Consider the following 210,034-nt stretch of genomic DNA (forward strand, 5'->3'; position numbering starts at 1 on the left):
CTCCAGGGCAGGCTGCTTCTCACAGAAACAGGATTATCTGCAGAGACAACTGATTTCATCAAAAGAGTGAAGGTAAAGCAAAGATTTCCAGATGAAGGTGTGGAAAATTTCAGTGCCTCCTTCACAAGACCCTCTGCAATCTAGTCCTGCCCCCACCTCTCTCAGGTCACCTCCCCCAGCTACTGGCTTCCCAGGCAAACTCCTGCCTTCGCGCTTCCTCTACCAGATGCTCTTTCCCCAGATTTCCACTTGGCTCCCTCCCTCTTTGCTCCAGCTCCAGCTTCTTGGTGTAGGTCATCCTGGGCCAGCCTACTGAGGAAAGTACCTGATCCCCTACCCTAGCTCTTCTCACCCTGCTCCACATACACTCTCACTCCTTATTCCTTGGTTATTGTCTGCAGTCTTCTCCAGAGCACTAGGGCAGGAGTTTTTACCCACTATTCTCCAGGGCCTCGAAGAGAGCCCGGCCCATAGTAAATGTTCAATAAAAGTATGTGAATCAATGGAGGGTTGGTGGTAGAGATGTGGCAGGTTTGTGTCAAACACCCCTCCCAGTGGTCACTGTGAGGTCAGTGACAAAGTGACAATACCACCAATAGACCTTCTGCCCAGGCCCAGTCCTCCTGGGACTTAGACTGTGCTCAACAGCTATCCACTCAGCCACATCTTTCCCTTGGCTCAGGTTTAATCCCTGAGGCCACACCTCTGCCCACCTGTCCCCACCAGGCTGCCATTGTTCTCTCATGCATTTACCTACTATGTGCCTCCTGGGTTGGGTCCTAGAGGATGCTCTGTGACACAAAGATGAGGGGGTCACAGCCTCCGGCCCCTCTCCCTGGTCTGGCTTACCCCTGAGGTCAGAGCCAGCACTCAGACTCGGGGCAGCTATATACTTTTTGTTTGCGAAATCAAAGAGTCCGAGGTTTTAGGTCAGGCCAGCCACTGCAAGCAATGTGTGGTCACACAGCCAGTCTCCTCCTTTGATAAAGTAGGATGCAGCTGACGCTTCCCAAGGCCACACAGCGGGATGGGGACAAAGCAGGACTCAAAGCAAGATGCATGGCCCAAAGCCACTGCCCTTTTTGCTATCTGACATAAACTCCATAAACTCACTCTCAAAGGAGGGTCATTTATGTGTAGTTTACCTCCCTGGGGTGTTGAGAAGTTGAAAAAAAAAAACATGTACAAAAGTGTCTGTAAACTGATAAATGCACCTTGTAAATCTGGACTTTTCCCAGAACCCTGCACAGGGACTTGTACTGTGAATGCTCAGAAACGCTTTTGGACTAGGTTGCTCTTGGCCCACGGGCCTCACCCACAGGGTGCTTTCTCCCCACCTTCATGCCCTTGTTCCATAATCCCACAGACCACCTGCCCACGCCCCAGTAACTGAACACCTCCACCAGGCCAGGTGCCCAGGGTGCAGGAAAGAAGACCTGCGCTGCCTGTAAGATATTCACAGCCCAGTTGGGAGAGACAGACAAGGAACCAGACAAAATGCAGTGTGAAAAGTGCACAGCAGAGTGTGCCAGGCTGCCATGGGAACAGAGGGGAGGGCTTGTAACCACAAGAATGAACACAGCTCCTTACATCTGTGCATTGCTTTGGGCTTTTCAAAGAGATGAGTGTGAGAGGCAGGGGGAGGGACAGAAAATGAAATGGACTTTCCCCACACCCATCTTGTTCACATTCCAAGGCTGTCACCTTCGTTGATCTTAGGCTCATTCAATGGAAAAAAAAGGAAGAAAGACACAAAGCCACTCTTGCCCACCCCAAACGAAGCATTTTTAGCAGCTCTGTGTCACACAATCGTTTTTGATTGTTTGCGTTTCAGAAAAGCTTTGCAGCATCAGCTGATCCTGGGCTGTCATGGCCTGAGCAGTATGAATTTGTAGGAGCAGAATTCTTACCTCCTAGTAATGAGCCGCTCCATTGCCCACTTCTAATTTATACCCAGATTGCATGAATTGTCTAATTAGAGCAAATTTAACCCTCGGGCTGGTTTGGCTCTTAAGCATGGTATAGCTGCAGGGTGGGGTAGGTTATGCTATGGTAACACCCCCCAAATCTGGGCCTGAAAAGCACAAGGTTTATTTTTTGTTCCCACCATAGCTCTACCATGTGTGGGCTCCATTTCACACCATCCTCACCTGGGCACTCAGCATGTGGACCCCCGCAGGGCACAGAAGATGGAGAATGACGCCTTGGCTCTCGAATGCGTTCATGGGGAGGTGGTCCCTGAGCAGGTCACAAGGCCACATCTACCGGAAAGGCGAGAAAGTGGATGGGAAAGTGCTTGAGCTGCCTCTGAGAGTCCCTAGGTTCTGCAGACCCCACTCAGAACTGGCCCACTCTCTCTGCACCTCTGCTTCAACTGCGAGGATCCAACGGGGCCAGTAACTTAATACCTCGATTAGGGTGGACTTCCAAATCTGTGGGGGGATGTCTGCATGTGATGTAGGTAGATGGGTGTGTGTGCAGTGTGAGTGTGTCATGTGTCTATGTACTGTATATGTGATATGTGTGTGGTTTATGTGTAGTGCCTATATGACACTAGTGTGTGGTATGCAGGGTGTGTGGGTTGTGTGATGTGTGCATGATGTATGGTACATATGTGTGACATGTGTGCATAGTGTATGTACTGTGTGTATGGTGTAAGTGTGGTGATCCACGTATATGTGCATGGCATACGGTACGTGTGGTGTGTCTGTGTATAGCGTTTATGTGTGTGGGGTATGTACGTGTGTGTCTTCTGTGACTTTAGCTGATGGGCAGAGGTGACATGGGTGGGTCACATGGTGGAGACCTCTGTGGCCAAGGTCTCTTCCTGCCAAAGGGGTGCATGAATTTGAGGGGCTCTATTCCTCTGGCATTTAAAGAAGATCAACTTCAGTGTGGCTTACCCAGGAGTAAACTTCAAACATTAGGGTACACAGATTCCCCCTTGTGCAAGTGAATCAGCTCAGGGAGAAACTTGTGAAAACAGCAGCTTTCTGGGTCTTGCTCATGGAAGTAAGTAGTTCTCAGGCAAGCCCCAGATGACTCAGAAGCTTCCTTTTCTGAAAGCTGATCTAATTTCACTCTCCATCTTCCTCTCCTTGGAGAAAGTTTTTTTAAGAGCTGAAGTTTTAGAAGCAAGACCTTCTGGGCCACATCACATGGGGACAGAAACACCTCACAAGGATCCTGGGTGCCCCATGAGCTACAGCTTCAAATCATTTCCCAAGAGCATCCTAGCAGGGGAGCTACCCACAGTCTCTGTGAGGTTTGGGTGCTCTGTAAAAGGCTGCTGCTGTGATCCCTACTTCCCCAGAGAGGCCATGGCCTTGGCAGAGAAAACTGCACAAGCTTCGAATGAGGGTGCCATGAGTCCCTACCCTGGCCCCATCATCAACAGCTTTGTGTCTTCAGACTTAACTTGCCCAACATGCTGCTTCCCAGATGGACCCAGAGACTGATCCTGTCTTTCTTTAAAGGGCCTGTAGTGATTCAAAGGGATCTGCTGGACCTCCCCTGTCTGTAGGCTTTTTTCTCCTGCCCTTCCCTGGACTGTCAGTTCAGCCTTCCTCAGGTGAAAGTTACTTCTGCAAAATTTAGCAAATCTCTGCTTGCTCAACTGAAGATCTTATCATGAGGCAAAGCAAAAATTGATTCATATGTATGCAAGCATTTCCCCAGCAGCTGCCATTGATTTAGGCGACAGATGGCTCCTGACATTCACTTGGCTGACAGAGGGAGCCTTAGGGGCTGGATTCGAAATGGATCCAACAGGAGTTAGAAGATGGAGGAAGCTAAGCTACTCCAGGCTTAGGAGGTGGCCTCCGGCTGATGCACCATGTCAGCAGGTAACAGGGACCCTTCAGAGGAGCCTAATCCAGGGAAGGCAAAACCGAGGTCTGAAGGCCCTGCCACAGCAGCTTCTCCCGTGTGCCCCCTGAGAAATGTGCACTGAGTTGACCCTGACAGTCCTGCACCTCTGGAGTCTGGCCACTTGTCACGGTTCCTTCCCTTCTTTCCTGTCACACTGGGTCCTGCATTCAGCAAACACTTCCTGAACAGGCACTGGGAATAAGAGGTGGGTGTACCCAATTGCTGCCCTTCTAGATGTCCCAGGCCAGCAGGGCAGTCAGGCACATTAATAAAACTGCTGGGGGCTTGAGAAGGCTGTGTAAGGCAGTGCTGCCAACCCTGACTCACCTCACAGTCACCTAAGATGTTTCTAAAAGTGCCACAGCGGCCAGCTTTGATTTAGTCACTTCCTGACAACTGCACTTTGTACAATGACTGGTGAATAAAAATCATGTCCAACTTCCTCAAGCTTTAACTCTGTGCCAGGGACTATTCAAGGTGCTTTACAAACATTAACTCATTTTATCCTCAAAACAACCCTAGGAGGTAGGCATCGTCACTTTTCCACTTTATATATAGGAAAAACTTAGGCTCAGAGGGGGTAAGTAGCGTGCCCAGAGGAGTAAGCTACAGAGCTACGATCTTAACATGGGTGGTCTGGCTCCAAGGGCAAAAGACTGCCCACCAGTCTTTCAGGACCTGGATTCCAGTTCTTTCCTGCATTGGCAAATGGACAAAATACATATGTGACTCAGGCCTACAAGGCTGCTCCCAAGCTTTGGAACCACAAGGTTCCTCCCAATCTGTGCCCTCAGCTCTGAAGTGGACCAGCTCAGGGAAGGTAAGCTCAGGGATCTGAGAAAGTAAGAAAGTCCCTGCCAGCAGGGCAAAGGACCAGGACTTTGGTGGATGAAGTTAGGGAAAATTCAACACTGGAAAAACTGAGCTAGTGAGCAAGTCATACCCACCTGATGAGGCATAATTACAGCCATACTGTGAAATGTCCGTACCTGTTTAGCTGGCCAGTGTCAAGGAGTCAGACTCTGGCAGGTCTCATTTGATGATGACAGTAAAGTCTATAAATACAGAGGGTCTGATGAAGGAGCAATGACACTGCTGTCCCCGTGGCATGTGGTGCTACTTCCTTCCCTCTCTCTGCATGGGCTCTGTTCCTTAGGCACAAACTCCAGTTTAAGCCCCGAGCCTTCCGAACACCTGCAGTGCCTGGCATCAGACCAACAGCCTATCCTCACAGCCGCCCTGAAGAGTAGACTGGGAAAAGGGCAGGAAAGAGGTAGGTCTTAACATGAGTCTGCAGCCAGTGATATAATTTATCCTTGACCTCCAATAAGGAGGAAGGCCCTCCGGAGGCTGGGATTAGAAGAAATTGGAAGACAGGGTGGCTCTGAGCCCAGATAGCTCCTGACAAGCCAGTCTTCATCACTCCAACCCCACATTATTAGTAATTCCTTGTAGAATAGCTCTTTGTACTGAAACTTTCCTGTTTAAATTACTGTATCTCGACTGATAAAACCACCCACAAACTTCTCATTGCTGCTTACGTACAGGCCGTTCCTGCAGCCTATTCCTCCTAAAGGAAGTTGAGTGGCTAAGAGCACAAATGCTTGAGACGGACTGCTTGGGTTGGATCCCAAGTCCAACAGTGGCTGGTGGTAAGCCATTCAACTTTCCTGTGCCATGGCCTCTCCATCTTTAACGTGAAGATAACAGGATTTTAGAAATTGCATGAATGTATGTCCAGTGTTTGGTATTTAAGTTATATTAAGTATTTGATGTGTACTGTCATTATTGACTTCCTTCAACTCACCTCTTGGGGGTTTCAGCAACAAGGTCACCTCTACTGGGAAGTTCTTCCTGACTGCTTCCCATCTTGGACTGAGTTAGGGGCCTTCCCCCACTGCTCCCTCATCTGCCTTCACACATGTTGTCACTGCTGGTGTATTTGCAGGACTCTGAGCTCCTTGAGAGGAGGGATGTGTCCCCAAGACCACACACTGCCCCTGACTGAGGGAGTCATCTGAGAACCAGACCCCCAGACAGGGTTGTATGAGTAAGAGCTGTATTGGGGGAAATGCCTGTGAAAGACAAAGAAGGGGGCAGGAAAAGGTGGGGAGATTCTTCACACTAGGGTACAGTCTTACACTGTGGAGAAAAGGGGAAGGAAAGACCTCACAATTCAGTGTAGTTCTAACAATGGCTTGCCCAGGGCACAGTCACCCACTGGAGGAATCTCATAATTCACCTGCAGCAGTACTGTGGTCATGCTCTGTCCCTGGCTGAAAGCAGCCCTTGGAGGCTTTGGCACCTGGTGGGTCGAGAGAAACAGTAGCTGGGGCTATCTGTCAAGTCTGCTCCTACAGCAGATCTGAGTGGTGCATTTTCATGGTCACCACAGTAATCAACAGATGAAAGGTTGGCCATGCCCCAAGAATGCAGGGCCAGAAGCAGGGATGCCAGAATCTGTCACCTTGATGCCAGCAGAGGATGGAGGTCCAGAGGCCCTCTGTGTAGGCCTTTACACACACACACACGTATATAGTCTTATGCTGCATAACGACATTTGGTCAATGAGTAGCCACATATATGATGGTGGTCCCATGAGACTGTAATAGTGTATTTTTACTGGGTCTTTTCTATGTTTAGATACACAAATACTTACTTTGTGTTATTGTTGTCTACAGTATTCAGTACGGCACATGCAGTGCAGGTTTGTAGCTTAGGAGCAATAGGCTATACCACATAGCCTAGGTGTGTAGTGGGCTGTACTATCTAGGTTTGTGTAAGGACGCTCTAGGATGTTCATACAACGACAAAATCATCTAACATCACATTTCTCAGAACATATCCCCATTGTTAAATAATGCATGACTGTAAAGGTATATAGTGATAAATCCTTATGGCTTGGATGGTCATTCAGAATTCCATCATTTAACAGAATTACTTTCAGTTTTATGAATTCCCTCCCAAGTCTTATCACATTTACATTATTGCCTTCCCCATGCAGACAGTATCTCATATAATTTTTAAAAATTTGACATTTATAACTAATATTTCCTCATGCTTCTACCATAATCTTCATAATGATTTTTTTATGGCTCAACAATATTCAACAAGTGGATGTACCACAATTTCTTAAGTCACTGCTATTCAACATTTCCTTAATTCAAATTAGTATTTCTTAAATTTATACCTCATGTTCTTATGTACCTCTTTGGGCATAAAGTATTTCTGTTGGATTATAGCCATAGGAAAAATCTAGATTTGAAGTTAATCAAAAGGTAGCTTTGTGATTAGATCAAGTTTTGTCAACTGCTTGCTAAAAACATTATGTCAATTAAATATTAGTTATCTACTGCTACCTAACAAGTTACAATACCTGGTGGCTTACTACAACATACATTTATTGCCTCACTGTTTCTGTGGGTCTGGAATCTAGGCATGGTTTAGCTGATAGTCTGCAATCAAGGTGTTGGCTGAGGCTAGGACCTCAGAAAGCTTGACCCAGGAAAGATTCTCTTTCAAGCTCACAGAGGTGTTGGCAGAATTCAGTTGCTCATAGCCTGTTGGACACAGGGCCTCAGCTCTTAACTACTTGTTGGTCAGAGGCTACTCTTAGTTCCTTGCCAAGTGGGCCTCTTCGACAAGGCAACATGTTTCAAGATAAGACATGTAAAACCAAGAAGAGAAGACAACAGTCCACTAAGATGAAGTCAACGTCTTTTGTAACTTAATCACAGAACTGACTTCCCCTCAATGTTGCTGTATTCTAGTGCTCAGAACCGAGAGGAGCAAGTGAAGTGGATTATTACCCAAAACCAAGAACACAAGGACCAGGGATTACTGCGGGCCATCTTAGAGGTTGCCCACCAAAGATACCACCAAGAGCATGTTTTACCAGTATTACCACAACTTTATCAACACAATATTTTAGCATTTAAAAATTACTAGTATAGAAAGTGTAAAAGACCATCTCCCACTTCAATGCCCAGCATCTCCCCTAAAGCCATCCTGGGTCCTCTGTTCTCAGTTGCCATAAAGTATTAAGTCATTTCGTAAAGATGCCAACTGATATTAACCTGGAAAACTGCCCCAATTGGAGCTTTGAAAGGCTTTAAAATAAAGCTGTATTAGGGCACCAGTGAATTCTCTGGGATAGTTCCAGTCCTAAGCAAATACTGGCATTTGAGTGCCAAATGAACAATTTATGCCATTTAAAAGCACTAAAATTTAGGACATCAATCTTCCTTTAAAGTCCACTATATACCCTCACCAGGCTCCATATTTTGCAAACTTTCTCTTTCTTCGTCAAAACAATCCTACAAAATACATACAAATATCCCCACTTCATAGATAGGAAACTCAGGACCAGAAGTATGAAATCACATATTTGAGGTCACTCTGCCAGAATGGTAGTGCCAAGATTTGAAGCCATGGCTGGCTGCCCCCCTACTCCCTGCCTCCTAAGGCCCCTTTGTCCTCATTAGTGCCTCTTAGAGCTTCGTGACACCCTGCCCTCTGCCCCATTCCCACTTCAGCACTAGATAGGCTAGGTGTCCCCTCCTCTTCAGTAAGCTGGAAGGGTCTCCTTGGAATTTCCGCTCAGTGACCATTTCTTCCTAATGAAACGAGCCTGAAACGTTACCTCTAAAGCAGCATGAGAAGGCCTGTAGAATTCATGGTATAGTATGAAACTTTAGGGTAAACGGGCCAGTATAAATTTAGTATTTTGTGAATGGTATATGGAGCCAGACTGCCAGCTTAAAATCCTTATACTGCCACTTATAAAGCTTTATGATTTAGGGCAAATTTCTTCACTTTTCTGTGCTCTTTTCCTTGCCTATAAAATTGAACTATCACCAACTACATGCCCCAATTGGGGATAAGTGAAAAAATGTCTCTAAGAGCGCAGTGTAGAGTCAGGTGCATAATAAAGGCACCTGGTAGGTGGTAGGCCCTCTGGGTGGGGACCTGCACATCCATCTGGAACTCAGTCTGTGACCTATGCACACATGGGGATCAGGTTCCACGTGTGTGTCTAGCTCCAAGTGGGGTCCTGCATGGTGGCCAAGGGTGAAGACAGAGTCAGGGATGTGCACGCTGGAGCCATGACTCTGGGACTCCCTTCCCTGTATCCTGTGTCTGGATGTGCATGCGCATACGTGCAGCGTGAAGGGGTGGTCTTTCAGTGTTGCTATAGCTCTCTGTAGGTCAGCCTGGTCTGGGTCTGTGCATGATTATTCTGGGATGCTGGGCATTGTTGTACATTTTTACCCAGAGAACCACAAACTCAGGATGAGGGGAAGCAGGACCTAAGCCAGTAGAAAAATGTTCTCTAGGGATTCAGGACAGAGAGCTGATGATTGTGGCACACAGTGGGCATCTGAAAAGGAAAGACGCAGGGTGACATTTACATAGTAACTTCCTGCCACCTGGCTCACCTGCACAGCCCTTGAACATGTTTTTTTGTAGAGACAGAGTGTCACTGTACCGCCCTCGGGTAGAATGCCATGATGTCACATGGCTCACAGCAACCTCTAACTCTCAACTCTTGGGCTTAAGTGATTCTCCTGCCTCAGCCTTCCAAGCAGCTGGAACTACAGGCGCCCGCCAGAACGCCCGGCTATTTTTTTGTTGCAGTTTGGCGGGGTCTGGGTTTGAACCCAAACACCCTACTCACTGAGCCACAGGCGCCACCCTTGAGCACGTTTTTTAACCTTTCTGGTATCAAGCCCCCAATCTGTGTGTAGGGGCACAAGATGTCACAAAGCCCTCCTAAAGCCTTGCAAGTCCCTGGCACCCTGTGCAGTAATCTGTGCCCTACAGGAAGTGACCCAGAGAGTCCTGATTTCCCCACTGAAGGCAATCAGATTTGGGATGATCCCTGACTTTGGCAAGTTAAGACAGGACAGGGTCAGACATACTTCACAATGGCTTCATCCAGGGCATCTAGCCAGCCTTACTGTAATTTGAGATTTTAGGGAGCTGGGGCTGTCTGTATGTGATGTAGATTAGAGCCCTGTTCATTTATTAAAAAATACCATGGAGAGCCTCGGTCCAGAGCTGTAAACAAGACACATAATCCTGACACTGTAGATACTTTACAGCAGAGAAGATGCTAAACCTTTAACTCCACTGTGACTTAACCAGTTAGGAGGGCTAGGAAGAGGTCTAGGGTACATGACAGGTCATAAACTGGGATCTGACAAGGGATAGAGGAGGGGCCCCAGGTGGAACAATGCTGAAGGAATTAGGTCCCTGGGTATTCCTGCAGCAGGAGCACTAAATAACTCAGTATAGGGCAGGTCAGAAGACAGCATCACAGAACAAGGACACAGCAAACACAAGGCCTACGTGCGGAAGGAAGGGAGAGTAGTTAAGGCTAGGATCTGCAGAGCTGGAGGAAGTGGGATACCACATGGGTGGAAGATGGGAGCTTTAGCCAGAAAGCAAGGCGATGTCCCTAAAGGGTTTTAAGCAGGAAGAAAGCCGCCCAATCAGACCTACACTTCCAAGAGCTGTGAGAAGAGCCAGGAAGCCCAGGGGAGAGGAAGAAAGGGGGACTGAGCTAAGAGCCACTGCAAGGGAAAGCACCATAGCTGGGTGCTGATCAGCCACAGTGGCTAATAATTTTTCTATTTTTATAGAAAATGGAGATGGGAGTCTTGCTTTGCTCAAGGTGGTCTCAAACTCTTGAGGTAGAGGGACTGCTGGGCCACAGCAGGGCCCCAGAAAGGCTGCTGGTCTACAGGCCAAGCTGTCAAGAGGGGTCTCAGAGGGAGGATCTGAGATGCCTGAGTCAGGCTTTGCACAGAACAGTGCAATGAGGAGAGGCTTCCTGCAGGTGTGCACACACATGGTTGGGGGTGGTGGTATGTAACAGCCCATTAGCAGAGACAAAGTCTGTGACTTGAAGTAGAGAGACACACCACTACACTGGAGCAGCCCAACAGGAATGCCTTGTGCCACCACCTCAGCTCCTTGCAGTACTGAGAAGATAAAGGGGGGGGGGGGTGAGAAGGTGTAGCCCATCAAATTCAGGCCCCACGCCCTGCTGCTCAGGAATGAGAGGAGCTCACATGGTCTTGCGGCCCCTGACGTATAGCAGCTGGGTGAATACCCAAGGAGCCCTTGAAGTAGTATTTCTTAGAGCCCATGCAGTCACTACCTCATCCCCACACCTGTAATTCTCATCAAGCACATCCCCAAAACTATCTAGGCAGCAGAGACCTCCAAGAGAAGAGAATCAGCCACTCTCAGGAACCAGCCTGTCCATGGTGGGGATCCACAGGCTGGCATACACAACTGAGCTCTAGCCCACGGTGAGCAACCCAGCAGGAAGGCGTGCCACCCGTTGCATCCTGTGGTCCCTTCCCTAGTTTGCTTTCCTCTCTAGGTCTCCTGCCAGGAGCTGCCTGCCACCATTGAGCACCCTTCCCTGTATGTGGCCTAATCCCTTTGCCCTGAGTTACACTGGTGCCAGGCCTGAATTCTTCAACTCTCCCAGAGAAAAAAATCTGCAATGAAAAGATGCCCATGAAGCTCAGCTTGCCTGGCTCCCTGGCCAAGCATCACTCACTACCACCAGAGAGCTCAAGGGAAACAAGCCTCCCATGGGTCTCCAGGGGAATACCAGGCCCAGTACACTGCTCACCTCCACTGCCCCCTAAGAGCCAAGCCCACCCCCACCTCACCACCTCTGCTTTCCAAGTCCTGGCCATGTCAAATGCCCAGGGAGGCTGATCACTCTAAGGCTGTGCCAGGAGGCTCCCTCCCTGCAGGACTGTTTTGCAGTGGTGTGTGCCTTCCCCTACCTTCAGGCAAAACTCGAGCCAACTCTGCCAAACCACAAGTTTTCTTTACAGATTCTGGAAATACTTCCCTGCCCCTCAGGTCCACGCGGCTCCTGATGCCCCTCCACCCAGTGTTAGTTTCTGCTGAGTGGCATCTACATTTGCTAGACCTCAAATGACACAACGCCTTTATGGCCTCACCTCTTTTTTTTAAGACAGAGTCCTTGCTCTGTTGCCCAGGCTAGAGCGCAATGGTTTCAGCCTAGCTCACAGTAACCTCAAGGTCCAGGGTTCAAGAGATCCTCCTGCCTCAGCTCCCTCACCCCAGTACCTGAGACTACAGGTACCTGCCACAACACTCGGTTAATTTTTCTAGTTTTATTAGAGATGGGAGTCTTGCTTTGCTCAAGGTGGTCTCAAACTCTTGACCTCAAGTGATCCTCCCAACTCTGCCTCCCAGAGTGCTAGGATTAGAGGTATGGGCCACCATGCCTGGCAGAGGCCTCACCTTAAACTAGCCTCTCAGGCCATTAACTTCTCATAGTGCTCTCTTAAACCTTTTAACCTTTACCACAGGGGAGGAAAATTGGGATTGGTCCATCAGGCAATTGAGGGGTGGTTCTCTGCTGCATGAAAAGTGTTCACATACTGAAAGAACCTCTGGTAGCAAGGTGTAGCCTGACTCCCACGGCCCAGTGGCAATCAAAGGCCAAGAAGGAGGAACATCCTATTTATTCATGGCAGCCCTCTCTGCCTGGCCCTCAAATTCTTGATTTCACCTAACCCTACAATCCTTGGAGGTAGTTTATATCATCTTCTCACTTTACAGTTCAGGAAACCAAGGCTCAGATTCATTAAGAGACTTGTCCAAAGTCAATGAGCTAATGTGTGGTGAATTCGTCAAGTAGAATCTGGGGTACTTAATTCTCAAGTCTGTGATTTTTCTGACCTTGGGTTGTGGGTGCAGAGGCACCAAGAGAGTCCCTCAGAGTCAATGGCAGCATGGTGCTTGCACAAGCTGGAGCTGTCCTCATGGTGAGCGTATCAGGAGCGACCTGGGTTCAGTGTCAGCCTCCACATCTGCAGCACAGAGTCCCGGCGGGTGGTGTAGGGTAAATGTTTGATCCGGAACCAGTGTCTGGGGATGACGTTCCCACTGGGTGCATACAGCTTCTCCCCTTCCCTGCCCAAAAGACTGCGCAGGGCCAGGTTGCCTGACAGAATCTTCTCATAGAACTCTACTCCGCCCTGGGCGTAGGCTGCAGAGAGGGAGGCTGTACGACGGTCCTGCCATGCTTCCAGGAAATGAGTGAGAGAGTCCATGGAGAAGGCATAGACCACAAAGCCTACCACTGCTGCCACCAAGTTGAAGGCAGCCCGTAAACTCATAGGGCCTCCATAGAGACCCAAGGCATGCTTGGCACCCACGCCCAGTGCCCAGGTCCCTGCCAGGCAAGCTGGGGCCAGCAGGGCCTGCAAGGCAGCTGCACTGCTTTCCAGGTATACCACCTCCCTGGCCAAAGCAAACTTCTGGGCATCATGGGACAGGGTCAGCGCATCTCTCAGCCGGGCACCTGCTGGGCTCTGCCAGTTTACTCTCTGCCCGTGTACAACTACAAGATGATCAGTGTTGGTCACTAGGCCCCCTAGGAAGCTGGCAGGGATGCCCACCACAGCCCCAGCAGGAAGTCTTGGGAAGCCTGCAACTACAGGCTGGAAGGTGAAGGTGGTGAAGGGCTTATAGCGATGGCTCGAGGGCACGCCTATGTCCTGTAGCACCTCCTGGAAGAGGTGTTGCAGCTTTGGAGAGAGTGGCGCTGGCTGGCCATAAGGCCAGTATTGGTACAGCCATTGGATCATGGGATCTGGGAAGAGGTAGTATGAAATCTGAACCCCAAATAGGCCTGTGCAGGAACCTACCAAGAGGCTTTTTCTGTGTCTTTGCACAAATGCTGCAGCACGCCACACGGGACCAGCCATGAGTGCTGCCACAGCTGACAACCTGGGCCAAGGAAAAAGAGAAGTTAGCCAACAGTTCCCCAGGCCTGCCTGCAGTCTGAACATCCTCCAAGGGCCACATCCTTTTTAATGGAAACCATCAGCACAATGGTTAAGAGAATTCCTTGTGCACAGATCCTACCACATATTCAACTCATAAAGTACTTACTATACACTACATACAGTTTGAAAGCTTTACATTTATTATCCAACAACTGAATCCTCACAATCCATGACCTAATTACTACTATTGCCCAAGGTTTAATGCAATGAAAACTGAAGCACAGGCAGGTTAAATAAACTGGCCAAAACCATGTGCTAGTAAAGTTGGCAGTGTCATGAGCTGAATTGTGGACCCCAAATTCTTGTATTTAAGTCCTAACCTTAGGACCCCAGACTGTGACTGTATTTGGAGACAGTCTTTAAAGAGGTAAAGCCTACTCCTTAATCCAGTGATTTTTCAACCACTGTGCACAAAACTGTTTAAAGATCATGAATTATTTTCAAAAGAAGTTCAAAGCCCACTAAGCACATTTTTTTTAATTCTCTATTTTTGATCAACATAATTTAAATGTGCCATGTAAATTTAACTAAAGGTTTAAGCGTGCTGTGAGGTTAAAAAAGGTTGAAAAACATTGTTCTAATCCAATCTCACTGGTGTCTTTATAAGCAGAATTAGGATACAAACACAGATCATTTGGGATCCAAGGAGAAGACAAACATTTACAAGCTAAGAAGGGAAGGCTCAGAAGAAACACCTTGGTCTTGGACTTCTAGCCTCCAGAACAGGGAGAAAATAAATTTTTGCCAGTTAGGCCACCCAGTCTGTGGTGCTTTGTTATGATAGCCCTAGGAGACCATAACAAGCACAGTATTCGAATTCAGGCTGGTAGGTATTCACGGCAAACTTCACTTTAGAAAATATGTTATGCTAAATTACAAATATATACAAAAGCAGACAAAATAGTACATCAACTTCAATCATACCAACTCATACCTTATTGTGTTTCATTACTTTTCCCACCCACACCCCACTCGTTTTTTTGTTGTTGTTTTTTGAGACAAGAGTGTCACTCTGTTGCCTGGTGACTATGGCATCAGCCTAGCTTGTAGCAACCTCAAACTCCTGGGGGTCAAGCAATCTTCCCGCCTCAAGCTCCCAAGTAGCTGGGACTCCAGGAATGAGCCACCATGCCAGGCTAATTTTTTCCACTGGTATATTTTAAAATATCCCAAGCAACCTATCTTTTCATCTGTAACGATGTCAGCAAACATTCACAATTATTTAACTTTGACGCTTTCCGTATCCCTGTGACTACTTAGCAATGTTTTACTTAGCAACAAAGTTGCTGCAAACAAAACAGGGTACTGGTTGGTGTATTAAATCAAGAACTCCTGTAAGAATCATATTCTTTGGGCTTTTTTCCCCAAAACGCATAAACTGAGGATAGGAAAGTAAGCATCGGTCCTGCCGGGCCAACGTCCTAAAGCGCCAGCACCAGCACCCAGACCACGCTCTGGGGTGGGCCTCGGAGGCGGTGCCGAGCAGCACGCAGGGGGCTGGGTAACAGGAGTCCCCGGCAACCTCCTACCCCAGGCTCCCTAGGTTACTCCGCAGTCTGAACGCGCGGGAAGTCAGAAAGCGGTCCAGCCCGGTGGGCCCGCGCTTTCGTCCGCCAGGCCCCGCACGCTCACCTCCTACGCCGCCACCGCCCAGGACGCCGCGACACGTGCGTGTTGCGAACGGCCGCAAAGCATGCCGGTCCAGGCTCAGTGGGCGGAGACCTTAGGGGGCGGGGCGGGATCAAAGCGCCCATCGCGCGCGCGGGGCGGGGCCGATAAGAAATGGAGGACGCTGCGGGCTGCTCAGGCTGGTGGCGGAGACTCCTCCCCTAACCTATGCATGTAGGGTGGGGTCTGTGACCGCGACGGCCCAGAGAAGAGATGAACAGCCCTGGCTGGTGCTGGGTGCACCTGAAAGTCGCTGTTGATCATCTTGTTTAATTCTCAGTGGTCCCGCGGCCCGCGTGGGTCACAGGGAGGCCCACGGCAAAGCCCTGTCGGAGCCCAGGCACGTGGACCTGCAAGGCGCGCCTCCTTTCCTGTTTGGAAGGGCCCCTGGGGAGTGGTGGCCCAGAGCTTGTGTTTGTAATTACATCCACTGTCCCTCAGACTCCTCCCAAGTGCTCCACACTGTACAGTCCACAGAGCAGAGTCACATGTCAGTTCTTCCCAACAGCTCAGTGAAGTAGATCAAAGATCTGCTGGCCTGTGTACCAAATCTAGCTCTACCATAAGTCTGGTCTGGCCCAGAAAGCCTAACATATTTACTCTGTGGTCCTTTACAGTTAAAGCAAGCAGCCTCCTGAAGTAGATTATCCTAATTTTACAGATGAGGTAACTGAAGACATGGAGCTTGAGCACAGTGCCCAGCTAGTATGCACCACAACAGGATAGGACCTCCATCTCTGTGTATTTTCCCATTACTGCTCCTGCCTGAGTTCAGATTGTCTCCAGTGGGTCTTGCCAATCTCCCAGCGGGTCTGGGCTCTGTTTGGGCTTTCTTCTCCATTAATCAGCTCCAAGGGAAGGGGTAAAGAGGCCTTATTTCTTGAGTGGAAAGGCGAGGATGAAGGAAAGGTGAGGATATAAAGTGACCTGGAAGTATGTGGGTGTTGGGGTTGGACTTTAGAAGGTTAGTAGGTTGTGTACCACAGGTGCCTCCAGGAAATCACCAGTGTAGCCCTCTCTGCAGGGCTCCCTATCACAGAAGGACCACAGGCAGTGAGTCAGTCAGGGGCTGACCAGCCAGACCACACCTGACTCCCAGTAAATTCCCTTTGTCCCTGAGCTTCCTGTAGGGGCACCTTGGGATCACCATTCCCTGCCTCAGGCTTGGCTCAGCCATTCCTTGTGGAGTCATGGGCTGGTGAGGCAGAGAGAAACCCTGCTGACTCTAGGGGAGAACCTGGACTCTGTGTGGTTGTCCTTTAGACCTTAGTCAGTCCCTCAGTCCAGAATGAGTGCTTAGAAAGACTGCAGCCCAGGGAAAGAGTCCTTGCTTAGGAGGCAGAGAGACCTGGGTAAAGGATGTCACCTCCCTGGACCTCAGTTTCCTCATCTCTAAAGTGAAGATAATATGTGTCTCAAAAGGCCCTGTTACTCCTAGGAAAATAGCTGCCTGGACACTTATTTGTATAACTAAGGGGAGGGAAGCACTTCAAATCACTTGCCTCTGAAAAGGAAAATCTGACCTAGAGTCTTTCCCTCAATCTCAGCATTGAAAAGCTCCTTGGAATAAAGGGTTTCTATGACTAGATGGAAATCTTGAAACAGAGAAGAATACAGTAGCTAGCACCTGACCGGTTGGATTAAATTCTGGCTCCACCCCTTACTAGCTGTGTGCCTTGAGCAAATTAACCTCTCTGAGTTTAGTGTATTGGGGATTATAATACTACCTACCCCCAGGGTTGTTGTGGGGGACAAAATGACATCGTGTATGTATGGCCCAGATTGTGCCACCTAGGTATTAGCTATTATTTTTAAGGTTTACTCCATTTCTGAGATCCCCAACTTTGGCAGCTCAGTTGTTTGTATGTAAATGGTACAGTGAGATCTCAACCAAATCCAGAATGTGGGGCATTCTGCAAGGCAAAAGACATGGTATCCAACATATCAATGACATAAAAAAAAAAAGGGAAGGGAGCGGAAGGAGTCTCATAAAATAAAAGAGATTCAAGAGACATAGCAGTTAAATGCAATATGTGCCTTTTGCTGGGATCCTGGATCAAATAACCAAAAAAGACACCTGTCAAGCTAAAATAATCAAAAAGATCAAAATCTAGTTTAAAGAGAGTTTATTTAAGTGCAAAGGTTGAGGACTTCAGCCTGAGACAGACTTCAGAATTGCTGTGAGGAATGCTCTGGAGAGCAAGAGAGGCTCAAGGTTTTTTTTTTTTTGTTGTTGTTGTTGTTATTGTTTGTTTTGTTTTTTAAACTTAAATATAAGAGTCTCCCTCAGTCGCCCTGGGTAGAGTGGAGTCATCATACCTCACAGCAACCTCAAACTCATGGGCTCAAGCAATCCTCCTCCCTTAACCTCCCAAGCAGCTGGGACCACTGGCACACACCAAGATGCTTGGCTAATTTTTCTATTTTTAGTAGTGATGGTGGAGGGAGGGGTGTTGGGGAACGGGGGATTTGAGGGGAGGAAGTATGGGGGTGCTAGTGGGGAGGGAGTATGTGTCTCTCTTGCTCAGGCTAGTCTGGAACATCCCAGCTTAAGCAATCCACCGGCTCTCCCACTTTGACCTCCTGGAGTGCTAAGATTACAGATGTGAGCCACTGCACCAGCCAGAGGCTCAAGTTTTTAAAGACAAATAGGAATCAGGACAGGAGTGATTACAAAAGTTGTTCATCAGGAATTCGTATTGGTTTATAGAAATAGCATTGGTTAGTGACAGGCTGTATATATTGTTGAACTATAGGGTGTATGGCACTTTTCAAAAGTTTTTGAAAGTCAGCTGGCTGGTTGGACTTCATAAAAGAAAAGGGAAAACTTTTGTGAATCAAACAGCAGTGTCAAGAAACAGAAAGTCCACAGAATTGGAGAAAATATTTGCAAATGATGGATTTGATAAGGACATAGTATCCAGAGTACATAAAAACTCTTTAGGACCTCACAACAAAAAACAGCCCAATTAAAAATGGGCAAATGATTTGAGTAGACATTTTCCAGAAAAGATACACAAATAGCTAAAATGTCCATTAAAATGTGCTCACAATTTTGGTCACTGGGGAAATACAAATCTAAACTACAAAGATATACTACTTCACAGCCACTAACATTGCTATACTAAAAAATAGAAAATAATAAATGTTGACAAGGAGGAGAAACTGGAACCCTCCTACATGGCTGAAGGAAATGTGCATGGTATGGCCACTATAGAAAAGAGTTTGGCAATTCCTCAAAAAGTTAAATTTAAGCTGTGTGCAGGTACCTGAGTCTGGAGTCCTAGCTTCATTGGAAATTGAGGGAGGATTACATGAGCCCAAGAGTTTGAGGCCAGCCTAAACAACACAGAGAGTCCCATCTTTAAAAATAATAACAATAATAATAATTTAACTTAGAATTACGATATGGTCCAGAAATTTTACTCCTTGGGAATATACTCCAAAGAACTGAAAACAGGTACAAATATTTGTACATCAGTATGCATGGAAACACTATTCATAATACACAAAAGGTTAGAAACAACCCAAATGTCCACTGGCTGATAAATGAGTAAACAAATTATGGCAAGGCATACATATTTCACACAATATCAAATATTACTGCCAATGGGAAGAGAAGCCATTTAAAAATAATTTAAAGAGGTTTATTCTGAGCCAAGTTTGAGGACTATGGCTGAGAGTCACGCTGAGATGCCTTCAGTGAGTGGACTCTCCATGGTTGGGTTACAGTTTGGTTTTATACATTTCAGGGAGATGGGAATTACACATAAAAGATAAATCGATGCATGGAAGGTGTATATTGGTTTGGCCCCCCAAAGCAGGAGATCCGGAAGTTGGGGGCTTACAGGTTATAGGTGGGTTTAAAGATTCTTTGATTTGTACTTGGTTAAAGAAATGAAGCTTTGTTTAAACACTTGGAATTTTTTTTTTTGCAGTTTTTGGCCAGGGCCAGGTTTGAACCTGCCACCCTCGTCCCATATATTGGGGCCAGTGCCCTACTCCTTTGAGCCACAGGTGTCACCCAACACTTGGAATGTTTTAAGATAAGATGTGAACTAAAATAAAATCTTAAGGACCCCAGGTGACTGAATTGGCCCCCCTCTTGGTCAAGGGGATGCCAGAAATACTCTAAAGCTGAGTTGCTGGCCATGAGAGGAGAGGTCTCCTTCTTGGAAATATTCTTTGTAATTCATTAACAGACCTATGTCTATACAAAACAAAGCTCAAATCACACCTACAAGTCACCAGTGTTCTTAACAGATCACTAGAGTCTTTATATATATCTGGTGGCTTTCGCTGTTTAACAGACTTCCTTATTTTAACTTAAAACATAGCAGTCCACTTGCTTGAGACTTCTTGAGTATAGCTCCTGGCCAGGGTCCTCAAACTTGAGTCAGAATAAATCTCTTTAAATTATTTTACAGAGTTTGGCTTCTTTTCCATCAGCAAAGATAGGGAAGTCTGCTAATCAGACACAAGCCACCAGACACATACTGGACATATACCCAGACTCAAGTGATCTGTTAAGTAAATTGAGGGCCTGCAGTTGTGTTTCTGTTATGTAGATAGCTAGAAATCTGGCTCTCCTGGAAAAGAACAAGGCCAGTGTCCTTAGGTCCCCATCTCAGTAGGGTCCACCTTAATTCTGTCCCAAGTGATTGCTCACATGTGGGGAAGAGGGAGTGTCCTACCAATCTACCAATCAGAATTTAGCATGTCAACCGCTAAAAGGATGTAAAGGACCCTCTAGCCCACAGGCAGAGACCTATAGGTACACTAGAGTCTTGAAGGTGACTTAGAACAGCCTTGATGCTAATTATCTTGTCATTAACATAGGCTTTTAGAGAGGCTCATGGGAGGTCCACATGTGAAATAAGAATCTGGTTCCAAGGTGATCTCTGAACCAGGACGTAGACCTGATCCAGACAGTGTAAAACAGAACCACCGGCTGTAACCCATACCTCTTTGCCCTTTTGTCATGACAATGGGGGCCCATACACTATCTATGGCTAATGTATCTTGCTCTGTAAATCTTCTTACTCTGCAAACCTATCTTTCTTTTCCTCAATAAATTTTGTTTTATCCTTGCCTTAATTTAGGGGTGTCTAGTCATTCTTTGGCCAAGAGCACCCTAAGAACAGGGGATGCAGATGAAGGGGTATGGGGCCACCAGGTGAGGGGGGCTTGGTGCAAGGAATGAAGAGGCTTGACACAAGTCTGTGTCGGGGGACTGAGGAACTCTAGCAGGAGCTGTCTTGAGTAGACCTCAGGTCCGCATTTATTATCATAAAATGGAAAGAAGTAGACAAAATCTGCTTGCCCAACATTAGCACTGACTGGGAAGGACGTGGAGAAGATCAGATAGAAGGCCTCCACCTTTGTTTTTGCAAAACCACAGACCTTGAGCACAACTTCTGCCTCCAGCAAGAGGAGACCTCTGCAATCTAGAGAATCTTTCCATGACCATTAGGCCTGATATTGCCACACTTCACATATACATGCTCCCATGGAGGCCAGTCTGATCCCCTGCACGTACACAACTCACATGTCATTCTCATGATTCTCCAGGTCTCTCACGCAGAGTGAGTCTTATGCTAAAGATCAGGGCTTAGTTTCCCCTGCATGCAGACAGCTACCAAAAACCCTGACATTATAGGATGCAAGCAATTGCCTTGAAACCCAACGGTTCAAGCTTTGTCCTGCATAGCCTTAGGCCTGTTAATGAGTTATAAAGAATACCTTCAAGAAGGGAGAGGGGAATGCTGAGGCATAGCTGACCTTCCTTCTCATGGCAGGCACCTGAGTTATAGGGTATTTTTCTGGAGTATCCTTGGCTTAGCAGGGATCTATTCAGTCAGTTGGGGGGCTTAAGATTGCATTTCACATTACTCAGCTATAAAAACGAATCAAGTACTAATACATGCTGTCACATAATTAAGCTTGAAAACATTATCCTAAGTGAAAGAAGCCAGACACAAAAGGACAAAGATTGCATAATTCCATTTATATAAAACGTCCAGAACAGGCAAATTGATTGAGGCAGAAAGCAGATTAGAGGTTGCTAAGGGACATGGGGAGGAGTAATGGGGAGAGGTTGCTAACAGAACTAAGGCTCTTTTTTGTAGTGATGAAATGTCTGAGTGTTAGAGATTAGTGATGATTGTATAACTGAGAAGGGACAAAAAGAAGGGGGCTTCCAGGGGAATGGGAGGAAAGGCTGGTGAACAATTCCTGGTGAACAAGGAATTCTGGAGGGCTCATGGGAACATTCACTACTCGGCAACTCTTGCCAAAAAGGGGAAAAGAATGTAGGTATGAGCCAACCTGGGTAACCAATGACCAACAAAAAAGGATAATAATTAATGACCCATAGAAAAGCGCAATAATGCCTGAAGGCACAGGGAAGCCAATGAAAGAGTTACAAACAATTTCAAACTGAGAGGAAAAGGATTCACGTGCCTTGGTTGAACTTTCTAGTTCTGCTGAATAATTGAACCAGGTCAACTGGAGTCAGGGAACTGGGACTCCCAACCTCTAACATGACATTGTAAATAAATTTTACACTTTGAAATGGCTAAAACGGTAAACTTTACGTTGCATGAATTTTATCTTGACAACCGAAAACAAGTGACAGCAAAGAGCTCAATCAATGCAGGTTTATTAAAACCAAAGTTTGAGTATGCACGTGGGAAAATGCAAGCCACTGTTTTTTGTGATGATGTTCTTAAATACTTTAAGTAAAATCACCTTTCTGTTGTTTACACATTTTACCTTGTTAAAATAGAGACTACTTGGATGTTACTTCCTAGCAGATAAAGTTAAAACTTTCTAGGTTGGTTTCCTTATATTTCATTATAAAAGTTATTAAAATTAAAATAGGGCAGAACAGAATTGAGAGACTACTCTCACTAATCTCCAGAATTGCTGGCCTTCTGACAAAGTTTGGTGGTGACAGGTGGCCAGGCCCGCTTTGTCCGGTATCACCAAGACCTCCCTGTTTGCAAATGGTAGTGGTATATGAACCCCTGGACAAAAGACTCACGTGGGAAATCGCATTGGTCTCCCCCTTCCACTGCCAGAGACTGTGTTGTCCTTCATTCCCTTTGTATTCCTTTTTCTGTCTAATAAATTCTGTCTTGTCACTGATCCTTGTGGTCCATGTGTTCATTCTTCAAATTTCTGAGAGCACATGAGAGGTCAAAGACTGAAAATAAAAGATTATTCCAAAATATGAAATGAAGGGCACCTGCCCCATACACCGGAGGTGGCGGGTTCAAACCCAGCCTGGCCCCCCAAAATACCAAAACATGAAACAAAAGGAAATGGAGTTCAGGTTCTATGTGGGCAACGTTGGCCTTTACTCCACCTGGGTGTGGGCGAGCTGAGCTGGAGAAGGCAGTCAGCACAGGGGTTAAGGTGGATGGGATTTTAAAGGGTTGGAAGGGTAGGGGTTGGCATATTCCCCTTTTCCTGGATGGGACATTCTATGCATTAATTTCTTCCTGGGTGGGTCGGTTCTATTTGGGCAGGTCACTACATTTGATTCCATCACCAAGGATGCACTGCAGAAAGAAATTCAGGCAACATGGAGACAGGCAAGGCCCCATAGGGACTGTGGGCTCAGGAGACTGCTCTCAGAGCTGTGGCTTATACAATCCCCAAACCTCCTTATAACCCCCTTGGGTGAGGTCAGAGTGCTGCTGAAGTCCAGCTGTGCCAGCAGGTGGCTGTCTGTCTGAGAGGCTACTCAGAGGTAGTGCTTTGTCGCTGCTCTTTGACAAGGTTCAGGAATGGCTGTGACAGGTCTCTTGTGCCTGCTCCTCTTCCTTCCTCCCCCACTGGGATTCTCCTTTTTCTCAGGAATGTCCTACTCCAGGTCCGAGAGGGGCTGGCCTGAGCCGGGGTGGCCCAGGGTTGGGGCCTGCTCCTGGTGCCAGGCCGCTGTGACCCTGTTAGTCTTTCTCTACCTCCAGGAGGTCATAAACACTCATTAAGTCTCTATCTCAGAGGGGTTTAAATAATCATTAAATAAAGAATAGAACTTGTTAGTTTTTCTCTTCTCTATGCGAGTGGACTGTGGCCGGCAGGGCCTCCACAGCCTGGGAAATGCTCAGTGAGCGACCCCCACCACTTTCCCTCCCTTAACATTATTTTCACCTGTCAGAAGTCACATAGCCCATGCATACTTTGTTGTTGACAAGCACACAGTTTTTTCTCTTTAAGGTTGATCTCTACCCCATGTGTTAAGATTTATGTGATCTTGTTAAGATACTGTATAAATAAAGCTGTTTCCATGGTTCAGGGGCTGGCTACAGTCATCAGCTGCGTCAGCCCTCCCGGCATCATCCTAACTGGCGCCTCTTGTCTTTCATGGCTTTGTATTTCTCAATTTCCCACCATTTCCACTCAGGTCAATGCTCCCTCCTCGTGCAGAGTCGTGAGAGGTCCCTCTCTTATGCCAATACACAACACCTAACCATTCTTAAGTAAATGCAACTTGTTAGTCTTTCTTTGGGTCTGGACATTGATTAAGCAAAGAAAAGAGCTCTCCTTGCTCTTCTGGTTCTGTTAGACTTTCTTCCACATTGTGGAAGATTCACAGCACATAACCCTGCCACCTTCAGGACCTCCAGCAGATGACTTTTAATCTGTGTCTTAGCAAGCCGGCCACCTCCTGAGCTGTGCACATGAATGTACCACACCCTGAATTGTTTTAAAGGAGGCCCCTTACCCTAACTGTGCCGTCACCATTTTCCATCTTCGGTGTCAGCCTATCTGCTTGCAGATGCTCTTAATACATCTCTGCTATTCTACTCAGCCTGGTTCTTTGTGGTACCTTTCTACCTTTCGACACCTAACAGACAGCACCTGCTGGGGAGCTGTGAACCAGGCCCACAGCTGTGCCTGGGAAGGTGCTCCTGGACTGCCAGCCAGGCATCTCAGCGGCTGGACTGACAGGCCCTGGCCCTGAGAGCTGGGGTCCAACCCCTCCTTTCTTCTATTTGGGGGTTAGGTAAAGCTTTTAGTAAGGGTTTGCTTATTTGTTTATTTCATATTTGTATTTATTTAGAACCTACAGGCCTAAGAAAATGAGATAATTCTGGCAGGGATAAAGCTGTTAAGGAACCAATAGCCTTAACTGGGTTTTTTAAAGGTAGGTAGGGGATGCTTACGATGGTTAGGGAAGGCTTCTCTGAAGAGGGCGTGTCTAGGCTGAGATCTGAATGAGGGGAAGAAGAATGGACTGAAGTGGGCTTCTGTATTAGGTCCAAGGCTCAAGGGCAGGGATGAGATGGAGTTCTGGGCAGCAGAAAGTCCAGTGTGGCTGCACCAGAGGGGGCCCCAGGAGGGGAAGGAGAAGTGGGGGAGGAGGGCAAGAGGGCAGGACTGGACACCTGTCAGCTTCAGAGAAGTCCCTGCACTTTATTCTGATGGCAATGGTGACCTAGCTAAGAGCTGTTTAATGGAGAAGAGAGCAGGAGTGTTTGGTTGAAGGGAGAATGGGAGGTGAGGAATATGGGAAACTCTTCTGGCTGTGAGGGGAGCAGACATGGGGTGGTGACTCCAGTTGCACATGGGGTCCAAGAAGGGCTTAGTTTTCTTTTGTAAGGTGTGTTTATGATGATGATCTCCTTGAGAGATGATGCCAGACAGAGGGACTGCTGTGGGAAGGCATTCCTTAGGTAGGTGAGCGGGGAGGGGAACCTGGGTGGCAGTGAAAGGAGGGGCTCACAAACAAGGGGCCCAGCCAGGCTGGTGAATTCATGCTGGGAAGGTGCACTTGTCCTTATCCATGGCCTCTTTTCTTTCTTACCGATATATGGAGTAACAGCATCAGCTGAGAATGTAGTGGGGAGGTTTAGCAGAAAGCAGAAAAGATGTAGAGTTTTCTGTTAAAAGAGGGAGAAAGACCTTTCCATTAGGAAAATGGAATGACTTTTATATAGCATTGATTGCCCATTTGAGATCTGAGTCAAAAACTCAAGACGAGACGAGTTAATATGGTCGTGGCATTTGTCAGAGGTGAGAGTTCACCTGTGAGCTGTTCAGTGGACGTGGTTTGGTTCACCCAGCAGAGCTAGCAAGTTCCTCGGAGTCAAAGAGAGAGCAAGAAACTGCGAGTGGAAAATGAAATAGCTGGGACTCCAATGGAGCAGAATAGAACAAAGTTTTTATTTAAAGTGAAGAAGAAGAGTAAAGGAAAGCAACATAAGCTTTTACAGAGGGTGGAAAAGAGTCACTCTTGCAAGTGAGAGGAGAAACCACACAAAGGCAGTGCACAAATGTAAGTATTTCATTCTAATCCCTCCTATGTTTGTCTGGAATTCCCACTGGGTCCCCTTAAGCCTCCAGGCGTGCTGTCCTGATTTCGTTGGTTGTGGATTACCTCAGTTGTCACATAAATCCAATTTTCTTTACTCTGTACCAATGATTATTATTATTTGATTTTGGGTTTTTTTTTTTTTTTTTTTGAGACAGAGCCTCAAGCTGTTGCCCTGGGTAGAGTGCTGTGGCGTCACAACTCACAGCAACCTCCAACTCCTGGGCTGAAGCAATTCTCTTGCCTTGGCCTCCCAAGTAGCTGGGACGACAGGCGCCGGCCACTTTTTGGTTGTAGCTGTCATTGTTGTTTGGCAGGCCCCAGCTGGATTCGAACCTGCCAGCTCTGGTGTATGTGGCTGTGCCTTCCACTTGAGCTGTACCAATGATTATCAATGGTTATTTTACTAGTGATGTATGACATCTATTAGCCTCATGATTTTTGTGGCAACCATGGTGTGCGTTGTTCTGTGACAGGACTCCTTCTCATTGTTTTTTGTGGAGGGGAATCACTCACCGGCTAGAGGTCAGGTGTCACCGGCTAGACATTACATTTTTCAGGAACAGCGCATACTTGGTTAATTAGGTCACACCCAAGCAAAATTTCTTGTTTTGCTTCAGGGCTTTTCCTAACTTTCTTTTCCAACAGGCTATAATTCTCTCCCAACTCTCGCAGGCATCCTCAAACTTTTTAAACGGGGGGCCAATTCACTGTCCCTCAGACCGTTGGAGCACGGGACTATAGTTTAAAAAAAAAACTATGAACAAATTCCTATGCACACTGCACACTTGAAGTAAAAAACAAAACAGGAACAAATACAATTCACATCGCTTCGTGTGGCCCGCGGGCCGCAGTTTGAAGACGCCTGCTCTATAGTCTCTTTAACCAGGTGCCTTCTGTCTCTAGTTAGTATTTTCTTTTCTTTTTTGGCCGGGGCTGGGTTTGAACCTGCCATCTGCGGCATAAGGGGCTGGCGCCCTATTCCTTTGAGCCACAGGCGCTGCCCCTCTAGTCAGTATTTTCTCCAACAATGTTCAGGTGCTCAGGTTGCAGGGCTGGGGAGAGACAGTTGGGTTTAATTAGAGCTGGGGTTTGCCAGTCAAGTACAAAGTAGAAAGAAAGGGACAAGGCTCGTGAGAGTGTTTGTACATAAGTGATGGACCATGAACTCTAAGCTAGCCAGGAGGATAGTGCCCTACACTGAAGGAAGAAGTGGCAAGATCATTGGTCCAGTGGAACATATGAATTGTTGAAATGGGGTCAACAAGAAAGCCAAGCAGGAGGAGGAGGAGGTGGTGATTAGAGGGTGGAAATTTTGAAATAGACCTTCCAGAGGTGACGGCAGTACTGATGATGTCAAGGTCAAGGGAGCAGAGAAGACAAAGAGTTGAGGAGGTGTATTAACCCTTTCCAATCCAATTTTTCTGTCACCTGATGGGGGTTGGGCGTCCCTGTTCCCGGAATACAGTTGACCTGTTTTGGTTACTCAGCCGAGCTAGAAAGTTCAACGCAGGCACAGCGGTAACCAAAAGTTGAGTGGAAACCGAAAATAAAACTGGAGCGCACAGGCAGTGTGGATAGAAAGCAAAAGTAACCTATACAAGTTTCAGGGTAATGAAGAGACTTTATTTAGGAAGAATAAAGAGAAGTTTAGAGCGCTTCCAAAAACAGTTGGAAGTGGGTTCCTTTCATGAAGGAGAAAAGGTGAGAGAGCGGGAGACCCAAAGGTCCGCAGCAGTATCTGTTTGAAATTGGTTGCAAGTCTTTCATTGGCTTCTCTGTATCTGAGGCAGGATTGCCCTTTTCTATTGGTCATTGACTGTGTCTTTCTATTGGTCATTGGTTACCTAGGTTACTTCTTGCCCCTATTCCAAGGGCTGGGCCGAGTTTTCCTGCTACACCACTGGAAGCTGATTTCTTAGTGTCTCTTACCACCAGCATAGCCCCCAGCTCTTATTTATTTGGGGCTGGAAAGAGGTTGGTGTATTACTTATAATTATCCTACAGTTTTAAAAGAGAAAAACAAAAAGGAACTCACCTGATGATTTTTAAAAATGTATTTTAGGTTACATAATTCAAGTCTTGGCTAGTGCGTTGGTGACGCCCGTAATCCTAACACTCTGGGATACCGAGGTGGGTGGATTGCCTGAGCTCACAGGTTGGAGACCAGCCTGTGCAAGAGTGAGACCCCTGTCTCTAAAAAAATAGCCAAGCTGTGACGCCACGACACTACTGAGGACGACAAAGTGAGACTCTGTCTCAAAAAAATTGAAGTGTTTTTGCTTATTTTTGCTTATGATTTTTTTGAGAGTGATACTTCTTGAAGCAATCTCCAGAATGAAGTGCAGGCTTCCTCTTGCATGTCTCACAGTAGAAAATGTTTTCTCTCCTTCCACCCTTCTTTTCTGCTGCTGCAAACCATGCAACCCTATATTGAATTTTTTTTTTATTTTTCATTATGCACCTTCCCATTTAGCCTCTCCTCAGCGTCAGAGCCAGTGGTCTTTCCCACTTTTTGGGGGGGTATGGGGGGAAACAGCGTCTCACTTTATCACCCTCAGTAGAGTGCTATGGCGTCATAGCTCACAGCAACCTCCAGCTCTTGGGCTTAGGCGATTCTCTTGCCTCAACCTCCTGAGTACTTGGGACTACAGACACCCACCACAATGCCCTCCTATTTTTTTGTTGCAGTTTGGCCAGGGCCGGGTTTGAACCCGCCACCCTCGGTATATGGGGCCGACGCCCTACTCACTGAGCCACAGATGCCACCCTTTTCCCACTTTCTTGAATTTCTGTTCCTCACCTTGTTCACAAGCTAAGTGATGAGATTTCCCCTGTAAGAAAGGTGCGGCTGCACTTTTTACCAGGGGAGTGGGTGAACAAAAGGAAAAAAAAAAAACCTTGTCAGATGTCTTCTGACATAGGATTGGAAGTCACTCCTGTTTTTTATTTTCTATATTTTATGATGTTTTGACATCTGGGGGGCCTTGCTAATCCTGGAGAGAAAGCCCCTCGCAGAGCTAGTTAATTCCTAGAGATAGCAAATGACTTCCCCAGAGCTTACCTTTCATTTGTGTGTGTGTGTTTTAGCTTATCAATTTCATTTGTAAACCAACCAATCCAGAGTCCACATCCCAACCACCTCCTTTATCTAACTCACAAACGGTCAACCTTCCCCTGCTCTATGTTACCCCAGGATTAGAGACTGGACAACTAGAGAAAACCCTTATGTTCCCCAGCCGACTGAAATGATCCAACTTTCCAATTCTAAACTTGCTTCAGTTTGCCACCTGCCGGATTCCTGTGGCCATGTTTTCCCCTTGTCCTGGTATTTGCCCATGTGACCCTGCATGACAAAATGTGCCTCTCTCCTTTCCAGAACCATAGGTAATAGACTAATCTTTCCATGGCACTGACCTCTCTGTACTGTCACTCTGCCACCTCCACAAGTTAAATTCCAGGTACTGTCAAAACAGGAGGCTTGGCTGTGGAAGGCCAGGACGTTGAGCAGATTGTTGCAGATGTTGAGCTTGGCAAGAATGGTGAAAGGGGGGAATGTAAAGAATCAGGTATCCAGGTGCTAAAATAATTGAAGAATGAGAGGAAGTGAGCAGGAGGGAGGTGGATGACAGCAGTAAGGATGAGGGTGTACTGGAATGGTCTGATGGCATTTCAAAGGAGCAGGTTACTGTGAGAGCAAAGACTCCTATTCTTTCCCAATTCCCGTGGAGCATGGGGAAGAAGGTGACGTCACTTGAGAGGGTTGTGGTGTCTTCTGGGAAGAGAGTCAACTTTGGTGAGAGCAAGCAAGCGAAGGGTGGGGATTTGCTGAGGATGGAGAAAGCTCTCTAAAGGCTGAAGTGAAGTGACTCTGGGGGTGCTGTAAGAGGTGAGTGATTGGGACCAGGTTAGGGGGTAAACAGGAAATGAATACTGAGATAAACACCCAGGAAATGACGGTTGACATCTTATAGTTTTAAAAATATTTCCAAGGGAGATTTGAGGCAGGAAAGGAATGGTTAAATTGAGTTTAACCTAAAGCTGCCTTCTGATAAGTTCAGCCTAAAGGTTTCTCCATAGGAAGTGGACTATAAACTAACTAGATATGTAGGCCGACTGTAACTTTGTACTAGTGACTGGGTTTCAGCCAATCAGTGGCAGCCAACAGTTCAAACTGTGTTCAAATAAGGAGAATATTGAGCTGTAACCAATCCAGCTGTTTACCTCGTTCCCCTTTTATGTATGTCACTTCCCTTTTTCTGTCCATAAATCCTATCCAACTCTGTGGCAGTGTGTGGTTGCTCTGAATCTGTTCTGGTTTGGGGGGGAGCTCACCCGATTCTAAATTGTTGTTTTAAACCATATTAAATTTAATTTGTCTAAAGTTTTTCTTTTAACAGAGTAGTACTTGAGTTACTAATGTTTTATTATTCAGTTGACTAATAAATTTAAATATTACATACACTTAAGCCTAAAAATCTCAATTTATAAAAATTATCTTCATAAGTTCAGTAATTTTTATATAAAAATAAGAATTTTTTCTACTGGTTCTTTGATTAATTTTCAATTAACTCAGACTTCACAGATGAAATCTTTCTTAATTGTATCACACCATTTCTGTACTTAATTGATCAAATTTCCTTAGACATTTCAAACCACACTTTCAAATTTAATTTAGCTGATTTTCTTAAATACATTAATGCCTTGTAGTAGTCAGGGTTCTCCAGAGAAGGAAAACCAATAGAGAGAGAGAGAGTGTGTGTGTGTATTCAAAGAGATTTATTAGAAGGAATTGGCTCATGAAATTATGGAGGCTGAGAAGTCCCAAGATCTGAAATCAGTAAGCTGAAGACCCAGGAGAACTGATGGAGTTATTCTAGTCCTAAAGTCCTAAAAACGTAGAAAAGCTGAGGCTGAATCTGAACCCAAAGGCAGGAGAAGATTGATGTCCAAGCACTAAAACAGTCAGCAGAGACAGAGAATTCTTTCTTATTCCATCTCTTGTTTTATTCAGGCCTTCAGTGGACTGGATGAGGCCCACCCAGATTAGGGAGAACAGTGTATCAATTCAAATGTTAGTCTCACCTAGAAACACCCTCATGGACATACTCAGAATAATGTTTAACCAAATATTTGGGTATCCCCTGGTCCAGTCAAGTTGACACATAAAATTAACCATCAAGTCCCCTCCTCCGAAAAGTAGTCTTTTAAATCTCATAAGAAAAATCTTCCTACACCTTTAATTCTTATAAATCCAAAATCATAGAAAGAATGTAACAGATTCACCTGTTTCCGGCATCTTTATATGGAACTAAGTATATATCAAACAGTGGAATGATTAAAGACCTTCTTATTATAGGTAACCTAATAAGCACCAAAGTACCTATTGGTAATACGAATAGATTCTTTTATTCATCCTGGAGTTACAGATATACTCTCCTAATCCAGGGGCACAGGACTATCATCTTGGGCAGCTTCACACAGAGGCATTTTGAGTTGAGCAATTGAGGGGATATTCAGCTCAAGATAGGGGTCCAGAAAGGCTTCCTGGATGAGTTATCTTAAATTGGTGTCTATTAGGCTGAGTATCTGTGGGGATGATTAGATTTTCCAACACTCTTTATTTTTTTCTGTTATGGCAAAATTTTCCACATTTTTTCATTGCCCAAGTAGAGCTGCTAAGGTTCTTCACCCGCTACTGGGATAAAAATGAATCTTTTAATGGCTAGATTTGCAATGATGAAATTGTGATACTGACAAAAACTTGAATACAGTATGCACAGAGTTTGGTTTGGTCAGCATACTGTAAATAAGCATCATTTAAAACTTATACATGAGGCGGGGTGCAGTGGCTCACACCTGTAATCCTAGCACTGTGGGAGGCCAAGGCAGGCGGATCCCTTGAGCACAGGAGTTTGAGACAAGCCTGAGCAAGAGTGAGACACCATCTCTAAAAATAGCTGGGCATTATGGTGGGCACCTGCAATCCCAGCTATGCAGGAGGTTGAGGCATGAGGGTCACTTGAGCCTAAGAGTATACGTTTGCTGCAAGCTACAGTGCCCTGGCACTCTACAAACCAAGACTCTATCTCAAAAATAAATATAAATTTAAAACTTACACATGCCTTTTTTCTTTTTTCCTTTAAAATGTTTTTTAAAGCATGCTCTATATATGGCTCTACAGAAAACTATTGCTCTCATTCTAATCCCCAAATTATCATAATTTGCTCCGTGGGAGCCCCTTTAAAGTGGTTCCTATATCCTTTAAAACCACATGGGCAGTTTTGGAAGCATACTTTTTTTCTGGCAACAAATTGATGCTCCAGGCCCATCTTAATTATCCTTGCTCTGAAGATATAAAATCAGATACTTCCTAAGGATCCATGCTTCTATTTGCTGGGAAACTGCAATCAAGACCAAAATCCAGGTGCTTTGGGTGTATCTTAGATCTCTCTACTTGACATTGGCAGTGGGTAATAGCACAATAGGCTACTTTACAGACCCAGAAAAGATGCATTTTTAAAATGTCATAGGATTATATCATTTTAAATTCAACTGAGTACTCAAACTTGTTTTAATATATAATAAAGGATTCATTTTTCCTCATCTTTTCAGAGACACCAGTTTCTGTTTGGCATAATACACAACATCCTTTTGCTAATTTTATCATGCTGTGCTCTGTTATGATCCTCAGAGACCAAATCCAGTTCTAGATCCCTTGCTTGGGCCATACCACACCTCCCTGTCACTTTCATGATCCTAATTTTTCCATCAACTAGGAATTTTTAGTGCCTTTTTGATATCAGAAGCTGACGTTTCTGATAATGACTGTCACGTGTATCATTTGATTGAATAATATCAGTTCATTGAGGGATAAATGAAATGACTTTATTTTCCCAGTAATTGCTACTAACTGCACTTTTTATTTTTTTATTTTTTTTGTACAGACAGAGTCTCACATACCGCCCTGGGGTAGAGTGCCATGGCGTCACGCAGCTCACAGCAACCTCTAACTCTTGGGCTTACGCGATTCTCTTGCCTCAGCCTCCCGAGTAGCTGGGACTACAGGCGTCCACCACAACGCCCGGCTATTTTTTTTTGTTGCATTTTGGCCGGGGCTAGGTTTGAACCCGCCACCCTCGGCATATGGGGCTGGCCGCCCTGCTCACTGAGCCACAGGCTCCGCCCACTAACTGCACTTTTTAAATTGCTGTATTTCCTTATTAGCACCCTTCCTTAATAATGCACAGTCCAAATCTGTAATTTGTCAGTACCAGTCTCACTTTAGACTCATTATTTGCTTTAAAATTTCAATTCCATGTTCCACACAGAGCCCTTTCTACACCAGTACCCCACTTCCAAGGCAGACTAAATTTGCTGCTCCAGTAGCTTGGAGTGGGAGGTGGTGTGCTCTCTCATCCATAGCTCTTTTCCTAGAGATTAGTGTCCTGGTAGGAAGCCTGGAAAGAGAAACAGATGTTTCCCACACAACTGCTCAGCGGCTGTCCTCCTACCTACACATCTGGACCATAATGTGAACAGCCATGTTAGTGGTGACCAAATTCTTGTCCCCTTCTGTTAATCTCTCTGCTAATCTAGTTTGATTTCTGGTGGTGCTGGAGGTAAAAAGGACTGAGAGACAAGATGAGATAGTCTGGGTAAGTACTCTAGGATTAGAACCCAGGGAAAGGTGCAAAGTAATTATCTGGAACTTACAGAATAGGCTCTGGGTGTTTGATCAGGCTTGTGGTTGGAGGTGGGTACCCCAGCCTGAAGCAGAAGTGAGCATTTCTAAAAGGTGTGGGGGTCTTAGGGGTACAGCAGAACTGTTGGTGCCCCAAAGGTGGCCAGCTTGGAGCTCTAGGCAATGGGGACCTTGTAAGTAGCTTATCCTTAGATTCAACCTTGAGCCACATCAACTTCCAATACCAGGGAGAGTAAGCACATAAAAAAAGAGTTCCTTGGCCAGGTATGGTGGCTTACACCTGTAATTCTAGCTTTCTGGGAGGCTGAGGTGAGTGGATTGCTGAGTTCAGGAGTTCAAGACCAGCCTGAACAAGAGTGAGACCCCTGTCTCTACTAAAAATAGAAAAACTAGCTGGGGGCATTGTGGCAGGTGCCTGTAGTTCCAGCTACTGGGGAGGCTGAGGCAAGAGGATCTCCTGAGCCGAAGAGTTTGAGGTTACTGTGAGCTATGAGGCCATAGAACTCTACCCAGAGCAACAGAGTGAAACTCTGTTTCAAAAAACAAATAAAAAAACCCCCACATTTGTGGGCTTCTGGTTCTTGAGACATTGACAGCCGGCCCTGAGTCGGGACATGTGCGTGCATATGTGTGTGTCAGGGCTTGCACTGTTGGTTACTGGAAGTGGAGGGAAGCTTTCTCTGACTACCTTCTGTATACATCCCAAGGTCTTGCTTTTGCATTGCTTCTTCATGGCCAAAGTATCAGAAATGAAACATTTTTTTCCAAAAATACACTACTTTGGTAGAAGGTGTCACCAGTCTCCTGGGTCCATGCCTTGGCCAAGTCTCAAGATCTGATCAGGTTCTTTGGTAATGAGGAATGGACTCAGGCTTCTTCAAGAAAAAGAGAGGTTGTCCTAATGCTGGCTGGGAATGGGAAGGCACGTCAGGGATGGTGGCCTGGGGCTCTATCCTGGCTGTCTCTTGGTGCCTCTGCTTTTGTTCTGTGCTGTTCAACCTCCACAAACCCACTTCCTTGTTGCTCTCAGCCCGTGGTGGCTGCCGACCCAATTTCTGTACTTCATGACAATTGTCTAGCTTCTCTCTCTCTGCTAACTTGCTTAGTCTCTTTTCACTCCTTGGTCCAGATTCCTAAGTGAAGGGATTGGACTAGCTCAGCCTACCTTTTAATATCAGACTACAAATCCCTGGCCTTCCTGGCTTGCACTGATGGGATTCAAATGAGGAGGAAAGGAAGGGTGCTGTGGGCTCTCTACCTTATAGGCAAGTGGCCACCCCTTTCCTTAGAGCTCCTGGATGTCCTGCCAGATGTCACCTCCAGGAGAGCTAGGTGCTCTTGCCTTCAAGGTGAAACCCTTCTCTATGATGCCATTAGTGAGGGATGGCCTGTGACAGACTTGGAAGGGGAAGGCTGTGAGGTCTGGACAGAGACCCAAGATGGACTCCTTCACATCTTTGGAAAAGACATGAGAGCACTGAGCCAGTCAGTCCATTCCCTGCCTTTGGGGGTCCATACTCCAAACTTTTCCACTCCTTAAACTTTTACATGAGCCCACCCCTGAAGCTCTGCTTAACCATTGTCCTAAAACCAAAAATTTTAACAGCAAATTATACACTTGCTCCCATTGAATAAAGACAGGTTTTTATTCAATGATTAAGGGAATACTTAAACTTCAATAAGGTTATTTAATTTATTTTTTTGAGACAGAGTCTCACTTTGTCACCCTTGGTAGAGTGCTATGACATCATAGCTCACAGCAACCTCAAACTCTTGGGCTCGAGTGATCCTCCATTGCATTTGTCCTTTCCATAGCCTCCTTTGAATCATCTATTCTCTCAAAATACACAAAAGCAAATCCTCAAGATCACTCAGTTCACTGATCATAAACCACATTGACATCAGTCAGTGGTCCATATAGAGAAAACACTGCATAAAGATCTCTCTGTTGTATACAAATCGAGACAAAATACTCCAAGATGAGTCCTGGGATCTGGAGTCGGTCTGCTGCCCGTATGTCTTCTCCAGTTAGACCTTGGAGAATGACTTTGGCTCTTTCCCCACTGGTGTTCTGGTGGACCTGACCTAACTCAAGATTGTCTCCTATGAGAGTGACAGTGGGATCTGGATCAAGCTTAATGTCTATTAGAATCCCTCCTTGACCTTCATCTGGATTTTCATCTTGATAGAGAGTGGAATTCAGAGTGGTTTGAAACCCTTGATGGACTACAAGATCCTGACCTTGTAGTGAGACTCTGTCTTAAAAAAAGACTCTGATTTTACATGAGCAGGAGTTCTGGTTGGAGATTTTGACTGACAGTGAGACTCTTAGGACCCATTCGTTCTTCCAGATTCTTTTAAGTCTACTGCACTCTTTCTATTTATCTTCATTTTTCATTGAGTTTTTCATTTTTCATACTCTGTATATTCTTCCCCAAATCAAACAACTCAAAATAGCCTTAAAAATAAATATTCAGGTGGGCTCAGCGCCTGTAGCACAGTGGTATGGCACCAGCCACGTACTCCGAGGCTGATGGGTTTGAATGTGGCCTGGGCCAGCTAAACAACAAAGACAACTGCAACAACAAATAGCCGGGCATTGTGGCGAGGGACCTGTAGTCCCAGCTACTTGGGAGGCTCAGGCAAGAGAATTGCTTAAGCCCAAGCGTTTGAGGTTGCTGTTGAACTGTGACGCCACAGCACTCTACTGAGGGCAATATAATGAGAGTCTGTCTCAAAAAAAAAAAAAATTCAAGTGCTTTTATTTGAGCAATGTTCTGTTCATTTTTAACCCCCCACCCCCATTCATTTTTAGTTTTCTGATCCTTAATACTTTTCATTAGCCTTCTTTTTTATTTTTTATGTTTTTTTTTTGAAACAGAGTCTTACTTTGTCACCCTTGATAGAGTGCCATGGTGTCATAGCTCACAGAAACCTCAGACGCCCGGGCTCAAGCAATTCTCTTACCTCAGCCTCCCAAGTAGCTGGGACTACAGGTGCCCACTACAATGCCTGGCTACTTTTTTTTTTTCTTTAGAGGTGAGGTCTTGCTCTAGCTCAGGCTGGTCTCCAACTCCGTGAGCTCAGGTGATCCTCCTGCCTTGGCCTCCCAGAGTGCTGGGATTACAGGCATGAGCCGCCATGCCTGGCTCATTAGCCTTCTTTTATCTTGATTTATTTTCCACATTCTTGGGGGAAAAAAACTCTTCAATTTCTACATGAACACTAACCACTTCATTAGGCTTGTCCCACCTTCAACCTCAAGGCTTTCACCTTTATAGAAATAGCACTGCCAGTTCCAACAGAGATGTGGCCACTCACTGCAAGAGAGAGCCAAGGAAGCAGCCCCAGTTAGTCCCATGCCAGCTTTTCTCTGTGGGAAAAAGAACACTGTGCACTTTCAAACCAGAGACCCTCTGTGATGCTCAGGGTGGCCAGAATCCATATAACATATCTTGAACAAATAAGTAAAATATAAATATTATAATGTAATAGCTTTATTCTCAGAGACTTTAAAGCTGAGTGTTTAAATAAAAAATAAAGAAATTTAGATCTATAAAATTTAAATGGATCACTATGTAGTAGAGACAAGAGTGGACTGGATACTAGGAAACCTGCATTCTGTCCACAGCTGGCTTTTCTGTTAATTAGGAAAGTCTGTGAAATTTTCTCAGCCTCAGTTTTCCCATATGTAAGTCATGATATTAATAAAATAGCAACTCGGTGTATGTCAGAATGTTGTGAGGATCATTGAGCAAATATAAACTAAAAATGCTAGAAAGGGAAGCAATTATCCTTACGTTGAAAATAAAGACACTGTAGTGAATTATCCGGAGGTTCTTTGCTTATGTACCCCTTTGGCCTCAGAAAGGGAATGATGTGATGATCTCAGTCGATGCAAGAGAAAGGGAGCTGGCAGGTCTTCAGAGGCAACTGTTTAGCCCTGTTATCCTCTGTTCACTCAGCCAGCCCTTGATTATTTCCAGGGTCCCTAAGAAATCTGGGCAACTAATCCTACAGGGAGTCTTCAAACCTCACATAGTCAATGAAGGAATTTATTGCAGAAAAAAATACATATAATACGCCTTTTCCACCTAAAAGTGTTCTGAAAAAAGGAAGAAAAGCTCAGATGACAATATTTGGAAGTTGATTTGATTCATGTTAGAATGGAGGTTACAACTTGCGAGTCCAGAGAGGTCTTTTTCTTGGCATCCACCAGGTGGCACCAGATCCCCAACACAATCAATACAACCTTTCCAAGGGGCCACAGCCTTCTGACTGCCCTTGCAAGGCAGGGAGAGAAATAAAGGAAATTGGCTTTTGTTTCTAAGTAGGGAAACTGACATGGACATAAATACATGCACTGATGTGAGGACAGGCTCAAAGTCAAGTAACCAGCCTTGAGCCAGAAAGTTTATACAAATAATGCAATGCTCGGTGCCCAGGAAGAAAGGAGAATGGGTTAGGTGGACTTAACCAGGGGCTCAGTAACTTCTGGATGGGTGCTGCTGACTGAAGCAATGTGGACAGTGATGCTGAATGTTATGTTGAGGGAAGCAATTCCCTCTACAAGCATTCTTGGGCCCCTCCTCTGTGGTGGCAGGGACTGAACGGGTAGTCCCTGCTCAGAGTTAAGTACAGGACCTGGGGGTGGGGGAGGTCAGAGGCCCAGGGAAGCCTGAGCTGAGAGGGTGCTGAGGTGTGAAGGTGGTGGAATCTTTGGGAGCAGCATGTGCAAAGGCTCAGGGGTGAGAATGAGTGGGTGGTGCCTGGGAAACTCCTGCTAGGTGATGCCAGAGACTGGTGCACATGGAGGAGGAATACTGAGGAGAGAGCATGGAAGCCCTGGGGAGTCTTAACAATTATTGTTGAGAAGGATAAACCAGAAACTGAAGAGACTGTTTACCTATAGAAGTTGGGTTGCCAATGGATGAAGATGGGGGAATGGGACAGCAGGATGACACTTTCCATGGTCATGGTCCACATGCCACCCCAAAATCAAATAATTAAAACCAACTGGGATGTGGGGGAACTCAATATGAAATTCAAACAGTAACAAATGAACCTACCTGTATCTCAAATGACTAACACAACCACACTTAACAGACCAGGGAAGTAAAAAAGAACTAGCCCAGGTAACTTTGAAAAACTGTATTTTAACTGGACCCTATAAAGCTAAAGTCAAAAAGAACAGAAATACTGTAATTGAGTTAGTAAACGTGTTTCTCACAGGGATGTGGGTTAATAATTCTGACGTTACTTTATGGATATGCTAAGATTGAACAAGTAAATGTTGTAGATGTTGAGAGCAGGGCTTCTCACCACAGGGGAAAGGAATTACAAGTAAGGAAAGGGGGGAGGCCAAAAGAAACCCCACAAGGCTGGACTGGAGTTGGAAGTATCGGCGCCAATTCATGTTTTTATATGTATGCAGATGTATAGATACAAAGATATAGATGTGTTTGTGTGTGTGGCTCAGTGTAAATTCTTGTGCTTTCTAGCTCTGTCCACTGAGAGGGGCAGAGGCAATCAGACCTCAGTAGCAATAAGTACCTGGATCTTTGCTTCTAAGCACCATTCTCCAATAAAAGGAACTAGGATCCTTGGAAAAATGGTTGATTCTTAAACTCAAGCAGGGAAAATTCAGATGAACCTGTGATATCTTGTGGTGCAGGAAAGTAAGGACGTGTTTCAGAAAGGCTGAGGCAAGTTGAAAGGTCAGTGGGGTAACCTGAGGATCTCCCCACCGCTGGGGAAGTTTAAACAAGAGAAATAAAGAACGATAGTGTTAGATTACAACCTGTATAACATAAATGCCTTTGATTCCATACTGAAATGAAGAAATACTGAATAAGGAAATAAATAACTCAGGGAGGGGTGTCCCTAGGAAATGATCGTTGAACAAACAACGTGGTAATCACTGTTGCAGACAAGACCCACCAATGGATGCTGAAGTGGAGAATTCACATACAGATCGGTAGATACAGAGTGGGGAAAAAGTTGAGGAGAAACAGGATGTTTGCATAATTTTGAAGCCTTTCCCCGAAGGTGTTTATTAGTTGTAAAGGGAACCGCAGTCATGTTGCAGTGGAGAAACTCAGCGGACCACGCTTTAATCAAATAATTGAGGTAAACATCACAGTAATAAGACGCACTGACTGCACGCGGCCCTGATAGGATCAACCAAAAAGGACACATCACTTCCGTGAAATTCTTACAAAAACGCATAACCTCATCCTAGTCCTAGGAAAACATTAGGGGAAGCTGGGTAGAATGTATGTGGATGCTCTCTATCCTAGTTTTGCAAGTTTTCCTTAAGTCTAAATTATTTCAAAGTCAAAAGTTTTAAAAAATGACTGAAGCTTGGAGATGTTGTTTTTTTTTAATTAAATCATAGCTATGTACAATAGTGCAATCACGAGGTACAATGTTTTGGTTCCATATACAGTCTGAAATATTTTCACCGAACTGGTTAACATAGCCTTCAGGGCATTTTTTTAATTATTGTGTTCAAATCCTTATACTCTACACTTAGTAAACTTCACCTGCACCCTTCCAAGATGCACCCTAGGTGTGGACCCACCAGACACATGAAAAAATGCTCATCATCCTTAACCATCAGAGAAATGCAAATCAAAACTACTTTGAGATATCATCTAACTCCAGTAAGATTAGCCCACATCACAAAATCCCAAAACCAGAGATGTTGGCGCAGATGTGGAGAAAAGGGAGCACTTCTGCACTGCTGGTGGGAATGCAAACTAATACGGTCCTTTTGGAAAGATGTTTGGAGATGTTTGTTTTTTGAGACAGGATCTCACTATGTTGCCCTCAGTAGAGTGCTGTGGTGTCACAGCTCACAGCAACCTCAAACTCTTGGGCTCAGACTCCTAAGTAGCTGGGACTACAGGTGCCCGCCACAACGCCCAGCTATTTTTATTGTTGTTGTTGTAGTTGTTTTTGGCAGGCCCGGGGCCGGGTTCCAACCCGCCAGCTCTGCTGTATGTGGGTGGCGCCCTAGCCGCTGAGCTAGAGGAGAGGAGCCTGGAGCTTGGCGATGTTAAGAAGGCCATATAGTGAGTAAGGGCAGGACTGGGATATAAAGGCAGCTGGTCAAGCTCCATAGGCAGGCTCTCCCTACTTCCCCACAGGGAGAGAAGAGGTTGCAGGAGGAAAGTAGAGGCAAAACACTGAGAAGCAAGGGCCTCGGGGCTGTGGGAGAAAATCTGGACTTCATCATAGAGGCCAGGGCTCAAGCCTGCTGCGTGTCGGACCCCCCTGTGGAGCTCTGCGTGCTGTGATTGCCTGGCCCTTCCCCAGAAAGTCTGATTCACTTGGTCTGAGGAGGGCCTTGGCACTGTAAGTTCGTAAAGCTCTCCATGGGGGTCTAATGTGCCACTGAGTTGAGGTCTCTCCTATCTAAGCCGGCCTGAAGCACCCACTTTGTTTTAAAAAATGAGCCTGACTGGTCTGTCTTCAGCAAAGACCCTGGTGTCAGACAGCAAGAATTCTGACTGGAACGTTCTAGACATCTGGCATGGTCTCCTAGCTGGTTTCCTTTATTGCACCCCTGCTCCCTATAGTCAATTGTCCTTACAAACCTGAAAAGTCTGCTTAAACCAGAAAGTGGCTCATATTACTCCCCTGCTCTCAAAACCCTCGAAGGGCTCCCCCTTGCACTTAGTGCAAAATCCCCAATCCAAAGTCCATTTCCTAGTTGCAAGGTGCCAGGTGGCCCTACCTACCTCTGTGTTCGTGCCCTGCCCCTCTCCCCTCAGCTCACTCTGCTGTGGCTCCCCGGCCTCACCCTGATCCTTCAGCGTGCCAAACACACTTCCTTGGAGGGTCTTTGCACATGTGTCCCCTGTGCCTGGAAAGCTCTGTCACCACACAACTGCATGGCTTGCTCCTTCACTTCAGTCATATCTCTGCTCAATGACACCGCCTCTGAGGGCTCTTCAGGGGCCGCTCCCTATCCCCTTCCCATACTTTAGTATTCCTCTGTAGCGGTTCTCACAGCCCGCCGTTATACTACACGTGTATACAATCTCGTTTTTGTTGATAGTGTGTTTTGCCACAGGGCAGAACTGGGTAGTAGCTCATTTGTGCCTGGCTCCTGGATGGCACTAAGTGCTTTTCTGAATTTTTTTGTGTATGTGTGCACATCTCAGTGTGTGTGCATATGTGTGTGTGTGCAATGCATGGGTGCCATCTCCTAGGCCCTCAGCTTCACTGCCCAGCCAGCGATGGTGGTGTGAGCCTCAGTCCGGCAGCAGATGCCTGCAGACCCCTGAGGGGCCTTAGGGTGGACCATTCAGTAGGTGCTCTGTGGGTTGAGAAAAGATTTCTCCAGATCAAAATTAGGATATAAAAGTATAAAATTTATTGGCTCTTCTTAGGAGAAAGAGAATGAGAGAATGAAAGAGAGAAGAAAAGGGAACAGGGAGACAGCATGACATCTCAAAGAAGGAAAAGACCAAGGAGCTCACAGCTGTTATGGGGACAAAGAGAAAGAAGAATAGTGATTGTAGCCAAATTCCCAGGGTACTGTGACACTGCCACACCTACTCCTATCCTTTTAGCAGCTGGGATGACAGGCAGCTGTCTTGCTGTCGGAAGCAGACTTAGTATGGCTGTTTTTGATCCTGTTGTTGACTCTGCCCGTGCTATAAGATGTTGGCCAGGGTCTGAGGCCTGACACTGGCACCCTACTGTTCATCCGGGGACAGCTCAGGAACTCTTGAGGCTATAAAACAGATTCAAAAAGACAGTGAGCTGGTGCATATCAAGGGAAAAGTTCACATTTAGAGGCGGGGCATGGTGGCTCTTGGCTATAAACCTAGCACTCTGGGAGGCTGAGGCAGGTGGATTACTTGAGCTCAGGAGTTTGAGACCAGCCTGAGCAAAAGTGAGACCCTATTTCTAAAACTAGCTGGGGGTTGTGGTAGGCACCTGTAGTCACAGCTACTTGGGAGGCTAAGGCAAGAGGATTGCTTGAGCCCAAGAATCTGAGGTTGCTGTGAGCAATGATGCCGTGGTACTCTCCTGAGGGCAACAAACAGAGACTGTTTACATTTCTTTTTTGTCTACTGGGCTCCTTTTAGATGTTGTAAAAACAGAGCTCCATTGGTTTTGGGCCAGCTAGAGAGAAAGAGCAGAGAGGGCGGTGCCTGTGGCTCAAAGGAGTAGGGCACTGGCCCCATATACTGGAGGTGGCAGGTTCAAACCCAGCCCCAGCCAAAAACTGCAAAAAAAAAAAAGAAAGAAAGAAAGAACAGAGAGAGATCAAGATTGATTTTTAGCACTTACTGAAAAACTATGAATTAATTTTTCTGTTGTTTTGCTATCAAGGCTTACTGTCCTTTCAATGGGGTGCTTGGACTTGATCTGAAAGGAAAAGGAACCTCTGGAAGGTAAATCCTTTTTGTTAAAAGAGGAATGGAAGCTGGGTGTGGTAGTTCATGCCAGATACTCAGGAGGCTGAGGCAGGAGGATTATTTGAGACCAGGAGTTCAAGATCAACCTCGGTAACACAGTTAGACCCTGTTTCTAAAAAAAAAAAAGTGGACAATATAAGTTGTGACCTTCACGTAGTAAAAATGATGCAACCTCTCATTTTATCTCCAAGGCTGATGAGGTAGGGAAAATTGGTAGTTTAAAAAAAGAAAGACAAGGAAGTGGCCAGAAAGCAGAGAAAGAAAACTCCAGGTGGCTCTGGAGTGAGAACTCTGTGACCTCAAGCAGTAGCAGGTACCGACTCTGGTTCATTTGCCAGCATAGCCAACCAGCTGTGTCCTGGGTGCCCAAAAAGGCCCTCTCTGTTTCTGCTCAGGCATCGAAGTCACACAGGCTTGGGTGTTCACCACCTTGGGGACTCATGTAACTTCTTTATCCTTGGGGTTTCCACTGTGGAGCAGAGTACCCGCCTCCTGAAGGGCGGCCCCCCACAGGCGGTAGAGGGTCTGGCTCAGGGTGGACCACACACACAGTCAGAAAGCCCGTGTGCCTTACAATCTTGTGTCAATCGGCCGCCCCTCATCCCCGCATTCCAACATTCATTCACACATTGTCTCCCGGGAGACCACACATAGAGTCGCCAGATTCAGAACATAAAAATGTAGGACACCCAGTCCAATTTGAATTTCAGATAAATAATGAATTTTTCAGTGTAATAAGTTCCAAATACATGGGCTGCATCTCTTAAAAAAAAGGCGGGCAATATAAATTGTGACCTTTGAGTAGTGAAAGTGATGCAACCTCATTTTATCCCTAAAGTGGATGAGGGCAAATTGGTAGTTTAAAAAAAAAAGTAAGAGGAGAGGGGAGTTAGAAAGCAGAGAGAGACGGATGTCTATGAACACTGTTTCTTGTAAGCCTGACATTCCCTATTGTTGGGCAACCCTAGATTTGAGGAGCAACCACTGGCCTGTCCTATCGGCATGTTCCCTACCCCCTGCCACATGGGGGGCATTTCCCTCAGGGACTGGGTGTGCAACTGAATGCTGGAAACTTCTGTTTTGCACCTAGACTGGGATGTTCGTCAGGACAAACACTGAGGAAATGGGCTTCACAGACTCAAGCACTCCTCTTTCCCTATATTGAGTGACAACCAGGAAATGACCCTTAGCAACATTTAATTATCTATACGTATGTGAAGAGCTGCCTCAAACTTACCACGGCTAAGGAGCCTGTCCTTACAGACTTTAGGTTTCATGAGGGGCAAAAAAATTCCAAATAGTGTCAGAATCAACGAGTTTGTCAAGAGTACACACGTGCAGTCTGATACCAGCTATTTAAATGTGTGCACAAAGGGTGACAGCGGTGGCGAGAGGATGAACAACAAGTTCAACGCTTTGAAAGATGATGACAGTGGCGACCATGATCAGAATGAAGAAAACAGCTCACAGGAAGATGGTGAGAAGGACAAAACGAAATGAGACAACAATCAGAAGAGCAGCGAAAGGCAGGCTGTTGTCCCTTGACCAGCAGAGCACCCTGCAGCACAACCACACCTCCTAGTACTCCAGGAGAAGCCCCAGCCCCGCTACCAGCTCACAAACCACAAACAGAATATCAAACAGATTGGCATCTTTGCCTCTGCGGAGCAGTTCTGGAGGTTTTATAGCCACATGGGACGTCCCAGGGACCTGACAGGCCACAGTGACTTCCATCTCTTCAAAGAAGGAATTAAACCCATGTGGGAGGATGATGCAAATAAAAACGGTGGCAAGTGGATTATTGGGTTACGAAAGGGCTTGGCTTCCTGTTGTTGGGAGAATCTCATCCTGGCCATGTTGGGGGAACAGTTCATGGTGGGAGAAGAGATCTGTGGGGCTGTGGCCTCTGCTTTCAGGAGGACATTGTTACAATAGGGAATAAGACTGCCAGGAACCAAGCAACCACAGCCCGAATCCGGGATATACTTCAGCAAGTGCTTAACCTACCTCCCAACCGTTATGGAATATAAAACTCACAGTGAGAGCATCAAGGCCTGGGAGGAGTTTCATGGTCTGGTGAACTACAGTGGCCACTGTTCGGACACTCCCCCTCTGTCTCTCACACTCAAGGGACAATTTAAGCTTTCCAAATACAAAAATCACATTGTGAAGTACACAAGCTGGCAATAATCCTTTTCTCTGTGTGTGTGTTTGTCGGAAATTGCTGGGAGGCCTCCAGCCAGTCCTTCCATCTGCTCGCTGAGGGACATCCCTGAGCCGTGTGCTCCCCTTTTGCGCTCATTCCTGGAGGACAGATTCCACTAGATACCCTCCAGCGTCGCTGACTTTATAAAGCAGAAAAACAGAAAACATGACTTTGTAATAGATAAACATTGTTTTTTGATGGGGTTCTATGGGGGGAGTTCAGCCTTTTGTTTTGCTGTGTGCTGTCCAGATGCCTCCTGGGCATCCCCGTGTGCTCTTCTCATGCTGTGTGAAGGGCATCGTGACCCTGTACATGTACGTGCCAGAGCTGGCGATGAGAGATACCAGTATTATGAATGTCTGTGCATCCAGGAAAAGCTTTTGTTGGAGAGTCCCAGAATAGCTGTAAATAATCTCTTCTAGCTCTGCCACTAAATTATTGGGACGTTTGTTTCTTTCTCTTCCCACTTCCCCAAGCCTACCACTTTGTGAAGCTGTGTTATTGATGTGATGACAGTCCAGGATTTTGTATCCTCTCCCGCCTTATGCCCTCCAGTCTTCCCTCCTACGGGACTCTCTCCTCTTTAGGCACTGCTGCACTTAGGATTGGAGTCCAGTGGGTCATGCTGGTTTCACTGAGGCGGCTTAGAGGGAAGGCCTTGGTAAGAAACTAGAGAAGAATCCAGTTTGACTAGATTGTAGGGCATGCAGGGGCCCTACAAGGGAACTAAAAGGGAAGTGAAGCTGGTTATTGCCAGGCCTGTTAGTAATTAATACATAAATTCTATGATCCTGAAACTGAGATGGCTGAAGGAAGGGTGACTTTGCTGGATGGCTTTATTTGCATGACTGTGCCTGTCTGCAGTGGTTGGAAAACCTCTACATTCAGCCTTCATCACTTGGGATGTATGTTAGCAAATGTGTGCTGGTCCATGATGCCCAGACAGAAACCTTGAGGGCTACCTCGGGCATGCTTTGAAAACGACCCAGTCACTTATCAGAGAGGCTGGGCAGTCTGACTCCAGAAGGACTGAAGTCAGAGATGTCAAAAGAGCACCTAGGATTCAAATAAATAATAAATAAGAGTTTTACAGCAAATAAATAAATGTGTGCACAGAAAAATGAGTGGAGGGAGCACAACTAAATATATTTGGACAATTATGGGTTGTTATAAGCCAAATGTCATCGTCTTATTGGCCTATGCATATGAGTATAGTTGTATTAACAACCTAGAGGCCTGGGTTTTACTGACACATGTTTGCTGCAACTTCTGCCCTCTCAGCAATGACCTCCTGTCTTGGGTGCATCTGTGAGTTCCCAGAGGGGTGCTTTTCAGTTTTTCCCAAACCAGTTTGTAAGCTCTAGTTGTCCTCTCTAGGTCCAGTCTCTCCTCACCAGGGCCAGCTACTTGGGAAGCCAGTATCCATGCCGACCCTGCTCTTCCTGGGAGTGGGTGCCAAAGGGCTGGTCCTGGGCAGAGATGGGAAAGCAGCCCCTCCTTAAACCCACTGTCCTCTGCATCTGGCATTACACCTCCAGCCACTCTCAGTGACCATCGTGGGCACCTGGCTTCATCCCATCACGCCTTGCTCAGAAGCGTTCCAGCAATAAATTTGGTATAAAAAAGCTACCAACGTTGCCATTATACTAATGACATTTTATTTTTAAAAATAAAATTTATAATTTAAAAGTATATACATCATCTACATTTCAATTTTTTTCCTCTGAAAATTTTAATTCCAAAAATGGTTGGAATGCAAATGGACACAAAGGATTATAGTGACCTGTCAGAAGCAAATGGAAGAAACTGACCTACTGGTGATTTTTATTCTAGAATCAGGTTTGTGTTGACAGCTTTGCTCCGCAGATTCTTCATCTCTTCGAGGATCTTTTCTCCTGCCTTCTCTGGTGATGGTGCTTGGTCTTTCACTTCTCTGAAAGACACAGGAAATGTGTGAGTCACCCACCAACACCCAGCTGGTGAAGGTTGGAGAGTTATTTTTTTAAAATATAAAGAAAGTTTTAATTATACTTGGTCATAATTTAGTTACCAGCAAAAATACTCAGCTTAGGCGGCGCCTGTGGCTCAAGGAGTAGGGCGCCAGTCCCATATGCCGGAGGTGGCGGGTTCAAACCCAGCCCCGGCCAAAAGAAAAAAAAAAAAATACTCAGCTTATAAGTGATTCAAACTCATCTTCTAGTCTCAACGGCACCAGTCTCTCAGCCCGGGTAAGTCACCTAATTGTGCAGAGTGTCTGTTTCCTGGTGTACAAATGGCAGTAATTCCTACCTCCCAGCATCATTTTGAGGGGGAGATGAAATGATTCATAGAGGTCCCAGCATGATGTCTTCTACACGCTCAGTCAGTGTTAGTAGGTTTTTCATCCTCCTGAGTGAAGTAGACACATGATAGTTCTGACTCTGACACTGGCTCTAGATGAGTGGGAATGGAGAGGGAAAGCCCTGCAGCTGGGCGAGTAGTGGCTGATGTGGAGCCGAGACTGATGCTGGGATGGTCAAGGCTTGCTGGGTGCAACTTCAATGGGATGTGGTGTGAAATGAGGCTGTCAACTGAGGGGCACAAGGGGGGGCTGTACAAAGGGTGAGAGATGAGGAGCAGCTGGGCTTCTCAGGGGCCAGCCTTTTGGTGAGCAGCGGCCAAGGGTAAAGGTGCAGAGGGAGACTCAGCTCTGTCATGTGCTGATCGGTGTTCATGTATCTGGGAGGCAACGACAGGTGTGTTGGTTGAAAGAACAGATGTTTTGGGTAAAGACTGTGAACTCAGCTACATGAGCAGCCTGAGAGATGGGAGAATACAACATAAAATTAAGTGCTTCTGAGGCATTTTCTAAAGAAGGTAACATGTAAAGTTCTGGCAAATGCCTGACAGTTTTGGAAAAACAGAAATGGCTGAAAATGGACAATTAAAATGTTCCCTAATGCACTTAACCAAAGAAATTAATTGGAAACATGTCTAAAGATACATAGAACATGCATCCCTTCAAAGATACTCGTGCTTGAGTATTATTGTGTTAATTTGAGGAATGTTAACTGATGTGTCACCAACTAACGTCACTCTCACAGTTTCTTGGACATTTTACAGCATGATTCCCTTTTGTGGGTCTTGAGAGGGCTGAGGCCACTGTCTAGGCAACAAAGAATCTCTCAGTTAATTTCAGTCATTGAGGGAGAGCAGATATACTTTGCATCCCCCAAAATAAATGGTTGATCGAAACTAAATAAATAGCAGTGCTCATGGGGGAAATTAAACCCCAGTTAACGTGTTCTTTCCCTGTACGTCCAAACTCCGGCTATATGTGCATCTGACAGGGGGTCTCTGTCAGTTTCTGGCTGAGGGTAAGAAAAGGAACAACTAAAGAACAGAGGGGGAAATCCTGAGCATAAGATGACGCTTGAAATGAGCTAGAGAGAATTTCAGAATCAAGTAACTTTTGAAAATGCTCTATGGGATATTAACCCATTAGAATACTATACAGTCCATAAAATGGTAATTACAGTGATAATTTTGACACATGAAAAGTGTATATAAAATAATTTTAACTGCAAAAGAGGTAAATTCAAAATGCCATGGAAATGTTTGTTGCAAATGTGTGAATGTATATATACGTGTGTGTGTATATATTTAAATTAGAAGCTAATTGGTGTGTGAGGAAATGTTTAGATTTTATTGTTAATTTTTTTTTTTGGTCAAAACACATATGTAGCCAAAATACATAAGAAAGAGAAAAAAGCTATACCAATTTGGGTGAATATATAAAGTAACTTCAATTTCATATAATAATTTGAGAGGCCAGGTGCAATGGCTCAAGCCTGTCGTCCTAGCACTCTGGGAGACAGAAGCAGGAGAATTGCTTGAGGTCAGGAGTTTAAGACTAGCCTGAGCAAGAGTCAGACTCTGTCTCTACTAAAAATATGAAAATTAGCGGGGTGTTGCGGTGGACACTTGTGGTCTCAACAGCGTGGGAGATTGAAGCAGTTGGATGGCTTGAGCCCTAGAGTTTGAGGTGGCTGTGAGCTCTGATGTCACTGCACTCTCCCCATGGTGAAAGAGCAAGACTCAGTCTCCAAAAAAGAAGGGCTTTAAAACATAATAATTTACTATTCAAACGTCATTCTATGTAGTAGATGTAGCTATGTAGCTATGTAGTAATACAGGGTGAAAACCCAAGTGAAAAAGGAAGTGAGTGGAGAATTGGATATTTCTCTGCCCAGGGGGCCAGCCATTCTGATTCCAGGGATCATTTTTGAAATAGGGAGCAAAAAAAAAAAAAAAAAAAGGTTTTTGTTTAAAACTTTTAGCCAACTATTTGAAACTTGAAACAAAATATGAAGTGTATCTATTTAGGGTGCAAAAAATTTTACGTGCTTTGTAGTGTGATACTTTACTGAATTAATTAACTGATCAAAACACATGCTCACTAAAATTCTATTTGAAATCTTTATTTTCTAAATTTTCATTCACCAGAAACTGCCAATAGATTTCCTGAGAGGTGCTGGTTCCTGTAGGCCTCTGACACTATCACAAACCAAAGAAACCCCACAGCGCTCTAAGACACGTGAGCGCTTTTTTCAGAAACGGCAGGGCCACCCGTAAGACCCTAAACAAAGAGAGGGACAAACTGAGAAAACGATTTTGACTCTTCTGAGTTTGTTTAGGTCTGTTTTGTGGCCTAAGATATGATCTACTCTGAGGAAATTGAGAAAATGAATTTGCACTGTATCTATAAGAAAGGGTAATTATCCTTAATAATTGAGTGACTTCTATAAAAAATATGAAAAATAGTTGAAACAAGCTAACAATCTATTAAAAAGAAGAAAAATGGGTTTGGCACCTACATGTAGCACAGTAAATTACAGCGCCAGCCACATACACCTAAGTTGTCGGGTTCGAATCCGGCCTGGGGCAGCTAACCAACAATGACAACTGCAACAAAACATAGCTGGGTGTTGTGGCAGGCACCTGTAGTCCCAGCTACTTGGGAGGCCGAGGCAAGAGAATTGCTTGAACTCAAGAGTTTGAGGTTGCTGTGAGCTGTGACTCCCTAGCACTCTACTAAGTGCTCTGTCTTAGTGCTTTACTATGAGGCTCTGTCTCAAAAAAAAAAAAAAAAAAAAGAAGAAGAAAAACGTTGACAAGAATAGGAAAATTTTTAATATCACTTGTAAACAATTAAAACAATGAGATGGTCTTTGAAAAAATCTGTTCTACTGATAAAAATGAGATTCTCCTCCACCCCCCGCCCTGGCTCCACAGTAATATTCCATGTTGTCCAGGGGATTTGAATGCAGGCAGTCCTATCCTCTGCTAGTAGGAACGATGGCAATTAAGCAATATATGTTAAAAGCTTAAAATGCACATTAATCTATTAATAAAATTTCTCCAAAGGAAACAGTCTTATAAATTTGTAAGGAATTATGGCATAGGGATGTTTGTTGTAGCATTATTAATAACAGAAAAACATTGAAAAGAGTTTGCATGTTCACTGGTAGAGGGTTGGTTAAATAAGTTATGGTACACCCACTCAGCGAAATATAATAATGAATACCTGTATTTTTAAATATGTCTATGATATATTATTAAACAAAAGTACAGAAACAAAACAATATATACAACATGATTTGATTTTGTTAAAACAGAAGACCATATGTCAAATTGTGTAAGTTAATACCTTTGAGTGCTAGGATTATTGTTTTTATTTTATTTTTTATATTTTTCTGTATTTTCTAATTTTTTTAAATAATAAAACAGCATTTAAAAAATGAAAGAGCTGGGCGGCACCTGTAGCTCAGTGAGTAGGGCGCCGGCCCCATATTCCGAGGGTGGCGGGTTCAAACCCAGCCCCGGCCAGACTGCAACAAATAATAAAATAGCCAGGCGTTGTGGTGGGCGCCTGTAGTCACAGCTGCGCGGGAGGCTAAAGCAAGAGCATTGAGTAAGCCCAAGAGTTAGAGGTTGCTGTGAGCCATGTGACATCATGGCACTCTACCCCAGGGCCATACAGTGAGACTCTGTCTCTACAAAAAAAAAAAAAAAAAAATGAAAGAGCAAAAAAAAGTACCATGCATCTGGAATTTCAAACTTAAGAACTTCTATAGGTGGTTATTTACATTACAAAAGTATTCTTTAAAACCAATTTTGTGTTTTAATTTGTATGTCTTTCATTACAAATGAGGTTGAACACATTTTACATATTTATTGTTATGTTTTCCAAATAATTTTTAGAAGGATATTTGCGTAGCTAGTCAGTCCCCTGATGGAGCTCTAGTTCACGCCAGGCGACTAGCTAGAGGCTTCTGCACTTGGCACCTCATTCAATCCTCACAACTGCCCTGGGAGAGAGATTTTATTTTCTGCATGTCACAGATGAGGAAACTGAGGCCCAGAGAAGATAAATATAATAACTTGGCTTGAGATCTCATACGTGATAAATGGTGGAGCTGGGATTCAGCTTCAGGGCTGGCTCCAGAGCTTGAGGTCCTTATATCAAATGAAACTCAATCAGCTATTTATAAGAAACAAACATATCACTGAAATGGACTGATAAAAAAATGGCAAATTGGGCGGCGCCTGTGGCTCAAAGGAGTAGGGTGCCGGCCCCATATACCGGAGGTGGCAGGTTCAAACCCCGCCCTGGCCAAAACTGCAAAAAAAAAAAAAAAAAAAAGGCAAATTGATTTCAGCTTTTAAAGACTTTCTTAGCAAAATTTCAGAGCATGTAATTGTGCATAAAAGAAAATAGAAATATATGAAGCATTGGAAATGTATCTCTTTCAAAGATTGAGATATTTAGGTTCAGACAATTTGACAGTTCTATACACCGTGTAGGATAAATTTAATTCAAGGCTATCTCCTAATAAGGCTTAATAACCTCCACTTACTTCTCCTTCTTGGTGTCCAGTATAGGGAATTCTGCTCGGATCATTTCTGGAGTCAACGTAACTTCTATCGTCTTTTCAGAGAGCTCACTGAAAATTAGTAAGATGTTCAGTGGGATCTGGTTTTCCTTCCCAACATAAAAATAGAATGAAATATTGTGATCATTTAGGAGTTACACAGTTCTCGTGGTATTTACCTTTAGTCCCATCTAATTTTGTTGAGTTTATACTAAGAATAATGTGGATAAATTGCTTTCCACCAATAAACAATGATAGGAATAATGATAGTTATTTATAACTACATCAGAGGATAAAAAGCATTTTAAAAAATGGGATTACGAAATTCATATTCTTTCTAGCTACATATGGAACATTTACCAAAAGTGACTGTATCTTGGGCTATAAAGAAAGCCTGAAAGATTTCAAAAGGTTGAAGTATGTTTGGAGTATGTTTGGAGTATGTTTTCTAGTCACAATAACTTTAGAATAGAAATCAATAGCAAAGAAGATAGCTAGAGTCCATAAGTGCTTTAAAATTAATATATTTCTACATAGTCTATTGATGAAAGAAGAAATTGAAGGGATTTTAGGTTATTTTTTATCTTTTATGCTAGAAGAGCAGAGATCAGCAAACTTTTCCTACAGAGAGCTTGTAGGTCACAGGGTCTCTTACAATTACTCAACTCTGCTGTTGTAGCGTGAAGGGAATCATAGAAAATATATAAGTGAATGGTATGGCTATGTTACAATAAAACTTTATTTACAAAGATAGATGGTGGGCCAGACTTGGCTATGGGCCAGTTTGCCAACCTCTGGTTTACAGCTTTGTTGTTTGACCGTTCAAGCTAGCTCACTGCATGTTGAGTTATCAGTTGGAGTAAACTGAGAAGGGAGAGTGTCCAGGGGACATACTCATTCTGTTGAGTCCTGACTTCAGAAGTGAAATATACATGTATCTCAGCTGGCTATCTATCATATGGCAAAAGCCTAGTCAAATGGACAATTTAACTGCAAGGGAGGCTGGAAAATGTGACCTCTAGACCTAGTTTCAATGGCTATATGATTTTAGAAGAGGATAATACATTTTTTGATAGCCTTCTCTGCCAGACTCAGTTAAAGAGAAATGCTTCCAAGATTGACAAAGGCAACGAGCCTTCAAAGTTTGGAATTAGAACCAAGAACACTTTACTCAGCAGCAATACATGTAAACAGACATGGGCATGGCAAATTTGGGGAAGAAAAATATCCTTGAAATCTGCAAAAGTTGTTCTAACCTCATAAGACTAAAATCTAAAACTTACTGAGTAATTAGTATATCCTGGTGCTTTGCAAACATTATCTTCCATTAGCTGTTTGCTCATCTCTAAAGTGTGCATAATACCTTATGGGAATTAAATGAGACTGCTTGCACATCACTCCCTGATAGACATTTAGAGCTTAGTGAGTGGGAGTTATTATAATTATTACCATCATATCCTTTAATTCTGACAACCCTCTGTGAAATAGGTACTACTATTCCCACCTCAAAGATGAAGAAACTAAGTCATAATAGTGTGCACACAAGTGCTGAATGGAGGAGGGGTTGTCCGTGTTTGGGTTTGCTGAGCAGCTTCCCAGCCCGGCAAGACATGAACCAAGTATTTATGGTTCTCTCTTGGCTGCGGTGCTCTCAAGAAATGCCCTCATGTGGTAGTTTGAGTAGAAAGCCCTTCACCCTTCCTTTTAGATCTGGATTCCAACCTTTAAATATTCAAGTGTTGCCAAGTGTCACTGCATGTGGCAGGCCTTAGCGGGACTGGATATTTGCCTCAGATACTGAGGATTTCACTAATTGATAACGTAAAATGCACTGAAAGTATCAATGTAGTATGTGTTTATAAAATAGTAATCAACAAATATTTATTCCTGAGTTTATACAGTGTGAGAGATACTACAGGGTGGTAAATAATAAACTGTTTCCTATGATCACAGGGCAGGGTGGCAGTGATCCTCGTCTAACCATGACAGTGCAGAATTGTTATCAGTGCTTGAGTTATCAGAATTTCTTTGCTCCATCACAACTGATGGTATAATTTACATTGTGAAAGTCTGGATTTATTACAAATGAAAATATTTTTGAACAACGAAGCTAAGAAGTACCAATCAGCAAGGATCCTGCAGGAGGACAGGGCCCTAGAAGGCATTGGTCAAGCTGGTTCTCCTCCCTCTTACTGGCAATTCTCGGGCAGAATAGACTGAACATGCAACATCCCGAGATGAGGAGGGAAGTCTACAATAGCTGGGCTGTGTCCTAGTTAACACTGGGATAGAGTGTTCTGCAGTGCTTGAGTTCAAGGGTACGGAAGCTTGAGCTGTGGTCCCTGTGACACTTAGGGTACAGAACCCCAAGTGGAGTGTTTTGGGGATTCCTAAGCTGGGATACAAAGTGCAGCATATGAAGGCAAGACTACATCTATTCTGGGCAGCTTGCTGAGCGTTGATGGCCTGGCTTACTCTGAACCCTAGACTTTTGCTAATCTTCGCTGCCTATCTGTGAGGCAGCAATATGCTTTGCCTGACTTACCATCCCTACGTTCTGTCTCACCAGAATAGACCTAAGAACATTTGCAGATGCCATAGAAACAGTCAAAAAAATACATCGGTAAGTATAGATGCTCCATTGACTTAAAATGAGATTATGTCCTGATGAGTTGAAACAGGAAAATGTGGAAAATTTCCACATTTTAAGTTGAAAATGCAGTTTTGGCTTATGAAATTTTCAAGTCACAATGGATTTATCCAGATGTAACCCCATCGTAAGTAGAGGAGTGTATTAAATAAGTAACATTTACATACCATCATAAAGTTGATAAATCCTAAGTCAAACCATCATCAATCAGGGACTGTTTGTAGTTTCTACAATATTTTGACGAGTGACAGGAGTTAAGTAACAAGAGCTTCATTTGTGAAACGAGCAAAGACCCTGTAGAGTCATACCTCACATAAAAAGAAGACATCCATCTTTTTTTTTTTTTCTTTAGAGACAGAGTCTCATTCTATCGCCCTTGGTAGAGTGCTGTGTTGTCACAGCTCACAGCAGCCTCCAACTCCTGGGCTTAGGTGATTCTCTTGCCTAAGCCTTCAGAGGAGCTGGGACTACAGGCGCCCACCACAACACCAGGCTATTTTTTTGTTGCAGTTTGGCCGGGGCCAGGTTAGAACCCAATACTGGTGGTATATGGGGCCTGCACCCTACTCACTGAGCCACAGGTGCCACCCGAAGACATCCATCTTGCCACAGATATAGAGTTATACTTCTGAACACTTTGTTTTGTTCCTCAAATGCGGGGACAATCAAGCAGGCACAGGACTGGTCGCTTGGCCTGAATCGTGACCAGAGACCAGACTCTTGGGGCCCATACTTCACATCAAACAGAAACACACAGGAGCATTTGGCTTTCTGTTAATGGCTAAGCTGGGCATGTGTGTTTTTGACTTCTCACCCACCTCCTCTTCATGTTTTCCTTGACCTCTCCACTGGATTAGGAATCCCCTCATTTCCATCATCTCTCCTGCCTCCCAAACCTCAACTCTGAAAAGGCTCTTAAGATCTTATACTGAGTTATAAATAAGACTCAAACTGCTCCTTCCTAGAGGTATTCGTACTTTAATGGGGACAAAGCCCAAAGCTAAAGGAATGAATCTTTGTTAACAGAAGTCCAGAAAATACAGTAAGGAGTAACTTTGGGGCCAAAGGTCTTCCTGTGTGTCCCTTATCTTGCCATGTAAGGCTGGTGGCCCTCTTGGTGCTGTTCTCCAACTCTGCTATACAGCAATACATGTAAGTGTTCCTTCATACCCCCGAGGATACTAAAAATCCAAATATAAAAATATTTATTCATCTTCTCTTCCTTTAGTAAAACACGGGATGAAAGGAAACCTCTTGGGACATCACTATCTTCATTTGCTATTTTGGAAATCTAACCATCTATCTTCTCTCATTTTCATTTTCTCAGATTGATACTATTGAGTGATAAGACATTTATTTAAAAGTGAGTTGTTGCTTGCCTACCAGTGTCAGATACTGGGCTAGGGGTTTGTTGACCAAGGTCATTATTAATAATAGCTCCAGTGATCAAGACCTTACTATGTGCCAGGCCATACATACTTGGCATGTGTTTACTCATTTAATTTCTGCAGCCACTCGTGAGATGGGGTCATGGGTTATCCCATTTTAAAGGTGAGGGCATGGAGGCAGAGGGTGAACTCACGTGCTCAAGGTGAACTCGCGTGCTGAAAGTGGATGGCAGGGTGGAGGGTTTGAGCCCACACCCTTTATCACTAGGCTATTAAACATCTTGAGTGCTCGACAATCATCCTAATAGAATCTAATTTTAAGGAAAGATGAATATGTATGAAACTTTATGCTATACTGGATAAATAAACTAGGAAATTGAAATGGACTTTACTTTTTCCTGGTAGAAAGTAGCTGCTACAACATACAGAACTCCTGATTCTCTCCCTGAAATTATGCGGTGATGTAGTAAATAGTTAAATATATTTTTAAAAAGGAGAAAGGAAGGATTAAGGTCTAGAGGCATCTGCATGCTGGGTGGCAGCCGGCGATGTGGCTGGGCGTTTGGATGCACATGCTTAGGAGCTCACCACAGAGAAGTGGCACTGGGACAGGGCATGTGCTCTTCATGGCTCAGATTTCCATTCTGGGATCTGCTGCAGGGTCTCCAGCCATCCAGCTTAAATGGGCATGGGGATAGGAGATCCAAGAATACATTGCACTGGTGGTTGGATGCTGATCACTAAACTCAAACATAAGCGCCTTGCTTTTGGGCTTATGCTTCTTTTTGCTCATATACCAACCCAACTCCACATGGCCACTAAAGCCTTCTAAACTCGTCAGGCACCACCCCCGATCTCCCCTCCCTTGAACTTCTGGAGCATCTAAAGATCAGTAAATTGTAGAACTTAGAGACTGTTGATTCTCTGCCATGAACTTAACATCTAATCTCGGTGGTGATGTGGTTGGATTATCTTCCCATTCGAGTTCAAGCTCAGGAACTGTGTGCTCGTTTGGAATCTCTCACAACACTGCACATATTTTTGGAAAACAGATCACATTAGAGACTAAAAGAAAAGAAAACTACCGTTCAACGGTTTCTAGTCTGTCTTCTTCTGGTAAGGCGGCAAGAATGGCGGGGACGTCTGTGGGAAGCATGACCAAATTGAGGGGGTCACAGCTGTGGAAAAATCATACAGGAAGATGAGAATTAGGAACCACATTAGACGTCTTGGAGTCTTTATATAATTTTCTAAAGCACGTTTATTCCACTGCTGATGAGGCCTCGATGACTCTGTCTACCCTCCCTCCTGAAAATCTACTCACGTTTCTTGAGAAGCAAAGGTAGGGAGTGCAATAGGCCCGGTCTAACCCAGAAGAACCTCGCCAAATAAGACGTTTTTTGGAGTTTAAAAACAGAATCGTAACAACAACCGTAACAGTTGGTAGTGTCTAAGACAGTGGTTCTCAACCTTCCTAATGCCGCAACCCTTTAATACAGTTCCTCATGTTGTGGTGACCCCCATCATAAAATTATTTTCGTTGCTACTTCATAACTGTCATTTTGCTACTGTTATGAATTGTAATGTAAATATCTGATATGTAGGATGGTCTTAGGTGACCCCTGTGAAAGGGTCATTTGACCCCCAAAGGGGTGGCAACCCACAGGTTGAGAACCGCTGCTCTAAAATCATACTGTTTCCTGGGGTGGGTCCAGATAGTCTGTACTCTTCCTTAGTCATTTTAAATATTCCTCCCTACCCTCTTACGTATTATTTGGTGTTATAACTTCAGAGCTTTATACGAAAATTCCTGGATATTGAGGCTATTAAAGAATTGAGAGAGGAAGAAAAAACATGTATTGTTATTTTTAAGAAGCTGGCAGTAGACTTTCTTTTCAAGGTGAAACAGCCACTCACTCTTTTTAATCCCAACTCTTACCTTATAAACCTTTCAAATGACATTGATGGAATAAAAGCTGACCACACAACAGCAAAGAAAACAGGAGAAAGGACATCAGGGAATAAAAGTCCTCAATACTATTCTGGAATCACTTTTTAGAAGCTCAAAGAGTGCTGTCTCATGAACAAAAGCAAAGAATGCCAGAGCTTGGAACACATGTGGAAGGAGACAGACCTCTGTGCAGGTGCTGGAAAAGTTGCGGCTGAAGGAAAGGAGGCAGCGGGGATGGAGAAACAGGGACAAGTTGAAGGCTCCTTTGTGTGTTTGTCTTTGAGATAATAAGATTCTTACCTTTGGGCTCAGTGCCTGTAGCTCAGTGGTTAGGGCGCTGGCCACATACACCGAGGCAGGTGGGTTCGAACCCGGCCTGGGCCTGCTAAACAACAATGACAACTGCAATAAAAAAAATAGCCGGGCGTTCTGGTGGGCCCCTGTAGTCCTAGCTACTTGGGAGGCTGAGGCAAGAGAATCGCTTAAGCCCAAGAGTTAGAGGTTGCTGTGAACTGTACTCTACCGAGGGCAATGTAGTGAGATTATGTCAAAAAAAAAAAAAAAAAAAGACACTGTCCTTTGTTATTGTGCAAAAATACACCTGCTTGCCAAGTATGGAGGCTGGCTGAAAAAAAAAAAAAAACCCAGAAAATGCAGAAAATGATGGCATCATAGTTTTTACCGATGGCAAAAAGAATGATAAAGATATCTGTGAACTCATATAGAGTGATTTTCAGGATATATTAAATGAAAAAAAGCAAATGCAGGAAAGCATATCTAGAATGCCACTTTTTGTATAGTAAAGAAGGTGAAATCTAGATATTCCGGTTAGCACTACAAAGAGAAACACAGGAAGAATAAGCTAGAAGACCAAGCTGATTACCTACCAGGGGTGCAAGGGAGATGGAAGGGAGGGACTCTTTCCTGAGGATTCCTTTTTGTGTAGTTTTTTTTTTTTTTTTTTTCACTATGCCTGTGGCCCCATCCACCACGAACCTCTTTCTATGTAGTTTTGAATTTGGAAACTAGTTACTGTTCTACATATTGAAAAATAAGTCAATAAAAAGGGAAATGAGGGCGATACCTGTGGCTCAAAAGAGTAGGGTGCCAGCCCCATATGCCGGAGGTGGCAGGTTCAAACCCACCCCTGGCCAAAACTGCAAAGAGGGAAATGAAATAGACTGAAAGAAAACTGAAACAAATAATATTTCACATAATTCCAAAGTCACACTGGAGGGATGAGGAGGAAGGGAGAGAGAGAGTGAATTAGAGAGAGACTGAGATTGAAAAAAAGGAAGAAGACAGGAAGGAAGAAATCAGAAAAGAAAGAAAAGAAAGAGAAAGAAATAATTCAAGTAACTTATAAATACAGTATTGGGTGTGATGGGGGTAAAGGGAGAACTGCAAATAAATCTAAACTCTATTTACCTTGCATGTTTACAAGAGTGAATATGGATGGAGCAATTTTGAAATGATTTTAGATGTATTATAAAATTGAGTAAGTAAATGTATTAGAAGCCAGGATTCTCACAGTGGAAGGAGATACAGATGTCAATGGCTCAATAGATATGGACTTAAATTTTAGGTATTGGTGTGAATTTGTGATTTCTAAAAAATGTAAATGTATTTGTGTGTTGATGTGTACATATTGTATATATATTTATGCGTGCATACATACTTATATGTACATGATGTGTGCGCGCATATCCTTGAGTTTACTGAACAGGCAAAGAAACAGAACTACCCAGTAACAATGTGCACACCTAGCACCCAGATTTTGGTATTTAATCTCATTTCCTACTAAAAGAAACCTGGGCCCCTATTTACTGACTTCACGACAAAGAATCCACATTCTATTAGAAAGTTCTACTGAAGCTTCAGATTAGAAGATGTGTGGTCAGAGGGGATTCCTGCTAAGAAGAGGGGCTGAGAGCTTCAGAGCCTAGACTCCTCTCCTGAAATCAGACTGGTCTAAGGAAGATGAAAGGGCAATGACCAAGAATTTTTCATGAAGCAAAGCTAATCAAATTTTTAAATTTTGAGATGTTTCCTCTTACATTTTGTTAATATGCTCTTTTAAAATTGAAATGGTAATGACACTAGATGGTGGTTGAACATTTTGTTTTTGTTTTAGTTTCTTTGCTTAACAAAGTAAAACTCTGACTACCCCAAGTAAGTTCCCAAAATCCTTCTGGACCTTTCACTCATTTATAAAATCTGAAACTATCTGGAAACTACTGGATTGGATAATTTCTTCAGTTGCTGTTGACACTCAGATTTTATGGGAATCCATAGTGACTTAACAAATTCTCACAGAATTTACCAAAGAATAAAGACATCAATGAGCTGCTTCAATGATTATGAATACAAAAATAACTTGGAATAAATAATCAATAAGTAACTATGTTGCATGCTTTAACAATAAAGAGATAACTCTTACGGGCAAAATATCTGAGGGAAATCTCATAAGTAATTGGATGTAATTTACTCAAGCAAAATGGTTGCAAAATTGAAATATCGTTAATAAAGTTGTAGGGTGTTGCTATAGAATGAATTTTGTGTCCCTCCCAAAATTCATATGCTGGAACTTAACCCCAGTGTATTTTGAGATGAAGCCTTTGAGGGGTGATTAAGTTATGAATACGAAGCCCGGGTGAAAGGGATTGGTGCCCTATAAAGAAAGCCTGAGAGAGCTTCTGCCCGCTTCCACCATGTGAGGACACAGAAGAGAACCGTGTATGAACCAGGACACTACACCTGCTGGTGCCTTGATCTTGAACTTTTCAGCCTCCAAAACTGTGAGAAATAGATTTCCGTTATTTATAAACCCCCCCAGTCTGTGGCATTCTGTTAAAGCAGCCTGAATAAGCCAGGTCAGACCTTAAAAAAAAAAATTACCCTTCTTGTTTTCCAACTGTTCTTAGAGATAAAAACATGACCTAGAATCTTACAGCCAGTGGAAATCCACGATAAAGGAAATAATCCTCTCCTGAGTTTATGATCTGTTATGCAACTACCGTTTGTTTTGAAATAAACTGACCCAACAGAGCACTCAGGCATAGAAGCTCAAAGTAGCAACTCATGGTTGGAACGTTTTCTGTAATTCTTGTAGAATTCATGTTTAATTCATGGTTGAATAAGCCCACATTCAACCATTAACTGCATTCTGACTGCTTCTTGAAAGAACAGCCTCAGGAGATTTTTCTAAGGACAGTTACTTTGATAAAAGAAAATGGGATGCTTTTTCTTAATTCTTGAGATCTGTACATGCTGCCAGTGGGGGGACGTGATCAGCAGGTTGCCACTTTGCTCCATGTCTTATCTGGCTTTTTCAGTCTTCAGAAGGTCCCCTGAACTCAGCTTACTGATTACACGGGTCAACTTTGAAGTGTCCTCGCCTCCCAGTAAAATGCACCATTCTGTCAAAATGGTGACAGAGCATCGCCATCTGGTGGCAACAGAGTGACTGCAAGGTTTAGTGGACAGGCGTGGAGGGAAGAGAAAGCGGTGTTACCAGGCGTATCCATCAGGCACAGTGCTGGATGGTTTACACGATCGTCTTGCCTTTATCCTCCCAGTGAGCCCGTGAGGACACCATCATCACCTCTGGTTCACAGATGAGGAAGTTACCACTCAAAGGGCTTTGGTAATAAGTAACTCGCCCAAGGGCAGAGAGAGGCAACACAGCTAGCAAGCAATGGTGGTAGGTCTTGCCAACACCAAGGCTTTCCTCCTCTCTGCAATACCCTTGTTTTCTCCGATGATGGGAGATGTGACATTTTAGAAATATGCCAAAAATGAAGAACAAAGATGCTGACTTCATTCTGAGATGGCAACGGGGTGAACTACAGGAAAGGAGCTGATACTCCTGAGCCCCTGCCTCGCCCCACATCCCATGCTGCGTGCTTTTTGTCTCATGCTCATGTCCAGGCAAAGGAGAGTGGAGTAGTAAAGAGGCACTAAGGAAATAATCCAAAGGGACAGCACGTGGCAAAGCCTCGGAAGGGCAGCTGCGGCCGGCTTCATTCAGGAAGAGCTTTTCAGTGAAGCTCTTTAATGAAAGCAATGAAGGAAGAAGCCAAATTAAGTGTTCTGGGCTCACAAATTGGATTTGAACCATCTCCACAAATGCCTGGGGAAGGGCAGGTGGATGGCTAGTATTCGTAGCTAGCTGCACACTGGGTAAGCTCTTGTACTCCTGTTAAAGTTAAAATGTCAGCTCAGCGCTTGTAGCTCAAGCGGCTAAGGCGCCAGCCACATACGTCAGAGCTGGTGAGTTCGAACCCAGCCTGGGCCTGTCAAACAATGACAACTACAACCAAAAAATAGCCAGGTGTTGTGGCAGGCACCTGTAGTCTCAGCTACTTGGGAGACTGAGACAAGGGAATCGCCTAAGCCTAGGAATTGGAGGTTGCTGTGAGCTGTGATGCCACAGCACTCCACCCCGGGTGACAGCTTGAGGCTCTGTCTCAAAAAAAAGTTAAAATGTCAAGGCTGCAAAGGACCTTTGTGACTTTGTGACAAGAGGACAGGACTGAGAAAGGTGGCTGAGGAGTGTGGCTGGGGTAACGCAGCTCCTGGAGGGCATGTGGTATTCCTGGTGAGTTTCTGAATCAGAGAACCCAGGATCTACTAGTGGGAGCTGGGGTATAGAAAGATCACCTACTGATTTTTGTTGGAGGCAGAGCTCAGGTTTGTAGGCCACTCTTAGGGTGAGCCTCATTCTGAATCTGAGGACTTGAACAAAAAGTGACGGCTAAGGATAATCCTTTTGAGACACTAGTCACATGTGCTAACCAATAACTTGTTTAGCTGTTTTATATAAGGACAGTGGACTGAAGAAGCAACTTCAAGGGCTCAAGAGTGGGCTGATGACCAGGCAGAGTCTAAAGAAAAGGCACCAGGCTACTTGTTTGATATCTTGTAGCTCCGAAGAGATAATAAGAAATTAGCAAAAATGTAGTTACTATAAATGTATTCTTTTGTTGTGCAACAATATTCCCATCTACAGTTCTGTGTCTGAGCTACAGGCTCAGTCTGGACTGAGCTGTGTCTACGTATGAAGATGCCCTCGGTGCTTGTGGGGACTGCCAGGCTATGGCACCAGGAAGAGGCGGATCCTTCAGAATTGGATATGGAAGCTTCAGAAGGTAATCTTGGCAATGAAAACATTTTAAAGATTGATCATGAATGTTTCAGCTGAATTATACCTATTGGTTATCTACTTTCCTTCCAGTGCTGCCCGTTAGCCACCTATTGTCGTGACCCCTAATGCCCTGTCCCTGTGGCCCCACGAAGGAAACAGGCCTAACACGGATTAAAAGTACAGCTTGCAAGAGGCGGGCTAACCTTAAGTGCAGGGTGGCCCCAAGCAACCTCCGCAGTAGCTATTTATTGAGATGGTACAAGGCAGGTGAGGGAAGTATTAGACAATGACTATGTGCTTAAGGATTGCCACAGGCTGGGGCTTTCTCTCCAATACTCCAGAGGATGATTAAGCTTTAAACACCTGTGGATGAGTTGCCCCCAGGGTCCACCCCCAAGCTGCAAATCATCTTACTCAGAAGCCTTCCGGCTTTCAGAGTCCTCTACAACCTAAGGTGTTACTTTTTTTTGCAGTTTTTTGCCGGGGCTGGGTTTGAACCCGCCACTTCCTGCATATGGGGCTGGCGCCCTACCCCTTTGAGCCACAGCACCACCCCTTATGGTGTTCTTTTTTTTTTTTTTAAAGTGTATCTCAATTAAGATAAATTCAAAATATGAAATTTGGTTATATGTCATCACACTTCTCTGACTAGCAAACTTTCCTCATGCTTTAAAAGTATAGTTTGACTGGAGGTGGTGGCTCAACCTGTAATCCTAGCACCTTGGGAGGCTGAGTGGAAGGATCACCTGAGCTCAGGAGTTTGAAACCAGCCTGAGCAAGAGCGAGACACGGTCTCTATAAAAAAATAGAAAAATTAGCCGGGCATTGTGGCGTGGCCTATAGTCCCAGCTACCGTTGAGTTCAGGAGTTGGAGGTTGCAGTAAACTGTGATGACACCACTGTACTTTAGTCTGAGGGACAGAGCGAGACCCTGTCTCAGAAAAAAAAGAAAAAGCCTTTGCAGATGTTGCCACTTCCTATAGTCACCTAATACCAACTGTGGTCAACACCAATCCCCCTGTACTCTTCAATATTGCTGCCACTGCCAAGCCCATGGGCCACATCTCCCTTTAGCTGTTTGCAGACAAAGTTCCAAAGACAGCAGAAAACTTTTTTTTTGAAACAGAGTCTCACATTCTTGCCCACTGTAGAGTAAGTACTGTGACATCGTTGCTCACAGCAACCTCAAACTCTTGGGCTCAAGCAATCTTCCTGACTCAGTCTCTGCAGTAGCTGGGACTATAGGTGCCTGTCACAATGCCAGGTTATTTTTAGAGATGGGGGTCTCACTCTTGCTCAGGCTGGTCTTGAACTCATGAATTTAAGTAAGCCACCCACCTTGGACTCCCAGAGTACTAGGATTACAGGTGTGAACCACCATGCCCAGCCTGACAACAGAAAACTTATGTGCTCTGAGCACTGGAGAGAAAGGATTTGATTCTAAGGGTTCCTGCTTTCACAGAATTATTCCAGGGTTGATGTGCCCGGGTGGTGACTTCACACGCCATAATGGCCCTGGGGGCAAGTCTATCTATGGGGAGAAATCTAATGAGAACTTTATTCTGAAGCATAGAGGTCCTGGCATCTTGTCCATGGCAAATGCTGGACGCAACACAAATGGCTCCCAGTTTTTCACCTGCACAGCTAAGACTGAGTGGTTGGGTGGCAGCCTGTGGTCTCTGGCAGGGTGAAAGGGGGAGTGAATATTGCAGAAGCCATGGAGTGCTTTGGGTAGAGAATGGCAAGACCAGCCAGAAGGTCACCACTACTGACTGTGACAACGGTAGCAAATCCGACATCACCTTCTGTCTTCACCACCAGACCATTCCTTCTGTAGTCCATGATCTTTGCATTCTCGCTGCAGGTCTTTGGGTCCATAATTTCCTTATTTCCCCCCAGGTCCAGCTGGATTGCAGAGTTAAGTTTATGATTATGAAATGAAAACTAAATAATAAAAAAAAGTTCGGCCGTTGTTTTTTTTTTTTTGTAGAGACAGAGTCTCACTGTACCGCCCTTGGGTAGAGTGCCGTGGCGTCACACGGCTCACAGCAACCTCTAACTCTTGGGCTTACGCGATTCTCTTGCCTCAGCCTCCCGAGCAGCTGGGACTACAGGCGCCCGCCACAACGCCCGGCTATTTTTTTGTTGCAGTTTGGCCGGGGCTGGGTTTGAACCCGCCACCCTCGGCATATGGGTCCGGCGCCCTACTCACTGAGCCACAGGCGCCGCCCATTCTTTTTTTTTTTTTTTTTTTTTTTTTATTCCTGGCATTTACCTTTTGGGGATCATTGCCTCTGTCATCCGTGGGGCACACAAGCCTGGTGAGACGACCAGGTGAACCATGCTTACCTCTGTGCGCTCTCTATCTTGGCGGTGTCGGGCAGGGAGGAGAACACCAGGGAGTGGAACTTCTTCCAGCGCATAACTCCGGGAACAATGTCCTGTAAGGAAAACCGGCATGGGGCCGCTGCATGGAAACGAACTGTTTGGTGAGGTAAAGTCTAGAAAGGAATTGCACTTCATTCAACTGACTCTTTTTCAGTCTTACAGAGTTAGCTCCTGGCTCGGCGCCCGTAACACAGTGGTTACGGCACCAGCCACAGACACCAAGGCTGGGGGGGGTTTGAACCCAGCCTGGGCTATTAAACAACAATGACACCTGCCACAAAAAATAGCCAGGCCTTGGGACCAGTGCCTATAGTCCCAGCTACTTGGGAGGCTGGGGCAAGAGAATCGCTTAAGCCCAAGAGTTTGAGGTCTTTGAGCTGTGATGCCAGGGCACTCTATCGAGGGCAATATAGTGAGAATATCTCAAAAAAAAAAAAAGTTAGCTCCAATGTTAGTAGTTTAAATTTCAGTGAATTTTTTTTTTTTTATTGTTGGAGATTCATTGAGGGTACAATAAGCCAGGTTACACTGATTGCAATTGTTAGGTAAAGTCCCTCTTGCAATCATGTCTTGCCCCCATAAAGTGTGACATACACCAAGGCCCCACCCCCCTCCCTCTTTCCCTCTTTCTGTTCCCCCCCATAACCATAATTGTCATTAATTGTCCTCATATCAAAATTGAGTACATAGGATTTATGCTTCTCCATTCTTATGATGCTTTACTAAGAATAATGTCTTCCACGTCCATCCAGGTTAATACGAAGGATGTAAAGTCTCCATTTTTTTTAATGGCTGAATAGTATTCCATGGTATACATATACCACAGCTTGTTAATCCATTCCTGAGTTGGTGGGCATTTAGGCTGTTTCCACATTTTGGTGATTGTAAATTGAGCTGCAATGAACAGTCTAGTACAAGTGTCCTTATGATAAAAGGATTTTTTTTCCTCTGGGTAGATATCCAGTAATGGGATTGCAGGATCAAATGGGAGGTCTAGCTTGAGTGCTTTGAGGTTTCTCCATACTTCCTTCCAGAAAGGTTGTACTAGTTTGCAGTCCCACCAGCAGTGAAAAAGTGTTCCCTTCTCTCCACATCCACGCCAGCATCTGCAGTTTTGAGATTTTGTGATGTGGGCCATTCTCACTGGGGTTAGATGATATCTCAGGGTTGTTTTGATTTGCATTTCTCTAATATATAGAGATGATGAACATTTTTTCATGTTTCTTAGCCATTCGTCTGTCGTCTTCAGAGAAAGTTCTATTCATGTCTCTTGCCCATTGATATATGGGATTGTTGGCTTTTTTCATGTGGATTAATTTGAGTTCTCTATAGATCCTAGTTATCAAGCTTTTGTCTGATTGAAAATATTCAAATATCCTTTCCCATTGTGTAAGTTGTCTCTTTCCTTTGGTTATTGTCTCCTTAGCTGTACAGAAGCTTTTCAGTTTAATGAAGTCCCATTTGTTTATTTTTTTTGTTGTTGCAATTGCCATGGCAGTCTTCTTCATGAAGTCTTTCCCCAGGCCAATATCTTCCAGTGTTTTTCCTATGCTTTCTTGGAGGATTTTTATGGTTTCACGCCTTAAATTTTTAAGTCCTTTATCCATCTCGAATCAATTTTTGTGAGTGGGGAAAGGTGTGGGTCCAGTTTCAGTCTTTTACATGTAGATATCCAGTTCTCCCAACACCATTTATTGAATAGGGAGTCTTTCCCCCAAGGTATGTTCTTGTTTGGTTTATCAAAGATTAGGTGGTTGTAAGATGTTAGTTTCATTTCTTGGTTTTCAATTCGATTCCAAGTGTCTATGTCTCTGTTTTTGTGCCAGTACCATGCTGTCTTGAGCACTATGGCTTTGTAGTACAGACTAAAATCTGGTATTCTGATGCCCCCAGCTTTATTTTTGTTACAGAGAACTGCCTTAGCTATACAGGGTTTTTTCCAGTTCCATACAAAATGCAGAATCATTTTTTCCAAATCTTGAAAGTACGATGTTGGTATTTTGATAGGAATGGCATTGAATAGGTAGATTGCTTTGGGAAGTATAGACATTTTAACAATGTTGATTCTTCCCATCCATGAGCATGGTATGTTCTTCCATTTGTTAATATCCTCTGCTATTTCCTTTCTGAGGATTTCATAGTTTTCTTTATAGAGGTCCTTCACCTCCTTCGTTAGGTATATTCCTAGGTATTTCATTTTCTTTGAAACTATGGTGAAGGGAGTTGTGTCCTTAATTAGCTTCTCATCTTGACTGTTATTGGTGTACACAAAGGCTACTGACTTGTGGAGATTGATTTTATATCCTGAAACATTACTGTATTTTTTGATGACTTCTAGGAGTCTTGTGGTTGAGTCTTTGGGGTTCTCTAAGTATAAGATCATGTCGTCAGCAAAGAGGGAGAGTTTGACCTTCTCTGCTCCCATTTGAATTCCCTTTATTTCCTTGTCTTGCCTAATTGTATTGGCTAGAACTTCCAGCACTATGTTGAATAGTAAAGGTGATAGAGGACAACCTTGTCTGGTTCCAGTTCTAAGAGGAAAAGCTTTCAGTTTTACTCCATTCAGTAAAATATTGGCTGTGGGTTTGTCATAGATAGCTTCAATCAGTTTTAGAAATGTGCCACCTATGCCTATACTCTTCAGTGTTCTAATTAGAAAAGGATGCTGGATTTTATCAAATGCTTTTTCTGCATCTATTGAGAGGATCATGTGATCTTTATTTTTTCCTCTGTTAATATGGTGGATAACGTTTATGGACTTGGGTATGTTAAACCAGCCTTGCATCCCTGGGATGAAGCCTACTTGATCATGATGAATGACTTTTTTGATGATAAGCTTTAATCTATTGGCTAGGATTTTGTTGAGAATTTTTCCATCTATATTCATGAGTGAGATTGGTCTGAAATTCTCCTTTTTGTTTGGGTCTTTTCCTGGTTTTGGTATCAGGGTTATGTTTGCTTCATAGAATGTGTTGGGGAAGATTCCTTCTTCCTCAATTTTTTGGAATAATTTCTGCAGTACAGGAATAAGCTCTTCCTTGAAGGTTTGATAGAATTCTGGTGTGAAGCCATCTGGACCAGGGCGTTTTTTGGTTGGAAGCTTTTTTATTGTTTCTTTGATCTCAGTGCTTGAAATTGGTCTGTTCAGGAGCTCTATTTCTTCCTGGCTGAGTCTAGGGAGAGGGTGTGATTCCAAATATTGATCCATTTCTTTCACATTGTCAAATTTCTGGGCATAGAGTTTCTGGTAGTATTCAGAGATGATCTCTTGTATCTCTGTGGGATCAGTTGTTATTTCCCCTTTATCGTTTCTGATTGAGGTTACTAGAGATTTTACTTTTCTATTTCTTGTTAGTCTGGCCAATGGTTTATCTATTTTATTTATTTTTTCAAAAAACCAACTCCTTGTTTCATTAATTTTCTGAATGATTCTTTTGTTTTCAATTTCATTGATCTCTGATTTGATTTTGGATATTTCTTTTCTTCTACTGAGTTTAGGCTTAGATTGTTCTTCTTGTTCCAATTCCATAAGATGGCTTGTGAGATTGTTGATGTGCTCTCTTTCTGTTTTTCGAATGTAGGCATCTAAAGCGATGAATTTTCCTCTCAAAACTGCTTTTGCAGTATCCCACAGGTTTTGGTAGCTTGTGTCTTCATTGTTGTTATGCTGAAGGAAGTTAATGATTTCCTGTTTTATTTCTTCCTGCACCCATCTGTTATTCAACATAAGATTGTTTAGTTTCCATGCCTTTGGGTGGGGTCGAGCATTTTTGTTAGAGTTGAGTTCCACCTTTAGTGCCTTATGGTCTGAGAAGATACAAGGTAAAATTTCAATTCTTTTTATTCTGTTGATATTTGTTTTGTGTCCCAGGATATGATCAATTTTGGAGAATGTTCCATGGGGTGATGAGAAGAATGTATATTCTTTATCTTTGGGATGGAGTGTTCTATATGCGTCTATCAAGCACAGTTGTTCTAGGGTCTCATTTAAATCTCTTATATCCTTGTTTAATTTCTGTTTAGAGGATCTGTGCAGCTCTGTAAGAGGAGTGTTAAGGTCCCCTGTTATTGTGGTATTATCAGATATCATATTGCTCAGACTGAGTAAGGTCTGTTTCAAGAATCTGGGAGCATTTAAATTGGGTGCATAAATATTTAGAATTGAAATGTCTTCTTGTTGTATTTTTCCCTTGACCAATATAAAGTGACCATCTTTGTCTTTTTCGACTTTAGTTGCTTTAAATCCACATGTATCTGAAAATAAGATTGCAACTCCTCTTTTCTTCTGAATTCCATTTGCCTGAAAATTTGTCTTCCAACCCTTGACTCGGAGCTTTAATTTGTCTTTTGAAGCCAGGTGTGTTTCTTGCAGACAGCAAATGGATGGCTTGTGTTTTTTAATCCAGTCAGCCAATCTATGTCTCTTCAGTGGGGAATTCAAGCCATTAACATTTATTGAGATAATTGAGAAGTGTGGTAGTATTCTATTCGTCTTATTTGGTGAGAGTCCATTGCTTAGTTTTATCTTTTGCATCAGTGTGGAGGTTAGGTTCTGTCCTTTAATTTCTGAGTTCTTACTTTGCTGCTGATCCATTGTGGTGGTCAGTGTGCAGAACAGGTTGAAGTATTTCCTGTAGAGCTGGTCTTGTTGTGGCGAATTTCCTCAATGTTTGTATATCCGTAAATGATTTGATTTCTCTGTCAATTTTGAAGCTTAGCTTAGCAGGGTACAGAATTCTGGGCTGGAAATTGTTCTGTTTAAGTAGATTAAAGGTAGATGACCATTGTCTTCTTGCTTGGAAAGTTTCATTAGAGAAGTCTGCGGTCACCCTGATGGATTTGCCCCTGTAGGTCAACTGGCGCTTACTCCTGGCAGCTTGCAGAATCTTTTCTTTTGTCTTGACTTTGGACAGGTTCATCACAATGTGTCTTGGAGAAGCTCGGTTAAAGTTGAGGCGACCTGGGGTCCGATAGCCCTCTGAAAGCAATTTGTCAGAATCTTTGGTGATATTTGGGAAATTTTCTTTTCTAATATTCTCTAGTATGGCTTCCATTCCTCTGGGGGCATTCTTCTTCCCCTTCTGGAAGTCCTATAACTCGTATGTTGGAACGCTCATAAAGTCCCGTAATTCTGAGAGTGAATGTTCTGCTTTCTCTCTCTTCTTTTCTGCCTCTTTTACTATCTGAGTTATCTCAAAAACTTTGTCTTCTACCTCTGAAATTCTTTCTTCTGCATGGTCTAACCTGTTGCTGATACTTTCCATTGCATCTTTAAGTTCCCTAATTGACTGTTTCAGTTCCTTCAGCTCTGCTATACCCTTTTTATATCCTTCATATCGTTCATCTCTTATTTGATTCTGTTTTTGAATTTCCTTGTGGTTATTTTCCACTTTATTAGCAGTTTCCTTCATTGTTTCCATCATTTCTTTCATTGTTTTCAACATGTGTATTCTAAATTTCCTTTCTGTCATTCCTAATGTTTCTTTATAGGTGGAATCCTCCGCAGTAGCTACCTCATGGTCCCTTGGCGGGGTTGTTCTGGACTGGTTCTTCATGTTGCCTGGAGTTTTCTGCTGATTCTTCCTCATGAGTGATTTCTTTTATCTGTTTCCTTGCCCTAATTTTCCTTTCACTTCCTCTTGCTCTTTAAGTTCTTGTGCCTGTGGACTAAGGGTTACAGGACCAGAAGGGTGAGAAGGTTGAAGAGCAAAAAAGGGATGAAAGAAAGGAGGACCGAGTGATAAGAAAAAAAAAGAAAAATAGAGAAAGGAGAGGGGGTGGGTAAAAGGAATATTGACAAAAAGAAGAGAGGCACAGAAAGATGGAGACAGCGCAATATAGGTGTACAGTAGGGTACTTTGATACAACCTTAAAAAAAAAACCACCTTCTGGGGGTGCCCAGTTGGGTGGTTCCCTTGAGGTCAGCAGCTCTTTGTTAACCTGATCAGACACAGTACCCCACCTCCACCAAGTAGAGAGGAAAGACAAAAATGATATAAATGAAACCAAAACAAGCAAGCAGAAAAGTTTACGGGATAAAATTGGGTGGAAAATCAAATAATAGCGGTAGAAACACTAACAAAAATGAAGTTCTAATTATTGAAATAGGCAGCAATGGGAAATTATAATTAAACTAGAAAAATTGAGAAAGAAAAAGGATCTGTATGGAAAAGGTTGAACTTAAAAAACAAAACAACAATCAACAACACCAAAATAAACAAAACAACCAAACCAAAAAAAAAAAAACACAACCAAAAACAAAGCAGTATGTATATGTTATTGAATTTTGTCTGGGCAACATGTGGTCTTCTGGGGTATGAGATGTTAATCACAGTTCTGATGCGACTGGAGGCTGCTAGTTTCTCAAACCCCAGCAGGTGGACACCCTAAATCTCTCTTCAGCCCACTTAAAAGGCACTTTGAACTTGTTCAATTGCTGAGCAGAAGCTTTCCCAGGGAAGTGCTTGTCGCCTGAATCACTGCTGAAGTGCCTATCCACTTACCCTGTGTGCCAAAACTGGTCTCCCTCTGCCCCCGGGTTAGGGCTGCCCGGGTTAGGGCTGCAAGGCGGCTCAGACCCCGCCCTTAGCTACTTGGTCGCTGGGTTACCAGCTCCCACCCAATTCTAGCTCTGCAACCCTGAGGGTGGAGCTTGCCGGGGCAGATCGCTCACAATGGCTGCCTGTGACCCAGAGCCAAACACTATTAGCTCCATCTGGCTCAGCGGCTCAGACTGGGGCCCTAGACAAAGGCCAAAGTTCTCCGCACTCCCGCTCAGGCTCTCCCCAAGGCAGTTCAGCTGAGTGCCAAGTCCAAAGACACCAAAACAGTTCACAGGTAAGGCCTTTCTGGTTTGCAGGCTCACTGCTACTGAACTTGCAGTTGCGGGCGGGTTTAGACGGATTGAACACATGCGACCACTTGCTGGTTTTCCACTGTTTTAGTGCTCCTCCTGGGGTCCAGAAGTCTCTCGCTGACTCCCTGTATCCTTTCAGGGGTGATGATAGGCAGATCCCACCAGCCAGAGATGCTTGGAGTCCTTACTCCCCAGACTCACGGTGCCCAGATGCAAGGAAGCTGTTACTCGGTTGCCATCTTGCTCCGCCTCTCAAGTTTCAGTGAATTTTTCTGAGGCAAAAAGGCAACTACTCCAGCAAAGGGCATTAAACATCACAACGTGGATGTAGAGAGGAAGGTGAGGTTACTGCGTAATTCCTTGACACAGCAACAGGTCCTCGGGATGGAGGGCAGATGTGGACTCACAATCTGTTGTGATTATTGTGAACGTGATGCTAACGCAACACTCAGAAAGCTCATAAATAGCGCTTGTGGCGTCGGGACCATGGGTGCACCATGCAGACAGAGAGTGCTGCCCGGAGGCCACCAGCTCCGCTGGCTGAGTGCAGAGAGTACTGGGGTCAGCGGGAATACGGCAGAAGAGGCAGGCAGGTCTCATGGCCTTTTGGGTCAAGCTGGAGCTGCTCCCACAGGCAGCAGGACCCACTGAGAGCTTTTGAGCAGGAAATGAAACGATCAGGTTTGTGTCTAAGAAGATTTCCATGGAGGGCTGGCTGCAGCATTGGGCCATGGAATAGAAAGATGGTGGCATCCAGTGGTGGTTAGAAGTGGCAAGTGAAGGAGAAGGAGGGATCAGGGATCACTGGGTAACTCACCAGTCCACAGAACACAAAGGCGAGATGGTAACATAGGAAGAGGAGGCACTTTGGGGTGTGGAGTAGAAGTGGGGAGAGATAGTGTGCTGACTTAGGGATTTATTGAGGTGGAAGGGCCGGTGGTAATCCTCGAGAGGTGTTATGGAATGTTCAGGTCAGGCTGGTCTGTGTAGGTGTTCTGTTACCACTGTGCCCATTCTGATGTTTCTACACTTGTTTGGACACAATAAGAGGAGGTCAGACGAAGGAGTTACACACACCAGGTGGCTATTTTTGCACGGGGTTGAAATATGAACATTGGGCATAGCCTTCGAGGGGAAACAAGAGTGAGAATCTGATAAAAGGGCAGCAGGCAGCCTGAGAGGTGGGTGTGGTCAGGACAAGGCAGTGTTGAGTCTCCCCGGTACCTCTTTAGGGCTGGGGTTACAAAGATTGTCATTGCCATTCTTGTTCTGCAGCTGGGACCGAAAAACCTTCTTTGTCCAGCCATGACCCTGTCTTTGTCCCCTGCCCCTCCGTGCAGCCCAGGCCCGCCAGCTCTCCCAGAGAGCCTAGTGACAACATTACCGTGTGATGCAGAAACTGCTTTTGGGTGAGAGGAATGCTGGACCCACTGTGGAACTCTTTGGTGAACTTGTACTTGGGGTGAGAGCAGAGATGGTAATCTATCAAAGTTTCCACGTAGGTCAGAGGGTGCATTACAGCAAATAATCCTGGGCTGGGATTCTGTGGAAAAGAGGGAAAAGAAGATTCTTTTTTGTTTACCAATTTGTAGGCTAGGCATAGGACAGGCGTCAGCTAATGTTCTCTGTGGCTCCTGCTAGCACTAACATTCTGTGATTTCATGTCAGCTCGTCTGGGAAAGACAAGAAGGAGAGCAGGGGCGTCTGCAAGTTGGTAGCATTTTGAAATATCACCATCATTCATAAACGACATTTCTGGTTTAAGAGCTTTATTACATACCATATGGATTTACTAAACTCATATGAAAACAACTTTAACTGAAATCATAGCTTAAAATGGCTTAAAGTATTTGTTTTTAACTTTGATGAATTAGGGGGTGTTGTTAAGTAAGCAATGGGTTTTTGAGATCCAGTAAGTTTCTGGTTTTGAAAACAAAAATAGCTCCTTAAAAACTACTTTAAAGAGAAGGCAAAAAAAGAGGATGACATTTGATGTATCAGGAAATGTCAACATTTAACTTTGTTTTGGTAAGGTTTTTAATTCAGGAAGGCTCCATTTGGATGTAGTATCTGGTTTTCAGGGAGACTTTAGTTTTTACTAATCGTCCAGCAGAACTAATGGAGACATGGGACAATTATATTAAAATACTAAAATATAGAGCCTTTTAATGTTCTTTCCAAGGCTTGCTATCTATCTAGCCAGTAGGATAACAAAATCTGACCCTTGTCTCAAAGAACAACATAGTGTGTCCCTACCTCACAGTTATTTAATCTCAGATGTTTAAACATCACTAAGCTGAGATTTTTGTTCTTTTTGTTTGTATATATTTTTTTATGAATTAAAAAAAGACTGGGGAGGCTTGGTGCCCATAGCTCAGTTGGTAGGGCGCCAGCCATACTGGGGCTGGTGAGTTCAAACCTGGCCCAGGCCTGCTAAACAACAATGACAACAACAACAACAACAAAATAGCCAGGCTTTGTGGTGGGCGCCTGTAGTCCCAGCTACTTGGGAGGCTAAGACAAGAAAATTGCTAAAACCCAAGAGTTTGAGGTTGCTGTGAGCTGTGACACCACAGCACTCTACCAAAGGCAACATAGTGAGATTCTGTCTCAAAAAAAAAAAAAAAAGACTGGAGAGTGGGGAAAAAAGAAAAAGACCCCCCCCCATAGCTCTTCTTGGCTTATAGAAACTTAATCTCACTACCTAGAAACAAATGTCACCCCACAATTTAAATGACAAGCAGGTGGATGGGTGAGGCATCATAGCACCTGTATGCAAAGGGTGGGAGGGCCCAGAAGTGGTGTATTGGTGAGTCAGGAAGCTGGAAAACCTGTAAGCTGGGGCTGAACTGCAGGGAGGCTGGGATGAGAGTCTGGGGAAGTTGGGGAGAGGGTGAGGAGGAGGTGATTCTGGCAGTAATGTGTAAACAAGCACACACCTCAGCCAGCGCTGCAGTGGAGGCAAGATCTGGGGTATATACAGAAGGTAATGTGATGGGAGCCGGGGCTTGCTGTGCCCTATGGGGTCAGTGATGGGGTAGGGGAGTGAGAAATTACCTGTGTGGTCTTCAAGAGGGTCTCCTACTTTGTTTGACTGAGGGCCTGATCTTTTGGTCTGCCTTAGACCAAGTGTAATGAACAGTCTTTTTGGAAATGGTCATAACACTGTCTCCAATAGTTGTCATTCTTCAGATCCACATGTCTACCAGAGTAAGTGATCTGAGTGATCACCTCACGATGATTTTAATTTTACTTTACCTCATACTAATGCAAGCAATGGTGGTGGCTCACCAGGCTGCGAGGTTTGTGATGCCAAGCAGAGGCTCCTAAGGCTGTTTCTTTCCATTACTTCTGGATTTTGTGACTCTGATGGTCACTACCCTAACTCTAAATATTATGCTAATTCTTCTATTCCTCAATTCTCAACCTTAGACGGTTATCCATGGACTCAGTACTACACAAGATAAGGATTTTGCTCATGCACACCAACCTTCCTTCCACACTTCTTCCTTTCACTTTTGAAGATTATGTTGTTCTTTTAAGAACAATTTATAGTGTTCTGGGACTAGTTACCTTTGTGGCTTGAAATGATGTGTTTCTATCTCTATTTCTTGTTTGATTATCTTCAGGTGAAATGGAAGCACTATCAATCCTATACTTTTCCTATATCTTTCCCTCTCGCGCAATTTCACTTTTGTGTTATTGAGGTCACTAACATTCACACTTTGGAACCACAACCAAGGACTTTATGCATTGTTCCATAGTTTGTCTCTGAAAGTTGAAAACTAATGCACAGTATTTACTTTGTCTAACTGTATAAATACACTTCTCTGCCAGGGCAATTAGAAGCTTGAATTTTAGGGGGGTGTGTGTGTGTGTATGTAAAGGTTCAATTTTATGACCTATGGGCTATAGTGTTAGAGAAGAGTTCTAATATCAAGGCCAAAAATTTTAAATTTTCCATCAACTCTTAAAAATCATGCCAAATTTTAGTTTGGTTTCCTCTTTGGAACACTTATTAATTTTTAGTTGAGTTTTCCCCTTGAAGTTTATAATTGCCTTTTCTTTTCTTGACATGCCTTGATACAATCTTTGAGAACTTCCATCCTCATAACTACACTGTCAGTGTCTGGAGCCCTCCCTTTCCTAGACACCTCTCTCCATGGCCCTTTACCGTCCCTCTTTTAGGTTGAATGCGACAGAGACCACTCCAGGGCTTGGCTGTAGTGCTTTCACTGGCTGTAACCAGCACAGCGCTTCCTTCCTTTTCTTTTTATCTCACCTCTTTTTCTTAAATTCTCCTAATTCTTTAACTGCTGTATTGATGTATTATTGGCATAAAATAAACTGCATATTTCAAGTGTGTAATGTGATATGTCGCCTATTGCCACCATAAAAATGGTGAACATAATAAACATTATCTTGTGTCCCTCGCCATCCCTCCATATTCTGTTCCTGCCCTTCCATACCCATCCACTCAACCCATGTACAGGCAGCCGCTAACCTGTCTGTCTCTATAGATGACTTTAGATGTTCTAAACTTTTTTTTTCTTTTTATTGTTGGGGATTCATTGAGGGTACAATAAGCCAGGTTACACTGATTGCAATTGTTAGGTAAAGTCCCTCTTGCAATCATGTCTTGCCCCCATAAAGTGTGACACACACCAAGGCCCCACCCTCCTCCCTCCATCCCTCTTTCTGCTTCCCCCCCCCATAACCATAACTGTCATTAATTGTCCTCATATCAACATTGAGTACATAGGATTCATGCTTCTCCATTCTTGTGATGCTTTACTAAGAATAATGTCTTCCACATCCATCCAGGTTAATACGAAGGATGTAAAGTCTCCATTTTTTTTAATGGCTGAATAGTATTACATGGTATACATATACCACTGCTTGTTAATCCATTCCTGGGTTGGTGGGCATTTAGGCTGTTTCCACATTTTGGCGATTGTAAATTGAGCTGCAATAAACAGTCTAGTACAAGTGTCCTTATGATAAAAGGATTTCTTTCCTTCTGGGTAGATGCCCAGTAATTGGATTGCAGGATCAAATGGGAGGTCTAGCTTGAGTGCTTTGAGATTTCTCCATACTTCCCTCCAGAAAGGTTGCACTAGTTTGCAGTCCCACCAGCAGTGTAAAAGTGTTCCCTTCTCTCCACATCCACGCCAGCATCTGCAGTTTTGAGATTTTGTGATGTGGGCGATTCTCACTGGGGTTAGATGATATCTCAGGGTTGTTTTGATTTGCATTTCTCTAATATATAGAGATGATGAACATTTTTTCATGTGTCTGTTAGCCATTCGTCTGTCGTCTTTAGAGAAAGTTCTATTCATGTCTCTTGCCCATTGATATAAGGGATTGTTGGCTTTTTCCATGTAGATTAATTTGAGTTCTCTATAGATCCTAGTTATCAAGCTTTTGTCTGATTGACAATATGCAAATATCCTTTCCCATTGTGTAGGTTGTCTCTTTGCTTTGGTTATTGTCTCCTTAGCTGTACAGAAGCTTTTCAGTTTAATGAAGTCCCATTTGTTTATTTTTGTTGTTGTTGCAATTGCCATGGCAGTCTTCTTCATGAAGTCTTTCCCCAGGCCAATATCTTCCAGTGTTTTTCCTATGCTTTCTTGGAGGATTTTTATTGTTTCATGCCTTAAGTTTAAGTCCTTTATCCATCTTGAATCAATTTTTGTGAGTGGGGAAAGGTGTGGCTCCAGTTTCAGTCTTCTACATGTAGACATCCAGTTCTCCCAACACCATTTATTGAATAGGGAGTCTTTCCCCCAAGGTATGTTCTTGTTTGGTTTATCAAAGATTAGGTGGTTCTAAGATGTTAGTTTCATTTCTTGGTTTTCAATTCGATTCCAAGTGTCTGTGTCTCTGTTTTTGTGCCAGTACCATACTGTCTTGAGCACTATGGCTTTGTAGTACAGACTAAAATTTGGTATGCAGATGCCCCCAGCTTTATTTTTGTTACAGAGAACTGCCTTAGCTATACGGGTTTTTTTCCAGTTCCATACAAAACGCAGAATCATTTTTTCCAAATCTTGAAAGTACGATGTTGGTATTTTGATAGGAATGGCATTGAATAGGTAGATTGCTTTGGGAAGTATAGACATTTTAACAATGGTGATTCTTCCCATCCATGAGCATGGTATGTTCTTCCATTTGTTAATATCCTCTGCTATTTCCTTTCTGAGGACATCATAGTTTTCTTTATAGAGGTCCTTCACCTCCTTCGTTAGCTATATTCCTAGGTATTTCATTTTCTTTGAGACTATGGTGAAGGGAGTTGTGTCCTTAATTAGCTTCTCATCTTGACTGTTATTGGTGTATACAAAGGCTACTGACTGTGGAGATTGATTTTATATCCTGAAACATTACTGTATTTTTTGATGACTTCTAGGAGTCTTGTGGTTGAGTCTTTGGGGTTCTCTAAGTATAAGATCATGTCATCAGCAAAGAGGGAGAGTTTGACCTCCTCTGCTCCCATTTGGATTCCCTTTATTTCCTTGTCTTGCCTAATTGTATTGGCTAGAACTTCTAGCACTACGTTGAATAGTAAAGGTGACAGAGGACAACCTTGTCTGGTTCCAGCTCTAAGAGGAAAAGCTTTCAGTTTTACTCCATTCAGTAAAATATTGGCTGTGGGTTTGTCATAGATAGCTTCAATCAGTTTTAGAAATGTGCCACCTATGCCTATACTCTTCAGTGTTCTAATTAGAAAAGGATGCTGGATTTTATCAAATGCTTTTTCTGCATCTATTGAGAGGATCATGTGATCTTTATTTTTGCCTCTGTTAATATGGTGGATAACGTTTATACACTTGCGTATGTTAAACCAGCCTTGCATCCCTGGGATGAAGCCTACTTGATCATGATGAATGACTTTTTTGATGATAAGCTTTAATCTATTGGCTAGGATTTTGTTGAGAATTTTTGCGTCTATGTTCACGAGTGAGATTGGTCTGAAATTCTCCTTTTTGTTTGGGTCTTTTCCTGGTTTTGGTATCAGGGTGATGTTTGCTTCATAGAATGTGTTGGGGAAGATTCCTTCTTCCTCAATTTTTTGGAATAATTTCTGCAGTACAGGAATAAGCTCTTCCTTGAAGGTTTGATAGAATTCTGGAGTGAAGCGATCTGGACCAGGGCATTTTTTGCTTGGAAGCTTTTTTATTGTTTCTTTGATCTCAGTGCTTGAAATTGGTCTGTTCAGGAGGTCTATTTCTTCCTGGCTGAGTCTAGGGAGAGGGTGTGATTCCAAAGATTGATCCATTTCCTTCACATTGTCAAATTTCTGGGCATAGAGTTTCTGGTAGTATTCAGAGATGATCTCTTGTATCTCTGTAGGATCAGTTGTTATTTCCCCTTTATCGTTTCTGATTGAGGTTACTAGAGATTTTACTTTTCTATTTCTTGTTAGTCTGGCCAATGGTTTATCTATTTTATTTATTTTTTCAAAAAACCAACTCCTTGTTTCATTAATTTTCTGAATGATTCTTTTGTTTTCAATTTCATTGATCTCTGATTTGATTTTGGATATTTCTTTTCTTCTACTGAGTTTAGGCTTAGATTGTTCTTCTTTTTCCAATTCCATAAGATCTCTTGTGAGATTGTTGATGTGCTCTCTTTCTGTTTTTCGATTGTAGGCATCTAAAGCGATGAATTTTCCTCTCAAAAGTGCTTTTGCAGTATCCCACAGGTTTTGGTAGCTTGTGTCTTCATTGTTGTTATGCTCAAGGAAGTTAATGATTTCCTGTTTTATTTCTTCCTTCACCCATCTGGTATTCAACAGAAGATTGTTTAGTTTCCATGCCTTTGGGTGGGGTCAAGCATTTTTGTTAGAGTTGAGTTCCACCTTTAGTGCCTTATGGTCTGAGAAGATACAAGGTAAAATTTCAATTCTTTTGATTCTGTTGATATTTGTTTTGTGTCCCAGGATATGATCAATTTTGGAGAATGTTCCATGGGGTAATGAGAAGAATACATATTCTTTATCTTTGGGATGGAGTGTTCTGTATGCGTCTATCAAGCACAGTTGCTCTAGGCTCTCATTTAAGTCTCTTATATCCTTGTTTAATTTCTGTTTAGAGGATCTGTCCAGCTCTGTAAGAGGAGTGTTAAGGTCCCGTTATTATGGTATTATCAGATATCATATTGCTCAGACTGAGTAAGGTCTGTTTCAAGAATCTGGGAGCATTTAAATTGGGTGCATAAATATTTAGAACTGAAATGTCTTCTTGTTGTCTTTTTCCCTTGACCAATATAAAGGGACCATCTTTGTCTTTTTTGACTTTAGTTGCTTGAAATCCACATGAATCTGAAAATAAGATTGCAACTCCTTTTTTCTTCTGAATTCCATTTGCCTGAAAAATTGTCTTCCAACCCTTGACTCGGAGCTTTAATTTGTCTTTTCAAGCCAGGTGTGTTTCTTGCAGACAGCAAATGGATGGCTTGTGTTTTTTAATCCAGTCAACCAATCTATGTCTCTTCAGTGGGGAATTCAAGCCATTAACATTTATTGAGATAATTGATAAGTGTGGTAGTATTCTATTCGTCTTATTTTGTGAGAGTCCATTGCTTAGTTTTATCTTTTGCATCAGTGTGGAGGTTAGGTTCTGTCCTTTAATTTCTGAGTTCTTACTTTGCTGCTGATCCATTTGGTGGTCATTGTGCAGAACAGGTTGAAGTATTTCCTGTAGAGCTGGTCTTGTTGTGGCGAATTTCCTCAATGTTTGTATATCCGTAAATGATTTGATTTCTCCGTCAATTTGAAGCTTAGCTTAGCAGGGTACAGAATTCTGGGCTGGAAATTGTTCTGTTTAAGTAGATTAAAGGTAGATGACCATTGTCTTCTTGCTTGGAAAGTTTCATTAGAGAAGTCTGCGGTCACTCTGATGGATTTGCCCCTGTAGGTCAACTGGCACTTAGTCCTGGCAGCTTGCAGAATCTTTTCTTTTGTCTTGACTTTGGACAGGTTCATCACAATGTGTCTTGGAGAAGCTGGGTTAGAGTTGAGGTGACCTGGGGTCCGATAGCCCTCTGAAAGCAGTGTTTCAGAATCTTTGGTGATATTTGGGAAATTTTCTTTTCTAATATTCTCTAGTATGGCTCCCATTCCTCTGGGGCATTCTTCTTCCCCTTCTGGGATTCCTATAACTCGTATGTTGGAATGCTTCATAAAGTCCCATAATTCTGACAATGAACGTTCTGCTTTCTCTCTCTTCTTTTCTGCCTCTTTTACTATCTGAGTTATCTCAAGAACTTTGTCTTCTACCTCTGAAATTCTTTCTTCTGCATGGTCTAACCTGTTGCTAATACTTTCCATTGCATCTTTAAGTTCCCTAATTGACTGTTTCAGTTCCTTCAGCTCTGCTATATCCTCTTTATATTCTTCGTATCGTTCATCTCTTATTTGATTTTGTTTTTGGATTTCATTTTGGTCGTTTTCCACTTTATTAGCAGTTTCCTTCATTATTTCCATTATTTCTTTCATTGTTTTCATCATGTGTATTCTAAATTCCCTTTCTGTCATTCCTAACATTTCTGTATAGGTGGAATCCTCCGCAGTAGCTACCTCATGGTCCCTTGGCGGGGTTGTTCTGGACTGGTTCTTCATGTTGCCTGAAGTTTTCTGCTGATTCTTCCTCATGGGTGATTCCTTTTATTTGTTTCCTTGCCCTAATTTTCCTTTCACTTCCTCTTGCTCTTTAAGTTCTCGTGCCTGTGGACGTTTGCAGCGTCTTTGTCATTCACTCAGCAATTCTCTGCAGCAGACAGGCAGACTCTCTGGTGGCTTCAGTGGACCCCAGGGTGGATTTTAACCTTTGATTATCAGTTTTCCATTTTTCTTGCTTCCAAGGCAGGAAAAGATCCAAACTGTAGTTTTATTTACTTTTTTTAACCCGATGTCACTCTTGGTATGTGGTGTTAAATTGTTCCAGGCTCAGTGAGTCAAGTGTAGTCTTGTTTGGAACAACTCCACTAATTTCGGATTATTTTGAGGCCAATGAGATGTATGCTGGTCTTTTCAACAAAGTGTCCCAGGGAAAGGTCTACGTGTTAATCACTCAAACAGCTTCAGAAGCACTGCTCACAATGTGCTTATCGCTGCCCGCAGTCCAGCCCTCGCTTGCTGCGTCCGTCCGTCGGTCCCACGAGCCTTGAAGGGAGGGCGAGAGGGGTGTCCCCTCAGCTGGGACCGGCCCTCAGCGAGGTGAGAAGGAGTTGAGAGTGGAGCCGCAGCGGCAGCGACGGCAGGCACCGAGGATGCTGCCGATTCCCCGGGGCCGAAGGTGTTGGCAAGGCTGTATCCTCCCAGATGTTCTAAACTTTTATATAAATGGAAAATTACATTATGTATCTTTTTGCCTGACTTCTTTCATTCAGCGTAATTATTTTGAGAATCGTCCACGTTCTTACGTATAAGAACAAGAATTCATTCTTTTGTATTACTGAGGAGTATTCCATTGTATGGTTAAACAAAATTTATTTAACCATTCATCTGTTGATGAACATTTTGTCCAGTTTGGGGAACATATAAAACTGTTATGAAGCCGAGGAGAGCAAGATGGCGGCCGAGTAATAGCTTCCTTGCATCTGGGCACTGTGAGTCCGGGCAGATACGACTCCAGGCATCTCTGGCTGGTGGGATCTGCCTATCATCACCCCTGTGAGGATACAGAGAGTCCGCGAGAGACTTCTGGACCCCAAGAGGAGGACTAAAGGAGTGGAAAACCGGCAAGTGGTTGCATGTGTTCAATAGGTCTAAACCCCCCCGCAACTGTAAGTTCAGTAGCAACGAGACTGCAAACCGGAAAGGCCTTACCTGTGAACTGTTTTGGTGTCTTTGGACTTGTCACTAAGTTGAGCTGCCTTGGGGAGAGCCTGGGCGGGAATGGAGAGAACTTTGGCCATTGTCTGGGGCCCCAGTCTGAGCCGCTGAGCCAGACGGAGCTAATAGTGTTTGGCTGTGGGCCACAGGGAGCAATTGTGAGCGATCTGCCCTGGCAAGCTCCGCCTTCAGGGTCACAGAGCTAGAATCTGGGTGGGTGCTGGTAACCCAGCACCAAGTAGCCTAAGGGTGGGGTCTGAGCCACCTTGCAGCCCTAACCCTCAGGGGCAGAGTGAGACCGTTTTGGCATACTGGGTAAGTGGATAGCCACTTCAGCAGTGATTCCAGAGACAAGCACATTCCTGGGAAGACTTCTGCTCAGCAAGTTTACAAGTTCAAAGTGCCTTTTAAGTGGGCTGAAGAGAGATTTAGGGTGTCTACGTGCTGGGGTTTGAGAAATCAGCAATCTCCTGTCATATCAGAACTGTGATTAACATCTCATACCCCAGAAGACCACGTGTTGCCCAGACAATATTCAACAACATATACATACTGCTTTGTTTTGGGTTGTGTTTTGGTTTTTTTTGTTTTGTTTTGTTTTTTTGGTTTGGTTGTTTTTTTGTTTATTTTGATGTTGATGTTTTGTTTTTTAATTTCAACCTTTTCCATACAGATCTTTTTTCTTTCTCAGTTTTTCTATTTAATTATAATTTCCCATTGCTGCCTTTTTTAATAACTTCATTTTTGCTACTGTTTCTACCGCTATTATTTGGTTTTTCACCGATTTTATCTTGTAAAGTTTTCTGTTTGCTTGTTTTGGTTTGATTTATAGCATTTTTGTCTTTCCTCTCTACTTGGTGGAGATGGGGTACTGTGTCTGATCAGGTTAACAAAGAGCTGCTGATCTCAAGGGAACCACCGAACTGGGTACCGCCAGAAGGTGGTTTTTTTTTTAAGGTTGTGTCAAAGTACCCTACTGTACACCCATACTGCTCTGTCTCCCTATTTCTGTGCCTCTCTTCTTTTTGTCAATATTCCTTTTACCCATTCCCTCTCCTTTCTCTATTTTTTTTTCTTTTCACTCGGTCCTCCTTCCTTTCATCCCTTTCTTGCTCTTCAACCTTCTCACCCTTCTGGTGCTGTACCAAAAGGACTCATCTAACCCTTAGTCCACAGGCACGAGAACTTAAAGAGCAAGAGGAAGTGAAAGGAAAATTAGGGCAAGGAAACAGATAAAAGATATCACCCATGAGGAAGAATCAGCAGAAAACTCCAGGCAACATGAAGAACCAGTCCAGAACAACCCCGCCAAGGGACCATGAGGTAGCTACTGCACAGGATTTCACCAGTAAAGAAATGTTAGGAATGACAGAAAGGGAATTTAGAATACACATGATGAAAACAATGAAAGAAATAATGGAAATAATGAAGGAAACTGCTAATAAAGTGGAAAACAACCAAAAGGAAATCCAAAAACAAAATCAAATAAGAGATGAACGATACGAAGAATATAAAGAGGATATAGCAGAGCTGAAGGAACTGAAACAGTCAATTAGGGAACTTAAAGATGCAATGGAAAGTATCAGCAACAGGTTAGACCATGCAGAAGAAAGAATTTCAGAGGTAGAAGACAAAGTTCTTGAGATAACTCAGATAGTAAAAGAGGCAGAAAAGAAGAGAGAGAAAGCAGAACGTTCACTGTCAGAATTATGGGACTTTATGAAGCGATCCAACATACGAGTTATAGGAATTCCAGAAGGGGAAGAAGAATGCCCCAGAGGAATGGGAGCCATACTAGAGAATATTAGAAAAGAAAATTTCCCAAATATCACCAAGATTCTGAAACACTGCTTTCAGAGGGCTATCGGACCCCAGGTTGCCTCAACTCTAACCCAGCTTCTCCAAGACACATTGTGATGAACCTGTCCAAAGTCAAGACAAAAGAAAAGATTCTGCAAGCTGCCAGGAGTAAGCGCCAGTTGACCTACAGGGGCAAATCCATCAGAGTGACCGCAGACTTCTCTAATGAAACTTTCCAAGCAAGAAGACAATGGTCATCTACCTTTAATCTACTTAAACAGAACAATTTCCAGCCCAGAATTCTGTACCCTGCTAAGCTAAGCTTCAAATTGACGGAGAAATCAAATCATTTACGGATATACAAACATTGAGGAAATTCGCCACAACAAGACCAGCTCTACAGGAAATACTTCAACCTGTTCTGCACACTGACCACCACAATGGATCAGAAGAAAAGTAAGAACTCAGAAATTAAAGGACAGAACCTAACCTCCACACTGATGCAAAAGACAAAACTAAGCAATGGACTCTCACAAAATAACATGAATAGAATACTACCACACTTATCAATTATCTCAATAAATGTTAATGGCTTGAATTCCCCACTGAAGAGACATAGATTGGCTGACAGGATTAAAAAACACAAGCCATCCATTTGCTGTCTGCAAGAAACACACCTGGCTTGAAAAGACAAAGCTCCGAGTCAAGGGTTGGAAGACAATTTTTCAGGCAAACGGAATTCAGAAGAAAAGAGGAGTTGCAATCTTATTTTCAGATTCATGTGGATTTCAAGCAACTAAAGTCAAAAAAGACAAAGATGGTCCCTTTATATTGGTCAAGGGAAAAAGACAACAAGAAGACATTTCAATTCTAAATATTTATGCACCCAATTTAAATGCTCCCAGATTCTTGAAACAGACCTTACTCAGTCTGAGCAATATGATATCTGATAATACCATAAGAACAGGGGACTTTAACACTCCTCTTACAGATCGGGACAAATCCTCTAAACAGAAATTAAACAAAGATATAAGAGATTTAAATGAGACCCTAGAACAACTGCTTGGCAGACGCATATAGAACACTCCATCCCAATGATAAAGAATATACATTCTTCTCATCACCCCATGGAACATTCTCCAAAATTGATCATATCCTGGGACACTAAACAAATATCAACAGAATCAAAAGAATTGAAATTTTACCTTGTATCTTCTCAGACCATAAGGCACTAAAGATGACACTCAACTCTAACAAAAACGCTCGACCCACACAAAGGCATGGAAATTAAACAATCTTCTGTTGAATACCAGATGGGTGCAGGAAGAAATAAAACAGGAAATCATTAACTTCCTTGAGCATAACAACAATGAAGACACAAGCTACCAAAACCTGTGGGATACTGCAAAAGCAGTATTGAGGGGGAAATTCATCGCTTTAGATGCCTACATTCGAAAAACAGAAAGAGAGCGCATCAACAATCTCACAAGCCATCTTGTGGAATTGGAAAAAGGAGAACAATCGAAGCCTAAACTCAGTAGAACAAGAGAAATATCCAAATCAAATCAGAGATCAATGAAATTGAAAACAAAAGAATCATTCAGAAAATTAATGAAACAAGGAGTTGGTTTTTTGAAAAAATAAATAAAATAGATAAACCATTAGCCAGACTAACAAGAAATAGAAAAGTAAAATCTCTAGTAACCTCAATCAGAAATGATAAAGGGGAAATAACAACTAATCCCACAGAGATACAAGAGATCATCTCTGAATACTACCAGAAACTCTATGCCCAGAAATTTGACAATGTGAAAGAAATGGATCAATATTTGGAATCACACCCTCTCCCTAGACTCAGCCAGGAAGAAATAGAGCTCCTGAACAGAACAATTTCAAGCACTGAGATCAAAGAAACAATAAAAAAGCTTCCAACCAAAAAATGCCCTGGTCCAGTTGGTTTCACACCAGAATTCTATCAAACCTTCAAGGAAGAGCTTATTCCTGTACTGCAGAAATTATTCCAAAAAATTGAGGAACAAGGAATCTTCCCCAACACATTCTATGAAGCAAACATCACCCTGATACCAAAACCAGGAAAAGACCCAAACAAAAAGGAGAATTTCAGACCAATCTCACTCGTGAACATAGACGCAAAAATTCTCAACAAAATCCTAGCCAATAGATTAAAGCTTATCATCAAAAAAGTCATTCATCATGATCAAGTAGGCTTCATCCCAGGGATGCAAGGCTGGTTTAACATACCCAAGTCCATAAACGTTATCCACCATATTAACAGAGGCAAAAATAAAGATCACATGATCCTCTCAATAGATGCAGAAAATGCATTTGATAAAATCCAGCATCCTTTTCTAATTAGAACACTGAAGAGTATAGGCATAGGTGGCACATTTCTAAAACTGATTGAAGCTATCTATGACAAACCCACAGCTACTATTTTACTGAATGGAGTTAAACTGAAAGCTTTTCCTCTTAGAACTGGAACCAGACAAGGTTGTCCTCTGTCACCTTTACTATTCAACATAGTGCTGGAAGTTCTAGCCAATACAATTAGGCAAGACAAGGAAATAAAGGGAATCCAAATGGGAGCAGAGGAGGTCAAACTCTCCCTCTTTGCGGATGACATGATCTTATACTTAGAGAACCCCAAAGACTCAACCACAAGACTCCTAGAAGTCATCAAAAAATACAGTAATGTTTCAGGATATAAAATCAATCTCCACAGTCAGTAGCCTTTGTATACACCAATAACAGTCAAGATGAGAAGCTAATTAAGGACACAACTCCCTTCACCATAGTCTCAAAGAAAATGAAATACCTAGGAATATAGCTAACGAAGGAGGTAAAGGACCTCTATAAAGAAAACTATGAAATCCTCAGAAAGGAAATAGCAGAGGATATTACAAATGAAGAACATACCATGCTCATGGATGGGAAGAATCACCATTGTTAAAATGTCTATACTTCCCAAAGCAATCTACCTATTCAATGCCATTCCTATCAAAATACCAACATCGTACTTTCAAGATTTGGAGAAAATGATTCTGCGTTTTGTATGGAACTGGAAAAAACCCCGTATAGCTAAGGCAGTAATAAAAATAAAGCTGGGGGCATCAGCATACCAGATTTTAGTCTGTACTACAAAGCCATAGTGCTCAAGACAGCATGGTATTGGCACAAAAACAGAGACCTAGACACTTGGAATCGAATTGAAAACCAAGAAATGAAACTAACATCTTACAACCACCTAATCTTTGATAAACCACACAAGAATATACCTTGGGGGAAAGACTCCCTATTCAATAAATGGTGTTGGGAGAACTGGATGTCTACATGTAAAAGACTGAAACTGGACCCACACCTTTCCCCACTCACAAAAATTGATTCAACATGGATAAAGGACTTAAATTTAAGGCATGAAACAATAAAAATCCTCAAAGAAAGCATAGGAAAAACACTGGAAGATATTGGCCTGGGGGAAGACTTCATGAAGAAGACTGCCATGGCAATTGCAACAACAACAAAAATAAACAAATGGGACTTCATTAAACTGAAAAGCTTCTGTACAGCTAAGGAGACAATAACCAAAGCAAAGAGACAACCTACACAATGGGAAAGGATATTTGCATATTTTCAATCAGACAAAAGCTTGATAACTAGGATCTATAGAGAACTCAAATTAATCCACATGGAAAAAGCCAACAATCCCATATATCAATGGGCAAGAGACATGAATAAAACCTTCTCTAAAGATAACAGACGAATGGCTAACAAACACATGAAAAAATGTTCATCATCTCTGTATATTAGAGAAATGCAAATCAGAACAACCCTGAGATATCATCTAACTCCAGTGAGAATGGCCCACATCACAAAATCTCAAAACTGCAGATGCTGGCGTGGATGTGGAGAGAAGGGAACACTTTTACACTGCTGGTGGGACTGCAAACTAGTACAACCTTTCTGAAAGGAAGTATGGAGAAACCTCAAAGCACTCACGCCAGACCTCCCATTTGATCCTGCAATCCAATTACTGGGCATACCCAGAAGGAAAAAAATCCTTTTATCATAAGGACAGTTGTACTAGACTGTTTATTGCAGCTCAATTTACAATCGCCAAAATGTGGAAACAGCCTAAATGCCCACCAACCCAGGAATGGATTTACAAACTGTGGTATATGTATACCATGGAATACTATTCAGCTATTAAAAAAAATGGAGTCTTTACATCCTTCGTATTAACCTGGATGGAAGTGGAAGACATTATTCTTAGTAAAGCATCACAAGAATGGAGATGCATGAATCCTATGTACTCAATTTTGATCTGAGGACAATTAATGACAATTAAGATTATGCGGGGGGGGAGAGGAAAAGCAGAATGAGGGACGAAGGGATGGTGGTGGGGCCTTGGTGTGTGTCACACTTTGTGGGGGCAAGACACGATTGCAAGAGGGACTTTGCCTAACAATTGCAATCAGTGTAACGTGGCTTATTGTACCCTCAATGAATCCCCAACAATAAAAAAAAAACAAAAACCTTAAAAAAAAAACAAAAGACTCAGTAGTTCCCTTTTATGCACAAGGGACACATTAAGACCCCCAGCGAATGCCTGGGCATCCGGCAGACCGTATCGAAACCTCTATATACTATAGTATTTTTCCCACACGAACATACCTGTTACCAAGTCTAATTTATGATGTAGGCACCATAAGAGATTAACAATAACTGATAATAAAATAACTATAACAATATGTTGCGATAAGAGGTATGTGAATGTGGTTTCTGTCTCTCTCAGAATATCTTCCTACACTGTATCCAATTACTTTCAGAATGCAGCTGATTTTGCGTGACGGAGTGAACACCAATCGAAACCGTGGGTGAGAAATAGTCCTGTAGTAGGAAAAAAGGTATTTGGTGTTAAAAAAAAAAAACAAAAAAACTGTTATGAATATTTCTACACGAGTCTTATGATTCCATTTATCTTGGATAAACACCTAGCAGTGGAATGGCTGGATCACATGGTGAGTGTATATTTACTACTAACTTTGTAAGAAACTGTCAAACTGTTTTCCAGAGTAGTTGTACTGTTTTATATCCCCATCAGAAATCTTTTCAATTTTCGATATTCTAACAGAGGTATCTCATTGTGGTTTTAGTTTGCATTTTGTTAATGATGCATTGTGCGTTGTTATATGAATATTTTCCATTTTAAAAATTAATTCTGCAATTTTTATTTCTTTATTTTTTTTTTATGGACAGGGTCTTGCTCTGTCTTCTAGGCTGGGGTGCAGTAATCATAGCTCACCACAGGCAGGAACTCCTGGTCTCGAGTGTTCTTCCTGCTTCATTCTCCTGAGTAGCTGGAACTACCAGTGCATCTGGCTTGAGAATTTTTTTTAAAAATTACTTAATTTTGTTACATTTTACTTAATTTTATTGTGGTAAGAACAATGTGGTAAGATTTATCCTTTTATCAAATTTTTAAATGTCCATTATTATTGGCTATAAGAAAAATGTTATACATTAGATTGCTAGGTCTGACAATTAAGTTCATAAACTCATCCCATAAAAAATGCTATGTACCTCATTGCTGAATATCACTACAGTCACCAGAAGGCCAAGTTGACCATGGTGATACTTAGCAATGAGGTATGCAGCACTTTTTCTAGGATGAGTTCTCAGAGTTAATTTTATCTGACTTTATATGATCGCTTTTGTAATAATTTTATAAAGATATTGATTGATGATCCTTTTTTTAGTTAATTTTGTTAAATAGATATCCATATGTTCTGGAACTATTTTTTGTAAGATTATCTTTTCTCCAGTGAATTTTCTTTGACTTTTTTCAAAAATCAATTGACCATGGATGTATGAATGAATATATTTCTGAATCTGCCATTCTTTTCCATTGATATGTTTGTTTTTATGCCAACATTGTACTGTCTCAATTACTGAAGTTTCACAATAAGCTTTTTTTTTTTGAGACACAGTCTCACTTTGTCACCCTTGGTGGAGTGCCCTGGTATTAGCTCACAGCAACCTCAGATTCTTGGGCTCAGGTGATTCTCTTGCTTCAGTCTCCTAACTAGGTGGACCATAGGCACCCACCACAACACCCGGCCTTTTTTTTTTTTTTTTTGGATATGGGGTCTTGTTCTTGCTCAGGCTGGTCTCGAATTTCTGAACTCAGGCAGTCTACCTGCCTGGGCCTCCCATACCTGGCCACCATACATGGCCATTAGTTTGTGCCTTTTAAGGAATTTGAACATTTAACTTAAGTTCTCAAATTTACTGGCAAAAGTTTTTCATAATATTAACTTATTATCTTTTTAATATCTGTAGAATCTCTAGTGATGTCACCTTTCTCATTCCTGATACCATAATTTATCTTTTACCTTCTTTTCCTGTTCAGTTAGGTTAGAGGGTTTATCCATTTTATTCATCTTCTCAAAGAACCCATTATATTTCTATTTCATTGATTGCAGGCAGAATGGGGAACGAAGATCCCATTCTTGGCAGGATAGGGCACCCCCCAAAAAAGGGAAAATTAAAAAGTAAGCTGAAAGAGTCGGAACAAAGAAAAGTCAGCTAATTTACCTTTAAGCTAGCATTGCTAAACTTCTTATCTTAACAAGTTTCTGGCCCTTCCTAAAACTCTGGCCTATTGGGGATACAGCTTATACAAATACACTGCTACATCTGTGAACACTCTGAGGAAAATAATGGCCATAGAAGAGACTGTGGCAAGTCCTAGAAAAAGATACATCTTCTAGGTCGTTTCCTGCCCATTATACAGATAAAGCAGATACCCATTGTGGAGATTTGCATTTGGCTGGGGCAGAGACCAAGGGAACAGCTCAAACCCTGAGATACAGACAGGAGGGCTGACATCCCTTATCGCAGAGGAAAATCCTCTCTCCCACCGATTCCTCAGAGGAGGTTGATGCCAGTGGCATTGTACTCCACAGTGAACTAGTGGAGTTTAACACCTCCCTGGGAATCTGTGTGTGTGACTCCAGACAGAAGGCTTCCCCCTGAGACTCAAGTTTCAGATTCCTCAAAACTACTCATATCCTTAAAGTTAATAATAATAACAGTAGGAGCTGATATGCTCACTCAGAGAAACTGCGGGTATCTTTGTTCCCTCCCTCAGCTTACTACCTGGGCAAAGAGATTTGAGTAAGAGCTGAGTGGAACAGAGACTGGGGGCTACACACCGGAGCCCACAAATGGGCGGTGGACCCCTGAGCTCCCACCTTTGAAAATTCTATTCTGTGTGTCACATCTCTTTCTTTATCGTCGTTTCTAACTTTATATTTCTTCAGTCAGTTGCACCAGTTCCACAGGTCTTAGCGGACCCTGCCCCCGGGGTGGGACCCCAACAATGATTTTCAATCTGATCTTATTGTTTATTTTCTCTGCTTAGTTTGGTTTCATCTGCTCCTCTTCTTCTAGTTTCTTTTTTTTTTGAGACAGGGTCTCACTCTGTTGTTCTGTGTAGAGTGCTGTGGCATCATAGCTCACAGCAACCTCAAACTCCTCAAGCAATCCTCTTGCCTCCACCTCCCAAGTAGCTGAACTGCAGGCACCCGCTACTGCCTGACTATATTTTTGAGACAGGGTCTCACTCTTGCTCAGGCTGGTCTGGAACTCCTAAGCTCAAGAGATCCACCCACATGCGCCTCCCAGAGTGCTGAGATTATAGGCATGAGCCACCACACTGGCCTTTTTTCTAGTTTCTTTTTTTTTTTGTAGAGACAGAGTCTCACTGTACTGCCCTCGGGTAGAGCGCCGTGGCGTCACACGGCTCACAGCAACCTCTAACTCTTGGGCTTACGCGATTCTCTTGCCTCAGCCTCCCGAGCAGCTGGGACTACAGGCGCCTGCCACAACGCCCGGCTATTTTTTTGTTGCAGTTTGGCCGGGGCTGGGTTTGAACCCACCACCCTCGGCATATGGGGCCGGCGCCCTACTCACTGAGCCACAGGCACCGCCCCTTTTTTCTAGTTTCTTAAAGGTGTAACTTAGAACATTAACTTAAGACTTCTTCTTTCCTAATATAGGAGGATAGCACTATAAATTTCCCATAAATTTTTTTGTTTTCATTTTCATTCACTTAAAAATACTTAATAATTTCTCTTTTGGGCTCAGCGCCCATAGCACCGTGGTTATGGTGCCAGCCACATACACCAAGGCTGGCAGGTTTGAACCCAGCCCAGGCCAGCTAAACAACAATGACAACTGCAATAAAAAGTAGCCAGGTGTTGTGGTGGGTGCCTGTAGTCCCAGCTACTTGGGAGGCTGAGAGAAGAGAATCACTTAAGAGTTTGAGGTTGCTGTGAGCTGTGATGCCATGGCACTCTACCGAGGGCGACATAGTAAAAATCCTGTCACAAAAAAAATTTTCTCTTTTGATTTCTTCTTTTGCTTATGTATGTGTGTGAGTGTGTATTACAATTAGAAAAGATCATAAAGTTGGTTTTATTTTAAAAATGCAGGAATTGTTAAAAGACAGTAACATTGATATTCTCAAAAAAATGCTGGCAAACTATTTCAAGGGTGAGATATTGTTTAACACTTGAAATTCCAAAGAGAAAATATATTCCAAATTAATGTTTCTGTTTTCTTATAGAGCAATTGCTGAAAGGAACATGGAACACATGACTTTTGCCAATTGTCACTTACAAAAACATAAAGCGGATCATAATCTGGAGACACGGCTAGCGCCTCGGGCGGTTTCATGTTTAAGATTGATGTCTTGTCATATTGCTGAGGTGTGGAGTCCTGTTTTGGAAGGGCTATAATGGTGGTGACTTCATCCTATATAAGGACCAAGAGCAGTGTATTAGTCTCGATGCCAGGACAAGAGGGGAAAAGGGAGATCAATTCTTGAAGGAGGGGATGTGTTACCTCAGCTCCTTGCCTTAGGGCTCGAGCAAGCTTTTGAGGTATGTAACTTTTTGAACATCTGTGGGCAGAGAATGGCTGATACCTCTTAATTATATATTGTTGAGGAACCTGAAGTGAAAGAAGAAGATTGAATACTCTTAAAAACCTGTTACCATTTGGTAGGATCTACATCTCAACAGCAGCATTTCTGAGCTGCCTAATGGTAAAAGTAAAAAAAAGCACCACATTTTAGCCATCAGACTACAGCAATTGCTAGTTTGGACTGGCACAGAACAGACTTTGGTGTGTGACTACCTCCCCAGTCTGGGTTTCAGCACATATAAGCATTTATAATGACTCAACCACACCAAATGGCTGAACTGTAAAAGTATAACAAAATATTTTTCTTTCCTTTTTTTTTTCTTGCAGTTTTTGGCCGTGGCTGGGTTTGAACCTGCCACCTATGGCATATGGGACCAGCGCCCTACTCTGTTGAGCCACAGGCACCGCCCAAAATATTTTTATTTTCAAAAACAGAAGTGGTCACATTCCTTGAGAAAGGCTGACTAGTTTTTGTCCACTTCGTCTCACATTTCTTCTTGAAGTTTCTAACTTATGCAGTTTAGACAGCGTCCCTCATGTTATGTGTAAAGTGCTATATATCCTCAGAGTAAAGACCCTACTTTCCATACACCACATTAGGAAAAATGAATCTGTTGTACCTCCCATATACTCTAAAATAATAGCAGAAAAATCCACATGGTATGCTACACACTGTAATCCATAATAGAACAAAATTAATAAAAATGCAATTCAAATTCAAGAATATTTTGATCACATCATAAGAAAATCAATTAATTAATACTATGTAACACATACAGAAAATACTATGTAACAGATCTGACCTGCAAATTGAAGAAAGAATAGGACTGCTTGATTTGAACATCTAAAGATTTGATGGGGACTGGTCCAAGGCTGTCAGGAGCCTAAAATGTGAAAAATAAAAAAATTTAAAAAGAAAAAAGACAGATAATCAACACTGAGAAAAAGTGTTTATGCTTCTATTTCCATTACCTTTTAAAACACTATAATGACTAGTTTCACTCTCTCTTTTTTTTTTTATCTTTTTTTTTTTTCTGAGACAGAGTCTCACTTTGTTGCCCTGGCATCGTCGTCATAGCTCACAGCAACCTCAACCGCCACAACACCTGGCTATTTTTAGAGATGGGGTCTCACTCTTGCTCAGGCTGATCTTGAATTTGTGAGCTTAAGCAAGCCACCCATCCTGGCCTCTCAGAGTGCTGCTGGGATTACAGGCATGAGCCACCATGCCCCGGCCTTAGTTGCGCTCTGAAAGCAACTCCTTCCATGACCACAGTTGCTACTTTTGTTGTTGTTGTTGTTGTTTAAAGGCATAATCTCACTCTGTCACCCTGGGTAGAGTGCTGTGGCATCATAGCTCACAACAACCTCAAACTCTTGGGCTCAAGTGATCCTCTTGCCTCAACCTCCCAAGTAGCTGGGACTACGGGTGCCCACCACAATACTGGCTAGTTTTTCTATTCTTAGTAGAAACAGGGTCTCACTCTTACTCAGGATGATCTTGAATTCCTGAACTCAGGTGACTCACCACCTTGGTCTCCCAGAGTGCTAGGATTACAGGCATGAGCCATTGCTCCTGGCCTCACAGTTGCTACTTGTTGAAGGCAGCCCTGATCATCCACTTTTTCCCATCTCTTAGTGTATGTCATTCTTTTTTTTTTTTCCCTTCCATCATGGAGGCTGCAATGTGTCACCCAGACACCTTTTCAGGCCTAAAAGATTTAGTCCTCCAGGTACTAGGAGTCTTTTCAATAGAAACAACTCTCAGGGTAAGCCCTTCTCAGGAGTTGCCTTGGCTGAAGGGAGCTGCCACAATCCAGGTCATGTATCCCTCCCAGGTAGCTCACCTCCAATGACAAAATAGAAGCTAAGGTACAAATGCTGTGTCCTCCTACCCACGCTGGCTTCAGAGCTCCTCATTTGACCACTGGAGGCTTTTGTTGAGATGGACTGAAATCCTGTTTCTCTCTCTGTCCAGTCCTGCCCTCTCTGCTTGCCTCCCATAGGTGCTACCTAGAATTCCTCCTGCATGCTCATCTGCTTCAGATGTTCTGAGAACCTGGAATGGCACCTGGCCTATGGTAGGCACTCAGTAAATACCATACTTCATCTAATCTCATACACCATCATGAAATTGACATAATGAAATGTTAATATACCACTATTATAAGACATAATTTCAAGGATGCTAAGTGTAAACCCCACATCTTAGAATTGATGAAATACAGTATTTTTCCTTTTTTAATAGATGGGCACGGTGCCACCTCCTGCCTCCCAGCCTGACAGCACCTACCAAGTCATTGGCACCCTGAGGAGAACTGTGGGATGGGAAAGCAAATGGCAGCACATTCTTGGGTGACACGGAGAACCGGTTGCAACAGTCATCCTGACTGGCCTCCTGTAGGGGGAGTTTAGAGGAACTCTTCTCTGTGGGTAAAAAAACAAAACAAGACTTTTAGGGGGTTCTGTGGGTATTTTTATAGGAAAGCACCATCTGCAGTTATAGATTTGCCATCCACCAAGTAGTGGGTGCTGCCACAGGCCGTTATTTGTAGGTATTTCTTTTTTTTTTTTTTTTTTTTTGTAGAGACAGAGTCTCACTTTATGGCCCTCAGTAGAGTGCCGTGGCCTCACACAGCTCACAGCAACCTCCAACTCCTGGGCTGAAGCGATTCTCTTGCCTCAGCCTCCCGAGTAGCTGGGACTACAGGCACCCACCACAACGCCCGGCTAGTTTTTGGTTGCAGTTTGGCCGGGGCCGGGCCTGAACCCGCCATCCTCGGTATATGGGGCTGGCGCCCTACCGACTCAGCCACAGGCGCCACCCTGTTTGTAGGTATTTCTATGTTTTGATCCATTACCATTGATCCTTATCTCAACTTCTTCTCAAATTTTTGAAAAATTTGCTTCATTTTTACTTCCAAAAACCTATATTTCCTAACTGAAATATCTCAGATGAACTCAGCAAAGAAAAAGGTTAAGTTAAGGGAGTATACGATAATCTTTTACAAATATTTGCACATAATCCATAGGTAAATTTTACAATTGTTTTTGTAAAGAAGAGTTTCTTTATGAAAAACTTCAATACCAGAAATAAAAATAACATAGGAAGAAAAAAATCATTAAAATGCTACATTTTTGTTGTTGTTGTTGTTGGGGATTCATTGAGGGTACAATAAGCCAGGTTACACTGATTGCAATTGTTAGGTAAAGTCCCTAAAATCTCAAAACTGCAGATGCTGGCATGGATGTGGAGAGAAGGGAACACTTTTACACTGCTGGTGGGACTGCAAACTAGTACAACCTTTCTGCAAGGAAGTATGAAGAAACCTCAAAGCACTCAAGCTAGACCTCCCATTTGATCCTGCAATCCCATTACTAGGCATCTACCCAGAAGGAAAAAAAGTCCTTTTATCATAAGGACGCTTGTACTAGACTGTTTATTGCAGCTCAATTTACAATCGCCAAAATGTGGAAACAGCCTAAATGCCCACCAACATCCTTTGTATTAACCTGTATGGAAGTGGAAGATATTATTCTTAGTAAAATGCTACCTGTTTTTAAAAATAAAATTCACATCTGGATCCTAGTGGAAAGGCAGAGGAGAGGGTGATTGCTGCCTAGGGAGCAGGAGGGAGCCCATGCCAGCCTCGAGGGCTTAGGCCAGGGCAGGAGGAAGTGCCCAGAGGATCAGGGCCTGCTTTGGGTCTGCACTTGAGCTTTAGATTGAAAAAATATATATCTATATAAATATACATGCATACTATATATATTTATGTATATATACATAATGTATATACAGTGAGAAGATGTATTTATGTGTGTGTGTATTATATATATATAGTGAGAAGATGATGATATGGCTTTTGGGCTCTCAGAAGCCACTCAGAGTGAGTCTCCAACAGTCTCAGCCAACCTGAGCATCAGAGAATTGGAATTTCTTTAAACAGTAAAGACGATAAGAGATTTCAAAGTTTAATGAACCAATGTTAGGCTGAGAAAACTGATTCAGCCAAACAGCAGGTATAAATGATGACTACTCTAGCCTCTCTGGTGACAAGAGGAAGCAGAGGGCACCAAACAGGAGGTCAAGCTATGGACAAACATCCCAATGTCTAGGGCTGGTTGACCTTCTTTATTATCAACTGGGCAGGAATTCTGGCTAAACCTGGCATGGACATCTGCTTCATGTCACATAATAGGCTGAGTAAAGGTGCCGGAAGATGTCTACATCCCATGCCCTGCAACCTGCAAGTATGTTATCTTCCACAGTAACAGGAACTTTGTAGATGTGATTAAGTCAAGGATCTTCAGATGGGGAGATTATTCTGGGTTATCCAGGTGGGCTCTATTGTAGTCAGAGGGTCTACATAAGAGGGAGACGAGAGGGTCAAAGTCAGAAAAGGAGATGTGATGACTGAAGCAATAGATAAGAGGGATGTGAGGAGGGGGCCAGGAGCCAAGGAGTGCAGGTGGACCCCAGAAGCTGGAAAGGGTGAGGAAATGGGCTTTGCCCTGGGAACACAGCCCACTTGACCTCCAGATCAGTGACATAATAAATTTGTGTTTTAAGTCACGTAGTTTGTGGTGATTTGTTACAGTAGCAATAGGAAACTAAAATGTGCAATTCATGAAAATAGTTTATTTCTACACATCTATGTTCATTATAAACAAACAGCCCGCTCACAGGAATGACCACTCTTGGCTTTGCTATACATGGCATCCATACTTTACCTTGTTCTGAGAATTGTTTTACTTGACTGATCTTTTTCATTACAATGTTTCTGTCCATTTTATGAATAGCAGTCAGCATTTTGAGTAATCGTCGATGAACTATGATCTGGAATTGGAGAGTGTAATGATGTAAAATTATTAATCAATACATGCTCATTTTGGTATTCAAGCTAATTCACTTTCCCCAAATGCAACTAAGGGCCAACATGATCACTGTAAGTCTAATTCATAGAGAGAATGGCACACTGCCCTAGACTGAGGCCATCGGCAATTCAAGGCCTGAGCAATGTTGTCTGAATACGAAAAAGACCAGGTTGTTGTCTGGCCTTGTCCCACCCAATTTAAGAGCCTTGATATTCTCAATTTCAAGAGCGGAAAAAATGACTACATCATCCTTTTTTCTAAATATACTTGAATTGCTATTTTCAGAGTTGAAGGACAAACTACATAGGCAATTCTGTAGCAATAGGGCTGTGGATCAGGGGCAATGCATACCCCAAGCTTTGCAGTTAGAGCGGATGCTACTGCACGTTGAGTGCTCTTGCGCCCAGAGCACCTCTTTCCACTTTATTCTGTGTAGGACTCTTTCACTTTGCTAATACCACGAAGCAGCTACTCTGTGCCAGTTCCATCTGAGACACTGGGGATACTGTGAGAAGCAAATAAACACGCCCCCTGCACAGCACTCACACTCCAAGGGTATGCACGGGGAGCTCGGGTAACAGGGCAATAAACACCTACACACACAAACAAGGCAAACACCATGGAAAAAACAAAATGAGGGCAACTTACAGGACAACTGCAGGGCTGGAAGGACAGTGAGGGAAGGCTGCTGGGAGGTGGGATTCGAGGTAAGACTTGAATGACAAGGAGACAATGATACGAATGATACTAATATAAGATCTCTGCAAGAGAATTCTGAGCAGAGGAGACAGCACAAAGATGCTGATGTAGGAACAAAGGAGACATGCTTAGGGGACAGGGAAATCCAGTGTGACCTGGGGGCCTTTATAAAAATTGTGCATTTAATTCTAATTGTGAAACGAAGTCTTTAAGGGGGTTTGGCAACAGTGAGAGAGGAGGTACTGTGATCTGCCATCTGTAAGCTTTTCAGATGCTACTCTGGCTGCTGTGCTGGGATAGAAGCAGGGACACCTGTGGCAGTGGTCCAGGCAAGAGATGCTGGGTGTCTGAGCTGTGGCTGTAGCTGGGGAGACGTCAGGAAGTCACCAGGGTGGGGACATACCGGCACACAGAACTCACAGTACATGCTGTGGAGCATGAGGAAGACCTGAGCCATCATTCAGAATAAAACACATCACTGCTGACATCCCTCTTTTCAAGCTGGAGGGATTGCTGCAGAGGGGCTAAGGTGGCCTCACTGGTGGCAGGCCACCCCGGCCAGTCTTTTGCTGTTGTCTGGCCATTGTCAATGGCTACGCTTTCCTCCCCCAGAGCACAGCTTTGTGCCACCTCCTTCTATTGCCTTCTTCCTCGCACCAAGCATCTTGTAGTTGCCCCTATCCTGCACGTATGTAGAGACCACCCAGGCAAAGCCTCACCAGGGACACTGGCTCTACAGGGTCTTGGAAGCTGGGAACGAGAATGCTGTGTTTGGAAGAAGACCAGGACTGGGACAATGCAGAGGACAATAGGAAGCTGGAGCTGTGTGGCTACAGCTGGACCAGGGGTCTCCTTACACCCCTATTGACCTTAGAGGCTTGGAAGTCTTCATTTTGTCTTGATAACAGGAAGATGCTGGAGGCTAGACATGTGCTCTGTGGGAGAGCAGCGTGAAGATGAGCAAGTTAGGCAGAGAGATGACACCTTTGAGGGCAAACCATGAGCTTGGATGTTAAAGAAAACACCTTCCAGGAATTCTCAATTACTCTCTCTAGAAGTAACTGATCAATATCCCATTGCTCTAGAGAACAATTCTACTCCTAGATATATAAACCCGAGAGAATTGAAAACACATGTCCACAAACTTGTACAAATGTTCATAGGCGAAAACAAGCAAAACATCCATCAACTGAGGAATAGATAAAGAAAAAGTCATCTATTCAAGACTATTATTCAGCCATAAAAAGAAATGAAGCACTGATACATTCTAAAACATTGTCAAAACTTGAAAATAGTTTTTTTTGTTTTTTTGAGACAGAGTTTCATTATGTCACCCTCAGTAGAGTACCGTAGTGTCACAGCTCACAGCAACCTCAAACTCTTGGGCTTAAGTAATTCTCTTGCCTCAGCCTCCCAAGTAGCTGGGACTGCAGGCACCTGCCACAACGCCCGGCTGTTTTTTGTTATAGTTGTCATTGTTGTTTAGCTGGCCGGGTCAGATTCAAACATGCCACCCTTGGTGTATGTGGCTGGCACCATAACTACTGTGCTACGAGCACTCAGCCAAAACTTGAAAATATGTTAAGTGAAAGAAGCCAGTTACAAAAGGCCACAAACTGAAAATTTTTTTAATTTTTAGTTTTTTTATAGACCTGGTCTGGCTATGCTGCCCAGGCTAGTGTGCAGGGGCTGTTCACAGGCACAATCCCACTACTGATCAGCAGGGGAGTTCTGAGCTGGGTCTGCTTCCAACCTGGGCCAACTCCCTCCCTCCCTAGGCAACCTAGTGACCCCCCGATTTTGGGAGGTCATCATATTGATATTGAACATAGCGCAGACACCTGATGGATACAGCACACTACAGAGCAGAATTCCTGGACTGAAGTGATCCTCCCTGTCTAGAGTAGCTGGTGCTACAGGCACCTGCCATGCCGCCCAACCCAATACTTAAAGTGACGGATATGGTAACTACCCTGATTGGACCATTATACACTGTGCCCCATAAATATGTACAATTATTATGTGTTAATTATAAATTAAAAATTAACCAAGTTTTTATTTTTTTATTTATTTTTTAATTAATAATTAATTTTTGGCCAGGGCTGGGTTGGAACCTGCCACCTCTGGCATATGGGGCCGGTGCCCTACCCCTTTGAGCCACAGGCACCGCTCCAATTAACCAAGTTTTTAAAAACAACTTATTGTATGATTCCATTTATAGCAAATGTCCAGAACAGGCAAATCCAGAGACAGAAAGTAGATTAGTTATTGCCAGCGACTGGGAGAGGGACGTGGTGATTGCTAATGGGTCCTGAGTTTCTTTCTGAGGTAATAAAAATGTGCTAAAATTAGCGATGATGGCTGCTCAACTCTGAATATACTAACGACTAGTAAATTGTGCGCTTTATAAGGGTGAATTTTATGGCCTGTGAATTGTATCTTAATAAAGATGTTATAAAAAACCCCATAGCTTGATTTCCTCATGCTGATGAATAAACAAATCAAAATTTCAATCTAGGGCTGAGACTTACCTTGCGTGCTGCTTGTTGAAACCGTCTTTGTGCCCGGAACCTGCTGACCCAATTATTATTCATGAGTGGGTCAAAATTAGGATGAAATTCCTCGATTTCCTTTGAACACAAAATACAGGCATATCTTACATTTAAACTTTAACTCCTGGAATTTAAACAAATTTAACCGCTGGCATTTAATAAAAATGTTTTTTAGACTTTTGTCCCAAATCAAGTTATTATTTATTTGTTCTGCCATTTAGTAAGCATTTATTAAGCACTTGTAGTGTATATAGCATTATAGGGAGTACTTCTTGAGTTTGGGGCCAAGAGTGAAAGATGGATTAGTGTTTTAAGAAACTTATAGACCAGAGCGGCACGTGTGGCTCAGTGAGTAAGGCGCCAGCCCCATATACCAAAGGTGGCGAGTTCGAACCTGACCCCGGCCAAACTCCAACAAAAAATAGCCAGGCATTGTGGTGGGCACCTGTAGTCCCAGCTACTTGGGAGGCTGAGGCAAGAGAATCGCCTAAGCCCAAGAGCTGGAGGTTGCTGTGTGCTACCGAGGGCGACACAGTAAAACTCTGTCTCTCTCTCTAAAAAAAAAAAGAAACTTATAGACCAATTAGATGAGCTCCAGTAAATACATGTGACCCCCAGGGAAGAAGAAGAAAACCCCAGAGGAATCCATGCCGTGTGGTAAGGAGGCCCGCTTAGGGCAGCCCTCGGGGCCTGGGCCCCAGGGTGGTAGGTCAGTAAGTGAAGGAGGAGGAAACAACGAGGAGGAACAGGTGCCCAGGGGTGTGGTGCGGTCAGCCAGAGCCCCAGGCACTGCAAGTTCTTGACTGGGAAAAAAATAAGAGGAAAAAGGCATCAGAAATCCACCAGTCTCACACTGGCTTAGGCAGCCAGCTACAGAGAAGAGGCAGGAGGGGCAGCCATAGGAACAAAAACCCACTGGACTGGGCACCGCGAGGCACGAAGGCTGGATTCTGGTCTGGCCTTGTGGAAGAGCTGGTGGTGAGACCGTGGCCAGATGGAATGTAGAGGAAGAGGGAAGAGAAAAGAAGTAAAGACAGTGCAGACTTGGCAAACTCAGCAAAGAGAAGTGAGAATGACAGAGATGGGGATTAGGGAGAGTTTTTTACATTGTTAAAATTAAAAATTGGAGTTTAAACCAGAAACTATTACACAACAGAGGATATTCAGTGGAGGGGATGCTATCTCCATTTTGCATTTGAGGACACTGAGGCCCCACAACTAAGAGGCCGGTCCCAGGTCCCATATGTGCAGCAGAGCTGGGAGCAGGACTCTGGCTTCTGACTTCTGGTTTTGTGTCCTTTCTACCAAGATAAGGAGGGATGAACAGAGGTCCAGGAGCCCACCTTGAGGACGTGCAGACAGGGGCTCAGAGACTGAAGGGAAACACAAAAGGGGACCAAAAAAGAGAAAGCGGGGCGGGGGGGAGAGGAGGGAGTGACAGGGCGGGGAGCCACAGCATGCAACGCTGTTAATTTCAAGAGAAACATTATTTACAAATTTTGATTCTTTACTTGTGAAGACATGATAAAAAAAAAACCACACTCTCAAAATATAAGCATATTAAAAAATATTAAGTATATCTTGGTAAAAAGATTTCCATAGATTTTTTTAGTGTTATTAAAAATTAGCATTTAAAGAGCAGCCAGTAATTAGATTCCAAATAAAGGAAATTTACTCACCTCTGCTAGATCCCGAATGACCCGTTTGTTGCTAACTTCTGTCTTGAGTCGCTGAAATTCCTCATCCAAAATAGGGTCTCCTCTATCTAACTGGGTTATTAATCATCAAAATAATTAACATTGAACACAAATGCAAAAGACATTATTTCTTTTTAAAACTGGTAGAAACCTGCTTAGTGGGTTGGCTAGATCTGCCCAGGGAGCTCCTGCTGGGAGTGCTAGAGAGGAGGGGAGTTAAAATGATTGTTAAATTCACATATGGTTTAGACACAGGGAACTTGGATAGAAGTGCAGGCTCAATACCTTCTAAGTAAAGAACAGCTCTGGAAATTATTTCCAAGACACTTAAAGTTCACAGAAAGGATTTTAGGAAACTGTGCAATTATGGCAGTATATAGATTTCACTAAAAAAAAATTTAATGTCCCAAAGAAGTTTTAGGCTCTTCGGAGTTCATTATCCACGTCTCAGGTTTAAGGAAGGCACATGGTGATTCTTCCCCTTTCTTGGGTGCAGGAGTGGTCAGGTCTTTCTGGGCTAGAAGAGACCTGCCCCTTCCCTCAATGGAGGGATCCCGGCTCTTTCTCCATCCCCCTCCTTCCTGACTAATGGCTTCTGGGCTCTCTTTCCTATTCCCAGGAGCCACCAGGGATTCCTGGTCTGGGCTGGCTGGGTGTGGATCCGTGTCTACGCAGCCTGCCCCCGTGGACAGAACACTGCCCCTCTGTAGGCTGTGCTAGTGCTTGCCTATCTGCGGCTCTACGGTCTGTGAAAATTAGCTTGGCTCTTAAGCACACTGTTCCAAATCATTTGAAAGGGCCTAGTTGGAAGAAACCTATCCTGATCATGACATTAACACTCTATCCAGAAATAAGAGAGGTGTGTTATTGTCCCCAGGGTAGTGTGCTGTCTACCTCTGACTTACACATATCAGGAAGCTGAGTTTGAGATTACACTTTAAGTTCAAAGTACAGATTTCATGGGGAGGACCCAGACTCCCCACCAACACGACCAAGAGTAAAATAAAACAGGGAATTTAAAGAAGAGACTGGCAAATAGAGCATTAGTGAGAATAGAGATAGCATAATATCTTTATTAAAACTCTATTTATGACAAACACTTCAGAATTTAATATTATTAAATATTATTTATCATCTCCCTAAGTTTCTGAGGGTTTGTACCATCCAGCTGTGATGCCAGCTCCCTCCTTCCTCTCGTTTCTCTTTTTCTTAGCTTTCTGCCACATGCCTTGGCTTTCAGGTGTTCCTTGTCACTGGGTCACCTGCCACAACTCAGCAGCCAGATGAAATCCCCAGGACACCAAGAATATGGTCTCCAATATATCAGGGCCTCAGGAGCACCTGCTCATCCTCCCTGTCCCATGAGTGATGCTAAGGGTATGACTGTGCCTGTCCTACAAATGCTGGCAACCACAGCCTTAGCGCTTACGGTGACGTGATCAGGACATGCCTGTCAATGTCATCTTGTAAAAAGGTAGGAAATAGCATTCCATTGTAGAGTTGATGGAAAATACTTGATAGTTTGCTTTTAAAATAGCATGCAGAAAATCTGAACACACCGAGCTAAATTTAAATGCCAATATGCATAGTAACATGCGCCTTTTCTAAATACAAAGATTTACCAATATAATGATTTTACACTCTTTTGTTTTTATTATTAAAAAAAGACAAATTTACTTAAATATTTGGTTTGGACTCCACATCTAGAAAGAGAAATATATTCTATAGGAAACACATATTCATAGCAGTGCCACACTCCCCAAGCTTAAATATCTGTGTCCCCTCAAACTTCTGAACTCCCAGGACCTCAGCATGTGACTGTATTTGGAAAGGGGGTCTTTAAAGAAGTGAGGAAGTTAAAATGAGGTCATTACAGTAGGTTTGATTCCAATATGACTGTGTCCTTTTAAAAAGAGAGGATCAGGTTACAGACACATCAAGAGGGGTGACCGTGAACATGCAGGGGGAAGGCGTCCATCTGTAAGCCAAGGAGACAGGCCTGCGACAGATCCCTCTCACGGTTCTCAGAAGGAGCCAGCCTTGCTGAGAACTTAACCTTAGACTCCTAGCCTCCAGAACTGGGAGAAAATAAACTTCTGTTGCTTTAAGGCAGTGGTCTCAACCTTCCTAATGCCTGATGTATTTTCATTGTTACAAAGTGGTCCCGACCCACAGGTTGAGAACTGCTGCTTTAAGCCACGCAGTTTGTGGTACTTCATTGTGGCAGTCTGAGCAAACTGATACAGGATGTGATGGAGGATTCTGCAAGTCCTACCAATAAATCCAAAGCCCTCGGACCAGTCCCAGGTGAGTCCTGTGCTTAGCCACCACAGATATGTCACCTGTGTTCTCTGTAGCTGTCCTGCAGGTAACAGCTGCCTCCTAAGCCACAGTGACGTCATGGGTATCGTGCAGCCCCACAGGTCGTGGCCCCGAATGTATAGGTGCGTTCTAAGTGCAGCCCTACTCCTCCCGTCCAGGTTCCCTCTCTCTGCCCAATTTCCCTATCTCTGCCAGACGCTTCGAGCATCTCTGACTTGGGACTGTCGTTTCTATCTGTCTCTGGTGTGGCTTCTGGTCACCATCTTTGGGTTTCTTTTGTCTTCATGTTCTGCAGATCATGGGATAGACCTAGCCTAAGAATTCCAGTTTGAATTTGAGCCATTCTTTCCATCGGAATGACTGTCCTTTGTACAACTTTTCAAAATTATGCCATGAATTCCAGGAAGCTTTCCAATTAAATGTGTTTTCTCTCCTCTCTGACTTCCAGATCCCCACAATACTTCGTACAGGTCTCTTCTGACATTTATAACCAGCCTTGATTTGTGGTTAACAGATTCCTTGCTATCTGCACTTCTCCACTTCTAACTTAACTATCAGTTTTCTTTCACCTGGCACCTTGCATATAGTAAGAATTCCAAATATTTACTGAAACAAATGTTATAAATTAGCAGTGATTCTGACCTTATATTTGGTGCCTGCTTTTTGCCGCTCCTCAGCAAGTTCTTTTCTATATTTATAAGATATGGGATCTTTACCAAGGTGCACCTGCCTGGGGAGGAAAAAAATCCAGCTTCAGAACCCATCAGAATAACAGAATACCGGAGTCAACTTTACGATGAAGTGTCTTCATTATATTTCACAAGTAAAAAGGGATGCTGAGATACTAGAGGAGACAGCATGGGGGAGACAGGTTATTGAGATTTCAGCAACATAACTGAGATCGATAACGTGTTCCACAAAATGAAGCTTAGCTTCTAGCCACACATGCTAAAGTATTTATGAATAAAAACATCTGGATGCTCAACACCATCAGTCATTAAGGAAACGTCAATCAAAACCACAACAACAGGGCAGCGCCTGTGGCTCAGTGAGTAGGGCACTGGCCCCATATGCCGAGGGTGGTGGGATCAAACCCAGCCCCGGCCAAACTGCAACAACAACAAAAAAAAATAGCCGGGCGTTGTGGCGGGTGCCTGTAGTCCCAGCTACTCAGGAGGCTGAGGCAAGAGAATCGCGTAAGCCCAAGAGTTAGAGGTTGCTGTGAGCCGTGTAATGCCACGGCACTCTACCGAGGGTGGTACAGTGAGACTCTGTCTCTACAAAAAACAAAAACAAACAAAAAAAAAAAAAACACAACAACATACCGCTCTATACCCACCGGGATCATCACAACAAAAGGAATAACCAAGGAAGTGGAGAAACTGTAACCCTCATATGTTGCCAGCGGGAATGTGAAATGGTGCAGCCACCATGGAAAGCAGCTTGACGGCTCCTCAAAAAGTTAAACATGGAGTTACCATATGACCCAGCAATTCTACTCCTAGAGATGTGCTCAAAAGAAAAGAGAGGGTCCCATAAAAACTCGTACATAAATGTTAATAGCAGCATGATTTATAGTAGCCAAAAAGTGGAAATCACTACAATGTCCATTACCTGATGAATGAATAAACAAGATGTTAATATCCATACAGTGGAACATTATTCACCCATAAAAGGAATGAAGTAGTGATATATGCTACGATGTGGTTGAACCTTAAAAACACGTAAATGGAAGATGACAGAGAGGACCGCATAAGATGTGATTCCATTGATATGAAATGTCCACAATAGGCAAATCCACTGAGACAGGAAGCAGCTTAGAGGTTGTCGGGGGCTCCAGGGAGTGGGGAATGGGGACAGACTGGTACTGGGAATGGGGCTTACGGAGTGATGACGATATTCTGGTATTCAGTATGTAATGCACCCCTCATGAAACCTGGCACACCTCCAACATAAACAGTAGCTATGATTTTAAAAGTGGCGGTTGGGAACATCTGGAGAACTGTCTTGGATTCAAGGAGACCAAAGAGACATGAAGACTAAATATAAATTATATGATCTTTGATTGGACCCGGCATTCCTCTTTCCAAAAAAGAAAAAAGAACCCAAAAACTCAGGTAAAAAGGACATGATTAGGACAACTGTATCAACGCTAAATTTCTCGGAAGTAATTACAGTAATGGAGAATGTCCTTGGTCTTAGGAGCTATATGCTAAAGTATTTGGGGATGAAGCTTACTGATGTCTGTAATTCACTTTCAAATGGCTCAGAAATGTGAGTCTGCTGCAGAGGGAGGGCAAGCCCATGTGCACAGTGTGAGCAATTAGTGAACCTGGGTCAAGTGTATGTGGGTGTTACCAGCATATTTTAAATCTTTCAACATAAAAAGTTAAGAAAAAATATTAAGTGAACAACATAATATTCAGAATGAAATTCAGGATGTGATTTCAAGTCTGTTCTCTATGTCTACAGATCCGCCCATTGTGGACAATTGATATAAATGGAATCACAGAGTGTATGGTCTTTCTTTTGTGATTGTCTTCTTCCACTTAACATAAGTGGAAGTGGTTATTGCTGAGGTTCACATCCCAGTGATTCTTTCTCCTTCTCCATACTTTAAAAAAATACTTCTTCAGGTTCTCTACAATGACAACATATCTGCTTTTCATAATAGGGAAAAGGTATTTTTAAAAATAAAATCTTCAAAGACCAGGCACAGTGTGATCCCAGCACTCGGGGGAGGTCGAGGTGGGTGGACTGCCTGAGCTCAGGAGTTCAAGACCAGCCTGAGCCAGAGCGAATACCCTATCTCTAAAAATAGCCAGGCATTATGGGCATCTGTAGTCCCAGCCACTTGGGAGTCTGAGGCAAGAGAAAAGCTTAAGCCAGAGAGTTTGAGGTTGCTGTGAGCTGTGATGCCACGGCACTCTACCAAGGGTGACAAAGTGAGACTCTGCCTCCAAAAAAAAAAAAATTAAAAAACAAAATAAAATCTTCAATTCCTTCCTAACTGAGGTGGGATTGTGAAACAGACTTAAGCTGAGGGAGAGGAATTTCTGTCAGACACGAAGGCTGTAGTTCATGCCTGGAGGCGGGGAGCAGGGTGAGGGCACCTTCTCCTGAGCTGGGAAGTGGGGTGCAGGCATTCTCTCAATCACACTTCCCAGCACACACACACTCTCTCTCTTTTTTAGTTCAATTTGAGAGTTTCTAAAGCTTACTTCAACTGAATCTGAATACAAACAAGGATATAGCTGGTCTCATCAGGTAAAAACAATTTTGTGTGAGTGAAAAGGTTCCATTTTGGTCACAGAAGCACAAGAATTCTCACATCTGAATCTGTTCCCCCCAACCCCACTGCAACCATAGTGGACTCCCCAGAAAGCCTCTGGGACACACGGCCCAGAGCTCAGGGACCCACGGTGGGCTGAAAGGTGATGGGGGGAGGTTTAGTGTGTGGGAGCCACTCAAATTTTCCTCAAGTGAGGGGATGCTGGCAGCAGTGGCCAGCAGGGAGCAAGGGCCCAGTTCTGCCACTGCCTGGCCATGCTTAAGAAAGAGCATGGTTTGGTCACATAAATTCATTCCTAATAGGAACTACATTCTGAACTAGAAGGACAGAGGTGAAGGATGAATAATCAAATTCTGCAAAGGCATAAAAGTTATTACATTTCATGTGTTTCATGTATAAAAGACCATCACCTAAAAACAACAGTACAAATATTGATACGAATATTTGCTCATTATTTACCACTTAAGATGATTTTCAAGCTCTTCATAAACATCCTGTCTGACTTTATGGTCAAAGAGCGCTTCCTTCATCTGTCTTGTTTTTGAAATTTCAGTGCCTTGATCCAAAACTGAAGGCAGAAGCAAACAATTATACCCGTAATCGAATCAGACTCGTTTGCAGAGAGAAAAACACATTCCGAATGGCAAAGCATAATAGCAATCTAACTGAGTTTTGTTGTTCACAAGTAATAAATGTGACTCTTTCATATGCTGCCCAGGGGCTGCTTTATGTGGATCAGCTAGTTACCTTCTCTTAATTCTTTAATCTTCAATTTTCCTGCTTCTTGGTTTAAAACAGTTGCCACAGCAAATGGATTTGATAAATCTACTGGAAATCTCAAATTCTGGTACTCAATTTCCTGAGAGACCAGAGGGAAGGTCAGTTATTTAGCTGCGCAGTCATCCCCCGTCACACTGAGGGCAACGTCTACTTTACCTTCATCTTTGGGGGTTTTATCTTCGCTGGTGGTCGGTGAAAATGTATGCGTGTCATTGCTTTTCCTGGAGGAGCATTCATTCTCTTAGAAAGAGTATTTAACCTTTCAAACTCTTCTGATCTATAGTTTAAAAGAGATATTAAATTAGAATGTGCTAGTAACTCAATGGTAACTTCCTATTTTTATGTTCCTTCTGATAATATGTGTGTATCATGACTTAAAGCCCATTATCATATCTAAACTGAAAATTTAGTTTAGTGTGCCAAAACAGTGGTCTACTAAAAATAAATTCAATGTTAGTATGTTCGAGTATTACCATATATATCAGAATAGCCCACCAATCGTTGTTTTCCTTTGCATCCTTTTTTTTTTTTTTGAGACACAGTCTTACTCTGTTGCCTTGGGTAGAGTGCTGTGGCATCTTAGCTCACAGCCCCCAACCTCAGTCTCCTGGGATCAAGTGACTCTCTTGCCTCAGCCTCCCAAGTACTGGGACTATAGGTGCGGGCCACAATGCCCAGCTATTCTTTAGAGATGGGGTCTTACTCTTGCTCAGGCTGGTCTCAAATTCTTGAGCTCGAGCAATCCACCCACTTAAAGAATATAATGAGTGAAAACATGACTTGCTGAAAAATGCTAGCATAATTCATTTCTAGGCTGCCAGTTTTCAATAGCTACATTTATTACATTAAAAAAAATCTTACCTTGGGGTGGCGCCTGTGGCTCAGTGAGTAGGGCACTGGCCCCATATACGGAGGATGGTGGGTTCAAACACAGCCCTAGCCAAACTGCAACAAAAAAATAGCCGGGCGTTGTGGCAGGTGCCTGAAGTCCCAGCTACTTGGGAGGCTGAGGAAAGAGAATCACTTAAGCCCAAGAGTTTGAGGTTGCTGTGAGCTGTGACACCATAGTACTCTATCGAGACTGTCTCTAAAAAAAAACTCTTACCTTGGCTCAGCGCCTGTAGCTCAGTGAGTAGGGCGCCAGCCACATACAACAAGGTTGGCGTGTTCAAGCCTCGGCCTGCTAAACAACAATAACAACTGCAACCAAAAATAATAACCAGGCAGGCTCCTGTATTCCCAGCTACTTGGGAGGCTGAGGAAAGAGAATCACTTAAGCCCAAGAGTTTGAGGTTGCTGTGAGCTGTGATGCCACAGCACTCTATCCAGGGTTACATACTGAGACTCTGTCTCAAAAAAAAAATCTTGCCTAGATTTATCTTCCTAGTAAGAAAATGATTATGCTCATTGTTTGTAGCAAGAGCTTTCAAAAAGAGATTCAGACTGATCTGGGGGATCTTTTCTGTGACTGAAAACGGCCTTTAGACATAGGTGGGTAGAGACAGTGCCCTAATAACCTGAAGAAGGTATTTCAGGTATTATGAGATGTCGTAGAACTATGGTATATTTAGAAATGCTACCTATGAAGCGTTTCTTCAAGCAAGAATGCCTGAACACTTGTTCTACAGGATAAACACTTGTTTTCCATGACATTACAGAAATAAAACAAGAACATGCTAATGTTCACTCATTCTGACAAAATCAAAATGATTCTGACAAATCAATTCACATTTGCTGAACACCTACTGAATAGGCCTCATGGCATGGTATGGATATGATGTTGGCCATCTCAAATTTAAAATCTACCCGGGTAAGAGCATCCTTAAAGGTCCACGGCAGGGTAGAGCCTGTCCCTTGGTGAGGCACTTGTTGACTGCCATGCTCTGATATGCAGGGACGAAATCCTTAGCTCGAGAGTGAGGTATGGCTCCTGAACAACTCTAATTGCCAGTGTTGGTGATGGAAATGAAGGGGTCTAAGAAAATGAGAAACTGAAGAGTTATACATGGACGTGAGTAAGTGCACCACACGTCCTTTACTGAAACAAAGAAAGCAAATCTATAAAAATTTCAGAGAATTTGCTATAGCTAGTATCATTTTTTCCCCTGTTATAGTACCACTTGCCGTTCAGGGAGGCATGCAGGTCTTGAGCTGTAGTCCTTGAAAACGTCGGGTGCACTAAATAAGTTATTTACATAGTAGTTTAGAATGTACACTTTCATTTCAATGGTGCTTGGACTACACACTGCTCTTGGGTACTTAGCACTCGTCTGTGGAAGGATACACGAGTAAAAATTCCACTCAGGGACTTTGCGAAAGTCACTTGATTATTGCAGCAGATGACATGAAAGGGCAAAGAGAATTTCGCTTGCCTGGTTCTCTGACACCAGAGAAGTTGACACTTTTAAAAAATTCACATAGCTCAGTGGGTAGGGCGCCAGTCACATACACCGAGGTTAGCGGGTTCGAACCTGGCCCGGGCCAGCTAAACAACGACAACTGCAACAAGAAAAAAAAAATAGCTGGGCGTTGTGGCAGGTGCCTATAGTCCCAGCTACTTGGGAGGCTGAGGCAAGAGAATCACTTGAATCCAATAGTTTGAGGTTGCTATGAGCTGTGACGCCACGGCACTCTACCCACAGCGACAGCTTGCGACTTTGTCTCAAAAAAAAAAAAAAATTCATATTAGATCCTACTGGTTTATTGCCTAGTGATTTTATTTCTACTATGGTTACTTGTAGGACTTACGTGCACCAGGCCATACTAATATCCCACAATTGACTCAGGCTGCTTTGAATTTTCAAGAAGAAAACATTGATATAAATATTTAGGAAATCATGGAGTTAGTTCATATTTTGGCATAAGGGTACTACTCCACATTTAATATGCTAATGACGTTAATATATGATGTATATCCATGTGTGAAGAAAAGACGAGGAAAATAAAGCCTTTTTTTGTTTGTTTGTTTTTACCATTTTCTTTCTTTCTTTCTTTCTTTTTTTTTTTTTAGACAGAGTCACCCTCGATAGAGTGCGGTGGTGTCTTAGCTCACAGCAACCTCAAACTCTTGGGCTCTAGTGATTCTCTTGCCTCAGCCTCCCAAGTAGCTGGGACTACAGGCACCCGCCACAAGACCCAACTATTTTTAGGGTCTCATTCTTGCTCAGGCTGGTCTCTAACTCCTGAGCTCAGGCAATCCACCCACCTCGGCCTCCCAGAATGCTAGGATTGCAGGCATGAACCACCACATCCAGCTCTATCATTTTCAAGATAGTTATCAGGATTTTCCAAGATTAGTTTTATAAAAATCATAAGCATAAGGAAAAAAAAAAACTTTAAGACATTTAACCAGATACATTGGGATATAAATATACAAACTTGTATTCAAATGGAAATGGAAAGTCAGAAAAGATTTGTTATGAAGTAAAACTTAATCCCACTTCATCTCTTTACTCTGACTTGAACTCTGATGGTGCTTTAAAAAAAAAAACAACAAAACCCTCCTGTGTGGCACAGTCCCATCTCTGCCTCATGTGAAGTCACCTGTTGTACAAGACTCATTTTGGTGTCTTGAGGATGTGGCGATTTCCCATGTGGCTTTGTAATGAATCTGTACACAGAAGGCACTTAATTATAATGTTATATGGAAACTTTAGAAATAGCTATGTTGTTCTGGTCCTATGGTTTACGTTTTTTGAGTACATAGTGATAAAGTATGGTATGGTAAAAAACTCAAATGGCATACTAGTAGTAATCAGTGAAAGATTTATCCCTCAAAAATCCCTTTTTTAAATCATATCTTCTCTTCATGGCAGAAGCAACTGCTGCTACCAGCATAGCGATATTCTATGTATTACTGTTACAAAGTGTACTGTGTGCAGGCTCATCATTTTAAATAAGGCTTTGATTGCATTCTGTTACAGGAGAGACAGAATGGAAGAAAGCAAGACTTGGATTTTTAAAAAAGTGTTAAGAATTATCCAAAATATTGCAAAAGAAGCCATACGGTAAGGCCATGTTGGGATAGCACGTTCCGGTGAAGACACATTCGTATGGTTGAGAGTTGAACTGTGAAATCCATAACCGCATTTTTATTTGTGCAGTCCCATACTGAAAGGGTGTAAACTTAACAGTCACTTTCATCTTCCCGTTAGCCGGAATTATTCCTGAGAGGAATGAAATGAGAACACGTGATACTCTCTCTTCTTGCCAAGTCCAATCAAAGAGGCTCTCTCTCTCTCTCTCACATACACAGTTGACCTTTGAACAACCCAGAGGCTAGGGGTGCAGGCCCCGCACACAATTGAAAATCCATATATAACTTTTGACGCCTCACAAACTTAAGTACTAATAGCCTGCTGTTGAGCAGAAGCCTTACTGAAAATATAAACCACCAATTCACACATATTTTGTATACGATGTGTATTATATTCTCACAATAAAGTAAGGTAGAAAAAGAAAATGTTATTAAGAAAATCATCAAGAAGAGAAAATATATTTTATATTCATTAAGTGGGAGTGAATCACCATAAAGGGCTTCATCCTCACTGTCTTCTGGTTAATCAGCTTGGGAGGAGGAAAGGAGGAGTGGGTCTTGCTATCTGGGGGGGAGGGTGGCAGAGAAGGAAGAGTGGAGGGGGTGGGAGAGGAAGGAGAGGCAGGCACACCCAGTGTAACTTTTATTGAAAAATCTTATGTATAAATGGCCCTCACTGTTCTCACCTGAGTCATTCAAGGGTCAACTGTACATTCTTCCCAGGCTAAGCACAAGTACAGTATTTCCATTCTCTTTACATAGGCTTTTCATTAAATATACCTCAAGCAACTTCTGCATGTTTACACAGACCTTATTTATCAAGGACTACATTTATCTGTATAATCATTGTTTGACTGTGTCGGTTATACAAATGTACACATATCAATCTGCATTAGTGATTCAGACATGAATTCCCAGAACTATCAGCTTTAAGCAAATTACCAGATGTCGATGTTAATGCTGTAAGTAACAGGGAAAAGCAAGGGACACACATAGGAGTTCGTGTCAAAATACTTCCGTTTCCTATATTTTTGTGTAATTTGATTCTCCCCTGCCAAATCTTGAGGATAGACTGCTGTTCTCTCATGGTCACACTGGGCCTTCTTCCTTCTTGGTATCTGGTGCCAATGGGGCTCAATAAACCATAGTAAGTGCTCAAAAAACGTGCAGAGAAAAACAGAAGGAAAGGAGGATGGGTGTACTGGGCATGATGATGGCTGACATTCTCTCTGACTGCCACTGAAGGCTCTTGGTTTGCTTTCTGGAGGAGACCTTCTGCCCCAGTGCATCTGGCCCCCCTGCAGTCTCCACAGACATCTTGCGCAGTCCACCGTAAGTGCCCGGCACACTCTCCCTGTGGTCCATCCTCTCCTCTGAATTTTATACTACTCTCCCTTCTCTCTATGCTCAATACTATGGGCCATTCGTTCAGCCATCCAAGTATTGATCCATTCAAGTATTGATCAAGCATTTACTGTGTGTTTTAGGCACTCAAGATACTTTGATAAACAAAACAAAATTCCTGATCTCATGAAGTTTACAGTCTAGTTGGGGACAGAAAAAAAAAGGAGAAAAGAGAGAGAAAGAAAGAAGGAAGGGACGGAGGGAGGAAGGAAAAAAAAAGAAAAATCCTATAGTCTAGTCATGCAGGGTACAGGGAAGCAGGTGGGTAGAAGGGAAAGGTGAGAGACAGAGAAGTCTGAGGGGAGGAGGGCCTTGGCTCCAACCCTTGACACCAACTCCTGCTGCCTGAGGGCTCAGTACTTACTATTTCTTGGGCCTGGAGAGCTCACTCTCTCCAGCTCTTCTTTTAGCTTCTTCATTCTACTCCCTAAAATTACCTCCTGTAGGGTCTGCCTTCCCCTAGGCTAGAATGTAAATTCTAGGAAAGCAGGTTTGTTATTGCCTTCCCAGCTCAATATATTCTCCTGGAATGAGTGAATGAACCCAAACATGAAAGCTTGTCAGCCCATGATTAGGAGAAACTCCAGCTGCATCCTCCACAGGGAACATCACTGCTCTAACCCTGTCACTCCTGCTGGACTCACACGCCACCTGCACTGTAACCTTTTAAAGTTCCCCCATCTCCCAACTAGATCGTAGGCCCCACAGGCAGACACCAGCTCTGTACCTCTTTTGTCTTCCTGGGTCCCTGCCACCGGGTTTCAGAAATAAGTCTCAGTCAATTTCCTAAACACAGAAGTCAAACCCTTAAATGACACTCACTAGTGACCCTCAGGCCCACTGCAGGGCAGAACCAGCAGGACTTCTGGGGTCTACCAGCCAACCTAAGACCCGCCGACCAGAAACCCTGGATCTCTGTGTGCCTGAGACTTCAAAACCTCTACCACTTACTTGGTAAGAAAATACACCCATTTGACACATAATTCTTTGGAGGATTTAGATAAGACGGTTCTATTGATCCTGCTCTAGCTTGTTAACCTAAAAAAAAAAGTAAGAACAAGCTCTGAAGCAAGATTAATGTTTGCCTTGACCTGGTTGATTTATTTTTAAGTGCTCCAAGCCCAGATCTAATGAATAAAGTACACGGTGGAGGGTAGTCTAGGCAACCAGGGTAAACTGCTTTTTCCACTAACAGGGATAGCAGTTTATACAGCTGGTAATGGAGCCAGAGCAGTGGACTGTCAAATGTTAACAGGTATAAAAGGTGTGCCAAAGAGTCACAGCTCACTGCTTGGCAAAAACTAACAGTGGTTACAAAGGGGTGTATGTTTCACACTTTAAAAGGGAGAAGGGCATTGGAAAGACTTCTTCATTTTAAAAAGCCCAAAGTACTATTTTATGGTTTCAGTCCAATTCCATCTGGAGTCAATTTCAAATCATCATTCTTATGTGACCAGAGATAAAGATAAATCACAGGGCAGAGAGGACAGTGAGCAGAAACGGGGGGAGAGAATAAAACTTAGAAATAACCCAAAGGCTAAGCACACTCTAGTTTAGCAATAAAATGAGTATGATGAAGAGAAGGTAACCACCAAAAAAAATTATAAGGAAACTGAAGTCACTAGGAAAATACCACTGTCTTTGCCTAGATTACAATTATATAAAACATGTGCATAAATATGGGAGGTTATTAAAAGGAGAAAGAGATAAAAGCATGTGATTTGTTAGGGAGTAAGGTCTAGGATGGGGATAATTTTTAAAATTTTATTTTTTCCACATGTCCATACAGTGTTACTATAATATTGTTATCATTTTTAAATAACATTTTCTTCAGAAAGTATAGAGTGCTCTTCCTAAAATGTCACAAAGCCGTTCAACCACACACTTAACATGTTAGTAAGAATCGGTTTAAATTTCCCAAGATTTAGGATTCCACTAACTGTGTGACTGGGGAAAGTACATGATCTCTCTAAGCTCTGGCTGGGAATTTAATAGCTACATCGTTTTACAATCACCCGCAACCAGCTGCTTTGCAGCCGCTGCCGCTTCCTATAGTCGCCTGGTATAGGCCATGGTCAACCCCACTGTGTTCTTTAATATCACCGCCATTGGCAAGCCCTTGGGCCACATCTCCTTTGAGCTGCCTGCAGACAAAGTTCCAAGGGCAGAAGAAAACTTTCGTGCTCTGAGCACTGGAGAGAAAGGATTTGGTTCTAAGGGTTCCTGCTTTCACAGAATAGTTCCAAGGTTGATGTGCCAGGGTGGTAACTTCACACGCCATAATGGCCCTGCTGGCAAGTCTATCTACAGGGAGAAATTCGATGATAAGAACTTCATCCCGAAGCATACAGGTCCTGGCATCTGGTCCTTGGCAATTGCTGGACCCAATACAAAGTGTTCCCAGTTTTTCTTCTGCACTGCTAAGACTGACGGGTGGGATGGCAGGCACTAGGTGACCAGCAAGAAGGTCACCATGACTTCTGAGACAAGTGTAATGAATGTGACATAACATTTGGTCTTGAGCACGGGTCCATTCCTTCTGTAGCTCAGGAGAGCAGCCCTCTACCCATCTGCTCACAGTAGCCTGTGCTCCTTGTGTTCTCTCTGCAGGTCTTTGGCTCCATATTTTCCTTATTTCTCTACATGTCCAGCTGGATTGCAGAGTTAAGTTTACGATTATGAAATAAAAGCTAAATCGTAACAAAAAAAGATAAAAGAAAATAAAATCACCCATGAGCAAGCTGTTGACAAATCTTAAGGATGCTTTTGGTTCACTGGGTTATAGGAGGGAGGGCAGCTGTGTAACTCACAGTGGTACACTCGCAAGTCACTGCCGCTGCCCAGGGTGCGTGGGCAAGAGAAAGGCCCCAGAGACCACCAGACCCTGACTCACACGCTTGTTTGCTTACATGTGAGCTCTGTGCCTTGGCTTGGTTACCTTACCCAAGGCTCAGTTTTCTTGTCTGCAAAATGGGACAAAGCTTAAAGGAGAAAGGAATGTACGGGGTCTGGCATGCTTGGTACAAAATGCGCATCCTATAAATGTGGCCTTCCCAAGGCTTGTGCATTGGTAATAAAACAAGTAATAATTTATTGTGTATTAAATTATTAAAATTTCAGAAAGAGTAATTAATTCTTTGAAAAACTTAACTTGACCCATTTGAGTTCTTAAAAAGGAAGAGGCGATTGTCTCCTGATGCCAGGCCATTGGGATGAGCTTCCCAAAGCACCAGGTCTTTCTTTTTGCTCCACAAAAGTGCCAAATCCAGGTGAATCTACAAGTCAGAAGACAAGGACTGGGCTGCTTCTAGAAAGATCTAGTTTAGAATTTAGGCCTGGAGACTTACCATGAAGAGGTGAAATATGAGCCCTGAGATAGGTATACCTTCTACCTTTTCTGAGAAGAACCGACTCCCGTTCACTTGCAGAAGATGAAGACTATATGGTGCAGATGCTTAGGCTGCTAATAACCCTCAGTACTTATTTCAGTTTTATTCCCTTCTCCTTTCAGCAAGCTGAAAATTAAGGTAAAATTAAGCCTTTCAGAAGCTACTGACTCTCCTTTTCATCCTGGCACATCAAATATCTGTGATGCAGACATCAGAAGCAAGATCTGAGTGGCCTGAGGGCACGCCGCCTGTGTTGATGGGAAGTCGTGGAGACAGTCTGAGCAGAGAATGCTGTGGAAACTAAGCATAAAAGCTGCTGACCCGGGTCAATTCATGCAACACACAGGTATTAGGGCCCACCATGCTCAGCGCTGGGGCCAGCACCACAGAGCCAGGGCCTAAAGGGGCAAGGTGACTGCTAAGAAGTCTGGAAATCAGGCTGCTCTCAAGGAGCTGTGAGGAGCACAGCAGGTACCACCATCCACCCAGCACTTAAGCTGGAGCCTTGCCTGACCCTTGACCAAGGCCCATCCACTTCACCATCACTACTCATCATCCCCAATGCTGCCACCCATCCACACCAATCTCAGCTTCCTTCCTAGGGGGACTGGCTGTGTCCACTTTCTGAGCCAGAGATCTTTTAAAATGCATATGAGGCCATGCCACCCACTTCTTCACACTCTCCAGTGGACTCCCACTCCTCTCAGAGCCAGATCCTAACTCTCCCACCCACTCAAGACCCTGCCAGCTTCTCCAATGGGACAGACATTCCTCCCCTTGCTCAACCCCCCTGGACACCTGGGCTCCCTCAAGCACAACTATGTAAAGCCTGTCCCAGCCTGTCCTGTGGCCTGCTCCTCTGTGTGGGCTGCTCCTCTGTGTGACATCCTCTTCCCTGGCTAGTCTCCAGTCTGGAGCTTCTTTTTCAACCAGGTCTAAGCTGACATGACTTTTCCTCCCAAACGCTCTCCCTGACTACCTACTGAGGCAGTCACCTGGGTGTGTCTCCATGCCTTATTTTTCTTCACAATCAGTTTGACTCTGACCAATGTCTTTTGTCTGTGGGCCTGCCTCTCCCCTCACCACCCCCACTGGGATCTCTGCTCCAGCACAGCAGGGGCCATGTCTGTCTTGTTCCCTGCCTTATTCAGGGGCTATGACAGTGTCTGATGCCCAGCAAGTGCCCAGCAGTGATGTATGAAATGAATGGATGGATGAATGTAGGAACACAGGGAGGAGATGAGCCCTGCAGAAACCAAGCCCAGAGCATTTCTGGTGAAAGATGAAGTAAAGCTTTTTCAAATTGATTGCCCCCCCCCCAATCAAAACTCAGCATAATGATAAGGGAAAATGGGTAAAAACAGAAAAATCTTCTACTAAACAAGGGAAGTGCCACAACCCGAAAGCACAAACCAGACTACCAAACACTGTAAAATGCTGTAAACTGAGGCATAGGAGCATGCTGAGAGACAAGAGGGTACAGCTTCCCCCCAAAGTGAGAATCACAGACCCAAAAGACAGTTTCTGCTACCCTTTGGTTAAAGTGACAAAATGTAGGAGTGTGGCTGGGCACTGGAGAAGTGGGGACAGTGACCAAAAAAGACTTGACACCAGCATCATAAACTAACAGGGAGGGGGCTGATGAACTAACTATGCTATAGCAGACACATCCATTGTGTGTGACAGAAGGCATCTGGGGTGACAGGGGTAAGGGGAGCAGTGACTGCTGCGTGGTGGCACACAGCACAGGTGACTTAGTGACTCTCCTGTGAGTACTTGGCCCTCATGAGCACAGGGCAGTGATGGGCGATGTTCTCCTGGGATTGGGACAGAATGCAGGCAGACTCCCTACATCGCCACCTGAGCCCGGCCACTGTCCAACCACATGCCCTTGTGCAACTCACCTAAATACTCTAAGCCTCAGTTTCCTCATCTGCAAAGTAGGACATAATGACAGAATCGACTTTATAAGAGTGGTTGGGGGTATTAAACGAGTTATACATTTCGAGTGGTGTCTGGTGCATGCTAAACACATGTAAGCCTGAGCTATTATCTTTCACACCATATTTTACCATGTATAATGTGCACACATGTTTTTGGCCCAGACTTTCAGTAAAAAAAAAATGTTGTTTTAATTTAGTTCAAATTTTGGTTTATATTTAGGTACTTTTTTTTGTATTATAAAGGAATTTTGTAAAAATATCAGCTGGATTGCTAGCTTCCACCTAAAGTATACAGAGAGAAATAGTTCATTCTTCATTGGCTGAAACTGCTTTCATCTCAAGTTCATTGTAAGTTCAACAAACCAATCACGGTATTCCAGGGTATTATTTTGCACATGGATATCATTATTGCTTTCTAGAATTACACTTTTAATGCACAAGCATTAATAAAAGAATTAAAAACATTTACATAGATATGGAATTAGTACTACCCATATATAATGTGCATCCTTACTTTTTCCTCAAAAATTTTGGCAAAAAGTGTGCATTTGTACATGGCAAAACACAGTATTATTCTGCTGGTAGCAGGCCCTATCAAAATTGAGTAAAATGCTGAATAGAAACAACACAGGAATTATGCATGTCAACTGCAAAATTAAAATGAATACCTTTTGTGCATTTTACAAGGGTACATGTTAAATTTACTAAGTGTAGAATATAAATGTCTTAACACAATAAATAAGAAAATGCAGTGAAGGCCATGTTAACCAATTTGATGAAAAAGTTTCAAATTGTATATAAAACCAGCAAGCACATTGTACCCCATGATTGCATTAATGTACACAGCTATGATTTGATAAAAAACAAACAAACAAAAAAAAAAACAAAGAATACCTTTGGAGGAAAAGGAGGAAAAGAAGAAAAGCAAAATCAACGTCCGTGCATGCCTCACACTTCCAAAGGCAGCTGAATGCTGGCTTTCTTTCACCCACTCAGAACCGAGTCTAGAGGGGAGGCAAGAGGGGACAGGACATCCACAGGCACGAGAACTTAAAGAGCAAGAGGAAGTGAAAGGAAAATTAGGGCAAGGAAACAGATAAAAAATACCACTCATGAGGAAGAATCAGCAGAAAACTCCAGGCAACATGAAGAACCAGTCCAGAACAACCCCGCCAAGGGACCATGAGGTAGCCACTGCAGAGGATTCCACCTATGAAGAAATGTTAGGAATGACAGAAAGGGAATTTAGAATACACATGTTGAAAACAATGAAAGAAATGATGGAAACAATGAAGGAAACTGCTAATGAAGTGGAAAATAACCAAAAGGAAATTCAAAAACAGAATCAAATAAGAGATGAACTATACGAAGAATATAAAAAGGATATAGCAGAGCTGAAGGAACTGAAACAGTCAATTAGGGAACTTAAAGATGCAATGGAAAGTATCAGCAACAGGTTAGACCATGCAGAAGAAAGAATTTCAGAGGTAGAAGACAAAGTTCTTGAGATAACTCAGATAGTAAAAGAGGCAGAAAAGAAGAGAGAGAAAGCAGAACGTTCACTGTCAGAATTATGGGACTTTATGAAGCGTTCCAACATACGAGTTATAGGACTTCCAGAAGGGGAAGAAGAATGCCCCAGAGGAATGGAAGCCATACTAGAGAATACTAGAAAAGAAAATTTCCCAAATATCACCAAAGATTCTGACACACTGCTTTCAGAGGGACATCGGACCACAGGTCACCTCAACTCTAACCGAGCTTCTCCAAGACACATTGTGATGAACCTGTCCAAAGTCAAGACAAAAAACAATATTCTGCAAGCTGCCAGGAGTTAAGCTCCAGTTGACCTACAGGGGCAAATCCATCAGAGTGACCGCAGACTTCTCTAATGAAACTTTCCAAGCACGAAGACAATGGTCTTCTACCTTTTTTTTTTTTTTTTTTTTGTAGAGACAGAGTCTCACTGTACCAGGCTCGGGTAGAGTGCCGTGGCGTCACATGGCTCACAGCAACATCTAACTCTTGGGCTTACGCGATTCTCTTGCCTCAGCCTCCCGAGCACCTGGGACTACAGGCGCACGCCACAATGACCGGCTATTTTTATGTTGCAGTTTGGTCGGGGCTGGGTATGAACCCGCCACCCTCGGTATATGGGGCCGGCGCCCTGTCCACTGAGCCACAGGCGCCGCCCAATGGTCATCTACCTTTAATCTACTTAAACAGAACAATTTCCAGCCCAGAATTCTGTACCCTGCTAAGCTAAGCTTCAAAATTGACAGAGAAATCAAATCATTTATGGATATACAAACATTGAGGAAATTCGCCACAACAAGACCAGCTCTACAGGAAATACTTCAACCTGTTCTGCACACTGACCACCACAATGGATCAGCAGCAAAGTAAGAACTCAGAAATTAAAGGACAGAACCTAACCTCCACACTGATGCAAAAGATAAAACTAAGCAATGGACTCTCACAACATAAGACGAATAGAATACTACCACACTTCTCAATTATCTCAATAAATGTTAATGGCTTGAATTCCCCACTGAAGAGACATAGATTGGCTGACTGGATTAAAAAACACAAGCCATCCATTTGCTGTCTGCAAGAAACACACCTGGCTTCAAAAGACAAATTAAAGCTCTGAGTCAAGGGTTGGAAGACAATTTTTCAGGCAAATGGAATTCAGAAGAAAAGAGGAGTTGCAATCTTATTTTCAGATACATGTGGATTTAAAGCAACTAAAGTCAAAAAAGACAAAGATGGTCACTTTATATTGGTCAAGGGAAAACTACAACAAGAAGACATTTCAATTCTAAATATCTACGCACCCAATTTAAATGCTCCCAGATTCTTGAAACAGACCTTACTCAGTCTGAGCAATATGATATCCGATAATACCATCATAACAGGGGACTTTAACATTCCTCTTACAGAGCTGGACAGATCCTATAAACAGAAACTAAACAAAGATATAAGAGATTTAAATGAGACCCTAGAACAACTGTGCTTGACAGACGCATATAGAACACTCCACCCGAAAGATAAAGAATATACATTCTTCTCATCACCCCATGGAATATTCTCCAAAATTGATCATATCCTGGGACACAAAACAATTATCAACAGAATCAAAAGAATTGAAATTTTACCTTGTATCTTCTCAGACAATAAGGCACTAAAGGTGGAACTCAACTCTAACAAAAATGCTCGACTCCACCCAAAGACATGGAAATTAAACAATCTTCTGTTGAATAACAGATGGGTGCAGGAAGAAATAAAACAGAAAATCATTAACTTCCTTGAGCAGAACAACAATGAAGACACAAGCTACCAAAACCTGCGGGATACTGCAAAAGCAGTTTTGAGAGGAAAATTCCTCGCTTTAGATGCCTACATTTGAAAAACAGAAAGAGAGCACATCAACGATCTCACAAGAGATCTTATGGAATTGGAAAAAGAAGAACAATCTAAGCCTAAACTCAGTAGAAGAAAAGAAATATCCAAAATCAAATCAGAGATCAATGAAATTGAAAACAAAAGAATCATTCAGAAAATTAATGAAACAAGGAGTTGGTTTTTTGAAAAAATAAATAAAATAGATAAATCATTGGCCAGACTAATGAGAAATAGAAAAGTAAAATCTCTAGTAACCTCAATCAGAAATGATAAAGGGGAAATAACAACTGATCCCACACAGATACAAGAGACCATCTCTGAATACTACCAGAAACTCTATGCCCAGAAATTTGACAATATGAAGGAAATGGATCAATATTTGGAATCACACCCTCTCCCTAGACTTAGCCAGGAAGAAATAGAGCTCCTGAACAGAATAATTTAAAGCACTGAGATCAAAGAAACAATAAAAAATCTTCCAACCAAAAAATGCCCTGGTCCAGATGGCTTCACACCAGAATTCTATCAAACCTTCAAGGAAGAGCTAATTCCTGCAGAAATTATTCCAAAAAATTGAGGAAGAAGGAATCTTCCCCAACACATTCTATGAAGCAAACATAACCTGATACCAAAACCAGGAAAAGACCCAAACAAAAAGGAGAATTTCAGACCAATCTCACTCATGAATATAGATGCAAAAATCCTGAGCAAAATCCTAGCCAATAGATTACAGCTTATCACCAAAAAAGTCATTCATCATGATCAAGTAGGCTTCATCCCAGGGATGCAAGGCTGGTTTAACATACCCAAGTCCATAAACGTTATCCACCATATTAACAGAGGCAAAAATAAAGATAACATGATCCGGTCTATTCACGGAGGTGGAGCAAGATGGCAGCTGAGTAACAGCTTCCTTGCATCTGAGCACCGTGATTCTGAGGAGATAGGACTCCAGGCATCTCTGGTTGGTAGGATCTGCCTACCATCACCCCTGAGAGGATACAGGGAGTCAGCGAGAGACTTCTGGACCCCAAGAGGAGGACTAAAACAGTGGAAAACCGGCAAGTGGTCGCGTGTGTTCAATCCGTCTAAACCCGCCCGCAACTTCCACAGGCACGAGAACTTAAAAAGCAAGAGGAAGTGAAAGGAAAATTAGGGCAAGGAAACAGATAAAAGAAATCACCTATGAGGAAGAATCAGCAGAAAACTCCAGGCAACATGAAGAACCAGTCCAGAACAACCCCGCCAAGGGACCATGAGGTAGCTACTGCAGAGGATTCCACCTATACAGAAATGTTAGGAATGACAGAAAGAGAATTTAGAATACGCAAGTTAAAAACAATGAATGAAATGATGGAAACAATGAAGGAAACTGCTAATAAAGTGGAAAATAACCAAAAGGAAATCCAAAAACAGAATCAAATCAGAGATAAACGATATGAAAAATATAAAAAGGATATAGCAGAGCTGAAGTAAATGAAACAGTCAATTAGGGAACTTAAAGATGCAATGGAAAGTATCAGCAACAGGTTAGACCATGCAGAAGAAAGAATTTCAGAGGTAGAAGACAAAGTTCTTGAGATAACTCAGATAGTAAAAGAGGCAGAAAAGAAGAGAGAGAAAGCAGAACGTTCACTGTCAGAATTATGGGACTTTCTGAAGCGTTCCAACATACGAGTTATAGGAATTCCAGAAGGGGAAGAAGAATGCCCCAGAGGAATGGAAGCCATACTAGAGAATATTAGAAAAGAAAATTTCCCAAATATCACCAAATATTCTGACACACTGCTTTCAGAGGGCTATCGGACCCCAGGTTGCCTCAACTCTAACCGAGCTTCTCCAAGACACATTGTGATGAACCTGTCCAAAGTCAAGACAAAAGAAAAGATTCTGCAAGCTGCCAGGAGTAAGCGCCAGTTGACCTACAGGGGAAAATCCATCAGAGTGACCGCAGACCTCTCTAATGAAACTTTCCAAGCAAGAAGACAATAGTCATCTACCTTTAATCTACTTAAACAGAACAATTTCCAGCCCAGAATTCTGTACCCTGCTAAGTTAAGCTTCAAAATTGACGGAGAAATCAAATCATTTACGGATATACAAACATTGAGGAAATTCGCCACAACAAGACCAGCTCTACAGGAAATACTTCAACCTGTTCTGCACACTGACCACCACAATGGATCAGCAGCAAAGTAAGAACTCAGAAATTAAAGGACAGAACCTAACCTCCACACTGATGCAAAAGATAAAACTAAGCAATGGACTCTCACAACATAAGACGAATAGAATACTACCACACTTATCAATTATCTCAATAAATGTTAATGGCTTGAATTCCCCACTGAAGAGACATAGATTGGTTGACTGGATTAAAAAACACAAGCCATCCAATTGCTGTCTGCAAGAAACACACCTGGCTTCAAAAGACAAATTCAAGCTCCATGTCAAGGGTTGGAAGACAATTTTTCAGGCAAATGGAATTCAGAAGAAAAGAGGAGTTGCAATCTTATTTTCAGATACATGTGGATTTAAAGCAACTAAAGTCAAAAAACACAAAGATGGTCACTTTATATTGGTCAAGGGAAAAATACAACAAGAAGACATTTCAATTCTAAATATCTATGCACCTAATTTAAATGCTCCCAGATTCTTGAAACAGACCTTACTCAGTCTGAGCAATATGATATCTGATAATACCATAATAACAGGGGACCTTAACACTCCTCTTACAGAGCTAGACAGATCCTCTAAACAGAAATTAAACAAGATATAAGAGACTTAAATGAGACCCTAGAACAACTGTGCTTGATAGACGCATATAGAACACTCCATCACAAGGATAAAGAATATACATTCTTCTCATCACCCCATGGAACATTCTCCAAAATTGATCATATCCTGGGACACAAAACAATTATCAACAGAATCAAAAGAATTGAAATTTTACCTTGTATCTCTCAGACAATAAGGCACTAAAGGTGGAACTCAACTCTAACAAAAATGCTCGACTCCACCCAAAGGCATGGAAACTAAACAATCTTCTGTTGAATAACAGATGGGTGAAGGAAGAAATAAAACAGGAAATCATTAACTTCCTTGAGTATAACAACTATGAAGACACAAGCTACCAAAACCTGCGGGATACTGCAAAAGCAGTTTTGAGAGGAAAATTCCTCGCTTTAGACGCCTACATTCGAAAAACAGAAAGAGAGCACATCAACAATCTCACAAGAGCTCTTATGGAATTGGAAAAAGAAGAACAATCTAAGCCTAAACTCAGTAGAAAAAAAGAAATCTCCAAAATCAAATCAGAGATCAATGAAATTGAAAACAAAAGAATCATTCAGAAAATTAATGAAACAAGGAGTTGGTTTTTTGAAAAAATAAATAAAATAGATAAACCATTGGCCAGACTAACGAGGAATAGAAAAGTAAAATGTCTAGTAACCTCAATCAGAAACGATAAAGGGGAAATAACAACTGATCCCACAGAGATACAAGAGATCATCTCTGAATACTACCAGAAACTCTATGCCCAGAAATTGGACAATGTGAAAGAAATGGATCAATATTTGGAATCACACCCTCTCCCTAGACTCAGCCAGGAAGAAATAGAGCTCCTGAACAGACCAATTTCAAGCACTGAGATCAAAGAAACAATAAAAAAGCTTCCAACCAAAAAACGCCCTGGTCCAGATGGCTTCACTCCAGAATTCTATCAAACCTTCAAGGAAGAGCTTATTCCTGTACTGCAGAAATTATTCCAAAAAATTGAGGAAGAAGGAATCTTCCCCAACACATTCTATGAAGCAAACATCACCCTGATACCAAAACCAGGAAAAGACCCAAACAAAAAGGAGAATTTCAGACCAATCTCACTCATGACCATAGATGTGAAAATTCTCAACAAAATCCTAGCCAATAGATTACAGCTTATCATCAAAAAAGTCATTCATCATGACCAAGTAGGCTTCATCCCAAGGATGTAAGGCTGCTTTAACATACGCAAGTCTATAAACGTTATCCACCATATTAACAGAGGCAAAAGTAAAGATCACATGATCCTCTCAATAGATGCAGAAAAAGCATTTGATAAAATCCAGCATCCTTTTCTAATTAGAACACTGAAGAGTATAGGCATAGGTGGCACATTTCTAAAACTGATTGAAGCTATCTATGACAAACCCACACCCAATATTTTACTGAATGGAGTAAAACTGAAAGCTTTCCCTCTTAGAACTGGAACCAGACAAGGTTGTCCTCTGTCACCTTTACTATTCAACGTAGTGCTGGAAGTTCTAGCCAATACAATTAGGCAAGACAAGGAAATAAAGGGAATCCAAATGGGGGCAGAGGAGGTCAAACTCTCCCTCTTTGCTGACAACATGATCTTATACTTAGAGAACCCCAAAGACTCAACCACAAGACTCCTAGAAGTCATCAAAAAATACAGTAATGTTTCAGGATATAAAATCAATGTCCACAAGTCAGTAGCCTTTGTGTACACCAATAACAGTCAAGATGAGAAGCTAATTAAGGACACAACTCCCTTCACCATAGTCTCAAAGAAAATGAAATACCTAGGAATATACTTAACGAAGGAGGTGAAGGACCTCTATAAAGAAAACTATGAAATCCTCAGAAAGGAAATAGCAGAGGATATTAACAAATGGAAGAACATACCATGCTCATGGATGGGAAGAATCACCATTGTTAAAATGTCTATACTTCCCAAAGCAATCTACCTATTCAATGCCATTCCTATCAAAATACCAACATCGTACTTTCAAGATTTGGAAAAAATGATTCTGCATTTTGTATGGAACCGGAAAAAACCCCGTATAGCTAAGGCAGTTCTCTGTAACAAAAATAAAGCTGGGGGCATCAGCATACCAGATTTTATTCTGTACTACAAAGCCATAGTGCTCAAGACAGCACAGTACTGGCACAAAAACAGAGACATAGACACTTGGAATCGAATTGAAAACCAAGAAATGAAACTAACATTTTACAACCACCTAATCTTTGATAAACCAAACAAGAACATACCTTGGGGGAAAGACTCCCTATTCAATAAATGGTGTTGGGAGAACTGGATGTCTACATGTAAAAGACTGAAACTGGACCCACACCTTTCCCCACTCACAAAAATTGATTCAAGATGGATAAAGGACTTAAATTTAAGGCATGGAACAATAAAAATGCTCCAAGAAAGCATAGGAAAAACACTGGAAGATATTGGCCTGGGGAAAGACTTCATGAAGAAGACTGCCATGGCAATTGCAACAACAACAAAAATAAACAAATGGGACTTCATTAAACTGAAAAGCTTCTGTACAGCTAAGGAGACAATAACCAAAGCAAAGAGACAACCTACACAATGGGAAAAGATATTTGCATATTTTCAATCAGACAAAAGCTTGAAAACTAGGATCTATAGAGAACTCAAATTAATCCACATGAAAAAAGCCAACAATCCCATATATCAATGGGCAAGAGACATGAATAGAACTTTCTCTAAAGACGACAGACGAATGGCTAACAAACACATGAAAAAATGTTCATCATCTCTATATATTAGAGGAATGCAAATCAAAACAACCCTGAGATATCATCTAACCCCAGTGAGAATGGCCCACATCTCAAAATCTCAAAACTGCAGATGCTGGCGTGGCTGTGGAGAGAAGGGAACACTTTTACACTGCTGGTGGGACTGCAAACTAATACAACCTTTTTGGAAGGAAGTATGGAGAAACCTCAAAGCACTCAAGCTAGACCTCCCATTTGATCCTGCAATCCCATTACTGGGCATCTACCCAGAAGGAAAAAAATCCTTTTATCATAAGGACAGTTGTACTAGACTGTTTATTGCAGCTCAATTTACAATCGCCAAAATGTGGAAACAGCCTAAATGCCCACCAACCCAGGAATGGATTAACAAGCTGTGGTATATGTATACCATGGAATACTATTCAGCCATTAAAAAAAATGGAGACTTTACATCCTTCGTATTAACCTGGATGGACGTGGAAGACATTATTCTTAGTAAAGCATCACAAGAATGGAGAAGCATGAATCCTATGTACTCAATTTTGATATGAGGACAATTAATGACAATTAAGGTTATGGGGGGGGAAGCAGAAAGAGGGACGGAAGGAGGGGGGTGGGGCCTTGTTGTGTGTCACACTTTATGGGGGCAAGACATGATTGCAAGAGGGACTTTACCTAACAGTTGCAATCAGTGTAACCTGGCTTATTGTACCCTCGATGAATCCCCAACAATAAAATAAAATAAATAAAAATAAATAAAAAAAAAGAAGAAGAAAAGCAAAATCAGATAAAAAATGCATCTCAAGAGGACAACCTTAGAATATGGGTAGTTCACCAGAGTCTTTAAGAAAAAAGCATGGTCTTGTCACAGGAACAATTACTGAAATTCAAGGAAGTAGTTTTAGAAGACACTACGAGGAGATAAAAAGAAAGTTAGTGGAGCTCAGGAAACAAATGGAAATGGGAAACAAACTGTTACTAGTAGAAAGTACAGCAGAAGGAACAAAAATAAACACACACATGCACACACGTAGACACGCCATGTACCCACACTGCACACGCATGCTGAGAACACAAGCAAGGACTTGGCAGGTAAGAATGGGAAATTCAACAAAAGAATTATACAACATATCAATAAATCCAAAAGCTGGTTTTTTGAAAAGATCAATAAAATAGATAAACCTTTGGCCAACCTAACCAGGAAAAAAAGAGTAAAATCTCTAATTTCATCAATCAGAAATGGTAATGATGAAATAACAACAGATCCCTCAGAAATTCAAAAAATCCTTAACAAATACCACAAGAAACTCTACTCTCACAAATATGAAAATCTGAAAGAAATCAACCAATACCTGGAAGCATGCCACCTACCAAGACTTAGCCAGAACGAAGTGGAAATGTTGAACAGGCCTATATCAAGCTCTGAAATAGCGTCAACTACACAAAATCTCCCTAAAAAGAAAAGCCCAGGACCAGATGGGCTTTACGTCAGAATTCTACCAAACATTTAAAGAAGAACTAGTACCTATACTACTAAACTTCTTCCAAAATATAGAAAAAGAAGGAATATTACCCAGCACATTCTACAAAGCAAACATCATCTTGATCCCCAAACCAGGGAAAGACCCAACAAGAAAAGAAAATATAGACCAATATCACTAATGAATATAGATGCTAAAATACTCAACAAGATCCTAACAAACAGAATCCAGCAACACATCAAAAAAATTATACACCATGACCAAGTTGGATTTATCCCAGGGTCTCAAGGCTGGTTCAATATACGTAAATCTATAAATGTAATTCAACACATAAACAAACTTAAAAATAAAGACCATATGATTCTTTCAATTGATGCAGAAAAAGCTTTTGATAATATCCAGCATCCCTTCATGATCAGAGCACTTAAGAAAATTGGTATAGAAGGGACATGTCTTAAACTAATAGAGGCCATCTACAGCAAACCCACAGCCAATATCGTATTGAATGGCGTTAAATTGAAATCATTTCCACTTAGATCAGGAACCAGGCAAGGTTGCCCATTGTCTCCATTGCTCTTTAACATTGTAATGGAAGTTTTAGCCATTGCAATTAGGGAAGAAAAGGTGATCAAGGGTATCCACATAGGGTCAGAAGAGATCAAACTTTCACTCTTCGCAGATGATATGATCGTATATCTGGAAAACACTAGGGATTCTACTACAAAACTTTTAGAAGTGATCAAGGAATATAGCAATGTCTCAGGCTACAAAATCAACACCCATAAATCTGTAGCCTTTATATATACCAACAATAACCAGGCCGAACAAACAGTCAAGGACTCTATTCCTTTCACAGTAGTGCCAAAGAAGATGAAATACTTGGGAGTATACCTAACAAAGGACATGAAAGATCTCTACAAAGAGAACTATGAAACTCTAAGAAAAGAAATAGCCGAAGATGTTAACAGATGGAAAAACATACCATGCTCATGGCTGGGAAGAATCAACATTGTTAAAATGTCCATACTGCCCAAAGCAATATATAACTTTAACGCAATTCCTATTAAAGCTCCATTGTCATACTTTAAAGATCTTGAAAAAATAATACTTCGTTTTATATGGAATCAGAAAAAACCTCGAATAGCCAAAACATTACTGAGCAATAAAAACAAAGCAGGAGGGCGGCGCCTGTGGCTCAGTGAGTAGGGCGCCAGCCCCATATGCCGAGGGTGGCGGGTTCAAACCCAGCCCCGGCCAAACTGCAACCAAAAAATAGCCAGGCGTTGTGGCGGGCGCCTGTAGTCCCAGCTGCTCGGGAGGCTGAGGCAAGAGAATCGTGTAAGCCCAAGAGTTAAGAGGTTGCTGTGAGCCGTGTGACGCCACAGCACTCTACCCGAGGGCGGTACAGTGAGACTCTGTCTCTACAAAAAAAAAAACAAAAAAAAACAAAGCAGGAAGAATCATGCTACTAGACGTGAGACTGTACTATAAATCCATAGTGATCAAAACAGCATGGTACTGGCACAAAAGCAGAGAAGTAGATGTCTGGAACAGAACAGAGAACCAAGAGATGGAGCCAGCTACTTACCGTTATTTGATCTTTGACAAGCCAATTAAAAACATTCAGTGGGGAAAAGATTCCCTATTTAACAAATGGTGCTGTGCTCGCTTCGGCAGCACATATACTAAAATTGGAACGATACAGAGAAGATTAGCATGGCCCCTGCGCAAGGATGACACGCAAATTCGTGAAGCGTTCCATATTTTTGTATGATGCCCCATAATCATATCATTGTATACAGTTATGATTTAATAAAAAAATTAAAAAAAAATAAATAAAATAAATAAATAAATAAATAAAAACTAGATCTGAGGAGAAAAAAAAAAAAATGGTGCTGGGTAAACTGGCTGCCAACCTGTAGAAGATTGAAACTGGTCCCACACCTTTCACCATTAACTAAGATAGACTCTCACTGGATAAAAGACTTAAACTTAAGACATGAAACCATAAAAATACTTGAAGAAAGTGCAGGGAAAACTCTTGAAGGAATCGGCCTGGGTGAATATTTTATGAGGAGGACTCCCCAGGCAATTGAAGCAGTATCAAAAATACACTACTGGGACCTGATCAAACTAAAAAGCTTCTGCACAGCCAAGAACTTAATGAGTAAAGCAAGCAGACAGTCCTCAGAATGGGAGAAAATATTTGCAGGTTATACCTCCAATAAAGGTCTAATAACCAGAATCCACAGAGAACTCAAACGTATTAACAAGAAAAGAACACGTGACCCCATCTCAGGGTGGGCAAGGGACTTGAAGAGAAACTTCTCTAAAGAAGACAGACACACAATCTACAAACACATGAAAAAAAGCTCATCATCCTTAATCATCAGAGAAATGCAAATCAGAACTACTCTGAGATATCACCTAACCCCAGTAAGACTGGCCCACATAACAAAAATCCCAAAACCAGAGATGTTGGCGTGGATGTGGAGGAAAGGGCACACTCATACACTGCTGGTGGGAATGCCCACTAATACGTTCCTTCTGGAAGGATGTTTGGAGAATACTTAGAGACCTAAAAATAGACCTGCCATTCGATCCTATAATTCCTTTACTAGGTTTATACCCAGAAGACCAAAAGTCACAATATAACAAAGACATCTGTACCAGAATGTTTATTGCAGCCCAATTCATAATTGCTAAGTCATGGAAGAAGCCCAAGTGCCCATCGACCCATGAATGGACTAGCAAATTGTGGTACATGTATACCATGGAATACTATGCAACCTTAAAGAAAGATGGAGACTTTACCTCTTTCATGTTTACATGGATGGAGCTGGAACATATTCTTCTTAGCAAAGTATCTCAGGAATGGAAGAAAAAGTATCCAATGTAGTCAGCCCTACTATGAAGCTAAATTATAGCTTTCACATGAAGACTATAACCCAACTATAGCACAAGACTATGGGGAAAGGGCCAAGGAAGGGGAAGGGAGGGGGTAGGTTTTGGTTGAGGGAGGGTAATGGGTGGGGCCACATCTATGTTGCATCTTAGAATGGGTACAGGCGATTGCACTAATGTACACAGCTATGATTTAACAATAAAAAAAAAGAAAAAAAATGGGAAATTCACACCAGATGCAGTTAAAGAAGATAGAACATCCTGAAGGCAAAAGAGAACCAACATCACACACACAGTTGATATTCCTGAAGAAGAGACAAAGGCAAATAGAACATTAAAATAGTCAAAGTTTTAATAGTTGAAACATTTTCCTAAAAACAATAATTTTTCCCCCTTCAAATAAAAAGGACATGCCAGGAAAAAAAAAGATACCAATACATATTCTGGTAAATTACTTATCCTCAAGAAGAAAAAAAAATCCCTAGGGCCTTCACAATTTACTTTTGATGGAGAAAGATTGAATCCAGCCTCTGAAGTCTGGCAAATTCAAAGCCAGAGGACTATCAGCAATATCTACAAAGCACCGAGGGGAAACTGTAACTCAGACACTCTCAAACATGCAAGTGCTCCTGGCACGTGGACCCCGGGAACCTCTGGTTGACAAACCACTACGTGACAACATCCAGACAGCCAGAAAAAGGGCTAAATAAAGAATTGGGGATGGAAAGCACATGGGATAAAAAATAGAGGTAAACATCGTGGCTCCACTTCAATAGACGCTAAGTAACTGTGGCATTTACTGTGGTCCCCAAACAGAATGTAAATGCTGTAATCTGTACAGCATAGAGCAGTGTAAGAGCCAGAGTGCAACAGAGAGGACGGAAAGCCTCCGAGCGCCGTCTCCCCACCTTCCACAGCCAACGTCAGGGCAGAAGCACACAGTGGTCCTGACCTCTTAATGTTTTTGTAATCTCTTTTCTTCATTTTAGCAATAAATTTTAGGAACAAATATCACATGCATCAAGGAAATTCTTTAATCCTTCAACTTTACATTTCTCTTAAGTCAATATCAAGTGACAACACTATTTTTTGTACTATATGATCCCATCTTTCTTGTAGTTTTTTCTGTCCCAGCTTCATTGTATGAATCCAGCTTCCCTCTTTCTCTTTTTTGTGCTCAAAATTCTGAAGGCCCTCAGGATTTTTTTGTGCACCTGGAACACAGGTGTGCCCAGCACAGTAGGCGCTGGGCCATCCCTGGCTTCTCCTTAGGCCTCACTGGGACCAGCACTTCCAGATGGACAGTGGAGGAAAGAATTTGGTCAAGGTACAGGTATTATCCTCTGGGTCAACTTCACTGACTGCTGCTGTGGTCAACTGAGCTCAACCAGTCCAACTGACACCCCACCAGGTGGTTCTTTTGGACAGGTATACTCAGGGCTCCGGAAGGCAAGAAGAATACACAAGACGTGGCTGAGAGTGATTACCAATTTCTTCAACTTTTCTCTCCCCAAACAGAATTTCCTTAAACTCTTAATCTCTGAGAAAAGTCCTTATGTGCCTCTGTCCTATTTCAAGGCATCCTGTATCATTGCTCTTCCAGCTTAGTGTGGTGGTTGAGACTTTGGGTCTGGAGTCAGACAGACACTTTTGCGCTGGGTAAGTCTCCCGGAGCCTCAGTTGTCCCAGCTGCAAAAAGGTGACGATAATAGTTTCCTTCTTGCCGGGTTGTAGTATTAAATGAAATAGTGCATGTGACGTGCTTGGCATGATAGCCGGTATGTGGCTAACAATTGTAAATGAAAGCAATTATTAACACCGTGCCAGCCACACTGTGTACAACCACTGCCATCACCAAGGACATATTGAGTGCAAAGTAAAATGAACCGTTGCTACTGGTGACTGAGAATTGCCCCCTGCCTATATCCAGCTTTCCTGCCTTCTTCAATGTGCATTTATTAATTAATTACCTATGTCCTCTAAAAAGCAGGGGGATCCCTAATTGTTCTCTTTTCCTCTTCATTGGGCTTGGTGCTTTAGAACATCTTTTTAAAAGCCTGATCTCTTTATTTCCCTTCCCATCAGCATTCTTTTCCCACCCTGCATACAGCTCCTGACTATTCTTCCAATTGCTGAACTGGAAGGTCATCGGAAGCCCTTGCTGGGTTATCTCCCTCATTTTCATCATTGGTTTTAAGTCAACCTCGCCAAAGATCTGTATGTCACCATTTTTTCTAAACAGTTATATAACCAGCATATATTTTCTGGGATGAAGCTGTTCCTTACAGTCTTAACTTCCAGTAAAAAACATTTTATGGCAGCCTGTTTCATGTACTAGAGATCCAAACGCCTTACCACCCCCTTGACAATCCTGATCTGTCCCCTGCACGGTTTGTGCTGGGATTTGGTGGCCTTATGACTCCTCAGTCTACTGGTGAGTGGTGACATGGGGAGGAGAAGAAGGGGCACCCTTCCCTATTCATATTCCTATCTGGATGGAATGACTCTGCACAGGGACTCCCAAAGGCTGCTGATCTTGCAGATGAGGCTTGTTATGTGGTAAAATACCTCAACCAGGGGGCAGGGGACTTTTGGAGATAAAAGAGGCAAAAAGGAGTTAATGCTTGCTTCCTTTTGAACCTGAATGTGTAAAGGCTAGTGTGTGGGCAGCACAGTGTCACGTATTACCAGGAGTATCAAAAATCCCCCTTAGACAGTGGACTTGGGGTTGAGGCCAGACCTGCCACCTGCAGCAGGGGCGCAAAGCTGTCTTGGACCTCGACATGCAGGGAGTAGTGCTCTTGGTGTCCTTGGTGGCTCTTACATGATGCCTTTAACCAAAAAGTGCTCTGAGACCAAAATGAGGGCTGAAGCTCTGGGATTACTTCCAAATAATATAAAGTTGTAAGAAATTTGCATTTCAAAATAAAATGCAAAATATAGAATTATCTGTGTCTTATATATCTTCATAGTTGAAAAAAGGGAATGAAATAAAGCCCTTCCTCTTATAAAAAACAAATAAATAAAATAAAAAAGAGAATGAAATTATTGAAAGTTGGTATAAGAACTCTGGGCAACAGCTCCCAAGGAAATCTTGCTCAGCTAGCCATTTTAAGGGGCAATTTGCCATTTCTATGAATTGGATGCATTCTTCCTCAGTGACTGTGACAAGAAGGGAATGCCCAGGATCACAAAGTAGTCACAAGTAGAAAACTTCAACATTTTTTTTTTTTTTTTGGTGGCATTTGGCTGGTCTCCAACACTAATAGAGTTTTGGCCAAAATCGTGTATTATTGGCTCTTTCAAAATTATCAATGGAGTGTTCTTGATGTTTTAATTGCACGTGATTTCTTGTCAGCTGCACAAGGAAGGTCATAAAATCCTTTACTCACTTTCCCCCATCTCAGAAAAACCTTGGCACCATCACGAGATCCAGCTTGACAGCTGCAGTGCACACCTGCATTTTAAGGATGCCCAGTGGGGCAAATGGCCAGTTGAGTTAAAGTTGAAGACATATCTTATAAGTGGAAGTAGCTTTTTCACATTTTTTCTCTTTTGGCAAGCCTGAGCACAAAATACCTGGAAGGTGTGCATAGCTCATGTGTAGCAGCCTGTATAGCCTATGGCTAGGAGGAGTGAGAGTTATAAGAAATACCTGTATAGCTCAATAGAACACCTTGGTGGAAAGGGCATGGAGAGGGATTTAGCACTCCTAACAAGCATGAGAGCTCGCGAGATGAGAGCAGTGGTGAATTGGCAGTCTCTACACCTGTGGTGTTGAGAGGCACGAGATCAGTCTTATATTAGGCTGGAGGAGCAGGCAGTCGGGAGCATGCGCATTCTATCACGGACCCGCTTACTCTGACTCTGTTTTCTCTCCTGCCTGCAGAACGCCAGCACAGCGTCTCTCTGCTGAAGATCACTAAGCTCTGCTAAAGGCCAAGATCTATCATTTCTAAGACTGCTTTACTCTAAGACTCTTTCTCTCCTGCGAAAGTAGATAGCCCTCAGGCACCTAAGAGAAATTGTTCCTGAGCAAGGTAGCTTAGTGGTCCGCGTCCGGAACCTAGTTAAGCCGGGCCCAAGACCTGGCCAGTCCCGGGCCCTGACAAGTGGTGTCAGGAGGGGGATGTGAGATTCATGCTCCTGATTCCTACAGAAGATGTGGCTTATAACCTAACAGACTAGGGATGCCTTCACACATCTTTTAGAAATTGGTTACCAAAGGTGAGCTTAAAATGGTGCTCACACATAGATGCTGTCAAATTAGCCCATGGTTCTTACTTAGCCTGGGCATCCCTCTCCATGCAGCCAGCCAAGGCTTTGTAACAGTCATCACTAAATTCTATAACCTCATAGAACAGTATAACAATCAAAGATGCACTAAATACATCAACTAGGTGGGAAACCAAAACAAGAAAATTCCTGAGAAACCAGCAGACCAGTGGATGTCCTGAGACTCACAAAATAACTACCGGGGAAGCTAAAGGGTCGAGCCTGTGAGACCAATTTGGAAAGCCACACCAGCACCACTGTCCACACGAGGCAGATCACATAAAATGGCAAAGAGGGATCCCCAGAGGTGAAGAGCCCTGGCTTGCCTGCCTTTCTTCATTTATTCTTTCTGATTTTCTTCCTCATGCTCTGTTCCTGGCCCCGCACCCTCCTGCTGCCCTGTGGACACTCAGGGCTTGGTCCATGGTCCACTTCTCCATCCACACTCACTCCCTGGGTGACGTCATGCCCAGCCCACTGCGCTGCCATCTGTCAACACCTGGCGAAGCCCACATTTCTGTCTTTGACTCTCACCACCATTTCAACTCCAAACTGGTATATTCAATTTAATTTCATTTAACATAACAAGCAACAAACAAAGCACCCAAAAAATCGCAAAAGCTTATCACATGGATCAGAGTAGCTCACGTCTCACGCATTTGTCTGAATTATGTGGCTATGCATTTTATAATCTGAGCACTCAGGAAAGGCCTGCACAATTTTTGTGTTTCACCCATAGTTAGTTGTCAGCTCAATGCTATATTTACTAATCTATATAGCCCCGGTTTTTGAATGGGTTGTGTTTCAAAACTCCTTTGGTAAATTAATATTCTGGGTCTTACGTCATAGTTTTTTAGAGAAGTATGGCAAGACCAGCAGTTCTCTACCTTCTCCTCCCCTTCCCGGCTGACAGCACCAGCTCTCAAAGCCAATGTTAGTTCATTCCAGCACCCTGAGCTTCTGGCCTCCTCTCTGCATCCACCTCTCCACACCTGCACCACGGGGGCCACAACAACCTTTCTGGAAACATCTCCCATCACAACTGCTCAGAAATCTTAGTGGTTCCCTTCTGTCTGTAGAACTTAATAGGATTCTGTACCATCAGGCAGGGCAGGACCTAGAAAAGGCCTATTGTGAGAATATCAATGGCACTTGATATTAAAATCTGAGATATCACCTTACATAGTATAGCTTTAGTAACCTATTTTCGCTTTGGTTTAAAGCCCACACATTGAAAATAATAAATGTTTTCTCTCTGGAAAGATAATCAAGTATTGTATTTTGCAATATAAACAGTAGTTACCTTATATTTTAAAAATTTCAGAATGGTGCCTGGTTCTCTAGAAAATAATCCAGATACATTTCATAATTTAGAATGAACTCTAAGTTTCTACTTTGAACTCACTCACTTGTTGGATAAAATGTACACTTGCAATGGTAAAAGAATTGTAAGCAAATGAATACCCAGACTTAAAACCAAACAAAACTATTTTAGCATTCACAGTAGACCATGGTGGACAGATGTTTAAATCACAAACCCAAACACTGAGACAGAAACTGGGAAGCAGAAATCGCTTCAGGTGTAAAATTTTACTTTCAAATGTCCTTAGCAGCACAGGGACAAAAGATCTAAGCCCTTTGGCACATGTAAAGACAGACAGTCCACACCACAGATAAGACAAATGCATTAGACCCTTCACTAAGAGTCTGAAAGCCCTGGAAGGAATAAAATTCCTATTTTTTTCTAAAATTGAATTAAAAGGTTAGTACAAAACCAAGGATGTACCAAGAGTCAAAATTAGAATTAGAGGGGATCAATTTCTGGTATCAAGCTTTGACTTTGGAAGGAATTTACCCAGACGTTATTGTGAACTATCTCTGTGATATAAATTATCCAAAAGCATCCTTATTCCTAAGTGTCCAATTCCAATTTACATTATGCCAGATGTGTAAAATCCGTTACCATTACATATTTGAAAATATAAGAGCACATTCAAATGCGATTTATTCTTGTTTTTAGAATCTGACATCTACTTTCCAAATTCTCACTTTGATCCTAGAAGATTGAGGAAATTGAAAAATCAAAATCTTGACTCTCCTTACCTGATGTTGGCTCAATGGTAAAGGCTTGATGAGACTGAATCAAAGTGATGTGGAACTCGAAATCTACGGGGCAGCTGCACTGCAAAGGAATAACATAACTCTTGCTGCAAAACAAAAAAAAAGAAAATTAAAACATTATTTTTCTTTACAACTAGCTCTTTTAGTAGCAAGGAATAGAGGCTAAAGTTATACATACAATAAACAATAGCAACAGCCAACACTGTTGACTATTTGACTAAGACATTGACTATTTGACTAAGACATTAAACACGGGAGGAGCAGGTGGTGCAGGGATTATTCCCCACTTACAGAAGAAGAAACTGAGACGCAAGAGAAGGGAAATGTTCTGCACGAGGTGACATGGCTGGTGAATGGCAGTATTGGGATTCAGTGCAGGGACTGCGCTTGGTGTCTACACACCTGACCCCACGGTCATGCTCCCTCTCACACACTGTGAGGTTTATCCCTGTGTGAGCAGGGCCTGGGGAAGCAGAGCCCTCAGGGTTACTCGGCAGCAGGAAGGTGGGCTCCTCCTTGCAAGTGACCCAGCGCCCCCGCCCCCGGCCTTTCTTTGCACTTCCTCCCGTCTCTGCCCCCAGCCAGCCCCTCCAGCCTGGACTCTGTGCAGTACACCTCTTCTCTGCACCCTAACTCCCAGCCCTCGCACCCCATCATGGCCCGTGTGGCCCTCCTGCCTCAGGGCTGGCCCTACCTCTTATCCTTTCTCGTGCTGCCTCCCTGCCGGCTGCCCGTCCTCTCCCATTGCCCAGGCTATATTCCTGGGACAATGAGGCTGTACCCTTGTCTGCCCAGAGTTACTGGGCAGCCGCGATCTGCCTTCTGGAGTGGTACCCACACCGACACATCCACCATGGACTTCTCCATCACTGCCTTCCCGAGCTGCCCAGAGTCTGTCTTCCCTGGAGACCCTGAGTACTATGAAGGCAGAGTCCGAGTCCACACCGAGTCCAGGTCTCCAGTGTAACCTGAGGCCCACACAGACTAAAACACTCAGTGAATATTTGTTAGAGCAAAGTGAAATAAAAACCCTTCAACAGTAGCAATTTTAGGTTTATGGTATAGCTCAAAAGCAGCTTTTAAAACTATGACCAAAGCAGTTTTACTTGGCTTTAGAATTCATTACCTTTAAAAAAAAAATCTGTGAAATGTTTCAATATAAAGAATGATAATGTAAAGATTGTTTTATCCATCAAATTTTATCAAACCTTTTGCTTTGGTTCTATCACTGTTAAATTTTAAAGATATAAAGTATTACAGAAGAGTTGAAGTTCCCTGTTCACCCTTCCCTAATCTTCTCCCCACGCCTGTGTGCCAGGAGCTGTCGTGTGCATTCCCATTATTGAATGGTGACCCTAGCCTGCATTCACCATCATTCTAATGAACTCTAATAATATCACTACATTGTATGTACTCCAAAATATACAATATTGTAGCGGGTTTTTTTTTTTTTTTTGAGGCAGAGTCTTACTCTGTTGCCCAGGCTAGAGTGCCGTGGTGTCAGCCTAGCTCATAACAACCTCAAACTTCCAGGCTTAAGCAATCCTCCTGCCTCAGCCTCCTCAATAGCTGGGAATACAGGTGTACACTACCATGCCTGGATAACTTTTTTGTTTTTAGCACAGATGGGGTCTCATTTTACTCAGGCTGGTCTCTAATTCTTGAGCTCCAGCAATCCTCTTGCCTCGGCCTCCCAGAGTGCTAGGATTACAGGCTTGAGCCACCATGCCTGGCCTGTACTGTTTTTTTTTTTTTTTTTTGTAGAGACAGAGTCTCACTTTATGGCCCTCGGTAGAGTGCCGTGGCTTCACAGCTCACAGCAACCTCCAACTCCTGGGCTTAAGCGATTCTCTTGCCTCAGCCTCCCGAGTAGCTGGGACTACAGGCTGTACTGTTTGTTTTTAATAATATTGTTCTGATTCGAAAAAAATAATACTTTGTTTTATATAGAATCAGAAAGAAACTCAAATAGCCAAGACCTTACTCAGAAATAAAAACAAAGCAGGAGGAATCACACTACCAGACCTCAGATTATACTATAAATATATAGTATAGTGATCAAAACTGTATGGTACTGGCACAAAAAAAACAGAGAGGTAATGTATTAAACAAAATAGAGAACCAAGAGATGAACCCAGCTACCTATCATTATTTGTTCTTCAATAAGCCAATTAAAAACATTCAGTGGGGAAAAGATTCCCTATTTAACAAATGGTGCTGGGTGAACTGGCTGGAGACCTGTAGAAGACTGAAACTGGACCCACATTTTCACCATTAACTAAGATAGACTCTCACTGGATTAAAAATTTAAATTTAAGACATGAAACTATAAAAATACTAGAAGAAAGTGCAGGGAAAACACTTGAAGAAATCGGCCTGGGAGAATATTTTATGAGGAAGTCCCTCCTGGGCAATTGAAGCAACACCAAAAATACATTACCGGAATCAGATCAAACTAAAAGGCTTCTGCACAGCCAAGAACACAGTAAGTAAAGCAAGCAAACAGCCCTCAGAATGGGAGATGTTTGTAGGTTATGTCTCCAACAAAGGTTTAATAACCAGAATTCACAGAGAACTCAAACGTATAAGCAAGAAAAGAACAAGTGATCCCATCTCAGGGTGGGCAAGGGACTTGAAGAAAAACTTCTCTGAAGACAGGCGCATGGCCTACAGACACATGAAAAAATGCTCATCATCCTTAATCATCAGAGAAATGCAAATCAAAACCACTTTGAGATATCTTCTAACTCCAGTAAGATTAGCCCATATCACAAAATCCCAAAACCAGAGATGTTGGCATGGATGTGGAGAAAAGGGAATACTTCTGCACTGCTGGTGGGAATGAAAACTAATATGTTCCTTTTGGAAAGATCTTTGGACATCACTTAGGGATCTAAAAATGACCTGCCATTTGATTCTACAATTCCTTTACTAGGTATATATCCAGAAGACCAAAAATCACATTATAAGAAAGATATTTGTACCAGAATGCTTATTGAAACCCAATTCATAATTGCTAAATCCCATGGTAGAAGCCCAAGTGCCCATCAACCCACAAATGGATTAATAAATTGTGGTATATGTACACCATGGAATATTATGCAGCCTTAAAAAAGATTGGGGTGGTGCCTGTGGCTCAAAGGAGTAGGGCGCCAGCCCCATATGCAGGAGGTGGCAGGTTCAAACCCAGCCCTGGCCAAAAACTGTAAAAAAAAAAAAAAAAGATGGAGACTTTACCTCTTTCATGTTTACATGGATGGAGCTGGAACATAGTCTTCTTAGCAAAGAAAGTATCTCAAGAGGGGCGGCGCCTGTGGCTCAGTGAGTAGGGCGCCTGTGGCTCAGTGAGTAGGGCGCCAGCCCCATATGCCGAGGGTGGTGCGTTCAAAGCCAGCCCCGGCCAAACTGCAACCAAAAAATAGCCGGGCGTTGTGGCGGGCGCCTGTAGTCCCAGCTGCTCGGGAGGCTGAGGCAAGAGAATCGCGTAAGCCCAAGAGTTAAGAGGTTGCTGTGAGCCGTGTGACGCCACGGCACTCTACCCGAGGGCGGTACAGTGAGACTCTGTCTCTACAAAAAAAAAAAAAAAAAAAAAAAAAAAGAAAGTATCTCAAGAATGAAAGAAAAAGTATCCAATGTACTCAGCCCTACTATGAAACCAATTAATAGCTTTCATATGAAAGCTATAACCCAATAATAGCCCAAGAATATGGGGAAAGGGGAGAGGAGGAGAGGGTATGGGGAGGATGAGTGGAGGGAGGGTAACTGGTGGGACCACACCTACGGTGCAACTTACAAGGGTACATGTGAAATTTACTAAATGTAGAATATAAATATCTTAACACAATAACTAAGAAAATGCTGTGAAGGCTATGTTAACTAGTCTGATGAAAATATTTCAAATTTGGGCGGCGCCTGTGGCTCAGTCAGTAAGGCGCCGGCCCCATATACCGAGGGTGGCAGGTTCAAACCCGGCCCCGGCCAAACTGCAACCAAAAAATAGCCGGGCGTTGTGGTGGGCGCCTGTAGTCCCAGCTACTCGGGAGGCTGAGGCAGGAGAATCGCTTAAGCCCAGGAGTTGGAGGTTGCTGTGAGCTGTGTGAGGCCACGGCACTCTACCGAGGGCCGTAAAGTGAGACTGTCTCTACAAAAAAAAAAAAAAAAAGAAGAAAATATTTCAAATTGTATATAAAACCAGCACATTGTGCCCCATGATTGCATTAATGTACACGGCTATGATTTATTTATTTATTTATTATTTATTTTTTATTTTTTTTGAGCCTCAAGCTATTGCCCTGGGTAGAGCACTATGGCACACAGCTATGATTTAATTTAAAAAAAGTTTATGTGTAGATTTCCTTAGATTTTTATGCATAGAAAATAATGTAATCTAAAACACAGACACACACACACACAAAACCCCCCAAAAATTAAAGGACTCTTTCTTATTTACTTTTCCAATTCATATAATTCATTTATTTTTTTCAGGTCATTGCATTGATGATGATTTCCAGCATAATACTAAATGGAAGCGATCATAGAGAGCATTCTTGTCTTATTTGACTTTACTGGAACTACTTTAATGTTATAACCCTGAGGAGGACATAGATAAAGGCTTTCCAGAAACCTTCTTTATGTCAAGTAATGGATATTTCCTTCTGGCCAGGTGCAGAGGCTCCTGCCTATAATCCTAGCACTCTAATTAAAGGGAGGATCCCTTGAGCTCAAGAGTTTGAGACCAGCCTGAGCAAGAGCGAGATCCTGGTCTCTACTGAAAATAGAAAAAAATTAGCCGGGCATGGTGGCAGGTGCTCAGAAGGCTGAGGCAGGAGGACAGCTTGAGCCCAGGAGTTTGAGGTTGCTGTGAGCTAGGCTGAGATCATGCACTCTAATCTGGGCAACAGAATGAAACTCTGTCTCAAAAAACTTTAAAAAAAAAAATAAACTTCCTTTTATTCTAACCTTTTTTTTCTCTCATTTAATCACAAAAGAGTTTTGCTTTTATTAAAATTTGCCTGGTATACATAACTTTTCCATTCTTTTATTTTCAAACTTTCTGAAAAGCTTTTTTTAGGCATGTCTATAAGCTGCTATTTTCAAACTTTCTGAAAAGTTTTATTTTAGGCATGTCTATAGGAAGCATTATATAACTCAATTTTTAAAAAGACAATTTGATAATCTTTTTTAAAAAAAAAACAGGTGAGTTTACTGTTTTTAATAATTATCATCTTAATCATCTGTAACAATTAATGATATACATTTGAATTTATTTCTACCATCTTGTGTTTGCTTTATTTTTGTTCTTTTGCCTTTTGCTAGACTGATTGCTTTTATATTTCTTTTTCTCTCCTGCAATTTGGCAGCAATAGATTGTACTTTATATTTCTATTATTTTTATTGTTACTTTTTTTTTTTTTTTTTGAGACAGAGTCTCACTCTGTCACCCAAGCTAGAGTGCCATGGCATTAGCCTTCACAGCAACCTCAAATTGCTGGCTCAAGCCATCCTCCTGCTTTAACCTCTAGAGTAGCTGGGACTATAGGCACATGCCACTACGCCTAGCAAATTTTTTCTAATTTTGGTAGAGGCGGGGCATGCTCTTGCTCAGGTGGTCTTGAACTCTTGACCTCAAGCAATCCACCTGCCTTGCCCTTCCCAGAGTGCTAGGATTACAGGCCTGAGCCACCGTGCCTGGCCTCAACTGTTACTCTAAATTTTGAAAAATATTACTAACAACAAAGTTCCCAACAAAGTCTAAATGTATTTAGTATCTTGACCTTCCTTCTGAACATAGCATGGCAAGCCTTACCTGCCTACTTAAACAATTTCTCTTACCTCCTCCATCTTGTATATGCTCTATTATAGACTTTTAGTTTTAACTAACTTTTACACAAATAATAAATGTATTGATTTTAAAAACAGTTAATCATTAAATAAATTTAACAACACATAATTAATTTTGCAGTTCACCATTGTTCTTGGCTTCCATTGGCTACACTCTGGATACTTTTTTCTTTTTGCTGGCATATGTCTTGTTTTTCTTTTCTTTTTTTTTTCTTTTATTGTTGGGGATTCATTGAGGGTACAATAAACCAGGTTACACTGATTGCATTTGTTAGGTAAAGTCCCTCTTGCAATTGTGTCTTGCCCCCAAAAGGTGTGGCACACACCAAGGCCCCACCCTCCTCCCTCCAAAATTTTTTTCTTTTTTTTCTTCAGTTATTGGCTGGGGCTGGGTTTGAACCTGCCACCTCCAGTATATGGGGCCAGCGCCCTACTCTTTGAGCCACAGGCGCTGCCCCTTGTTTTTCTTCAATAACGTATTAACTTACATTTTATGTACTTATTTATTTATTTATTGTTGTTGAGACAATAATCTCACTTTGACGCCCTTGGTTGACTGCCACAGTGTCATAGCTCGCGGCAATCTTAATCTCTTGGGGTCAAGTGGTCCTCCTGTCTCACCTCCTGAGTAGTTGGGACTAGACGCGACCACCACAATGTCTTGAGCTCAAGCAACCCATCTACCTCAGCCTCCCAGAGGGCTAGGATTACAGGCATGAGCCACTGTGCCCAGCCCCTGATATATGCCTTTTAAAAGTTCTTTTAGTGAGGCTTGTGTGGGGGAAATTCTGATGTATATAAACTGATATTTTATTTTCTTTCTTGAGCTGGGAAAATTTTTTTATTGACTATTTTTCCCTTGGCATTTTGAAAATATTTACTCTATATCTTTCCCTACTTATTACTAATGGAGAACTGCTGTTATCATTTCTTTGTAGGTATTTACTCTTTCCTCTCTGGTAGTTTTTTTTGCAGTTTGGCTGGGGCCGAGTTTGAACTTGCCACCTTTGGTATATGGGGCCAGTGCCCTACCCATTGAGCCACAAGCACTGCCCTCTCTGGTAGCTTTTAAGGGCTTCTGTTTATCCCTGATGCTCTCTGCAGCTTGACTCCCATGGGTCTAGACAGGAATTTATCTTTATCCTGCTTGATATTTGGATGCACTGATCTAAAGCTTCATAATTATCTTTAATTCCCCCAAATTCTCAGCTATTAACTCTTCAAATGTTGCTTTTCTGTTATCTTCTCCACTCTCCTCTGACAAAACTCTTATTAGATACAGGTTGGAGCTTCTCTGCCTCTCCTAATTTCCCTTAAATTTAATCTCTCTAGGCTATATTCTGGATGAATTCCTAAGTATAATCTTCTAATGTAGTAATATTTTCTTTCACTGTGTCCAATGTAGAGTTTATTTGATCTATTGAGATTTTCCTAAGATTTCTAATTGGTTCTTCTTATCTACTGATCTTTTTAAATTTTCTACCTATTTTTGTTTCATAATTTCTTGATATTTTTAAATGAAAGTTTGCTTTATCTATCTCATTAGGGGTCCTAAGTGTACTATTTTCAAGTCTTATTAAACTTTTCTAAAAAAAATGTTATCCAATTATATTCTGATTTTAGCTCTCTTCCTTAGCATGAGACTTATTCATATGTTTTGGAATTTGAATTTGCAGACTCAATCTCATTTTGAGTAAAAGGATTTAATCTATATCAGATTTTATAATTGCATACTGGGTCTCCTGCCAGGCAGCTATTTCAGGGCTACAGTGTACTCAGTCACTAGGCCAGCAGGTAACTTGGCTCACCTCCACATCTCAAGTGGGCTATTATTATACTACACTTTTCTCTGTCCATGGTCGGTACAAAGCCAGGTGACAGGTCAGCAGCTTTCTTTCATGAGGAGTGCAAAGGTAGAACAGTACACCTCTTCCCCTGGCTTAAAGCAGCAGGCCAGGTGCTGATCCCTTGAATTAATGCACAGTGGTGGTCTCATTTACCCCCTGGGAGTGACCTCCAAACCCCCCTGCCTACTCTACAACCTGGAGCTTATACGTCCGTCCGTGGCTTCCCTCTACTCCATGTTAAGCATTTCTATTCTATTCCTGCTCTGTAGTGTTGTTTAATCCTGTTTCTGAGCCTGCGTATATGTTTTCAGAGGTCTCTTTTTATGTTTGTTGGTCACAATTGGTATTTGGAGTAGAAAAAGTTAATTGCAGTGTAAGTTCACTGCTTCTTAACCAGATGCCTCTAAATGTACTTTACAGAGACATACGTTCTGAATGCAGAGAGGTCCTAATGCCTGTCCAGCAATGACCTGTTTCTGATTTTTACTGTATTTGTTTTTAAAACACTGCTCATTGGCTGTGATCATCTGTGAGACGAGGGGAGCCACACTGTGGGTACATGAGGTCTGCAATGGCATCTGTCTAGACTTTACACAGTCATGATTGCCCAAGGCCCTAGATTTCTTATGTAAATTCTGGATAAGGGTCACATACAGAATAATATCTTCAGCCAACAGGGACACGAATGCTTCACTGGTTTTTCTATCAAACTCATAAATCCTTTTGTAAATCAGGCTCTTCTAGAGGTATCCATTCAATCTTAACTCTCTAAGAGGCTTCCTAATTCTGAAAACCAGAGTATACGAAGGTCATTACATTTTTAAGGCAATTCATCCTAAGAGATGCTCAGGCCCCACTGAGAGTGTCAGTTACTCTACCAGCACTGGTGAGATAAAACTAACATTACAAAGTTCTATGTGCATGCAAGTTGCACATGCGCCTCAGGATGCAAGCAAGCCTTGGGTAATATGTAAAGCCAAGTGTTAAACTGTCTGAACCTGGTCCTTGAAGATGAGGCTGATGACTCACATGGCCACACCAGCTGTGGTGTCCTCAGGCGAGTACCCCAGGCTGTGCTCAGAGATGTCTCAGCAAGGCAGAATCTGATGTTCAGGGCTCTTCCACTAAAACTGCATGTTTGTATTTTTCCTGAATTGAAGCAACCAAAAACTCCTGGAGCTTTTCCCATTGGTCATATAGCCCAATTTTCAATTAATTTCACTGGTCTGATAATTCCCATAGAAAAGGTATCAGGTTATTTGTTGATAACAATTACACAAAGCCAAGTTCCTGATACATTAACCAGTCTGGAAAAATAAATAATTCCTTAAGGGCATAAAATTCCAAGTACCATGATTCAGAAGGAGTCAGAGCAGTGCAAGTAATACAATGTCAAAGGAATTGCTGAACTTGGCTTTCACTGCTGCTGTGCACGTGATGGATGTCAGATTTGAGTGCATGGCCACTGTAACTGTCAATCAAGGACAGTTTAGATGAATTCAGGTCAAAAGAAATTTTAGCTGGCTTGGAGCCTGTGGCTCAAGCGGCTAAGGCGCTGGCCACATACGCCTGAGCTGGCGGGTTCGAATCCAGCCCGGGCCCACCAAACAACAATGACGGCTGTAAACAAAAAATAGCCAGGCCACTGTGGCGGGAGCCTGTAGTCCCAGTTACTTGGGAGGCCAAGGCAGGAGAATAGCTTGAGCCCAGAAGTTGGAGGTTGCTGTGAGCTGTGACGCCATGGCACTCTACCCAGGGTGACAGCTTGAGGCTGTGTCTCAAAAAAAAAAAAAAAAAGAAAGAAAGAAAGAAAAGAAATTTTAGCTAACATAAAGGAGCTTTTCTTATTCGAAGGAATAGAATCCATGGTGGAATTAAAAATCCTAAACTAAATTTCCCCCTGCTAACTGCCATTAAAACTGGTCTACAATGAAGAAAATGAATAAATGTACATATCTCACGAGTATTATTCCTCAAAAGCAAATAGAAATCTGAATTAGAGTTCTATAACTTACAGGAATCAGGCAATTAAAATATTAAAGAGCAGGACCCAGTGGCTCATGCCTATAATCCTAGCACTCTGGAAGGCCGAGGTGGGTGGATTGCTTGCGCTCATGAGTTCAAGACCAGACAGAGCAAGGGTGAGACCCCATCTCTAAAAAATAGCAGGGCAGGCTTGGCGCTTATAGCTCAGCAGCTAGGGCACCGGCCACATGCACCAGGGCTGGCTGGTTCCAAGGCAAACAACAACAACTACAACAAAAAATAGCCAGGCGTGGAGGGCGCTACTTGGGAGGCTGAAGCAAAAGAATTGCTTAAGCCCAAGAGTTTGAGGTTGCTGTGAGCTGTGAGGCAACGGCACTGAGTGCAACATAGTGAGACTCTGTCTCAAAAAAAAATTTTTTTTTTCCAGGAGTTGTGGCAGGTGCCTGTAGTCCCAGCCACTCAGGAGGCTGAGGCAAGAGGATCATTTGAGCTCAAGAGTTTGAGGTTGCTGTGAGCTGTGATGCCATAGCACTCTAGCAAGGGTGACAAAGCAAGACTCGGTCTTAAAAAAAAAAAAAGAGCTATGTAAAGCTGAGGGTAAAATATGCTTCAAATTTCAAAGAAAGAGAATTCTTTCAAAGAAACTAAACACATGTTGCTCATCTCTTTTTCAAAGACACAATTAATCTCACTGGGATTGGGGCCTCAAACCAGAAGTACGGTAGATCCATAATCCATAATCCTTTTTATTTTTTTTTAAGAAGAAATAATTTTATTTTATTTTTATTTTTATTTCTTGCAGTTTTTGGCCGGGGCCGGGTTTGAACCCACCACCTCCAGCGCCCTACTCCTTTGAGCCACAGGCGCCTCCCGATCCATAATCCTTAATGATAAAGTTAAATAAAGATAATACACATTTACATAAAGAATTGTTCAAGTATAGACATTTAATTGTTTTTTTACACCTAGAGAATTAAGCAGCACCCTCACTTTAGCCTATGGGTAGACCAATCGTTGAGGCAAAGGGAATCAGTCAAGGAGGCTTGATGGTTTTTCTCTTGGTGGCCTAACTTTAAGCTCCTTCCCTGTCCTTCATTCAAATCCTTCTTCAACCTTACTTAGTCCTTCCTATCCCCCAGCCCTCTACCCTTAGCTCTGTACTTGCAGTTTAGGAAAAGAAGGAATTCAGGGGAAAACACTAGGGAACAACTTGGAAGTGAATGAGGTCACCCTTCCATCCTTAGTAAAAGAAGTTAAAGATTCCTCTAGGGGCTGGAAAGGAACTGACTTTCATCTGTAAAGATAACATGTATCCTATTCATATTTTGAAAACACTGTTTTAAAAAAGTTTTGGTAATAGCCAGGCATCCTGGTGGGTACTGTAGTCTTAGCTACTTGGGAGGCTAAGGCCAGAGGACCACTTGAACCCAAGAATTTGAGGTTGCTGTGAGGTAGACACCACGGCATTCTAGCCTGGGCAACAGAGTGAGACTCTGTCTCAAATATACATGATATAAAATTTACTACTTTAACCATTTCAGGTATACAGTAAGTACAGTCACGCTATTGAGCAACCATCACCATCCAACCACAGAACTTTTTCTTCTTGCCAAACTGAAACTCTGTCCCCATTACATACCAAACCCTTATTCCCTCTCCCCCCACAGCCCCAGACAGCCTCCCTTCTACTTTCTGTCTCTGTGAGTTTGGCTACTCCAGGGTGACGTGAGTGAAACTGTACAGTATAAAGGGCTTTTAAAAACCAAATGTTAACTCCACTTAAAATATTAATATGACTAATACATTGGATGGAAAATAGCTCTTTACAACTCACCAAAGTTGCAAATGATGTGGGCTAAGGAAAGACATTCCGAGTGGCACCTGGAGGCTGGAGCAGAGCCTGTGGCTGGAGCCCAGAGGGCAGGACAAGCTGGCAGCAGACGGGAGAACCACGTCCAAGGGAAAGGAAGAAGCGGGGCAGATGTGATGGGAGGTGAAAAGCCTCCCGCAGACTGATTTCCTTTTTTTCTTGTTGAGAAAAACACAGCATTTATATGCTAAAAACTACTGAAAGCCTCCTCTTCTGGAAATGGGATGGAAGGAACCTCATGCTGACTACGTTCAAATCACACTTCCTGCAACAGCCAGCAGGACCCCAGCGGCTAATTAATCAGTCTTTGCTGCTTACCCATCAGCAATTATAAAAACAAAAGCTTACTTAGTCATGGATAAGAAATTATTTTTTTAAAAACAAAGCAACTTAAATTTAAATACTTGTGGTTCTGAAATTGCTGTACATAAGAAATTATGGTGGAGCATTGGGGATATACTTAATAGAAAACAACTAAGAAATTATAGTCACAATTCAGTCGACCGGTTGGTAGATACTCTGTTCTACCTATTTTGACAGGTGTCAAATAACCACGTTCTAGAAATCACACTAAAAGTGTGTGTATGTGCTTGTGTGGATACACGTATGTGTGTAGGTACCACAAATCTATGATGTTGTGGTAGCAGGGGTGACCAAATGTGGCTGTTTGTGCAGTGTTTAGTGTGAGATTTGATATCTGTCTCAACCAAGTAAGGAGGTGGGGGGACCCAGAAATCACTCTGACTTTAGCGGTGTCTCTCCAGGGCTGAAATCTATCCACAATTTTTGCCTTTCTCCTAAGAATTTGCCTTAACTAGACACTAAAATTCTTTGTGTTGTATTCTTTTTTTTTTTTTGAGACAGAGTCTCAAGCTGTCACCTTAGGTAGAGTGCTGTTGCATCACAGCTCACAGCAACCTCAAACACTTGGGCTTAAGCAATTCTCTTGCCTCAGCCTCCCAAGTAGCTGGGATTACAGGTGCCCGCCACAACGCCCAGCTATGTTTTGGTTGTAGTTGTCATGGTTGTTTGGCGGGCCCGGGCTGGATTCAAACTCCCCAGCTCTGGTGTATGTGGCTGGCGCCCTGGCTGCTGAGCTACAGGCGTCGAGCCTTTATGTTGTATTCTTTAATATTAGAATTGGGAATTCATCCATGAATACTTTTTCCAATAATAATTTAAAGTTTTCTACTTTGAAAGTAACTAAAAGTTACTTTCTTTTAACTTTTTAAAGTTAGTACATGATACTAACTTTGTAGTTTCATGTAAGCCACAATATGTATATATGCTGGTCAATGTAATGAATCATTCCAACAATGTTTACAGACTAGAAGACTCTCAATGATAAAAATGTTCCACCTTTCATTAATCTCTGCCCCAGATGTGCACATTCATTTGCTCCAGATGCTAATCATAAGTGTGCTGCTCCATCATATGGCCCTGTGCAGGCCAACTGAACAATGTGCAGAAAGTCTAAGGGAGAAAGGCAGAGTATTAGAACTGTCAAGCGAGGCTTTCAAGAAGGCAGTATTGGCTTTTGCTGGCTTTGGTTTTTCAGTATTTCCATAACCTTATCCAGGAACCTAAAGTTTAGAATTTAACATCTTATAACAAAAACTTACAAAGCAAAACAAAACAAAACTCAGGTCTTCCATTGAAGGTTCTCTTTGTTGACTATCTCAAGTTGGCACCTACTCAGCTAAATGACAGGGAGAACTATTTATGTACTTTCATTATTATAATACAGATCCCCATAGTTTAGAGGTTCAGTGATTTTCTTTTCCTACTAAAATTCATAAAAGGGTGCATCTTACAAGGGTATATGTGAAACTTGGTAAATGTGGAATGTGTCTTGGCATAGCAACTGAGAGAATGCCAGGAAGGCTCTGTTAACCAGTGTGATGAAAGTGTGTCAAACGGTCTGTGAAGCTAGTGAATGATGCCCCATGATCATATCAATGTACACAGCTGTGATTTAATAAAAAAAAAAATAAAATTCATAAAAGGAGAGTGGGTGAAATGAGTAACTAGAATGATACTAGACCAGCCAAGGGATATTGAATCAAGCTGCCAGCTTGTCCTGCCCTCTGGGCTCCGGCTACAGGCTCTGCTCCCACCTCCAGGTGCCACTCGGAATGTCTTTTCTTAGCCCACATCATCTGCAATTTTAACTACTAAGTCTGGGAAATTTTTTTCATATAATAAAAGTTTGGGCTGTTAAGTGACAAGCTATTGTTTTATCCAAATATCAACTTGAAATATAAGCTCACTATTGTTCCCTATACCCAGGTGGGGGCTGAAGTGAAAAACAAGAGTGTTAATGAGCTCAAGTCACCCTTGTAAGAACATTCCTGTGAAATGTTCTGCTCCTTCTTACCAACTTTGAGTGTGGGACACATAAATTGAGTGAGCACCGTGTTCCCCTTGACAACCTGAAAAATGTACATGTTTTTCTCAAGTAGAGAGGGCTTCAAGTTCATAGTCTTCGCCTGAGGCCTTCATTTTAACCCAGCGACAGCTGGTGCTCAGCCCCCTCTCACAGAAGCACTTTATTGGCACAATTCTAGACTGGGCTTAGCTGTTGTTTATGCCGAGCAGACTCTCACCATCAATCTTCCTACTCAGTTTAAGAAAGCACATTCCCATGTGGCCCAGAGCATTAAACTCCAGGGGCAGTGAGAGAATTTGGTCACATTTGGACATCATATCCTGACCTTGGTTGTTCCTACGCTTTTTAAAAGGAGCCATGAGGTTCACTGCTAAGGAAAAGCCTCCTTTGGCAAATTTCCAAACTTAAGACTTAAAAGTCCAAGAAACTAAAATATTCTGGAGTTGGAATGGGGTAGCCAGGGGCCTTTTCTATTAGTGTTGTTGACAAGGCTCTGTAGACCACAGGGCCTCAGCAACTCTGAGATGAGTCCATGATCCACTTGCTTTGGGAGATCCTGGCTGTTTTGCTCAGGAAACCAGATGCAGAACGGATCCTCTCCCAGATTGCCTATCATTTCCCCAGGTGACTTTCAGGTAAGTCTGTCTATGGCACACCAACCAACTGGTTCAGAGTCAGTTTGGTACAAAGAAAATCAGCTGATGGGAGAATAGCAGTTGAACTGAATGGATTTTCTCCAAATTACAACTAATTTTTTGGTATCAGGAAGACATGGTTTGCAGAAACCACAGAGCACAATGAATTAACAGGAATCTTTTTAGGACCATGTGAGTGGAAAGATATAAAATTTCCATATCTAACGTAAGTTTGTCTATATTTACTTGTATATATAAAAAGGATGAGACTGTATTTTATCTATAATACTCTCTAAGATAGTGAATGACTACAAAATTTAATGAGCCACGCTGGTTAGGTTTATCTCGCTAGAAAGCACAGTTTCAATCTAGAAAAGGAAGAGAGCCAAAAGTTTTTGCACCTCATGACGAGGGTTTGATTTAGTGATACTGCACAGAAACTGGATTATAACTCTTTGTTATTTACGGAAGCTGTCAAAATACATTTCACAAGATCTTACGCCACCAAAGCATTTGGAAAGCATCTGCATGAAATTTTATCTCAGTAAGGAAAATTTAACAACCAGCAAATCCAGTCACTGAAAATGTAGTTGATGAATATATATAATTCCACTTCATGACTTGGTAGAAAATGTACTGAGGTGACATCCAGTCCTGAGAGGCTCTACCCAGATTGCAGTTGCTTGTCCCCAGAAGTGCCCCAAAGTAAGACAGCAAAATGAGTGGTGTTAAACACACGCCTACAACTTTCGACAATTCTGTCCAAATTGATGCCATGTACAAAGGGAAAGCCTGCATTTGTGCTTCCTCATACAGTTTTTCTTCTTTCACTGTAAAAATGATTACTATCTTCATTTAAAAGTATAAGTGTCATTGGAACCCTCATACACTGCTGGTGGCAACATCAATGGTACAGCCTCTTTGGAAAACATTCTGGCAATTCTTCAAAATGTTAAATAAAGAGTTACCATATGTCCTAACAATTCTTCTAGGTACAAGCAATGAAAATTTACATCCACATAAAAACATATACACAAATATTCACAGCAGTGTTATTTACAGTTGTCCCCAAAGTAGAAATGACTCACATGTCCATCAATTCATGAATGGATTAAAACAATGTGTTATATCCATGCAATGAAATATTATTCAGCAATAAAAAGGGATGAAGTAACGGTACAAACTGGATAAACTACAGGTTGGATGACCATTGAAAGCATTGTGCTAAGTGAAAGAAATAAGTCACCCAAGGCCTCATATAATATAGGAAATTTCCAGAACAGGAAAGAGACAGGAGGTAAATTAGTTTACTTGAGGCTGGAAAGTTTCAGGGTTGGAATGGGAGTGGGTATAATATATCTTTGGGGGGTTATAAAAGTGTGCTAAAATTGTGGTGATGGTTGCATATACTAAAAACCATTGAACTGTACATTTTAAATTAGTAAATTTTATGATATGTGAATTATATCCCAATAAAGCTTTTTTAAAAGGATAGGTATCTTAGTCCGTGCTATGATTGGAATGTGGTTTGTCCTCATCAAAATTCATTGAAATTTGATACCCATTGTGGCAGGGTTAGGGTGTGGGGCTTTAGCAGGAGTTTGGTTCATGGAAGTGGATCCTTTCGTGAATAGACTAATGAGTCAGTTCTTGCTGTGACAGGACTGGAACAGCTATCATGACAGCAGGTTGTTCCTTTTTATGTGTAATCTTTGGATTTTTCAATGTTGATGGCTAATTCAAGTGTTTAAAAAAAGAAAACAAACTGTGTGGACCAACACACTACATGAACCAATGGCTTAATTAAATCAGGGGCTGTAAATCTGACCACAGGTCAAATTCAGATTAGATAAATAAATGACTAAATTAATGATGAAACAATGACAAGTTGAGGATTTTTAAAAAGACTGCAAAGGACTGGATTTCAGGATTGATGAATCATTTCTCCTTTAATCTCTTCTAACAATCTAAAAATTTCTTAAGAGACAAAACCCTGTCTCTACTAAAAATAGAAAAGAAAAAAAAAAACTAGCTAGGCATTGTGGTGGCCACCTGTAACTACTTTGGGAGGCTGAGGCAAGAGGATTGCTTGACCCCAAGAGTTTGAGTTATGGCTCACTCGGCTCCTGTAGCTCAAGCGGCTAAGGCGCCAGCCATGTACACCAGAGCTTGCAGGTTCGAATCCGGCCCAGGCCTGCCAAACGACGACAGCCACAATCAAAAAGCAGCTGGGCCTTGTGGCAGGTACCTGTAGTCCCAGCTACTTGGGAAGCTGAGGCAAGAGAATCGCTTAAGCCCAGGAGTTTGAGGTTGCTGTGAGCTGTGATGCCACAGCACTCTACCCAGGGGTGACAGCTTGAGGCTCTGTCTCAAAAAAAAAGAGTTTGAGTTATGACACCATGGCACTCAACCTAGGGTGATAGAGCAGGACTATCTCAAAATAAATAAATAAATAGAAAAGTTTTTTGTAGACCATCTTAAACTTTAGGGTTTTTATAAGAAGGTGTAAATGGAAAGACTATGGCTGAGGCACTGATGATGAAAACAGAATTAACCAGTAGCCAAACTTCAAGTAAACCTCATACCAGTCAGAATGGCTGCTATTAAAAACCACAAAAAATAAAAACAAAAATCATAAAATAAAAAGTATTGGGAAAGATGCAGAGAAATTGAATTGTGGAGAATTCTACTGTGGAGGGAATGTACAAGGCATAGGCACAACAGAAAACAGTATAGCAGTTCCTCACAAAATTAAAAATAAGGCCAGGCATGGTGTCTCATACCTATAATCCCAGCACTCTGGGAGGCTGAGGTGGGTGGGCTGCCTGAGCTCATGAGTTCAAGACCAGCCTGAGCCAGAGTGAGACCTCATCTCTAAAAAATAGCCAGGCATTGTGGCAGGCGCTTATAGTCCCTGCTACTTGGGAGGTTGAGGTAAGAGAATCGCTTAAGCCGAACAGTGTAAGCTTGCTATGAGCTGTGACACCACAGCACTCTATGAGGGTGACAAAGTGAGACTCTGTCTCAAAAAAAAAAAAATTAAAAATAGAATTACCGTATGATCCAACAACTCCACTGTGGCATATACCCAAAAAACTGAAAGCAAGGTCATGAAGAGATAGTTGCACACCCACGTTCTTAGCAAAATTATTCACAATAGCCAAAGGCAGGAACAACTCAAGTTCATCAATGGATGGATAAACAAATATGGTATCTATATGATATACATATATATACATATACGTATATAATATATACACACATATATATGGTATTATTCAGCCTAAAAAAGGAAAGAAATTCTGACATGTGCTACAAGATGGATAAAACCTTGAGGACATTACACTGAGTGAAATGAGTCAGTCAGAAAAAGACAAATACTGCATGATTCCACTTATATGTGGTTTCAATAAAAAACAGAAAGTAAAATGGTGATTTCCAGGGACTGTGGGGAGGGGGAAGTTGGAGGTTTGTTGTTTGATAGGTGTAGGTTTCCAGTTTTACAAGATAAAAAAATTCTAGAGATTGTTTGCACCACAATCTAAATATCCTTAACTACTGAACTGTACACTTAAAAATGGTTAAGATGGTAAATTTTATGTGTTTTTTCATTACAGTTTTAAAATATCAGGAAGGGTGATACCCAGCTCTAGGCAGCTCTAGTCTTCTATGTGGGAGAAGGGAAAAATATAATTCTAGCCCCTTAGTCACCCTGTCCCACCTAAGTGGGTAGGGAACAACTAAGAAGTGCTTGTGAACTTCAAAGTTAAGAGGCACAGATTCACTAAGATTGAGACTTAACCATAGGAATATAGAATGCTTTGCCCACCAATACTTTACCAACACATTACTAAAGTCTATCTATAGCAGTTTCTTTTACCCAGTACGTTTGCCTTTTGGCTATCAAGGCAAAATTACAAGGCATACTAAAAGGCAAGAAGACACAGTTTGAAGAGACAAAGCAAACATCAGAACCAGACATGTCAGGGAAGTTGGAATTATCAGACAGGAAGTTAAAAAAAAAACTAGATTAATATGCTAAGGGCTATATGGATACAGTAGACAGCATGAAAGAATAGATGGAAAATGTAAGTAGAGCAATGGAAATCCTAAAAAAGAACCAAAATCTAGCAATCAAAAACGCAGTAACAAAAAATGAAGAATGCCTTGGATAGACTGATTAGCAGACTGGCTGAGGAAAAAAGTCTCTGAGTTTGAGGATATATCAATAGAAACTTCTAAAACTGAACAGCACAGAGGAAAAAGACTGAAAAACAAAACCAAAAACAGGACAGAATATCTAAGAACTGTGGGACAACAATAATACACATGCCATGGGAATACCAGATGAAGAAGAAGACGAGAAAGGAATAGAAGAAAGATTTAGAGATAATGACTCAGAATTTACCCAAATTCATGACAGACACCAAACCATAGATCCAGGATGCTCAGAGATCACTATGCAGGATAATAAATGCAAAAAACAAACAAACAAAAAACTCTACACTTAGGCATATAATTTTCAAACTACAGAAAATCAAAGACAAAGAAAGGAAAATTCAGAGAGAAGTCAGAGTTAAAAAACACCTCACCTACAGACGAACAAAGAACTGCATCTGACTTCTCCTTCAGAAACCATGCAAGAAAGAAGAGAGTGGAGTAAAATATTTAAAGTGTTGAGAGGAAACAAAAAAACACCAACTCAGAATTTTGTGCCTGGTTGAAAAAAATTGAAATTATCCTTCAAAAGTGAAGGAGAGAGATATGGAGAACACTTAGAGATCTAAAAATATATCTGCCATTCAATCCTGTAATCCCTCTACTGGGCATATACCCAGAAGACCAAAAATCACACCATAACAAAGATATTTGTATCAGAATATTTATGGCAGCCCTATTCATAATTGCTAAGTCATGGAAAAAGCCCAAGTGCCCATTGATCCACGAATGGATTAATAAATTGTGGTATATGTACACCATGGAATATTATGCAGCCTTAAAAAAAGATGGAGACTTTACCTCTTTCACGTTTACATGGATAGAGCTGGAACATATTCTTCTTAGTAAAGTGTCTCAAGAATGGAAGAAAAAGTACCCAATGTACTCACCCTTATTATGAAACTAATGTAGGACCTCCACATGAAAGCTATAACCCAGTTACAACCTAAGAATAGGGAGATGGGGGAAAGGGAGGGGAGGGAGGGGGGAGGTAGGTGGAGGGAGGGGGATTAATGGGATTACACCTGCGGTGCATCTTACAAGGTTATATGTGAATCCTAGTAAATGTGGAATGTAAAGGTCCTAGCAAAATAACTAAGAAAATGCTACGAAAGCTATGTTAACTAGTGTGATGAAAATGTGTCAAACGATCTATGAACCAAGTGTATGGTGCCCCATGATCATACTAATGTACACAGCTATGATTTAATAAAAATAAATAAATAAATAAAAGTGAAGGAGAAATACAAACTTTCTCAGATAAACAAAAACTGAGGGAATTTGATGCAAGTAGACCTGCCTTACAAGAAACGTTAAAAGAAGTTCTTTACAGAGAAGGAAAATAATAATTATGAGTCAGAAACTCAGATCTACACAAAGAAAGGAAAAGCAATGAAGAAAGACTAAAATTAAAGCTTTTATTTTGGGGGGTGGTGCCTGTGGCTCAAAGGAGTAGGGCTCCGGCCGCATATTACTGAAGGTGGAGGGTTCAAACCCAGCACCAGCCAAAAACTGCAAAAAAAAAAACAACTTTTATTTTTATCATTTTTAATGGCTCTAATAGCTAATCATTTGTTCAAAATAATAGCAGCAGGCTCAGTGCCTATGGCTCAAGCAGCTAAGGCACCAGCCACATAGCTGAGCTGGCAGGTTCAAATCCAGCCTGGGCTCACCAAACGACGGCTGCAACGAAAAAATAGCTGGGCATTGTGGCGGGTGCCTGTAGTCCCAGCTACTTTGGAGGCGGAGGCAAGAGAATCTCTTGAGCCCAGGAGTTGGAGGTTGCTGTGAGCTGTGATGCCATTGCACTCTACCCAGGGCGACAGCTTGAGTCTCTGTCTCAAAAAATAATAATAATAAATAATAATAATAGCAGCAATGCTTTCAACTATGTATTCTTATGTATGTACCTTGTGTGTGCATATATGCATATACATGTGTGTGTATATATGCTTAAGTATATTTATATATAAGTGAAATAAATGACAACAATTATACATGGGAAGGGAGGGAGGAATTAGGACTATTTTACTATAATAAGGTATTCACACTACCCAGGAAGCAGTACAACGGTATTTGAAAATGGCTTGCAAACTCTTATAGCAACTGCTAAGCAAAAAAAAAAGTAGGCAAAGAAGTATAAATGATAAGCTAAGAAAAATAAATTATATGAAATGTGCAGTTAAAATCACAAAAGGTGCAAAAAGAATAGAAGACAAAAATAAGAACAAAGAACAAAGACAACAAATAGAAAACAGTAACAAATATGGGAGCTATTAATCCAACTATATCGATTATCACTTTGCATATCGGTGGCCTAAATGCACCAATTTAAAGACAGAAATTGACTGGACAGTGGCTCGTGCCTGTAATCCTAGCACTCTGGGAGGCCAAGGCAGGATGATCACTTGAGGTCAGGAGTGAGAGACCAGCCGGAGCAAGAGCGAGGTCTCGTAAAACTTACATCCACACAAAACCCTGTACATGAACACTTAACACAGTTTTATTCATAACTGCCAGAACTGGGGAGCCACCAAGATGTCTTTCTGTAGGTGGATGGATAAATAAACTACAGTACATCAGACAGTGAACTATTATTCAGCAAAAACATATGAACTATCAAGCCATGAAAAGATGTGGAGGAGACTTAAATACATATTACTAAGTGGAAGAACCCTGTCTGAAAAAATTGAATACTGTGTGATTCCAACTACATGTCATTCTGAAAATGGGAAAGCTATGAAGACAGTAGAAAGATCAGTGGTTGCCAGGGGTTGTGCGGAGCTGGGGGAGGAATGCATAGGCCGAGCACAGGATTTTTAGAGCAGGGAAAATACTCTGTAAGATATCATAATGGCGGATACACGTCATACATTTATCCAAACCCATAGGATATACAACATGAAGAGTGAGCCCTATAATGATAAGATAAATACAACAGAACCTCTGTAAGTTGACCACCTAAGGGACTGTAACAAACTGGTGAACATATAGAGGTGGTTCACATAAGAAAGTAGCCTGCTGTACTGATACGTACATGGGGTGCATGTCTGGTGTGAACTTAGGTCAACTTAGGGAGGTGGTCAATGTTGAAAGGTGGTCACCTGTGGAGGTTCTACTATAGTTATAAAAATGGTCATGATGGTAAATTTTATGCTCTTTGCATTTTACCACAATAAAAAATAAAAATAAAATCTAAAACTTAGAAGGAAAAATACCCCTGCAAGTAGGGTCAGGCGTCCCATCTCTTAAAGACACAATGACCAGTGGGTGGTTGAGCCAAGGGAGGTGCTGACCCAGTCAGTAGCTGCCCCTTGATTGGAGTGGGTGGGTAGGAAAGACCAATGAGGTTGTGAGGTTGAGCTCAGAAGCCCCCAGCAGCTGGGACAAGTATAGAGAGGCAGCTTGTGGAGGGGGGTCATTTCTGCTCCCATGGTCTGATCTGACAAGTAGCCCCTGTAGAAATGAATGGAGCCATCTTGGGGGTGCTCCTGCCTGTACTGGTGGGGGCAGGGGTGTGTGCTAAGGAAGAGAAGGAGAAAGGAGGATGGCTCAAGGGGTCTTGCAGATGAGGACCAGCTGTCATGTGAACAAAAATGACAGTGGCAAGCTTGAAGACCACCGAGGAGATCAGAATTGAAGGTGATTGCTTCTCATGCCTCAGATGCAGCGGCTGGGAGTAAGCTCACCCTTGCAACGAGGAGTATTTTATCACTGGTAGTATTAGAATTGTTGGTGCATAGTGACATGCAAAAGCAGACTGACTTTTAGTAAAGTTTATTGTTTAAAAACGTTCTACAGATGCTGACCCCCAATTGCTTGCATGTGGAGCAGACCATGCCCACCACCCTCCTCTTACTGATAAGGAGTCCCTGGAGGCTTCCCATATCTCTCTCCTAGTGTCCAGGGATGATTCACTGGTGTACATTATTTAAGACACATTCACTAGCAATTATTACCTCTGCCAGGCGACAGCTCTTATCTACCCAACTGCTCATGGCATCTGCCATTGCTCCAGAAAAGCACAATTCCAGAGGTAGGTGAAGCCCTAGGGAGTGAGAGGGTGGGTGTGTAAGTCAGCTTGTCACAGATCTGTAAGGGTCCTGTTGGCACTCTCCTTCATCAGCTGCCTCTCACCTTGACCTTCTCCAGAGAAGTGCCCCTGGCTGGGGGGCTGGGCAGGGCACCCCCACCCCAGCCTTCACTGCAATGAATCCTATTTGTGCTGTGAAGGAACCTCACCTAAGACCCTAAGGTTCATTTCAGTGTTTACAGTCATTGCCTAGTTTTGAGTGCCCGGGCCCTCTTTGGTATGAGCCTGGCTCACCACAACAGTCCTGGCCACAGCCTCTCTGCAGAGAGCTGCCAAAGTAAGGCTTCTAAAATGGAGATGTGTTGTGCTATTTCTCCACTTTAGTCTTTCAGGGTAAAATCTACATTTTCCAGCAAAGCCTACCAAGCCCTTCTCACTCAGCCCTCTCTCTACTCCTCTGTCACAGCCTGTGCACCCATGTCCAGTCACAGGAATATTCTAGACAGGCCCAAATGTGTTCTACCATTTCCCACCTCTGCCTTTGCCTGTGCTACTACACTGTGTGGGACAGCCCCTTTTCACTTCCACTCCATGTCTTTTCTTTTGCTGTGTAATTTCTGGTCTAATTTCCCAATAGCTCAGACAAGCTCCACTCCTAGAAGTCTTGTCTGAGCTCCTCATCCAACCTCAACTGAGCTGGTTTGGCATTCTTCCTCAACACACACCGAACTAGTAATGAGAACTGTCTGTTTAATCACAGCACCAGGTCTGGATAATCTCTGCATCCTCAGGACCTCACAAGTGTGCCTGGCACTGAGTAAGCATTCAGTGAAGGTTGGTTGAATGGATGAATGAATGAATGCTGGATTAAGAATCCACCCAAATGATACCTTCAACCCCCCAAGGTAGCCCAGGAGTAAGGGAAAACATTTTAGGTGGAAGCCTTGCCCAATACTCACCTCCTGTCCTGTTACCATGCATTTTGGATTAAATGTAGAATAGGATGGTTTGAGTAGCTAACAGCTGATAAAAAGCTATTATGTAATGGGCATAGTGTCTTGGGAAGGCAATGCCTGCTGCCAGAATGTTTGGAAGAAAAAAGTAGTGTGCTTATCTCTGGAAAGGTTTCCTTAAAATATCACATCATTGCACACAATAGCTGAGTTAAATAAACTGTTTAGCTGAAGTTTTCATCCTGATTACAAATGAATGGTGTTATGCACACAATAGCTTGGAAAAAGCCTCTAGTGATGTTGGGAGATTTTTGTTGGGGACAGATGTCTGTTTTATTAGGCATATTATTTTCATCAGTTTTACAAACCATTGTTCTCAACTCATAAACCTGGCTTATGATCCAAACAAAAAGTAATTTGTGGAGGAGGAAAAGAAGGAAATAAAAAAAGAATTAATGAACGAGGAGTTCGTTGTTCCCTGCAACTTAGCTTTCAATAACAATTTGCTATATGGCTCGGTGCCTGTGGCTCAAGCAGCTAAAGCACCAGCCACATACACCTGAGCTGGCAGGTTCGAATCCAGCCCAAGCCCGCTAAACAACAATGATGGCTGCAACCAAAAAATATCCGGGCGTTGTGGTGGGCACCTGTAGTCCCAGCTACTTAAAAGACAGAGGCAGGAGAATCACTTGAGCCTAGGAGTTGGAGGTGCTGTGAGCTGTGATGCCATGGCACTCTACCCAGGGCGACAGCTTGAGGCTCTGTCTCCAAAAAACAAACAAAAAACAATTTGCTGCATGTGCCCATTTAAAGGAAGTATCTGTGGGCCTCAGAATGCATAGAGTGAATGTGATCTTCAAGGAGGGACTCAGCTTTTTTAATTCTTGGAGTCCCTATGATGCTGAGAAGGAGAGTGAAGACAGGCAGGGCTGGTGAGGGGAGGAGGAAGTACTGTAATGAACATGGACAGAGGCTGAAGAGCGCGGGGCCAAGAACACAGTGACCAACACTGCAAGAGTCGGGTAATACCTGTTGGTAGTGTAGGGGAAACAGAAATTCTCTGCATGTGGGTATGTGAATGCCTACAGCCATCTTGGAAAACAGCTTGTCATTACATAATAGTATTGAACCTGTTTGGTGGCCTGTGCTTCCACTTCTAGCTCCAACCTAGGGGTGTCCAACCTTTTTTTTAAACTCTGCCGCACATTGGAGGAATAAGCATTATCTCGGGCCACGCATCAAATACACAAACACTAATGAAAGCTAACTAGCAAAAAAAAAGGTCTGTGCATATTTTTCTTGACATCTGACACCACAGGTAAGCAAAAAAAAATCCTCACAAAATCAGAGTGCAACCCACAGGCCCAGGCCCTGGTATACCCTGGAGAAACTAGAACATGTGCCCCCAGAGCCAAGCGCCGTACAGGAGAGTAATAGCATTGCTCATCATACCACAAAAAGAAAAATTAAAAAGTGGTAGAAACAACCCATAGTCCATCAGCAGGAGAGCAGGCAAAAAGCTGTGAATTCATACAGTGGACACAATACTACGGTGAACTACAGCAATATCCATTAATGTGGCTCAACCTCAAAAAACCAATACTGAGTAAAAAAAGCAAGTTACCAAAGAGTTAGGCATGACTATGATTTAATTTATGTAAAGATGAAAGAACGACAAAGGTAAACAGTGTATGAGTTAAGGCTAAAGACATATCCATCAAAACTATTAAATATCCAGAGAATGATTATCAAAAGACTCAGAATAGTGATTGCAAAGGTGCCAGTCATTTTTCATGCCTTAAAACCAGCATTCATTGTTACTATTCTTTAAAGTGTACAGATGATTATATACTCTTTTACAAACATTATTCATTTAAAATTTTTTTTTTTTGTTTGTTTTTTTGTAGAGACAGAGTCTCACTTTATGGCCCTCGGTAGAGTGCCGTGGCCTCACACAGCTCACAGCAACCTCCAACTCCTGGGTTTAAGCGATTCTCTTGCCTCAGCCTCCCGAGTAGCTGGGACTACAGGCGCCTGCCACAACGCCCGGCTATTTTTTGGTTGCAGTTTGGCCGGGGCTGGGTTTGAACCCGCCACCCTCGGTATATGGGGCCGGCGCCTTACCGACTGAGCCACAGGAGCCACCCTCATTTAAAATTTTTAAAAAGTAGTTTTAAAACAAAAGGAAAGAGAGATGGTAAGAGGCGACTGGGAAGAGGGGGTGGCAGAGAAGAAAGGCTCATATCAGCTGGACCGAGAAGATTGTTCCAGACCTAAATTTTTGAGTTCCACTCAAACACAACAGGTGATGCTAAAAAAGGAAGGGCCTTGAAGCTCATGGGTCCATAAACCTCCATTGCCCTCAGTGGTTCTCAACCTTCCTAATGCCTCAGCCCTTTAATACAGTTCCTGTGGGTCGCAACCCACAGGTTGAGAACTGCTGCAAAAGGTTATATAAGTGTATGAGTGACAATCATCTGTGGATCTGAGTGTCCACAAAGTGTGCTGGAACCAATCAACCCTCCATGGATACCACATCTAACAGCTCAGTATCCACCTAGGGAGAGAGAACACCATGCCTGGGAGTAGGCATTTAACAAGTATTCACTGAAAGAACAAGACATATCAACTTACAAATAGAATCGTTAACCATTTTCTCTTCCTTAACAAGAAGAGAATGTGAGGTTTGGCATCTATAGTGAGCTTTGTCGTCTTTGCTTTCCTTCATTTAAAAACAGATGGGTGAATGGATGGGCATGTGATCCAAATTGGTCCAATAATCACTCCTCTCACCAGGCTCACACCCGAAGCTTCTGACAGCAGAAGAACCAAGACACGGGCGAGTCAAGCTCCTGCAGCCCGATTTAAACCCTTACCCCAGCTGTGCCTGAAGATCTACTCTGCCTGTCCCTTTCAGTTCAATGACTCAATAAATTTTCTTTCTTGCTTATGACTTGGAGTTGTTTTTGGTTTTTTGCTTTTTGCAATTGTAAGTTCAGCCTATGTCAGGTAGAAGGATTAGCTTCCCTTAGGAAAGACACAGGTCTAAGTTTTCATAGGAATAGCTCTTAACTTTTCACATCTCTAACAGTTTGCTGGTTCATTTTGGTAACTCACCTTTCACCAAGTAGGACATTTGATAGATTTATAAATGAGGGAAAGTCCAGTGTGTTCATAACAGGATAGGCATGGATAGGAATAAGCAAAGTGTCATCTCCCTAAAAGTAATGGGAAAAAAGTCAAGCTTAACATTCTGAAGACTATAATTTTTTTTTTTTTTTTTGGACACAGAGTCTCAAGCTGTTGCCATAAGTACAGTCCCATGGCATCATGGCTCATAGCAACTGGCTCAGTCCCATGGCTCATTCAACTCTTGGGTTCAAGTGATCCTCTTGCCTATTTTTCTATTTTTAGTAACGACAGGGGTCTCATTTTTTGCTCAGGTGGGTCTCGAATTCATGAGCTCAAGTAATCCACCTGCCTTGGCCTCCCAGAGTGCTAGGATTACAGGAGTGAGCCACGGCACCTGGCCTTGAAGACTACAATTTTTTGAAGACAAACTTGTAATAATTTATTTCTTATCTTGTTTTCTATTATTTAAAAATATTTCCTTAAGAAGCATCAGTGCTTAAGTACAACATTAGAAATACTAAGTTTTCTTAGCCATAAATGAAGTATAGAAAATTTTAAGTTCTCTTCATTGAAATGATGATCACTATTATCTAAGAAAGCTGAAGATAACGGTGCCTCATGTAGCTACAAGACAGTAATCAATCTGCTTCTATGTCATAAACTTACAAGAAAACACAACCTTTAGCAACCCAAGAAAAGTATAAGCCAGCGCAGAATCATCTGATCTAGACTGCTAGATCTATTCTAGCAGAGAATAGAAAACAATTTATTGGCAAGAGGGAACAGAAACCTGCTTCTGGAATTGCATAATATTGACCTGAGAGCAAGATCTTTGACCTCTCAAGGCCTTGTTTCTTCCTTTGCAAGACAGAGATAATTATGCCTTTCTTTCAAGGTGTTATTAAGAATTAAAGCAGGTGACGGCCTTAAAAAGTTAAAAGTACTGCATAAAAGTGAGGTATTATTATTGATTAGCATTACTACTTAGTAGCAAATACGTCCCACACTTTACACCAAGGCCATTTTAGGGTTTTTTCTTCTGCTCAGTGCAGAATCTTCCTTCTGAAAGCAATATTCTGGTTTCAATTTTAGGCTTTTTAAAAAAAAAAATTGTAACTTCGGCCAGGCGCAGTGACTCACGCCTGTAATCCTAGCACTCTGGGAGGCTGAGGCAGACAGATTGCCTGAACTCACCAGTTCAAGACCAGCCTGAGCAAGAGTGAGACACTAAAAATACAGAAAGTAGCTGGGGGCATTGTGGCAGGCCCCTACAGTCCTAGCTACTGGGGAGGCTGAGGCAAGAGAATTGCTTGAGCCCAGGAGTTGCAGGTTACTGTGAACTGAGACGCCATGGTACTCTACTCAGGGTGACAGAGTAAGACTGTCTCAAAAAGGGTGGCACCTGTAGCTCAAGCGGCTAAGATGCCAGCCACATACACCAGAGCTGGCGGGTTCAAATCCGACCTGGGCCTGCCAAACAATGACAACTACAACCAAAAAATAGCTGGGCGTTGTGGCAGGCGCCTGTAGTCCCAGTTACTCAGGAGGCTGAGGCAAGAGGATCGCTTAAGCCCAGGAGTTTGAGGTTGCTGTGAGCTGTGACGCCACAGCACTTTACCCAGGGCGACATAGTGAGACTCTGTCTCAAAAAAAAAAGAAAGAAATAAAGAAAGAAAAGAAAAGAAAAACAGGAAACATTTGTTACTAAAGCATGCTCTTCCATTTTAGTTTTGAAACATCAAGAATTTTGTTAACCCAGGGCTCTCAAAAAAAAAAAAAAAGACTGTTTCAAAAAAAATTAATTAACCAATTAAATAAAATAATAAAAGAAATTGAAATTTCAAAAAATAATAATAGTTTGCCGCATTCTTAAGGAAATGTGTTTTTTTATCTAAAATACCAATTGAGGTATGTTGGGTCTAAGGATCTTTCCCTCCTCCCCTGTGGAACTGTTATCTCTAACAGGTGAGTCAATGAGACAACACTATTGATTTATAAAAGTTAAGTTTGTAATTTTTTTTTTTGAGACAGAGCCTCACTACATCGCCCTGGGTAGAGTGCTGTGGTATCACAGCTCTCAGCAACCTCAAACTCTTGGGCTTAAGCGATTCTCTTGCCTCAGCCTCCCAAGTAGCTGGGACTAAGGTGCCCGCCACAACGCCCGGCTATTTTTTGGTTGTAGTTGTCATTGTTGTTTGGCAGGCCCAGGCTGGATTCAAACCCGCCAGCTCTGGCGTATGTGGCTGGCACCCTAGCCGCTGAGCTACAGGTGCCGAGCCAAGTTTGTAAATTTTTATGTAACTTTTTTTTAAAAAAATGAAAGTCCTCGGACGCCGGCCCCATATGCCAGAGGTGGTGGGTTCAAACCCAGGCCCTGGCCAAAAACTGCAACAAAAAAAAAATGAAAGTCCAAGTGAAATGCCTTTAAGACAAGTGTCTCCTTATTGTAAGATTGTAAGTAATAAAAGCATTGCTTGAAAAGAAAACAAAAAAGGGCTCAGCATCGGTAGCTCAGTGGCTAGGGCGCCGGCCACATACACCAGGGCTGGTGAGTTCGAACTCAGCTGGGACCTGCCAAAAAACAATGACAACTACAACAAAAAAGTAGCCAAGTGTTGTGGTGGGTGCCTGTAGTCCCAGCTACTTGGGATGCTGAGGCAAGAGAATCACTTAAACCCAAGAGTTAAAGATTGCTGAGAGCTGTGACGCCACAGTACTCTACCCAGGGCGACATAGTGAGACTCTGTCTCAAAAAAAAAAAAAGAAAGAAAGAAAGAAAAGAAAAGAAAAAAAAAAAAAAAAAGAAAAGAAAAACAGGAAACATTTGTTACTAAAGCATGCTCTTCCATTTTAGTTTTGAAACATCAAGAATTTTGTTAACCCAGGGGCTTCTCAAATTGCAAGATTAAGCTTGGAGTATAGAGCAAAGGGTGACAGTTATAAGAGAAGGATTGCCTGCTCCAGCTGGAGACCAAAGGGTGAATTAGATGACCTTAGAAAGGCTCAGAACTCAAAGGGCTCCCACCTCCCTACAGACCCTTAGGGCTGCCTCTGCAGGCAGTCCCAGACACAGCCTGTAGCTGGTGTTTACAATCACAACTAAGTGGTTGCTATTTAACCTAGCACTTAAAGGAGTACATTTAAGTTATTTGAAAAAGCCTTCATTAACTACCAGTGCCACATGATAAATGAAGCTCTATGGACAGGGCAGTGAGACACATGCAGCAAACAGTGTCTCTTGCCTCTGTCCAGGTCCTCAGAGCCTGACACTCTCCCAAGGAGAGCCATGTCACTTTTGGTTGTGACCAAGGCGACAAGCCTTGTAGTCAGAGGACTGGCTCCTGGGAGGACACCAGGCGCTGGCTGAGAAAGCTCTAACTGGTCATTCCATCTCTCTTTCTTCCTCCCTTGAGGATGTAAGTTTCAGCCCACTCTCCAAAAAAGAAAAAAGCAATTTTGAGAAACTTGCCTTACAGTGAATACGGATGCAGTCATAATAGTATCGCCACTCATCTGGAGAAAATGTAATGGTGATCTTCAGAGATAAGCCAGGGACGAGGCGGTGCTCCTGGAAGACAAGAGGGCTCTTGTCACTGTGGATGACAGCACACCGCACACCTGGCCCACGTGAGCCCATGACACAGAAAGCCACAACCCACAAAGAACACCAGGGGGAGGACAGGTAACCACACGGCGCTTACCTTTTTCACATAATTGATCTGAAAGTATTTGGTTTGTGGGGGTAAAACATGAACATGTGTATCTTCATCGGAAACATTGACCAGATGCTGGGAGAGAAAGAGAAGCGTTTAGAGTAAATGCACTTGTTTAATTTCTTTACATATTCATCTCCTCATTTTTTTATACCTTATTTTTAATCCTAAAGGGATTTGAAGAGATATCACATATTTTTTTAAACATTTTAAAAAATGTGAAATACAAAACACTCCATTTAAAGAATAATAAACACACACACACACACCGATTTTGAGAATAATAAACTATGCCCTATGTTCCTACTGTCCCCTTAGGAACAGTAGCAGAGCCTGCAGCCCCTGGTCCCCCACTATAGTTACAACCCCTCCCCACAATTCTGAACAATTATGCTGTGTGCTTTTATGGGCCTCGATTTAGTCCTGTGACTCAGCTGAGCTAAGAAGCCAGCCACAACTCCTACAGGTTCTCCAGGTGCATTCCACTGGTTTGGGGTACCAGAAAACCAGAAAAGATAATGTGCTGAGAACAGCCACTGATCCCTCCCTGGGGCAAATGAAAAGGCAAGGTTGGGAGTTCCCTGACAATGACAGGAGAAGGCCACCCCTGTGAGTCAGGATCACAGGGATAAACTAGCTGGATCTCTGAAGAAAGACGTGTTTCTCCCTCCTCTGCTTAAGAAGAAAGCAAGAACTTGCCTTCTGAGGATCTGCACTTTGCCTGGGCCAGGGAAAGGTTGAGAGACCTCTGGTTTCTAAAGTCTAGGCCAGCTGCTGGGCCTGTCGCCACGGCCTCACATTTTTTGAGGCCCTAAGTTAGACTTCAGCCGTTATCTCTCAATGAAATTACGCTGTGTTTGCATATGTTAAAAGTTCTTCTTTGTTACATGTGACCATTCAACCACAAGTTTTGTGACCCTGTTTTTATATATCATCTTTTTTTTATTGTGTTAAAAGTCTTAAAAAAATTTTCCCAGGCTCTCTTGACCTCCAAGTGGCAGTCTTGGAGAAGGTGTGGGTGCCCAGAGTCCTGACCCAGTCCTGAGCCTGGAGGGGGAGGCGTGTTGGGCCCACGGCACTCAGAGCTCTGGGCCTGGAGGTGGTGACAAAGAGCTGTGTCCTCAAGCTCGTCCTAAGGGTAGGATTGTGAAGGCCTCAAGCCAGAGTCCAGACAGAACTGGAGCAGAGGTGCTTCTAGCATCTGTCATTTGCTTTAAAATAATTCAGTAAGGCAACAAATACGGGTATATGAACTGGTTTTTCTTTTTTATTTTGAACTGCTTTTCACATTTATCCCCAGGGTGGTTAGCCTTAGAAGAAACCAGCAACCCACACTCCAGGAGTACTTAGCAATAAAAGATGTCATCCAGCACCCACACTCCAGAAGCAGCTGCCAGAGTATTTCAGTTATTCGGAAGTAAGTTGATGCTGGTGGTCTTCTCAATTAGCAGAAGGAGTGGTTAGGATATATGGATTAGCTAGAAATATTATCCAGGAATTTGCATTCTCGAGCAAAAGGGATATGAGAGTCTGGTGAGCCCAGAAGCCTAATATCCTTAAGAATGACATTCAAGGGTCCAGGAATTGAATGACTTTCTTAAAGAAAAAACAACATAGGCTCAGCGCCCATAGCTCAGCAGCTAGGGCTCCAGCCACATACACTGGAGCTGGTGGGTTCGAACCCGGCCGGGGCCTGCCAAACAACAATGACTACTGCAACCAAAAAAAAAATAGCCAGGTGTTGTGGCAGGCGCCTGTAGTCCCAGCTACTTGGGAGGTTGAGGCAAGAGAATTGTGTAAGCCTGAGAGTTTGAGATTGCTGTGAGCTGTGATGCCACAACACTCTACCAAGTGACACAATGAGACTCTGTCTCAAAAAAAAGACAAAAGATTCCATTCATGATAATAAAAGACACATAATTTGGCTCAGCGCCTGTGGCTCAAGCGGCTACGGTGCCAGCCACATACACCTGACCTGGTGGGTTCGAATCCAGCCCAGGCCTGCCAAACAATGACGGCTGCAACCAAAAAATAGCCCGGTGTTGTGGTGGGCACCTGTAGTCCCAGCTACCTGGGAGGCAGAGGCAGGAGAATCGCTTGAGCCCAGGAGTTGGAGGTTGTTGTGAGCTGTGATGCCATAGCACTCTACCCAGGGCAACGGCTTGAGGCTCTGTCTCAAAAAAAAAAAAAAACAAAGACACATAATTTGGCTATAGTTTCTCATACTCACCTTTAAATATTTTTGATCTGAAATTGTTAATTTGGATCAATAGAGAAAAAAGAGAAAACTCAAACAGGTTCAGCGCCTGTAGCTCAGTGGTTAGGGCACTGGCCATAAACATCGGGGCTGGTGGGCTCAAACCCAGCCTAGGCCTGCTAAACAACAATCACAACAACAACAACAACAACAACATAGCCAGGCATTGTGGCAGTCGCCTATAGTCCTAGCTACTCGGGAGGCTGAGGCAAGAGAATCGCTTAAGGCCAAGAGTTTGAGGTTGCTGTGAGCTGTGACACCATGGCACTGTACTGAGGGCAACATAATGAGACGGTCTCAAAGAAAAAAAAAGAAAAAACTCAAACAAAAATTTAGAGATTTAAGTGATAGGAGTTCAGAAAGAGCAAGAAAATGTCCCACTTCTATTTGAGATTTGAAGTGAATGGAGACTAGCTGAGACTGAAGGGCCCAGGCCACCTTTCCACATGGCAAGCATCAGAAAAGTCAGTCAACAGACCACAGCAATGGCAGAGGGGAAAAAAATCATTCTTTTAACAAGGACATTTCAACCAAATGTTACCTACAACAATTTCAGGGGCCATGGAGCCAATGAGCTTTGCGATGAACTTAAAACAATAGTAAGAGGTAACAAATCAAACAATGAACAAATTGCTCCCTACCTTTTAGAAAACCAAGTCGATATCCAAGAGACTGATTTTCAAAATATATTTGAATACTTCAGGGTCTATTAATTTTCTAATGCTCAATTTTTAGTTGTGAATACTCATTGCTCCCTGCAATAATCCACATTCTTTGTCCTACCAAAGACTATGTTGTCTGAGCCCTAGGAGGACTGAAGAAGCCCTGCAGTACAATCCCCTTATGTATGAAGACACAGACATTTGGTTCTGCCCATGGAACACGCAGCTGAGTGGCAGAGTTGGGCCTGGAACCTGGTCTCCAGCTCAGCTGAGGTTTCTTTCCACGACATCCCACTGTCTCACTGCTCAGTGTATCTCAGTGTCCAAACCACACTTCCTATCTTTCTTTTTATACTTTATTAGTGGATCAGCTTTATTTTTAGAATGCTAAAAATAACATCCTTTTATTAATAAAATGGCATTCCCGCCTTTCCATTTGTAACTAAAACTGAGAAAAATAATCATCATTCAAAGAATAAAAAGAATTTTTGAGAAAAAGAATTAAGTACTTAGAAAGTGTGTGTTAATAGGCGTGGAGTCTGTAGCTCAAGTGGCTAAGTAGCCAGACACATACACTAGAGCTGGAGGGTTCAAATCCAGCCCGGGCCAGCTAAACAACAATGATGACTACAACCAAAACATAGCCGGGTGTTGTGGTGGGCGCCTGTAGTCCCAGCTACTTGGGAGGCTGAGGCAAGAGAATCACTTAAGCCCAGGAGTTGGAGGTTGCTGTGAGCTGTGATGCCAGAGCACTCTACCCAGGGCGATAACGTGAGACTCTGTCTCAAAAACAAAAAAGTGTATTTTAATAAATATTCAACATTCATTTGAAAACATAGCAAAATAGGAGTAACCCTGTGCTGCCCTTTAGGCAAGATAAAATTGCCTAAAATCCTACCCAGTGCCCCAATTTTGGGATCAGTAGATACCCCAATTTCTTCAGAATCTCTCTTTCCATGAGAGCTGACCTTCTCCTGGCTCTGTGGGGACCAGTTCCTGGCGGTGTCTCCATAGGGTGCCATATTGACATTAATGTGCAATTCAGCCCATTCTGTGGGTTTTCAGAACCTTTTCCCACTCAAAAAAAAAAAAAAACCCACAAAATGAAGACCACCAGCCATATACCAAGTAGTCAAGAGGTTAACAGCCATTCCTCAGGATTTCCCACATAGGTCTGACAGTTCTCCTCACTCCCCTGCCATGTCTGCTTAGAGCAGGCGTCCTCAAACTTCTTAAACAGGGGGCCAATTCACTGTCCCTCAGACCGTTGGAGGGCTGGACTATAGTTTAAAAAAAAAAAAACTATGAGCAAATTCCTATGCACACTGCACATATCTTATTTTGAAGTAAAAAACAAAACGGGAACAAATACAATTCACACCGCTTCATGTGGCCCGCGGGCCGCAGTTTGAGGACGCCTGGCTTAGAGCTTCCTTCTGTGACCCCTTGGGAGAGTCTATTCTCCCCCTGGAAGGAAGAGCAGAACCCACCCTCTGGTGAAGTCTTGGCTTGGAATAGGTGGGGAGCTAACCTTCAAACACAGCATTTCAGCTTCCAACTTCAGGGGTACAGCTTCCCAGAGAAGGCTAATACTTAACACAAGAAATCTGGGGACAAAATTCAAGCAGCCTTATACGTTCTTCTTAAAATGCATTTTGGTCATGTACTTTACTCTAAAATTTTGCCCTTTTTCAAAATATGAGAGGAAATTCGATACATTGGGAAGATTTACTATATTTATACTATGGCTACAATTTCTCCCACCCCCACACATTGAGAAGAAGCCACTGGGATTTATGGCCCTAAATTTGAGAAACATTTGAGATGCTGAGTGGGGAGCGACAGATCTCTAAAGGCTGTAATAGGGAATTGGAAAATCTTAGAAAGCTGGAAGAAATGGTTCATTTATTTAAGACAAGACTTTAGGCCAGGCTTGATGGCTCATGCCTGTAATCCTAGCATTCTGGGGGGCTGAGGCAGGTAGATCGCCTGAGCTCAGGAGTTTGAGACCAGCCTAAGCAAGAGTGAGACCCCCACTCTACTAAAAATAGAAAAATTATCCAGGCATTGTGGCGGGTGCCTATAGTCCCCTCAGGAGGCTGAGGCAAGAGGACTGCTTGAGCCCAAGAGTTTGAGGTTCCTATGAGCTACAATGACAAAGATGCCCAGGGCAACAAAGAGACTATCTCAAAAATGAAAACAAATAAACAAACAAAAAATGATGCGGCTCGGCACCAGTAGCCAGTGGTTGCAGCACCATCTGTATGCACGGAAGCTGGCGGACTTGAGCCCAGCCAGGGCTGGCTAAACAACAACAAAAAATAATCGGGCGTTGTGGTGGGCACCTATAGTCCCAACTACTTGGGAGGCTGAGGCAGGGGAATCACTTGAGCCCAAGAGTTTGAGGTTGCTGTGAGCTATGACAAAAAAAAAGATGACACTTTATAGATTAACAATTTTGTTTTGGGCTGGCAACAGCAACACCAGTTATCTTAGGGGAAAATTGATGGATAGATTATTTACTTAATAAATATAATTTTCCAGGCAAAAATCATTCCACAAATGGATAAAAGAATTTAAGGCGGTCTTGGTTTTGAGAAAACTGGGAACCATTATTTCAAATTTTAAAGTAAATTGAAACACTGATTTCAATATGAATTCAAGTAAAATGTTTTAAATCCTTTAACCAGATCTGGATCGATCTCAAATGTTAATGAACAATTTATTGCAGTTTTAAACACACATTCAATCATTCCACTCAAGGGTAATTTACATAGTTTCCTGTAACAAAACCAAGATAAAAGCAGTTATTGGATTTCCCCCCTAGTTTGGCAAGAATCTCAAGGTAATTGCCTTTAGCTTCCGTTCAACTTTGCTGGTAGAAACAGGAGGCTGTCTGTCCCAACATCTCCCAGAATGTAATTAGGATGAAATCATCTTATACTTTTATCTACTTTTGTTTGTTTTAATGTCTGATAGAAGTGTTATGATTATTTAGGCTTTACACCGTATTTACTTGGAATTAGTGAGTCCCTGCCAACTCAACCTCTTCTTAAAAAGTGAGTTCAGTCTCATCACTCCAGTGCTAGGAGTGCCTTCTCACACTAGGCCTCGTGCTAGGACGGGGGAGCGGCAGGACAGAAGACACACAGCCTCTGTTCTCCAACAGAGTGATGCACATCGAACCTCCCTATCTTTTTCAATACTCCCTTGCTGCTCCTGCATTCTCAGTGGGGGCAGTATCACACACCAGGGAAGTGAAATTTGATTCTAGGAAGGACAAAGCAATCCTAGACATTACAATGGCCGCAACCTTCTGAAGTTCAATCCTTCCTACCTGACAAGTCTTATTCCTTAGTATATAGTTTTTTTCATTAGTGTCTCCATAGGGGATGGTAATGAAAGAAAAGAGAACCACATCCATCTTCTGAAATGCCAGTAAATTGATCGCCCTCGAGTATATCATTCCCCGGCTCAAAAACACTTCATTGACTTCCTGCTACTTTCTGACTTATACACATGCTTCTTATGTGGGCATTTTCTTCCCAACCCCCACGTCCACCTTCTCCACCACGTCCTCCCTCAAAAGCCCCGCTGTCTAGATACACCAGATTGCACACTGGTCTCCAAATATGCCACATGCTCACTCAGCCTGAACTTTTCTCATGTCTTCCTCTGGGCCCTGAATGTCTTCTCCTCGCTTCCCGCTTGTTGTTGGGCTACCCCTTGGCTCTCCTCTACAAGCCCTAGTTATACCCTCCTATGTGGGTGAGATGGTGCCTCTTCACCACAAAGCACTGCCTTCTTAATTCATGCCATCTTGCCTGACTGGTAGCATGTTTGATTTTGGGGGTGATTTATTAGTGCCTTCTACCACCTAGAAGACTTCTTGATTTTGTTTGTCCTAGCATTTCCCGTAACTCTTTGACATGATGTTTGTTTGGCACATACCAGATGCTCTCACCACCCACATGTGGGATGAAACATAAGAAAATCCTTAACTCTCCATGATCGCATTAATGTACACAGCTATGATTTGATATTAATAAAAGAAAATCCTTAACTCTATTAAAAATTTGACAGCAGGGCTGCTTGGGAGGCTGAGGCAGGAGAATTGCGTAAGCCCAAGAGTTAGAGGTTGCTGTGAGCCATGTGACGCCACAGCACTCTACCCGAGGGCAGTACAGTGAGACTGTCTCTACAAAAAAAAAAATTTGACAGCAGGGCAGCACCTGTAGGTTAGTGGGTAGAGCACTGGCCACATACACCAAGGCTGGTGGGTTCGAACCCAGCCTGGGCCAGCTAAAACAACAATGACAACTGCAACAACAACACAAAATAGCCAGTCATTGCGGCCAGCATCTGTGGTCCCAGCTACTTGGGAGGCTGAGGCAAGAGAATCGCTTAAGCCCAGGAGTCTGAGGTTGCTGTGAGCTATGACGCCACGGCATTCTACCCAGGGCAACAGTTTGAGACTCTGCCTCAAAACAAAGAAACAAAAAACAACTTGACAGCATACACCAGACAGTACAACTTCATTGGAGATAACAAAATAATATACAAAAATGATCCACTGGAGATATAAATAGGAAAGCATATAGTTGGTATATGATTAAATTATGAAGAGGGCAAAATAATTTTAAATTCAGTAACATTACTAGAATCATTGACATTAGACTAAGCAAAAAAGGAAAAAAAAAAAGTGTCAGTTAAAATAAGCTACATAGGCTCTGCGCCCATAGCACAGCGGTTATAAAGCCAGCAACATACACCAAGGGTGGTGGTCCGAACCTGGCCTGGGCCAAGTAAAACAACAATGACAAGTGCAACCAAAAAACAGCTGGGCGTTGTGGCGGCGCCTATAGTCCCAGGTTCTTGGGAGGCTGAGGCAAGAGAATCGCTTAAGACCAAGAGATTGAGGTTGCTGGGAGCTGGGACACCACAGCACTCTACCAAGGGCAACAACTCTGTCTCAAAAAAAAAAAAAAAAAGCTATATATAAAGCATCACGTCATTGTTAAATTTCTGGTAGTCGCTTTCTAAATGACCAGTTAATTATTAACTCTAATAACTACCATCTTGTAAAGAATGTAAATAATTCTTGAAAGTAGAGGAATGTTGGCACCTAATTAAGACTTAAGTGATTCTGAGGAAAGTCTCTGTTAAGAAAGGTGAGCCCTCCTCTTTGAACCCACACACTGGAAAATACCACCTGTGACAAACTTACAAGTTTTATAAAACATCCATTATAAAAAAGAATTGTGACTTAACATTGCTAAGATTGCAATATTTTTCAAAATGATGTGCAGATTCAATGCAATTTCTTTCAAAATCTTAGCTGGTTTTTACAGAAATTAATGAGCTGATCCTAAAACTCAAATGGAATTGTGAGGTACCCAGAATAGTCAAAATGATCTTTTAAAAGAACTAAATTGGAGGACTCACACTTCATTTCAAAACATACCACAAGCTACAGTAATCAAGTATGGTACTACCTTGAGTACAGACATATAGATCTATGAAGTAGAATTAACAGTCAGTAAAAAAAAAACCTTAAATTTGGGTAGCACCTGTGGCTCAGTGGGTAGGGCGCCAGCCCCGTATACTGAGGGTGGCGGGTTCAAACCTGACCCCAGCCAAACTGTAACAAAATAATAGCCAGAAGTCGTCGCAGGTGCCTGTAGTCGCACCTACTCAGGAGGCTGAGGGAAGAGAATAGCCTAAGCCCAGGAGTTGGAGGTTGCTGTGAGCTGTGTGACAGCACAGCACTCTACCCAGGGCGATAAAGTGAGACTCCATCTCTACAAAAAAAAAAACCTTAAATTTACAGACAAATGATTTCAACCGGAGTGGAAATGGAGGAAAGAATAGAATAATATTGGAACATGGAGGAAAGAATAGAATAATAGAATAATATTGGAACATGCAAAAAATTAAAGCTGAACCCCTACTTCACACAATACATAAAAATTGATTAAAATGAACTATAGACCTAAATATAAGAACTAAAACTATAAAACTCTTAGAAGAAAAGTAGGAGAAAATCCTTATGATTTGGGATTCAATGGTTTTTTTAGATATAACACCAAAAGCATGAGTAATAAGAGAAAAAATAGATAAATTGGACTTTATTAAAATTAAGAAACCAGTCGCTGCACTAGACTATAAAGAGAATTAAAAGACAACCAATAACATGGGAAATATACTCACAAGTTATAAATCTACTACGGTACTTGTATCCAGAATATGAGGAACTCTTAAAACTCAACAATAAGAAGACAAATCACTTCATTATTAAATAGGCAAGGGATTTAAATAGACATTTCTTTAAAGAAGATATATAAATGGCTAGTAAGCTCATAAATAAAACTATAGTGAGTTGAATAGTGGCCTCAAAAAATATGTACACATTCTAACCCCTGGATCCTGTGAATGTGACCTTATTAGAAAAAAGGTTTTTGCAAATGTTATTAGGTTAGGGATCTTGAGATGAGACCATCCCAGATTACCCAGTTGAGGCCTAAATCCAGTAAATGTCCTTTTAAGAGCAAAAGAGGAAAAGACCCAGGGAGACAGAGGAGAAGGCAACGTGAAGTGAGAAGCAGAGACTGGACTGATGCAGCCATAAACCCAGGGACACCTGGAGCCACTAGAAACTGGGAGATTCTCCCCGAGAGTCTTTGGAGGAAGTGTAGCTCTGCTGACACTCTGATTTAGGATCCTGGCCTCCAGCACTGTGAAGGAATGCATTTTTGTTCTTTTAATACCTCAAATTATGGTAATTTGTTACAGTAGCCACAGAAAACTAAAAGAACATATAAAGCAACAGTTCTACTCCTAAGTATGTGTCTAAGAGAACTGAAAATATGTCCACGCAAAAACAAGTGCATGAATATTCACAGCAGCATTATCCATGATGGCCCCAAAGTGTGAACAACTAAACATCCATCTACTGATAACTGAATAAACAAAATGTGATCTATCCATACAATGGAATATTATTCAGCCATAAAAAGGGGTGAGGTAGGGCGGCGCCTGTGGCTCAAGGAGTAGGGCGTCGGTCCCATATGCCAGAGGTGGCGGGTTCAAACCCAGCCCTGGCCAAAAAAAAAAAAAAAAAAAGGGGTGAGGTACCAATACATGCTATCACTTAAATGAGCCTGGAAAACATTATGCCAAGTGAAAGAAGTCAGTCACAAAAGACCACATACTGTATGATTCCATTTGCGCTAAATGGCCAGATGTCAATCTATGAGATAGAAACTGGATGTTTGCCTAATGTGGGGGTTGGGTAGGAGTTGGGGTAGGGGGACTAAGAGAGTAGAAAGTGAGTGACTCATAGTGGGTGTGGGCGCTTCTCTTTGGTTTGCTAAAATGTTCTAAACTTAGACTGTGGCAATGGCTATACAACTCTGAGAATATGCTAAAAGTTATTAAATTATATGTGTATGACTGAGTTTATGGTATGTGTGTGGGTGAATTTATGATATGTAAATGGCTGAATTTATGGTATGTGAATTATATATCAATAAAGCTGTAAGAAAAAGAGAATCATAAGAAGCAAGTAATAAAATTCTATTTTAGCTTTTGATATATATTTCGTTTATAAACAATGGATAATTATGAATCATAAATAATTTTAGATCTATCCTACCATAATCTAGGCAGCATACCTCACAACCAGGAAAAGTAGGCCTTGAAATGAATCATTAACTTGAGTCTTTGATGCTGTGTTCTAAGAAATGTGACCTTAGAGGTTGAAGGGTGAGGTTCCCAATCACAGTTTTAAACCCCAGCTCTTACTCTAAGAGGAAATGCTTGGCACCTAATAGTTTCCCCTCCTGGTCTGTTCTCTGTCCCCACTTCAATGTGTAAAGAAACTGTGTTCTCTTCTGTTTGTGGGCACTGTCTGACAGAAACCTAATAGCTTTACCATTTGTCAGTTTCCTCCAATCTTTCTCCTTACTCCGAACAATCTAACATGGTAATTGGGAACTCTTTCTTAAAATGATCTGCCTTAAGATGAGGCTTCTAAGAATGCAGAATATCTCAGAGAAGAGTCTGTGGTGACTGGAACAGGGCAGAGGAGGAACACCACATACAAAGGCAGGGTCTCAGAGGACCCCTGTGAAGACAGGCCAGCTCTGCCCCTCCCCAGCACGTGCTCAGAGCCCAGTTTGGCTCAGATATAGAGCCCAGGAGGCAGTAGTTCTGAAACACCCTGCCTGGTGTTTGGGGGATCATGTTGATGTCACTGAGGTTGCTGAGTCCCTATTCATGTAGGTTACGACAGGTAGGACCCTGTGGTCACACAGGTTGCACCCCAATCAATATCAGGACAGGAAGGACTGGCCCTCAGTGTAGTTCCGTGGTGAACCAGTCACTACAGGCTCTGGCCGCTTGTCCAGAAGAGATGAATGAAAGGCTAGGCTGCCACATGGCCAAAGCAGAGTGACAGGGAAGCCCAGTGGAGCTGACCCTGCCTCTCCAGACCTGGACAAGTTCTCTCTGGCCAGAGCAACTGATTAGGCACTGGCATTTGACCCAAGCAGATAAAATGGAACCCAGGCTGGAACCTCCTAGGAAAGGGATGCCCCGCTCCCTGGTGCTGTGGGCATGCAACAAGAGCGGTTTAGAAGCAGACAGTCTAACAGCCAAATTCTGTCTTCATCATTTACCATCTTTGTGCTCTGAAAAAAGTTACAGGAGAACCTCCATAGTTGATCACCTGCCTACACTGACCACCTGCATAAGTTTGCCTAATTTTCACAGACCGGACATGCACCACATGTATGTATCAGTACAGCAGGCCTAGTTCCTTTTGTTGCCCACCTCTGTACATTGACCAGTTTGTTATGGCCCTTGGGTGATTGACATACAGAGGTTCTACTATATTAACTTTTTGGAATCCTGGTTTCCTCCTCTAAATAATGAGAGTAATAATGCAGCATCCAAAGAGCTAGCATAAGGACTGAATTAAATCACATAAAACACAAGACCTGGCCCCTAACAGTCTCTCAGCAATGACACCTGTTTGGAAAGAGTGCTGGGGGGAGCCTGTGGAGTAACCAGTCCAAGGACACTGATGCAACTTTAAAGCTTCTCATCATGGAACTATCTTTCTGGGCCAATTTTCACCTGCACTGGCTGATTATGCTGTCCTTTAGATGAATGAGTAACAGAACATTCATGTCATTTTGTCATCATGATTAATTATCCCACTTAAGAAGTACCTACCAGAGTCTGTTTGTGGTGTTTTTCTACTTGATAGCCTCCAAAATGTAATATGCCAGGTCTTGCCTGTATGACCTTATTATTCAGTAGTTTTGCATAAACTTCTATAAAAACAAAGTAGATAAGTATATCATGAGACATCAAAGAAAATATTAAAGAAGATCCTATTCACATAGAAACTCTTTAATTTTTGCCATTTTAAGCAGATAAAAGTTGCAGACAGTAGACATAGCTGTCAACAAGATTAATTATCTGTTCCAAATAAACTGTACTCCTTCTCCCTCTTTATTTTTAAACATCACTTGGGAGATACTAGCATCACAATACAAATTCATATATATTGTCTACTACCTAGTACAAGAATTTGCTCTTCACCCATTTTGTACACATCTTTGTACTAAAACACCAGCTCACAAACAGTACACAGCCTGGCTGTGCTCTGACACTGAACTTACTTATTACATACCAAATACCAAAGTATCCAAACACAAAATGTTTAATTTTATTACTGCGTACTTAATTTTTTTCTTTTTCTTTTTTTTTTTTGAGACAGAGTCTCGCTATGTTGCCCTCAGTTGAATGCTATGGCATCACAGCTCACAGCAACTTCAAACTCTTGGGCTTTAGCGATTCTCTTGCCTCAGCCTCCCAAGTAGCTAGGACTATAGGTGCCCACCACAATGCCCAGCTATTTTCTCTTTTGTTGTTGCAGTTGTTTTTATTTGGCCCGGGCCAGGTTTGAACCCGCCACCCTCGGTGTATGTGGCTGGCACCGTAACCACTGTGCTATGGAGGCTGAGCCAACTTCTTTTTCTTTTCTTTTTCTTGCAGTTTTTGGCCGGGGCCAGGTTTGAACCCACCACCTCTGGTATATGGGGCCGGCACCCTACTCCTTTGAGCCATAGGCGCCATCCACTTTTTTTCTTTTTGAGACAGTGTCTCACTATGTTGCCCTCGATAGAGTGCCATGGTATCACAGCTCACAAAAACTCAAACTCTTGGGCTTAAGCAATTCTCTTCCCTCAGCCTCCCAAGTAGCTGTCACTACTGGAGCCCACCACAATGCCCGGCTTTTTTTTTTTTCTTTTGTAGCTGTCGTTGTTTTTTAGCAGGCCCAGGCTGGGTTCAAACACCACAGCTGTGGTGTATGTGGTCGGCACCCTAACCACTGAACTACCAGTGCCAAGCCTGTGTACTTAACCAAAAGCTAAGTACCCAGCAGAGGAGTGGTGACTTTATTCTGCATGCAAGAGGAGCCACTGAAGGTATATAAGCAGAATAGAGACAAGTGTCAGCCAGGATTCTAGAAACAACATTGACAAGACAAGAACGAGGCCAGGGAGGAGAACACTTTAAGAGTCCAGGTGACCCACTAAAGATGAGAAACCAGATGGGGGGTTGGGCGGGGAGGACAGACAGGAGAGACATCTGAAAAAGCAGAAGCAACAGAACTTATTGACTAATTTCTACCACAAAACTCTATCATTTAAGCAGATAAATTTGAATAGAACCATTGTTCTTAGTAATAAAACCTTGATAAGCCTATAAAATTATATAGATAAATCAGCACCAAAAATTCCTTTATGCTTTCTGGACTTAGGCTCCCTCCGAAGATACGAGTTATAGAGCAAATCTGTTTTCTAGCCACTTACTGGATTCTAGGAGGTGATTGGGTACTTCTGTCCTTTTCTCAGGCTCCTGCACCAGGCTCTTCAAAAGGAGGGGTGACACATTATTAAAGGGTTCTTCAGCATTCTTTAGTTCTCTGCTGGGGCTTTTCACCACTGCCATTTTATCATGAAAAATGGAGTCTTCCTTTTAAAGCCAAAGGTCATTTCCTGGGGAGAAAAGAGTAGCAGTATAATCATCCATGAGAAAATAGGCACATTTTTTTCTCATTCCCTGACAAATGCACCTTGTCACTTCGTGGCTGATTGTGGTTCAGGCGATCCCTGCCTCTTTCCTCTGGTGGCCGCTCCATTCCCACACATGGTTGTCCCATTAATCTTCTTAGGACACACATCACAACCCAATACTGTGCCATTGGTCCAACCCCTCTGGAATCCTTCATTTTCCTCAAGAGCTTTTCCCAAAATGCACTCCTAAGATGCATCTTGAGCTCATGAGGGTCATGTGAAAGGGAAAATAAAAACTCTCACAGTCAAAGAAGTTAGGAAAATATTGAAGTAAATAGTTGAGTAAGAAATCTTCTTTCTGAGATTTCTTCAAGTCAGTTTCTTAGAGCTCGTGACCATGGAACCCTTTAACATTCAGAGACACTGTTTATAAGACACTGGCATTTCTGTGTCCCCTTTCTGGGTCCCTCTGCCAACCTGGAGTAATGAGGAGATGAAGCCTTGTCATAGCCCTGGGGACATTTCTAAGGACTGTGCAGGCCGGTGTCAGATTTCACTTCCATTAACACAGTTTTTAGTTCTACTTTCTTCATGAAGTCTACACTGATCCTAAGCCCCTTTACCATTCTTTAGCAATCTCTGCTTTCACTATTTGACATTGATAACTTACTGCCCTGTAATGACATTTTACAAATCTCATATTTCCTTAAATCTTGCCCACTCCTCAGCACCGCCTCCTCCTCACCTGCTCTTAGACCTGGCCAGGCTCACCCTCCTGGTCCCTCAGTTTCACTGTCAAATGCACGAGTAAGCCATTTCCACAGCGCCTCCTCGCCTGCTCACCCACCGACCGCCACGTGAGCTCGTCTGTCTCGCCAAACTCCACACCCTTGGTCCCCTCGCCCTGTCCTCTACTGGGCAGACCTGCGCATCCTGGCTAACGCCTCTCCCCTCAGCGACCCTTTACTCCATCCCCAGACCCGACGCATCGCCCCATCCTAGTTCAACCCTGTGTGCCCGACCTCTCCTCCGACCCAGGTCCAAGACTGACTTGCGGTTGGACCCCCGCTCCGGGCTCAGGCTGCCTCTGCAGCTTGGCGGCTGCCCCTTGGCCGCCCCTGGGCCACCCCCGGCCCCGGGTCCGAGGCCGCTCACACTGGGGATCCTCCCGGGCGGGATTCGCCCGAAGCCTTACAGACTAGGAGCGTCGCCATGACGACGCGGACGCGCTCGCTGGGTGCGAGGCCGGACGCGACCAAACTCCTCCGGGACGTGGGGGGGAAGCGGGCAGCTGAGGCTGGAGGACCGGGGACCGTGGGTGACTTCTGAGGTTTCAGAGCCTCCGCGAGGCCTGGGAAGGAATAGAAATAGCAACTTATAGATATGGGAGGCTAATGAATTCCGAGGGGCAATGAAAACGTTGGGGAACAACATAAACTGGAACCCCGCAAGAGCAGCCCGCGAGAGGGGAGGACCGTGAGGCGGGGCCTCCCAGGGGCAGGGCCTGAGCTTCCCCAGACTGACTGGAGATCGCTGAAGCCGCGCTTTTTTGTAGTTTGTTTGCATTTTCTATTACAGTAAATTTCAAACTGTGGTAGGCAAAATGGCATAATGGACCTCCTACACTCAACTGCAATAATGATCAGCTCATGGTCAATCTTGTTTCATCTCCTCCGTTTCCTCACTCCCTGTATTATTTTGAAGAAAATCCCAGACATCATTTCAACCATAAATATTTCAGAATGTACTTTTAAAAGATAAAGATTCTCTGCTTAAAAAACATGAACCACAGTACTAGTACCTTTAAAATTACAATACCTTCTTAACATGTTCAAATATCCAGTACTCAAATTGTCTCATAAATGCAGAAAATATTTTTAAAGAGTTTTCCAGTTTGGGTCAGAACTCAAATAAAATCCACACACTGGAATAGATCGATATATCTTTTAGGTTTCTTTTACTTAATAGATGCCCCCTCCATCTTTTTTTGTTGTTGCGTTCATTCATTGACAAAACATATAGTGCTTGATATTGATGGTTAGGGGTTATAAACATGAAACAGGGCATCTCCCCTCCCCTCCCTTGACCTGTCCACTCTCTTCTGCTCATCCATAACATTATCCTTTGCACAGATAGCTCAGGTTTCTCTCTTCCCAGAAGCTGTCCTTGTCTTGCTCTCTCCTTGTATGATTTGATGCTCACTTGTTACTGTTTGTGGCTTTGCGTTGGTAACAGATTACAGTAAGACTCCAGTGATGGGGATACCTGCCATTCCTGCATCGTCTCTTGTGCTAGATGTATGTATCCATCTTCCCACTGGAAATGCTCTTTTTTTATCTTCTCATGTTCCATTCCCTCCCTCCACCATCTTACTTATTAAAAATCTCCCCACATTTCAAGACTAGCACTAGATAAGGTCCACTGTCCACCCTCTTCAGAACCTCCAGGCCAGAAGGACTCTTTCTCCTCGGGCCTCCATAACACTGTTTCATCATCTTTATCTCTTCATATGTTGTATACATCCATTATTTGTGCATGTATCTTAAGCTGCAGAATTCTTAGGAGAGGGAACTATACCTTATCTTTGGCTCTCCTACAGCCCTTGACCCAGTTCTTCGTCCATACTGATTACTCAGAAGCTGTTGCATTTAGCCTAAGTTGTTTTAGCTCTTTCTGTTTCATTCCATAAGGCTGTAGATTTCAGAAGAACAAGTACTATGTTTCCCACAGTCCCAGACCTTCCACTGCAGCGTAAACCATGATTGCTTCCATATACTTGTTGATTGGTATTGGATAACACTGTTTAAATTGTGCTTAATTTTTTCCATAGAAAAATTGGCCATTTCTCTCTCACATATAGATAACACATAGGTGTCTGTATAAACAGTTAACCAAATTGCATATGTTAGTGTAGTGGACACTGCTGGTTGCTTACTTCTATTTTCTTTAAACAGAAGCCCAGCTTTACTCAAGTTTCTCCCCAGTTCTGGCAGTAGGTCCTGATTAATCTAGGCCAATCATGGAATTTCCAATCCCCTATCCCACCTTGTGGGTTGGGTGTGTGCTCAATTCTGGCCACAGAGACATTAGGGAAAGGCCTTGGGGAACCTCTGGAAAAGACGTTGTTTCTCTTGAAAAAGACTCACAAAGGTATAGACAGTATCTTTCTCCTTCTAGCCTTCATAGTGTTTGGAAGTGATTCCTGGAACTGCAGCTGCCATTAGGATAGGAGAAGAGGGAGACTGGAAAACAGTATGGGGCCTGAATCACATCATTACACCTCTGGTTGTTTATTACCTGCATTCTATTATCTCCTTCATGCAGCTGAAAACACGTTATATGCGATGATTTATAATTCATGTTACATGCAATTAACACTCACAACTTAAAGTAGAAACTGTGGCATGGAGCTTATTAGGAATGCAGAGTTCCAGACTATACCAGACCTGCTGCATCAGAATCATTTTAATAAGATCCCCCAGGAGATTCACAGGCACATTAAAGTTTGAGAATAGTTGAACTAATGGAGCCCTACATTTACAGCTGTTTTAAATAATCAATTATTTAGTCAATTTAATTACGTGTTCCACATTTATTTCACTTAGAGTTTACAAGCATCAGAACGCAAAGGTATCCCAGCCTCCACCATATGAATGCAATGAGGTAAGTGACAACAGGCCAGAAGCTGGAAGCTATAAGCAGTACAAGGGAAGGTGTTAATTTCCATGCTTAGGACTCCTTGGTGGCCTCACATTGTACAGAAAATAAAATTCAGAATCTTTAACATGCATCCAGGGCTCTGCAGGACCTGGTGGCTAGCCCCTTGCTGTACCTGTGGCTCACCCCACTTCACTGTGCTCCCTCACCTCCCTTCACCTGGTATAGTGGGTGCAGATCCTATGACAATGCTCCCATGGACAGGTGAGGTCCTCATTCTCTTTGAATCGGATGAGCCTGTGACTGCTTTAACTGCCCGCATGAATTTCTGGCACCAGAATTTGAGACCCACCTGAATTTCTGACACCAAAATTTGTGAGATGTAATAAAATGGTATTGTTTAAGCCCTTACATTTCACGATAGGAGGTTATGCTGCAGCGATAAATAACCATAAACTTGCCCAACTCCTACTCAGCCAGAGGATCTCGTCCTCAGAGGTCCTTTTCTTGGCTTTCTTTGTAAATCAGGTCCCGTCCCATTATGGTCTCTCTCAGCACCAAGTTCTCTTCCTCCATAGCTATCTTAGTCCATTTGGCCATCCATAGACTGGGTGGCTTAGAAACCACAGGTATTTATTTCTCATGGTTTTGGAGGTTGGGAAGTACAAGATCAAGGCGCTGGTACATTTGGTGTTTGGTGAGGGCCTTCTGTTTCATACATGGTGCCTTCTTGCTTTGTGTTCATGTGTTGGAAGGGGGCATGTACTCCCTTGAGTTTCTTTCATAAGGGCACTAATTCCATTCAAGAGGGCTTTGTCTTCATGATCTAATCACTTCCAAAAAGGTTCCTGCTCCAAACATCATCACCTTGGGACTTAGGTTTCAGCATATGAAGTATGACGGGACATATTCAGACCACAGCTGCTGGGTTTACCTGTTTGACATTTATCTTCTGACCTATATAAGCTCAGAGAAGGCTGGCTATTTTACTACTACAGACACATCACCTTGCACACTGCCTAGTACATTCTGGAACTTCAAAAATATTTGTAGAATTAAATCATTAATGAAATTTGCTAAGTGATTTCTAAATTGTATATATTTTTAGAATATAGTGATATATGCATAGGATTCAAAACTTAAGAAGTAGACCAGTCACAGTGGTTCACGCCTACATTCTGAGGACTGTGGGACCTGAGGCAGAAGGATTGCTTGAGGCCAGGAGTTTGAGGCTAACATGGCCAATTAGCAAGATCCCATCTCTAAAAAAAAAAAAATCAGCTGGGCATCATGGGGTGTGCCTATAGTTTCAATTACTCAGGATGCTGAGGCAGGAGGATTACTTGAGCTCAAGCCTATGTCACTGCACTCTAATGTGGAGACAGAGTAAGACCCTGTCTCTAGAAAAGAATAATAAAAAACAAACAAAAACAATTCAGGAAAATTAAAGAAGTAAAAAATCTCCCCTTCTGCTTTAGAGTTTACAAGGAACAAAACACAAAGATGGCCCAGACTTTCATTCTCCTAAAAAAGACACACATAGGTATAGTTTCTCCGGGATAGTAATTCAGACAAGGCAACAGAGATTGCTTGTTTCTGCTTCATAATGTCTGGGATCTCATTTGGAAGACCTGAAAGCTGGGAGTTGGAACCATCTCAAGACATTTAGAATTGAAGGGAAAATCCCTGTAAAGGTTTGAATCTTCAAGTCTGCTGAAATAAACTGGCAATAGACAGACTAACAGGAGAAAACACATACAGATTTATTTACACGCAGGTGGGTATTGCAAGCAAATGAGTCCCCAATAACTAAGATTGAGGTTGAGAAGGTTAAATAGCATTTTGAATTATAGAAAGAAGTAGTAAATTAAAAGCTCCTGGAGGGTGGTTACAAACTTTGGGAGGATGAGGTGAGAAACTGTACTTCCAACAAAGGTGGTCATATTATGCAGAGAAGTTCTCCTAGGTAGCAGCAGTCAATAGAGTCAGGACTGTGGTCATCTCTGTCTGGGGGAGGTGTTAGACCTTTACCTCTCTTTACACGGATACAGAGATCTCAGAGAAAACCCTCTGCTTACAACTGCTGTTTACCTTACTAAGGTGGTTAGATATACATTTCCTTTACAAAAAGACAACCTTTTAGAGCCATGCTTATCTGCAGTTAAATTTTTTTTTTTTTTGAGACAGAGTCTCACTATGTCACCCTTGGTAGAGTGCTGTGGTGTCACAGCTCACAGCAACCTCAAACTCTTGAGCTTAAGTGATTCTCTTGCCTCAGCCTCCCAAGTAGCTTGGACTACAGGTGCCCATCACAATGCCTGGCTATTTTCTTTTTGTTGCATTTGTCATTGTCATTTAGCAGGCCCAGGCTAGGTTTGAGCCTGCCAGCCCCAGTGTATGTGGCTGGTGCCCTAACCACTGAACTACAGGTGCCGAGCCATGCAGTTTGGGCAGCATATTCTGGCCTTCTACAGAATCATCTTGTGGTTAATGTTAAAGCTGTCAACAATCCTTGGCCAACACACCCATACGTGGCCTGGACTTCCTCACAACATGGTTCCTGCATTCTAAGACAAGTGTACTAGGAAAGAACTAGGCTTAAGTTGTATCCTTTCATGACCTAGCCTCAGAAGTCGAGCAGCACCACTTTCACCTTTTAATGCCATTATAAATGTCCACTCAGGCCTAAAAAGAGGAAACAAAGACTCCAACCTTTGATGGAGCAGTGTCAAGAAAGTACCACATTCTCTGTTCTTCTGGGGCAGACTGTGGGTGTGTGACTGTGGAACTGCAGTAGCCACCTTGCCACCAGCCTTAGGTTTTCTAACTCCAAGGAGGGCAGAGCCAGGGCACCTATGGGCAAAGACAGCCTGGGCCATGAATGAGTCTGGCCTGCAGCATGCTTGATCTCTGGATTCTCCTGTGTGTGCTAGTACTCACTTCTATTGCTGTTTAAGCCAGTTTGAGTCATAGCTTCAATCCATGTTTTTCTGTTGTCTGTATATCAAATGCCAGAAATGTGGAGAGTCTCTGGGAGGTTGGGGTGCACCTGACCTTTCTTTTCTCCATTTAGTGCAAATAAGGCCGCAGGAGCACTGGAAACATTGTCTTTCAGTTATGGTTTTATTTGCTCTTTTTTATTTGATCTGTTTTAACTGTAATAACTCATATAAATATTCAAAGGATACTGACAAATGGAGGAGGAGAATAAGAAAAGTAAAGAAAAAAATGCTTTCCTGACAAAGCCAGCCTACATTTCAAGAGTGTACACAGTGAGCCTGGACCATAAAAACCTCATTAAAATGTCAGCATTATACTTTTGTACTTCAGGACTGAATAGGAGATCATGCTTGTCCCATTATTTATGGCTCATCAATAATACATTAGCTCAGCTCCCAGTAAAGCTGACATTCAAGAGAGGATAGGTCTTTTTGTTTGATTTATTCGACACCTGAAGGGGCAGAGCAAGTTTACTGCACTAGTATAGTCATTTGTTGGAGACTTTAGACCCAGACATGCATGGGTGGCCAATTTCTCCCTCCCTCTTCAGTACTCTACCTGCCCCCATTCCCACTCTCTGCCCCAAACTAGTCCCTTCAGCTCACAGATCACTTCTTCTTTTATTAAATCATAGCTGTGTACATTGATATGATCATGGGGGCATCATACACTAGCTTCATAGACCGTTTGACACATTTTCATCACACTGGTTAACATAGCCTTCCTGACATTTTCTTAGTTATTTATTGTGCTAAGACATTTATATTCCACATTTACTAAGTTTCACATATACCCTTGTAAGATGCACCGCAGGTGTAATCCCACCAATCCCCCTCCCTCTGCCCCCCTCCCCCCTTCCCTCCCCTCCCTCTCCCCCTTCTCCCTATTCTTAGGTTGTAACTGGCAATTGAAGCATCTTCAAAAATACACTACTGGGACTTGATCACAGATCACTTCTGCAGGGAAGCCTTCCGTAAGTCAGAGCTCTTTCAGTTTCAAGTGCTGGATTGATTCAAACTGTTTTTTAAAATGTCCATGTGTGTACATATACATAGATGTGTGTATGTGTGTCATACATATATGAGAAAAAGAGAGAGAGGCTTCAATCATAGCTACATCTAGGTGCCAGATGCTAGTGTTGGGATTTTGTCTTTCTCCCTCTCTTGGTTCTCTCCAGGTCCAAGTTGGCCTCCTTCTCAGCTGGAATCTTCCCATGCCCTAGAAAAGACTGCCAGTTTGCTTTGAGCTTGATCATAATGCCAACACATAGGTTTTGTTGGCACCACTCATGTTGGCACAGGTTGCGTTGATATAGGGCTGTTGACACCCCAGCCAGCTCTGAGATGCTGAGGGGAGGACCTGCCACCTGGGTCCTGGCACTGTTGGTGGAGGCAGCTGGCAGAGGAACCAGCCGGTTGGGGGAGGGTACCAGCAGGAGGCTCCAGGAGCTGGAGGGACCAGACAACAGGGGGAGACACCAGTGCCTTAGTGTCTCCCTCCCCTTGTACTTAGGACTGAAGAGGAAACCCCACCCCCATTTCTTAGCCTAGGTCAATTTCATGTAAGTTTCCTAGGCCTAGTCAATTTTATGTAGGTTTCCTAGGCCTGGGAACAATAGGGATTGTATCCCTTCCTTTGTTACCAAGTATTGGCCAAATGTAACTCCAGAGGACCCATGTGACTATATATACCCTTGGACAAAGAACCCAGGCAGAGAAAGAGAGGGAGCTGGAGCTGCTTGAGTTTCTTTCTTTCCTTCTTTCTTTCTTTTTTTACATATACATGTGTTTATTAGGTTTCCTTTTTTTGCCTTCACAAAATTAAAAAGTCTTAAAATTTAATAACAATAACAATGTTTAAGATAAGGACTAGAAACAAATACCTCAAAGAATGAACGAAGATAAATACATTCAGAAAAGAAATCAGATGATTGCTGATCAAAATATTAAGCAATAATAGTAATAATGCAAAGAAAGTAACAGTCACATTGTCAAATAAAAGTATATCTATCATAGAATGCTTTGACTTTGAGGTTCAGTATGGAGTCATTGGCCGCTTGCGTTTTTCTTTCTGCCAGAGGCTTTGGTGTTTTTTTCTCTGCATTCTTTTCTGTAAAATAAATCCTGTCTTACCACTGAACTGTGGTCTGTGGATTCATTGTTCGAATCACCCAGACTAAGGACCTACTGAAGAAGAAATATGCAGTGTCCGTGTCATATACCCATCCCTGAACAGATCAGTGTGGTTAGTTGGTTGGGTGTGGTTGACTCTTCTTGCCCAGGCTAGAATCATGTGCTAACTCCTGGGGCTGCTTCTGGTGAGAGCCCCACCCAAGCCATGTGGTCTGAGATTGGGGGAAAGAGGTTCTAATGCCAGAAGAAGGATTAATAAGAAGGGTGAATGAGGGCGGCGCCTGTGGCTCAGTCGGTAAGGTGCCGGCCCCATATACCAAGGATGGGGGGTTCAAACCCGGTCCCGGCTGAACTGCAACCAAAAAATAGCCGGCGTTGTGGCAGGCACCTGTAGTCCCAGCTACTCGGGAGGCTGAGGCAAGAGAATCACCTAAGCCCAGGAGTTGGAGGTTGCTGTGAGCTGTGTGAGGCCACGGCACTCTACGAGGGCGATAAAGTGAGACTCTGTCTCTACAAAAAAATAAGAAGGGTGAATGAAAGCTAAAGAAGCCTCTAACGGATGTCTATTAGGTTGACCTTATAACATTGTTGATTTTCAAATGTATGTGACCTGCAGAAGGGTAACTGATGTGACTCAAGGAAATACATTAATCCACCAGGCTTGGTCTCATCCCTTACTACATACTGTTATAGAATTTATCAAAATTTGCAAGATCAGCCACCACATTGTACAGTTGCTTGTGTCAGCCAACTGATAGGTTTGCTAAACGTGTGGTTGAATCTTTTTTTTTTGATCGTTAAATCATAGCTGTGTACATTAGTGCAATCAAGGGGTACAATGTGCTGGTTTCATATACAATCTGAAATATTCTCATCAAACTGTTCAACATAGCCTTTATGGCATTTTCTTAGTTACTGTATGTAGGCATTTGTATTCTGCATTTAGTAAGTTTCACCTGTACCCATTCTAAGATGAACCGTAGGTGTGGTCCCACCCATTACCCTCACTCCACCATGACCTCCCCCCTCCCTTCCCCTTCCTTGGCCCTTTCCCCATAGTCTTGTGCTATAGTTGGGTTATAGCCTTCATGTGAAAGCTATAATTTAGCTTCATAGTAGAGCTGAGTACATTAGATACTTTTTCTTCCATTCCTGAGATAATTTGCTAAGAAGAATATGTTCCAGCTCCATACATGTAAACATGAAAGAGGTAAAGTCTCCATCTTTCTTTAAGGCTGCATAATATTCCATGGTATACATGTACCTGTGTGGTTAAACCTTGAATACAGCTCCAGGAATCTGGGCCTCCTGGGAGGGGGATGCGATCATAGCACCATGACTTTATTCACCCGGCTGGGGTTACCAAAGTCAGTTTTCTCAGGCCTCATTCATAGCACAGCACCTAGAACAGGGTAGGCTCAGTAAATATTCATCAAATGAAGGTTAGTTCTCCAAGTGTTTATTGCTTTAGAAAAATGCAAAGAAACAGAAGGCACACTTGCAAATGTTAAAAATAAGATCTCCTGCTAACCTAGTAGATCTCCACAGAATGAGGAAAATAATGAAATTTTTATTATTGGAGAAGCATCAAACCAGTGATATACATCACAAGCTGTGATGTATATCACTGGCAATTCATAAAAGGGTTTGCAAAGACCAATAGAAATCTCACCCTTTTATATGGCCAGGTAGATACAATCCTTTACACACATTTTTTTTTTTTTTTTAGAGACAGTCTCACTTTGTATCCCTCGGGGTGTCACAGCTCACAGCAACCTCCAGCTCTTGGGCTTAGACCATCCAAGTTGTTACAAAAGATATTAGTTCACCATTTTATTAATGACTGAGTAGTACTCCATGGCACTACCACCACATTTTTTTTTTTTGAGACTGAGTCTAACTCAATTGCCCTGGGGTAGGGTGTGGTGGTGTGATAGCTCACAGCAACCTAAAATGCTTAGGCCCAATAGATCCTCTTGTCTCAGCTTCCCCAGCAGCTGGAAGTATAGGTGCCCACCACAACACCCGTCTAGTTTCTTTCTATTTTTAGTAGAGACAGGGTCTTGTTTTGCTTAGCCTGATCTGGAACTCCTGAGCTCAAGAAATCCACCCACCTGTGGCTCCCAGAGTGCTAGGATTACAGGCACAAGCCATGGCACCTAGCCATATGCTACATTTTATTAATCCACTCACATTGATGGGCACTTGGGTTTGTTCCACATCTTTGTGATTGTGAATTGTGCTGCAGTAAACATTCAAGTGCACATGTCTTTTTTATAAAGTGGCTTTTTTTCTTTGGGTAAATACCCAATAGTGGGCTTGCTAGATCAAATGGTAGGTCTACTTTGAGTTCTTTGAGGTATGTCCATACAACTTTCCATAGAGATTGAACTAGTTTGCAGTCTCACCAACCGTGTATAAATGTTCCTTTCTCTCCACATCCCTGCCAGCATCTGTTATTTTGGGGTTTTTTGATAAAAGCCATTCTCATTGGAGTTAGGTGATAGCTCATTGAGATTTTGATTTGCATTTCCCTGATGATTAGAGATGTTGAGTATTTTTTGTGTGTGTTTCTTGACCAGTCTATCTTCTTTTGAAAAGCTTCTGTTCATGTCTTTTGCTTGCCTTTTCGCGGGGTTGTTTGATTTTTTCTTGCTGGTTTGCTTGAGTTCTTTACAGATTCTGGCTATCAGCCCTTTATTGGATGTATAATAAGCAAATATCTTTTCCCACACTGTAGGTTGTCTATTCCCTCTATTGATTATTTCCTTGGCGGTGCAGAAGCATTTTAATTTAATCAGGTCCTATTTGTTACCTTTTGTTGTTGCTGTGTTTGCCTTTGGGGGGTCTTCATAAATTCTTTGCCTAGGCCAATTATAAGAGTTAGAATTGTTATAGCTACATGCCTTAGGTTTAAGTCTGTTATCCACTGTGAATTTTTGTGAGTGGTGAGAGGTATAGTTCCCGTTTCAGTCTTCTACATGTGCCTATTTTCCCAGAACATTTATTACACAGGGATTCTTGAGGAGTGAGATTAAAGATGCTGGCCGAGTAACAGCTTCCCTGCAAATGGAAACAGTGAGTCTGGGGAGACAAGACTCCAGGCAGCACTGGCCAGTGGGATCTGCCTATGATCATCCCTTTGAGGATACAGGGAGCCAGCAAAGGACTTCTGGACCCCAAGAGGAGGACAAAAACAGTGGAAAACTGGCAAGTGGTTGCGTGTGTTCGATCGACCTAATCACGCCGGCAACCGTAAGTACAAGCAGCAGTGAGACTGCAAACCGGAAAGGCCTTACTTGTGAACTGTTTCGGTGTTTTTGGACTTGGCACTCAGTTGAACTGCCTTGGGGAGAGCTTGAGCAGGAGTGTGGAGAACTTTGGGCATTGTCTGGGGCCCCAGACTGAGCCACTGAGCTGGGCGCAGGAAGCCATTGTGAAAGAACTGCCCCGGCAAGCTCCGCCCTCAGGGTCTCAGAGCGAGGATTGGGTGGGTCAAAGTAAGCTACTGACTGAGCAGCCTAAAGGCGGGGACTGAGCTGCCTTAAAGCCTTAATCCTTAGGGGCAGAGTGTGACAGTTTTGGCACACTGGAGCCTTGGGCTATTGCCCTGGTTAGAGTGCCATGACGTCACAGCTCATAGCAACCTCAAACTCCTGGGCTTGGCGCCGCCCAGACCTCCATAAGAGCTGTGCAGCGACCCCCGACCAGTGACCCGCACCCACCGGGCCTCCACATTCCCTGACCAGGAACTGCGGGAGCCACGCAACCCTGTGTCCTCCCTCCTATGTCCTCCCAGCTTCCACACTAGCCCATTCATCTGGACAGGGACTCTGGTAGCTGCGTGACCTTTGGAGCCCTCCCTGCCTCTGCGCAGAGCTCTTCTCCTGGCCAGAGACTGCTGGAGCCTTGGGCTCTCTGTGCCAAAGTCACTGGGCGCCTGGCACTCCCAGAACCGTGCACACCACCCCCAGCCCAGTTGCTGGATCTGGGTGTGTCACAAACTGGAGCTGCTTCCACAACCAGAACTCCCTAGCTAGAGCAGCCCCAGAGGAACTACACAGGGTCACTCCCTACAAAGATCCAGCAATAATAGAGTGATCCCGCTGGGGTCGAATCTTGGAGAGACACCTCCCCAACTCTGAGGACAGCCAGAGGCAACAGTGAAAAACAATCATGAGGTGAAATCAACAGAAAAACTCTGGCAATATGAATAATCAGAGTAGATCAACTCTCCCAAGGATCAATGGGGCAGAAACAGCACAAGACCCCATACACAAACAAGTAGCTGAAATGTCAGAAATTGAATTCAGGATCTGGATAGCAAATAAGATTGAATTAGAATTCCAAAAGTTATCTCAAGAATTCAATGGATTCAAAGACCAAATGACCAAAGATTTCGACACATTGAGACAAGAAGTTGCATCCCTCAAAGATCTGAGAAACACAGTAGAATCCCTCAGTAACAGAATGGAGCAACCAGAAGAAAGGATTTCTGACATTGAAGACAAAGCTTTCAAATACTCCCAAACCCTCAAAGAAGAAGAAAAATGGAGAGCAAAAACAGACCACTCTCTCAGAGAGCTCTCGGATAAATTGAAGAAAATGAATATTCGTCTTATAGGGATCCCCAAAAGTGACGAAGTGGCTTCACAAGGCACAGAGTCTCTTCTTCATGAGATTATGAAGGAGAACTTTCCAGACATGCCAAGAGATTCCAAAATTCAGATAGCAGACAGTTTCAGAACTCCAGCACGACTCAACCCAAATAAGACATCCCCCAGACACATCATAATCAATTTCACTAAAGTTAATATGAAGGAGAAAATTCTGAAAGCTGCCAGACGAAAGAAAACCATTACCTACAAGGGGAAGAATATCAGAGTAACTGCAGATCTCTCTGCTGGAACCTTTCAAGCTAGAAGAGGATGGTCATCAACTTTTAATTTCCTAAAACAAAATAACTTTCAACCCAGGATCCTGTACCCAGCTAAACTGAGCTTCATTTATGACAGAGAAATTAAATACTTCAATGACATTCACATGTTGAAGAAATTTGCAATAACTAAGCCAGATCTCCAGGATATTCTCAGACCTATCCTCCATAAAGACCAGCGTAATCCTCCACCACAAAAGTAAACTCACCCAGAAAATTTTGATCAAATTCCAACTTCCACAGTGGCAAAAGGATTAAAAATGTCCACTGGACTCTCCAAAGGCTTATCAATACTCTCAATTAATGTGAATGGTTTAAACTGTCCTCTAAAGAGGCACAGGTTGGCTGACTGGATACAAAAACTCAAGCCAGATATCTGCTGCCTACAAGAATCGCATCTTACATTAAAAGACAAATATAGACTCAAGGTGAAGGGATGGTCATCTATATTCCAGGCAAATGGAAAGCAGAAAAAAGCAGGCGTTGCAATCCTGTTCGCAGACGCAATAGGCTTTAAACCAACCAAAATAATTAAGGATAAGGATGGACACTTCATATTTGCTAAAGGGAATACTCAATACGATGATATCTCTATTATAATATTTGTGCACCCAACCACAACGCACCTCAATTTATAAGAGAAACTCTAACAGACATGAGCAACTCAATTTCCTCCATTTCCATAGTAGTTGGAGATGTTAACACCCCTTTAGCAGTGCTGGATAGATCCTCCAAAAAGAAGCTAAGCAAAGAAATTTTAGATTTAAACTCAACCATTCAACAGCTGGACTTAACGGACATCTACAGAACATTTCATCCCAACAAAACTGAATACACATTCTTCTCATCAGCCCATGGAACATACTCCAAAATCGACCACATCCTAGGCCACAAATCTAACCTCAGCAAATTTAAAAAAATAGAAATTATTCCTTGCATCTTCTCAGACCCTCATGGAATAAAAGTTGAACTCAATAACAACAAGAACCTGCATACCCATACAAGAACATGGAAACTAAACAACCTTATGCTGAAGGATAGATGGGTTATAGACGAGATTAAGAAGGAAATCACCAAATTTTTGGAACTAAACAACAATCAAGACACAAATTACCAGAACCTCTGGGATACGACAAAGGCAGTCCTAAGAGGGAAATTTATAGCACTGCAAGCCTTCCTCAAGAAAACAGAAAGAGACGGCGGTGCCTGTGGCTCAGTCGGTAAGGCGCCGGCCCCATATACCAAGGGTGGTGGGATCAAACCCAGCTCCGGCCAAACTGCAACCAAAAAAATAGCCAGGTGTTGTGGCGGGCGCCTGTAGTCCCAGCTACTCGGGAGGCTGAGGCAAGAGAATCGCTTAAGCCCAGGAGTTGGAGGTTGCTGTGAGCTGTGTGAGGCCACGGCACTCTACCTAGGGCCATAAAGTGAGACTCTGTCTCTACAAAAAATAAATAAATAAATAAAATAAATAAAAGAAAACGGAAAGAGAGAAAGTTAATAACTTAATCGGACATTTCAAGCAACTGGAGAAGGAAGAACACTCCAACCCCAAACCCAGCAGAAGAAAAGAAATAACCAAAATCAGAGCAGAGCTAAATGAAATTGAAAACAAAGGAATTATACAACAGATCAATAAATCCAAAAGCTGGTTTTTTGAAAAGATCAATAAAATAGATAAACCTTTGGCCAACCTAACCAGGAAAAAAAGAGTAAAATCTCTAATTTCATCAATCAGAAATGGTAATGATGAAATAACAACAGACCCCTCAGAAATTCAAAAAATCCTTAACGAATACTACAAGGAACTCTACTCTCACATATATGAAAATCTGAAAGAAATCGACCAATACCTGGAAGCACGCCACCTACCAAGACTTAGCCAGAACGAAGTGGAAATGTTGAACAGGCCTATATCAAGTTCTGAAATAGCGTCAACTATACAAAATCTCCCTAAAAAGAGAAGCCCTGGACCAGATGGCTTTACGTCAGAATTCTACCAAACATTTAAAGAAGAACTAGTACCTATACTACTAAACCTCTTCCAAAATATAGAAAAAGAAGGAATATTACCCAGCACATTCTATGAAGCAAACATCACCTTGATCCCACCAGGGAAAGACCCAACAAGAAAAGAAAATTATAGACCAATATCACTAATGAATATAGACGCTGAAATACTCAACAAAATCCTAACAAACAGAATCCAACAACACATCGAAAAAATTATACACCATGACCAAGTCGGATTTATCCCAGGGTCTCAAGGCTGGTTCAATATACGTAAATCTATACATATAATTCAACGCATAAACAAACTTAAAAATAAAGACCATATGATTCTTTCAATTGATGCAGAAAAAGCTTTTGATAATATCCAGCATCCCTTCATGATCAGAGCACTTAAGAAAATTGGTATAGAAGGGACATTTCTTAAACTAATAGAGGCCATCTACAGCAAACCCACAGCCAATATCGTATTGAATGGAGTTAAATTGAAATCATTTCCACTTAGATCAGGAACCACGCAACGTTGCCCATTGTCTCCATTGCTCTTTAACATTGTAATGGAAGTTTTAGCCATTGCAATTAGGGAAGAAAAGGTGATCAAGGGTATCCACATAGGGTCAGAAGAGATCAAACTTTCACTCTTTGCAGATGATATGATCGTATATCTGGAAAACACTAGGGATTCCACTACAAAACTTTTAGAAGTGATCAAGGAATATAGCAATGTCTCAGGCTACAAAATCAACACCCATAAATCTGTAGCCTTTATATATACCAACAATAACCAGGCTGAACAAACAGTCAAGTACTCTATTCCCTTTCACAGTAGTGCCAAAGAAGATGAAATACTTGGGAGTATACCTAACAAAGGACGTGAAAGATCTCTACAAAGAGAACTATGAAACTTTAAGAAAAGAAATAGCCGAAGATGTTAACAAATGGAAAAACATACCATGCTCATGGCTGGGAAGAATCAACATTGTTAAAATGTCCATACTGCCCAAAGCAATATATAACTTTAACGCAATTCCTATTAAAGCTCCATTGTCATACTTTAAAGATCTTGAAAAAATAATACTTCGTTTTATATGGAATAAAAAAAAACCTCAAATAGCCAAAACATTACTGAGCAATAAAAACAATGCAGGAGGAATCACGCTACCAGACCTGAGACTGTATTATAAATCCATAGTGATCAAAACAGCATTGTACTGGCACAAAAGCAGAGAAGTAGATGTCTGGAACAGAATAGAGAACCAAGAGATGGATCCAGCTACTTACCATTATTTGATCTTTGACAAGCCAATTAAAAACATTCAGTGGAGGGTGGTGCCTGTGGCTCAGTCGGTAAGGCGCCGGCCCCATATACCGAGGGTGGTGGGTTCAAACCCAGCCCTGGCCAAACTGCAACCAAAAAATAGCCGGGCGTTGTGGCGGGTGCCTGTAGTCCCAGCTACTCGGGAGGCTGAGGCAAGAGAATCGCTTAAGCCCAGGAGTTGGAGTTTGCTGTGAGCTGTGTGATGCCACGGCACTCTACCGAGGGCCATAAAGTGAGACTCTGTCTCTACAAAAAAAAAAAAAAACATTCAGTGGGGAAAAGATTCCCTATTTAACAAATGGTGCTGGGTAAACTGGCTGGCAACCTGTAGAAGATTGAAACTGGACCTACACCTTTCACCATTAACTAAGATAGACTCTCACTGGATAAAAGACTTATTAAGACATGAAACCATAAAAATACTTGAAGAAAGTGCTGGGAAAACTCTTGAAGGAATCGGCCTGGGTGAATATTTTATGAGGAGGACTCCCCAGGCAATTGAAGCAGTATCAAAAATACACTACTGGGACCTGATCAAACTAAAAAGCTTCTGCACAGCCAAGAACATAGTGAGTAAAGCAAGCAGACAGCCCTCAGAATGGGAGAAAATATTTGCAGGTTATACCTCCGATAAAGGTCTAATAACCAGAATCCACAGAGAACTCAAACTTATTAACAAGAAAAGAACACGTGACCCCATCTCAGGGTGGGCAAGGGACTTGAAGAGAAACTTCTCTAAAGAAGACCGACGCAAAATCTACAACCACATGAAAAAAAGCTCATCATCCTTAATCATCAGAGAAATGCAAATCAAAACTACTCTGAGATATCATCTAACCCCAGTAAGAGTAGCCCACATAACAAAATCCCAAAACCAGAAATGTTGGCATGGATGTGGAGGAAAGGGCACACTTCTACACTGCTGGTGGGAATGCCCACTAATATGTTCCTTCTGGAAGGACATTTGGAGAACCCTTGGAGACCTAAAAATAGACCTGCCATTCGATCCTATAATTCCTTTACTAGGTTTATACCCAGAAGACCAAAAGTCACAATATAACAAAGACATCTGTACCAGAATGTTTATTGCAGCCCAATTCATAATTGCTAAGTCATGGAAGAAGCCCAAGTGCCCATTGACCCACGAATGGACTAGCAAATTGTGGTACATGTATACCATGGAATACTATGCAACCTTAAAGAAAGATGGAGACTTTACCTCTTTCATGTTTACATGGATGGAGCTGGAACATACTCTTCTTAGCAAAGTATCTCAGGAATGGAAGAAAAAGTATCCAATGTACTCAGCCCTACTATGAAACTAAATTATAGCTTTCACATTAAGACTATAACCCAACTATAGCACAAGACTATGGGGAAAGGGCCAAGGAAGGGGAAGGGAGGGGGGAGGTTTTGGTGGAGGGAGGGTAATAGGTAGGGCCACATCTATGGTGCATCTTAGAATGGGTACAGGCGATTGCACTAATGTACACAGCTATGATTTAATAATAAAAAAAAATAAAAAAATAAAATATTTCGAATTGTAAAAATAAATAAATAAATAAATAAAAAATAAACAGGGATTCTTTTCCAGAGCAGGTCAGAGCAGAAAGCCCCGAGGCTGCACAATAGCCGCTCCAATTGACAGGGGCCAGCAGGCAAACTCAAGGGCAGCCCTGGCTGTCTTCCCATCCCAAGTCTTGACAGTGGGAGCCTGTCACCTTCCCTAGTGACTTCTGGGTGCTGGGCATTTTAGGAGTGAGCTGGCTAAGAGCTGCTGGAAGTCAACACTCAAGCTCCAAGGAAGGGAGAGAGAGGGCACAGGAGGCAAGGGTGTGTTATTTCAGTGTTCGTTATTGTCTGCTTTGTCAAAGATCAGATGGCAATATGAGAATGGTTTTATATCTTGGTTTTCTGCACTCATCCCTTGGTCTATGTCTCTGTTCTTGTGCCAGAGCCATACTATTTTGGTTACTATAGCCTTGCAGTATAGCTTGAAGTCTGGCAATGTGATGCCTCCCTATTTGTCCTTTCTGCACAAGGTCGTTTTGGTTATTTGGGCTCTTTTCTTGTTCTATACCAAGCATATAATTATTTTTTCTGAATCTGTGAAATATGATGTTGGTATTTTTTTTTTTTTTGTAGAGACAGAGTTTCACTTTATTGCCCACAGTAGAGTGCCGTGGTGTCACACAGCTCACAGCAACCTCCAACTCCTGGGCTTAGGCGATTCTCTTGCCTCAGCCTCCCGAGTAGCTGGGACTACAGGTGCCCGCCACAAGGCCCGGCTATTTTATTGTTGCAGTTTTGTCTGGGGCTGGGTTTGAACCTGCCACCCTCAGTATATAGGGCCAGCGCCCTGCTCACTGAGCCACAGGTGCCGCCCTGATGTTGGTATTTTAATAGGTATTACATTGAATCTGTAAATCACGTCTGGTAGTGTAAACATCTTAACAGTATTAAATCTGGATCCATGAGCATGATATATTTTTTGATTTGTTTATATCTTTTGTGATTTCATTCCTCAGAACTAATAATCTCCCTGTAAAGGTCTTTTGTCTTTTACCTCCTTGGTTAAATATATTTCTAGGCATTTTATTTTCTTTGTTGATATTGTGAATGGTATTGAGTCTTCGATTTGATTCTCAGCTGTACTGTTGTTGGTATATAGGAATGCTGTTGATTTGTGTACATTGATTTTTTTATCCTGAGACTCTACTGAATTTGTTTATCAATCCCAGGAGAAGCTTGGCAGAATCTTTGCTGTTTTCCAGATATAATATTGTATCATCAGCAAAGAGTGATAATTTGCCCTCTTCTTTTCCCATTTGGATAACCTTGATTTCTTTTTCTTATCTGATTGCTCTGACTAGGATTTCAAACACTATGTTGTATAGAAGGGTGACAGTGAGCAACCTTATCTAGTTCCAAATCTAAGCAGGAATGCTTTCAGTTTTTCCCCATTCAGTATACTGTTGGCTGAGTGTTTGTTGTGTATGACTTTTATATTTTTGAGGTATGTTCCATTTATCCGTATTTTGTTAAGAGTTCTTATCATAAAAGAGTTTTGAATTTTGTCAAATGCTTTCTCTGCATCTATTGAGATGATCATATTTTTTTTTTGCTTCTGTTTATGTTGTGAATCACACTTATAGATTTTCATACGTTGAACTATCCTTCCATCCCTGGGATGAAGCCCACTAGGTCATAGTGGACTATTTTTTTGATGTGCTGCTGAATTCAGTTTGCTAGAACTTTATTCAGAATATTCATCAATAGTCATAAAAATATTAGTCTGTACTTTTCCTTTTCTTGTGTGTGTGTCCTGTCCAGCTTTGGTATCAAGGTGATACCGGCTTCATAAAACACATTGGTGGGGCCGGGGGATTCCTTCCTTCTTAACCTTATGAAATTTCTGCAATATCGGTACCAGTTCCTCTTTGTGGATCTGGTAAAATTTGGCTGTGAAACCAAATTTTAGGACTTTTTTGTTGAAAGATTGTTTTTATTGCTCCTTCAATTTTGTTACTTGATATTGGTCTGTTTAATAGTTCTATTTTTAGGCGGGACAAGGTGGCTCACGCCTATAATCCTAGCATTCTGGGAGGCTATGGCAGGTGGATTGCCTGAGCTCAGGAGACCAAGGCCAGCCTGAGGAAGAGTGAGACCCTGTCTCTAAAAAATAGCTGGGTGTTGTGGTGGGCACCTGTAGTCCCAGCTACCAGGGAGGCTGAGGCAAGAGAATCTCTTTGAGCCCAGGAGTTTGAGCTTGCTGTGAGCTGTAATGCCAGAGCACTCTACCAAAGATGACAAAGTGAGACTCTGTCCTCCTGCACCCCCCAAAAGAGTTCTATTTCTTCCTGCTTGAGCCTACAGAGATTGTGTGTTTCCAAGAATTTCTCAATTTCCTCAATGTTCTTCAGTTTCTGTGCATAGAGGTTTTTATAGTATTCAGAGATGATATTTTATCTTGTGGTATTTCTGTGGTATCAGTTGTAAATATCTCCCTTTAAATTTCTGATTAAGCTTATTAGGGTCCTTTCTTTTCCTTTTAGTAATCTAGAAAGAGGTCTGTCAATTTTGTTTATCTTTTCAAAGAACCAATTTTTCATTTCATTAATCTTCTGTATAATTCTTTTGCTATTGATTTTATTTAGTTCTACTCTGACTTTAGTTATTTCTTTTCTTCTCCTGGGTTTGGGATTAGTTTGCTCTTCCTTTTCTAATTCCTTGAGATGATTCATTAGATATTAATTTTCAATCTTCCCTTTTTTTTTTTGATGGAGGCTTTTAAGACTATGAATGGACTACTTTTTTTTAAGAGACAGTCTCAGTTTGTCACCCTCGGTAGAGTGCTGAGGCGTCACAGCTCACAGCAACCTCCAGCTCTTGGGCTTAGGTGATTCTCTTGCCCCAGCCTCCCGAGTAGCTGGGACTACAGGCACCCGCCACAACGCCCAGCTATTTTTTTGTTGCGGTTTGGCCGGGGCCGGGTTTGAACCTACTACCGTCAGTATATGGGGCTGGTGCCCTACTCACTGAGCCACAGGCGCCTCCCTGTGGAGGACTTTTGCTGAATCCCATAGATTTTTGATAACCTGTGTCCCTTTTGTCTTTTTTTTTTTTTTTTACATTTGTATGGCTTTTATTTGCGAATATCATATGAAATCAACATAATCAAAACACAGTATCATGCAAAATCAATACATTTACTGTTTCCACATGGTTTTAATCATTCTTTCTGAGAAAAGAGTTAATCTTAGTCTGTTTCTTATCCTTATTGCAAACCTTAAGTGGAAAAAGCACTCTCAATGCCAGCTACATCACTCAACATACCTGGGCGTTTTTCCACAACAAATAACTTGAACTTCATTATCAGATGCCTGTCTCTGCAATTTCTGTGTCACCCTCACTTGCTTCTTCCACTTCATCAGCTACATGCACGTTTCTATTGGTCTGTACTTAGATAAGTATTGTTTGGAAAACTGCTTCTGGGTCAGGTTCATCACAGGTTGCCACCTCATCATCCACTGCAACAAAACCTTCAAAATCTATTCCTCTAAATTGTGCCATGGGAGATGGACTGTCCGACAGGGACCAAAACATCATGCTTTTGGGTTGTGAAAAATTCAACTTTCTTGTAAGAGTTCTGTATTGTTTCTGGCAGAATTTTATTCCAAGCAGAACCGATCCAGAAGACAGCATGCAGAGTGTTAGCTGACGTAGCAGATGCAGCTGCTTTCACAGGTGGACCAGGTTTGTGTTTTAGTAATGACCCACTGCACTGGGCTCAGTAGTGCATTTTATCTTTTGATCGTGCATTGTTCAAGAGGATGATGCACTGGATTTTTGAGGCTGTATTTGGAGGCAGAAATTTCAGTGTCAAATCTGTGACACGAGGCACTTGTGAGTGGCCAGGACAGTTATCTATTGTCAACAACATAGACTGTGTCTTCTTCATTTCTCAGTTGATATCCCTTACCCACTCCTCCAATAGGGCACCAGTCATCCATGTGCCTTTGTTTGATCTCTGAGTGATGGAAAAGTCTTTGGGCTTCAGGTTCTTGAATTCGCAATGCTTTGCCAATTTACCAATCACCAAGGGGGTTAGTTTCTCTCTGGTTGAGCTAGCACAAAGCATAGCTGTGAAACGTTCTTTGGAAAGTTTTCCACTCTTAGATTTGTTACCCTTCGTGATGAGACTCCTATCGGGCATCAACTTGAAAAAGAGTCTGCGCTGGTCAGCATGAAAGATGGTGTCATCTTTGAAGCCTCTGGCGAAGTCCAGAAACTCTTTGATGAATTCTCCCACAACTTCTACTGGAACTTCATTGGATTCACCACACTTTCAGAATTTTTAGATTTTGTGTGACAGTTAAAATAAATTTATTGAGGCAACCCCTTGTTGCTTGGAATTCTGCACCCAAATGTCTGTGCAACCTTTTTAGCAACTTTCAGGATCATCAGCCCAGAGATTCAGGCATTAACTACCCTCTTTTCTTTGAACCAGCTTAATGTGACTTCATTGACCTTATCAAGGGAAGTTTTTCTCCTTCTCTGCCATAGGTCTCTGCTTTCCTTACCATCTCTCTCCAAGAAAACATGTTTATGTTTTTGAATATTGCTAACTATGGTGTTGCTAACACCAAAATGTTCTGCCATCTTTTTTTGGGTACTGATTTCCAGAAATATAGAAGATCAACTTTTTCCTTCAATGTCAGATCTTTGAGTTCTTTCCTTTGGGTCATCCTGTCTCAATTAACTGCAAAAGTTTTCAGTAATTATAGGATGTACATACAATTCAGACCAGTCCTTCACATTGAAAAAAATCTTTTTAGCCCACTTGACCACAGCGAAGATGTCCTTGATGATGATGTGATCAATCTTATAGTAGCCAATGCGAGTGGGTATTGGTCTGTGGGAGGCTGGGGACACAGCAGCGAGACTGCCAGGGGCCCCGGGATCAGTGGAGACAGCAGGCATCCCACCACCTGGCTCCATCTGTCCCAGCCCTGGCATTGTGGCCAGCTCTGATGGCAGCCACCACTGCCATCTTGTTGTCCTCTTTGTCTTTTAGTATGAAGAATCATATGATTTCTATATTAATTTCCTCCTTGATCCAACAACCATTCAGTAATAGGTTGTTAAATTTCCATGACTTTGTGTAGAACTGAATGTTTCTGTTTTGAGTTGTTTTCTAATTTTATTCCACTATGGTCTGAGAAGATACATGGTATCATTTCTTTTCTTTCTTTCTTTCTTTTTTTTTTGTTTTGATTTGTTGAGATATGTTTTGTGGCTTAAGATGTGCTCAGTTTTGGAGACTGTTTCATGTGCTGATGAGAATAATATATATTTATTATTTGGGGGGTAGAATGTTCTATAAATGTCTGTTAGGCCCATTTTCTCTAGAGTTTCATTTAAGTCTCATGTTTATTTATTTATTATCTGCCTGGAGGATCTGTTCATTTATGTTGGTGGAGTGTTGAAATCTCTGACTATTATGATGTTGCTGTTTGTCACTTTGTTTAGATCTAGTAGGGTTTGTTAGGTGCACAAATATTTAGATTGTTATTATTCTTGCTGAATTGTTCCCTTTGTCATTGTATAATGACTAACTTTGTCTCTCTTCACTTTTGTTGCTTTGAAGTCTATGTCATCTTATATGAGAATGGCTACACTAGCTTCTTTTGGTTTGCATTTACGTGGAATACTCACATCGTTTTCACCTTGAGTCTGAATGAATCCTTGTGGGTTTAGGTGCATTTCCTGGAGACAGTAGATACCTGACCTGTATTTTTTATTCATTCAGCCAGCCTATGTCTCTTGAGAGGGGAGCTCAATCCATTCATTTATTGAAAGAACTGAAAAGTAGTATGGATTTCTGTCCATCCTGTTGAGTAGAACTTCACTGCTTTGTTTTACCTCTTGAGCCATTGTGGCATCTGGGCCCTGAACTTTTAGCATTTGGATGACTTTACACTGGTGGTGGTCTATTGGTGCTGACCGTTGTAATCAGATCTTAATACTTTGTGTAGGGCAGGTATGGGCTTGACAAATTCCCTCTCTGTTTGCCTGTCTGAGGAAGTCTTTATTTCTCCCTAACATAAGGAACTTAGTTTTGCAG

The 210,034-nt window shown here is 42.6% G+C and overlaps 2 protein-coding genes, 1 non-coding gene and 3 pseudogenes across 4 annotated transcripts; 3 read left to right on the plus strand and 3 right to left on the minus strand.

Moving 5' to 3' along the window:
* Positions 1–6,442: 6,442 nt before the first annotated feature.
* On the minus strand, positions 6,443–15,394 carry TMEM177 (transmembrane protein 177). 2 transcript variants are annotated; one of them, XM_053597660.1, is made up of 2 exons: positions 15,354–15,394; positions 6,443–13,662 (listed from the first exon to the last, which is right to left on the minus strand). In XM_053597660.1, exon 2 carries the CDS (start codon positions 13,638–13,640, stop codon positions 12,705–12,707), a length of 936 nt encoding a protein of 311 aa, XP_053453635.1. In that variant the 5' UTR covers positions 13,641–13,662; positions 15,354–15,394; the 3' UTR covers positions 6,443–12,704. The 2 variants fall into 2 exon arrangements, with proteins under 2 accessions (XP_053453635.1, XP_053453636.1); XM_053597661.1 differs by lacking the exon at positions 15,354–15,394 and adding an exon at positions 15,251–15,329.
* A 264-nt stretch (positions 15,395–15,658) lies between these two features.
* LOC128589676 (transformer-2 protein homolog alpha-like) lies at positions 15,659–44,132 on the minus strand (annotated as a pseudogene).
* Positions 41,938–186,534, minus strand: CFAP221 (cilia and flagella associated protein 221). The gene is made up of 25 exons (XM_053597662.1): positions 186,380–186,534; positions 185,154–185,339; positions 183,505–183,605; positions 171,337–171,423; positions 171,105–171,203; positions 167,621–167,721; positions 140,714–140,817; positions 114,227–114,386; positions 110,377–110,497; positions 110,188–110,299; positions 109,900–110,008; positions 106,791–106,878; positions 103,809–103,898; positions 102,109–102,207; positions 98,735–98,840; positions 96,294–96,427; positions 94,804–94,884; positions 93,920–94,027; positions 93,695–93,829; positions 73,739–73,897; positions 65,460–65,551; positions 57,099–57,191; positions 51,961–52,047; positions 46,873–46,994; positions 41,938–42,164 (listed from the first exon to the last, which is right to left on the minus strand). The coding sequence occupies exons 2-24, from the start codon at positions 185,290–185,292 to the stop codon at positions 46,886–46,888; spliced, it is 2,514 nt and encodes an 837-aa protein (XP_053453637.1). The 5' UTR covers positions 185,293–185,339; positions 186,380–186,534; the 3' UTR covers positions 41,938–42,164; positions 46,873–46,885.
* Positions 44,251–45,045, plus strand: LOC128589677 (eukaryotic translation initiation factor 4E type 2-like; annotated as a pseudogene).
* LOC128590378 (peptidyl-prolyl cis-trans isomerase A-like) lies at positions 57,300–65,051 on the plus strand (annotated as a pseudogene).
* On the plus strand, positions 133,093–133,199 carry LOC128590909 (U6 spliceosomal RNA). Its single transcript, XR_008381372.1, has one exon. It is a non-coding gene; the product is annotated as a U6 spliceosomal RNA (small nuclear RNA).
* Positions 186,535–210,034: the final 23,500 nt, after the last annotated feature.

This window comes from Nycticebus coucang, chromosome 7 (genome assembly GCF_027406575.1).
Source record: "Nycticebus coucang isolate mNycCou1 chromosome 7, mNycCou1.pri, whole genome shotgun sequence".
Classification (NCBI taxonomy): Eukaryota; Metazoa; Chordata; class Mammalia; order Primates; family Lorisidae; genus Nycticebus; species Nycticebus coucang.

What these genes read in the sequence shown, in the direction of transcription:
- TMEM177 (XM_053597660.1), bottom strand. Translation starts at nt 13,640, where the DNA reads ATGGCTGGTCCCGTGTGGCGTGCTGCAGCATTTGTGCAAAGACACAGA.
- CFAP221 (XM_053597662.1), bottom strand. Translation starts at nt 185,292, where the DNA reads ATGGCAGTGGTGAAAAGCCCCAGCAGAGAACTAAAGAATGCTGAAGAA. An exon ending in AACACCACAAACAGACTCTG is followed by an intron (nt 171,424 to 183,504) that starts GTAGGTACTTCT and finishes TTTCTCTCCCAG; the next exon opens with CATCTGGTCAATGTTTCCGA. An exon ending in CTCAGGGTGCCAATGACTTG is followed by an intron (nt 94,885 to 96,293) that starts GTAGGTGCTGTC and finishes TTCACATTTTAG; the next exon opens with GCTCCTGACAGCCTTGGACC.